Below are 288,358 nucleotides of genomic sequence, written 5' to 3'. Positions count from 1 at the left end.
TTTAAAAACTAAAGAAACAGTAACGTTTTTTTCTATGTTAACTTTTTCTTTGATAATCATCTATATGTGAGTCAGATTGGTCCCGGAGACCTTTTTTCTCTATTCTTTATGTTGTGAGAGATTTTTCTGTATATACATGCAGTGCCCTGCGCTTCCTCATGAACCCCACAGGGAGTTACTTTGCAAGACATCGCCTCCTAATATCATTGAAGCGATATCTGTTGCATTGTTTGCGTTTCTCATGCTGTAGGGAAAACAATTGAGAAAGTGTGTTTAATCAGTTAATTTTACTGATACTGTAGTAGCTATTCCGAATTTTCTTCCATGAGGCCTGTAGAGGAAGATCCTTTGGTGGTATTTAAGGAGGAAATCTCAGACTCTGTATGGGTAACCCTTTGATTAGTACTGAGGTTGTTTTCTTTCAGTTTAAGTTTGTACACCTCCATTTGCTACTTAAGGAGGTTGGTGCTACCCTGGACGTTGGTCAATCCTAGTAAGTCCAGTAAGCTATATAAACAATTTGACATGCTCTACATGGTAGAGGCTTTGTTTGTTCCAAATAGGGCTACAATGATTGAATGGGGGGTTCCCCCTTTTCTCCAAATAGAGCAGATCCTATCAAAGAATGTGTCCCCGTCAGGGGTTAAACTTATTTACGGTTTGTATTGCTCTCTTACCAGTGCGGCGGCATACTGGTTGATGTGTTGCCTGACTGTATTCGGACAGACACTCCTCTCGAGGAATTCCAGGATAGGGTAAAGGTGATTCAGCTAACCATCTCCTTTAGTTCAGATGCTCTCCTTCAGGTTTTTAATCTGGGAGCTGAGATTTCAGGCTTTGCCATATGGCCGCAGAGCGTTACGGATACGTCTTGGTCTGTGGATGCCTCATCTTAGTATTATTTTTTTGTCAATCCCTTACAAGGGGGAGATCTTGTTTGGACCTGGCCTGTCGGAGATTATCTCTGATATCTTGGTAAGGTTTAGCTTCACATTTGAGATGAGAGAGACAAACTAAATGGAAAATTCTCTCTCTGTTGCCTCCAATCAGAAACAGTTTTTTTCTCCTGTATGGAGACCCAATCAATATTGGAATAATGGGGGAAAACAATTCAATCAGCCTGCTGTTGAATCAAAGACAGTATGAAGGGTTCGCCTCATCTCCGGGATCGGATTTTGTAGGGGGCAGAATTCCTTCTTTGCTCAGGCTTGGTTTAGAGATGGTCAGGATCCCTGAACAATAGAAATAGTGTCCCAGGGATAGAAACTAGAGTTCAATGGTTTTTCCTCCCAGAGGCAGGTTATGCTTTCAAGATTATCTACAGACCAATCAAAAAGAGAGGCGTCCTTACGCTGCGTAAGAGACCTTCCTATCCTGGGAGTGATTTCTCCAGTTCCAATATAGGAACAGGGTCAGGGTCTTTACTCCATTGTTTTGGGGACCACAAACAAATTAAAGGAACCTTCAGACCAATTTTAGATCTCAAGAATCTAAACAATTTTTTTTCTCTGATACAAGTGGATAATTTATGACAACAGTGGATTTAAAGGACGGGTATCTGCACGTCACCATTCACAAGAATCATCACGAGTTTCTAAGGTTTGCCATTCTGGACAAACATTACCAGTTTGTGGCTCTTTCCTTCGGTCTTGCCACAGCTCCCAGAATTTTCACAAAGGTTCTGGGATCCCTGTTGGCGGTGCTTCGGTTAAGGGTCATTGCTGTGGCATCCTATCTGGACGATATCCTAGTCCAGGCGCCATCATTAGAACAAGCAAGATTCCACTCGGACTTGATGTTATCCTTCTTATGATTTCTCGGGTGAAAGGTATATTTGGAGGAGAGTTCCTTAGTCCCAAATGCAAGAGTAACTGTCTTGGTAACTATAATAGATTTTTCTGATGGAGGTCAGGTTATTGAAGTTTATCGATACTTGTCGATTCCTTGAGTCCCCTCCTCGGCCATTAGTGGTTCAGTGCATGGAGGTAATCGGGTTGATAGTGGTGGCAATGGACATCTTCCTGTTTGTTTGATTCCACCTCAGATCTCTGCAGTTAAGCATGTTCAGGCAAATGGAACAGAGATTATACGGATTTGTATCCTCAAATTCTTCTGGAACAGGAGACAAGGGTTTCTCTTCTATGGTGGTTTTCGCTGGATCATCTCTCCCAGGGAACCTGTTTTCAGAGACCATCTTGGTTGATGGTGTCAACAGACCCCAGTCTTCTAGGGTAGGGACCAGTCTGAGGCTCCCTAAAGGCTCAGGGGGTTTGGACTCAGCCACAGTACGTTCTTCCTATAAACATTTTGGAGCTGGAAGTGATCTTCAATGTTCTTCTGGCCTGGCCTCAGTTTGCCTCTGCCCAAGTAACGTCAGTGGCTTACATCAATCATCAGGGAGGACCGAGGAATTCCTTAGCGATGACAGAGGTATCCAAAATAATCAGTTAGCAGAGGCCCATTCTTGCTATCTGTCGGCGATCCACATCCCAGGGGTGGAAGTCCGGGGGCGGATTTCTTGTGTAGGCAGACCTTTCATCCGGGGGAGTGGGAACTCCCTTCAGAAGTGTTCTCCAGCTATTTCCTCCATTTGCTTTTCTTCCTCGGGTCATCGCTCGAATCAAGCAGCAGAGGGCATCGTTGATCCTCATATCACCGGCTTAGCCTCGCAGGATTTGTTATGCAGATCAGGTGGACATGTCATCTGTTACCTTGGAGACTTCCGTTGAGGAAGGTCCTCTAATTCAAAGGCCCTTCCTTCATCCAAATCTGGTTTATCTGAAACTGACTGCTTGGAGATTGAACGCTTAATATTATCCAAGTGAGGCTTTTTCTAGGATCGTGAGTCTGTCACTAGAAATATTTCTCATAAACTATGGTGTTAATATCTTTTGGTGTGAATCCATGGCTACTCATGGAGTAGATTAGGATTCCTAAAATTTTGTCTTTTCTTCAAGAAGTTTTGGAGAAAGGGTTTATCGTCAAGTCCCATAAAGGGTCAAATCTTTTTTGTTACAAAAACATTTGGCAAATGTCCCAGATGTACAATCTTTTTGTCAGGTCTTGGTTAGGATCAGGCCTGTGTTCTTTTTGGTTACTCCTATTTGGAGTCTGATTTTAGGTCTCAGAGTTTTTTGAGGGGCCCATGGTTTTCCTTAGATGTTAAATTGTTATCTTACAAAGTTTTATTTCTTGTTGCTACTTCTTCTGCTCAGAGAGTATCAGAGCTCTCGGCATTACAGTATGAGTCCCCTTATCTTATTTTCCATTCGGGTAGGGTAGTTGTCAAACTAACTTAGGATTTCTTCCTAAGGTAGTTTCTGATCAGATAATTAATTAGGAGATTGTTGTTCTTTTATTGTGTCCTAATCTTTCTTCTCAGAAGGATGGACTTCTGTACAATTTAAATGTGGTACGTGCCTTAAAGTTTTACCTGCAGACGACTGAGGTCTGTTGTCAGTCTCTTTCTTTGTTTGTGGTTTTCTTAGGTAAACGCACGGGACAGAAAGCTACGGCTACTTCTCTTTCTTTTTGAAAAACGAGTATCTAAGTTTTGCATATGAGACTGCTGGATGTCAGCCTCCAGAGAGTGTTGCGGCTCGTTCCATGAGGGATGTTGCTTTCTTATGGGCATTCCATAATGATGCTTCTGTGGAACAGATTTGCAAGGCTGCAACCTTGTCCTCTTTTTTTTCTCTTGTTCAAAATTTTTTTCAGGTTTCGCTACTTTGCCTCGGCTGAGGCAGCTTTTGGGTGAAGGGTTCTTCAAGCAGTGGTGCCTTCCATTTAGGTTCCCTACCATGTCCCTCTCATATCATCTGTGTACTCTAGCTTTGGTATTGGATCCCATTAGTAATTGAGATGATCCATGGACTCATCGTGTCTTAAAAAAGAAAAAAACAATTATGCTGACCTGATAAATGTATTTCTTTTTTAAACATGATGATTTCACGGCCCGCCCTGTTCTTTTAGACAGGTTGTGGGTTATGTAAACTTCAGACACCTCTGCACTTTGACTTTCCTGTCTCTTCCTAACTTCAGTCGAATGACTGGAGTGGGAGGGAAGGGAGGAGCTATTTAACAGCTCTGCTGTGGTGCTCTTTTCCTCCTCCTGCTGACCAGGAGGTGAATATCCCATTAGTAATTGAGATGATCAGTGGACTCATCGTGTCAAAAAATAAATAAATTTATCAGGTAAGCATACATTTTCTTTTTGCTAATACATGTATTAGTAATAAGGAGCAATCTCAAATATCCAGCACAGGGAATGTATCAAGGTGTGCCAGCAACAAGGTTCCCGCCAGAACCCAACAATAGAGCACAAACAAAGATGAAGCAGCACCACCAAATTCTTCTTCAAGTAGCTTTATTCAACTTGAGGAGTAGCCAGACCATAAAATCAAACAACAACGTTTCGGACACAGTCCTTAGTCATGTATGGCTAAACTGTACATAGAATCAACCTTAAATACTACATAAGCCCCACCCACACACCTGTACAACTGCACAATACAAATTAACCCCTTACAACCTCATATTAGTACACAGGTAAGGATTAATCTCAGCAAAGTTATATACTGCAATACCATTAAAGCTAAACATAGCTACTAAGTATATATTGGAGTACAATCATGCATATCTTTACATCAAGCAAAAAGACAGAACATAATCCAAAGTCATCTGAAACAGAAGAAAAAGAAAAAATAATTAAACAACTTAAACATGGTATGTAATAAATTAAAGGCACACAGACAGGTCAAAATCCCTATTCATCCCATTTGGGTATAGTGTCCCCAACTTGTTAATCCAGAACATTTCTCTACTTTTAAGGATTTTAACCCTGTTCCCACTCCTTCTAGGGATAGGGATATGCTCTAGGACCTGGAATCTTAACTGATTAAGGTTATGTCCAGCAGATAAAAAAAAATGACATGCTACCGGAGCATCCAATTTCTTAGTCCTAATACTGCTCTTGTGTTGAACAATACGTTCACGGATACTACGGGTGGTCTCCCCGACGTATCCCAATCCGCAAGGACATTTAATCATATAGACCACATATTCTGATAGAAAATATATGCCCAGTCCTAGGGTGGCTAAAGGTGGGGCCTTTAATCATACTGTTGCAGTTAGAGCAACTCAGGCAGGGGAAATTACCCCAATTTTTCTTGCCTATATAACTCTGTACCACCCTCTTCTTAAGAGGGCCAATATCAGCTCTAACCAGTGAATCTTTAAAATTTCTGCCCCTTTTATAGACAGGCATGAATGGTTTACAAAATTCTAAAACATCTGATTCAAATGTTTGCAAAACATGCCAATGTTTAAGCAAAATTTGTTGTACTTTTAAACTTAAAGGGGAGTATTGGCTAATAAAAACCAATCAGATTTTTCTTTTCCACACTGTTTTTTTTAGTTAAAAGGGACTGTCTAGATGTGGCAAGGGCATTCCTTAACTCTGTCTCAATCAGATCTTTAGGGTAGGGTCAGCCAGATTTTCATTTGACACAATTCAAAGGAACTGGCTCTTGGGTAAAGATCAGAGAAGAGATGGGGGATGGGCACTGGTGTAATGGAGGAGAGTATTGCAATCTGTTTCTTTCTTATATAAATCCACAGATAAACCTTGTAAGGTTTTTGATACACAAGTGTCCAGAAAGACCACACTCTCCTCGCTCCACATCAGTTTAAACTTAATCCTGCTAGTAGCAGAGTTTAAATCATTAATAAAACTCTCCAGGGTTCCAATGTCGCCCAACCACACGCCAAAAATATCATCTATATAGCGCCACCAGGTGGCGCCATATTGTAAAAATAATGGATGATTATAAACAAAATATTCCTCAAAAATATTCATATAGATGTTGGCGTATGTAGGGGCGACATTGGAACCCATGGCGGTCCCCTGAAGTTGTAGATAATAATTATCACCAAATAAAAAATAATTACAACCTAACACAATCCTTAATAACTGGATCAAAAATTATTGTTGTAATGGTGAAAAATTTGAATTTTGACTCAAAACTTTAGCAACCGCCTCAATACCTGCCTCGTTAGAAATGGAGGTATATAATGATGCTACATCCAGACTAAAAAGTATGCCCTTGTTGCCATCAATAGACAGGTTCTGTAGTTTTACAATAAAATCACTTGTATCCTGAATATAAGAATTAGAAGCTACTAGGGGTCTCAAAGCTCTATCTAAAAAAATTGAAACTTTTGATAAAATGGAACCCATTCCAGCAACTATGGGGCGTCCAGGGGGAGAAGTTAAGCATTTATGTACTTTGGGGAGTGTATACAAAACTGGAGTTATATCCTCTGATTCTAAGAGAAATCTTGCAATATCCTTATCTATCACTCCATTTTTTATTGCATTATTAACACATCCCTCAACCTCTTTTTTGATGTTAAATACTGGGTTTGTAGACAATTTCTTATAAACATCAGTATCTGATAACTGTGCATTAATTTCATTTACATAAAATTCTCTGTCCATTAGTACAATTGCACCTCCCTTATCCGCCCCCTTAATGATGAGCTGTTTATTATTTTTTAACCCATTCAATGACATCAAATCTGTTTTGGATAAACCTTGCCCCACAGGGCTCTTTTTATGTTTACCATAATGTTTTCTACACATTTCAGCAACATCATTATCAACCAATTTAATAAAGCTCTGGACCCCAGCACCTACCTGTGTAGGGGTAAATGTGCTTTTATTGAATAGACCAAACTTTTTCAATTTAAACTCTTGCATAGCATTAACATCAACATTACCAACTGGTGTTTCCGGAGAAGAATGTGATACACTTGTAAAGAAACTCTTTAACTTAATGGTCCTAAAGAACCGATATAAATCTTTCTGCAGTTCTATATAGTCATAGTCCTGTTGTGGGCAATAGGAGAGTCCTTTGTTCAGGACTGACAATTCATCATTTGTAACTCATACCTAATAAATATTGATTATTGCCTGTTGCTGCTGCGAGTTGTCACACGACGTCCCCCTCTCCCTGCGTTCTTCCTCTGCTGAAGCGCTGCTGTTGTATTTGTGTCGCCTGTGCTTGCGGCCCCCACAGCGTTTCCTGAGGCCTCCAAGTCGGATTCCCCCGACATCGATTCTGATGATGAACCCTGAGGGTTAGAGCGCCCACTTCCTCCACTCATGCGTCTTCGTCTGTAGCCGGAACCGGAAGTGCCACTTGTTCTGCCGGACGGATCCCGTCCCCACCGGTATACCGTTCCGGTTATGTAATCTTCCTCATCCTGTGAAAATTTATTTTTCTTGCATTCCTGGATAGTCTGTTTGAGGTCTTTAATCTGTTCATCAAGGTTTTTAAGCAGCTGCTCCATTTCTTCAAGGGGTAAGTTATATTTAAGCTCTTGTTTCATGATATCAATTTGTGTGCCTTGGTTCTCAATCTCTCTCTGCAGACATTCAACCATCAAGACCATTATATCAAATGAACATTTGTTCAGTATCATCTCAAATTTATTGCAGTATTCCACATTATCTTGCATCAGAGTGAGGCGTAGGTGTAATCTCAGCCCTCTTGGTATACGCTTCACTCTGTGGTACTCAGCTAATGTTACCACATGTAATTCGAATGCCACATGTTTCTTTTCCAGATACTCCAATTTCTTACTCACAGTTTGTGTGGGTGAGGATTTTAAAAAGTTCCTGGAGCCCCGGGTCAGCGTGGTGATCCTGGCGGCTTCCATATCAGAATAACCAAAGGTCTTAGGCTCATTATTCTCCTGTATAGTTTCCATATTCCCGTGCAAGGAAAGGCAGTAGTAGTAATAAGGAGCAATCTCAAATATTCAGCACAGGGAATGTATCAAGGTGTGCCAGCAACAAGGTTCCTGCCAGAACCCAACAATAGAGCACAAACAAAGATGAAGCAGCACCACCAAATTCTTTCTTCAAGTAGCTTTATTCAGCTTGAGGAGTAGCCAGACCAAAAAATCAAACAACAACGTTTCGGACACAGTCCTTAGTCATGTATGGCTAAACTGCACAATACAAATTAACCCCTTACAACCTCATATTAGTACACAGGTAAGGATTAATCTCAGCAAAGTTATATACTGGGATTTTGACATGTCTGTGTGCCTTTAATTTATTACATACCATGTTTAAGTTGTTTAATTATTTTTTCTTTTTCTTCTGTTTCAGATGACTTTGGATTATGTTCTGTCTTTTTGCTTGATGTAAAGATATGCATGATTGTACTCCAATATATACTTAGTAGCTATGTTTAGCTTTAATGGTATTGCAGTATATAACTTTGCTGAGATTAATCCTTACCTGTGTACTAATATGAGGTTGTAAGGGGTTAATTTGTATTGTGCAGTTGTACAGGTGTGTGGGTGGGGCTTATGTAGTATTTAAGGTTGATTCTATGTGCAGTTTAGCCATACATGACTAAGGACTGTGTCCGAAACGTTGTTGTTTGATTTTTTGGTCTGGCTACTCCTCAAGCTGAATAAAGCTACTTGAAGAAAGAATTTGGTGGTGCTGCTTCATCTTTGTTTGTGCTAATACATGTATGTTACAAAAATGCATCAATGTGGATTCCAGTTGTGGCTGGAATGTCCCTTTAATGATACCTTAAACAAAAGTAATTTTAGATTCAACATTTAAAATCGAATTTATTTTTTAAATATATTGCATTTTTTAATGAAATACATTACTATTAAATAGACTATTATTAAAGGGACATAAAACCCAAACTTTTTAGTTTACTTATATTATCAATTTTGCTTAATTTTCTTCATATCCTTTATTCAAGGAGCAGCAATGTTACTGGGAGCTAGCTGAATACATATTTAAGCAAATGACAAGAGGCATACTGTATATGTGCAGCCACCACTCCGAAGCTAGATTCAAACTCCTGAGCCTATCTAGGTATTCTTTTCAATAAAGGATACCAAGAGAATGAAACAAACAAGATAATAGAAGTAAACTGGAAAGTTGATTAAAATATTATTCTTTACCTGAATCAAAAAAGAAAAATGTTGGGTTTCATGTCAATTTACTATTTATTTAATTGTATTTATTTGGAGTTTTACTGTGTGCTACTTGCTATGCAGTGAGTTGTCAAAATCTTAGAAAATGCTTTTTGAGCCATTAAGAATAAAGTTAATTAAAGTCTTCCAATAGGTCACTTAAATTTAGATAATTTTAAAGTCTGACAAAGTCAGTTCTTTTTTCACAGCCTACGTGGATAGCTTAACTTTTGGCAGATTTTATGTAGCCAAGTTTAACCATTCTTACCTGAGTTTTTAAAGTCAAGTTGAAGGTTGTAAAATGTTCATATTTAATAAAGTGTGTTATACTGTGTATTTAATGTGCATATTTCAAATTTCAATGTTATGCACATAGCAGAATATGTTCTATGTATTTATATATATATATATATATATATATATATATATATATACAAAACACGGAAGGAAACTGCACTCTCATACCGGACCGGGTACACATCCTATGACCCTGCAACATGCTCAGCCCTGGGTGCCACTGGCACTCACAGGAAGCTGTGCTGTCCCCAGAGCCACAAGCAGTTAGCCCCAGACAGGTCTGGGTGCAAGAACCATAGGGAAAATTACAAAACAAATTAATACAACACACAGAGAAAACCCAGCACTCACTTGCAAGCTCCCAGCTAAGATTTAAAAGCAAAACTGGAAAGGTTAGTCACCGCATCTGGCCAAATGGGACAAGCTCAGGTACCACGTCAAGGTCCTCTCCAATACCTGAGACCCTAAAACAGCCACACAATGCAAGCTTTCAAATCCAAACAAACTGAAAACAAAAAAAGGGTGCACAGGAATATGTAATCACCCTAGACATATACAAAACACGGAAGGAAACTGCACTCTCATACCGGACCGGGTACACATCCTATGACCCTGCAACATGCTCAGCCCTGGGTGCCACTGGCACTCACAGGAAGCTGTGCTGTCCCCAGAGCCACAAGCAGTTAACCCCAGACAGGTCTGGGTGCAAGAACCATAGGGAAAATTACAAAACAAATTAATACAACACACAGAGAAAACCCAGCACTCACTTGCAAGCTCCCAGCTAAGATTTAAAAGCAAAACTGGAAAGGTTAGTCACCGCATCTGGCCAAATGGGACAAGCTCAGGTACCACGTCAAGGTCCTCTCCAATACCCGAGACCCTAAAACAGCCACACAATGCAAGCTTTCAAATCCAAACAAACTGAAAACAAAAAAAGGGTGCACAGGAATATGTAATCACCCTAGACATATACAAAACACGGAAGGAAACTGCACTCTCATACCGGACCGGGTACACATCCTATGACCCTGCAACATGCTCAGCCCTGGGTGCCACTGGCACTCACAGGAAGCTGTGCTGTCCCCAGAGCCACAAGCAGTTAACCCCAGACAGGTCTGGGTGCAAGAACCATAGGGAAAATTACAAAACAAATTAATACAACACACAGAGAAAACCCAGCACTCACTTGCAAGCTCCCAGCTAAGATTTAAAAGCAAAACTGGAAAGGTTAGTCACCGCATCTGGCCAAATGGGACAAGCTCAGGTACCACGTCAAGGTCCTCTCCAATACCTGAGACCCTAAAACAGCCACACAATGCAAGCTTTCAAATCCAAACAAACTGAAAACAAAAAAAGGGTGCACAGGAATATGTAATCACCCTAGACATATACAAAACACGGAAGGAAACTGCACTCTCATACCGGACCGGGTACACATCCTATGACCCTGCAACATGCTCAGCCCTGGGTGCCACTGGCACTCACAGGAAGCTGTGCTGTCCCCAGAGCCACAAGCAGTTAACCCCAGACAGGTCTGGGTGCAAGAACCATAGGGAAAATTACAAAACAAATTAATACAACACACAGAGAAAACCCAGCACTCACTTGCAAGCTCCCAGCTAAGATTTAAAAGCAAAACTGGAAAGGTTAGTCACCGCATCTGGCCAAATGGGACAAGCTCAGGTACCACGTCAAGGTCCTCTCCAATACCTGAGACCCTAAAACAGCCACACAATGCAAGCTTTCAAATCCAAACAAACTGAAAACAAAAAAAGGGTGCACAGGAATATGTAATCACCCTAGACATATACAAAACACGGAAGGAAACTGCACTCTCATACCGGACCGGGTACACATCCTATGACCCTGCAACATGCTCAGCCCTGGGTGCCACTGGCACTCACAGGAAGCTGTGCTGTCCCCAGAGCCACAAGCAGTTAACCCCAGACAGGTCTGGGTGCAAGAACCATAGGGAAAATTACAAAACAAATTAATACAACACACAGAGAAAACCCAGCACTCACTTGCAAGCTCCCAGCTAAGATTTAAAAGCAAAACTGGAAAGGTTAGTCACCGCATCTGGCCAAATGGGACAAGCTCAGGTACCACGTCAAGGTCCTCTCCAATACCTGAGACCCTAAAACAGCCACACAATGCAAGCTTTCAAATCCAAACAAACTGAAAACAAAAAAAGGGTGCACAGGAATATGTAATCACCCTAGACATATACAAAACACGGAAGGAAACTGCACTCTCATACCGGACCGGGTACACATCCTATGACCCTGCAACATGCTCAGCCCTGGGTGCCACTGGCACTCACAGGAAGCTGTGCTGTCCCCAGAGCCACAAGCAGTTAACCCCAGACAGGTCTGGGTGCAAGAACCATAGGGAAAATTACAAAACAAATTAATACAACACACAGAGAAAACCCAGCACTCACTTGCAAGCTCCCAGCTAAGATTTAAAAGCAAAACTGGAAAGGTTAGTCACCGCATCTGGCCAAATGGGACAAGCTCAGGTACCACGTCAAGGTCCTCTCCAATACCTGAGACCCTAAAACAGCCACACAATGCAAGCTTTCAAATCCAAACAAACTGAAAACAAAAAAAGGGTGCACAGGAATATGTAATCACCCTAGACATATACAAAACACGGAAGGAAACTGCACTCTCATACCGGACCGGGTACACATCCTATGACCCTGCAACATGCTCAGCCCTGGGTGCCACTGGCACTCACAGGAAGCTGTGCTGTCCCCAGAGCCACAAACAGTTAACCCCAGACAGGTCTGGGTGCAAGAACCATAGTGAAAATTACAAAACAAATTAATACAACACACAGAGAAAACCCAGCACTCACTTGCAAGCTCCCAGCTAAGATTTAAAAGCAAAACTGGAAAGGTTAGTCACCGCATCTGGCCAAATGGGACAAGCTCAGGTACCACGTCAAGGTCCTCTCCAATACCTGAGACCCTAAAACAGCCACACAATGCAAGCTTTCAAATCCAAACAAACTGAAAACAAAAAAAGGGTGCACAGGAATATGTAATCACCCTAGACATATACAAAACACGGAAGGAAACTGCACTCTCATACCGGACCGGGTACACATCCTATGACCCTGCAACATGCTCAGCCCTGGGTGCCACTGGCACTCACAGGAAGCTGTGCTGTCCCCAGAGCCACAAGCAGTTAACCCCAGACAGGTCTGGGTGCAAGAACCATAGGGAAAATTACAAAACAAATTAATACAACACACAGAGAAAACCCAGCACTCACTTGCAAGCTCCCAGCTAAGATTTAAAAGCAAAACTGGAAAGGTTAGTCACCGCATCTGGCCAAATGGGACAAGCTCAGGTACCACGTCAAGGTCCTCTCCAATACCTGAGACCCTAAAACAGCCACACAATGCAAGCTTTCAAATCCAAACAAACTGAAAACAAAAAAAGGGTGCACAGGAATATGTAATCACCCTAGACATATACAAAACACGGAAGGAAACTGCACTCTCATACCGGACCGGGTACACATCCTATGACCCTGCAACATGCTCAGCCCTGGGTGCCACTGGCACTCACAGGAAGCTGTGCTGTCCCCAGAGCCACAAGCAGTTAACCCCAGACAGGTCTGGGTGCAAGAACCATAGGGAAAATTACAAAACAAATTAATACAACACACAGAGAAAACCCAGCACTCACTTGCAAGCTCCCAGCTAAGATTTAAAAGCAAAACTGGAAAGGTTAGTCACCGCATCTGGCCAAATGGGACAAGCTCAGGTACCACGTCAAGGTCCTCTCCAATACCTGAGACCCTAAAACAGCCACACAATGCAAGCTTTCAAATCCAAACAAACTGAAAACAAAAAAAGGGTGCACAGGAATATGTAATCACCCTAGACATATACAAAACACGGAAGGAAACTGCACTCTCATACCGGACCGGGTACACATCCTATGACCCTGCAACATGCTCAGCCCTGGGTGCCACTGGCACTCACAGGAAGCTGTGCTGTCCCCAGAGCCACAAGCAGTTAACCCCAGACAAGTCTGGGTGCAAGAACCATAGGGAAAATTACAAAACAAATTAATACAACACACAGAGAAAACCCAGCACTCACTTGCAAGCTCCCAGCTAAGATTTAAAAGCAAAACTGGAAAGGTTAGTCACCGCATCTGGCCAAATGGGACAAGCTCAGGTACCACGTCAAGGTCCTCTCCAATACCTGAGACCCTAAAACAGCCACACAATGCAAGCTTTCAAATCCAAACAAACTGAAAACAAAAAAAGGGTGCACAGGAATATGTAATCACCCTAGACATATACAAAACACGGAAGGAAACTGCACTCTCATACCGGCCCGGGTACACATCCTATGACCCTGCAACATGCTCAGCCCTGGGTGCCACTGGCACTCACAGGAAGCTGTGCTGTCCCCAGAGCCACAAGCAGTTAACCCCAGACAGGTCTGGGTGCAAGAACCATAGGGAAAATTACAAAACAAATTAATACAACACACAGAGAAAACCCAGCACTCACTTGCAAGCTCCCAGCTAAGATTTAAAAGCAAAACTGGAAAGGTTAGTCACCGCATCTGGCCAAATGGGACAAGCTCAGGTACCACGTCAAGGTCCTCTCCAATACCTGAGACCCTAAAACAGCCACACAATGCAAGCTTTCAAATCCAAACAAACTGAAAACAAAAAAAGGGTGCACAGGAATATGTAATCACCCTAGACATATACAAAACACGGAAGGAAACTGCACTCTCATACCGGACCGGGTACACATCCTATGACCCTGCAACATGCTCAGCCCTGGGTGCCACTGGCACTCACAGGAAGCTGTGCTGTCCCCAGAGCCACAAGCAGTTAACCCCAGACAGGTCTGGGTGCAAGAACCATAGGGAAAATTACAAAACAAATTAATACAACACACAGAGAAAACCCAGCACTCACTTGCAAGCTCCCAGCTAAGATTTAAAAGCAAAACTGGAAAGGTTAGTCACCGCATCTGGCCAAATGGGACAAGCTCAGGTACCACGTCAAGGTCCTCTCCAATACCTGAGACCCTAAAACAGCCACACAATGCAAGCTTTCAAATCCAAACAAACTGAAAACAAAAAAAGGGTGCACAGGAATATGTAATCACCCTAGACATATACAAAACACGGAAGGAAACTGCACTCTCATACCGGACCGGGTACACATCCTATGACCCTGCAACATGCTCAGCCCTGAGTGCTGGGTTTTCTCTGTGTGTTGTATTAATTTGTTTTGTAATTTTCCCTATGGTTCTTGCACCCAGACCTGTCTGGGGTTAACTGCTTGTGGCTCTGGGGACAGCACAGCTTCCTGTGAGTGCCAGTGGCACCCAGGGCTGAGCATGTTGCAGGGTCATAGGATGTGTACCCGGTCCGGTATGAGAGTGCAGTTTCCTTCCGTGTTTTGTATATGTCTAGGGTGATTACATATTCCTGTGCACCCTTTTTTTGTTTTCAGTTTGTTTGGATTTGAAAGCTTGCATTGTGTGGCTGTTTTAGGGTCTCAGGTATTGGAGAGGACCTTGACGTGGTACCTGAGCTTGTCCCATTTGGCCAGATGCGGTGACTAACCTTTCCAGTTTTGCTTTTAAATCTTAGCTGGGAGCTTGCAAGTGAGTGCTGGGTTTTCTCTGTGTGTTGTATTAATTTGTTTTGTAATTTTCCCTATGGTTCTTGCACCCAGACCTGTCTGGGGTTAACTGCTTGTGGCTCTGGGGACAGCACAGCTTCCTGTGAGTGCCAGTGGCACCCAGGGCTGAGCATGTTGCAGGGTCATAGGATGTGTACCCGGTCCGGTATGAGAGTGCAGTTTCCTTCCGTGTTTTGTATATGTCTAGGGTGATTACATATTCCTGTGCACCCTTTTTTTGTTTTCAGTTTGTTTGGATTTGAAAGCTTGCATTGTGTGGCTGTTTTAGGGTCTCAGGTATTGGAGAGGACCTTGACGTGGTACCTGAGCTTGTCCCATTTGGCCAGATGCGGTGACTAACCTTTCCAGTTTTGCTTTTAAATCTTAGCTGGGAGCTTGCAAGTGAGTGCTGGGTTTTCTCTGTGTGTTGTATTAATTTGTTTTGTAATTTTCCCTATGGTTCTTGCACCCAGACCTGTCTGGGGTTAACTGCTTGTGGCTCTGGGGACAGCACAGCTTCCTGTGAGTGCCAGTGGCACCCAGGGCTGAGCATGTTGCAGGGTCATAGGATGTGTACCCGGTCCGGTATGAGAGTGCAGTTTCCTTCCGTGTTTTGTATATGTCTAGGGTGATTACATATTCCTGTGCACCCTTTTTTTGTTTTCAGTTTGTTTGGATTTGAAAGCTTGCATTGTGTGGCTGTTTTAGGGTCTCAGGTATTGGAGAGGACCTTGACGTGGTACCTGAGCTTGTCCCATTTGGCCAGATGCGGTGACTAATCTTTCCAGTTTTGCTTTTAAATCTTAGCTGGGAGCTTGCAAGTGAGTGCTGGGTTTTCTCTGTGTGTTGTATTAATTTGTTTTGTAATTTTCCCTATGGTTCTTGCACCCAGACCTGTCTGGGGTTAACTGCTTGTGGCTCTGGGGACAGCACAGCTTCCTGTGAGTGCCAGTGGCACCCAGGGCTGAGCATGTTGCAGGGTCATAGGATGTGTACCCGGTCCGGTATGAGAGTGCAGTTTCCTTCCGTGTTTTGTATATGTCTAGGGTGATTACATATTCCTGTGCACCCTTTTTTTGTTTTCAGTTTGTTTGGATTTGAAAGCTTGCATTGTGTGGCTGTTTTAGGGTCTCAGGTATTGGAGAGGACCTTGACGTGGTACCTGAGCTTGTCCCATTTGGCCAGATGCGGTGACTAACCTTTCCAGTTTTGCTTTTAAATCTTAGCTGGGAGCTTGCAAGTGAGTGCTGGGTTTTCTCTGTGTGTTGTATTAATTTGTTTTGTAATTTTCCCTATGGTTCTTGCACCCAGACCTGTCTGGGGTTAACTGCTTGTGGCTCTGGGGACAGCACAGCTTCCTGTGAGTGCCAGTGGCACCCAGGGCTGAGCATGTTGCAGGGTCATAGGATGTGTACCCGGTCCGGTATGAGAGTGCAGTTTCCTTCCGTGTTTTGTATATGTCTAGGGTGATTACATATTCCTGTGCACCCTTTTTTTGTTTTCAGTTTGTTTGGATTTGAAAGCTTGCATTGTGTGGCTGTTTTAGGGTCTCAGGTATTGGAGAGGACCTTGACGTGGTACCTGAGCTTGTCCCATTTGGCCAGATGCGGTGACTAACCTTTCCAGTTTTGCTTTTAAATCTTAGCTGGGAGCTTGCAAGTGAGTGCTGGGTTTTCTCTGTGTGTTGTATTAATTTGTTTTGTAATTTTCCCTATGGTTCTTGCACCCAGACCTGTCTGGGGTTAACTGCTTGTGGCTCTGGGGACAGCACAGCTTCCTGTGAGTGCCAGTGGCACCCAGGGCTGAGCATGTTGCAGGGTCATAGGATGTGTACCCGGTCCGGTATGAGAGTGCAGTTTCCTTCCGTGTTTTGTATATGTCTAGGGTGATTACATATTCCTGTGCACCCTTTTTTTGTTTTCAGTTTGTTTGGATTTGAAAGCTTGCATTGTGTGGCTGTTTTAGGGTCTCAGGTATTGGAGAGGACCTTGACGTGGTACCTGAGCTTGTCCCATTTGGCCAGATGCGGTGACTAACCTTTCCAGTTTTGCTTTTAAATCTTAGCTGGGAGCTTGCAAGTGAGTGCTGGGTTTTCTCTGTGTGTTGTATTAATTTGTTTTGTAATTTTCCCTATGGTTCTTGCACCCAGACCTGTCTGGGGTTAACTGCTTGTGGCTCTGGGGACAGCACAGCTTCCTGTGAGTGCCAGTGGCACCCAGGGCTGAGCATGTTGCAGGGTCATAGGATGTGTACCCGGTCCGGTATGAGAGTGCAGTTTCCTTCCGTGTTTTGTATATGTCTAGGGTGATTACATATTCCTGTGCACCCTTTTTTTGTTTTCAGTTTGTTTGGATTTGAAAGCTTGCATTGTGTGGCTGTTTTAGGGTCTCAGGTATTGGAGAGGACCTTGACGTGGTACCTGAGCTTGTCCCATTTGGCCAGATGCGGTGACTAACCTTTCCAGTTTTGCTTTTAAATCTTAGCTGGGAGCTTGCAAGTGAGTGCTGGGTTTTCTCTGTGTGTTGTATTAATTTGTTTTGTAATTTTCCCTATGGTTCTTGCACCCAGACCTGTCTGGGGTTAACTGCTTGTGGCTCTGGGGACAGCACAGCTTCCTGTGAGTGCCAGTGGCACCCAGGGCTGAGCATGTTGCAGGGTCATAGGATGTGTACCCGGTCCGGTATGAGAGTGCAGTTTCCTTCCGTGTTTTGTATATGTCTAGGGTGATTACATATTCCTGTGCACCCTTTTTTTGTTTTCAGTTTGTTTGGATTTGAAAGCTTGCATTGTGTGGCTGTTTTAGGGTCTCAGGTATTGGAGAGGACCTTGACGTGGTACCTGAGCTTGTCCCATTTGGCCAGATGCGGTGACTAACCTTTCCAGTTTTGCTTTTAAATCTTAGCTGGGAGCTTGCAAGTGAGTGCTGGGTTTTCTCTGTGTGTTGTATTAATTTGTTTTGTAATTTTCCCTATGGTTCTTGCACCCAGACCTGTCTGGGGTTAACTGCTTGTGGCTCTGGGGACAGCACAGCTTCCTGTGAGTGCCAGTGGCACCCAGGGCTGAGCATGTTGCAGGGTCATAGGATGTGTACCCGGGCCGGTATGAGAGTGCAGTTTCCTTCCGTGTTTTGTATATGTCTAGGGTGATTACATATTCCTGTGCACCCTTTTTTTGTTTTCAGTTTGTTTGGATTTGAAAGCTTGCATTGTGTGGCTGTTTTAGGGTCTCAGGTATTGGAGAGGACCTTGACGTGGTACCTGAGCTTGTCCCATTTGGCCAGATGCGGTGACTAACCTTTCCAGTTTTGCTTTTAAATCTTAGCTGGGAGCTTGCAAGTGAGTGCTGGGTTTTCTCTGTGTGTTGTATTAATTTGTTTTGTAATTTTCCCTATGGTTCTTGCACCCAGACCTGTCTGGGGTTAACTGCTTGTGGCTCTGGGGACAGCACAGCTTCCTGTGAGTGCCAGTGGCACCCAGGGCTGAGCATGTTGCAGGGTCATAGGATGTGTACCCGGTCCGGTATGAGAGTGCAGTTTCCTTCCGTGTTTTGTATATGTCTAGGGTGATTACATATTCCTGTGCACCCTTTTTTTGTTTTCAGTTTGTTTGGATTTGAAAGCTTGCATTGTGTGGCTGTTTTAGGGTCTCAGGTATTGGAGAGGACCTTGACGTGGTACCTGAGCTTGTCCCATTTGGCCAGATGCGGTGACTAACCTTTCCAGTTTTGCTTTTAAATCTTAGCTGGGAGCTTGCAAGTGAGTGCTGGGTTTTCTCTGTGTGTTGTATTAATTTGTTTTGTAATTTTCCCTATGGTTCTTGCACCCAGACCTGTCTGGGGTTAACTGCTTGTGGCTCTGGGGACAGCACAGCTTCCTGTGAGTGCCAGTGGCACCCAGGGCTGAGCATGTTGCAGGGTCATAGGATGTGTACCCGGTCCGGTATGAGAGTGCAGTTTCCTTCCGTGTTTTGTATATGTCTAGGGTGATTACATATTCCTGTGCACCCTTTTTTTGTTTTCAGTTTGTTTGGATTTGAAAGCTTGCATTGTGTGGCTGTTTTAGGGTCTCAGGTATTGGAGAGGACCTTGACGTGGTACCTGAGCTTGTCCCATTTGGCCAGATGCGGTGACTAACCTTTCCAGTTTTGCTTTTAAATCTTAGCTGGGAGCTTGCAAGTGAGTGCTGGGTTTTCTCTGTGTGTTGTATTAATTTGTTTTGTAATTTTCCCTATGGTTCTTGCACCCAGACCTGTCTGGGGTTAACTGCTTGTGGCTCTGGGGACAGCACAGCTTCCTGTGAGTGCCAGTGGCACCCAGGGCTGAGCATGTTGCAGGGTCATAGGATGTGTACCCGGTCCGGTATGAGAGTGCAGTTTCCTTCCGTGTTTTGTATATGTCTAGGGTGATTACATATTCCTGTGCACCCTTTTTTTGTTTTCAGTTTGTTTGGATTTGAAAGCTTGCATTGTGTGGCTGTTTTAGGGTCTCAGGTATTGGAGAGGACCTTGACGTGGTACCTGAGCTTGTCCCATTTGGCCAGATGCGGTGACTAACCTTTCCAGTTTTGCTTTTAAATCTTAGCTGGGAGCTTGCAAGTGAGTGCTGGGTTTTCTCTGTGTGTTGTATTAATTTGTTTTGTAATTTTCCCTATGGTTCTTGCACCCAGACCTGTCTGGGGTTAACTGCTTGTGGCTCTGGGGACAGCACAGCTTCCTGTGAGTGCCAGTGGCACCCAGGGCTGAGCATGTTGCAGGGTCATAGGATGTGTACCCGGTCCGGTATGAGAGTGCAGTTTCCTTCCGTGTTTTGTATATGTCTAGGGTGATTACATATTCCTGTGCACCCTTTTTTTGTTTTCAGTTTGTTTGGATTTGAAAGCTTGCATTGTGTGGCTGTTTTAGGGTCTCAGGTATTGGAGAGGACCTTGACGTGGTACCTGAGCTTGTCCCATTTGGCCAGATGCGGTGACTAACCTTTCCAGTTTTGCTTTTAAATCTTAGCTGGGAGCTTGCAAGTGAGTGCTGGGTTTTCTCTGTGTGTTGTATTAATTTGTTTTGTAATTTTCCCTATGGTTCTTGCACCCAGACCTGTCTGGGGTTAACTGCTTGTGGCTCTGGGGACAGCACAGCTTCCTGTGAGTGCCAGTGGCACCCAGGGCTGAGCATGTTGCAGGGTCATAGGATGTGTACCCGGTCCGGTATGAGAGTGCAGTTTCCTTCCGTGTTTTGTATATGTCTAGGGTGATTACATATTCCTGTGCACCCTTTTTTTGTTTTCAGTTTGTTTGGATTTGAAAGCTTGCATTGTGTGGCTGTTTTAGGGTCTCAGGTATTGGAGAGGACCTTGACGTGGTACCTGAGCTTGTCCCATTTGGCCAGATGCGGTGACTAACCGTTCCAGTTTTGCTTTTAAATCTTAGCTGGGAGCTTGCAAGTGAGTGCTGGGTTTTCTCTGTGTGTTTATATATATATATATATATATATATATATATATATATATATTTTTTATTTTTTTTTTGCAAAAAAAACAACTAATCAAATATATGTAGAAATATGTATTTATGAATAAATAGAACATATTCTGCTATATGAAGAAAATTGGAATGTGAAATTTTAATATTTTCATGTTGGGTTAATGCACATGAGAATATGCAATCAGGTTTGTAGGCTAATAGGGTGTTTTTTTCATTTTTTCATCTACTTAGCTGCAAAGGGCTCCAATGTAAATATATATATATATATATATATATATATATATATATATATATATATATATATATATATATATATATATATATATATATATATATATATATATATATATATATATATATATATATATATATAATGTCTATATAGGCATACATTTGTATTTATGTGTAATTCCCCCTTCTACACTATTTTTTTTTGCTTCTGCCTGGGTGTTGAAGAGGGGCGTTCCGCCGATCCTCTGGCATCCCCCCCAGGTGAACCTTTGCCCCCCTTGAACCCTCCAGATAAAAGCAAAAAAGATAGTGAAGATGGGGGAATTACAGTGCATCGTATATATGCTTGATGAGCTGACCAGATGAAGGCATGCACTCTTAGGGGATTTATGATCTTACATCGGGCTTTACCCACAGCCGCTTGGGTAATGTCTGTTTTACCCGGGTAATCTTAGGCTTACCCAATATCTGACTTTACCCTATCTATATATATATATATATATACACACACATACATATTTAGACATGTACAGTATATGTATGTATCTCAGTGTTAAAACCCTTTGCCCACCTTTTTTTTTTCTAACACCTGAGACCTCATATCTTTGAGCCCTTAAACCTTTTTTGTGCAATTTTTTTTTAAAATATTTTTTATTCAATAGTGTTATTAAATGTAACTTTACTTTTAAATGTATTTTTAATGTGTTTTTTGACACTTTTTTGTTCAGCAAAACAGTTAACCAGAGCTCTGAGGACGTGCTATTCCAACGCGCTTTAACTTCAATTGTGTTTAAACTATTGCGTTTACTTTTAACTTATAATATGAGTGCTAGATCTGATGCACACAAACAGCCACGATAAACCCGATATCAATTGCACTTAAATGTTAGCATGCCACTCAATATCTGTCCATAATGCCTTATTCTGGCCTACATTACAAGTGGAGTTATTTTTTATTGCTCATGAGCGCTAACTGCGCTCAATGTAAAAATGTGCACTTTCAGGCTAACGCTGGTATTACAAGTTTAGAGTAAAAAAGTAGTGCATGGGTGAAAGACGCAGTTGCGCCAACTTCAGGACTTCTCTCTCCCCATAGACTTCTATGGGACATGCTAAAGAATGCCTTTTCCTGTTATTGCTAGTGCACTAATCTGAAACTGTACTAGATCAACGTCTCTAAAGCTCTAAAGGTTTTAAAAGGGTTAAAAAGGGATATGGCAAGGTGTTGGACTGGGAAGGGCTCTTCCCAGTCCAACACCTTGTTATATGCCATATCCCTTTTTAACCCTTTTTAATAAATACAAATATTAAATTATAAGTGTAATACTTTATTTTAAAGTGCTTTAAATGTTTTTTGTAAAACTTTTTTTTAACACTTTAACTTTACTCTTGGTCTCAGGTCGCACTAATTCTTCTAGCGTTTTTAGGGTTTTTGTTCAAATGTAGCCCATAACTTTTAACTTGTAATATTAGTGGTATTTAGTGCAGTCAAGATATTCACTGAATGTAATGGGTGTGCTAGAGCGATGTAGATAACGCTAAAGTTTCTCTGATAAATCTGATTTACAATGGACTTGTAATATCAAGTTGCGTTCTTATTTAGCATGGTCTAGCAATACTGCTTATTGCGTATCGTGCTAGCATAAGTGTGCCCCTTGTAATCTGGGCCTCTATTGGTAGCAACAAATATATTCAAATTCATAATACATGTATTACTATGCTTGAAGTTTGATGTGAATTTTAAAAATATATAGTTCAAATTCATATCACATTTGAATGATAACTGAAAGAAAGGAATAAATAAAATGCATACATCTTTGTAATAATTGGTATATGGTTGAGTGCATTAATAGAATATGTCATAAAGGACCATTTAGTTTAATAATTAATTAGGTTAATAATTTCTGATGTCACCATTTTATCTATATGAACAAAATAGTCTTAAAGGCAATACAGAACATACATATAAAAAAAACACAGCAACTTAAGTGATAACAAGGTTTTATTAAAGGGACATTAAACACTTCTTGGTTTTATCTAAAAATATATGTTTTGTGCCTCACTCCTTAGAGATGACAAAAAGCAAAATTTACAATCTAGGTTTTCAATACTGCAAACTGCCTAAACCAGCTTTTTGATTTGCAGCATTTGCAGGTACCAGAATGTACTTTTTGGCTATTCTAATGAGGGTGGGACAGGAAAATATTTACTAAAAAAACAAGAGGTATTTAATGTCCTTTTAAATTAGAGCATTTGTACCATATGTATGAAATTAGATTACATTAAAAGCTCATTAATATTGACACTTATAAAAAAAATGCATGCTTATGGCTGACCCAACCCCATAGTCAGATTGTCTAATGGCTTATGTGGGCAACTCAAGGAGGTCTATGGTGGACACATCCATATGCACAGTAACAATTATTAAAAAAAAGAAGTATAATGCCTTTCAAATTACACAAAACAATGATTTTATTACTCCTTTAAATAGAGTTGAAAACTTTAAAAGCAAGCAAATCTTAGGCCTAATTAAATTTTAAAACTGCATTACAGTTAATTTCCTATTTTTTTTTATTGATCTCTATAAAGTAAATTACATCATTTCTATTTTTTACATTTAATATTAAAATGTGTACATTTATATAATATGCATTCTATTATCTATTTTATTGTTAAGTGAGACTGAGGCTTTGCATGTTCTGTCATAGGTAAGTCTGTTTATGACAGGTGTTTAGAGTCTGGGAAATGAAAATAAGTTTGGATTTAGATTTTGTTTTAATGTGATGATTACACATCATAGAATAATGATAGAATAACAATAACATAACTGTTATCTTGATCCTTGTAGGGCCATATATGTACTTGTTATTGAAGTCTCTTAAAGACACTTGATGAAAACAAGGCACCTAGATGAAATCATATGAAGCAATTTTTCTTGCACCAGTATGAGATGTATCTCTTTCTGAGCTGTAAGTTTTTCTTTCATATGTTGCTTTGTTTTTTGACAATTTTTTTTTACTAATATTATTATTAAAAAAATAAAAGTAATCACCATCCATTCCACCTACCCTACTCATTGAGAATAAATTATAATAAAATAAAACTATTCCATGAAAATCAGTTTGTTCCAACTCAACACATTATTGTTATTTATTATTCTTAGATTTACTATTATGTTTACATTAAAACTTCAGTTTTACTAAATGAAAAGTGATAATCCTATAAATAATAGCGTGATGGTTATGCAAAGGTTGATTTAAAACGTAGCATGGCTTCAAGATAACACTTCAAATTCACAACCGCATGCCCTAGTCTGCAAACATAAGGTTGTATTTTAAATGTTTATATGTTAAATTGTTTAATTAAATCTTTTTGTATAGTACACGCACACATACTGTGTATAAATATATATATATATATATATATATATATATATATATATATATATATATATATATATATATATATATTTTTTTTGTGTGTAGGTTGAAGGAGGCAAAAATGTATTTGTAGACATGATACTTAATATGAATATATTCCACAGAACTCCATAGGAACATATTTACAAAAATCCAGTGTGTTTTTCTCAAAATTCCAGAAATTCAATACTATGGTCAAAAAACATATTTAAGATGATGTTACAATCATGTAGAGAACTAAAGATTCATGCAACTACAGAACAAAGCTTACATTTCAAAATAGACAAAATATGGGCTATAGCTAAATTAAGATATTGACTGGGAATGCATTGCAGCCCTATCCAATCTCTTTGGTGTAAATGGCTGGCTCAACCACTAAACCCATAGTTACATTTTCAATCAATAATTATTTTAAACCATATTGCCTATGGTGAGATTCCTATTGTTTATGTTTAATATAGTAGTCTACAATATTCAGCTCTGGGGTACTTGCTTTTACTAAACATGACATTCAAGGGCTAAATTTTTATTTTAATGAAAAACAAATCTATAGCATGTAAATAATGATCATGGATCAATAGACAATAGACAAAATCCAATAAAAGCTTCCAGTTTTTGTTGATGAAATCATTTAATAAGTTTTTCTTATCAAATGGTCTGTGATCCATGAGCAGTGTTTTGCACAGTTTAACACTATTTTGAGGATACTTAACATTTGCTTAAAAATGCTTAAAAAATAAAAAAGCCCTATTCTGTTAGATTATTTTATTTTTAAAAACATTCAATTATTTTACTATTTGTTTAAACCCAACAACAGGTTAGATACACAGTGAGCAACACCAGATGAAGATTCAGCAGGTGAACCAATTAGAATCATGCATACATTGTATATATGAAATATTTTACACAACACACGACTGTACCTATAATCATTTGTGGAATTACTTTAAGTGAGATTAAAAACATTAATAATAAATTAAACATAAAATATTGTACAAAAAAAAATTCAATAAAGTTTGGTATAGTCTTGTAAAAAACAAAATCATCAAAAATAGAAAAATGAATTAAATTAGTGGGAAAATGTTGCATACTGTGTGGGAAATAACAGTAAGTACTGAATGACAGGCTTGATCTTTGGAATAGTTATTAAAACAGCTATTTGCAATACAACCTATTATTTTCCTTGACAACAAAAATCCTTTTGCTCATGCTTAGGCACATAACTAAGTTTTGAGACTTCATAAGCTTGTTTTTGCTGAATAGACCAATAAAAGCTTAATTCACAAAAAAAAAGGATTTTTTCTTCCAGTCTAGGCCTGTGGCATTCTACCTTAGGGTTCCTTTCAGTTGCTTTTAGCATCATGTGCCTTTGGCAAAAAAAAAAGTCTTTGTGAATTAGGCCACATCTGAATGTGCTTTTACAAGTTGCCTTGTCTAAATATCTTGTGCTCTTCCCTACCTGGAGCTTCCAGTCAAATTGCATTAAAGTCCACACCTCCAGAGCTTTTAGAGATTATGCTTAAGTAATAAGACATTCCATTCAGAGTACTGTGCTGATTAGCTAACGACCTGGGTGTGCTGTGAGTAATCAGCAAAGCAAAACTCCCTTGAAAGTGTTATTTTATATGCTGCATCCCTTTGTATTGTCTCCTTGTAATGGATGTTGTCTTTACATTTCTTGTCTCACTTATCAACTTATATAACAACCCAGGAGCGGAGAATCTGACACATCTGATGTTTTATGTGTAACAATAATTTGTGTTTATATTGTATATTTGCCCAGTATCACTTTTTTTCAGCACAAACAGTGGATACCAACATTTATCCATAGTAGAGTTGTCAACCATATGGTATTTTTAACTGGCATGGCTGGTCGTTTTAAAGTTTAAGTCAATGTAGATAATAAACACTAAATATAAAAATATAGACACTATAAAGTCATATCAGTTTCTTGTTTCTGGGTTATGCTATATAATTATTTATACAAATGTATTCTAATTAGCATGATCAGTATTTTTCCCAAGAAGGGTGGCACCTCTAATTATAAGTGTTGATGTTATTTTTAATATCATTAGTGCAAATCATACACCTGTATCTATGCTTGTATCCATCTGTATATATAGCTAGATTTAAAGCATTTCACTTCACAAATGAAATATGCTATGATTTATAGCAGCTAAACCAGACATATTACATGACAATTAGAAATGCTGTATAATAAATGTAAAACATATCTCTATTTATATATGTAACAATTCACCTACTTCTCATGAATATACCCCCTTTCAACATCAGCTGGGCAATTACCACCTTATTGTGAAAGGTATATACATTTTTGAATTTTTTTAAAAAAAGGGAAAGAACTGCTGCAAATATTAATATAGCACGTTATTTGATTACAATTTCCTCACATGGACTGATGATAATAGATAAAGTTGATATACAGTAAGGAACCAATTTAAGAAAATTCATCATATAAAAAAGAAACACCATATTTGGTCTGGGTCTTTTTTAATTATTATTATCATTATTTATAATTCTGCAGGAGATAGTTCAGATTAATATTTTTTATGAACAATACTGTTAGAATTTAAAACTGTTTTGATAGTAGTTAAAATTCTGCTTTGACAATTGAAATAGTGTAATTTAAAGTGATATAGATGCATTGCATATAGAGTATATCCAGACAAGACCTGTAAACCATTCTTTTTCACCTGTATTGTCTGTGCAAGTAGAATCAACTCACTAGTAAACAGCACTGTGCAAGGTGGGGGGTATACTAGAGACAGAAACAGAATAACAAAGAAACTAATGATTGCTGTTCTGACTTGTTTTGATAACTCTGTTGTATTCGCACCTAAAACTCATCTAATTAAATGTGTGTTTTTCTTTGTCTTTTGTTTCTTTTTTTTGTAAGCTGTATTCTTAGAAAATAAAGCAATAGATCAGTGATCAGTGTTGTATAAATAACTAATTCCTGTCTCTGTCTATATCCTGCTATGGGCACACAATGCTGTTATTGTTGCTGTTTCCTAACGAAAAGTATATAAATTGATTGTGCGTAATTGACTCCTCCCCATCTATAATATTTGACTTAAAACAGACACTTCTATAGATTCACTGCAACTGGAAAAGTACCTCCAGTTTCTCAATTTCCTGTGTTGCAAAGGACCTGCTTTTGTTTAAAAATTGTGCTTGTCCCACAGTCCCTTGTTAGGCCAAAAAGCAAAGTCTGTAAACTGCAAATGCTGCAAATCAATAGCTGGTTTAAGCAATTTGTAGCATTTTGAATACATAAGTTACAGATTTTGCTCTTTGGCCTCTCTAAAGAGCGTGGGATAAAGTACAAGTTTTGCACAAAAGCAAGAGGTATTTAACATCCCTTTCTCCCCTCTGTATTCTTAGTGGATACATTCTAATGAGCATCCCAGTCATAGAAAATATGAGCACTTGTTTCAATCATTGAAACTTTGCATCTGAATGATAAAATGAAGATTGTTCAGATTTTTGCCACATATTTTTAAGGTGTATTATTTTTTTATTTTTTTTAAGACATTAAACTTCAATCTCTAACCCTAAGAAGTAGTATATCCATGGCAATTACCATTATTATGACGGCCCATCTAATACCAGGTCATCTTATGAAATGTCAGTTTCATGAATGCTCAGATAAGTAAAATAATTATATATCAGTCATATAAAACTTAGATTTCTTCTTATGAATCAGTCATGTTATTAACATTGGTATATTACATTTATTTTATGTGCTTACAGAGTTATGTTCTGCTTTTTATTTTGTGTTTTATATGTATTGCTTATACTTAATGATTGAAAGCTATACCAGCTTATATTATATTTTTGTTATGCTGATATAATGCACAATTACAAAACAAATTTCTTAGCTCATTTACAATTCTTTTTTTTCAAGCATGAATCATTTCAGAATAACTGCTATAATTCTATGAAATCAAATTATAATTGTACGTTGTTTTAGATGTCATCAATTTATCTTTAAAAATAAACAAAATTTCAAATTAAATACTTTTAAATTATCAATATGCAACCTGCTCCACCAACAAATACATAAAAACACTAATGCAAATGAATCAGAACACATCAACAAAAACATAATGTACATTAGATCCTTTACCTTCAATATAAAATATGTGCTGAACTCTTCCATTAAGGAGGTGATTATTATCTTTTATTTCTAAAGCCCTAACAGATTACTCAGCAATTGACAGAAGAAATGCATATATGTCTTACATTATTTTTCATTTTGCAGAGCTGGAGTTTGAGTAGCAAAAGAGCAATAAATGCAAGATCTTGTTGTAACAGAACTAGGGGTTGCAATAAATAAACACATTTGGTCAGGAAGTGTTTTTAAGAGGGAGGAGTTTATAACTCTAAGGGTTTGGAATATGCTGAATTATTATTATTATTATTATTATTATTATCATCATTATTGTTATTATTATTATTTGTAACACACCAACAGATTCTGCAATGCTTTTCAATGTGTGTGTAAATATATATATATATATATATATATATATATATATATATATATATATATATATATATATAGATTCAGCAAATGATTAACAATAAAATCAATATTTTTTAAAATTAAAGCAAATTGAACAAATTAAGATTACTGTAATTTTTAGAATGCTATGTGTGTTTATTGGAAATTTTGCTAAATTTGTAATTGCATTATAACATAAAGTTATATATATTATTACAAAATTTATATGATATACATTACATTTTTGAAAATGTTCAATATTTGTTAATTGCATTAAACTGACTTAATTACACAGATATATATGTTTTTAAAAATGTATATGACATATATTACATTTTGAAAATGTTCAATAATCATTTTTTTTTTCTTATCAATGAACATATTTCAGGTCTTACAATGATAAAATAAAATATCTATAAATAAATTGAATTATTTCTTGTTCTTTTTTTTTTCTTTCTTTTTTTGCAGCATTAATGGTAATGTGAGTTCTTAATATTTGCTTTATAAAAAGTAACTGTTAAAATAGTTATCAAGCGAGGTATAGAGGTGAATCCAAAAACGCCAAACAAACCCATTGTAAAGGGAACAAAAACTTAATTTACAACGTATATATTATTTTTAAAAGATAGTAGCTTGGTCTAGTCTTAACCATTTAACAGAGAGGAAATGAGAATGAATAAAGATTGTAAGATACAAAACTAGGTTCATATTACCATTTGTTACTAAAAACAAACAAACAAAAATAAATAAACATATCAATACTTATACATTTAAAACTCATCATTGCAGATTATAATGCGTTTGGTAATTTAGGTGGCTCTTACATTTTCACTGTGTATTATTTGCTTCCTCCAAGAAATAATGTGTTCATGTATATTAAATATTACTTCCCTAAATCTGCATACCAAATTTATTGCTGGATATCAAAAACAAATTCATCCAGTTAGGGTTCTTTAAGACATTGAACTTAAAAGACATTGCATTTTTTGACAGTATGGATACATTTTTATATATTTAAAAAAAAAAAAAAACATTTTGTAGACACTGATTGAATTCTGTTTTGCTCTTCTAACAAGAAAGTCATAATTGCAAACATGTACTCTGGAAATCATCAGCCAGCATTGTACAATGTATAAAATCTGACATCACTTATATTTTTTGCAGATGCTGTGTATGATTTGCCAATATTTTCATTTTAGTAACTACATATTGCTATATCATTGGTACATGGTCTTTAGTTTCTCCGCAAAGTAATGATGTATCAACCTTAAAGTGAGCACAATTAACCTTTTCTTTATCATGGTATGTTTGTAAAATAACATTTTGCTTTTTGATAAATAAATTCTATAAGAAATGGCAGATATTTAAATAATTGTTGTGTATGGCAAGATAAATCCTAGTTACAATTCTTAGTAAATAAAGAGAAAATAAATTATTGGGAATATTGCAAAATCATGCAATGTTTCATCCAGGGGCACCTATGTGTATAAAATATGCAATAATATTTATAACATTTATCATTCTACTGATAGCTAAAAAGAGTGAAAATAGTATTGCTCCAGGTATATAAATGTATATAAACAAACAGATATATAGATTTATAGATGATCAATAGAACAATAGATAGATAGATAAATAGATAGATAGATAGATAGATAGACAGACAGATATATGTATGTGTGTGATCTGTTTTTTTAATTAGCTTTAAAATTAAAATGTTATTCTGTTCTAAGGATTTGAACAGTTAAGTAAATCTATAGCATTAAAAATATTTTTACATAAAGGTGTTTGTGAATGTATTGGTGCTGAAAATTGTATATTTTATGAAACATTTATATTTTATATGTACACACAAAAATCTAAAAGATTGTATTTTTTGTTCTAGCAATAAGTAATATCAAGTGTATTATAACTCACTACACTGCACACAGGTGATTCATGTATTAATTGGAAAATATAGCTTTCTTCTGCCACCTGTTGGTAGGCTTAGGTTTGGTAAGTAAAGTAAAAATATTTTAAAGCAACGATAACATCAAGCTTTGCCTCAGTAAACTATTGACATAGAAAGAAAAATGAACAGTGAGACGGACAGACAGAAAGATATACAAACATTGCAATTTCTTATTTGTCCAAGGCTAGTGGAAATTTCCAGATCTTTGTATAGGGTTTATTATTTATGAACCTAGTTACAAGGCTGTCAAGGCACCAGCACAAATAAAACTTAGTTATTACAAATATATAGCTATCTTATAATAGTTATACTATCCATACCCAAGGCACTGCTATGTAATATATTTAACTTTTAGTAATACTTCTACTACTACTACTACTACTACTAATAATAATAATAATAATAATACAATGGTAGTAAAGGAAAAAGAATACAGAGAGATGGGCACCTTGCCTCACTTGCAGATAATCTTTGTCAACATTTCCATAATATAAAGATTACCCAGCTGAGTGTTAAAGTGTTACATCATTAAAAAGGTGTGGATCATTTTGGTTTTCTTTGTATTATTTTTTTAAATGCACCTAAACCTACACTTAATAGATAATATTGAGGCTTTTCATATATGGACAAGGCAGCAGAAGCAAGCGTAGGTAGAAAATTATAATTTAGATGTAGTTGTCATTAGTGATGTCGCGAACATAAAAATTTGGGTTCGCGAATGGCGAACGCAAATTTACGCAAAAGTTCACGAACGGGCAAACCGCCATAGACTTCAATAGGCAGGCGAATTTTAAAACCCAAAGGGACTCTTTCTGGCCACAATAGTGATGGAAAAGTTGTTTCAAGGGGACTAACACCTGGACTGTGGCATGCCGGAGGGGGATCCATGCCAAAACTCCCATGGAAAATTACATAGTTGATGCAGAGTCTGGTTTTAATCCATAAAGGGCATAAATCACCTAGCATTCCTAAATTGTTTGGAATAACGTGCTTTAAAACATCAGGTATGATGTTGTATTGATCAGATAGTGTAAGGGTTACACCCGCTTCACAGTGACAGACCAAACTCCCCTTTTAAGGGACAGTCTACACCAGAATTTGTATTGTTTTAAAAGATAGATAAGCCCTTTATTACCCATTTCCCATTTTTGCATAACTAACACAGTTATATAAATACACTTTTTACCTCTGTGATTATCTTGTATCTAAGCCTCTGCAAACTGCCCCTTTTTCAGTTCTTTTGACAGACTTGCAGTCTAGCCAATCAGATAACTTGCTCCCAGATAACTTCTCGTGCACGAGCACAGTGTTATCTATATGAAATACGTGAACTAACACCCTCTAGTGGTGAAAAACTGTTAAAATGCAATCTGAAAGAGGTGGGCTTCAAGGTCTAAGAAATTAGCATATGAACCTCCTAGGTTAAGCTTTCAACTAAGAATACCAAGAGAACAAAGCAAAATTGGTGATAAAAGTAAATTGGAAAATTGTTTAAAATGACATGCTCTATCTGAATCATGAAAGTTTATTTTGGCCTAGACTGTCCCTTTAACGCACCGCAAACAACCGCAAACAGTCCATTTGCACAACCGCAAACTCCCCATTTGCACAAAGTTGGATACCAAGCTAGCCATGTCCCGTTCCTTGTCCTCACTGATGTCATTGAAGGTCTCTTCTTCCACCCAGCCACGTACAACACCAAGGGTCCCCGAAAGGTGACAACAAGCCCCCTGGGACGCCTGCTGTGTTTGGTCTTCCACCTCCTCAAAGCCACCTTCCTCCTCTGACTCCTCTTCTTCAGACTCCTCTCTCTGCATTGCCTCTCTCTGCATTATTATAAGGTGTGTTAAGTAGTACTATTCCTATCAGTTTAATCCCTGTTACGTCCCCTCTCAGGGGACATGTATATGGCATCGATTTTAGGAACCGGGAGATGGAAAAAGATGCTTGGTCGGTCCTCCTACTTCAAATTTGGGGCACTGCGCGTGCAATCTAATGTGCCACCAGATAGGAGTGGTGTGTTAAGTAGTACTATTCTTATCAGTTTAATCCCTGTTACGTCCCCTATCAGGGAACGTGTATATGGCATCGATTTTAGGAACCGGGAGATGGAAAAAGATGCTTGGTCGGTCCTCCTACTTCAAATTTGGGGCACTGCGCGTGTAATCTAATGTGCCACCAGATAGGAGTGGTGTTTTAAGTAGTACTATTCATATCAGTTTAATCCCAGTTACGTCCCCTATCAGGGGACGTGTATATGGCATCGATTTCTAGCGGGCACCCACGTGACATCCACGGACGCATCGTCATTATCAACCGCTTCACTTGTATCTGACAACTCAACGAAGGAAGCAGCAACGGGGACAACATCATCATCATCACACCGTACGTCCATGTGTGTAATGCTGCCTGACTGAGACATATCCCTGTTATCTATATCCTCTGGCAATAATGGTTGCACATCACTATCACTCATTTCTTCCAACTGATGTGTAAATAACTCCTCTGACAGATCAAGTGAAGTGGCTGTGGTGCAAGTGTTGGTGATGGCAGGCAGGCCAGTAGTAACTTGAGAGGTGCCCGAAGCTAAGCTGGAGGAGGATGGTGCGTCAACATTCCGAACGGAAGCTGTAGAAGATTGGGTGTCCTGTGTTAGCCAGTCAACTATGTTCTCAGAACTGTTCGAGTTCGCGGTACGTGGCCTCTGAACACTGGGCATTATTCTAGGGCCAAAGGGAATCACAGCACCACGAACACGACGGCCCCTGCGGGGTGGCCTGCCTCTGCCTGTCATTTTTTTTCCGATTAGTGGTACTATGCGTGCAAGCTACTGGGAGAACAGATATGAGTGGCACTGTGCACTGGCAGAAGTTGGCAGAGTAGACGCTGTAGGCCTGACACAGACGCTTGCAGACAACTAACTGCTATTCAATCTATTACAGTCAAAATTGGATTTTTTTTTAAATGTACACTACTGTTAAACAAGATATGAGTTGCACTGGGGTGACACTGTGCCCTGGCAGGCAGGCACTGAAACGCAAACGTGTGAAGGAAACTTGCTGCTATTATTTAACACAGTCAAAAAAGTGTTGTTTTTTTTAAATGTACACTACTGTTACACCAGATATGAGTTGCACTGGGGTGACACTGAGCCCTGGCAGGCAGGCACTGAAACGCACACGTGTGAAGGAAACTGACTGCTATTATTTAACACAGTCAAAAAAGTGTTTTTTTTTTTTAAATCTACACTACTGTTACACCAGATATGAGTTACACTGGGGTGACACTGTGCCCTGGCAGGCACTGAAATGCACATGTGTGAAGGAAACTGACTGCTATTATTTAACACAGTAAAAAAGTTTTTTTTTTTTAAATCTACACTACTGTTACACCAGATATGAGTTGCACTGGGTTGGCACTGTGCCCAGGAAGGCAGGCACTAAAACGCACACGTGTGAAGGAAACTGACTGCTATTATTTAACACAGTCAAAAAAGTGTTGTTATTTTTAAATCTACACTACTGTTACACCAGATATGAGTTGCACTGGGGTGGCACTGTGCCCTAGAAGGCAGGCACTGAAACGCACACGTGTGAAGGAAACTGACTGCTATTATTTAACACAGTCAAAAAAGTGTTGTTTTTTTTAAAGCTACACTACTGTTACACCAGATATGAGTTGCACTGGGGTGACACTGTGCCCTGGCAGGCAGGCACTGAAACGCACATGTGTGAAGGAAACTGACTGCTATTATTTAACACAGTCAAAAAAGTGTTGTTTTTTTTTTAAAATCTACACTACTGTTACACCAGATATGAGTGGTGGCACTGGGCAAATGGGCACAGTCTATGCTGTGAGTCTGACACACACGCTGGCAGGCAGGCAACTGCAATTAGATTACACAGGAAAAAAAAAAAAGCAGACTGATGTTCTAGCCCTAAAGAGGGCTTTTTGGGGTGCTGTCCTTACAGCAGAGATCAGATGAGTCCTTCAGGACTGTAGTGGACACTGAATACACTAGCCTAGCTATCGATTTCCCTATTAAATCAGCAGCAGCTACACTGTCCCTCCTCTCACTAAGAAAGCAGCTTCCAAATGAATCTAAAATGGATGCTGTCCAGGAGGTAGGAGGGTCTTGGAGGGAGGGTCTGCTGCTGATTGGCTGGAATGTGTCTGCTGACTGTGAGGTACAGGGTCAAAGTATTACTCAATGATGACGAATAGGGGGCGGATCGAACATCGCATATGTAAGCCCGCCGCAGCGAACGCAAACATGCTATGTTCACCGGGAACTATTCGCCGGCGAACTATTCGCAACATCACTAGTTGTCATGCTTTCAAGAATGAGGTATGTTGTATGTATACACATCTTTTAAAATATTTGTGTCTTAAAATAAATCATTGAGTTATATGAGATGATATGAATATTCTAAACGATGCATAATATCATTAATTAATAATAAGTTACACATTACATTATTCTATTTATAACATAGTCACATTAATAAATTAATAAAACCAGATACTTTATTGTTCATAGGTAAAACACATTTAACACACATTAAGGACTAGATTACGATTGGCGCGTCAGGTTTATCGCTTGTATTACAAGTTGAAAGTAAAGTTAGCGCAATTGAAGTTAACGCGACCTCAGAGTTGTGGTTAACTGTTTCCCAAAACAAAAAAAGTGTCACAAAACACATACAAAATACATTACAAAGTACAGTTAATCTCATAATCACACTATCTTTTAAAAAAATATCACAAAATATGTAAGATATTGCTCAAAAAAGTTATAAGGGCTCAACGATATGAGGTCTCAGGTGCTAGAAAAAGCATATATATATATAGATATAAATACAGGGAGTGCATAATTATTAGGCAAATGAGTATTTTGACCACATCATCCTCTTTATGCATGTTGTCTTACTCCAAGCTGTATAGGCTCGAAAGCCTACTACCAATTAAGCATATTAGGTGATGTGCATCTCTGTAATGAGAAGGGGTGTGGTCTAATGACATCAACACCCTATATCAGGTGTGCATAATTATTAGGCAACTTCCTTTCCTTTGGCAAAATGGGTCAAAAGAAGGACTTGACAGGCTCAGAAAAGTAAAAAATAGTGAGATATCTTGCAGAGGGATGCAGCACTCTTAAAATTGCAAAGCTTCTGAAGCGTGATCATCGAACAATCAAGCGTTTTTATTCAAAATAGTCAACAGGGTCGCAAGAAGCGTGTGGAAAAACCAAGGGGCAAAATAACTGCCCATGAACTGAGAAAAGTCAAGCATGCAGCTGCCAAGATGCCACTTGCCACCAGTTTGGCCATATTTCAGAGCTGCAACATCACTGGAGTGCCCAAAAGCACAAGGTGTGCAATACTCAGAGACATGGCCAAGGTAAGAAAGGCTGAAAGACGACCACCACTGAACAAGACACACAAGCTGAAACGTCAAGACTGGGCCAAGAAATATCTCAAGACTGATTTTTCTAAGGTTTTATGGACTGATGAAATGAGAGTGAGTCTTGATGGGCCAGATGGATGGGCCCGTGGCTGGATTGGTAAAGGGCAGAGAGCTCCAGTCCGACTCAGACGCCAGCAAGGTGGAGGTGGAGTACTGGTTTGGGCTGGTATCATCAAAGATGAGCTTGTGGGGTCTTTTCGGGTTGAGGATGGAGTCAAGCTCAACTCCCAGTCCTACTGCCAGTTTCTGGAAGACACCTTCTTCAAGCAGTGGTACAGGAAGAAGTATGCATCCTTCAAGAAAAACATGATTTTCATGCAGGACAATGCTCCATCACACGCGTCCAAGTACTCCACAGCGTGGCTGGCAAGAAAGGGTATAAAAGAAGAAAATCTAATGACATGGCCTCCTTGTTCACCTGATCTGAACCCCATTGAGAACCTGTGGTCCATCATCAAATGTGAGATTTACAAGGAGGGAAAACAGTACACCTCTCTGAACAGTGTCTGGGAGGCTGTGGTTGCTGCTGCACGCAATGTTGATGGTGAACAGATCAACAGATCCAGAATCCATGGATGGCAGGCTTTTGAGTGTCCTTGCAAAGAAAGGTGGCTATATTGGTCACTGATTTGTTTTTGTTTTGTTTTTGAATGTCAGAAATGTATATTTGTGAATGTTGAGATGTTATATTGGTTTCACTGGTAAAAATAAATAATTGAAATGGGTATATATTTGTTTTTTGTTAAGTTGCCTAATAATTATGCACAGTAATAGTCACCTGCACACACAGATATCCCCCTAAAATAGCTATAACTAAAAACAAACTAAAAACTACTTCCAAAACTATTCAGCTTTGATATTAATGAGTTTTTTGGGTTCATTGAGAACATGGTTGTTGTTCAATAATAAAACTAATCCTCAAAAATACAACCTGCCTAATAATTCTGCACTCCCTGTATATATATATATGAGTGTGTGTTTGTTTTTATGTGTATACATATCTATTTGTGTATTTATATGTGTATATATGTATTTGCAGACAAATATATACATATAAACACATAAATACATATTTAGACATATAGAAGTAGATGGTCATATTTATGCAATATTCACATTTAATAAAGTGTTATACTGTGTATTTACTGTAAATATTTCACATTCCAATGTTTTGAATATAGCAAAATATGTTCTATATACTTATAAATAGATATTCCTATATATATCTATACTTATATATAATCATGTATATATATAGGTATTGTGCAAAATACCATCAGCTATATATTCTTCTATGTGAAGAACATTGGAATGTGAAATATTAATATTTTCATGTCGGGTTAGAGCACTTGAGAATATGCGATTAGATTTGCACGCAAGTAGGTTAAAACATTTTTTTTTCCACTTTATTTGCTCCATTGACTTCTATGGGAAAATACGTTATTGTAAGTTCATCTTTTTATGCGCGTCGTGTTAGCTCGTGAGCGATAACTTTTTACTTTCAACTTGTAATACAAGCGCTACCTGACGATCGCAAAAAGCTTACTTCTAGAGCAGTTAACGCTCAAGCGGGAATATTTAATAGGGATCCACCTGTAATCTGGTCCACATTAGGACTAGATTCAAGTGGAGGGCTAATTTACTACATGCACGTAAAAGGGTAAATTCGCCCATTTACGGGCACGCAATAAATAATCCGTTATTACTACTGTGAGCTCCCGGTAGCAATTCACTCTCCGAAAATTAACCAGAGATCAGATCTCTGGTTAATTTTCCAAAAGTGCCTCAATTGTCCCTAAAAATTCAGTTTAGTGTAGGCTTACGAAATAAAAAAAGAGTTTCCTTTTCTTCTTTTCAACTATTATTTTAAGGAATATTATTCTTATATTATTCTATTTATGTCTTGCTGATAACTGTTTGCTTTATCTTGTTCAATGGAAATAGTTTGTGTCTCAAGTTTTATTTTTGGGGGTATTTTGACTATTGTCCCTCAGACTACATAAGGACAAATTACTTTTCACTGATGCACTGACTGAGCTCAACGTAAAAATTACAAATTGAAAGTAAAATGTTAGAGCACGAGCAAAAGATCGATGCACGCTAACTTCAGGACTTTGAATACATCAATCCGACTGATTGAATACCACAATCAGACATTAAATACCACAATCAGAGTCTGATGAAGTGGTGAGATCCCCGAAACATAACTGATTTGTGCACTATAAAGCACATTTGAAAATCCAGAGAGTGCATGCCTGCTGTGGATTATATATATATATCCAAGTTATAGAATATATGCACTCTCACCAGCCAACTTCAGCTTGCCAGGGTGCTCTAATCAGGTATATAGAATATGCAAAAAAATAAGCACTCTCTGAACTTCGAACATCAGTGACAAACCAAATGTTTATTGTGATGTTTCGGGACAGCAAACGTTCCCTCCTCAGACGAAGGGACGTTTGCTGTCCTGAAATTTCACAATAAACATTTGGTTTGTCACTGATGTCCGAAGTCCATAGAGTGCTTATTTTTTTGCATATTATATATATATAAAGTACTGTGCAAAAGTCTCAGGCCACCAATAGATTTGTTGTTTTAGCAAGGTTTTAACCACCATCCATATTTATTTTTCAGTCTCTTTATTAAAATACACACAGAAAATACAGGAAATATGTACACAAAATATAAAAAACAAAATTTTTATAAGAAAATGGCTTCTTCATGCAAAAGTCAGTAGTTCATGTGACCCCCCTTGGCACTAAGCACATATTGAACTCTTGGGGAGGCTGTATGAAATTTTCTGAAGTAATCTTCTGGTATATATGATACCAGGTTTCTTTCTGCAATTCCCAGAGTTCTTCTTTAGATTTAGGTTGTCTTTTATTTATTTCTATTTCCAGTTGATTCCATACTGCCTCTATAATATTTAGGTCTGGACTTTGTAGAGGCCAGTACATGACTGTCAGTTTTTTAACAGCTGTTTTTTCTCTTCAAATATGATTTCACTGCATTAGCAGTGTGCTTGAGATTGTTATCATGCTGACAATTAAAACCAATCAAGTGCTTTCCAAAAGGAATGGCATGATGAAATAATACATGTTTGTATTTTTTAGCATACATAAATCTCATCAATTTGGACAATATCGCCAATGCCACTGGAAGAAATGCAGCCCCAAACCAGGACAGACCCTCCACCATGTTTCACTGAAGATCGCAAGCACTCCTTCTCCCATCTCTCTCCAACTCTTCTTCTCACATATTGTCGATGATTGGATCCCAAAATGTCAAACTTGGATTTGTCACTCCATAATACTCTTTTCCATTGGTCTTCATTCCAATCTTTGTGAGATTTAGCATTTCTTAGCCTTTTCATCCTGTTTCTTGGCTGCTACCCTTCCACAAAGATCATTCTGATCAGACTGTAGAAGCTGCCATATGCTGAGCCAGGTCGTTGCTGAACTTCTTCCGGTCTCTCAAAGAAGAAACTCTGAGAAACTTCTCATCAGATTTTTAATGTTTTCTTGGCCTTCCAGTCCTTTTTTTGTCCTTGACCTGAGTCTTCAAATGTCTTTAAAACAACTTAAATACCTTATCTTGAGACTCCAGTTTTCATGCTGATTACCCTTTGAGAGTGACCTTGCTGATGCAAAAGTATGATTTTTATATTGTGATCTTTGGATCTTCAGCATTTTGAATGAAATGATGTCTTGTTGGTCTTATTGCAAGCTTCCAATTAATTAAACTTATACCACATGTGTATGTAATGCTCAAGCATGTCTTGCACCTGGTGTAATAGACCATATTCACAGCTGTCATTTTGACATGAAATATTTATGTATATATATATATATATAAACAATTGTATGCAAGAGTTTTGACACCCCTGACAATTTCCATGATTTTCATTTATAAATAATTGGGTATCATTTTGATCTATCAAATAACTGAAGGGCACAGTAATATTTCAGTAGTGAAATTAGGTTTATCGGATTAACAGAAAATGTGCAATATGCATCCAAAAGAAATTAGACAGGTGCATAAATTTAGGCACCCCAACAGAAACATTGCATCAATATTTAGTAGAGCCTCCTTTAGCAGAAATAACAGCCTCTATATGCTTCCTATAGCCTGTATTGAGTGTCTGGATTCTATATGAAGGTATTTTGGACCATTCCTCCTTGCAAAACATCTCCAGTTCTGTTAGGTTTGATGGTTGCCGAGCATGGACAGCCCGCTTCAAATCCCCCTACAGATTTTTAATGATATTCAGGTCTGGGGACTGGTATGGCCATTCTAGAACATTGTACTTGTTCCTCTACATAAATGCCAGAGTAGATTTTGAGCAGTGTTTTGGGTTCTTGTCTTGTTGAAATATCCAACCCTGGCGTAACTTCAACTTTGTGACTGATTCCTCAACATTATTCTCAAGTATCTGCTGATATTGAGTGAAATCCATGCGACCCTCAACTTTAAAAAGATTCTCAGTACCGACACTGGTCACACAGCCCCACAGCATGATGGAACATCCACCAAATTTTACTGTGGGTAGCAAGTGTTTGTCTTGAAACGCTGTGTTCTTTTACATTAATGCATAACGCCCCTTGTTATGACCAAATAACTCAATCTTTGTTTCATCAGTCCACAGCACCTTCTTCCAAAATGAAGCTGGCTTGTCCAAATGTGCGTTTGATTACCTCAAGCGACTCTGTTTGTGGCTTGTGTGCAGAAAAGGCTTATTCCACATCACTCTCCCATACAACTTCTCCTTGTGCAAAGTGCTCTGAATTGTTGAATGATGCAAAGTGACACCATCTGCAGCAAGATGATGTTGTAGGTCTTTGTATGTGGTCTGTGGGCTGTTTTTGACCATTCTCACCATCCTTTGCCTTTGCCTCTCTGATATTTTACTTGGCCTGCCACTTTTGGCCTTAACAAGAGCTGTGCCTGTGGTCTTCCATTTCCTCACTATGTTCCTCACAGTGGACACTGACAGCTTAAATCTCTGCGATAGCTTTTTGTAGCCTTCCCCTAAACCATAATATTGAACAATCTTTGTTTTCAGGTCATTTGAGAGTAGTTTTGAGGCCCCCATGTTTCCACTCTTCAGAGGAGAGTCACAGAGAACAACAACTTGCAATTGGCCACCTTGAATACCTTTTCTCATGATTGGATGCACCTGTCTATGAAGTTCAAGGCTTAATGGGCTCACCAAACCAACTGTGTGTTCCAATAAATCAGTGCTAGGTAGTTACAGGTATTCAAATCAACAAAATGACAAGGGTGCCCAAATATATGCACCTGACTAATTTCGTTTGGATGCATATTGCACATTTTCTGTTAATCCAATAAACCTCATTTCACTACTGAAATATTACTGTGCCCTTCAGTTATTTGATAGATCAAAATGAAATTGCTGATCCAAACACCCAATTATTTATAAATGAAAATCATGGAAATTGTCAGGGGTGCCAAAACTCTTGCATACTATTGTATATATATATATATTTATATATATATATATATATATATATATATATATATATATATATATATATATACACACACATAAATATTTCATGTCAAAATGACAGCTGTGAATATGGTCTATTACAAAGAGAGAGAGATACACCCATACACATATTTAGACATATATGTATACCATGTAGCCTTTTCAAGTCAAATACCTTGTCATATACCAAATACAATTTAACCCTTGTAAAAAAATTATGAATTTTTATATGAATATTTTTTATCAAAACATTATAAATAGTTGTAAATAAATAAATTAAATGTTTATGCAAGTTAAAATTTGTAAAAGTATTGATTGTTTACATGCATTATATAAATTTCATGAGTTTAAAACACTGACAACTGTTGATGCTCAAGCAGTGGCCCAACTAACAGTCCATATGTGACCAGGCCCTGGAGGTCTGCCATTATGAGGGGTGGCAGCAGGTGTGACCGGGCTCTAAAGTTATGCCACTGCTGGGTAGATAGGTAGAGGGAGGGTCCGCATGGAGGACTGGAGGTCATAAGCACAGCAACACAGGGGGGTAGTTATCAAGGCGTCTACTTTACCTGCCTTCGCCGGTTCAATACGCCCGCCTAAGCTCGCCTACCATCGCCGCCGCAGACCTGAAAAATTTTGCCTAAGTTATCAATAAAGCTGTCAAAAAGCTGCGCACAAAGTACGGGGCGATGAGCAGCGGACTGTGATAGTTATCACTCATCCGATCTCGCTGCTCTTCGGCTTTTTGACAGCTTTATTGCTAGCCTGTCACTAAGCACCCACACTAACTATACTGTTCTACCCCCTACACCGGTGCCCCTGGAGCCCCCCACAACTAAATAAAGTTAATAACCCCTAAACCGCCACTCCCGGACACCGCCACAACTATAATAAATGTATTAACCCCTAAAACGCCGCTCCCAGACACCGCAGCCACCTACATTATACCTATTAACCCCTATCCTGCCCCCCCCTATACCGCCGCCACCTATAATAAAGTTATTAACCCCTATCCTGCGGATCCCGGACCTCGCCGCAACTAAATAGTTTAACCCCTAAACCGCCGCTCCCAGACCCCGCCGCAACCTATATTAAACTTATTAACCCCTAATCTGCCCCCCCTACACCGTCGCCACTGTAATAAAATTATTAGCCCCTAAACCTAAGTCTAACACTAACCCTAACACCCCCTAACTTAAATATTAATTAAATAAATCTAAATAATATTTCTCTTATTAACTAAATTAATCCTATTTAAAACTAAATACTTACCTGTAAAATAAACCCTAATGTAGCTACAATATTAATAATAATTATATTGTAGCTATCTTAGGATTTATTTTTATTTTACAGGCAACTTTCAATTTATTTTAACTAGGTACAATAGCTATTAAATAGTTATTAACTATTTATAAGCTACCTAGCTAAAATAAAGAGAAATTTACCTGTCAAATAAAAACTAACCTAAGTTACAATTACACCTAACACTACACTATCATTAAATAAATGAATCCTATTTAAAACTAAATACTTACCTGTAAAATAAACCCTAAGATAGCTACAATGTAATTAATAATTATATTGTAGCTATTTTAGGGTATATATTTATTTTACAGGTAACTTTGTATTTATTTTAACTAGGTACAATAGCTATTAAATAGTTATTAACTATTTAATAACTACCTAGCTAAAAGAAATACAAAATTACCAGTAAAATAAATCCTAACCTAAGTTACAATTAAACCTAACACTACACTATCATTGAATAAATTAAATAAATTAAATACAAATACCTACAAATAAATACAAATAAATACACTAACTAAAGTACAAAAAATAAAAAAATAATTTACAAACATTATAAAAATATTACAACAATTTTAAGCTAATTACACCTACTCTAAGCCCCCTAATAAAATAACAAAGCCCACCAAAATAAAAAAATTCCCTACCCTATTCTACATTAAAAAGATACCAGCTCTATTACCTTACCAGTCCTTAAAAGGGCCTTTTGCGGGGCATGCCCCAAAGAAAACAGCTCTTTTGCCTGTAAAATAAAAATACACCCCCCCAACATTAAAACCCACCACCCACATAACCCTACTCTAACCCAAACCCCCCCTTAAATAAACCTAAGACTACCCCTCCTGAAGATCTTCCTACTTTGAGTCGTCTTCACTCAGCCAAGCCGAATTCTTCATCCAGTCCGGGCGATGTCTTCATCCAAGCGTGGCGCTGAAGACGTCCATCATCCGGCTGAAGTCTTCATCCAAGCGGGGGCTGAAGAGGTCCATCATCCAAATGAAGTTTTCATCCAAGCGGGGGCTGAAGAGATCCATCATCCAGCTGAAGTCTTCATCCAAGCTGGGGCTGAAGAGGTCCATCATCCGGCTGAAGTCTTCTATCAAGCGGCATCTTCAATCTTCTTTCTTCCGGCTTCATCCCGCCGATGCGGAACATCCTTCCTCCATGACGAACTCCCGACGAATGACGGTTCCTTTAAAGGACGTCATCCAAGATGGCGTCCCTCGAATTCCGATTGGCTGATAGGATTCTATCAGCCAATCGGAATTAAGGTAGGAATAATCTGATTGGCTGATGGAATCAGCCAATCAGATTCAAGTACAATCCGATTGGCTTGAATCTGATTGGCTGATTCTATAATAAATGTATTAAATGTATTAACCCCTAAAACGCCGCTCCCAGACACCGCAGCCACCTACATTATACCTATTAACCCCTATCCTGCCCCCCCCCTATACCGCCGCCACCTATAATAAAGTTATTAACCCCTATCCTGCGGATCCCGGACCTCGCCGCAACTAAATAGTTTAACCCCTAAACCGCCGCTCCCAGACCCCGCCGCAACCTATATTAAACTTATTAACCCCTAATCTGCCCCCCCTACACCGTCGCCACTGTAATAAAATTATTAGCCCCTAAACCTAAGTCTAACACTAACCCTAACACCCCCTAACTTAAATATTAATTAAATAAATCTAAATAATATTTCTCTTATTAACTAAATTAATCCTATTTAAAACTAAATACTTACCTGTAAAATAAACCCTAATGTAGCTACAATATTAATAATAATTATATTGTAGCTATCTTAGGATTTATTTTTATTTTACAGGCAACTTTCAATTTATTTTAACTAGGTACAATAGCTATTAAATAGTTATTAACTATTTATAAGCTACCTAGCTAAAATAAAGAGAAATTTACCTGTCAAATAAAAACTAACCTAAGTTACAATTACACCTAACACTACACTATCATTAAATAAATGAATCCTATTTAAAACTAAATACTTACCTGTAAAATAAACCCTAAGATAGCTACAATGTAATTAATAATTATATTGTAGCTATTTTAGGGTATATATTTATTTTACAGGTAACTTTGTATTTATTTTAACTAGGTACAATAGCTATTAAATAGTTATTAACTATTTAATAACTACCTAGCTAAAAGAAATACAAAATTACCAGTAAAATAAATCCTAACCTAAGTTACAATTAAACCTAACACTACACTATCATTGAATAAATTAAATAAATTAAATACAAATACCTACAAATAAATACAAATAAATACACTAACTAAAGTACAAAAAATAAAAAAATAATTTACAAACATTATAAAAATATTACAACAATTTTAAGCTAATTACACCTACTCTAAGCCCCCTAATAAAATAACAAAGCCCACCAAAATAAAAAAATTCCCTACCCTATTCTACATTAAAAAGATACCAGCTCTATTACCTTACCAGTCCTTAAAAGGGCCTTTTGCGGGGCATGCCCCAAAGAAAACAGCTCTTTTGCCTGTAAAATAAAAATACACCCCCCCAACATTAAAACCCACCACCCACATAACCCTACTCTAACCCAAACCCCCCCTTAAATAAACCTAAGACTACCCCTCCTGAAGATCTTCCTACTTTGAGTCGTCTTCACTCAGCCAAGCCGAATTCTTCATCCAGTCCGGGCGATGTCTTCATCCAAGCGTGGCGCTGAAGACGTCCATCATCCGGCTGAAGTCTTCATCCAAGCGGGGGCTGAAGAGGTCCATCATCCAAATGAAGTTTTCATCCAAGCGGGGGCTGAAGAGATCCATCATCCAGCTGAAGTCTTCATCCAAGCTGGGGCTGAAGAGGTCCATCATCCGGCTGAAGTCTTCTATCAAGCGGCATCTTCAATCTTCTTTCTTCCGGCTTCATCCCGCCGATGCGGAACATCCTTCCTCCATGACGAACTCCCGACGAATGACGGTTCCTTTAAAGGACGTCATCCAAGATGGCGTCCCTCGAATTCCGATTGGCTGATAGGATTCTATCAGCCAATCGGAATTAAGGTAGGAATAATCTGATTGGCTGATGGAATCAGCCAATCAGATTCAAGTACAATCCGATTGGCTGATCCAATCAGCCAATCAGATTGAGCTCGCATTTTATTGGCTGATCGGATGTTGGACCTCTTCAGCGCCACGCTTGGATGAAGACATCGCCCGGATTGGATGAAGAATTTGGCTCGAATGAGTGAAGACGACTCAAGGTAGGAATATCTTCAGGGGGGTAGTGTTAGGTTTATTTAAGGGGGGTTTGGGTTAGAGTAGCGGTATGTGGGTGGTGGGTTTTAATGTTGGGGGGGTGTATTTTTATTTTACAGGCAAAAGAGCTGTTTTCTTTGGGGCATGCCCCGCAATTAGAGTAGGTGTAATTAGCTTAAAATTGTTGTAATATTTTTATAATGTTTGTAAATTATTTTTTTATTTTTTGTAACTTAGTACTTTTTTATTTTTTGTACTTTAGTTAGTGTATTTATTTGTATTTATTTGTAGGCATTTGTATTTAATTTATTTAATGATTGTGTAGTGTTAGGTTTAATTGTAACTTAGGTTAGGATTTATTTTACTGGTAATTTTGTATTTCTTTTAGCTAGGTAGTTATTAAATAGTTAATAAGTTACCTGTAAAATAAATATAAATCCTAAAATAGCTACAATGTAATTATTAATTACATTGTAGCTATCTTAGGGTTTATTTTACAGGTAAGTATTTAGTTTTAAATAGGATTCATGTATTTAATGATAGTGTAGTGTTAGGTGTAATTGTAACTTAGGTTAGTTTTTATTTTACAGGTAAATTTCTCTTTATTTTAGCTAGGTAGCTATTAAATAGTTAATAACTATTTAATAGCTATTGTACCTAGTTAAAATAAATTGAAAGTTGCCTGTAAAATAAAAATAAATCCTAAAATAGCTACAATATAATTATTATTTATATTGTAGCTATATTAGGGTTTATTTTACAGGTAAGTATTTAGCTTTAAATAGGAATAATTTAGTTAATAAGAGTTAATTTATTTCGTTAGATTTAAATTAGATTTAATTTAGGGGGTGTTAGGGTTAGACTTAGCTTTAGGGGTTAATAATTTTATTTTAGGTTGCAGCGGTATAGGGGGGGCAGAATAGGGGTTAATAAAAATATTATAGGTGGCGACGGTGTAGGGGGGCAGATTAGGGGTTAATAAGTTTAATATAGGTGGCGGCGGGGTCCGGGAGCGGTGGTTTAGGGGTTAAACTATTTATTTTGTTGCGGCAGGGTCCGGGAGTGGCAGGATAGGGTTTAATACATTTATTAGGGATGGCAGCGGTATAGGGGGGCAGGATAGGGGTTAATAGGTATTATGTAGGTGGCGGCGGGGCCGGGAGCAGCGGTGTAGGGGTTAACAGATTTCTTAGAGTTGCGGCGGGGTCCGGGAGCGGCGGTTTAGGGGTTAAAATGTTTAATATAGGTGACGGCGGTGTAGGGGGGGGGACAGATTAGGGGTGCTTAAACTCGGGGTACATGTTAGGGTGTTAGGTGTAGACACTTCCCATAGGAATGAATGGGATGTCAGGCAGCAGCGAACTTGAACTTTCGCTATGGTCTGACTCCCATTGAAAGGGTGGCGGATTGAAAACCAGGTACGCTGGGTAGTTTTTTGATAACTAGCAAAAGTAGTCAGATTGTGCCGCACTTGTGTGCGGAACATCTGTAGTGACGTAAGAATCGATCTGTGTCGGACTGAGCCCGGTGGATCGAAGCTTACGTCACAAAATTCTACTTTTGCCGGTGTCTAGGGCTTGATAACTAAGGCGAATCAGCCTCGCCACAAATACGCTGCGGAATTCCAGCGTATTTGAGGTTGACGGCTTGATAACTAGGGGCCATAGTCTTTCAGCTGTATGTCTTCAACACCGCAGATAATTTCCCTTTTCATCTGGGGACTGCCACTGTTACTTTAGTCCTTGTATTGCATGTCTACCCTCCTCTCTAAAGCCTGCATGCAGATGCAGTACAGTAAGTGGGATTTTACAATGAGGACAGGGAGAGTGTGTAGGGAGCAGCTTGCGCACTCTGCCCAGTTACTGACTCTACTTCAGCACATACACAAACGTACACAAACCTTAATTATGCAAGCAACAAAGAAGTTAAGCAATAAGGTGACCTGTGTGGAGATTGGGGATAGTGTCCATGTTAAAAGCAGCTGTTGTGAACTTCTCATCACACCTGAAAAGTAGCTGCTCCTCAAATGCTAAAATAAAAGTGATGGGAAAAGAGAGCAATGAGGTTAGAACAGGATTGTTTCATCCTTAAGCCGCCATGGGAAAAAGGCTGGTGGAGGAGGTTAACTGTGCTGATTGTGTGTAAATGATATCTATTTTGTTGTTGTTGTTTTACTTAAACTTCAGTGACAATCTATTGTGACCTTAGGGGCTCTGCGCTTGTGTGATATTACCATAAATATTATCTTAGAAGATGCCTTATATACCTGATACTGCTGTATATAGCACAATAAATAGAAGCATAATTTCTCTCTCCCCTTTTCTATAATTGCAATAACTTTCTTCCTATGTTTTTATCTATTGTGTGGGTGACAGAAAATATTTCTGCACTCAAGCAGCTATTATTATTATAAGCATTTTAAAAAAGAACTTGATAATGGGATAGTAAAATGCTTTAGATTGTTAGACTAATGTCCACTGATAAAAATGGGCCAGATTACTAGTGGAATGGTAATTATCCTGTAAGTGAAGTACATTGGAATGTTAAATATGTACAGTAAATATACAGTTAAACACATAAACACATCTGTACACCCATATAAGCATGTATATATATATATATATATATATATATATATATATATATATATATATATGTATCTCTATGTTAAAAAAACTTTGAAGACTTTTTTTTTCCTTACACCTGAGACCTTATATCTCTGAGCCCTTATAGGGCCAGATTACAAGTGGAGCACTATTAAGCGCTTTCTCTAGAGCACTTTCTCTAGAGCGCTAATTGCACTGGAAGTAAACTTTTTGCGTGCGTCGGGTTGCACTCATATTACAAGTTGAAAGTAAAAGGTTATTGCTCTCACTCTACCATGATGAGCACAAACAGCTTACTTCTAGCACAATTAAAAAATGACGCGCGCAATAACGTATTCCCCATAGAAGTCGATGGAGCAAAAAAAGTTGAAAAAAACCCTAACCTCGCGCTAATTTGAACTCATGTTCTCATGTGAGCTAACTCGACATAAGGAGATCTCTATGTTAAAGCCCTTTGCTGCATTTTTTTTGTAACACCTGTGACCTCGTATCTTTGAGCACTTAGAACTTTTGTGTGCATTTTTTTTCCAATACTTTTTATTAGATGGTGTTATGAGTATAACTTTACTTTGTAATGTATTTTTGATGTGTTTTGTGAGAATTTTTTGTTTTGTGAAACAGTTGTCCACAGCTCTGGGTACGCGCTAAACCGGCGAACCTTAACTTGAATTGTAATACAAGCTCAATTTAACCTGTGTGCAAACGATCGTGATATCGCTGCAAGTTCCAGTTGTTATCTGGCCCATAATGTTTTATTGAAATATTTTGTTTGAATAATTTTTTATCATACAGTGTTATTATGAGTGTAATTGTGTTGTAAAATGTATTTTTGATGTTTTTTGTGCATTGCTTTATTCAAACATAACAGTTAACCAGAGCTCTGAGGTCATGATAACCCAACGTACATTAAATTCAGTTGTGCTTGAGCTAACGAGTTTACTTCGGAAGCGCAAACATCCATGATAAGCATCTTATTACTTACGCTTAACAGTTAGCACTCCACTCGTAATCTGGCCCTAAGTGTTTAAAGGGCCATTTTCATGAAAACATTACATGCACTAATTTGGTAGAGCATGTCATTTTAACACTAGCCACCCTGCAATGCTTTGTGTTTAACCCCTGCAAAGGGGTTAAACACATAGGTAAAGTACCACTCAGGAGTCAAATATAACTTTTTGTCCAGAGAAAGCACAACCCTTAACCAATGAGCAGTGGTGATTACCTGCACTGCTGATTGGGTGATCATCAGTTTTCTGTCAGGACCAGCAGTACTCTGTGTTGAACCTTTTTGCAATAGCATTGTAGGGTTGCTAGTATAAAAATGACATGCATGTAACAGCATGTAATTTGTTCACTAAAATTGACCTTTCACCTCCAACACACAGCTTAAAGAGACATGAAACACTTTCAGATTTTAAAAAAAGTGTTTGCAAAAAGAAAATAATTAAATGTATCAAAATCATGCTTTTTTGGGGGAGGGGGAGGACTTTATGGATTTTTGCACCGGGACCCAGACATTTCTAGTTATGCCTCTGTTTCCTGATGCAACTTTTAACCCAGATCTTTTCAGCAGCCCAGGTGAATCCCTAGACTCTTACCATCTTGTAATTTTACCCAGTTTAAATTATTCAGCTGAGTTTGTAGACCCCTGATTGCATTTAAGCTGTACATGTAGCAGTCAGATTCTATCTGAGTGCATAATTTAATTTCCATAATGCAGGTGAAGCCAAATCAAGGTTAGACTATCTGAGACCCTAATGCACAAAGTTGGTAGATTCAAGGTCCTAGATATATTTGAAGGCCCAGCCAAGCAAGTAGATCAAATTTAACTCAAGATCTTGAAGTGAGCTCACAGGAAGAATTTTAAATTCATCTTTCAATATACTCCTGATTTATGCACCTATTTCCTAATCAGAACCTATGCAACTGAAATTCAACCAAAAAGCACTTTCCCTGAAGGAACGCAACAACAGATTCAAACATGGTATATGCCTTTACTGTGTTGGTGATGGTGACAGACTTTTCTTCCGTGCTGCCTCATTTATCCTAAATATATAACAAGAAAACATTGATTTTGCTTCTGCTCATCATAGAAACACAATTCATATATACACAATTCCCAAGAGAATCTCTCTTTCCATTTAAAGGGACACTGAACCCAAATTGTTTCTTTCGTGATTCAGATAGAGCATGCAATTTTAAGCAACTTTCTAATTTACTTTTTATATCACATTTTCTTCATTCTCTTGGTATCTTTATTTGAAATGCAAGAATGTAAGTTTAGATGCCGGCCCATTTTTGGTGAATAACCTGGGTTATTCTTGCTGATTGGTGGATAAATTAATCCACCAATAAAAAAGTGCTGTCCAGAGTACTGAACCAAAAAAGAAGCTTAGATGCCTTCTTTTTCAAATAAAAATAGCAAGAGAAGGAAGAAAACTTGATAATAGGAGTAAATTAGAAAGTTGCTTAAAATTGCATGCTCTATCTGAATCACAAAAGAAAATATTTGGGTTCAGTGTCCAAGGCTTTGACAAAAAAAATGTAAACTAAAGATACCAAGAACGAAGCAAATAAGATAATAGAAGTACATTGGGAAGTTGTTTAAAATTGTGTGGTCTATCTGAGTTATGAAGGAAAAATGTTCAGTTCCCTATCCCTTTAAAATTGTAACTGTTAATAGAATAGAAGTAATTTGCTAGTGATGTATTAGCATTTTAACAAAGCAAATATCACTTATGGGTATTAATAATACTTATTTGATTGCATTACAGGTTGTTCTTCACCTATATTTATCACTCCAGAAATACATCTGAGAGGTTCCTCCCATTGCAGAATATAACTGGCCCTGAATGGACTCCACCAGTCTCAGGTGCACTCTTTTAAACATAACCACTTTGCAAATCTTTTATTAACTCTGTCCTCTAACCACAAAGGTCTATTGTTTACATTTTAATGTACTCTTTTGCCCACCCCACCTTCCATTACCATCTACTTTATGGCACAAAAATGTGTCAACCATGTTAAAGACACTCACCCACTTATCATAAACTACTAGGTATTGCCTACCAACAAACTATCACCTAGATTATGAGTTTTGCGTAATGGCTGTGCGCAAATAGCGCATGCGTAAAGTTCTTTGCACACTCTTCGTAACGTAGGTATTACAAGTCTGCAAAGAATGTGGCTTTGTATCGCGTTAACACGAATACCGTGTTTATTTCACTTGCGTAATCATGGACGTTTAATGGATTCCCCCATAGAGATCAATGCAAACTGAAAAATAAACTGATTTTTCATTTAATACTCGATATCATGAAAACTTAATGGACACCAATAATAATCATGTCATATGTACAAATAACAATCGCTCACACAACATAGCACATTCGGATTCAACATTCACAATCATTTACAACAAATACTACATAACATTTACACTAAACGAGGATTAAAAAAAAAGTTTGGATCTGCATCACGGAACAAAAGAACAAGAAAAAATTATTACACACTTATATACAAAGCAAACATTCACATTGGTGATTAGGAAAGACTTTCCAAAATAAACATTTAGAACAGTTAACAAATACGATACGATCAAAAATCATCATTTGGATTTTGCTATACTAAATTATGATAATGTTATGCAAAACGATTACTATGACATCATCGCATTATACACATTCCCTAAAAACATATGTCGATTTAGAAACTCAATATGAGCATGCGCAAATGCAAACAACTACTCCACATTGCACACATACAAATATTTACTAAAGCACACCTGGACCTCATTTACTTTGCAAACCGGTACATAATTAAGCATTTACATAAGGTATATAAGCATGCTCTAAACATGACTTGACTGTATTGCTTTTTCGAGACAGGTACAAGTCTAGGCGTTGGAGGTTAGAAATAGTCGGATATAGTCAGAGATAGTCAGAGATAGTGAGAGAGAGAGATAGTGAAATAGAGAGATAGAGAAATATAGAGATAGAGAGAGATAGTGAGAGAGAGAGAGATAGTGAGTGAGAGAGATAGTGAGAGAGAGATAGTGAGAGAGAGATAGTGAGAGAGAGTTTGTGTATGAATCTGTTTGGGTGAGTGTGTGAGTGCTGCTTTGTTTGACATTGCTTACACATAGTTAAACACATTTACTTTCATTTACACGCAAACACATTCAATACATACATACACATAACAGTAACACTACATACATACACATACACTCCATACCCCATTCCCTTTAAACCTATACCCATCCCATAGTTATATTTTGTTCTTTTTAGACCAACTTATTGTTTACACAACCTCATTTAGTCCTTTTATATATGTTTGTCTGTATATAACTACCCCCTTACCCTATTTTCTAAAACCCATTCACACTTTCAGCACTTTTTACTTTTATTTCATTATTTTGACCCCCTTTCATTTGTGCACTTTTGTAATGATTAATTCTTCCCCTAAATTAGAGAGAAAGAAATGAATGTAAGGACCTCAACTGCAGGTTAAGTTTATGTGTATGATGGGAGATGGAGAGCACATCCCACATAGGTGGAATAGGAATGTGTTAATTGTAGTGCCTCTACAATCCCCTTTCAGATAATATGCGGTAATGCTGTTTTCACTTCTGAGATGGAAGAATATTACTTCTTTGCACAGAGTTAAAACAGCTTAACCGGTAATTGAGTAATTGGTTAAGGTAAAAAATATAGAGCATTGAACCCCTATAATACTTGATTGTAAACTAACTTAGTCTATCTGCATCCTAAGTCTTTCTTACAAATATAGGAGAGAACTCTCTGAGGATAATGCAGGTTAACAATTATGTTACAGAATCTTTGTTATTTTTATCACATCTAGTTTCCTCTTACAACCGTTAAAATGATATCCAGAATGATTCCCCAAGTAAAGTTTATTATTTTATTTGAGCTCCGGAATGATTGCTGAGTATGACATTGTTAGGTCGCTTACCGGTAAGGACGAAGTTGGTGTAAGGGATGAAGTCCGCTTATTAGTTGTGAGTTTGCCTGGAGCGAGTTGCGGCTGGTAGCTTTGCGATGAGTCGTTGTCGAATGCACTTCCGGTGGCGTGTGACGTCACACGATAGGTGCTGGGAGCGGTAGTTTCAGAGAGATTCTGAATCGAAAATGGCTTGAAGCTTGAGTGCAGCTGCTGAGAGTAGGCGGCACAAATACCAAGCAATTAGAAAAGGGTAAGTTCATCCTTTATAGGAAGTTGAAAAGAGGAGTGTCGATATAGGTGCAAGAGCAGAGGGAACAAACGATACTTAAAGAACAAAGCCAGTCATAAAAATATGACAACTTTCAACTTCGGAAAAGGTATGGCGGGAAGGAGGAGTAGGTACGAGATTATGGAAAAGATTATGCAGCAGATTAGGGACGAGATAAGGCAGGAGATTAGGGAGGAGATTAGGGAGGAGAGTGGGAGAGGAAGGGGAGAGGAACTAGAAAGGAAGGGGGAGAAGTCAGGGTGGGTGGGCACAGCCACATTGTTGAAGACAAACAAGTGGCTGGGCCCAGTGGGACATAGCAGGAGCACAGAGAGGGCGCAATACAGTCCGGAGAACAGAGGCTCACATCACAGGGGAACCCCAGGCAGAGGGAGGAGAGGTATACCACAGAGGAGAAGGAGTTCCTTATAATGGCCTATATGGAGAGGGCTACGAGGCTGCAGGCACTGAAGGCCTCCCCTTTAGAGAAGAAAAAGTTGTGGCTGGAGATCAGGGATGCTGTCAACGCATTGGGGGAAGTTCAGGAGGGACGTAAAATCTAGGGAGACTCCAATGGTGCAGATGGTCACTAATGCTTTCAAAGCCCCCAATATGTGCCCCTTCTATGCTGAAATACTCACATATGCTGCACACTATAATGCAATGCAAGTAGTGCAAGCTGGTATATCAGAGTCTACCAGCTGACTCACTCCAAAGGACAGGATCCACAGTCCAGCAAAGGATATGAGACCCCAAAATAAAGCTCACAAACCAATAAAATAAATTAAAATATCCCAAGGCAAGGGATATATTTTATTAAAAAGTAGTATAAAAACAATCCAAGAAATTCTGCTACGCGTTTCAAGATGCTGCTGGCACCTTTTCATCAGGCAGTGGTAAGTGAGCTATACAAAACACACACTATATATACAGCACAAACATTATACATTGATTAAAAACACATTGTGTGCACATGTTGAAATTGAGTCACATGATCTAATCACAGACAGGCTACAGCTGCTACCGAAAATCCATAAGGGTCTTATTGATCCCCCTGGGAGACCCATCATCTCAGGAATTGGCTGCCTAATGTATATATATATCTTTCTTGTTATATTGACATTTTCATGAAAATAATCATGGTGAATTTGGATTCTTATATTAGGGATACCACTGACCTACTTAACAAACTAGGTGCCATTCAATTGGAGAAATTACAGAATAGCATTTGGATTAGCTGTGATGTAGCCGCTTTATATACAAATATTCAACATAGTATTGGTCTTAAGGCTGTTAGATATTTCTTAGAATTGGATATTTATATGCCAGAAAGACAAAGGGAATTTCTACTTAATGCTATTTACTTTGTATACCAGGACTCTTTCTTTTAGCAAATTTGTGGAACGGCCATGGGGACAACGTTCGCCCCGAGTTTTGCAAATCTTTTTATGGGATACTTTGAGATACACCATATGTACCCCTCTGAACTCTGGGCGAGCGCCGTCCACTATGGCCGTTACATAGATGATCTAATTTTTATCTGGAATGGTGCTACCAAAGAGGCTGGGAGTTTTGTAGGTTATCTGAATAATAATGATTATGGAATTTCATTTTCTCATAATATCAGAAGTGACAGTGTGGATTTTTTGGATGTCCCTCTGGGGTGGGATAATGATGGAAATATTTATTCCAAAACCTTCTTTAAGGAGGTTGATTGCAACAGCTATATAGATAAAAGAAGCAATCACCACCAGAGATGGCTAAACAATGTACCATACAATGCAAGCAATGTTCAGTCCAGCACAGCAACGGTCAGGAGTATGTAATTCACTCAGGGAGCTCACTCCAAGCTCCAGCAGTATACAAAAAATCCAAAAGCGAGTGACAGCAAACGGTAAGTTTATTAAAAAACTTTACACAGAAACAGGTAGCAGCGACGTTTCGGAATAAACTTCCTTATGCTCACAAACATAATGACTTATTTCTATATATAGTTATATACCACTAGGTGGCGATAAAGAGCCAATTCTTATATTTAACCCTATAGGTTTCTATATATTTAAGTAGGTATATTACAGACATTAAAAACAATTAAATAAACTCCTAACTATTCAGATAGCCAATTCTATATAATTCATAATTCAATATATAGATATTTAAACAATCAATTTTCATAGAATATTTACATATGCAATTAGAGAACACATTATTGAATGTTGGAAAAATTGAAAAAAATGTTTTCATAGAAACACAGAAAGGTCCCAATCTCTGTTGAGACCATTGGATTCCAGAGTTCCTAATTTAAAAATCCAAAAGGCCTCACGCTGTTTCAACAACTGTTCTCTATCTCTCCCTCTGCAAGGTCTAGATACACTTTCAATCATTTGAAATCTCAATTAATTTATTAGATGACCCATCTTGATGAAATGGTGTGCTGTGCTACTGGAGCTTTTTTATTCCCTATTCTAATACTACTCTTATTTTCTATTATTCTATCTTTGATGTTTCTTGTCGTCTCTCTCCAACATAGCCACGCCCACATGGGCATTTAATCATATATACAACAAATTGTGTGTAACATGAATGGTAGCCCTTAATATTAAATTTTTTTCCTGTTATTGGATGATAAAAAACTGAACCTTTAGACATGTTGTTGCAGCAGGAACAATTAAGACATGGATAACATCCTTTTTTTTTTAAATCAAAATTTTTTATTGAGGTATGTTAGAAAACATCAAACATTTACGTCAACATAGTTGTGGAATGCAGATTTGTAAAAATCACACTAACCGACATAGAGAAAAAATAAAAATAAAAGAAAAAACATGCTAGGGCTTTACACATTTTCTACTGAGACATAGAGGAAAAATTTACCCAGCTGATATACTTGTGGGTGACATGTAAAATCTTATGGAATACAGGAATACCCATTATCGCTAATAGTATATCAGGCTTTGTGATACAATAAAACATATATCTTGTATTAACACATTTGTAGAATTCAAATCTGGAGGGGTCCCAGCTACCAACCTATGCATGTTAGTGTTATACATATTTTCCACTGAGAGACAAAAAGAAAATTTACTCAGCAGACATATCTGAAGATAATACATAAAATCTTATACAGTATAGTAACTCACATGGTCTCTAACAGTAGTGTAGACTTTACAACGTAATAACAATATATTGATACCTCTTTTTAATTTATAATGTAACTAAATACCTATACCTCTTTAGTATGCATTGCTGCCCACTAGAGTGATAGTGTATATCTGTCCTTTATAAGCCACATTAAACTTATATACGAGAGGTATCATAATTTGACAACCTCGTGTGTGTGGGTATATGAGAGCGGATTAATACCGCCTAGATATTTACCATTTTAGGTGATTATTGTGTAAAATCTTATGTTTTTGGGAACTACACAAGTAGATTGCTAGAAATAATAGAGTATAACTATTGGATATGTATAGCCCTAAAAATAGGGTGAGTAGAGGCGTATAAGAAGGAGAGAAGAGAGCGGAGAAAAAGAGAAATAAAAAAAGAGAAAAACAGTGAGCAGCTGACATTATATCATCCATATCCAACTCATGTTTTATGCTATTTATACCAAAAGCAGCTCCAATATTCTGAAGTAGAAAAAATACATAATATGCTCCAGGAGCTGGCACATGTATTAAATTTAAAGTAAGGAGCTCAGCTGAATTGGTGCCGTGCTCTTAATAGGAGCGCTGAGGAATTAGTAACTATCTTCCCCTGCCAGACGTTATATGTGACCGCAATATGTCTGAGTGCAGAGATTTAACCTAAGTTTGTGGTGCAAATTATTAAAATGCTATAATATATTTCAGTAATACGCACCAATTAAAAACAAAACATTCATATAGGTACATGATAATTTACGCATTAATGCAGTTATCTAATAAAAAAAAAAACAAAGAAAAAAACAAACATGCACCCTGAGCTATAATAAATGTTGGAGAACATTACTAGAACAATTCAAACAATTTAAATTGAGTATGGATAGTCTCTGTTAATGCCAATGTCAGATACTTTGCCTGTGAGGAGGAATATTAAATAGGAGTTAAAGTCATATCTTGCTGACCCAATGCTCCCCTAAATCACTTAAGGAGCATACCGAGAGTCCAGCTCTATCCTACCCCCAAGCATGGCCATCGATTCCCTCTGCCACAGGTATCCCAGCCATAGACAAAAATGAAGAGAAGCAATGTTTTCTTTGCTACTAGAAGCCACCATCTCCTCCATTCTGATCCGATATTTCTGCAAGGCAGGAGAAGCCCGCCGACATGTCTCACCACCCAGCCGCAGGAGCCGGCCGCACTCCCGCTACAAAGGGCCACGTGTATGAGATGGATCGAATGTGGTTGCTCCCTGTAAGATACCATACTATGGAGATTTAGCGAGTTGAGCGGGGTAATCTTTTCTGAAGAGGAGACTAGTGGATTCTGCCCTGTTAGTGCCGCGGTCAAGCTTGAGGTCTCTGGAAGCGATGTTGCAGTCTGTTTAGCTGCTGTATGCTCTGCCAACTTTGTTGCCGAAATGGTCTCCTGGGCCCTCTGTTGTTCCGCGTCTTCCTCCATGCCGCTATTTTTTATAATTTCCATGAGATCGTTGAATCCCTTCTCAACTTTTATTTCTAGCTCTGCCAGCATATTAAAGAGATTTGTGTAGTATCCCTTCATGGTTGTAGAAGTGTGTTCCTTTTTTAACCTGGGGAACCGGGGGGGGGGAGGGGAGATCGTGATATATGTCCAGTAGGCCCCTCTCCGCAGCTATCACAAACAATCCGGCTTGCAGGCTTCTAGTTTTAGCAAGCTGCAGGTGATGATCTCAAGATTTTACACCGATAGCTTGCAATGAGGATAGAGGGATCAAACAATATAGTGGATTGCCTGAAGATTATATTATTAGCTTATTGCAAATAGTATGTTAGGAGCCCATGAAAATGCGACCGATCATGTCATCCTCTAGGACCCGCCCCCCACATCCTTCTTTTTTAATACCTATTATACTTTGCATGATAGATTTACTAGAACCAATATCAGCCTTAATAAGTTGTTTCCTTAAACTTAAGCCCTACTTATAAGCTGGCATGGGTAGAGATTGAAATTCTTTAACCCCAGGATTACATTCAGATAAGGCAGGCCAGTGTTTTTTGACAATTTTTTGTATCATAGCTGACTGTGCATTATATTCTGATATAAAAATAATGCAAGGATCATTATTTTTCTTGTGTAAAATGCACAGTCAGCTATGATACAAAAAATTGTGAAAAAACACTGGCCTGTCTTATCTGAATGTAATCCTGGGGTTAAAGAATTTCAATCTCTACCCATGCGGGCTTATAAGCAGGGCTTAAGTTTAAGGAAACAACTTATTAAGGCTGATATTGGTTCTAGTAAATCTATCATGCAAAGTATAATAGGTATTAAAAAAGAAGGATGCTATCCATGTCTTAATTGTTCCTGCTGCAACAACATGTCTAAAGGTTCAGTTTTTTATCATCCAATAACAGGAAAAAAATTTAATATTAAAGGCTACCATTCATGTTACACACAATTTGTTGTATATATGATTAAAATGTCCATGTGGGAGTGACTATGTCGGAGAGACGACAAGAAACATCAAAGACAGAATAATAGAACATAAGAGTAGTATTAGAATAGGGAATAAAAAAGCTCCAGTAGCACACCATTTCATCAAGATGGGTCATCTAATAAATTAATTGAGATTTCAAATTATTGAAAGTGTATCTAGACCTCGCAGAGGGGGAGATAGATAACAGCTGTTGAAACAGCGTGAGGCCTTTTGGATTTTTAAATTAGGAACTCTGGAACCCAATGGTCTCAATAGAGATTGGGACCTTTCTGTGTTTCTATGAAAAATTTTTTTTCAATTTTTCCAACATTCAATAATGTGTTGTCTAATTGCATATGTAAATATTCTATGAAAATTGATTGTTTAAATATCTATATATTGAATTATGAATTATATAGAATTGGCTATCTGAATAGTTAGGAGTTTATTTAATTGTTTTTAATGTCTGTAATATACCTACTTAAATATATAGAAACCTATAGGGTTAAATATATGAAATGGCCCTTTATCGCCACCTAGTGGTATATACCTATATATAGAAATAAGTCATTATGTTTGTGAGCATGATTAAGGAAGTTTATTCCAAAATGTCGCTGCTATCTGTTTCTGTGTAAAGTTTTTTAATAAACTTACCGTTTGCTGTTACTCGCTTTTAGATTTTTTTTAATGTACCATACAGCCAGTTCTGTAGAATTCGTAGAAACTGTAAGAGAGAAATTGATTTTGTTAAAGAAGCTGAAGTTCTATCCAACAGATTCAAAGATAAAGGGTATACTCATAAAATTATCTCACAGGGCATGAGTAAGGCCTCTCTAAAAAAATAGGGATGAATTGCTCAAAGCTAAATCATCTAGAGTAAATAAATATGAGGATGTACCAAAATTTATAACTCAATTTAATAGCAATTATAGAGATATCACCCTGACTATAGAAAAACACTGGCCCATTTTAAAGAATGATCCAATTCTTAAATAAATTGTAGGGAATAAACCGTTATGTATCTTTAGGAGGGCCCCTACTTTGAAAAGTTGTTTAGCCCCCAGTAAGGTTGTGACATCAAAAGGAAGGCCTGAGACTAAGGGACAACATCAACAGTCTTTTGTTTTTTTTTAAACTTAAGAAGGGGGTTTACAAATGTGCTAAGAGTAGATGTCAGACATGTGACCATATCGGACACAAGGAGACGAGTTTTAGAGCCAATAAAACTAGAGAAATATTTCAGATTAAGACCCGGATGACATGTGAAAGTATATATGTTGTTTATTTAATAACATGCATTTGTGGAATGAAGTATTGTGGATGCACCAGTAGGTCTTTGAGAACACGATGGGGAGGACACCATAGAAACATTAAACATAACTTTAATAAACAAAGTGTGTCACAACATAGTGCACTCATAGAATTCATCCCAAAATGTGTGCGTTATAATAGATTTACTAGGTTGCGACATAGGGAGACCTATTGGATCTGGAAGCTCAAGACACTCTTCCCTGAGGGATTAAATGAGAATTTAGATCTGGCAGCTTTCCAATAGTTTCTCCCTTTTTGTAATGATTTGGTAAACATGCCAATAGAGGTGGTTTTGTCCTTTCTAACATTGTTATTTGTATAGTATTAGACTGAATTTAGTATTCAGTCTAATATGCACCTTTCCTTTATAGATTGGTGATTAATCTTTTGAGAATACATATGTTGCATTTAAGATTACTCTACCATTGTCGTATGTTCTGTATGATATGATTTAACTTAATTTGTTTACATACAGCGCTGACAATGTGGCTATATGTATAAGGGTATCTAGAGAGTGTGTATATTGTTTATTTTCCCCATATCTATGTATCTTTTCAAGCAATGTTATTTTTGAGTAGCCATAGATATGCTCTTATGTATAACGTTGCTATGACAATGGACACATTTTTCTGTAACCAAGACTGCCAGCTTAGGTCTCCCTTTTTGTTGACTGGACTTATTTGCAATTAGTTAACACACAGGGGCCCAATATTTTGTGCTTTAAATATGAGCGCATTGGGTGTTTGTGAGTGATGGCTATTATTGTCAAGTTTGGTCCATAATGTTGTGTATGACTTCGCCTTGCGATAACTGATTGGTTTAGGTGAAGTGACGTCACGACTTGAGGGGTGTGTTGCTATGACACCGTTACACTTACAGGATTGAGCGTGCGTCTGTTTACCTTTTTCCAGCTGCCAGCTCGCAGGGTGGACTTATAAGAGGAATATGGATTGTCATCTTCTATATTTATTAAGGAGGCAGCTCTATCTGTATACAATTATTACTATACGGTGGTATTCGCCTTATAGGGGGCGCTTTAAGGGCTGATCTTATACTGATGATGCATGTATACATATATATGTTCGTATACTACATCCTGACAACAGGGGATCTTTGTTTCTGATTGTGGAAAATGTTTTTTATGTTTAGAATGTGTTGTTTGATATATGTATTTATATATGGACTTTTAATATTTCTCACTATGTATTCTGGTCTGCAAACTAAAATGGGTTTTTTTTGCTTAAGTCATCGTATTATAAGCAGCTGTAGCCTGTCTTTGATTAGATCATGTGACTCAACTTCAACATGTGCACACAATGTGTTTTTAATCGATGTATAATGTTTGTGCTGTATATATAGTGTGTGTTTTGTATAGCTCACTTACCACTGCCTGATGAAAAGGTGCCAGCAGAATCTTGAAATGCGTAGCAGAATTTCTTGTATTGTTTTTATACTACTTTTTAATAAAATATATCCCTTGCCTTGGGATATTTTAATTTATTTTATTGGTTTGTGTGCTTCATTTTGGGGTCTCAAATCCTTTGCTGGACTGTGGATCCTGTCCTTTGGAGTGAGTCAGCTGGTAGACTCTGATATACCAGCTTGCACTACTTGCACTGCATTATAGTGTGCAGCATATGTGAGTATTCCATCACAGAAGGGGCACATATTGGGGGCTTTGAAAGTATTAGTAACCATCTGCACCATTGGAGTCTCCCTGTTTCCCTCCTCATTTATGTTCTTTCATCCCAGACTCAAGATCACATCGAATCTGGTGGGAGCTAGCTGGTGGGCTGAATACTCCAGCTTGCAAGAATAGCACTGCATTATAGTGCGCTCTGTTTGTTTGTAAGGGGATCATTTCAGGGGAAGATCTAGCTGTGTTTTAACATTCTGCACCATTGGAGCACCTTCTTTTCCTTCAGCTATATACATACTTGTATAATTACAACAACCGCCCGGCCCTTTTCAGCACTCTTAATAGTAATAGCAGTATTTATTTGTACATTTTTTAACACACATTTCTCTTCTGCAGTTAAATTAAAGGTATTATAACCAAATGTATTGCTATTATTTTTATTTTTATTGATAAGAGCCTTGTATTGACTTTCAACAACCTTAATAAACGCTTCAACCCCATAATTAGTTCAAGGGGGAGAGAAGTTGCTTTTATTGCGTAAACCAAATGCAGCAATGTCCAATGTGTCCTTGGTAACAGTCTCAACATTTTGTGACACAGCAGGGTCTGCCTAAATCTCAATTCCTTCAGGTTGACAGGATTGTATCTGATCCTATCAAAAAAGAATGTAGATTAGATGAAACTCAGTCCAAATTGGAAAAACGTGGCTATCCAAATGCAGAATTGGTTCATGTAAGATCAAATTTCCACAAAAAACACCCTAGACAGCAGAATGATAGACTCACTTTTGTCAGTACATACAATACTCTAAGTAATAGGGTACAAGGTATCCTCAAACTTAATTGGCGTATCCTAAGAGATTCTTGTCCTGACATTAAGGAGTTTAGTCAAATGCCCAGAGCGGCGTATCGTAAGGTTTATACATGTGGGAGAAGGATAACTAAAGCAGTTGTTAATTCTAATACTCATGCATCCCCATATTTTGGTAAACCTAAAAATGGAACATTCCCCTGCCTAAGGTGTTCACATTGCAATAGTGTCATAAAGGGTGGAGAGATCTGCCACCCTTACTCAGGCTGTAAATTTTAAATACCTGGTTACTATACTTGTAATTCCTCTTATGTGGTGTATGCCCTTAAGTGTCCATGTGGGCTTTTATACATAGGTGAGAGCACTCAAAGAGTTAGGGACCGTTTTAGTCAACATAAATCTAATATCAGAAATTCAGGGACAAAAGATCTACCAGTACCTGCACATTTCTTACAAATGGGTCATCAAGTGAGCCAACTACGTTTTATGGTGTTAGACCAAGCTAAGAGAAAACCTAGGGGGGAGATAGATAGAGGAACCTCCTTTATAAGGAGGCCAAATTGATATGGAAATTGGACACACTATACCTCAAAGGTATGAATAGGGAGTTGGACCTTAATCTTGTAGACTTATTGTTTATAAACAATGGGTTTAAATACATACTTTGTAAATTATAATTGTTAATGATATGTGTATTTATTTTTCTGATATTGTTGTGATATATATAGTGGCCATAATATGTGCTTCCTTTTAGGATTGTTTTTAATCTTGGCCCTCTGGGACACTCTAAAAAAGGCATCAAAAGGGTTAATATGTTGTTTTTATTGGTTCACATGTTATTTTTGTAACCCCGTCTATGATATGTGTTCTCATTGGTTCTTCTTTTAATAGTATTGCTATTTATTGTCTGTATGTGCACTATGTTTTTAGCTTGACAAAGGGGCAGGTGCCCCGAAACATTGCTGTTTACCTAATAAAGGTTATTTCACTTTTCCATACCTGAGAGTGCAACATTTCTTTTGATACTTGGTTACTGTGAAGCAAGGGGTTTTGCTCTGATTTTGTCTGCACCCACCTTGAAACCTTGTGGACATTTGACAAAAGTGTGCTGGTCCTACTCTTTTGCTTACTATATTAAACCTATTAATCCCTAATCTGCCGCCCACCCACATTGCGACTATTAAATAAATGTATTAACCCCTAATCTGCTGCTCCCGACATTGCCGACACTAATAAAAATTATTAACCCCTATTCCAACGCTTCCTGACATCGTGGACACTATAATAAAGCTTTTAACCCCTATTCCTCCGCTCCCCAACATCGCCGACACTATAATAAAGTTATTAACCCCTAAACCTCTGGTCTCTTACATCTCCGCAACTAAATAAACCCATTAACCCCTAAACCTCTGGCCTCCCACATCTCTACCACTAAACAAACTTATTAACACTTAAACCGCCAGCCCCCCACATTGCAAAACACTAAATTAAACTATTAACTCCTAAACGTAACACCCCCTAACTTTAATTAAAATTACAATATAACTATATTTAAATAAATAAAAACTTAGCTGTGAAATAAAAATAAACCTAACATTAAACTTTAAATTAACCTAACCTTACTATACTAATAAAATAAAAAATTACTACCAATTTAAAAATCTAAATTATAAATTTAAAAAAACCTAAAACTACGAAAAAAAAATTAAAATCTAAAATTACAAAAAATAATAAACACTAAATTATGAAAAAATAAAAAATACTAAGCTTACAATAAAGAATGAACGAAATGATAAAAAAAAAAAATACACCAAATCTAATAGCCCTATAAAAATAAAAAAGCCCCCCAAAATAAAAACACCCCCTAGCCTACAATAAACGACCAATAGCCATTATAAGGGCATTTTGTAAGGCATTGCCCTAAGTTGAAAAGCTCTGTTACCTGTAAAAAAATCCAAAGTTTCCCAACAGTAAAACCCACCACCCAACCAACCCCCCCAAGTAAAAAACATAACTCTTAAAAAAAACTAAGCTACCCATTGCCCCTAAAGGGGCATTTGTATGGGCATTGCCCTTAAAAGGGCATTCAGCTCTTTTTTATTGCCCTTAAAAGGGCATTTAGCTCTTTTTTAAAAACCCAAATCCTAATCTGAAAAAAAACACCCCAAAAATAAGAAAAATACCTAACACTAACCCCAGAATATCTACTCATGGTTGCTGAAGTCCGGACATCCAGGCAGCAAGAAGTCTTCATCCAGGCGGTGACATCTTTATCCATCGCCGGGGCGTCCTTTGCTGAAAGGTTTATCTAGGAAAGTTCAGGAGCAGTAAGGAACCTAGCTTCTATCTGCTGATTGGTGGCTGCATATATATAACGATTGTCATTGCCTCACCCATGTGTTCACTTAGAAACTAGTAGTGTTATGTATTGATGCTCCTTCAACACATTATACCAAGAGAATGAAGCACATTTGATAATAGAAGTAAATTTGAAACTTGTTTAAAATTTTATGTTCTACATAACTAATAAAAGATACATTTAGGGTTTCATGTCCCTTTAAGAGTTACATTTGAAATTCATGCTCTCAGTGCTAGATTATTTGGATAACAACAATGTTGAATCGATATATGACACAATTTTAAAATTTAAATTAAGAATAAATATCAGGACATAACAACTAAAAAGTATACATGATTTATTATATGTTAAATAATTAAAATATAATTTATATATCATATGATTTAGGTTAATGCATATTGACAAATGACTTCAAATACAAATGTGCAAGATTCAGAAATTACAATGTATACAATTAAACACAACACATAAATTATTGTTGACAAACATATTAAACAATATGGAGTATATTCATCGCAGAACATTCATGGATTATCACTTGCCTCAAAATATATTCAGGATCAACAAAACATTGAACATTTGTTTCTTCCATGAGACAGTCATCAGTCGAATTTTTTTTAGATATTATATCATCTATGTTTCAACAATGTAAAAGATTGAAAAAGAGAGAGTTCATCCTTGAGCCAAAAAAACGTATAAACTTTATTAAAGTCATTAAAAATATGGAGCATAAAAATGGACAGGGAAAGGTATTCCTAAACCCAAGTACTGGTCTAATGTAAAAGATTGACACAATCTATAAACTCATGGTTTTAAACTTGTGTTCTCATTCGCCAACATGGAGCATACAATATAACGGAACAACGTGATCCAATCAAATTACGGAATTTACACCTTTGCATGTGACATTTTACGCAACATGGCGCATCCTATATCCCCGAACAATGTGATCCAATCAACTTACGGAATTTACACCTTTGCATGTGATGTTTTACGCAACATGGCGCATCCAATATCGCCGAACAACATGATCCAATCAAATTACAGAATTTACACCTTTGCATGTGACGTTTTATGCAACATGGCGCATCTAATATCGCCGAACAACGTGATCCAATCAAATTATGGAATTTACACCTTTGCATATGACGTTTTACGCAATGTGACGCATACAATATCACTGAACAACGTGAACCAATCAAATTATGAAATTTACACCTTTGCATGTCAATGAGAATTGTATTTCTATTTAAAAAACTAGCATGTGCTATATTGTTAAATAGCAAGCGTGTTTGTTCTATGTAATGCATATCTTTACATAATGTAATGCTAGATAACATAATAATGTGATATGTGAAATATAATCAATAGTTGTTAATAAATATATATTTCTTTAGAATAGTAAGATTAGGAAATATTTAGTAAGCATCAAGGTTTAACATAGAATTAATGCTACTATATACATCACGAAAATGTGTATTGTTTATACATTATAGGTTACCTATAGCATTATATCGATTGATAATTAAATGTAATAAAACATCATAGAAAGAGATTAATCATCTAAAATATGTGTGCATTACACACAGTGATTTCTTATGTTTTACTACTACAGTAAGATTTCATGAGAATTGGAATATATGTGCTGTCAACATTCAGATTATAGTCTGTTTAAAATATATTATGTGTATGTTGATTAAAACAAAATTAGATATTAAAAATTACCTTATAAATGCATATCCATAAATTAATAACTGTTGTCAGCATCACTTAAAAATTATCAACATAAAATCACTTTTATTAGAAATGACATTAATAAATAAAGAAGAAATATAACATTTTAATTAAATGATTCTTTTTATTATGATAAATATAATTTATGAAGGTCATAAAACATAATTAAATAACATAATAGGACCAATAAGTCAGAATGATAACACAGCCCCTTTGGAGCCATCTGACAAGGTGACATAGTGCATCACAGTCCTTGGAGGGAGTTGACAAGAGCAAACAAAGGCCAACATAGTCCCTTTGGAGCCATCTAACAAGGTGACATAGTGCATCACAGTCCTTTCAGGGAGTTGACAAGGGCAAACAAAGGCCAGCATAGCCCTTTGGAGCCATCTGAAAATGTGACAAAATGCATCACAGTCCTTTCAGGGAGTTGACAAGGGCAAACAAAGGCCAACATAGTCCCTTTGGAGCCATCTGTAAAGGTGACATAGTGCATCACAGTCCTTTCAGGGAGTTAACAAGGGCAAACAAAGGCCAGCATAGCCCCTTTCGAGCCATCTGAAAATGTGACAAAGTGCATCACAGTCCTTTCAGGGAGTTGACAAGGGCAAACAAAGGCCAACATAGTCCCTTTGGAGCCATCTGTCAAGGTGACATAGTGCATCACAGTCCTTTCAGGGAGTTGACAAGGGCAAACAAGGCCAGCATAGCCCCTTTGGAGCCATCTGACAAGGGCAAACAAAGTGCAACAGGCACAACAATAAAAAAAAAATCTAAAATAAGCCAATGGGCAACAAAAATAACAGATTATATGGATGGAGGAGATATTCCTGCTCCCATGGGTCATCTCCGGGCTCTCCACTTACTGGGGCATCCTCCTCACCTTCCTTGGCCTGAGCTTTTGCAGCTACAGCTTGCTGCCTTTCCTCAAAATGGCTCATGCGGATTAGCATGAGGCAATCAAGCTGCAGCTGCAGAACCATGGAGTCCTGCATCATTCCCAGCAACTGATGGCAACTCAGCATGGTTCTCTCTAATTTTTCTATGAGGAGTCACAACCTAAACAAAAAGAAATAATTAAAAATGAATATTAATTACAGAACAGAATCAAAATATAGCAAAGGGACATTGTACTAATTTGAATACAAATCAGGATAAGAATATGCTATATTGAAGAAGAATTACACATGAAATATGTTCTTCATAGATAAACCATTAAGATATTACAAAAAAAAATACAAACCCTATCAACAATAAATTATTTCTTTGGTTTATGACACACAGGGAAAGGGGCCTTTCTGAGTCACCAATGAAACTTTGCCTTGTGGCAAAAAAGCCGGAGTATTCGATACAAAGACATACAGGTCAGTTGAAGAGTGGACAGAGAGATCCTGCACAGCTGGCTGAAGGCTGCATTCCCCCCCTTCGACAAGCCGGCGAGTTGCTCTGACGTCACGTTCCAGCGCCAGGTGGCAGTCTGAAGGCGTTGCAGCGAGGCAGAGAGCTGCAGGAACGACAGAGGCCACTGTGAGAGAGGAGGTCACTGGAGGCCTGCAACTACTATGCCGTGAAGACGAAGGGGGGGTAAGTAGAACAGATCCTTCACTTTTGGGGGCTGGGAGCACAAGCCAGATAGACAAAAGGAGAGATGCAAAGCCTAAGTCTGAGGGGTAAAAGGAGTGTCGGATGGTTGATACTGTATATGGCCCGACTTGTGCTAGTGCCTAGCAAACTAGCATGGAAACTGCAAAAGTAGTAAACCTCAAGGTGAAGGCATAAGGTCACAGACTGAGGGAATGAGGCACAGAACTTTGAACTTTGGGTTGAACTTGTGGCTGGATATTCTTTCCCTTATCCTCGAAAATCAATATCAAGGGGTGCCTGGGAAAAAAAAAAAAAAGCTGAAAGCACGGCTAAAAATAGCAGATCCTGGTATTAGGAGATCCCAGGATACACTAGAACTGTGTCGATTAAAGTGTACACTATACTTTGCAGTTTTTGGAGCAAAACTCTATGTGCTAGCAAGTGTGAATCCATATATCTAAGTGAATCCATATATCTAAAGGTGTTAAAAAGCCACCTCTGGGGGCCTACATAATCATTCTGTATTAGGCATTAAGCTGTAAAGCATTAAGCGGTTAAGGCAAGTTAAGGGTAAGGGCAAGGTCAGAATTCTTAGATAAGCCATTGCACAATAGGTTAAACTGAAAGATTATGTCTGCATAGTTAGGTCTTTATAGTTGGTGTTAATTCTGTAGAATCTATCTGAGCTGTTAAGTCTTCACATTTTGTGTTAATTCTGTAGAAGGTATATGAACTGCTAAGTCTTCACATATTGTGTTAAGCTGAAAAAGGGTGTATGATCTGCCAAGTCTTCACATTTTGTGCCAAGTTGAAAAATTGTTTTGGGGGGGGCGGAGCTAGCCCACAGCATGAACAGTCGCACATATCTGCAGCTCCCCATGTAAATATGCTAATAGCCTAAAAAATTTATAATTATGTTCTAGAAATTGAACAAAAATTTATGGCTTGGGTAAACATAAGATCGGAGCACATTATTAGATATAGTAAGCAGCGATGTGAGAGCTGATTGCTGCTGGATCGACTCATTTAACCAATGAACCCTACGGCCTGAAATCTGGGTGAGAAACTACCAGCCAATCTTTTAAGCTACGTTCACTCTGTCTTTTGATCATGGAGACTGTATGAGGCAATGACACGACACCCGCAGGACACGGGACCATTACACAGTGTCACTGATCTCCCCCACTGATGACTTTTACTCTTGGCTGCGACTTGTTATAAGAAGGCACCGGCAGGAGTGGCGCGAAACTCCATCTTGGAGTTAGAGTGTTCAGGCACTCGCTTAGGCTCGAACTGCGGATTCTCCCTAACCCAAGCTGCCGACTTACATCACAGTGCCACTCCATTTGCCTTAACACAAATTAAGCTCTGGACCACGCATTGCCTGCTCTGCGCGAGGGTTATATTCCTGCACTTGGATAGAATGGGAGACCATACTGCTTCAATACTCACCCTTTTGGCTGATCTGGATAAAAAGGTGTGCCGCAACTTTGATAGCCTTTTTTCATTGATACAAGGAGGATCCGCAGAGAATCCCATTGCGGGAAATAAAGTGACGGATCTGCATATTTCCCCTGGTCCGCGGACTGAGGTGGAGGTCCCTCAGGAGGCTCCCTCTATACCGGAGACTTCAAAAGCCGCTTACCGATGTGCCGATCTTGAGGAGTTTGACCGAGTGCTAGAGACAGCCCTTTCTCAGATAGTAACTAGGAGTAGATCATTTGTCCCTCTGGAGAGGCCATTACAATCACCGGAACAGACAAGGGGAATGAATATGTCTCTACCTACTATGCTCAGAAACCCTACCCTGCGGGGCAAGCCTAGCTGGCAATTTGGAACACCTAAACTCCCTCAGAACTATCAAGTGTTTGCTAACTCCTACAATATTAAGGAGGGGATTGGGTAGTTAGTTAGCTTCTGCTTTGGCACTCCAGCTTCCATATATGACACCTTGAACTAGTTTGTATGCATCTAATATTAAAGAATGCTCGTATGGACTCTTCTGTTTTCCATGTTCATATTCACCCTATCTTTCCTTGGCATGCATTTAAGATAATCCTTAATACTTCTACATACTATGGCTGAGATATAGGACTTCCTCAAAGGCACATATTACTTGAGCTAGCCATAATTGGGAGAACTGTACTGTATTAACCTGTTATGTTTTTTTTATTGTTCCCCTTATATTACTTCTTCTCTAGGATGTTCTTATGAACCTATATTGATGTTTATGCGCTCCCAAGTTCGATTCTTATATCTGTTGGTGATTGGGTTAGATGTTCACTTTTTTATGTATCAGAGTAAGCAGATTAAGGGGTGGTGGTCACCCTGCGCATATGCGTAACATAGAATTTAGTCCTACTAGCAGACAAGTCTATTATTATCTCACTCCTGGGGTTTCGTATGTTTACCTATGAGTTTCATGACAAATTATATATATTTGTAGTGTAGACATGATATATGAAGTCTTATATTGTCATCTGTGAAGAAATGTCTACTCCTCTAAAGTCAGTCTGGATTTTATGTCAGTTAAAGACGCTCTTATATGTTGCAATACTTATTTATACCTCTTAGCCTATTAGTTAGCTATATATTTGTCACTATGGATGCACCTTTGGGGCTGCCCTGCAATACCTTGCTTTATCACACGGGCGAATTGTCGGCAGCCGAGACAGTTTGCCACAGCTTTGGCTGGGATTAAAGCCAAACAACTAAATGCAAGGGTAGTCCCAAACGCTATCCTAACAGAAGCCATATAATTTAAGTATTTTTTACATGGTGACTTCACTTCCTAACTCGAACTAAATATAGGTTACCCTAGTTCGCCTCTACTTTAAAAAGGCAGCGAATATACCTAAACATTAGACCCTCTGGCATCGCAAGAATTCCCATATTGACTGGCGACTTATTATATTATTACTTCGCTGTTACTTTGTTTCTATCTACACTGCGGATATGCTCTAATCAGCTCCCCTCTCCTCCCCCCCCCCGTATTGTAATCTTAAGTGGCATTTGTCCGCTGTTAAATGTATTTCTACGTAGTCGTAAATATTTCCTTTATGCACCTAATTAACTATTGCATACTAATATATTTGCACTATACTGGGGGTGATTCTATACAAGTAGGCTATATATTTTTTATGCCTACACTATTCACCCAATTTGGTGAAATTCTTTAATGGTGTTAATCCATTTCTATGTACTTACATATACTAGGGCATAAAAATGTATTACCTCTCAGAGATAAGAGTTTGTTGAAGCATGTAGGTGCAATCCTGAAAAATCATTCTAATAGATAGCATTTCATGTCTCAGAGGTATTTAGCTTGATTTATCTTATATATGAAAAAGAGTTATCGAATTATTATAGTTGCATTTTATGTGTGACACAGCTAATAGTGGTAATATGTTTTACTGTACTACTTAAGAATTCTAAATGTTATTTGCAGCTTTCTTGTATAGGTAACAATGTTTGGCACTAACATATGTGTTACTTGACAAAGCCATATGAGACACTTTCTGTTCTGTATTCTTTTAAATGTGACAATGTAAACTGTAAGTTACCTTTTTGAATTACCTCAATAAAAAAACCTATGATTTAATAAAAAATTGTTTTTGAATAGTTAAGAGAATATTATATTCTGCAGTATTTGGTAAGGATGTCCCCCTGTTAGGTCCTCTGGATCCTCAAGTTTTAGTATACACTTGCTGATCAGTCTTTGAAAGTCACCATAGGTGGTATCCTTTTATTAATATATATTAAGCACAAAAATCTAAAGTAGTAAGTAGTAGAGGTAAGAAGAGGCGAATTTAAAACACATAGCTAAACCCCAACATACTAGGTTAACCTGTAAGGAGGTGTCTGAAACTGTTACTCTTTACATATTGTGTTAAATAGGTATATTGTATCTGAATTGCTATATTCTCAAACATTGTGTTAAAGTGAAAGGTTGCCCCTGAATTGGTATATCTTTACTGATTATGTTAATTGAAAGAGGGAGTTAGAAAACAGCCCTGGACAGCAGAATCAATGGAGAAATATATCACAAATTATAAAAATAAATCTCCAGCTATGCCTCTAAAGAGGGATAGAAAACAAAAGTCTTCACAAGAGAACATACAAGAGGTAACTATTAGAAGCCCCGATTTAAACCTGGAAAAACAATTAACTACGAATCAGTTGGCAGATTTGATCTTGCCGCAGTTTGAAATGATAAAAAGCGAGATCTCAGAGCTATCAAACGATATACAACAATTCAACAATAGACTTATGGAAGTAGAATCTAGAATTTCAAATGTAGAAGATAGGCACTTTAAACAGGAGGCTGTTTTGGATGCACATTCAGATGAGATTAAGGTATTAAGAGCTAAAATTGAGGCTCTGGAGGACAGGTCCAGGTGCAGCAATGTCTGGGTAGTTGGACTCCCAGAGTCTAGAGAATTTGAGGATCTTTTATCATTTAGTGCTCAAACACTACCAAAATTATTAGGTTTACAAGCAGTAGATGGAACCTTCCAGGTAGAGAGGGCACATAGGGTTGGTATAGTGAGACAGCTAAAAGATGGTAGTGTGCGACCCAGAATGGTCCTGATAAAGAACCTAAACGTTCAGGACAAAGTGAAAATTATGCAGAATTACAGAAAAGTCCAGACACTCACTATAAACACTAAGCAGATTCTATTATTTCAAGACTTTTCAATAGAAACGTCGACAAAGAGGCGTGCAATGGCACCATTCTGCTCAGGTTTAATAAGGGCAGGGCTGAAAGCGACCATGAAATACCCAGCGAAAATTACAGTGCTGGGCATGGATGGTGCCATTGCACTCAATACAATTGATGATGCAAAAGAGTTCTGTAGAGAAAATAACCTTGAAGTGTAAAGTAATTCTTAGAAGTAATTAGCTGCTTGAGAAAAGAGAGACTGCAATGGAGGTATTGTTAAGGATCATCGGGAGGGGAGGGGGGGTAGGGGGGAGAGGGATTTTTGCTTTTTTTTTTTGCAGATATTATATGAATAAATATAGAATAAATGAATAGCTCATTAAAATTAATTTCCTGGAATGTGGGTGGAATAACATCCCCTATCAAGCATAAAAATGTTCTTAAGGAAACTAGGAAGCATAAGCCAGATATCATATTCTTTCAAGAATTACATCTTAAAAAATAGAGATAGGAAAATTGAAAACAAATTGGATAGCTGAAATAATTGCAACACCATGTGAGAAACGAAAGAGAGGTGTAGCGATTATGCTTGGAAGGGAACTTTCATATACTATAAATAAACAGGAATTAGATCCAGGAGGGAGATATATATTGTTGCAACTGAAAATAGATGATAAGATATGGACGCTATGTAATATATATGCGCCAAATAATTGGGATTCTAAGTTTTGGGAGAAATTGAAAAAGGTTCTAACCCCATATATTGGGCAGAATCTGATCATAGCAGGGGACTTTAACAACACATTGTGTCCGGACCTAGACAGATACAAAATCCGCCGGAGAGCAGCCAATTACAGGGAAGCCAAGCATTTGCAGAGCTTCACTGGTATATTAAAACTACGAGATGTGTGGCGAATTTAACATCCAGACGCTCGTGAATTTACCTGCGAATCGGGTGCTCACAAAAAAATTTCCCGAATAGATTTGTTTTTATTAGATGAGCAGATCATGAAATATAAAATCAACAGATTTCGGATATAGTCCTATCTGATCACGCGATTATTTGTATAAGGATTGTGTTGAGTGTTCCCTCCAGAAAAACAGCAAATACCTTTCGCTTCCCTCACTATATGATTAACAATGTACAATTTGAAAATTGGTTAAAGCAAAATGGAGAGAATACTACACACAAAATCTGGAGTATGCAAATAAAATTGAGGTGTTCTGGGAAGCGGGTAAAGCGGTCATCCCTGGGGAGGTGAAAGCATATATGATTAAAAGAAGTAGGAAAAATAAAGCGAGAGAAACTCAGCTGTCAAACCAACTTAGAAATAACTACGCAAAATACCTTAGATCACCCAATAAGGACACCTGGGACAAATATAAAGGAGCAAGAGTGGAAAGGGAATGTTTTCTAAAAAAGATCGGAGCGCAGGAAGAGTTAAAAAACAGGGCTACTTTTCAGGGTTTTCAGGGTACTTCTGCTAAACATCTGACCAGGCTAGTCAAATTCAGGAAAAAATCAAACCATATCCTTGCTATTAGATCAGGAGAGAAACTATCCACCAATACAGATGAAAATAGAAGAATATTTTATGATTATTATAGCAGATTATATGCTAGGGAGGAGGTGAATGAGACGCAGAAAGAATAATTCTGGCTGGGGTTGGACATCCCTCAAATTACACAGGAAGCGTTACAGATTATTAATGCTCCTATTACTTAGTTGGAAATATTAGGAGTTATAAAAAGGTCCAAATCTGGTAAAGCCCCAGGGCCAGACGGCTTATCGGCAGAATTTTACAAAATTATGGCGGCAGAGATATCTACCACTCTAACTAAATTATTTAATCAATATTCTGTTCAGAAGGATATGAAGTCAGTCTATTTTTCTGATTCAGTAGTTACTTTAATCCATAAAAAAGCGAAGGATTCAACAAATGTAGCGTCATACCGCCCGATTTCACTCCTAAACCATGATTATAAAATCTTAATGTCCCTTATTGCAGATAGAATGAAAAAATCAATTACGGAAATCATACACCCCGACCAGGCAGGTTTTATTCCAGGGAGGAATTCAGTTTGAAACATGCGCAGAGTTCTCACCACTGTGGACTACCTCTATCGGGTCGGCCAGGACGCCGGGAATAAATATCAGGGGGAAGATTTAGCATTAGTCACTTGATGCTGAAAAGGCTTTTGATTCAATTATTTGGGACCACTTAATAAATGCAATGAGAAAGTTTGGGTTTTCCGGCGCCCTGGTTGACCTGATTGGGTTAGTATATAACAAACCTAGATCCCAACTGCTTATTAACGGTGAGCTATCACAGAACATTATTCTGGGTAAAGGAACACGCCAGGGCTGCCCCCTATCACCATTACTCTTCGATATTGCACTGGAACCATTAGCTATATATCTAAGAAAGACCCTTCCACCGGTCTTACTGGGGAAACAGAAAGTATCTATATTAGGGTTGCACCGATACCATTTTTTTAAGACCGAGTACAAGTACTGATACTTGTTTTCAAATACTCACCAATACCAATTACCGATACTTTTTTTTTATGTCATGTGACAGTTTACCAAGCACAATACAGACTAATTTTTTAAGATTCCTTCTTTATAATTATGAAGGACTGTAGCTCAAAAGACATTATGAAATAATTAAACAGGTTTTATTTGTCACAAAGTTCACAGAACATGTTTAGAAATAAAAATATTACAATAAAATATATTAACAACAACAATAAATAACAAATATAAAATTGCAACCAACCAAAAGTGCCATACAGGAAAAAATAGAACAGAATACTGTTTAATCATGGTGAACAACACTATGGGCTAGATTACATTTGACTGGTAAGCTTTACCAATGCTCTCATTACATGTCCTACTCCATTAAAGCCTATGGAGTTGGAAATGTGAACAGAGCATTGGTAAAGCTTACCAATCAAATGTAATCTAAATATAGTCCTATAATTGCAGGATGAGTGTTCATTGGGATTAACTTAATTTTTCCTATGAGTACTCTTCCTGCAATGATATAAGCTAAGATGTTCCTCAGAGTACAGTATGTTTTGAACATTATTGTGCAAGATGAGAACTTGCAGTATAAAAGGCAATCTAGCAATTTATCTAGAATCATTTTTCAAAAGTTAGTGGCAAGTTATTTTTAAGGAACAGAACAGAAACATCTCTGCATGTTCAGCTATAAGTCTGTTTTTGCTATCAGTAAGGAGGTTAAACTTTCCACACCACTGCATGGGGCAGAAAGATATTTTTGGGCCATTTTAGCCAGAGCTGGAAATCTCAGTTTATTAACTGCCCAGTACTTCAGGGGTTTGTCTGAACGCAGTACAGTGATCTCTCATACAATAATACAAATAAGAGCAATTTGTATTGGCAGAACAGTAGTAAACAATTTTTAGTTTAGTCTCCACTCCAGCTTTAAATGAAATGGGAACATGCAGTTTGAAAAAAACACCACAAGATAGCATATGGGTAGTAAGTGGAGGTATCGGTTTAAGTATCGGTGCATTTGCACGAGTACAAGTACTCATGCAAGTACTTGGTATCGGTACTGATACCGATACTAGTATCGGTATCGGTGCAACCCTAATCTATATCATTATATGCTGATGATCTACTAATATTTTTACAACATACCAGACAGAGTATACCCCGTTTTATGGAGATTATAAGTATATTCAGTTCATTTTCTGGGTACAAAATTAATATTAGTAAATCAGAAATTTTATGGATTATAAAAAATAGAAACAGTTATTCAGATATGTTCAAGGAAGTGCAAAGTATTAACTACCTAGGAATTAAGATCAGCAAGAACCCTGCACAATGGTATCAGCTTAATTTTAAAGAGTTATTTCAAAATCTACATCACGATCTAGGAAAATGGAACTTATATTATTTATCTATCTTAGCTCGCATAAACGTGATAAAAACTATCATATTCCCAAAATTTCTATTCTTATTACAGAATTTACCCTTGTTATTGCAGAAAAAGGATAAATTTGACAGATATAATAAGGCATGTGCTTTTTTTATCTGGGGGAAAAGGACGTCACGGATAGCATTTAGTAAGCTGGCTCAGGAGAAGCAGTTTGCGGGTTTCGCGTGTCCCAATATAAAGTATTATAATATAGTGTCTTTGGTCAAATTTGGGATAGATTGGCTTTGTAGAACAGATTACGTCACTTATTACGAGCAGGAAACAGAATTGATCAAACCATTTAATCTGCAGGCTATTCTTCATCATCCATATAAACAACTACCAAGCAATGTAAGCAGACTAACTACAATCGCAAACATAGTGTTTGCGTGGCAGAAATATTGCAAATTATTGGGGATAGAATTCCAGGTCTCTAGCCTGCTCCCGATCTGTGGTAGCCCAGCTTTTTTTACCAGGGTATAGCAATGAGTTATTCTATGTATGGAAAAGCAAAGGGCTGATATATGTATCACAATTGAAAGAATCACAGAAACGGGGCCAATTAGATCATTTGCAAACTTGGCAAGTGAATATAATTTGCCATCTAAACATTTTTATGCATATTTGCAGGTTCGCCATCTTATAAATGATTATGAAAATAGGTTTGGTGAGAATTGGGCACAAACAAACATTGAGTCAGGCATTACAGTATACAAAGCGGCATCCGATCAGTATCAATCTGGTATCATTACATCATGACTCAGGAAGGAGAATCACATATTAATCAGACTAAACAGAAATATGTAAATTACTTTCCACAACTGCAAGATAAAGATATAACAGATAGCTTAAGAAGAACAATAGAAGCAACAGATAGAATTAATCTAAGAGAGTCTCAATACAAGGTAATTAACAATTTCTATCTAACCCAGCCAGAATGGCTAAATGGTCTCAACTTTATATGGTTTGTCCTAAATGTCATAAGGCAAATGCGGATCTGTTGCACTATTTTTGGAGCTGTCCAAAGATCGCGCAATTCTGGAGTAAAATCCAATATTGAATAAATAGAAATGTAAGGGACACGATAGAATTGGATGCAAAGCATATATTTTTTTTGTACTCAACACATAATATAGGAGACAGATTATTTATAAATATAGCGATTTTGATCGCAAGAAATGATATATGTAAAATGTGGAAGCACAGAAATTCCCCTTCTCTAACTGAATTTGTAAATCACATGAGAAGTCAAATTATGATAGAGACAACAGGACTAGATAAAGGGGCAGAGAAACAAGTTATAACATTTTTTAAGAAGTGGAAAAAGTATATTTATGGATTACCCTCAACAGTCCAATATTACATCTTATCCCCATTTCAAGATTCTATACCCTTCCTAGAATTAATTTTAGATGGTTCATTACCTTCAAACTGGATACGTTGCTAATAAGGCATGAGTAAAAATAGGCGTGATATTAGGAGGAATTTATTGGTAGCTTTATAACGAAAGGAAGGAAAGGAATGTTTTTTTTTTCCTTCTTCCCCTCTCCTCCCCTTTCCCCCCTCCGGATATTATTTTTAATATTTTTCGATTTCTCTTGGGCAATTCCTGTGTATGATGATGGGAAGGCTACGTGTAGCATCCCTGTAGGAAAATGAGTTAAACAAGACAAATAGAGAGCAGGAGAACTCAAGAAATTGGTTAAGGAATAGCTTAAATTATTTGAGGTGTATTTGTGTGTAAATAAGTGTTCCTATAAAGAATGTAAGAGAAGAGAAAAATGGAAATGGTGGGAGAAGCTATGATATTCTAGCAATCTGTTTTGTAAATATTTTGAAAGATATGTAAAATACAAGCAAACCGGGAATGTGTTTCTGTATAGTATCTAAGATGTAATCTCATACCGATTGTACAAGAGTCAGATGTATTATGTCTTTCTTTTTGGAATGTAATGTATTTTTTTTTAGCTTCACCCCCAATAAAAAGAATTAAAAAAAAAAAAAGACACACAGGGAAAGGGGCTGTGATTAAATGGATAGTAAACCACAACATTTTCTTTTATGATTCAGATAAAACAAACAATTTTAAACAAATTTGCAATTTACTTCTATTATCAATTTTGCTTCATTCTCTTGTTATCCATTGCTGATGGGACAGCATTGCACTACTGGCAGCTAGCTGAACACATCTAGTTATCCAATCACAAGAGATAAATGTGTGCAGGCACCAATTAGCAGCAGCTCCCACTAGTGTATGATATGTGCATATTCATTTTTTAACAAGAGATAATAAGAGAACGAAGCACATTTGGAAATAGAAGTGAATTTAAAAGTATCTTAAAATTACATGCTCCATGTGAATCATGCAAGTTTAAAGGGACATTAAACCCCAAATTTTTCTTTCATGATTCAGATAGAGAATACAATTATAAACAACATTCCAATTTACTTCTATTATCTAATTTGCTTAATTATTTAGATATTCCTTGTTGAAGAAATAGCAATGCACATGGGGAGCCAATCACACGAGGCATCTATGTGCAGCCACCAATCAGCAGACATGAGCATATCTAGATATGCTTTCCAGCAAAGGATATCAAGAAAATTAAGCAAATTAGATAATAGAAGTAAATTAGAAAGTTGTTTAAAATGGCATGTTATTTCTAAAGCATGAAAGAAAAAAAATGGGTTTCATTTCCCTTAAATTTTGACTTTCCTATCCCTTTAAATAAAAAATAAATATGCATATTTACATAATTGATATCCAACATCTTAGGCAATGTCATTTAGATAATAAAAAATGAGGATGATAATTGAGAAGAATGTAAATATGAAACATTTACATTCATAAAATAAAGAAAAGCTTTAGAAATAAACATTTCTATTTAAAATAAATTTATGTATAATTAGATCAGCATAATGTCCATTTAAGAATGTATGTTATAATGTTGATTTGTAATGATACTTACATCTGTGGCTGGGAAGGAGAACAGGAAACCCAGGCAAAGGAAGGTGGGGATCAGGGAAAAGGGGTTGGTGGGGAGGAGGGATGTGGCAAGGTGGGGCATGTGGATCCTGTGCAGATGGGGAATGTGGGGCCTTCTCAGGTGGGGTCTGCTTAGGTGGGGAAGGTGAATCCTGCTCAAGTGGGGCATGTGGGTCATGCTCAGATGGGTAAGGTAGGGCCTGCTCAGGTGGGAAGGGTGGGGCCTGCTCAGGTGGGGAGGGTGGGGCCTGGGCAGTTGGTGCCTGTGCAGGTGGGGCAGGAGCAGAAAGGGCAGGATGGGAATGACAGGAAGAGCAGCAAGGGGGGTCAGGGGGAGGTGGGGAAGGTGTGGCAGGGTGATGCCCAGCAGTGGAAGGTCAATCTGAAATATATAATACAATTGTTTAAATACATACTGTATATTATATGAAAATATATCTTAAACAAAGTCACAATAATGACTATGTTTAAAGGTATTAATTGATTTGAAGCAAGTCTAATTTTGAATCTTTCTTAATTGATCCTTTAAACTCTGTTTGCTCACTGGTATTTTTTATGGAATGTTTGATCATACATTAAAAAGCATATGTTTCAAATTCAACATTATGTGCTAATCTTTATGATTTTACAATATGACATTTTTCTTTTTGATAATATATATCAGTACACATGTATGTATTTGATATTGAAAAGACATAGAGGTCCGTCTCTTATGTGATGTACTTGTCATTGGATCACATCTCTAGTGCATTATTAAATGTGAACAACATAGAGTTCTTTTAGACACATGCCTGTGGATTGAGTTCAGAGAGTCCATAAATTGGATAATATGGGAGTGTGTAATATGAGCAAATATAAATGGCCACTCCACATAGGCTTTGAAACAAGGTAATCACTGATGACTAAATAAATTAAGATGATTGCCTTGGTAATCTTAAATATAATGATTTTAAGCTTGATGGTTCAATTAATTACTATTCCAAAAATATACACGGTAGATACTACCTTTCATATTAACTATTAAGAATAGAATGTTATCTGACATTACTTTTTCAGAGTATGTTTTTTGAATATATCTTTTACATTAGGATTAAATGTATGTCATCCCAATATTAATAGACACATTCAGACGTGAACGTTTTAGGTTAGAGGAATATTAATGTTTATCTGAGTGAAATGGACAGTCTACACATAAATCATGTTAAATCCCTTTACATATAATACATCATGAAATTAAATCAAGGAATTTCCACATGATTATGTTTTATGTATACTTAAAAATGGCTGATAAGCTCAGAACAATGATGACATAACAAGATGGTCTGCATCTAGGCACTCAGATGAATAGCAGTGACTGTCTGTACAATTATAAGATGATTATTGGGTGATTGGATGTAATATGCATGTGACATCATGATGTCATTCATAACAAAATGTATACATAAATAAGCAAAAAAATTCTTAATTTCTATGTTCATGCTGCATGATATAGTAAGGGGGGCAGTAGTGTATTTGAGACTTAATGGGATAATATTTTTGAACAGAACCAAGCTGTAGACTTTATTTTTATTCAAAAATATGATTTTGAAACAATACACATTATATATGTTATTATATATATTTGACGTACCATCAGACTCCAAGGGAACCACATTCTCCTCCATCACACATATAACATCCATATCTGTAAAACATAATATGTTGTGTACACATTAAAATCTAATTTTAAAACATGTGTTACTGGTGCTCAAGGACACACATCAATGTTGCATTAAAGAGATAATGAACAAAAGTAATCAATTTCATAATTTAGATGGAGCATGCAATTTAAATAAAATATATAATTCTAGATGATTAATATTTAAATGTGATTGTCTGTATTTTGTAAATCTGGAAAAAAGCATAGAACACAGAATATTTAATGCTTATCATGTGTGTATTACTTGATGATTGTTGTCTACATTTATACAAAATATCACCATGTGCTATCCATGTTCTGAAGAACAAAGGTGTAGACTAAGAATATTTGAGATTTTACTGTTAAACTAATAAAATAAATATATATAATTAGAGTAGTACATTATAAGGTTTATTCAAATTGAATGCTCCATCATAATGATGATAATAAAATATTTTGATAATATAACTTTAATGACGTATGAATGAGTAAATGGACCTACCATCATCCTGCGAAGGCAGGTCTGTATTGGTGCTGGATCCCTTAGGACTTGTCAAATTAACTTCAACTATTAATGAAATAAATAAAAATTATGTAACACAATTTGTACATCTGCTTTAAAAATACATTTCTTTCCTAAGATATGGTGAGTCCACAGCATCATCAATTACTGTTGGGAATATTACTCCTGGGCAGAAGTAGGAGGCAAAGAGCACCACAGCCAAGCTGTTAAGTATTACTTCCCTTCCCACAAACCCCAGTCATTCTCTTTGCCTCTGTCAATTGAGGAGGTGAAGTTTTTGGTGTCTGAAGAAAATTAATTTCTTTTGCTACAAGCAAGATTTTATTATTTAAAAAAATCCAGAGTAGGTTTACTCTGATCTTTCCTTTGTTTTGGGTATAGCTGTAGTCCACGTCAATCTCTTCAGTAGAGTAGTGGTGGCTTTAAAGCAGATAGGAACTTGTAAGGTGGGCCTTGCTGCATTTTCCTAATATATTTGCTTATTTGCTGCCATGGTATAGAAAGCCTGAGTAGGTTTACTCTATTCTTTCTTTTCTACAGGTCTCTGTGAGGAGTGGCATCCTCTAACGCTGTGTAGGCTGTCCTCCTGCAGGACAGCTAGATACAGGTAAGTGCCTTTTTGTTCTCTAAGTTTGGGAGATTGGGCACTTTAAAGGATCTGCAGACATTTATTGGGACTTAATAATATCCTAGTTGGATGTTTATTTTGGCAGGTGCAGGCACTTATGTGATTATATGAGAGGCTATTTTTTATTTAATTTTATTCTTTTAAATTTAAGGCAGCAGACCAGATTAGCCCTGAAAGCCTTTTATTTATCGCTCATGCCCTTAGGGACTTGTGAGTGCAGAGCTATATAGCTTGTGTTTCACAGTGCATGGATGGTAACGCGCGCTTTGTTGCACAGTTTAATTCAATGGTCAGCTGATATTCTATTGCCTTCCGCTCCTTGTCGGAGTTGTTTTGACAGCGACTGTTATTATTTGTTTTTAGTGAGAAACTTTCTGCTTCTGTTTGCGTGCCGGATTATGTGGCTAATCATTTTAAAAAAAATATGAAATAAATTGCAATATGTGAAACTGGACCTAAGCAGTACTAATAAGTAAATAAATATATAAATTCCTCCACTGTGGATTAATTTAAAATATTTACTAATTAATTAATTAATTGTTGTTTTTTAATTTATTTATATATTTTTTTAAGTACATAAATATTTAATGCAATGCATGGCATCGCATAGTAAAAATCAGTAGCGGACCTAATATCTACAGGGCCCCGGTGCAAGAATTTATTTTGAGCCCCCCTAAAAGCATCTTACCAGGTTTGGGATATTCACTACATATTTATTGTTTAGACAGCCACTGTACAGCAAAATTACCACTTTCAAAAATACCAAGGGAATGCCTAACATAACAAACTACCCTAACCCATATACACACACACTCTCCAGAGCATACACATATACATGTACACACAAACACACACTCTTCAGAACATACACATATACATGTACACCCAAACACACACTCTCCAGAGCATACACATGTACGCACAAACACACACTCTTCAGAGCATACACATGTACACACAAACACAAACTCTCCAAAGCATACTTATGTACACACAAACATACACTACAGAGCACACACAAATTTGTGTACACACTCTATATAATCCAATATTAAAAATACAAAGTATGTGTGCACTGTGCAGTATACTGAGGTGTGACTGAGCTGTAAGGGGGAATCCTGACATTTGGGGAGAACAAGATCAGCTATGGATCATCTATTCAATTAAGCTGATATTTTTCAATGTGATTCTTGTGTGAGGTTTGCTGGTTATATAGATTTAGGGCTAGTTAAAGAGATTTAGGGCAGCCAACAGGAGAAAAAAAAGTTAAAAACTGAGGAGGAAGCATGGAGGTGCAGACAAATATCAGTTTACTGACTGGAACAGCAGAACTACTATGGAAAGCTGTAAAAGCTGAGACAGAGAGAAAAAAATCTATAAAATAAACCTTACCTTAATGTGTGAAGTATGAGCATGACACTATACATCAGCCACAGAAGCACATGTCACTTCTCTCCACCCTGCACTAGATGATGCTGCATGGGGGAGGGGCGTGTGTGCACTCACTTATTCTTCCCACTGCCACCTTTCTACAAAGCACTGTTCCCCTAACAATCTTCATTTAGCTGATCTGAGGGCCACATCAGAAAGAGCAGGGCTAAGGGGACAAGCAGACTGGATGCTGTCTGACCAAGGCTGCAGGGATACAGTGTGAGACGAGTCACACAGCCTCAAGACTGAATATATCAGTGTCTATAGCTGCACCAATGCCCAAATCTTCATGTGCCTGCCGCTCCAGCTTTCTGCTGCATGCGCCTACAGTCAGTCCTACCCTGAACAATCCCCACCACCATAGCAGTTTCCTGGTAACAGTGGTAACCCTAGCAGGACCTTTTCTTATGCAGTGGGATTGGCTGGATGCTGAGTTAGGGCTTAGCATTCAGTGCTGCACAGTGCACACCTAAAACAGTACATGGCACTAGCTCGGCATGTCACATGACACCGGCACGGTCTGGCACAGTTTCTCACAAATAAATATAAGCAGAGAACTTTTGACTGTGACAGCATTAGGACTGACTGTGTGTGTTAGGACTGACATCAGCAGTCTGGCATGAACCAAGGAATTTTGGGCCCCACAAAAAAGACTGGGCCTTGGGCAGCTGCCCCTTTTGCCCTGTGTTAAAGATGGCCCTGACCTCGTGTACTGTTAAAGGAGGTTTTAGCTACTTGGATGACATTGAAACCTCTGTCGTTGTCAACCCTTGGAAGTTTTGTAGATGTTCCTCCTTTGAGGAAATGTTTCTAGATGTGCTATGGAAAATTTCACAGTAGTGAAGAAGCTAGAGATACTTTCTCCCTGTCTCCTGCCCTTTAATGGGTTTTATTGTTGCTGACTCCATTTAAATGCACGGTGCCCTTAGTAGAAGGGAGCTTTTCTATTATGGCACAGAGAACTTTGATCCCTATGAAGGGTAGCTGTTCCCTTATGGATCCATGGATTAGAAGCTGGAGGTTTAATTGTTCATTTAGAGCAATGCCTTGTCTTATTAGAATTACTGTAATAGTCCGCTGGGAATTGTAGCTGAAAGGATAAGCTGAGAAGCCTACCTGTGGCTTAGTGGTACAGCCTAGACTTTATAGTTCTGCAGTTGCAGTTTCTATATTTTATGTTTTCTCCAAATCTACGCTTCTGGTGTCTCCTTTTACGGATGAGACCTTGTTTGGACTTGGTCTAGCAGAATTATCCTCTAACTTTACAGGTTTTCTGCCACACGTCAAGAGAGTAAGACTAAAGGAAAGTTTTCCTTTTACTCTTTCTGCAGGGTCAGTCTTGTCCTTTGGAGTCCAATCTTACATTTCCTCCCAGGGGCAGATTTTTCCTTCTAGGGTATCTGCATTCCAAGTATAATGAGAAGTATTCCTTGAACTGGGTTCAGGATCTTCCTCTCTGGGAGTGATAGTTCCAGTCCCAGTTTGGGATCGGGATCTAGGTATTTACCTTAAGTGACTCAAGTTTGGACCTTCAAAGTAGTATCCCTGCTCCTTTGGTTAGCCAGCTGTAGTAGCCTGATGGTTAGCTTAGCTGCCTAGCAAGTGGAAGGTATGCAGTTTGAAACCAGCTGCAGCTATTTACAAGGGGCCTGTTCATAATGAACATAAACCTGAAGGATTTTTTGTTCCCTTAATTTGGGATCTTCTCTAGGTTCTGATCCCAGAACCTAGAGAAGACATCCCAGTCATCCCAGAAAGACTTTTAGGTTTTGGGGTATTTCAAGAGTGTTCTTCTGAACAATATATGGTTCAGGTGTCATCATTCCTTCGAACAATCTCTCTTTCAAGAGATCTTGTCCAAGCTACTTTTCCATAGTTGGGAAATGATTCTGGAAAAGAGTTCTATTGTCCCTTCTACAAGGGTGAATTATTGGAGTCTACCGACACAATGCTCGGAATACACCCGATTCTGTCTGATCTTAGAAGTTAAGCAGGGATAGACCTAGATCAGTTGTCAAGAGACTCAGGAGCATCTGTCTCAGGGCACATGCTTCCAGAGGCCTTCCTGGGTGATTGTAATCACGGACACCTGTTAGGCTGGTGTATCTGTCTGGGACTCGTTAAAGGTGGGACTATGGATATGGGTGGAGTCTGCTCTTCCAATAAATATCTGGGGGTTGACAGCAATTTACAATGCTCTGATGGTTTGGCCTCAGCTGTCCTTAGCCTGGTTTATAAGGTTCCAGTTAGACAATTTCACCTCAGTTGCTTTCATCAACCACCAGGGAGGAACTTGGCATTCCTTAGCCATGAAGGAGGTGGCTCGGATTGTTCTGTGGGCAGAAGCTCACAATTGTCTATCTGCCATCCACATTCCAGGGGTGGACATCTGGGAAGCAGACGTCCTGTGCAGTCAGACATTTCATCCTGGGGAGTGGGATCTTCATCTGGAGATGTTCCCCAGGTTAACACTCAAATGGGGGTACTAGAGTTGGATCTGAGGGCGTCTCGGCAGAATGCCAAGCTTCCAAGGTACGGTTCAAGGTCAAGAGATCCGCAGGCCATCCTGATTGATGCTTGTGGGTTTTTCTTGGAATTTCAGTCTGGCATGTCTGTTTCCTCTGTTTGCTCTTCTCACACTAGTCATTCAAACAGAAGAGAGCATCGGTCTTTCTAATAGCTCCTGCATGGCCTTGCAGGATCTGGTATGCAGACCTAGTGAAGATGTCATCTCTTCCACCTTGGAGGTTTCCTCTGATGAAGGACCTTCTAACTCAGGGTCCATTCTTTCACCCAAATCTCACTACTCTGAAGCTGACTGCTTGGAAATTGAACACTTATGCCTAGATTACGAGTCTTGTGTTAGCCTTAAAAAGCAGCGTTGAGAGGTCCCAACGCTGCTTTTTAACGCCCGCTGGTATTACGAGTCTGGCAGGTACAGGTGTACCGGTCACTTTTTTTCCACGATTTTAACATACCGCAAATCCCCTTACGTCAATTGTGTATCCTATCTTTTTAATGGGATTTTCCTAACGCCGATATTACGAGTCTTGGAAAAAGTGAGCGGTAGACCCTCTCCTGTCAAGACTCCTAACGCATTTAAAAGTCAGTATTTAAGAGTTTTTTTGGGCTAACACCGTAACATAAAACTCTCAACTAAAGTGCTAAAAAGTCAGTAGTTAAGAGTTTTTTTGGCTAACGCCGTAACATAAATTTTATTTCGTTTTATTTAAATTATATTTAAGTTAGGGGGTGTTAGGGTGAGGGTTAGACTTCGGTTTAGGGGTTAATAACTTTAGTATAGTGGAGGCGACATTGGCGGCAGCAGATTAGGGGTTAATAAATTTAATATAGTCGCAGTGACATTGGGGGGGCAGATTAGGGGTTAATAAATCAAATGTAGGTGACGGTGATGTTGGGGCAGCAGATTAGGGGTTAATACATTGAGACGTGTTCACCCAGCTGGGCCGAATTCTTCATTCAATCCGGGCGATGGGGTCCTCCATCCGGCAGAAGTCTTCATCCATCCACGGGGCAGAAGAGGTCCTCCATCCGGCAGAAGTCTTCATCAAAGCGGGGCAGAAGAGGTCCTCCATCCGGCAGAAGTCTTCATCCATCCGCGGCTCCATCTTCAAGACCTCCGATGCGGAACATCCTCCTTGGTCGACGGACTAACAATGAATGAAGGTTCCTTTATATGACGTCATCCAAGATGGCGTCCCTCGAATTCCGATTGGCTGATAGGATTCTATCAGCCAATCGGAATTAAGGTAGGAAAAATCCGATTGGTTGATTTAATCAGCCAATCGGATTGAAGTTCAATCCGATTGGCTGATTGGATCAGCCAATAGAATGCGAGGTCAATCGCATCCGTGATTATGAATTTATTTTGATCTAGTAGTGTGATGAGTATATTTTCTAAATCTTTAAAATATACTAACAATTGTGTGTATTACGATATTTGAATATAATCATTGTAAATATTTAATTATACAAATTAATATTTCTAAGTTATGTAGGATTCGATATTCAATGGATTAAATGGTGGAGGATAGGGAGTTCACGGATGCACACTTCCATTTTAGCTCTGTGACGCATATTCTTGATTGCGCAAAAAAAAGCATTATTCCTTTTTGATGTCTGCCGAATCTAAATTCAGATGTATACCATCCTAGATAATGTCTGTTGTGAAATCTATGTATGTTGAATATATGACTGTATACACATTGCTTAAATATATTCTCAAATATTTAAATATTATATGAAGTCTGATCTTTACCTGGTTCAGCCTCTGTCCCGCTTTCTCCCAGGTCACTGATTGGAGGTTCACTGGCTGCAAATGCACGGGGGAATCAGAGATTGAGGAGCGCGCATAAAGTCTCCTCATGAGGTTTGAGAACAAGTTTCCATGGGGGTGGGCCCGGATCCTCACCTCTCCAATGGGCAAGAGTCCACTTCCTTATGAGGTGGACTTTATTCCGCAGCCGCAACCTCATATCCCAGAATCTCTGAGTCATTTGCAGGGCTGTCCTCTGGATGTCTGCCACCCCATTAACAGAGAGGGCGACAGGCGCCCAGAAGGCTTTTTTAACCGGCCCAGTCGTCAACCTCCTCCGAATCCCATAAAGCTGAGGATAAAACTCCTCAACCATGTACACTAGTGCACCACTTTCCTCTCTGGTGAACCTGGGAGTAGAAATCCTGACAAAATACAGGCATAAGAGAACTGACAAAAATGGCAAGTCATGTTTGTGTGATGAACTATGATTGGCCATTACTTAATGGTTGATGTATTCATATCTTTGTAACTTACATACACATAACTCCTAGGGGTGCTATCACTACATTTGGCTTGTAGACTTTTATTTAGAATTTATGGGAATGTAATGCATATTTGACGCATATATAATATACGGAGTCCGTTTAATATTAGGCTATTTTGTTGACATTTGACAGTTGAAATATATTTGATTTAATATCACGATAGTAAATATAATCCAGTCACATTATTAAATGTTTTCAAAGTTTAATATTGATCAATAGATGTGTAACATTGTTCAATTTTGAAATAAATATGTTGATAATATTGTCGAATCCAGAATGTTAATATTGTATGTATTCCTTGTTTCTTAAATAAATATCGTGACTCATTGTCAAGTATTGACAGTGCTTATTTATGTAATTAATTTACAATACCAACAATGCATATCTATTGTATGTTAAAGGCACAGTAAACCTTAAAAATAATGTTATATAATTCTGCACATAGTGCAGAATTATATAACATTATATTAGCGCAACCTTTATAAAACAAAATTTCCCCTTTGAATTTTAAAAGAAACCTGCTGTTTTACAGACCCGCTCTCTGTGATCTGCTGAGCGGGTCTGTTTTTTTCAAACAGCGCATCGAGCCAGCTGTATAGGCACAGCCCGGCCCGACCGCACCATAGCACTAAGTGCAGCTCGCTCATGCTGTCTGACAGAGCAGGAGCAAGCTGCACTTAGTGCTATGGCGCGGTCGGGCCGGGCTGTGAATATACAGCTGGCCCGATGCGCTGTTTGAAAAAAACAGACCCGCTCAGCAGATTACAGAGAGCGGGTCTGTAAAACAGCAGGGTTTTTTTTAAATTCAAAGGGGAAATTTTGTTTTATAAAGGTTGCGCTAATATAACGTTATATAATTCTGCACTATGTGCAGAATTATATAACATTATTTTTAATGTTTACTGACACTTTAAGTGATAGTGTATGAAATTCTATTTCACTATTCAGAAATGCGAATCTCGTGTTGAAAGATACATTTACCACGCTATATTTCACTAATGGTGAAATGCGTTATTTGTATTTAAAATAGATGTTACTTTGATAAATTAAAGTGACATTTTTTAACATAAATGTTGTGATTTTTGACCAAATCTCAAATAGAGCATGTATTTCTATTACATATTAATATATACTTAAATTTTCAATTTTATTTGAATGGTGTATTTTATTTTAAGGAGCAGCTATACAATACTGTGAAGTATTTGAAGACATCTGGCTAACCATTGCAACTATGCATTGTTGGCCACCCACAAATAAGCAGATAGCTCCCAGTAATGCTTTGCTGCTCATGAGCTTATGTAGATTGGTTTTTGAACTTAGGATAACAAGAGAATAAACCAAATGTGATTATCAAAGGAAAATATTTTTTTTTAATAAAATTTGCTCGGTCGGAATTTTGGAAGATTAACTTTGGGTTGCATGTCCCTTTCACTACAAATGAAATAGCCATCACAAGCGATTAACAACAACAACTAAATAGTTGACATATTTACTTTTAGAGTATTGCTCTTATCATTGATGAATGCATGTAATACACACTATTCTAATAGTAAATATGCAATGGTAATGTTTTGCAAAAATAACAATTAGATGCAGTCATGTCTAAATATAATAATACATTTAAATTGATGAGTCTAGACACCATCAAAAGATATATACATTTAACAGGACAGTCTACAAACAAATAGATATTTACTTTAATACCCATTCCACATTTTGGCATACTCGACCCTGTTACATGAATATACATTTGACCTGTGTGAGGACCTTGTATGTAAGCTGATGTAAACTGGCCACTTATCTCCCTCCTTTGACGTAGCTTTTTAATGAATCAGTACGGACTCTTAAAGGGACAGTATACTATAATATTTTGGTCCCTTAAAGTGTTTCCAATTCCTTTCTCTTTATTAGCAGCAGAGTATAAAATGTATGAAATTTGATTTGTATGGTTTATGAATTCTTATTTTGTGGTTTGAAGCCACAACCAAATAAAATAATAATAATGATGGATACATGTATAGCGCACAACCTCGGACTTAACTGACTTGCAGCGCTGATAACAGGTGTTATAATTACCAAACAATACTCATTTTACCGACCTCTGAAGGATGAAAGGACCTCAACAGGATCGAACCTGCAACTCTCGGGTTGCTACAGATATCTGCAACAGTGCATTAGCACGATGAGCTATCTGTCTGGTTGGACAGATAGCTCATGGTTGGAGCTTGTAGATATAATCTGATCTCATAACTTTATAACATTGTGTACATATACATGCATCTTTATCTTATATCTGTCTGTAAACCAATCACCAATACTTTAAATTTAACATTGTATTACCTTATCTCTTGTATACCCCACTGGGAGTGCAATTTCTTATGATGGCTGTGTTTACACAGCTTGGCCTTAAGGCCAAAACCCTTATGAATAGGTGGAAATACCTAAGGATAAATAAACTATTTTAAAATAAAAAATTAGGGTAATGGAAATACTTGTAAACAATTTTATACACTCCTTCAGGTAAAATGGATAATTGTTAACAAATTAAAGTTGACTTTAAATTTAACATTGTATTACCTTATCTCTTGTATACCCCACTGGGAGTGCAATTTCTTATGATGGCTGTGTTTACACAGCTTGGCCTTAAGGCCAAAACCCTTATGAATAGGTGGAGATACCTAAGGATAAATAAACTATTTTAAAATAAAAAATTAGGGTAATGGAAATACTTGTAAACAATTTTATACACTCCTTCAGGTAAAATGGATAATTGTTAACAAATTGAAGTTGACAAAATGTGAGTTAACTGTCCCTTCAAATGACTACACTAGAGTGAACACTCATCAATATGGCATACAAAAACTAGCTCTGTCTAAATGTGAAAATAAACTTAGCTATCATGTTTTATTTAAATATCATTTAATCTACCTATGTTATCTTGCAACTAACGATAACATAATAACTAAGCTATATTTAGTTTAAGAATATATTTAAAAAAAAACTTGAATGATAGCTATTAGAATGGGAATAGAAAATTAAGCTAGACTGTCACTTTAATCTAGCAAGTTCACCCTACAAACCATACACATTTCTTAAAAGTGACATAACAAAAGTTTTTATGTAGAAAACATATAATAATATGCATAGCCTCGCCATTAACCCTTAATTAACATTTTCTTATTTGTACATCCAAATCACACAACCAAATCTGGCTGTATCTAACTCCCACTAATATTACATCAACTGTTGGTACAGGTTAACGTATGGAATCTGATAAAACTAGTATTGAACAGGTTTTTCCCCAGGTCACCAACACTAGTACAGTCACAACTAGTACATGACATATATCAGATGAGGGAAAACAGGGGTCAGACTAAGTACAAACCCACTCAGTAATAATTTTCTCTGATATGACAACTGACACCTGTACAAAATAAAGTGCTAGGATTAGAGCTAACATTTGCACCTACTCTCAACTTTAATTTATTTCAGACTGTCATAGATGTGAACAGATTAATTAGAAGTATTACATTACATAAACTTTTTTCAAGTCTACGGACTCAGTTGATAATGTTGGAAATTTGAGTGTTCTGGCAATGAATTTGAGGGTCATGAATTTAACTTTTCTGAACAATGTAACCATATGTCCTTGGAACTTTTGGCTCAAGAAAGTCAGTCTCAATCCCAGATCTTCTCTAAATATCCTAAGTTTAAGAAGAAAAATCCGAGTATTATCCTATACATAGTAGGGGCTCTATAGTTGAAACTTTTTCAAAAAGAGTAGAGAAGGATCTAAAAAGCCTAAAATACACCCAAAATAACATACAGTTCAATTTAAGTTCTAAGGAAAGGGATGCTCTTCTTGAATTACAATTATATTCACAGATCATGATTAAATCTGAGGACAAGGGGGATCAGTAGTAGTGATGAATAGGGATGATTATGTTAAGGAAACACATTGTCAGTTAAACAACTATATCAGCTACAATATCCTCCCTTGTGATCCAACAAATAGATTCCAAAAAGAATTGAAGAGCTTGGTAGATGATGGACTAGATGGTGGATTTATGGATTTGGATACTGCTCAATTTTTAATAATTGATTCTCCATGTACACCACTGTTCCATCATCTACCCAAGGTCCATAAATCAATTCATGATGTGGTTGGGCACCCTATTGTAAGCGGTATCAACTCCCTGATGGAAAATCTGTCACTATGGCTTGATAGCATTTTGCAGCCTTTGGTCACCTCTTTAGCTAGACACATAAGGGACACAAAACAGTTGAATATCTTGAACACCAAACATTACATGTACTCCAGAGTCAAATTGGCTAACAGTTGATGAGTTTGCCTTGTACACCTTCATACCTCACGAGGCAGGCTTAAAATCTGTCAAATTTTTATTGACCCACCACACCAACTACAGTGTTCCCTTTCAAATGTTTGTGGTTAGGGTGACACACATTTTGCTAACACACAATTTCTTTACCTTTGAGGGTCAGTTGTATCTCTAGATATGTGGGACGGTTATGGGGACCAAGTTTGCCCCCTCCTACGTCAGCCTATTTTTAAGTTGGTGGGAGAAGTCCCACATCTTTGGAGATACAAATCCCTTCAGCCGAACATCCAAGTTTATAAACGTTTTATAGATGACCTCCTGATTTTCTGGATTGGTGCATCTGATCAGGCTTTAATGTTTGTACATTATCTTAATGATAACAAAATGGGCTTGAGATTCACCTATTCATCTATTCACCAACATCCTATTTGAATGTCTATTTTGTGTATATGAAAGGGACTTTAAGAGAGTGAGGAGGGTACTCTGTATTAGCCAATAATATTTTCTTTTATCCTTTAAAATGAGTCACAGATGTTCAGTAACTAGCAGGCTATGATTATGGCCAGTTACGGCCGAAACACATAAACCAGTTGCTTACTCTTCTCCTTTCTGTGATGGTCCCTCTGAGGTTGTTCCCTTACCTTGTTTTTAATATAGATGATTCCTGAATAAAAGCAAAGTTTTATTTATTTGTATCCTTGGCAAACTCACTGTCTTTTTTGTATCTAACTCCACCATCATTTTGTTAAAATACAAGACTTTAACACTCATCTGCTGGAACTGTGTTGATATTTTAAAGTAAATTTAAAAAAAAATTATCTGTATTATATATAATAGTATATATATATATATATATATATATATATATATATATATATATATATTATATGATTTTAAAAGATGTATTTACATAAATAAAAAAATATATATTATGTAAAGATATTTATTAAAAAAAAATCTAACAATAACTTCAAATTCTTTTGTGAATTCAGCAAACCTGAAAATCTGTAAGAAAAAGGAATACAAATAATTAGAATATGAAAGCAAGTATGATATTTCATAAAACATTAATACATTTTTTTTTATCTGTAAGTATAATAATTCTAAAGTCATTGTCTGTCTATTGTATAAACTTTAGTGTTTGTTCTGATATTAAAGCCAGGTTCAGACTGTATACTGTAAATATATATACATAATTTGAAATTAATCACATTAAATTGGCTAATCAAAAGTTGACTTACATATTAATATTTAAAATTAGACAAATGAATGTCTAATATCCTATTTTGTGCAAATATTCCTAATTATTCAATTTATAAGGGACATAATTGAATGTAATATTTCCTGTCCCTTCAAAAACTAAAATACGTAAATGTCACCTATGAAATTATTTCAGATGAAGTGTATACCTTTATCTGTATGATCGGTCACAATCTGAGTCCTCTCTAGCACAAAGTAGGGTGAATGTATATGAAATAAATTGTAATAAAATAGGACATTGTGAAAACTAATTGTTAGACACATTCAATATATTAATCAATAATTGCCCCATTATTCCTCCTATGATTCTTATCAAAAGCATGCATTGTGCAAACTAATGATGTATGATCTTTAAAAGTCGAATCGATTCCAAATTAAAGTTTATCTGCATTATGTGTCACATTCATCACTTTCAAAATAGAGGATTGTGAAATACCATCTAAAAGAAATTAGAGGAAACATAAATGTTTCCCATAGGATGTATCCTGCATCCCCCAGTCTTGTTCCAGACATTGTGTACACTTGCCATGTGAAGGTGTCTTTATATGTTGTAGAAGTCAGCACAGTTCAAAGACAATGCCACAGACATGATCAGATAGGTATTCTTCCCTTTCAGTCTGTGGCCTCTAGTTATCAAGCCGTCAACCTCAAATACGCTGGAATTCCGCAGTGTATTTGTGGCGAGGCTGATTCGCCTTAGTTATCAAGCCCTACACACCGGCAAAAGTAGAATTTTGTGACGTAAGCTATGATCCGCCAGACTCAGTCCGACACAGATTGATTCATATGTCACTCCAGATGTTTCGAACGCAAGTTCGGCACAATCTGACTACTTTTGGAAGTTATCAAATGACTACGAGGTACGCTCGGCACTTTTCGGCCCAGCGTACCTGGTTTTCAATCCACCGCCCTGGAGGTGGTGGATCCCATAGGAATCAATGGGAGTCTAACCATAGCGAAAGTTCATGTTCGCTGCTGCCCGACATCCCATTGATTCCTATGGGAAATGTCTGCACCTAACACCCTAACATGTACCCTGAGTCTAAACACCCCTAATCTGCCCCCCTACACTGCCGCCACCTATATTAAACATGTTAACCCCTAAACCACCGCTCCTGGAGCCCACCGCCACTCTAATAAATGTATTAACCCCTAAACCGCCGCTCCCGGACCCGGCCGCAACTATAATAAATATGTTAACCCCTATACCGCCGCTCCCAGACCCCGCCGCCACCTACATAATACCTATTAACTCCTATCCTGCCCCCCTATACCGCCGCCACCTATAATAAATTTATTAACCCCTATCCTGCCGATTCCCTACCCCGCCGCAACTAAATACATTTTTAACCCCTAAACCGCCACTCCCAGACTTCACCGCCACCTATATTAAACTTATTAACCCCTAATCTGCCCCCCCTACACCGTCGCCACCTATAATAAATTTATTAACCCCTATCCTGCCCCCCCTATACCGCCACCATCTATATTAAACTAATTAACCCCTAAACCTAAGTCTAGCACTAACCCTAACACCCCCCTAACTTAAATATTATTTTAATAAATATAAATAAAAATTACTCTTATTAACTAAATTAATCCTATTTAAAACTAAATACTTACCTATAAAATAAACCCTAAGATAGCTACTAATAATTATATTGTAGCTATTTTAGGATTTATTTTTATTTTACAGGCAACTTTGTATTTATTTTAACTAGGTACAATAGTTATTAAATAGTTATTAACTATTTAATAACCACCTAGCTAAAATAAATACAAAATTACCTGTAAAATAAATCCTAATCTAAGTTACAATTAAACCTAGCACTACACTATCATTAAATAAATTAAATTAATTAACTACAAGTAGCTACAATTAAATACAATTAAATAAACTAACTAAAGTACAAAAAAAAAAAACTAAATTAAAGAAAATAAAAAAAGATTACAAGAATTTTAAACTAATTACACCTATTCTAAGCCCCCTAATAAAATAATAATAAAAAAAAATAATAGTCGCTACCCTATACTACATTATGCAAATTGCTTGTGCACCTGATTATAGCACTCCTGTGCCTCATTGGTGGGGTTACGTAGAGGCGTAATGAGCCAATTCTGGCTCATGTAACCCAGATCACCTATAAATAATTAACATTACGAAATGTCAATATTACAAATATCTAATCAATAATAAGATGAAAAAATACATTTTAATTAAGAAAAAGAAAATAATACAATGATTTTGTGTATACAAAAATCGCATAAACTCCATGAAATTAAAATGTGGGTTAAATGTTTACATAACCTAGCTAAAATGTCTATGTGACTTTGAAAGACTCTGTAAAGTCAGCAAACTGCTAAACTGTCATCTACGTCAGTTATGTTTAAAGAGCTATATAATCCCTTTAAAAGTATTGTCAAGTCTATGACCTGCTACATATCTGTTTTGAGCTAAAACTAGGCATTTGCTGAAAGAGACAAATAAATGGTTAAAGCACATCCTATATCTGCACATTTTAGCTATGACCTGCTACATATCTATTTTGAGCTAAAACTAGACATTTGCTGAAAGAGACAAATAAATGGTTAAAGCACATTCTATATCTGCACATTTTTCACATTACACAAACACAACTGTTTGAGAACATTACAGTGGCAATTGTCTAATTTCTTAACCATGCTGTGCACTATTACTCACCAACAAGTCACCCGTGGGAAAACTGTTTGTCCTCAAACTGTTGCCAGAGTGAAGACTGCGAGGATATGGGCGTTGTGACTGGCGCCCCCAAAATTCGCAAACACATTCATAATTTGCATACGTTCGTCGCAAATGAACTGCACGTTCAAACTATGCAAGTGTTTGTGATTTCAGAAGGGACCCTCTGCTGTTGGAGCCTGCAGAGCAATATGGGTGTAATCTATTGCTCCCAAAACATTAGGCATTTCAACTATTCCATAGAATTCCCTCTTGAGGCGTCTCCAATCATCCTCATTTTGAGGGAATCCTTCGAAAAGCCTACAAATTCTTTTCATGGCGTTCAGAAACCTTTCAAAAACCACAGAGAAGGTACCTTGCGACAAGCCAGATATGTACCCTTCTATGGATTTAAAGCTTCCGGACACCAGGACATGTATACTGCAAAGCATCTTGGACATGCCAGGATTTGGAGAAAGCATACGTCTGTGTGGCTCCAGATAAGGTATTAGTACATCATAAAGGCTCAATAGCTGCTGTCTATTAAGCCTATATTTGTCAAAAACCTCAGCATCGCTCATGATATCCAAGGTGAGCCTCACCCTGTGAACAGAAGGAGCCCGGATCCTCAGGTGTTCCACATGCTCCTCTTCGAGGCGCTGGGCACGCCTGAGTCTGTTGTACATAACTTTTCCAACATCACCAACACAATCTAACTGGGGGTTGTCCATATTTGCAGAGCCAAGCAGCACAAGCCAAATAGCAGGGCAAACACAAAATGAGTAACAATGTATGCAAACACACAAAAGCGATTTTATACAATGTCGGTCATCAGGGACGTATTGCCCATGGTGTTTTGGTGATTTATAGTGCAAAATGTCCAATGGTAGCGTGTTCGTAATGATTGCTGATTAAATACACTTGATTGTATCTGAGCGGCACAAATGCTTTCAAAGTGGGAGTTTTTTTTTGTGTTTGTTGAAATTTTGTTTTTCCCCAATAAATCGTAATGTGAAAATATTATATTTTACACTTTAACATATACAGTGCATCTTCAAAATGTTTGTTCATATGTGTAACAAATACTTATTAAACGTGAAGTTACATTAAAAACCAAACGTCCACATTTAAATGATTCAAAGTGCATACTTGTCTATAATGTGTGCATAGACAGCATAGAATCTGATTGATCAATGTTGCTGCAATATTGTTGCAAAACTATAAAGTAACGGCTGACATATATAATATATACAGTATATAAGTAATTGTAGAGATTTCAATATTTTACGTGTACCATTGAAATCGCAATAATAATGAAGATCTTCCAAACCTCTCATCTATGTATATGTAATATTGAGTGAGAAACTGATGAAAGGGGCAGGAAACTCCTAATGCTAGAATCTGTATGGTTGAAGCTTAGAATGATGTCATCATATTAGCTACATGCCTGTCTAGTTTCCAAATCTTCGTTCTCTTGTTCTAGTTGGCAACATTATTATTGTGTGATGATTAAAAAAATAAATGTTTGTTTTGTTGTTGAGTGATGTGTGTTATGCATATATATATATATGTATGTATTGTGATTCTCTCCCACATACAGTATGTTCATTTATATAAAGCAGTATAGTATTGTTGTTCCTTCAAAAAAAGCGATAAATAGAATAGTTTCTAATGATATAATCGAATTATAGGAAAATCCTAATGGTATATTATGTTTAAATCCTGATCTTAAAGGGACACTAAAACCATAATTTATCGTTCATGATTCAGACAGAGAATACAATTTTAAATAACATTCCAATTTGCTTTTATGATCTAAATAGCTTCATTGTTTATATATCCTTTGTTGAAGAAATAGCAATGCACATGGGTGTGGCAATCACAGAAGGCATCTATGTGCAGCCACCAATCATCATCTACTGAGCCGATCTAGATATGCTGTTCATCAAAGGATATGAAGAGAATAAATCAAATGATATAATAGACGTAAATGAGAAAACTGTTTAACATTGTCTACTCTTTCTGGATCATGAAATCTAAAAAAAAAATGTTTATGTCTGTTTAAATATGTGTTCATTTTTTAAAATGATTGTCTTATTTGTGATGATACAATTGATCGTGATTTATAGTTCATGTAATGTGATTTCCTAAAATACACCTTGTACTGATGTTCACACATGTAGAGCACATTACTACAGTGCCAAATAATTTAATTAATAAATTAGCGTACCCCATAGACCGCCTGTATTACGAGTTTAAAAAGAGAAAACTATCGCGTGCGTTACGGAAAGAGACCGGTCGCGTGCACAAGCACATATTCCCCATAGAAGTCAATGGAGGAGAGAAAAAAACTCCCAACACTACTGTTGAGCGCAAAGTGAGTGACGTCATGTCATTCTGTGAAAAAGTACATGAAATCGTGATAATTTCATATTTAAAAAATGTTTTGTGTATGTACTATGCTTTATATTGTTTGTGTGTAGCAAATTCTGTATGTATGTGATGATATTTGTACGTAGATGTAGATAAATAAGTGTATGTTCATGTATGTCTATGTGAGTCAATGTAAAATGAGTTTGTGTGTATTTTTCTTCTAACACCCGAGATCTCGTATCTTTGATCTGTTATATATTATTTTTTAAATATTATTAAAAATTAATTTATTGTACAGTGTTTGTATGAGTGTAAGTGTACTTTGTATAATATTTTTGAAGTGATTAGTGAAGGTTTTTGGTTGCAATATATCAATAACTACTGGTCTTGGATAGATTTATGGATTTGTGCGTAGATGAGGATTTTTGTTGCGCTATGTAGGTTTTTTCAAACTTGTAATGGCTGCGTTAGGGAAAATGATGCATTATGGGCCATAACGTTACAATTTGAGTCATAACGCACTCTCCCCTCTTATTATATTCACATATTGTTTCTTGTGCCCTGTATCATATTCCCCTTCAAATATTAACCTACATTTCTTTTTATCTTGCACAAATCCTCACAAACATGTTCAGTTTGTGTATGCAAGTAAACATATTCTGTTAATAGCTCTATAGCATAGAGTGTCCATGGAAGAGACAGAAGCTTTGGGGAATGTTAGGAGTTTTAAGTTGAAATAAAAAAAAAAAAAAAAGAAGTAAGGGTTGAGCATTCCAAATGTAGTGTGTAGTAATGTGAAATGTCCAATTAGATTCATTGTTGGTGCAGAGGAAATGTGCACATACAAGAAACACAAATGAGTGAATGTTTAGACCAAATCTTATTTGTAGGCTTTGTAGTTAAGAAATATAGAGGGGAAGATTTAATAATAAGCAGTGGATGCTGCTATCTCTGCTTGGAAACCTTTTAAGTGGCGGATTGCGATCATCCCGAACAGATGCGATCAGGATGATTGACACCAACCCGATTGGCTGCAAATGTGCAGGGGGCAGCATTGCACAAGCATTTCACAAGAAATGCTTGTGCAATGTTAAATGCCAACAGCATATGCTGTCGGCATTTAGTGATGCCGGGCGGACATGATTCGCTACAGCGAATCATGTCCACCCGGCATTTAATAACTTGACCTCAGAGTCTGTGTATTGGTTGATTGTCAAGAAAGTGTGATGACAGAAAATATCCTATTATATAAAAGGCCAAGTTTGATTGTCCGAAGCTGTCATGCGCAGTAGAGACAGCACAAGGACAAACACACCTGGCCTTTGAGTCCTACTCCCTCCCTAGCTGATCTGTGGCAGAAGTGGGCGTGGCTTGGCATGAGCGGGGGCGTGGTCGGGCGTGAAGGGGGCATGGTCGGGTGTGAAGAGGGCGTGGCCGGGCATAGTCGCGAGATAGATAGGGGGGAGAGATAGAGAGAGAGGAGGGGAGAGATAGAGAGAGAGAGGAGGGGAAAGATAGAGAGAGAGGAGGGGAGAGATAGAGAGAGAGGAGGGGAGAGAGAGAGGAGAGGGGGGGAGAGAGAGAGAGGAAAGGAGGGGAGAGGGGAGAGAGAGAAGAGGGGGGGAGAGAGAGGAGAGGGGAGAGAGAGAGAGGAGGGGAGAGAGAGAGAGGAGGGGAGAGAGAGAGGGGGAGAGAGAGAGGGAGAGAGAGAGAGGGGAGAGAGAGAGGGGAGAGAGAGAGGGGAGAGAGAAGGGGAGAGGGGGAGAGAAAGGAGGGGAGAGAGAGAGAGAGAGGAGAGAGGGGGAGAGAAAGGAGAGGGGGGAGAGAGAGAGAGGAGAGGGGGGAGTGAGAGAGGAGAGTGGGGAGAGAGAGAGATGAGAGTGGGGAGAGAGAGAGGAGAGGGGGGGAGAGAGAGAGAGGAGAGGGGGAGAGAGAGAGAGGAGAGGGGGGAGAGAGAGAGGAGAGGGGGAGAGAGAGAGGAGAAGGGGAGAGAGAGAGGAGAGGGGAGAGAGAGGAGAGGGGGGAGAGAGAGAGTAGAGGGGAGAGATAGAGGAGAGGGGAGAGAGAGGAGGGGAGAGAGGGAAAGAGAGTGGAGAGAGGGGGAGAGAGAGAGAAGAGGGGAGAGAGAGAGGAGAGGGGAGAGAGAGAAGGGGGAGAGAAAGAGAGAGGAGGGGAGAGAGGGAAAGAGAGTGGGGAGAGGGGGAGAGAGAGAGAAGAGGGGAGAGAGAGAGGAGAGGGGAGAGAGAGAAGGGGGAGAGAGAGAAAGAGAGAGAGAGAGAGAGAGAGAGAGGGGAGGGGAGAGAGGAGAGAAGAGAGAGAGGGGGAGAGAGAGAGGAGGGGAGAGAGAGAGAGGAGGGGAGAGAGAGAGGAGAGGGGAGAGAGTCAGGGGGGAGAGAGAGCTCAAAAGAGATGGGGAGAGAGCGCAAAAGAGATGGGGGAGAGAGAGAGAGAGAGCAAAAGAGAGGGGGAGACAGCGCAAAGAGAGGGGGGAGAGAGAGGGGGAGAGAGAGAGAGTACAAAAGAGAAGGGGGGAGAGCGCAAAAGAGAGGGGGAGAGAGAGAGCACAAAAGAGAGGGGGAGAGTGCGCAAAAGAGAGAGAGAGAGAGAGAGAGAGAGAGAGCAAAAGAGAGGGGGAGACAGCGCAAAGAGAGGGGGGAGAGAGAGGGGGAGAGAGAGAGAGCAAAAGAGGGGGGAGAGAGTGCAAAGAGAAGGGGGAGAGAGCACAAAAGAGAGGGGGAAAGAGAGCGCAAAAGAGAAGGGGAGAGAGAGAGTGCAAAATATTATCAAGGCCATTGTCTGCTGCTCTTGCTCAAACACCTAGAGGAGTAGCAGCGGTGGTGGTGGCAGCAGCAGGGTCATCATCAGAATCTGCTGTAGCAGGAAATTTCATGTATGCCAAAAGTATGAAATCTGCAAGGCCCACCATTACCAGGATTAGTAGGGCCAGCATCTGTAGCTGTAAGAGTCATCTAAGTCCACCCATAAAAGTAAATCGGACAGTGAGGGAAACTAAAGATTTAGGTGCTAAATTGAAATTGTTTGACTCCAAGCATAGTAGTATTAAGAGAGGGTCTGAGGTTACCCGGCAACCTCCATGAACATGTCAGCTCATTAAACATCCTACTCCCAAAATGAACTGCGGCAGAATCTGAAATATTGTCTCTTAGCAGTAGCAGGACAGACACTGCAGGAGTAGCAGATAATCCCATTGTGCAAAGCAGTCACGGAGAAGAGGAAATTATTAAGCAGGTTTCTCCAGTCTCTGCTTTGGGCATTTAGGATTTTATTATCACTTCCAGCATATCTGCTATTGCCTTTACTCAGGACAAGGAGGAACTTGATAATGATTATGAGATAGCTGAAGACTACAGAGGTTGTGCATTGTGGGCAGCAGCACAAGTTCCTCGGTTTTAGGACAGCAGTCTCCATCTGCATTCTCTCCCTCTTCATTGCCACCATAGTCTCTAGTTGTAAAGCAGCCAGTTACTACAACAGTATCACACATTACCCATGTTTCTGCCTCCTCTAGTCATGCGAACATTGTCAGTACTAGCAGAATTAACAATTCCACTGTCACCTCCAACACAACTAGCAGTTCCACTAGTAGGAGAGGAAAAAGTGTTCCAGTGGGGGCAGAGACAGAGACTGGTGCCACATCTAAAAACCCAAGAAGACATTTGCAGTGGGAAAAGGGCAGGCCGAGGTAGCAACTGCCCCACATCACTCAAAGGTATGGGACCACTTTATCAGCATTAGAAATGGGCACTTTAAAAAAGTGCAAATTGTGTGGAAAGAATGATAGCAGTGGGTCATCTCAACAGCTCCAGAACCAATATCTCCACATTCATCTCAAGGCCGTGTTATTGAGGAGAGAAAGTGAGGCCAGCAGCAGCAGAAGCAACAGCACAACAATGTCTTAAGCACAGCTGGCACCACCACCTACTAGGATCAGCACTACCTGCAGTAGTCAGGACCGAGGACCTGGTGATGATGGCAGTTAGCAGAGGCGAGGTACCACCTTCAACATCATACTAGCATGTTTCACCCACCCTAGAGTATTTTGGGGGATTTCACTCTAGGGTTATGTCTAGGCAGCAGTTGAGGCAAATAACCCGACTGATAGGTCAGCTGATAATTGTCAGCAGTGCATTATTTTCCTTGGGGAACATTTTAACTGGTTGATGGAGGCTTTTACTACCCAGTTCCACATACCACTGTAGCACTTACAGCAGGACTGTTGTCCACTTACACTACTGTTCCTGTTTTGCAGTGTTGGCAAAGGCTGCTGAATAGTTGGTGCACATTACTACCAACTTATAAAGAGCTCCTAGTGGCAATCATGCCTTTCTCTCCATGATGACTCATTGGTGTCAGACCAGGATGTCTAATGAAGATGTGACGAGGGCTACTGTTAGTGGTGGTACAGCTGCAGATAGCTCTGGTTATGACAGGAGTGGGCTGGTAGGTCAGCAGTATCACCGATCATTCCTCTTCCATGCCTAAAGGTCACTCAGTGTACCACTAGAAATAACTGTTGTCTCCAACTTATGAATAAAGTCCTACTGTCCAAACTCTGGTTTAAAAGTCACTTTTTAAATGAGGCTCCAGGATGTAGTATAGTTAAACTTTTTCTTGGACCAGAGGCAGGTTGCACACCAACGTATACATTTCACCTTAATACTGGCTTTATCAAGGATTGTTTTCAGTAGCACCCTGAATGACGTTCCGTCAAAAATATTGTTTTTATCCATTTTAATAAGTAAAGTCTGGAAGAGTTCTAGTTCTCAATTGAGGTTTTCTGTTTTAGGCTATTGTCATAGAGCTGTAGTAGCTTTATACTACATCAGTACTAACTTGGCTGGCTTTTTTTTTTTGGTGGTCATACATGTCCTCCTATCTCTGTTAGCATTGAAAGAGAGGTTCCTTTAATTATTGGCATTCCATGATATAAGTTTTGTTAAAATAAGTTTTCTATTTACTTCTCATTAGAAATAACATTAAAATAATTTATTTACAGTATATTTTGTCGAGTCAAATGCCAGCATGACTGAAATAACAACAAAGAGGAGGAGTATTCGTTTTTTTAAAACCCGTTTTATTTTTCCAGAGTAGTATGAATTCTGCTACTCTTGAGAAAGTCTGTGCAGCATACAGACAGAAAGGGGTACTGTTTGTCTCTATACGTGTGCCACTAATAGGAGCCTACCAGTTTGTTTGAGACATCTGTCAACAGGAATCTTTGACCAGCAGAGAGCTTTGATATGAACAAGATCAGGCAAAGGAGACTTCTTATTTTAGTAGACAATTTATATGAGTGTCTCTGTGTATTTTCATAGATTTCCTTTTGTTTCTTTTAGGAAAATAGACATTCTCAGTGAGGTGTATGACACAATAGATCACAGAGAAACAGTCAGCTCCAGAAGTTATTTGAAGGGGAGAAGGTGCTTTGTGTATACTGAATCTTATTTACCACTTTGGTGCTGCTCTTTCTTACTGTACTTTCAGGTAAATGATGCATCCTCCATATCCACACTCCCCATTAATCCAAAGAATGGTCTGAGATTACATAAATCATCTTTTTCCCATAAAACATTTTTAATAGCACTGGAAACTCTCATATTTGGAGCAGCAAACAATTTTTATGTTTCAATAACATACATTTTTTGTCTTTAAAGTATCTAGGACACATACGTTTGTCAGAAAGCATGTAAAGAATACTTGAATCCTGTCTTTGTAGCTGCTGTTGTTGTGTATATCTGTGCACTTTCCCAGTCTGTTGAACCCTAGAAGAGCCCTTCTCAATAAGTGTGTTTTTGTAGAACTTTTTTTGGTGTATCTTTTCTGTGCTCTCAGTAGTGCTGTCCTCTTCCTCTATTACGTACTTTATCTTCTATCTATGTATTAATTATTATCTTTCTTTTAATTTTAATGTGTTTGATACATATATATTTATATATAATGAATGACTAAAAATGAAATTACTTCTTTTTTGTCATCTAAGAAATGTTCACTGTTTTTTATCATTTTGGTAAGGATTTTTTTCACTTAACTCAATGGGATAGATAAAGCTATATATATCCTGTTATTGAATTCCCTTGAAATGAAATGTGATTATTATTATCACATGGATTGATAATAATTTAAAACAATGAAACAAGGAAATCTGGTAAGTCATTCAACAAAGCTCATCAGAAATGAACCTTGAAGCAAGTGAAGATGATAAAATAAGTACAGTAAATATAGAAATGATCTGACTAACATTGCAGAAAGAAAAAAAGAAAAATCAATAAACCGTCTGGCACTTTGCCATTTGAATAAAAAACAAAAACAGATGACTATTCATGCTTTAATACAAAAAAGGGTTTCTCAAAGGACAAATTACATTTCATTCCATTCCCTTTGACAGTAATAAATTATGGTAGAGAACACATTTCTTTTATACTTTGCAATGTGTAAATGTTGTTGGACAGATATTTGTCTGACATTCAAACACACCTTAGACAGGTGGCTGTTTTTTTTATAACTTCCCATGGCCAATGACCAATTGGCATTATGAACACTATTCACCTGCCAGTAGAATGGAATTCCCCTACCAGTCACACTTCCTTTAATTTGCAGGAGCTATTCCAGAAATGAACCATTTACTGATGTGCCTTTCTTATAATAGTTCCTGTTCAGATTTAATATGCTAAATCTCAAATTTATAAAATTAAACTTATTTGACAAATCTATTAGCCACTTAAAACATGATTTAATCTGTCAGCTGGGCACTACACAAACAATTATTTTTCTCATCAGGTATCTATTTGAGTGTAAGTGTGAATAATGAGCCTGAATATATATAGACACACTTGAATTCATTTTATATTGAAATGTTAAATATGCACAATACAAATTAAAATGAAAAAAAAAAAAAGAAATGGGCAGCTGTTGGACACCAACACTTATGTCTAAAATGCATACAACATTTAATTATTAGATAAAAAGACATTTAAATGCTTAATTGCATTGATTTAAAGTATGTTGTCAAACTATGGGTCTAAGATTCTCTATATTGCTAATGACACAAATAATTGGTTGAGATTATTTTCAATTTGTTCATATAAAGATTAAATATATGTTGATTGGTGTCACTTTTAAAACATTGCAAAGGGTTGTTTCATAATAATTTTAGAAATTAGTTCAAAGGAAATTATTTAAATCAGTTAATATAAATTTTATTTAATCTTACTTACAGTACTGTTCTTGACTTAATGACATTAGGATTCACCTTTCAATTAAACTTTTCAATGTGGATAGAAAAAGGTTTTTTTTTCGTGTCTATTTTATACAGGGACACTTTACTCAATAATTTTCTATAATTCATGCTAAAGTGCAACATTTAAATATGTTAAAAAATATTATTTTTTGTCTGAGAAAAAAAATAAGTAAAAGCTGTCTTAATTTATGTTTAAACTAAAATAGTAGTATAGGTTGCATCATTCTTATTAAAGGGCCATAATAGCCAAATGTTTAAACACTTGAAAGTGATGCAGTATAGCTGCAAAAAGCTAACTAGAAAATATCACCTGAACATCTCTATGTAAAAAAGAAAGATATTTTACCTCAAAAGTTTCTCAGTAGCCACATCCCATTGTAAAGGACTTCTAAGCAGCAAATCAGTATGTCTGTCCAGGGACAGCGGAAGGAGCGAGCTTTCGTGCACACTCATGTTATTTCCCTATTCAGTGTAAGGAAGTTTACAATGAAATCTCAAGAGAGTTAAGTGAAATCTCATGAGATCACAGTAAAATAGTTCATGACCTCAGCACTGCTGATGCTGATTGGCTGCTGTTCATTTCTTTATTATTATTTTTTTACCGGCAGCTGGGCAGCAGCTGAGTATAACTTTTTAAACAGAACTTACTCTGGTGAGCTGAGGAAATTGTGAGGTAAAATATCTTCCTTTTTTACATAGAGATGATCAGGTGATATTTTCCTGTCAGCTTTTTGCAGTTATGCTGCATCAGTTTAAAGTGATTTAGCATATGAGTATTATGTCCCTTTAAGGTTCATTGACTGATATGTTCTTCCATCTAATGCTGATTTGCATCCTAGTCAATGGCTGATCCTTTCTGCTTTTTTCTCTAATACCTTAGTACAAATACATAGATATGAAAGAACGTTTTTGAGTAAAATATCCATTTATATGAAATATACACACTGAGCAACACCTACAAAAGCATTGGTGTCTATTACAAACCATTAGAAGAGCTGCACAAACTGATTAATGCATGTTTTAGACACTTCATGCTTGAGCATTCAGCAGACCTGATCTGTGAATTTGAGTATTTTACCACTTTGTATTTTGACTTTTGTTGCTCCTAGATGCTTCTACTTTAAAATAATACCCCTTATAGTTGACTGGGGCAGACCTAGTAGGGCAGAAATTTCAAATGACTTGTCAGAAAGGTTGCATTCTATGACAGTGCCACTTTTAAAGTCACTTTTCAATATGCCCCATAGTACTACAGATGTTTGTCTATGGGGATTTCATGGCTATTTTGTGGGTTGTATGCACCTGTTATCAATGGATGTGACTGAAACACCTAAACTCAATATTTAGTAGGAGTGTCTGCATACTTTTTATACATAAAGGTACATAAAGACATACTTTTGGCCATATATACCCCCACCTCTGCAAACTCATAAGAGGTAATATTTGTAATCATCTAGTTTTCAAAAGAGGGGGCTTCAAGATACACCAAACACTGTAAATATTCTTGTCCCCTTGCTTTTCTCAAAGTAACTAAGCAAAATATATTAATAAAAAATCAATGAGTACCGGCACCTTTTTTTGAGTACCGGTACCTATTCTTTATTACAAAAAAAACACTGTATATATATATATATATATATATATATACTTACCAGCCACTTTATTAGGTACACCTTGCTAGTACTGGGTTGAACCCCCTTTTGCCTTCAGAACTGCCTTAATTCTTCATGGCATAGATTCAACAAGGTGTTAGAAACATTCCTCAGACATTTTGGTCCATATTGACATGAAAGCATCAAGCAGTTGCTTCAGATTTGTCGTCTGCACATACATGACTTGAATCTCCCGTTCTACCACATCTCAAAGGTTCTCTATTGGATTGAGATCTGGTGACTGTGGAGGCCTTTGGAATACAGTGAACTCATTGTCATGTTCAAGAAACCAGTTTGAGATGATTTGAGTTTTGTGACATGGTGCATTATCCAGCAGGAAGTAGCCATCAGAAGATGGGAAAACTGTAGTCATAAAGGGATGGACATGGTCAACAACAATACTCAGGTAGGCTGTGGCATTGAAACAATGCTCAATTGGTACTAAGGGGCCCAAAGTGTGCCAAGAAAATATCCCCCACCCCATTATACCACCACCAGCAGCCTGAACTGTTGATACAAGGCAGAATGGATACATGCTTTCATCTTGTTTACACCAAATTCTGACCATACCATCTGAATGTTGAAGCTGAAATTGAGACTCATCAGACCAGGCAATGTTTTTATAATTGTCTATTGTCCAAATTTGGTAAGCCTGTGCGAATTGTACCCTCAATTTCCTGTTCTTAGCTGACAGAAGTGGCAACCGGTATGGTCTTCTGCTACTGTAGCCCATCTACTTCAAGGTTCAACGTCTTGTGTGTTCAGTGCATTCAGAGATGGTATTCTGCATACCTTGGTTGTAATGAGTGGTTATTTGAGTTACTGTTGCCTTTCTATCATCCTCACCTCTGACCTCTGACATCAACAAGGCATTGTCGTCCTCACAACTGCTGCTCACCGGAATTTTTTCTTTTTCGGACCATTCTCTGTAAACCCTAGAGATGGTTGTGCGTGAAAATCCCAGTAAATCAGCAGTTTATGAAATACTCAGACCAGCCCGTCAAGCACCAACAACCATGCCACGTTCAAAGTCACTTAAATCCCCTTTCTTCCCCATTCTGATGCTCGGTTTGAACTTCAGCAAGTCATCTTTACCACATCTAGATGCCTAAATGCATTGAGTTGTTGCCATGTGATTACACGATTAGCAATTTGTGTTACCAAACAATTGAACAGGTGTACCTAATAAAGTGTCCAGTGAGTGTATATATATATATATATATATATATATATATATATATATATATAGTATGTAGTATACATACAGTATATATATTTGTTGTTGTTATTAACATTCTACTGATATATTTGAATGATAAAAAAAAGGAACTCTTTGTGAGGAAATTGTATAAGCATTTAAAAAGTGATTTTTCTGGCACATCATGTGAATTTGAAAACATTATGATCACTCTTCTTCACTCTGAAGTCTAATCCAAGTTGCTTTTTTTAACATTCTGTGCTGATTTACCATATTTAGGCGTTTATTACAAGACCTCCCACACCTTTCAGTGAACATTGTACACATAATATTTATTCTGAGTAAATAACCATTGTTGACCAGCTGCTACTTTTTATTATAATTATCCATCATTTTAATGTAAGCTTTGAATGGACAATTTCAGTCAATGTTATTTTTGCTTTTGTTTCAAGAATAAACTGGCTTTATTCTTCTCACATCTGAGTTGAGCAAAGTTAAACATAAACTCTGAATAATATTAAACTTAGAGACAATATTGTAGTGTTGAAAAAAGATTAATTGATACTGTTTAATGAACGAGTAACATTTGTTTCATGATGAGTGTTTGCACTTTTCTTTGGGTTTAGTGGAACATAAAATTGAATGGAAATTTCAAAGCAATGTATTTCAAATCCACTGAAAAAACATGATTTGTGATCAAATTGTTTGTAATACATTTTCTTCATATACCCAGAATTCACAGCATTATAAGTGAACTTAAATTCATGGATGCTCACTTTTATAGCCCTTTAAAATCTGAAGGCAAATTTCAGTGCTAATCAGTATAAGTTGTTTACTTCCTATAAATACAGGTATTTCCTACAAATCTTTATTTGTTGCAAGTTAATAAAGACTTTAGACTTATCCTTGTAAAAGGTCTTTAAAATATTTTTTTTCCAGATAAGAAGTTCTTGCACAAAAGTTGTTGAAATAAATTCAAATATAATTTTAGTGTAAAAATATTGCTTCATTTGAGTATATTTTGAAAAACAAAAACAATCTTGCAAAACCATTGCATTTGGTTATACATACTTGTTGATTGTCACCTTAAGTTTAAAAAAAAAAAAAAAAAATAGGGCCACATTTATCAAATAGCGTGTTTACAAGGTTTGCTCTAGGGCAGTGATTTTTAACCTTTTTTTTGCCGTGGCACACTTTTTTACATTAAAAAAATCCTGTGGCACACCACCATCCCAAAATTTTAAAAAATGTACACATTGTAGCCTAATAGAATATATATATATATATATATATATATATATATATATATATATATATATATATATATACACATACACATACTGTATGTATTGTGCTGTGATGCCATACCTCCTACAAATTATACGTGACATATTGACTCACAAACAATCATAATGATTGTCTGTAAATGAATGTCAAATCAATATGTCATGGTTGTAAATGATGTCTGCCTGATGAGCCTGTCACATACCTCCCAATATTTCAAAATTTGAAAGAGGGACACCCCTGCACTGGGAGTAAAAAACAAGCAAAGTTTAAAAAATATGTCACACTGCGGCACACCTGATGATCTCTCACGGCACACTAGTTGAAATACACTGCTCTAGGGAACCGGTTTATTCAGCATTCTGCATGAGCACGAGTTGTCAATCACCTTGTTTGAACTAGTGAGGTGTGATTTTAATCAGTCAGCTCAGAGCTGGCGTATAAGTTAGGAAACAATGTCTGATTGCCGCTGCTAACTTAAACTGAAGGCTTGCAATTTAATCAATGGTGCCCAATTCAACACTTTTTATTTGGGCATTAAATAAGGCATCCAATGATTATTATCTAGCAAGCTTGCTTGGAAATGGACAAAACACATATTTTTAACACAATTAAGATATGTTTCACTGAATCATCAAATAATGGAAATAGCTTTTTATACTTTTCAGAATATTATGTAGCCCAGTGAACAGACAATTAAACCAAGTGGGAATGTAGCAAGTCAAGAAAAAACCCCACTGTTAAATGTAGTCCAGTAAAAGAGTGATAAAAGTCAAGGGTGGATGAAGTAACTCAAGAAAAAATACTCTTCCCTTTTAAAGTGCATTTTATATGATAAGGTATTGATATTTGTATGCACTTGTGATCCAAATGTATAAAAAGGTACATGTGTTAGGCTTTCTATTCAAGCTTCCTTTTTTCCTACAACTTGGTCATGTAGAAAAAAGTATAGAGAGAGTAGTTCTGTGTTAAACATCTTCCATTTTTGCTGAATATAAAACTAACTGGAAATAACATTTTAATAAGCCAAATTAAATTCCAAATTTCATAAAAAGAAACAGCCTTGCGTTCAACAAAAAATGCTGTTTTTATCAGAACTCTTGCAGGAATTTCTCAAAAGGGACCCAATCTAGAGTGATGCGCTAAATGTTGCACGCAAGCAAAAAGGGACATATCACAGCTCTTTGCACATGTCAGAATTAGTATGCATATTACAAGTTGAAAGTAAACGCGTTTGCTTTGGCGCAATTGAACTTAACCTGCATTGGGATAGCGTGACTTAAGAGCTTTGGTTAACTGTTATGCGAGTCAAAAAAGTAGAGAAAAAAGAAAATCTAAATTATATTTAAAAGTAGAGTTACATTCATAATTACACTGTCTGATAAAATTATTTTAGGAAAATATTGCATAAAAATGTTATAAGGGCTCAAAAATATGAAGTCTCATATGTTAGAAAAAAGGCATGCAAAGGGCCTTAACATAGAGCTATACACACATATATATATGTACCTGAAAAATTGCAATATTCATAATTAATAGTGTTTAATTATATATTTAATGTAAATATTTCACATTCCAATGTTCTTCAAATAAGGTAATATGTTCTAAGTATTTTCAAATACATATTCATATATACTGTATATAGTTATATATCTATACCTATATAAAATCATATAGATGAATAGATATAGATATATATCTTACCTAAAAACTATATATATATATATATATATATATACAGGGAGTGCAGAATTATTAGGCAAATGAGTATTTTGACCACATCATCCTCTTTATGCATGTTGTCTTACTCCAAGCTGTATAGGCTCGAAAGCCTACTACCAATTAAGCATATTAGGTGAGGTGCATCTCTGTAATGAGAAGGGGTGTGGTCTAATGACATCAACACCCTATATCAGGTGTGCATAATTATTAGGCAACTTCCTTTCCTTTGGCAAAATGGGTCAAAAGAAGGACTTGACAGGCTCAGAAAAGTCAAAAATAGTGAGATATCTTGCAGAGGGATGCAGCACTCTTAAAATTGCAAAGCTTCTGAAGCGTGATCATCGAACAATCAAACGTTTCATTCAAAATAGTCAACAGGGTCGCAAGAAGCGTGTGGAAAAACCAAGGCGCAAAATAACTGCCCATGAACTGAGAAAAGTCAAGCGTGCAGCTGCCAAGATGCCACTTGCCACCAGTTTGGCCATATTTCAGAGCTGCAACATCACTGGAGTGCCCAAAAGCACAAGGTGTGCAATACTCAGAGACATGGCCAAGGTAAGAAAGGCTGAAAGACGACCACCACTGAACAAGACACACAAGCTGAAACATCAAGACTGGGCCAAGAAATATCTCAAGACTGATTTTTCTAAGGTTTTATGGACTTATGAAATGAGAGTGAGTCTTGATGGGCCAGATGGATGGGCCCGTGGCTGGATTGGTAAAGGGCAGAGAGCTCCAGTCCGAATCAGACGCCAGCAAGGTGGAGGTGGAGTACTGGTTTGGGCTGGTATCATCAAAGATGAGCTTGTGGGGCCTTTTCGGGTTTAGGATGGAGTCAAGCTCAACTCCCAGTCCTACTGCCAGTTTCTGGAAGACACCTTCTTCAAGCAGTGGTACAGGAAGAAGTCTGCATCCTTCAAGAAAAACATGATTTTCATGCAGGACAATGCTCCATTACACGCGTCAAAGTACTCCACAGCGTGGCTGGCAAGAAAAGGTATAAAAGAAGAAAATCTAATGACATGGCCTCCTTGTTCACCTGATCTGAACCCCATTGAGAACCTGTGGTCCATCATCAAATGTGAGATTTACAAGGAGGGAAAACAGTACACCTCTCTGAACAGTGTCTGGGAGGCTGTGGTTGCTGCTGCACGCAATGTTGATGGTGAACAGATCAAAACACTGACAGAATCCATGGATGGCAGGCTTTTGAATGTCCTTGCAAAGAAAGGTGGCTATATTGGTCACTGATTTGTTTTTGTTTTGTTTTTGAATGTCAGAAATGTATATTTGTGAATGTTGAGATGTTATATTGGTTTCACTGGTAAAAAGAAATAATTGAAATGGGTATATATTTGTTTTTTGTTAAGTTGCCTAATAATTATGCACAGTAATAGTCACCTGCACACACAGATATCCCCCTAAAATAGCTATAACTAAAAACAAACTAAAAACTACTTCCAAAACTATTCAGCTATGATATTAATGAGTTTTTTTGGTTCATTGAGAACATGGTTGTTGTTCAATAATAAAATTAATCCTCAAAAATACAACTTGCCTAATAATTCTGCACTCCCTGTATATATATTTTAAAGAATAAATATAACATATTGTTCTATGTGAAGAACATTGGAATGTGAAACATTAATATTTCAAGTCGGGTTAGCACACTTGAGTAAACGTGATCGGGTTTGCGTAAGAGTAAAGGTGTTAGGTTGCTTTTTTTCTACTTTTCACACTCCATTGAAGTCTACAGGGGAATATGTTAACCATTTTATGTTGTGATATTCAAACCTTTTGCGCATGCCAGGTTAGCACTCATGCAAACATTTTTTACTTTCACCTTGTAATACACACACTACCCGATGCACGCAAAAAGCTTCTGTCTTTCGAAGATAATACGCAAGCATGGACGCTAAGTATCATTCCACTGGTAATCTAGCCATTAATGCCAAAACTCCCTGGAATATCAATGTTGAATTGTCCCAGTTCAAGCTATAAGGACATTATCATTCAACAAATGCATTTGAAAATCCTGTGATAAATGGATTGCAGTTCAATTTTCTAAAGAATATAAATGGCTTTGAATTTTAAATCCATGTGAATAGGGTACACTTATGCTCTGTTGCACATTTCAAACACTAACACATCTCTTTAGTTAATTTATGCATGACCACAAAACTACGGGCCTGAGCTGATGAATTTCGCAAAGTAAAATATCACCTTGATCCTCACATCAGCAAAGCTCAGTCAATTCTCTACAAAAGACGACTGAACCTGGAAGTCCCAGTGAATGGTAATTAGCATAGAAAGTTATGAAGATCTCTTCAATGCAAAAATTCATGGAGTAAAATGACAGGGAGAACCCAGCACCAATAACAAGATTTTTCTTAAGCACATACAAATAAAAATGCCCTGTCTTTAGTGTAGTTTAACTTGCAATTGCTTCTAATTTAACATAGATGTCTTTTTCTTTCTAACATTGTATATTTTGAGATAAAGTCACCAGCACAATGCTAGATTATCTCACCTGAGCAGAGATCTTGAAAGGGACAGTCTACTTCAATATTTTTATTTTTTAAAATAATAAATTATCCTTTTATCACACAGTCCACAGTCTGGCACAACCAACATGGTTATATCAATATACATTTTACCTCTGTGGTTACCTTGTATCTAATCCTCTGCAGAATGATTCCTTATCTCAGTGCTATTTACAGACTTGGATTTTAGCTAATTAGTGCTGACTCATGAATAGCTCCACTGGAGTAAGTTCAATCTTATCAATATGGCACATATGAACTAGCACTGTCTTTCTGTGAAAACCTATACAAAATTCTCTGAGATAAAGGCGGCCTGCAGAGGCTTAGAAACTGGCAGAAATTTAGAGGTTTAAAGATTATAAAGTAGTGTATTAATATAGCAATATTGGTTGTGCAAAGCTGGGGAATGGGTAGTAAAGAAGGTATCTATCTTTTTAAGCAATACACATTTTGAAGCAGACTATCTCTTTAAAGAATTGAGCCCAATAAATCCAAGGTATTATTAGTATGAAAAGGGTGTTATTTACTGAATGGTTGAATCTGGTGTGCTTACTATCTCTACCATATTTCATAATCATTTATTGATTTATTCCTGATTTGTCAAAATACTATTCCCTCTAGTTATTTTTAGTTATATATTGTTTCTATGGTATAGTTGCCATTTAAGGTTTTTATTTCATATGTTTGATTGCAATCTCAAATTCAAAATATAATACAAAGAAATAATAAAAAAATAACAATGGGTATTTATCTAGATTATGATAACTGAAACGAGGTGAAAGCAATACATGGAACAGCAAGAACATCTTTCATTACTTACTGTGCTAATTTTTACATTTTTAAGGTTTTAAATGTAATAGATTTAAAAGCCAAATTTCCTTTGACCTTTTTCTTTAACCTATCTGATATCCTTTAATTTCCTGAAACCCTGCAAAGCAAAGATTATTTGTTTGTAATTAAGCATTTTGTATTACTGTGTAAAATAATATCATATAAGCCCAATCCTTGTTATGCTCTTGATCTCAACTAGCAAAAGAAAAATGGAATGTTGTACAAGCCAGTAAAAGTAATATTATTAGCACTGTTGTTTGTTGAATAGAATTAATATATTTTAGCCAGACGTTCAAAAATATTCCAACAGTGAATTACTAAACCTAATTGTGCTTATAGCTGTTTTTATTTCTTTTCGATAGGCACCAATAGCTTGTCTACTACATGGACATTTTTTTACCATGTTTAAAACTATACATAAATTCATCCCACAAGAGTGGCTCAATTACATTATTTTGTATCAATGAGAGTGAAAAAGAAGAACGTAGGCACCAGATGGTTTTCAAAAATGCAAATGTCCTTTATTCAGGTGTTAAAATGCAATGCAACAACGGATGCTAGGAAAAGCATAAACCTCAGGGCTTAGGTGGAGAAGTGGTCACCCACGTACCCTATTGCTGACATGTTTCGGCAAAAGCCGTAATCATAGCTAAAGGGTAAGAGTTATGCCTGCCTTTTAAGAGAACAGTTCACCTGTGATAGGTTAAAAACAAAATTGTCACGTGGTTGATACACACCTCCACCTATGGGTCAATATGTATATTTACATTGCCCTGTTTGGAAATTAACTCCTTATAATCCACTAAAACACATGAGGACAGCTTATTTGTTTTAGCCATAACCATAGAGACTACATTAAATTAGTTCAATACATATCTTATTATGCACTTCTTCATGTGAAAACATAACGAATTTAACATAAATCATATACATCTGCTTGCTTTATCAGCATTTTGTGCAATTGTACCATTACAAAAATAGACAGCTCTATATATAGACAATCATTGCCTGTCAGTCATGTATTGAAAATTCTAATACTAAATTGAAGATAAGGAACAATAATACATATAAGGGAAAGACTGAAAAAATAGTAATAATAATAACATTTACATAAATAATAAGATCCTTTATAAAATGAACTTGATAACTGACTTAGTGTAAGTGAAATTATGTAACATTTACGATGATTATATGTTATATTGTTTATAGTCCACCCTCTGTAACTATATAAACATCATCCAATATAACATATTGTATTAATCCTGTACATATATAGAGACACAGGCTAACACCAGAAATTAATAAGGTCATATTCTGAATTAAGCCCATTTGGCATTCTAGTGTGCAGCCTGTGTATCCAAAACACCTCCCTTTAAAGAAGCAAGGTGTCCCTATCACCTCCCCTGTTGTTTGTACCAACAACTTCAACAATCGTCCATGATAATGTCCTCGGATCTTTATTGTGTTTAACCTTAAAATGGTTCACCAGGGGGGTGGTTAGTGTACCCCTTTTAATGTCATTTATATGTTCCCTTATCCTAGTCCTTACTTGTCTAGACGTTTGTCCTGTATACTGAATGTCACAGGAGTCACAGTTAAGAAGATATACTGCATAAGTTGACCTACAGTTAAAAAGCGCTCTATGTACAAATGTCTCACCAGAGTAAGAACTTCTGAATATATTGCCCAATTTGGCATGACTACATGCTATGCAGCTTATAAAGCTGCATCTATAGACTCCTTTGCAGCTAAGCCAAGAGGATGTATTTGTCTCACTCATTTTTAGTTGTGTAGGTGCCACATAGTTTCCTATAGTTTTGCCTCTCTTGAAGGCGAATCTCAACTTCTGTGTTGCAATATGTGTTAGATCATCATCTGACCTTAAAAGGGACATATGTCTATGTATAATATTACATATTTGGTAATACTGTTTGCTAAACTGAGTCACGAATGTAAGTTGTTCAGATTTTGTATTACTTTCTATGGATTTATCTTTGAGTAGGTTGGCCCTCTCTATGGCCCTTACTTCATCCCGGGCCCTAATAATGTCCTGTTTGGGGTACCCCCTCTCAAGGAATAGAAACACAAACAAGGATAAACACACATCTCATGGTCAGGGAAATAAGAAAGGCCAGCAAACACCTAAAAAGGTAACTTTTTCAGATAGTGAGGTGGAGTCCCAGGATGATTATAACACCGGAGTATCCTCAGGTGATGAAAATATACAGGTCCCCTCAACACACACAAACAAAACTGGGGACATGAGTTTGACCCCGGCACATACTAATGTGGGTGGCAGAGGAAGAGGGAGGGGAAGACAATCCAGATATCAGGATCTGGATAGGACATCTGAGACCCCTTTACCCATAACTGACACTATTGTGGAAAGGGAGAGGGGAGAGATAGAACAGGTTTTTTCCAGGCCCCCAATAGGACAAGAAGGGGGGGGGGAGAGGTGGAGGCAACTTAAAAACAAGGTCAGCAACAAGGAGGAGACAACAGGGCAGGAAGTACAACTGACACCGGTTATCAACCTGTCCAGTCATACATTAAGTAAGGCTGAAGAGAGGGTCTTAGGGTTAGGACTTAATTTTGTCCCCACTGATGATTTTGATCTTTTTTCCATGTTATTGGATGTAAACAAATTAATTAGGTCACTTACATTAAAAAAGCATTTCAAAAACTGTTTGTCTGATAATCCCTGTGTAGAACAACTCCCCAAGGTGATGAGAACTAATTTAACATTTGAGGAATGCTGTGATGTAGCAGGTTTAGAGACACTACAAAGGGAGAGTCACATTGTAGACAGTGTAATCTCACACACTGGTGACACTGGCCCTAAACTTAGAAATACATCTAAATTTTACCCCATCCAGTCTAGGGGTCCGGTACTGGAAAAGTTCCAGAAGAGAATAGAGGAAGATTTGACTAGTCTGGCATATACTACTAAACTTGGGATTAAGGGTCATCTTAACAATGAGGAGAAAAAAGCACTCAAAAACTTAAGTGAAAACACAAATTTGGTAGTCAGGGCCGCAGACAAGGGTGGGTCTGTTGTCTTAATGGATAGGACATTCTTTGAAAAGGAGGCCCTTAGGCAATTAAATGACCCCAAACAATACATTATACTAGACTTTAACCCTACAAGCAGATTTCAGAAAGAGCTTTCACACTTGATTGATGATGGGAGGGAAGAGGGCTTTTTGGATGATGGCACTTGTGAATTTTTGTATGCAGTGAATCCCAAGGTCCCTGCCTTCAACATTCTGCCAAAGGTACACAAGACCTTGGAGAATGTTGAGGGTAGACCCATCATTAGTGGGATTGACTCCATGTTGGAGCCATTATCCAAGTGGCTTGATTCGATCCTACAACCCCTGGTGGGGGAACTTCTTAGTCACCTTAGAGACACCAAACAACTATTGAAAGAGATAGAAGTAATTCCTTGGAAAGAGGGCTATGGATGGTTATCTGTCGATGTAAAATCGTTATATTCGTCAATCCCACATAGCTCTGGGTTAGAATCCATATCCTTCTTTCTAAGGAGATCCACTGGATACAGTGAGAAATTTATCAAATTTATTCTCAGAGTAACTGAGTTCCTGCTAACTCACAACTTCTTTGTATTTGAACGCGTGTTCTATCTCCAGAGATGTGGCACAGCCATGGGGGATAAATTTGCTCCCTCTTACGCCAACCTATACACGGGTTGGTGGGAGCTGTGCCACATCTTTGGAGATACAAATACTTATAGGGGTAATATCGTCTATTATCGTCGATATATAGACGACCTGCTGTTTATATGGGATGGTAGTCAGAATGAAGCACAAGAGTTTGTAGGGCACCTCAATGTTAATAATGCAAGCCTACAATTCACCCATGAATTTGGGCATTATAAAATTAATTTTTTGGATGTCACCCTCCTTGGTGAGGGGACTAACTATATAAGGGTAGAGCTCTACAGAAAACCCATAACCAGGAACACCCTATTACACGCACAGAGCAGTCACCCCAAGCAGGTTTTCAAGTCGGCACTGAAAGGCCAGTTCAATAGGGTAAAAAGGAATTGTACCAAAACCAGTAAACATTCCAAACATGAGATGGAACTATGTGAAAAATTCCTTGAGAGGGGGTACCCCAAACAGGACATTATTAGGGCCCGGGATGAAGTAAGGGCCATAGAGAGGGCCAACCTACTCAAAGATAAATCCATAGAAAGTAATACAAAATCTGAACAACTTACATTCGTGACTCAGTTTAACAAACAGTATTACCAAATATGTAATATTATACGTAGACATATGTCCCTTTTAAGGTCAGATGATGATCTAACACATATTGCAACACAGAAGTTGAGATTCGCCTTCAAGAGAGGCAAAACTATAGGAAACTATGTGGCACCTACACAACTAAAAATGAGTGAGACAAATACATCCTCTTGGCTTAGCTGCAAAGGAGTCTATAGATGCAGCTTTATAAGCTGCCTAGCATGTAGTCATGCCAAACTGGGCAATATATTCAGAAGTTCTTACTCTGGTGAGACATTTGCACATAGAGCGCTTTTTAACTGTAGGTCAACTTATGCAGTATATCTTCTTAACTGTGACTCCTGTGACATTCAGTATACAGGACAAACGTCTAGACAAGTAAGGACTAGGATAAGGGAACATATAAATGACATTAAAAGGGGTACACTAACCACCCCCCTGGTGAACCATTTTAAGGTTAAACACAATAAAGATCCTAGGACATTATCATGGACGATTGTTGAAGTTGTTGGTACAAACAACAGGGGAGGTGATAGGGACACCTTGCTTCTTAAAAGGGAGGTGTTTTGGATACACAGGCTGCACACTAGAATGCCAAATGGGCTTAATTCAGAATATGACCTTATTAATTTCTGGTGTTAGCCTGTGTCTCTATATATGTACAGGATTAATACAATATGTTATATTGGATGATGTTTATATAGTTACAGAGGGTGAACTATAAACAATATAACATATAATCATCGTAAATGTTACATAATTTCACTTACACTAAGTCAGTTATCAAGTTCATTTTATAAAGGATCTTATTATTTATGTAAATGTTATTATTATTACTATTTTTTCAGTCTTTCCCTTATATGTATTATTGTTCCTTATCTTCAATTTAGTATTAGAATTTTCAATACATGACTGACAGGCAATGATTGTCTATATATAGAGCTGTCTATTTTTGTAATGGTACAATTGCACAAAATGCTGATAAAGCAAGCAGATGTATATGATTTATGTTAAATTCGTTATGTTTTCACATGAAGAAGTGCATAATAAGATATGTATTGAACTAATTTAATGTAGGCTCTATGGTTATGGCTAAAACAAATAAGCTGTCCTCATGTGTTTTAGTGGATTATAAGGAGTTAATTTCCAAACAGGGCAATGTAAATATACATATTGACCCATAGGTGGAGGTGTGTATCAACCACGTGACAATTTTGTTTTTAACCTATCACAGGTAAACTGTTCTCTTAAAAGGCAGGCATAACTCTTACCCTTTAGCTATGATTACGGCTTTTGCCGAAACATGTCAGCAATAGGGTACGTGGGTGACCACTTCTCCACCTAAGCCCTGAGGTTTATGCTTTTCCTAGCATCCGTTGTTGCATTGCATTTTAACACCTGAATAAAGGACATTTGCATTTTTTAAAACCATCTGGTGCCTACGTTCTTCTTTTTCACTCTCATTGATACCGTTTGGATATGGTTAAGGCACGGATGGCAATTTGGCAGTAGAACATTCTCCCCACAAGGTGCTATAACATTTTGGAATCTTTTCGTGAAGCTGTGGACTCTCCCCGGTTCTGTCTGGTTCACCTGTTCCACATCGTGACGTCACGTTTCCCCGGATCAACCACTCAGACGCTGACACGCTGTAGGGATCCACACGGCTGCTCGACCTCCAGGACACTGTTAATCGCACAGATACCTTCGTGAGAGGATCCGGAGCAGGATATCAGAGGTGGGTCCCCAGAATCAGCTGTTGTCAGTAGCGTGCATACCGGAGGTTTATATCACAGACCACACGGAGCTCATTTATGGTGGGAGAAATATTTCAAGGCACCTATATATATATATGTGGGACTGACGTGAGTTTACAATAACAATACCTTAGCATTGTGACAATAGGTGCTGCATTAACTTTATTGTGATACATTATTTTGTAGTCTTTTATTTCTAGGGAATTTTTAAAAAACTGAGATTCATCTTTGTAGTTAAAATTACTTAAAACAATTGAATGCACATATGGAAAAGACTAAATTATAATATCCCGTGCGCATTCACGTATTCCCCTATAGAAGTCAATGGAGAAAAAAAGTGGGAAACACCTCACTCTCGAACAAATCCAGTCGCATATTCGCATATGCGCGCTAACTCGAAATAAAAATGTGAAAAGTTCACATTCTAATGTTCTTCACATACAATATCTTCTATTTAATCGTAAATAATATCTGATTTTTTTTATACATATATATATATATATATATATATATATATATACACACGTGATTATATATAGGTATAAATATATACATATATATTTAGGAATATCTATTTAAAAATACTTGGAACATATTCTGCTATGTGCAGAACATTTGAATGTGATATACTTACAGTAAATACATAGTTAAAACCTTTATTAAATACAAATATTGCATAAACAAGATTTTTCATGCTTTCATCTACTTAACTGCAAAGGGCTCCTATGCTTTATATATATATATATATATATATATATATATATATACAGTATATATGTATATATATACACATATGTATGTATGTGGTTTTATGTGTATATACTGTATGTCTGTAAATACATATATACACATATTAATACATGAATACACAGACATTCTGTATATATATATATAAACTGTATATATATAGTTTCAGAGTTTAGGAGGATTTGCACTCTAACCTTCATTTACATCAGCCAGGGTGTCAGGAAACAATAATACATTCTAATTTGTATTCAATTCCACACTCACTGGACTTATAAACAAAGAGTTTTTTTATTTAAGTGACGTTGCTGAGCTTACTAGTCCCTTTCTGGAATGGAACTCCTGTCAATCATTTCTAAAAGGGGGGCATCATTAGGGCAGGAGTAGTCAGTCATCTAATTAAATATTAGATGGAGCGTCTTGCGTCGTGACCGATGGCTGCCACAAAGAATCATACTTGTCTTTCCAGTCAGCCCAGGCCATTTGAAACAGGTCAGATTTATTAAGCGAGTGATATGCCATAGTGTTTAGAATCTCGGCCCATGTTGGAGGGAGCTCTTTTTTCCAGGACCTAGCAATATTAGTTTTGATAGAGGACAACAGGTATATGCATATCAGACTAAGGTGCTTAGGGAGGGTGTGTAAATCCAGGTGGAGGAGAGCTGTGGTTTCTGGGTATCCTAATCTCAAGTGTGGATAGGGTATGGAAGCACAGGTTCCATAATGGTTTACTTTTTGGACATTCCCACCATGTGTGGAGCATGTCACCCGCGAGACCACATCCCCTCCAACATAAGGGTGAAGTCCCCGGGAACATTTTAGATAGTTGCGTGGGGAACAAATACCAATGGGATATGACTTTGTAATGCAGTGTAATGTTTTCTTAGTCAGCGTGCGAGATCTTTGCCAAGTGTTTACTGGGATGCGAATGTGTAAGGAGGGTGTCCCACCTAAGTAAGTGTGGTGCTGGTTCAGGTGGTATAGTTCCTTCTAGCAGATTATAGTGTGTTGACAATAGCTTGAATAGTCTATGACCCCTGCACCAGATGGACTCCCATGGGGTAAGAGGACGGGAAGAATTGGGGAAAAATCCCCAACTTGTGAGGAAACTTTTAATTCTGATAAGCTTGAAGTAGAGGAAGGGTGGAATGTTTGTGTGTGTTTCTATTTGATCCAGTGTAATAAATCCATCTTGGTGGATCGTGGACCAAAAATCTGAAACTTGTTTAACACCTAATTGGGCCCAAGTGTTAGGATGAGTTTCCGTTAGTCCCGTGAGGAGGCCAGCAACGGAGGTAACCGGGAGGGGTGAGGTGCAATCAGTCGGCGGTGGTGGATCTTGTCCCAGACAGAGAGGCTTTCTATGATTATAGGGTTTAGATAGTGTTATTATGAGTGTAATTTTACTTTCTATTGTATTTATAATGTGTTTTGTGCAATTTTTTTTTTTTTTTTATATAATTTTTATTGAGGTTGTGCGAAAACAATACAACTTATAATAAACGACATATCATGAAAGCAAACATACATATTACATTTCAAAAATGCCGACTTCCATATAGACAGGAGGATAAAATTCCCAACAAAAATAAATCTAATGAAAAAAACTGGAACCTCTTTTTCTCTATTTTACATAGATTAGAACTAGCAGTTTGAATGGTCACATTTGGGTTGATAAGCTTATGTAAATAGTATGATAAAATATATAAGTAGAATTATACTAGTAACTCGAGCAATCCTGCGGCACTAAATATGATAGCCAAGGTCAACATCACACAGAACCACAGGGGTTATTAATAGAAAACAGTAATTAGGTTGCGGCATAGGTTAGATGAGCCGCGTAGTTAGACCTCCCAAATTAGGAGGTATATTGTTATGGGGGGGGGGGGAGGTGGTAAGTTGAATTTTTAAATGTTGGGTACCAGCTATAGACAGGTATGATGAACCGGCACAACATAAATATATTAGATTAGGTGAATAACTATTTGTGTAGAGCTGAAATATGTGGAGTAAGGGATATCAAGCATATACCATGCGTTGGCAGCCAAAAACAGGCTATAGTAGAGCAAAGCATTACATTTGTGTGGGTAAGACCTAATTAGGTATGGGATTTACAGAAAACTAGGGTCATGCAGCTCCAGTATAAAATATATGGGGGAAAGATTGTGCATCTATATACTAGTGCAGGTCCAGTCTGCGTCAGAAGGCAAGCCCTCCCGGAGCAGCTAGGATCCACACATACGATACAAGTTGGTAATTAGTATGGTTATAGCACTCCTGTATGTATGTCCAAACATAATCCATGTTTTAGGTCACCCGTGATTACCATGCCTGTACAACAAGTGTGAATATAAGACTGGAAACATTACAAAAGTTTTAACAAAAAGCAAGAAATAAAAGCCTTACTGATAAACATTGATCTGCATTATAATATAGAACCATGCCTGTTATTATGCTTCTGAGCTATAAGTGTGTAAAGTACAGGCACCACGCCGCCACGGCCGCTGGCAGCAAGGTGTCAAGTCTAGAAACTACATTCAAACTCTAGGTATATGCATAAAGAATAACACCTACAGACATGAAATTATTATATGATGAAATGTTTAGATTCTACTAAGTAAATAGTGAAGAGTTATATTACTAAAATCTCAAACACTTTCATCTTATACATGTAAATCAGCGTATATAGTTAGAACAATGCAAGGGATAACCAATCCTGTTAACAAAAATTGTGGGATATAAGATAATTAAATATTATAGGTGCTCCGGCAAATCTGTAGGGAGCCCACACATATCATATGGTTTGCCATCCCATGTATTTCTAAAGCATTCAACTAAATAGTATAACGAGGTGTAGCATATCCATAACATACAGTAAGGACAAGGATATATAAATAAACTGCTAGGTAGTATGTGTATGCTTAAATGCGATAGAGATTAAAAACAAGCAGGCAAAGTAAAACAGCACACATTATACTAAATAAATCTTAGTGTGATAAGAAGAATGCACGTTATCAGTCCCAATACTACCAAACGAGGGAGCGGGGTCATCTTTTGCAGGATTAGCCAATTCCACTTCTAAGGCTGTAGGTAGCATGCTGCATTTGAGGTATGCAAATGGTGGCGTCTTTCATAAGCGGAATCCATGGTGGCAAAAAGAGATAAGGCATCGGCAGGGATACTGGTAACGGGGTGCTTGACCACTGCTGCCTGCAGATGCGAAGGGCCGACTGAGCTTTGCTGAGACAATGGCATTGAAAAGCTGCAGTTGTCTGGGCCACTATATTGAGAGCTGCTGCTCTCGAGCTGATTTGGGCAGAACAGTCTGACGATGGGAAGGTTGCTAATGATGTGAGAGAAAAACCTTCTTGGGCTGCTTCAACCAAAGGCAACAATACCTGCATGCGGCTACAAGATTCGGTGAGCGGTGCTCGCTGCTGTAAAAGGCTGTAGCTCTGTAGTGCGGCCTGCGACAAGCCGGTAAGGGCAATTCCACTCCCCACTGCCAAAGCAGTATGCTCAGGAGGCGGGGGACGCCGGGGCCCCAAAGCGCCGCCGCCCCCTGGCGTGACCATGCTAATGGGCTTATGGTTAGGGTGATCCAAGGTCCTGATATCATCCTGCTGGAGTGCCAGAGTGGGTATGCGTTCAAACATGCTGCGGCACCCGTCTAGAAAAAGATGGATCTCTCCCATAATTTGCTCCGCTGTAGCCATGTCGAGAGGAGGTTATCGGCGCCAGGAAAGTAGTAGTGATAGGCCCAAGATGGCTGACTTCAGAATCTCTTGTCAGCAAACTTCTCCCAGGTCCTAAGATTCTGTCACTCTGATGAGGCTCACAATAGCAGTGTTAGATGCACCAGTCATTTATATTGAACAATTGTCCTAAAGGGATAGGTATTGAAGCTGCAACAATCCTTAAAATTAATTTTTGTATGCGGTGTGGCAGGAGCTACTGATATGTGCGTCTGTATTGCTTCGCTGCTGGCTCCACCCCCCTTTTGTGCAATTTTTAAGTTTCGCGATACAGTTAACCAGAGCTCTGAAGTTGCGGCAATCATTCTAGCGTAAATTGTGATTGCACTCAAGCGATTGTGTTTACTTTCAACTCATATTACCAGTGATAAGCCAGAAGAGCGCAAAAACCCTGCGATAAACCCCAAACATTTGCGCTCTACTTGTAATCTGACCTTAGATATTTTATTTAAAATGGTTTGTATCAAAAGGACTTTCTGGGCTTTTAAATCTTCAATGCATTTATGTTTAAAAACAAAACCTAGATTTTATGCGTCTAGGTAACATGTAGTAGTTTGTTTTCTAGTCCAATCAATAAATATTTAAACTCAGTCTTATATACACGTATGCTGTTGAAACCATTCTTCTTATGCTCATTTGAAAAAAAATAAAAAATCCACCACAACAAAATTTATAAATCATTATTTTTAAAGACAATATTGAGTAGCACCAATACATTTTTGCTTTATTGGTTTGGAAGCAATGCTTCTGATTAGTGCATAGACAGATGTCTAAGGGAGTTGAGTTTGTGGGGCATATTTATCAAGCTCCGTATGGAGCTTGATGCCCTGTGTTTCCGACGCGTCTTCAGGCTCGCCGGAAGCAGAAGTTATGAAGCAGCGGTCTAAAGACCGCTGCTTCATAACCTGTCCGCCTGCTCTGAGGCTGCGGACAGAAATCAACCCAATCGAATACGATTGGGTCAATTGACACCCCCTGCTAGCGACCGATTGACCGTGAATCTGCAGGGGGCAGCATTGCACCAGTAGTTCACCAGAACTGCTGATGCAATGATAAATGCCGACAGTGTATGCTGTCAGCATTTATCGATGTGCAGCGGACATGATCCGCAATATCAGATCATGTCCACTCGCACCATAATAAATAGGCCCCAATATATGATATAACCATTAGTTCTTGAAACAAGAAACACAGACCAGGTAAACAATAGAATGGCCCAAATGGGTAACAAAGTAAAAAAAAAAAAAATACTTTCAGGGGCTTCAAATATGCTCCATAGCTCTCAGTTGTAATAAAAATAAGTGTATAAAACAATTCAGTTCCTATTAAATAGACTATTAAAACATTAGCTTTTTACCTAAGATATGGCCCTAGATTAAAAGTGGAGTGCTGTTGATAACACAGGGTGCACAATCAATATCGCTAGACCACGCTAGGATTAGCACACAGTCTGGTATTATAAGTTAATGGTAAAACTGAATAACCAGAGAATGTTTAGAGCATCCAATATTCCTTTAGTGTGCCCTATACTTTCAATGGATATCGTGGCCACTCTAAACATCACTCATATTAAAAGTTGAAAGTTATGTGTTGGGATCGAGCTAAAGATTGCTAAAAAAAATTAGAGAGACTTGAGACCTGAAGTAAAGTGTTAGGGTTACAAAAAAGTATCACGAAACAAATGTAAAACAAAATAAACTGAGTTACCTCATATATAAATATATTAAATGTAAAATATAAGTTTATCATTAAAATAAATGTCTAAAAATTGTTTAAAAAGGATATGATATATGTCAAAGAGTTTTATTTTATATCACTCAATTTAACCTTAATAATGATCAAGATTGCCAAAACTTCCACTTTTAGTGAAGCCTTCAAGTCTTAATCCTAAATAAAATTATAGTGCACATGCAGAACATTTCAGGTTTGAGACTCTTATTTTTTTTTTATGGGGTAAGAAAGTGCACTTTGTTAACATTTCCCCTCAATTTTGTGTTAATTATCTCTGACTGGCGACCAGATAGGAACCTTAAATTTTCACAAATATAGGACCTCTATGATAGCATTCTGCTGTTGGTTACCATTACCATTATTAATATTCTCATTAAACTGACACCTGCCAAATTGACTACTAACACCGGATGCTTCCACATCATTTCCAAATGACTGAGTGAGGAAATCTCACAGCTTCTATTTAAACATGTAGAAGACTTATATCTGTGAAACTTTTGTGTTCCTATCTGGTCCCCCACCAAAGATAATCAACATAAAATTAAGGGGAAATGTTAAAAGATTGCACTTTATCGCCCCCCCCCCCCCCAAGAAAAGTCTCAAATGAAATGTTTTGCATGCACACTATATTTACCTAGGTACTCCCTAAACAAATTTAGGACTGATACTCGAACCCTTCCCATTTTAAATTGACCCTAAATGTGGAGGGATCTTGATAATTTCATTAGGACAAGAATGTGCCAAATATATACATGTATGCTTACCTTGTAATTTGCTCTAGAGTTCAGTTTTTGTTTCAAGGAGCTAGGATCATCCTAAGCAGAGATATTGTATTTTCTGTAAACATCTTTATAAGCAAAATTTGTTATGCACCATAACACAAAGATGCCAACCATGGTTAACCCAGGTAAAAAAAAAACAAAATTGGTGGTTTTCTAATACCAATACATAGAGTTATCATGTAAACAAATTAGGAAATTTAAAAATGGTTTAGCACTTAAGATGGATTACCCTATAAATACATACACACATAAACATATATACACAAATACATATATATATATATATATATATATATATATATTTATATATTTATATATAAATATATATATATATAAAATTGAGCCATTAATAGAAACATAAAAATACTTCAAATATCTCTGTGCTTCACTTACAATTTTATTTAGTTTAAATCCATCTCTCTCTCTCTCCTTTATCGCTCTCCTCTTCTCTGTCTCTATCTTTCTCTATGTGTGTATGTGTATATAAATATATACTGTATATATATATAAATATATATATATATATACACACACATATATGTCAAATTTCAAATCTTAAGCTACTAGCCAGGCCAAAATGTCACTCACTACATCTAATCTCACTCATCACCTGCACCACACCCACTACACCACCTCCTCTTTGCATATGTTTAGTCATTGTGAAACAACTCATTGTTCAACTAATTTTAATATTTTTTATTTTAAGCGATAAATTAATGGCTAGATTATGAGTGGAACGATAATTACCTCTCCCGCTTGCATTCTAACTCCACTTGACATCTACTCTTTGCACGCATTGGGTAGCGCCCGCATTACAAGTTGAAAGTAAATGTTTTTTGCCACAAAGAGCAGGTTAAAATATCGCAACTTCATTAACAAACTCCCCCATAGACTTCAATGAAGAGAGAAAAGTGGAAAAAATACCCATACTCGTGTACTAAGTTGAATCACCAGAAGTCCCCTACTCCATTAACCCCTAAACCTCTACATAACCCACCACAAAGTTCCCACTACACCATTAACCCCTAACCCGCCCCATAGTCCAGTTTGGCTGTTCATTGAAGGGCATTTAGCTCTTTTGCTGCTTAAAAAATAAAATAAAAAACCCTATTCTATAAAAAAAAAAAAAAAAAATTCACCCAAAAAATCCTATCGCTAAACCCCAAAGATTGTACTTACAAAAGTTAAATCTGTCTCCTACATGGTGGCGGCGCTCAATCATCTATCCATCACTATCTTTCACTACTCTCCACAGTTCACTTTCTACTTGCCAATGGCTAGTGGGCGAGTGGAAATTTTAATCCCTGTATACATATATGCTGTATATATATATATATATATATATATATATATATATATATATATATATATATATATATATATATTAGAGATGTGCATTAGTTTTGAGAAAAAGACACATTTATCACGAAAATCGGAATCTGAATGAATGCACCAATGAAAATTAAAGAAAAGGAAAAAATACTGATAAAAATATCAGTATTAATTTGTTTACTTTATTTCTTTTTTAAGGGGCTAATACTTACTTTAGCATGTCTTCCATACTATCCAGAGCACATTAAGTATTGTAGATACAGGCAAACTTTTCACCTGTAGCTTTGAAACATTTGGATTCGTTTTAATGCAAACTAATAAAAATGTTTAATGAAAATTTGTTTTGTTTTGAATGAAACAAATACTGAATAGAGCAGCCACTAAATATTCATCCGAAACAAAAATTTCTTAGCTGTACATGTCTAATATATATATTACAGATGTATATAATATATATAAATGCTGATACTAAGGTACTGAAAATTTCATTTTACGTTACAAAAAAAACCATGATATAATTTATTTAATGATATGCAGCTGGTATAGCAACTCATTAAGAAAACATTAAGGGCCAGATTACAAGTGGCGCAGTATTTTTTTTTTTTTTCGTTCGAGCTTTAACTGCATTCAAAGTAAAAAATTAGTGCTGCTGCATTAGCTCACATATAACAAGTTGAAAGTAAAATTTAGTGCACAATTGACTTAGACTTAGGCGTGGTAACTTCAGGACTTCGGATATCCTGACCAGGCTAACTACTTCTCCCCATAGAGTTCTATGGAGCGCACTGAAGAAATCCTTATTAGTTATCGCCAAAGGTGCGTTAGGAATACTTTACATTACTTTTAAAAAAATATGTATATATATATATATATATATAATTATTATTTTTTAAATATATATCTATAAATTCATACAGCTATAAATATATATTTATAGATATATTATTTATACAGATATATAGAGAAATATCTATTTACAAATAAAAATAAAATTTTCTTTTAATTGCAGAACATAGTAATTTCAAGTGTTCATGTTAAAGAAGAATAAAAATGATATTGCATGTTTCAAGGTGTTTGACTAGGATATGTATATATGTGTTTATATGTGTATATATGTGTGCACATACATATATACACATGTATATATATATATATATATACATATATATATATATATATATATACACATACATAAATTCATATATATATATATATATACACATACATAAATTTATATATATATATATATATATACACATACATAAATTCATATATATATATATATATATATATATATATATATATATATATATATATACTTGTATCAAGCACCAAACAGAGTGGGAAGCAATTGCTTGACTGGAGCTTTACAGGACAAACAGGGGTAAGTAAATTTAATGATGCATATTTAAAACCCCTAGCTATAGCCAATAAGAGGCTTGTGGTGCAGACCATTTAAAATAATATATCAAGAACGTGTGTAAGAGAGAGAGAAGCAAAGAGAATGCTTTGCTTCAAAAGACAGGGAATTCAGCACTTTTTTATGAAAGGATATACAGCTCTATAGTAGGCAAAATAACAAGTTTATTGATACAGAAAATTTGCTACTTAGACACATTTCATCCCCTGTAAGATAGACAGGGCAATTGTAGACTGGTGCGTAGGCCAACATAGTCTAAGCTGAAAAAAGTGTCTAATGAAAATATAATAAAATATTCACATGTATAACACTTAAAAAACCTGACCGGTCAGGTAAGCAAGGTACCTTTAAATAAATATCCATTTTTGATAAGGCTTATAGAGGTGTATGTAGGAAAACCACACCCAGCTGCTCACAGGACCCCCACGAGTACAAGTGGAGGATAGAGCCTGGGCAGGTGATCTAGGTTTCCAAATTTACACCCTATATGCTATGCAGTAAAGAATACAGTGTTAACACATATTGAACAATTAACATGCTATATATACAATCAAAGCATGAACATTTGTTAATATATAGAGTAACGTGATAGTCCACACAACTACACCCTGCTGCTCACAGACCCCTATATAAGTGTAAATAGGGTATAGTCTGGGCAGGTAAATTATTGGGATCCAAGTTGTGGGAATAAAATACTCTATATTAGTAATCACACAGCCTAGTGTTTTCACACATACTATGAGCCAGCTGTTATGTCAAAGGACACCATATGTATAGATAGAGTCCCTTAGTCAACTGTTTAGAGTTCCTTATAACGAGAATGCAAGTTAGAGCCTTGAAAAAGTCATAGGGAGTTCTCCTATGTTGTTTTAAAACAGATGCAGAGAGCAGTGTCTCAATAGGAATTGCTGTGGCTGTAGAGTGTCAACTGATTTCATAAACTGCTTGCTTGTCAGCTATGATGTCACACCATACTACACCTTGATATTTCTGGGTAGTTACTGCTGAGGCAAATGGCCGTGATCTGCTTTATTCCTCCTTGTTCATCTGTGTGTAATCCGGACTTGAGGCTTTGCCAGGTGCCGCTGCAAACAAAAAAATCACGGCCGTTTGCCTCAGCAGTAAATATATATATATATATACAAACACACTGTACTATGCTGTCATGCCATGACTCCTACAAACTATACATGGCATATTGACATTCATTTACAAACAATCATACACCCCCGCACTCCAGTCCTCCGGTCATGTTCCTTGTGCTGAGAAGGAACGTGAGTGACGTGACATGGCTGGAACTGTTCTGGAGGAGGAGCAAAGCATGGAGGATTAAAGTGTCACGTTGTGCTGCGTGTAGAGCCGGCACTAGACACATGTTGTGGTAGGTGGGGGTTCCTTCCAAGTGTGAACACGGGTCGGGGAGGCGAGCTGCCGCTGTGCAGTTACCCTCAGGCATCATCTCACTCAAAATAAAAAAAACGTCCCAGATTAAAAAACAAGCAAAATTTAAAAAATATGTCACACTGTTGTCAGTCTGCCGTGGCACACCTGAGGATCTCTCACTGATTGAAAAACACTGCTCTAACCCTTCTCTGGTAAATGCGATTTACTGTGAGCTTACAATATCAAGTTGCGCGCTAAGGTTAGCAAGGTCCAGCAATATTGCGTATGTCATCCTGCGTTATCATTAGTTCAGCACTTGTAATCTAGCCCTAAAAGGATAATATACTCAGGCAAGTTATAATATACTGTATATTACGGTTTCTCTATTTTACTACTTTTCTTTGGTCAAAAACTTGAACTCATTCTTTTTTTTTTACTGGTGATGAAACAAGCATTTTCTTCTTTATTTTTTCTTATTTTTTTGGAGAATAAGTGCTCAATTATCTAAATCTCTCTACATGATGAGATGATCTAATGTGATTTGTCAGTGTATGAAGTCCACAATGGGATGATTTAAGGGGATAATTTACACTGTGAGCTCTGTAACTTGCCTTGGGGATTAATCTACATTTCCATATGTGATAGTGAGATATACACATACATACAGGATAGTGCTAAATAAAATAAATATTTCAAAAGTGTCATGAATTTATTCTGTAAAAGCAGTATCTTAATACATATAAAATAAAACATATAAATAATACCCTTACAAATGTGTGTTAAAAACTTGCTTCAAGATGCTTATTTACAAATACAAATGATCCTTAAATTACTCTGAAAAAAAAAAATTGTATTCAGTGTAAACGGTAAGACAAGATACACAGATATTTATGGAAAAAACAGCTAAAATTGTAATGAAGAAGTAAAAAAAAAAAATATTTTTCTATTTTTCTATTTCTTCTATTGTAAAATCAGTCTTGCAGTACTGGTGGTTCAGCTTAACTGGAGTGTTCCTTGAATTTATATGACATTTTATTGCAACGTGCATCAGAATTAACTAAGCATATTATGCAGGTCTATCAGTTTCATTTGGCCAAATGTAGGCTGCCCAGTTTGTTTCAAAATATGCATTGTGCTTATTAAAATGAAGGAAAACATTTGTTAAACTATAAAGAAATGCAATATAAAGTGCACTGAGAACAGGATAATGTTTTAACATATGTTGCTATCAGTGACAAAAACTTCCTGTCAAATTTGCTCTCCCCTGCAGCTCCTAAAAAAGTCTGGATCCTAACATTTTGGGCTGGCTCCTAAAGTTTCATGATATTTGTCAACATAAGCCCTCATATGAGTCACTCTTTTGATTTCAATGAGCTACCATATTTAATAATGTGTTCATGTGTACAACACATATTTTAATCCTAGTGCACAGTATTAAAGATATTATGCATTAGATTATAACCCCCCACACTTCCAGGAAACATTTCTGTGTATGCTACAATTACAGCATTTATTACTGCTGTTTAAGTCCCTTTAAAATGGGATTTAACGTTTTCTAACATATATAGGGTGATGGTGTTTCCTACCTGAATATAAGTCTTGTGCCAATGGAAAAATAACGACTTCATAACTTACAAACCATGCTCTGCCTTTGCAATGTACAAAAAATAGTAATTTATTCAGGGTGAACCTAAACACAAATAGAGATTTACCAAGGCAAACATTATTTTAAGCCAAACATATAACAGGAATTTATCACCTCATACGATTCAGACACTTTTTTAACCAAGATTTTCTTACTTTTTTGCACAGATAAACTTTTTATTTGGCCTTCCTGTAATACACTTCTTAAAGCGATTAAAATAAAAATGTTATACCAATATTTTGTTACATAACTGGAGTTTTGTGTTAAGATCTGTGTAGTTAACCTAAATATTAAAGACAAAGGTAAAGTTATATAATTTATGATTCATAATGTTAATAATTTTGAGATAAAATACTTGCATTCCCATGAATCTGTTTTTTAAAGAGATTTCTGCTGTACTAATTTTTAATTATTTCTGCAAAATATTTTTCTTAATATTTTCTGAAAATGCTTGATCTCCTGAATACAACGTTACATGATTTGTGTGAGTGATTTAAGGAACTCGTTCAACATAGGTAAATGTGTTACTATTTGTTTATTAAATACAAGATTTACTGTAATAGTTTTGCAATGTTATAATTCTGGGATTGACATTGACGAATATAGTGTTTGGATAATATTTACATTCTTATCACGATCAGATATGGTTTGGTTTAGTGCCTTTGTTATCCAGGTGAATGGTGGCTGGCTGTTATGTGAGTTACTGTACAAATAAACATCAGTTTGTTATACAGGCATCAATGAGTTCTGCTAATGTTATCATTTCTAAATAGGTTTCATCTGCTTAGTAGTCGGTTACTCCAGCATGCTAGTCAAAATATCTTTTTGGGGACAGTTTGCTTTGTGGAATACAGAGTATATGAGCTACAATGCAAAAAATATGTAGCATGTGTTATATGTGTGTAGTGATAAGTAACAGTTGTAAAGCATTAGGAAAATTCCCCACTACAAGTCAAAATGTGCCTCAATGAAGATTACTTTATGTCTGCATATCATTTGTTTTAAAATGTAGCAATAAATTATGAGTTTAATTTTATTTTTTGACACCGTAACATTTTTGGATGACCAGATCAAATACATATATTATAGATAAATGTTTTTTTAATAAAAGTTGCTTACCAAGCTATTTGATGATAGATTTGTCTGACATATCAACATCCCCCGGACTATCAAGAACTGCCGGTTTTGAGATATAGTTTAAATGTTATTTCAATTTTGATATTTTGACTTCTAACATCATTTTGTACTTGGCAACTGCTTTACAGTCTTAAAACCTGTGTTTAATACATTCAATAGATTGTTACTGTTGTTTCACTTTGGGGCTGCATATAGTAGTTTAGAGTGTTTTATCACTCTGTAAATCTAAGGAATATGTGTTTCTCAGGGAGCTTCTAGGGATTTTTCTGAATTCTAATTCGGAATCAGTATACTTTTAAAATATTCATTGTTATTCCTTATTCAAACATTTACAATTATTAATGAATATATTTATATTTAATTTGTGTGCATTCATTGGGATGTGTCACAAATTTTGTTTTTGAATTGTCTTTACTTGTTTACTGTCTATGGGGCTGATTTATGTAGCTGTGAATGCAGCTCTTTCCGCGCGAGCCTTCAGGCTCGCCGGAAACATAAGTTAAGAAGCAGCGGTTTTAAGACCGCTGCTCCTAAACTCGTCCACCACCTCTGAGGCCGTGGACAGCAATCATCCCGATCAGATACGATCGGGATGATTGACACCTCCTGCTAGCGGCTGATTGTCCGCGAATCTGCAGGGGGCGGCATTGTACAAGCATTTCACACAAAATGCTTGTGCAATGATAAATGCTGACAGCGTATGCTCATGATCATGTCCGCCTGCACATTGATAAATCGACCCTTATATCTTTATCTACACTGATATACTTGTCCCGCTCTTCCCTTGACTAATGTGCACCAGCTGCACCAGCTTAGGTGTTTTTTCCCCCTAAACATTTGTTCTGTTTTATGGACGGTGATGTGAAAATAAATACTAGTAACACTTTTAAAATATTTATTATCCTTATATGTAACATCTTTCTTATAGAGCATCAAATAGAATTTATTAAAAAATATTTTTTCCATAGAACAATTATACTGTATTTTCTCTATGCCCTTAGCACTGTCCATAGCATTAATAGCCTATTTCATTATATTTCTTTCAGCTTGAATTCGCTTGTCTACATATTATTTCACATCTTGAATTGTCACTGATTAAGTTCAATAAAATGCTCATAACCCTGTAGAAGAGAAAAAGAATGGTTCCCCCTTCAAGTGCTTCTTTAATCTTTTTTAACAACTGCCATCTGTTCACAATAATTTCAGTGTTATTAAATATGAATGATATTAGTGCTCTTTCAACAAATGGCTGGTATTGTTTTCCTAGATAAGAGAAACATGACTGATTAGACTAGTTGGAGCCCATGTGGAAAATGTAATTACATAAGAATATACGCTAAGGAATTATAATTCTGGCCACCTACGATTTGTAGTATAAAATGCTAAATATTATCATCAGGTGAAGCATTAAACATATTGCAATTATTTACTTGTAATGATCAGTTTTTCAGATAAAGCTGTCAAACAAACCAAAGAAAATATTATTTTCAGTATTATATGTATTAAACTGAATCTATATAACTAATCAAAACACCCTCCCAGTTTTACAGTATCACTTTCAAACACAATTTAAACCCTATAACTAATATTATGATAGTATCAATGATAAATAACAGTCAAAATGTAGCTCTTATTGCACTTAAGGGAAAACATTAGGCTGAAAAAATATTTTTTATGCAATAAAGTTAAAGGGATAGTGTACTGTAAAATTAGTTTTCCTTTAATGTGTCTCAACTGACTTGTTATACCAGCTGCATAGTATAAAATGTATGGAAATTATTTGCTTCTTTAGGTTTATTTTTATTTATGAAATAGCTGATTTGGGGTTTGTTTGTTTTTTAAACCACACCCCATGAGTTGAGCTTGCAGGGAAATCAGATCTCCTTATTTTATCACATTCAGTTCAAACATAATTATTTGTATCTCTGTCTGTAAGCCAAAGGCCAATATTTAGAAAGAATAATTGAAAATTAACATTGTATTGCTTATCTATTCTAAACAACAATGGGTGAGTAATTTCTTCTGCTAGCTATGTTTACATAGCCCTTTTTATAGCCCCTTTTTATAACCAATTCTTAAATATAGAAACTTTCTTTATAGCTAGGGATATCATGGGCAAAATTAGTTATTTTAAATGCTAAAATAAAGGTAAATAACTATTTGTAAAAATTGTTATACACTCTATAAGGTAAAATTTAATTACTGGGAACAAATTGAAAGGGAGAAAATTAGGATACACTGTCCATTTATGCTAAAGCTGTTAATTAACACGATTGTGTATGGTTTATTCAAATGTAAGTTACTAAATGGACAACTACACCTGTGTAAATTGTCAAACACACACTTCAGCTAGGATAAGAAAACACATTTTTTTTTTCATTGTAGGAAGTACACTGGTATAATATACCACACAGTCGCCTAGATTTAGAGTTTTGTCGGTAACGACCTGCGTAGCTAACGCTGGCTTTTTTTCCCCCCTCACATTTTAAATAACGCTGGTATTTAGAGTTCACAGAAGGGCTGCGTTAGGCTCCAAAAAGGGAGCGTAGAGCATAATTTACCGCCACTGCAACTCTCAATACCAGCGGTGCTTACGGACACGGCCAGCTTCAAAAACGTGCTCGTGCATGATTCCCCCATAGAAAACAATGGGGCATTTTGAGCTGAAAAAACACCTGCAAAAAAGCAGCGTTCAGCTCCTAACGCAGCCCCATTGTTTCCTATGGGGAAACACTTCCTATGTCTGCACCTAACACCCTAACATGTACCCTGAGTCTAAACACCCCTAACCTTACACTTATTAACCCCTAATCTGCCGCCCCCGCTATCGCTGACCCCTGCATATTATTATTAACCCCTAATCTGCCGCTCCGTACACCGCCGCAACCTACCTTATACCTATGTACCCCTAATCTGCTTCCCATAACATCGCCGACCCCTATATTATATTTATTAACCCCTAATCTGCCCCCCACAACGTCGCCTCCACCTACCTACAATTATTAACCCCTAATCTGCCGACCGGACCTCACCGCTACTATAATAAATGTATTAACCCCTAATCCGCATCACTCCCGCCTCAATAACCCTATAATAAATAGTATTAACTCAAAATCTGCCCTCCCTAACATCGCCGACACCTAACTTCAAGTATTAACCCCTAATCTGCCAACCGGACCTCACCGCTACTCTAATAAATGTATTAACCCCTAAAGCTAAGTCTAACCCTAACACTAACACCTCCCTAAGTTAAATATAATTTAAATCTAACGAAATAAATTAACTCTTATTAAATAAATTATTCCTATTTAAAGCTAAATACTTACCTGTAAAATAAACCCTAATATAGCTACAATATAAATTATAATTATATTGTAGCTATTTTAGGATTAATATTTATTTTACAGGCAACTTTGTAATTATTTTAACCAGGTACAATAGCTATTAAATAGTTAATTACTATTTAATGGCTACCTAGTTAAAATAATTACAAAATTACCTGTAAAATAAATCTTAACCTAAGTTACAATTAAACCTAACACTACACTATCAATAAATTAAATAAACTACCTACAATTATCTACAATTAAACCTAACACTACACTATCAATAAATTAATTACATACAAATACCTACAAATAAATACAATTAAATAAACTAACTAAAGTACAAAAAATAAAAAAGAACTAAGTTACAAAAAATAAAAAAATATTTACAAACATTAGAAAAATATTACAACAATTTTAAAATAATTACACCTACTCTAAGCCCCCTAATAAAATAACAAAGCCCCCCAAAATAAAAAAATGCCCTACCCTATTCTAAAATGAAAATAGAAAAGCTATTTTACCTTACCAGCCCTTAAAAGGGCACTTTGCGGGGCATGCCCCAAAGAATTCAGCTCTTTTGCCTGTAAAAAAAAAACATACAATACCCCCCCAACATTACAACCCACCACCCACATACCCCTAATCTAAGCCAAACCCCCCTTAAATAAACCTAACACTAAGCCCCTGAAGATCTCCCTACCTTGTCTTCACCACACCTGGTCCCGATCGGTCCAGAAGAGCCTCCGAAGTCTTCATCCAAGCCCAAGCGGGGGCTGAAGAGTGATGTCCATCCTCCGGCTGAAGTCTTGATCCAAGCGGCGGCTAAAGAATTCCATCTTCGGGCAGAATCTTCATCCTATCCGGGCAGAAGAGTAGATCCGGACCGGCAAACATCTTCATCCAAGCCGCATCTTCTATGTTCTTCCATCCGATGACGAGCGGCTCCATCTTGAAGACCTCCGGCACGGATCCATCCTCTTCTTCCGATGACTAGACGACGAATGAAGGTTCCTTTAAGGGACGTCATCCAAGATGGCATCCCTCGAATTCCGATTGGCTGATAGGATTCTATCAGCCAATCGGAATTAAGGTAGGAAAATTCTGATTGGCTGATGGAATCAGCCAATCAGATTCAAGTTCAATCCGATTGGCTGATCCGATCAGCCAATCAGATTGAGCTCACATTCTATTGGCTGTTCCGATCAGCCAATAGAATGCGAGCTCAATCTGATTGGCTGATCGGATCAGCCAATCGGATTGAACTTAAATGTGATTGGCTGATTCCATCAGCCAATCAGAATTTTCCTACCTTAATTCCGATTGGCTGATAGAATCCTATCAGCCAATCGGAATTTGAGGGACGCCATCTTGGATGACGTCCCTTAAAGGAACCTTCATTCGTCGTCTAGTCGTCGGAAGAAGAGGATGGATCCGCGCCGGAGGTCTTTAAGATGAAGCCGCTCATCATCGGATGGAAGAACATAGAAGATGCGGCTTGGATGAAGATGTTTGCCGGTCCAGATCTACTCTTCTGCCCGGATAGGATGAAGACTTCTGCCCGAAGATGGAATTCTTTAGCCGCCGCTTGGATCAAGACTTCAGCCGGAGGATGGACGTCACTCTTCAGCTCCCGCTTGGGCTTGGATGAAGACTTCGGAGGCTCTTCTGGACTGATCGGGACCCGGTGTGGTGAAGACAAGGTAGGGAGATCTTCAGGGGCTTAGTGTTAGGTTTATTTAAGGGGGGTTTGGGTTAGATTAGCGGTATGTGGGTGGTGGGTTGTAATGTTGGGGGGGGTATTGTATGGGTTTTTTTTACAGCAAAAGAGCTGAATTCTTTGGGGCATGCCCCGCAAAGAGCCCTTTTAAGGGCTGGTAAGGTAAAATAGCTTTTCTATTTTAATTTTAGAATAGGGTAGGGCATTTTTTTATTTTGGGGGGCTTTGTTATTTTATTAGGGGGCTTAGAGTAGGTGTAATTAGTTTAAAATTGTTGTAATATTTTTCTAATGTTTGTAAATATTTTTTTATTTTTTGTAACTTAGTTAGTTTATTTAATTGTATTTATTTGTAGGTATTGTATTTAATTAATTTATTGATAGTGTAGTGTTAGGTTTAATTGTAGATAATTGTAGGTATTTTATTTAATTAATTTATTGATAGTGTAGTGTTAGGTTTAATTGTAACTTAGGTTAGGATTTATTTTACAGGTAATTTTGTAATTATTTTAACTAGGTAGCTATTAAATAGTTATTAACTATTTAATAGCTATTGTACCTGGTTAAAATAATTACAAAGTTACAAAGAAATTTATTTCGTTAGATAAAAATTATATTTAACTTAGGGGGGTGTTAGTGTTAGGGCTTGACTTAGCTTTAGGGGTTAATAAATTTATTAGAGTAGCAGTGAGGTCCGGTCAGCAGATTAGGGGTTAATACTTGAAGTTAGGTGTCAGCGATGTTAGGGAGGGCAGATTAGGGGTTAATACTATTTATTATAGGGTTATTGAGGCGGGAGTGAGGCGGATTAGGGGTTAATACATTTATTATAGTGGCAGTGAGGTCCGGTCGGCAGATTAGGGGTTAATAATTGTAGGTAGGTGGAGGCGACGTTGGGGGCGGCAGATTAGGGGTTAATAAATATAATATAGGGGTCGGCGGTGTTAGGGGCAGCAGATTAGGGGTACATAGGGATAACGTAGCTGGCGGCGGTGTGCGGTCGGCAGATTAGGGGTTAAAAAATTTTAATAGAGTGGCGGCGATGTGGGGGGGCCTCGGTTTAGGAGTACATAGGTAGTTTATGGGTGTTAGTGTACTTTAGAGCACAGTAGTTAAGAGCTTTATGAAGTGGCGTTAGCCCAGAAAGCTCTTAACTACTGACTTTTTTCTGCGGCTGGAGTTTTGTCGTTAGATTTCTAACGCTCACTTCAGCCAAGACTCTAAATACCGGCGTTAGAAAGATCCCATTGAAAAGATAGGATACGCAAATGGCGTAGGGGGATCTGCGGTATTGAAAAGTCGCGGCTGCAAAGTGAGCGTTAGACCCTTTCCTGACTGACTCTAAATTCCAGCGGTAGCCCAAAACCAGCGTTAGGAGCCTCTAACGCTGGTTTTGACGGCTGACGCCAAACTCTAAATCTAGCCGAGTGTATCTTAAAGCCTTTAAACTTGCCAGGATATATTGTAGCCAGTATCTAACATGTTACAATGTTTTAAGATATCAATAGGTCAGAAATATTTAGATTAGTATGATATGACACAGACAGCAGGTGGAATAAACCGGATCATAATATAGCTAACTAGTTTGTAACAGCATACAGCTTTATTTATTTCTACAATTCCACAGTAGTCTCAAGCACATATCATGCCTTGGTGAGTAAAACAATCCAAGTTTATTTGAGTTAAAATCACAAAGTTCACAGTGTAACACCGAAATGACCAATAAAGCATAGAGAGGATAGCTTGGCTCCTATTTGACATGTTTTGTGCCCGTCAGCACTTGTTCACTGCTCATAGGAGAACAGCTTTCCCCAGCTAATTATACACGTTCATTTAAAGGAACATTACATTTTTTCATAGTTCAAATAAATCCTCTCCATTTATTTCTATATGATTATTCTCCCTGTAATATAACATTTGTATGCTGTTACAAACCAGTTAGTTATTTTATGATTTGTCTCCACCAGTTGTAGAATATATATTTTTTTTGTTTAAAAAGGTGTATATGTATTAAAAATGAGGTCTGTTATTCTATTACAAGTATACTTATACTTACTGAGGTCCACCATTTACATTTTGGTGGGCTCCAGTGCTAGCTTATAAAAAACTATTTCTTCATTTTCACATGCCCCAGACTTTCTAAATATTTTGACTTGTAATCTTTCTTTAATTTTTTTTTTAATCTATTTAATGATTTACAGAGTGCACACCTATACAAGTGAAACACGTATTATATTAAATATATTTATATATTATAAATATATTACTTAATTTCCTTTTAAGTCAATTTGTTTTGGCTTGAAGCTACTTCAACATAACTCAGTAAACTTTTGAAGAGTTAGAATATGTATACAGTCATGGGCAAAAATATTGGCACCCCTGCAATTCTGTCAGATAATGCACCACTTCGCCCTGAAAATTGTTAAGGCATTCTCATGTTTATTTCTTTTGTTTTTATTGGATCTCTCCCCAGGTGCTCTATAGGATTGAGATCTGGACTCATTGATGGCTAATTCAGTGCTCTCCAGTGCCTTGTCTTAAACAATTTCTGGGTGATTTTTGACATGTGCTTTGTGTCATTATCCAGCTGTAAGACCCATGACCTCAGATGAAAACCCAACTTTCTGACACTGGGCCCTACATTGCACCACAGAAATCTTCGGTAGTCTTCAGATTTCATAATGCCATGCACACAGTCAAGACATCCAGTGCCTGAAGCAGCAAAGCAACCCCAAAACATCAGTGAACCTCCACAATAATTAGCTGTAGGGACTGTATTCTTTTCTTTAAAAGCCTCATTTCTTTTTCTGAAAACAGTAAAATTATGGGCTTTACCAAAAAGCTGTAATTTTGTTTAATCTGTCCACAGCACATTCTCCCAAAATGATTTTAGCTCCCTCAGGTAAGTTTTGGCAAACTCCAATCTGGCTTTTTTATGTTTCTGTGTCAGCAGTGGGGTCCTTCTGGGTCTCCTACCATAGCGTCCCTTTTCATTCAGATGGTGACACATAGTGCAAGCTGATACATTTGTACCCTGTGACGGAAGGTCAGCTTGAATTTGTCTGAAAGTTGATCAAGGTTCTTTATCCACCATTCGAACAATCCTTCATTGCAATTTTTGATCAATTTTTCTGTTTCAACCACGTCCAGGGAGATTAGCTACAGTGCCTGTAAACTTCTTGACAATGTTGCGCACAGTGGACACAGGAACATTAAGATCTCTGGAGATGGACTTGTAACATTGAGATTGTCCATGCTCTTTTTAACAATGTTTGCTCTCAAATCTTCAGACAATTATTTGCTGCTCTTTCTCTTTTCCATGCTCAGTGTGGCACACAGAGACACACAACAGAAAGGTTGAGTCAATTTTTCACAATGGTAACTGGTTGCCGGTGTGATTTTTATATTGTCAGCACCTGTTAATTAATACAGGTGAGTTTAATTACAAATTACAGGAGCATCACAAACTTGGAATGCAATTATTTCTTACAATTTTGAGAAGGTGTCAACAATTTTGTCCAGTTCATTTTTGGAGTTTTGTGGGGAATGTGTCAGATTTGCCTTTTTTTTCTCCACTTTTTTTGTGTCATACCAATACAAACAAAATAAATAAACATGAGAATGCCTAAACATTTGTAATTGCAACAATTTTCTGGGCAAAGTGGTGTTATATCTGACAGAATTACAGGGGTGCCAATATTTTTGGCCATGACTGTATTATGAAAAAATTTTTGTCAAAAGAATAACATTTTCCTGCATATGCACTAAATGAAATAAAATAAATTGGGGCCGTATGCTTGATGCCCCTTGTTTCCGGCGAGCCTTCAGGCATGCCAGAATCAGAAGTTATGAAGTAGCAGACTAAAGACCACTGCTCCATAACTTGTCCGGCTGCTCTGAGGCCACGGACAGAAATTAACCAGTTCGAATACGAACGGGTTGATTGGCACCCGCTCCTTGCAGCCGATTGGCTGCGAATCTGCAGGGGGCGGCATTGCACCAGCAGTTCACAAGAACTGCTGGTGCAATGATAAATAAATATATAACATGCAGCCATTGAAAGTAAAAAATAACAACTAATTATTTAATTCATCTGCCTTTCGAGTTTAAATGCAAAATATTTTTTTCTTAACCAATATTATTAACTAATAATTTAATATTAGTTTCAAGAATGTTATAATTAATAGATTATAATCATTCAAACAATAAATTGCAATCCTCAATAAGCATTCTGATGACAATATTTTAGCTTTGTACCATATTGGAAGCTGATTAAAATGTGATATGAGCTATATTTAACTTTCTAAAAATCAGGAAAGAACAGTATTAAAGAAAATGTGAAACAAGCATGGTTAAAATGTAAACATTTAAAAAAAATGCCAAGCAAACAGTCAAGATATGTTACTGAAGACTGGCCAAGACGAGTTTTAAGGTGGTTCAGGCTGTTGATTAAAATAAAAAAATAATGTAAACGCTTGTGTGAAAGTGGATTGGAATTTCACTTTAAAGGTCGCTCTGTACAAACTATTCATAATGCTAAAGTACTGTGATAACAACCACAGCGTCAGCTCTACAATTGTTGAGAGAGGATGCGGAAGGCAGCAGTCGAGAAGAGTAATATTTGCCTTTTTTATTGTTGCCTTTCATATAAAACTCTTTTTTTTATAATGTACTGTGATACTACTCAAAAAGCATGAATTGGAAAGGCCTCAGATCTGAAACTCATGAAAGCCTACATGAAGTGTTTGAAATGGCTCTTGTAAAGCATTGGAATAAACTTATATTGCAAAAGATTTAAAGGGACAGTCTACACCAGAATTATTATTGTTTAAAAAGATAGATAATCCCTTTATTACCCATTCCCCAGTTTTGCATAATCAACACATTTATATTTATATACTTTTTACCTCTGTGATTACCTTGTATCTAAGCCTCTGCAAACTGCCCCCCTTATCTCAGTGCTTTTGACAGACATGCAGTTTAGCCAACCAGTGCAGACTCCTAAATAACTCCAAGGTAGTGAGCACAATGTTATCTATATAACACACATGAACTAGTACTGTCTAACTGTGAAAAACTTTCAAAATGCTCTGAGCTAGGAGGCGGTTTTCAATGGTTTAGAAATCAATTTGAGCCTACCTAGGTTTAGCTTTTCAAAAATACCACAAAGGGAACAAAGCAAATTTAATGATAAAAGTAAATGTTGTGCATCCTGGTCATAGATCCCTGTAGGAGAGCATCGACGTAGGGGATGGTGACCCCTATCTGAGGCAGTGGAGCAGTCTGGTTAGGTAGCTGGGGGTACATAAGGATGGTGCGGAAGTGGCTCATCCTCTTTGCAGTCCCTGCAACAACAAGGCGAAGTTGCTGAGGCTTGCGGTTGCAGAGGCTGAGAGGATGAGCGACGTAGCAGAGGAAGTGCAGCGGCTGGCGGAGGCGAGGGGACTGACCTGGTTAAGGACTCCGGACCTGGATCCATGGCGGCTGGAGGCGGGACGGACCACGGCAGGCCGCAACGGCGGTCGAGGCCTCCAGAGAGGTTATCCCCAGATGGCGGCAGGAACAGGAGGAGCGGAAGCGTCACTGGGCCTGAGCGTGAAGATCCTGAGCCCAGGTGCCGGTCGACGAGCAGAAGAGGCGGGTCGTAGAAGGTGGCGCATGTGACGAGTGATGAGGCCACGAGGAAGGCGCCAGTCCGGAGCTGTGTTGAGGCAGGTAAGGCCAGGCGGGAGATGGGCTGGGCCTTGATCACATGAGGAGTGGGCGGGACCCGGCGGCCCAGGAGATGAGGCCAACAGCCCAAGGGACCGGAGTCATGGCGGAGGAGGGATCTCCCCAGGCCACAGCATCCTTGCTGGAGCAGGGAGAGGAGACAAGGGGACAAAAGGGGAGCGGGAAAGTGACAGGAAAAGGGCGGCCTCCAATAGGCCAAAAGGGGCCTGTAAGGATGCAGGGAAAGGGGGCAGGGTTTCCCAGGAGTACGGGGAATGAGACTCCTGGGGGGGACAAAGGGGGGAACAAGGATGGCCATATAGCAGGAGCACTAGTGGGGGTGAGCCCTGGAGCGGGGGCCATTAGAAGAAGGGCAGCTGAGGCTCAGGGGGGGGGAGGGGGGGCATAAGTCTGTTGGCCTGAGGGAGGAGAGGGTTAGGGTAGAGGGTACAGGAACTGGGTTAGCGGTAGAAAGCAGGGAGACCTCTGGGCAGGGTGCCCCTGTGGGGAGGGGGGGAGTTTCCCCCAGGTATCGCAAGGAGGTGGGGGCAGGGGCTGGGAGGGGCGGGGATAAGGTAATAGTGTGGGGGGGCAGCAAGAGGCCAGTACAGGTGGCTCCTGGGGGGGTAGGGGGCGTGGGGTTAAAAGGGATGCCAGAGGAAAGGGAAAAGGAAAAAGGGGGGTGGGGGGGCCTGGGGGTCAAGGGGGGCGGGAAAGGCGGGCTGATCAGGGCAGAGTTAACATGTCATGTTTGTTTCCTACAGGTGATGAGGTGGAGATGGAGGGGCAGAGGGGTGGTGGGGCAGAGGACTCTGCTGAGCCTGCAAGACCGGACCTGGAAGGGGACGCACTGTGGATAGACTACTCCTACAGTGACCTGGAATCTGACGATCCTGGTGAGGGACCTTCATCCGGACCGGTGGGAGCACGGCAGGTAGGGGACCTGGCCGCTTTAGACCAGCTCATTAGATCCTTGGGGTCAGGGGGCAATGGTCGGGAAGGCAGGGGGGGAGTGTGGAAGGTAGGCCAGGGGTAGGGTCTAGGGAAGGGAGTATTAGGGGTGTAGGGGGCGGGGGACAGGTTAGGGATTTCACTGTCTCCTCTTTGCAGAGACGGCCACAGGGGGAGGACCCCCTGGTGCGCCACAGCCCAAGACGGTCGGGAGCGGAACGGCGGCGGGAGAAATCCCGCTCGCCCAGGGAAAGGAGGCAACAGCGGAGGGAGAGGCGATCCCCCACATGGGGGAGGCTCGACAGGTCAAGCGAGAGGAGCAGCTGGAGGAGGAGATCTCGGTCGCCATCCCCGAGGAGGCGGACACACAGACCCAGAGAGAGGGAGCCTAGGAAGCAGCCAGAGGCTGGGGCAGGTATAGTTACAGTGGCAACGGAAGTGACGGGAGCTATGACGGCGCCCAGGAATAGAGGTGAGGGTGCTATCACTGACACGGGCGTGGATGGAGGAGAGCATGTCTTAGGTGTGCAGAGTGTGATGAGTGGTCTGAGGGATCTGCTGACGCAGTTTGAAAGACGGCTGGCGGGGCAGCAGGGGAACGTTGCAGCAGCCTGGGGTGTGGGGTCGGGGGCACCAGTGGTGGGGGCGAGCCAGGGGTCTGGGACCGCAGGCCAAGGGCAAGGGGGGCTGCACCGGTGACAGGGGGGGTAGCTAGTGCTGGTGAGGTGCTGAAGGTGCCAGAGAACGCTATGAGGAGGCCCTGCCTGTTCTTGATTGGGCCGCTGGGGATTCATCTGACTCAGGAGCTTAAGGAGAAAATATGGAAGAGAGAGTTCTTGGAAATATTTTCTCTGCTGCCATTGGAACAGGTGCTGGAGATTAAAGAAGATACAAAAGGCGACAAGGAGAAGAAAGAAGAAGATGAAAGGAAGAAAAGGTATCGTAAATTGCCGAAAACTCTATCTAATTGGTCGAAGGCGTTCTGTATTCTGGCGGCGGTGGGGGGCGAAAAATTCCCAGAGCAATGTTCGGAGTTGTTCTGCTATCATGATGAGATCTCGGGGGCTTATCGGACTTATGGGGGTCTAGCATGGTGGCGGTACAATGAGCAGTTCCGGCAGCGGATGGCGGTGAGACCGGAGATGAGGTGGGACGACAGGGACATGGGGATATGGCTGGAGTTAATGACTCCATTGTATGGGTCCTTTTGTGGCCTCAGCGGAACTGTGGGAGGTGGAGCGGCCTCTGGTAGCGCTGGGGGGGAGCAGCAGTGGCCATCAGAAAAGGCCTCTGCTTCCAGTATAACGAGGGGCAATTTAAGTTCGGATCTGGGTGCAAGTACAAGCACGCTTGTTCGGGATGCGAAGGCGCCCACTTGTGGGCGAAGTGCTTCAAGAGAAGCGGGGGAGGGGGTAAATCAGGCAAGTCTGCTGCTAAGGGCCAAGACACCGGTGAAGGTAGGAAAGATGGTTCCTTGGTTAGAGCAGTTCGCTAATGTCCAGGGGAAGGCATTGGGGAGGATGGCGGGCCCCTTTTCGCACCCGCCTTTCCGGAATTTGAGGGTATCTCCATTGGGGGTTGTGCCCAAAAAAGCGGTAGGTCAGTTCCGCATGATCCACCATTTATCCTATCTGAAGGGGACATCGGTCAATGATGGCATTGACACTGCAGTAGCGGCCGTGAGGTATGCGTCATTTGATAAGGCGGTGGGGTTGGTAAGGGAGGCAGGCGTTGGTGCGTTAATGGGTAAGGTGGATGTGGAGGCTGCCTTTCGGCTGCTACCGGTGCACCCGGTGTGTCATCATTTACTTGGTTGTTTTTTCCAAGGTTCCTTTTACGTGGATCTTTGTCTCCCGATGGGTTGCTCCATATCGTGTGCATACTTTGAGAAGTTTAGCACCTTTGTGGAGTGGGTGGTAAGGCAGCGTTCGGGGCTGGCATCGGTCGTCCACTATTTGGACGACTTCCTATTTGTGGGGGCCGCCGGAAAATCGGATTGTGTACAGCTAATGGACCAATTTTTCAAGGTGGCAGAGGAATTTGGAATTCCGGTTGCCCACGAGAAAACCGAGGGTCCAACCACCACACTGAGTTTCTTGGGGATTGAAATTGATTCAATTCGAATGGAGTGCCGACTGCCGATGGACAAACTAGTTGACCTAAAAGGGGTCATAAAGGGGGCACTTGGGAAGTGCAGGCTTCGCCTGTGCGAGGTTCAGTCATTGGTGGGCAAGCTAAATTTTGCTTGTAGAATTATCCCGGTGGGGCGGGTTTTTTGTAGGAGGCTCTCCCTGGCCACTGCGGGAGTGACAGGCCCCAAGAAGTGGATTACTTTGGAGGCAGACCTTAAGGAGGATTTGAGAATATGGTTGTTGTTTTTGGCAGAGTTTAACGGTCGGGCTTTGGTTCAAGGGAAGTCGGTGTCCAATGAGGAGCTGCACCTGTTTACGGATGCAGCGGGGTCCCTAGGTTTTGGAGCTTATTGCCAGGGGAGCTGGGTGGCTGGGAAATGGCCAGCACAATGGGTCGACCGAGGTCTGACAAAGAATTTGGTCTTTTTGGAACTTTTTCCTTTACTGGTGGCGGTGAGGGTGTGGAGAGACAAGCTTCAGGATAGGAAGGTGGTATTCCATTCGGACAACCTTGGGGTGGTGTTTGCGGTTAATAAGTTGACGTCTTGCTCCCTGCCGGTGGTCCGCCTGTTGAGGCTGTTTGTGCTGGACTGCATGCGGATGAATGTGCTGTTTCGCGCTGTGCATGTGCCTGGTTATCAGAATACTATAGCTGATGCTCTTTCTCGCTTTCAGTGGTCAAGGTTCCGGGAAGTGGCACCGGAAGCGGAGACGGAAGGAGTCAGTTGCCCGCCAGAACTGCTGGAGCTGGATGTTTGGAGTTAATCAGGGTTGCAAGGGGAGCAGTAGCTCCAGGTACGTGGAAAGCTTATGTTAGAACATGGAGGCAATGGTTGAAGGTTCTGATGGCTAAGGGCATGGTAGCTTCCAGGGAAGGGTGGATACAAGGTCTGATGACATGGATTGGGGAATGGGGAGAAAGAGGACTCTCTAAGTCATTGGTGAGGAGGAATATGGCGGCTTTAGGGTTTTTGTTCAAACTGTTGGGGTGGGAAGACTTGACGAAGTTGTTTATTATCCAGTTGGCGGTGAGGGGTATGTGTAAGAAAAAAGTGGTGAGGGAAAGTCGGCGACCAATTGGTTTTCAACTCCTTCTGCGGATTATGGCCGTCTTGGAAACAGTGTGTACCTCATGGTTTGAGGTTTTATTGTTTAGGGCGGCCTTTACGACGGCGTTTTTTGGGGCTTTCCGGGTATCAGAATTGGTGGGGGCGAACAGGAGAGATGTGGGGGGCCTGCAGGCCAAGGATGTGTCAATTAAGGATAAGGTAGTGTGGATTTGGCTCCAGGGGTCCAAGACGGATCAGGAAGGGCGAGGCAGGTTGATAAAGCTTGGGGAGGTGCAAGGGGCAGGGTGCCCGGTAGCCAACATGGCGGCGTTCTTGGAGATCCGGCCGTGTGCTCACTTGCCGTTGTTTATACACAGGGATGGCTCGAGTTTATCTCGCTTCCAATTCCTGGCGGTGCTTCGGCGGGCGTTAGGTGACTTGGGTTACACGGCGGAGGAATTCGGAACGCATTCGTTCCGAATTGGGGCTGCTACTGAAGATGCTAGTTTAGGGTTGGGGGAGAGTGTGATAAAGAGGATTGGTGGTTGGAAGTCTGGATGTTTCCGTTTGTATTTCAGACCAGACCTGGTGGCTTAGGATGTTTTTCTTGTTTTGTAGGTCCAGTTCAGTGTTGGATTGTGGGCCACTCCTATATCTATTGGGCCCGTAAGGCAGCAGCGGTGATGGACGAAGGTGCACAGTTGAAATTTCAGGAGGAGGCAGTGTTGTTGCGGTGGCTGGGAGTCACAGGATTGAGGTGGGACCAGGTTCTTAGGAAGGTGGTAGACCATGCTAGGTTATTCCAGCCTCCAGACATTCTGGTTATCCATCCGGGGGGCAATGTTTTGGGCTTCTTGTCCCAGAAAGACTTGGTGGATAAGATCAGGAGGGATTTGGGTAGATTGAAGGAATTATTCCCATGGTTAATAATAGTTTGGTCAGACATTGAACCCCGCTCGGTGTGGTGAGCGGCATGGGATTTCAGGAAGTTGGAGACCTCTAGGAAAAAGATTAACAGGACGGTCACCAGTTTTGTGGGCAGAATTGGAGGGTTTGGCATTCGCCACGTAGAGTTTGAGGGGGAAACAGGTCATTGCTTAAAGGATGGGGTACACCTCAATGAGGTGGGCTTGCACCTCTTTAATTTTAACATCAAAGAAGGGGTGCAAAAGGCTTTAGCCCATGTGGGGGCGGCTCGTCAGTGACGTGCTGTGGCGGGGGTGCTTGACTTTTATAGGCTGTAGGTTAGGTAAATGGTTACCTCCCTAAAGAGGCGGGAGAGAGTTGGGGGGGATGTACCTGGTGGTATGCCAGTGGAAGGTACATCTCTGTTGGCAAGCATCCCAGGTTATGAGGTTATTGTGTTAACGAGTTAAAAGTATTTTGTTGAATGTATAGTTATATATTTATAAAAGATTTAATAAATGCGGGCTACGGCCTTTACACCCACTCGTGTGTCTTGTATTATTTATAAGCGAAACGTATGCCTAGTATGGGGTCATAGCTCCCTGTAGGAGAGCATCGACGTAGGGGATGGTGACCCCTATCTGAGGCAGTGGAGCAGTCCGGTTAGGTAGCTGGGGGTACTTGAGGATGGTGCGGAAGTGGCTCATCCTCTTTGCAGTCCCTGCAACCACAAGGCGAAGTTCCCTCCCTCCCCTTTTGAGGTGTTAAGAATTGGCAGCTTTGCGGGGGTGCTTGTCTTTTATAGGCTGTAGGTTAGGTAAATGGGTACCTCCCTAAAGAGGCGGGAGAGAGTTGGGGGGATGTACCTGGTGGTATGCCAGTGGAAGGTACATCTCTGTTGGCAAGCATCCCAGGTTATGAGGTTATTGTGTTAACGAGTTAAAGTATGTTGTTGAATGTATAGTTATATATTTATAAAAGATTTAATAAATGCGGGCTACGGCCTTTACACCCACTTGTGTATCTTGTATTATTTATAAGCAGAATGTATGCCTAGTATGGGGTCACTAGGAGGGGCAAGAGAGGTAGAACTCCTAGTGCTATTACTTTCCTTAGGCATAGTAAAGGAGTAAGAAACATTTATTGATAATTAAACTTGTGATCAGTGAAATTGTCAAGTATCACCTAAATATGTGCTGCTGGAGCTGGCACAGGCAAGTATCTCAGAACACAGGTGACTTTAGAGCTTGAGAAACTAATATCTCTAGAACATTGTTGGCATTTATCCCTCTGCAACAGAGCACAGTAAATAACAGCAAACTGGTATCTCTCTGGAAGGCAGGATTTCTAGAGCTAGTTGAAGCAAGTCAATCAGGCAAGTTTCAAAACCATCAAGGACAGCTGGAACAAAATTGGGATCCACAGTAGCTTGGCCAGGGTCAGGCAATAGTTTGGCAATAGCAGCAGTACAAGGCATGGTCCAAAATTAACACGTTTAAGCTATATAGAAATCAGATCAACAGAAAGGATAGGAAGATGTAGCAAGAAGTAAAAAAAAAGCAATACCAATTTACTGAGGCAGCCTTTTAAAGGGGACTGGTTGCTTAACAAAGTGAACTTGTGGGATTTCTACTATTATGGCCCTTTAAATATTGAGAATATGGATTGTGATCAACCAAATAGGACAAGCACATATTAAGTAGTGAGCTATTTTCACACAATAGATAATGAAAAAAGTGCTGCTAATAAACTATGAAAATAGCTCACTGTGATTTTGTTGTCATTGAAAAAGGGCTTGTTTCAGTTGTTAACTTGCTGGTAACTATAGATAGATTGTGAACAACCCAATTGTTAGATTGATTGTGTTGTTGTATTCTTATTTATTTAGCCTAAAATAAAAAAACAATAACTGACGTAACATGGAAAAGTAAAGTAGACTCATTTTGAATACATGAGAAGAAGAAAAGAGAGAGGGGGTGCCTCTTAGTGTGTTAGGTTGAATCTCAAACGATGTTGAAAGGAGTAAAATACACTCACCCAATGAGATGGCACCCCATGTCAGAATAGGGTGCAAATAAGTGGGCCAACACTCTTAGTGGTTAGCACACTGATCATGGATGCTTTGTCAACTGATCTCCACAGGATCTTTGCAACTGGAGGTGTTCGCCGGGTCGGTTGCAGGAAGCGAGTAGTTCCCGGGTCCGTTCAGAAAACCGCTCGATACAAAGTGCTGCAAGGCTGATGTTAGTTTTGAAAAGAGTAAATCCAACTGATGGTCAAGTCTCCGTTAGATAAAAAACCATTTTATTGGGGGGGCGGAGCCGGCCAGCGTCTGTGATGGCCGCATGATTTTTAGCTCCGGTTGAAGAAGCTCTTTCCTCGGCATATTAAGGGGACACTCGGGCCTCTACAAAGCTGGAAAAGGCGACTTGACCTCAAGCGAAACACCGGAGCACCGAATGCAATGCCCATATCGCTAAAATAAGAAGATTGGCGACGAAACCAGATCCCAGAGCACAGCGGGCCTAAGTGCGCATCACGCCATAGTGAAAAGACAGTACACGCGCCATTCCTGCAAGGGGTAAGAGTGAAAAACTTAATGCCCCAATGATCGCACACCAATCTAGCAAATACCCCCTCTGAGTAAAAGGACCTGTGGCCCAGTCGATAGCGCGATAGCGCAATTTGCACTTCTAGAAACAACCATGCAAAATACTCCATAACAATATCAATATAGGCCTTACCGGACAAGCCATCATTAACTACTGGGGGAGAAAGCATCACATCCCCTGTACTTGCACCTCTACAGACAACATTAAAGGCACAGTGCTGAGACAAACAACTGATTATGGAGTGCTATTTTTAATCATGTGAGCAGACTCTTACATAAATCACACTATCCAGCTTAAAACGACATCGATCCACAGGGGCACACAAGCCTAAAAATACACAAGCCACTTCACTAATAATTGTGCTCAAGCAGATCGACACAGATTGACATTATACAACTGGTAAAGATACCATATTACATTGCATTTAGATGTGACATTTGTTTACTTCTTTTAACATCTACTGCCTGAGATGGAATAATCAGTACTACTTTTAAACTGCAAAGTGACTAATCTAAATTATAGCTTGAGGATTGAAGCTCGCCAGACCCATTAATATTGCAAAACTAGCAATGGCGTCCAGACGCACATCCAAACCAGATAAAAATATTAAAAGCCTAGCAACTTCCAATGCGAAAATGGACAATTTTTTTAAAGTGCTAGAATCCTCCATGTCAGCTACAGCCGACCCAGCAGACACTGAGCAAACCGCATCTGATGTGGACTCTCCTGCTCTCCTCACTAAAGCAGACATACAAAATCTGCCAACTAAAGCAGACTTTGCATCCTTTTTCACCCAGGTGGGGAAACTTATTAAAGAAGGTCTATCTGAAGTCAGAAAAGATCTCTCAGACTTGGGGGATAGAGTTCTACAGACAGAAGAAGATTTAGAGCAGTTTTCAAATACTACAGAACTCCAGAATCGTACCCTTCAAGTACACGATGACATGATACAGCAGCTTCAAAACCAAGTCGAAGATTTAGATAACAGAGGGAGAAGGCAGAATCTAAGAATAAGAGGCATCTCGGAGAAAGTTACTACCTCCCAAATCCAGCAACACCTGCAGCAGCTGTTTCAACACATTCTACAAGAAGATGTTTCAACCATCCCTCTAGACAGAGCCCACCGGGCATTACGCCCGAAACCTGCAGACGATAAACCGCCTAGAGATATAATCCTGCGATTTCAAAATTTCAAAGATAAGGAGAAAATAATGACAGCCTCACGGAAAGCACGCCAAATCCTGTTCGAAGGAGATACAGTACAAATATATGCAGATCTGAGTAACATCACACTCTCCAAGCGAAGTGAGGCGAAATACCTCACTACACACCTTCAGGGCTTAAAAATACCCTATAGATGGGGTTTCCCATTCTGCATTAAAGTTTTGCATAATTCCCAGATTGTCACATATAGCCACCCAGATGACCTCGAGCAATTTTGTGACAGCCTAAAAATTCCACATCCATCTATACGCTTGACGCTCACTCCACTGTCAGGAGATAATTCAACATCATTGACACAGAAACAACAGAGACCTACTTGGACAAGAGTCTCCAGGAAAACAAACCAAGGGCACCAGAAAGCAGCCCAACCAGAAGAAGGACTGACATGAAAATAAAAATGCTAAGAGACTGGCTACCCTCACAAAAGATTATTACCCAGTATGATAATATGTCAGAAACCTAGACATACCGGGTAACATACTTAGAAAATGTTTAATGCTTAAAGTTAGATATTAGTATTATTACATCAAACTAGATTGATGCTAACTGACCAAATCCTGCCCACCCCCTAGTTAGGCCTTTCCCCTATAATTCATTTAAGCTCCAAATGGAAATGCTCCGTCATAGTAACTTCCCCTTTTTTTACTATGATCCCCCCATCCTATTTGAAATACTGTTTTAAGTATTTTTGTGTTACTGTTAGTTATGACGTATTATTGTTAATGTTTTATTTGTTTTGTTTACATTCTTTATTTCTTCTAGCAGATCCTCATCCTAATGGGGAATACTATTCCCTAAACCACTTCTCCTTTCCCTCCTACCCTTTCTCCGACAGAGATGGAACTGAAAGGTACCAACAACAGACAACCAAACTCAGGTACTGTAACTTACAGCATGTACACGCTTACACAGAATCAGTAGCAACCCTCTTCACATTAAACATAACACCCTACAGGAAATACAAGCTGCATCGCGCGAACATTACTACACATAGAACATATGGCAGTCCCTGATCTTTTATTAATCTCCCAAAATGTTAAAGGCCTAAATTCACCCACCAAAAAGTCCATTGCCCTCAACTGGTTTCACAAACATAAGGGGGAGGTGATTTTCCTACAAGAAACCCATTTTTGCAAACATATAACAACAAAGTGCTCCTCTAAACAATTCCCAGTAGGATACTTTAATTCAGCCCCCACTAAACGGAACGGAGTGGGTATATTATTTAGACATAATGTCCCCTTTCACCTCACCCAGCAACATACAGACAATGAGGGACGATTCTTGATTCTAGTGGGCACACTCTACAACCGCCAAATCACTTTTGCAACATACTATGCACCTAATACGGGTCAGGCCCGTTTCTTCAAAAAGCTAATTAGAACATTACTAGAGGTGGTACAGGGAACACTGATTCTAGCAGGAGACAGCAATGTGGCAATGGAGCCACCGTTAGACTGCTCTAATAAAAAAAGCTCAGTGCCCAGGAGTTCTTTAAATGTCATATCAAGGGCTCTACGCAATGCAACACTATTAGATACTTGGAGAATACAACACCCCACGCAAAAGACATATACTTTCTATTCCAACCCCCAAAAATCATATTCCAGAATAGACCACATATTCATAGACCAGAGCAGCCTACCCCTAATGAAACACACAGAAATTTTACCGACCCCATGGTCTGACCATTCGATGGTAACGCTATCTTTGGCCCTACCAGACAAACCTCTTACTAACCCACACTGGCGACTAGATGAGACACTGCTATTGCAACCACTAATTAAAGATAAAATCACACGCTCACTTAAAGACTACTTCCTGCATAATGCAACCCCAGACACATCCCCTGCTATAGTATGGGAAGCTCACAAAGCAGTAATTAGAGGGGAGTTCCTGAAACAGAAATCTATAATGAAGAAAAACTATAACAAACAATACAACATGCTGATTCATCAACTCCGAGATATAGAGAGATTACATATGCAAACCCCTACTAATGAACGACACATAATTCAACTAGCGAAGATTAGATGCGAATTAAATGAACTACTCAACAAAGAAGCGCAAAGAAAGGCAATATATCTAAATAAACTATATTTCATAGAAGGCAATAAGGCAGGTCCACTATTGGCTAGAACCCTTAAAATCCGCACAAACACCCAATTTATTCACAAATTATCACAGCCAAACACACCAGGAGAATACACGCATGACAGTAAAGCAATTGCAGAGGTCTTTAGAAATTATTACAAAAACCTTTACAATATCCCTGAGACCCCATACTCCTCAGACCATGGAGCAATAGATTCTTACATACAGAAAGCCAACATTCCGACTCTACCCGAGAACATCTCGAAACAAATGGAAGACCCCATATCCCTCCAAGAAGTCATTGCAGCCATACAGAATACACCACTACGTAAAAGCCCCGGCCCAGATGGCCTATCGGCCTTATACTATAAGCAGTACCAATCCATCTTGGCCCCCCATCTTACTAATTTATTCAACTCTCTTGATATGGATGGACTGCTCTCCCCTAACCTCCTGGAAGCCCATATATCTGTCATACCTAAACCAGGTAAACCTCCCACAGAACCTAGTAACTATCGCCCAATATCCCTATTAAATGGGGATATAAAAATATATGCTAAGATACTGGCAAACCGGATCAGCAAAATACTTCCAACTTTAATACATGTAGACCAGGCCGGCTTCGTGCCACTTAGGGAGGCCAGAGACAACACGATTCGAGTTCTCCATTTAATGGAATACGTTAAAACAAAACAGATCCCAGCAGTCCTGGCCTCCAGTGATGCAGAAAAGGCTTTTGATTGGCTGAACTGGCCTTTTCTGCACAGTACATTAAGACACTTTGGGTTTGGGGAACTAATGCAAAAGTCCGCGCTAATGGGGTCCTATCACACAGTTTTAATATAAATAACGGGACTAGACAAGGCTGCCCACTATCACCCATCCTCTTTGTCCTTACAATGGAGATTTTAGCTTGTCATATCAGGAAAAACCCAGACATTCATGGCATCCCAATCGGTCCAGACTCCCACAAGCTAGCTATGTTTGCAGATGACGTGTTGATCACAATGACTCTTCCCGACATCTCGCTACCTAACCTGACCCTGGAATTCGACAATTTCAGTAAATTCTCACATTTCCATATCAATTATTCAAAATCTGAACTACTAAATATCTCAATGACCCCCAATACCTTCGCAACATTCACGCCATCTTGTCCGTTTAAAATCCAAAACTCGGGGCGGAGCCTAGCAGCGCACAGCAATGGTTGTGTGAGACCGGAGCTCCGGAGTATGATACACTAAAAAGGTGGTTAATGCCCTAAGGTGGAATGACAAAAGGCAAGCAAAGTACAGAGTAAGCGACAGAGAAATGTCCTGGATGTTTTTTTGAAAGCTCCGGTTATCGCAACTTCGTGCAGCAACTTTAGAACCTGAAAGGAGTTGGAAGCAAATGCAGCGGGCGCCATCTTGGTTGCGCCACGCAGTTTCGAGAGGAGTACAAATGGACTTGTAGCTGGTGTACGCTGAAGGGTGAGCATTTATTGAAGCAAAGGTGGCAGAATTTACATTGTATGGCACTGGTGAGGGTTACTCAGTTGTGGGGTTAATGGAGGAATAACAGAGAGCTATAATGGCTATGATGCCAAACAAGCAAGACGCGCTAGATTTCTAAACGCACATGCTGCTACGGAGGTGCTACGGAGGTGAATATACAATATAGGTCTTGCCCTAATATGTTGAATGTATGAACGACTGATACCCCATGCGGGTAACTATACTGAATGTGGCCTAATTTGAGCGAACCCCTAAAGGACTATGTACTTACCATAAAAGATACCCTCTTGCAAAGCTGATAACACTGTGAACCCACAGAACTCTAGAAGCACACATTAAGCTTTAGCCTCACATGCCCTCTGAGCACTCGCCCCATCTCCTGCCCAGCAAAGGCGGTGCTCACACTGAAGATTGTTGAGATACACCACGAAGCACTTTCCACACACTACTGCTGCTCACAGGATTGTACAGAGACCAGGATAGACAATAGCCACTATTAAACTTAAAATGTCTTCCAGAAGAGCTCAGAAACCTGAGAAAAGTAGTAAAATAACCTCCATGGATACATTCCTGAGATCCAATATACCTAGCAAACAAATAGAAACTACAAGTATGGAGACAGAGGGGGACTCTGATTTGGAATCTGAGCACTGTAAATCTCTGGATGCTCAGACGCCCGCAACTAAGGCTGATTTAACCCTATTAGTCTCTAAACAAGACATTGCAACAAATTTTGAGAAACTGTGGGACAAAATTGATGGTCTCCACGCCACAGTAACCAGCAGCTTATCAGAAATTAAAAACGATATACTAGAAATTGGAAATAGGGTAGACGCCTTGGAGAATGACAGAGGAGATTTAGAGGAGAATGTCTGTGTTATGTCACAAACGGTCGCCTTCCAGCAACAACAAATAGCTGATCTTCAGGACAAGATGGAAGATGTAGAAAATCGCAACAGAAGATCGAATCTGCGCATAAAGGGCGTACCAGAATCCATCAATACACCAGACCTTCTCCCCTATCTACAGGGTCTTTTCAAGGCTATCACAATGGCTACAGATGACACGGACTATCAAATTGAGAGAGCCCACAGAGCGCTCCGGGCCAGGCCACAAAAAGATATGCCACCAAGAGATGTGATCATCAAATTTCTCAAATTTACTGATAAGGAAAAAATCTTAAACGCATCTCGCAAAAATCCTACGTTCAAATACCAAGGGAATGTTGTACAGTTTTTCCAGGACCTGTGTGTGAGAACACTTCAACGACAGGGGAGATTAAGGCCATTAACATCACTGCTTAGAAAACATCAAATTCCCTACCGCTGGGGCTTTCCTTTCGCCCTTAATATACTTAAAGACGGCAAGGTGACCACGATTAGGACTACCCAAGAGATACCGGAGGTTTGCAGAAGCTTTGGTATAGAAACACCGGACATACCATTTGATCCTGACCCTGAGGAGAACACAGGGACACAAGCACTAAAGCAAACAAAACAAGAAATCCACTTGGACAAAAGTAAATAACAAGAGATTTAAAACCCTGATCTTACCCTTGAACTATGCTTACCTCAAGATATAACGACTGGTAAGAATCCTTCCTAGACATTGTCTCGGCAGTGTCGTGGAGGCTACATGTGACATTGATATATTATGATGGCCAAGGGTTTGAGACTGTTAACATAAAGGTTATAAGTATGGGCTAAATCTTTTCTGATATATCATACCACCTATAGAGAATTGAGATAATGTTATGAGAAACCTAGTATCATCTCCTATAAATTATGTTAATGCTTAATATATACTTCATGTTATGTATTTTATGTTGTTTTTTCTGTTCCGTTCTACAGGGAAAACCAAAGTTATTTATGCTCTTTAAATGTTTTGAACTATGCCAGTTTCGCTTCATACAAGGTAATAGCCACACCCAGAGTTTCACTAGAGTTGGAAATCAGGAGCTTGTTGTTGGGGTCTTACAGGATGGTAAGAATTATGATACACTAAAGCAATCAGGTAGAGAGGGAGAGCTTATGAATCAGGACTGGTTGTATGATTGAGGTGATACATTATCATGACTACATCACGAGACTTCCCTGGAGTTAATCTGATAACTCATAATGTGAGAGGCCTCAACTCAGATATAAAGAGGAAGACTGCACTGACACAATACAAGAGGCTTAAAGCCGATATTTTGTTTTTACAGGAGACACACTTTTTGAATACACAGATTCCTAGGTACTGGTCCAAAGAATATACACAACACTTCCATGCTACTTCTGATACTAAGACTAAAGGGGTATCTATTTTGATTCACTCATCTTTAAATTTTGAGCACAGGGAAACAATGAAAGACAAAGAAGGTCGATATATTTTAGTAAGGGGCAACATACAGGGTACAGAAATAATCCTATGTAATATTTATGCCCCAAATGAGCAGCAGGAACCATTTTTTAGACACATCTCCGATTTATTGACCAACTGGTCTAGATCGAGAATAGTATTAGCAGGGGATTTCAATATAGATCTGGCAGCGTTGAGGAAGTCCACGATAGAAAATATATCAAAGAAAAAATCAAGACAAAAAGTAATAGCTGCAAAAATTGACGACTTACTTTCACCGCATGGGCTACAAGATAGCTGGGTCACACTATACGGGGACACAACAGACACTACATACTACTCCTCAGCACACAAATGCTACACAAAAATTGACTATATCTTTACTAGCCAAATAATGCAGCCTACACTACGCAAGGCTAATATACATACATGTGTCTGGTCGGACCATTCCATCACACAACTATTTTTCGGTTCCATTATTGACCCAGGTAGGACTAGGACATGGACGTTTGACCCGACCTGTCTAAAATATCCCAACACTAAAGACAAACTTCTAAAAGCAATGAGTGACTACTGGAGAATCAATACTGATTCTACGGTGAACCCGATCTCGGTTTGGGCAGCGCACAAATCGGTGTTTCGAGGTCTGTTAATCAAAGAGAAAGCCATTCACAAGAAAGAGACCGACAATAGATACTTGGGTTACAACGGGATATTGACTCTTTAGAAAAGGAACACAAACGGACCAACTCACGACTCATTTTACAGACCCTACAACGGAAAAAAACAGATTTGCATGCTCTATTGAATAATAACTCTATTAGGGCAGCCCAAAGGCTTAAAGCCAACTATTTCATATACGCAAATAAGCCTGACAGGTATTTAGCCAAAAAAATTAGAGATGAATATCAATCAGTATCTATTCCGAGAATTCAGACAGGAACAGGAAGTACCACATCTCACCCACAAGAAATTGTGGACACGTTTGCAGAATACTATAGAAACCTGTATGATGGGGAAAAGGTCCAACATAACGCACAAACACAAAATATGCTTAAGGAGTTCTTGGACTTGGCTAACCTTCCACACTTGACCACAGAAGACCAAGACAAATTAAATACAAAAATCACACAAGCTGAAGTGGTGGTAGCTATAAAAGAGCTCAAACCAGGCAAGGCCCCGGGTCCTGATGGATTCCCAGGGGAATATTATAGACTCTTCAGACAGACCCTGGTTCCACATATAGTTAAATTTGCCAACCATATTCTAGAAGGCCAACCCATATCTGCTGACCTCTTACAAGCCAAAATTATTGTAATACCAAAAAAGGGTAGAAACGCCGCACTTTGTTCAAGCTACAGACCCATATCTCTAATAAACCAAGATATGAAAATTGTCACTAAAATCCTGGCTAACCGCTTAAAACATATCCTACCCTCTATTGTGCATCCGGACCAGGTAGGGTTCATAAAAAACAGAGAGGCTCCAGACAATATTAGACGAATGATTACGGTTATGGATTATTTGTACCATGAGCGAACGCCTTCTCTGGTCCTGTCCTTGGATGCGGAGAAGGCGTTCGATAGGGTGGACTGGGCGTACATGGATACAGTTTGACAGGGATGGGGTTCAATGGGTCATTTATGACAGCACTGAGAGGTTTATACTCCACACCCACAGCATATATCAGAGCTATAGGACACCAGTCCAATACTTTTAACATTCTTAATGGCACCAGGCAGGGCTGCCCCTTGTCGCCCCTTCTTTTTGCGATATGTATCGAGCCACTAGCTGCAAACATAAGAAATTCCCCAGACATCTCAGGCATGCAAATACAACAATTTCAACATAAGATCACTCTGTTCGCAGATGATGTGTTATTAACAGTTACCAAGCCACTCATTTCGCTTCCCAACATTTATAAAACTTTACAACAGTTCTCCTCCATTTCAGGATATAAAATAAACTTAGACAAATGTGAGGCGCTCTCAATAGGTCTACCAAAACACACTATCAAACTCATAGAAACAAACTTTGACTTCAAATGGGTGAAAGATGACATAAAGTATTTGGGGATCAGATTGACAGCACAATCTAACCAATTATATAGAGCTAATTATATTCCTATGTTTAAATCAATTAGATCTGATCTGCAGAAGTGGAAGAAGCATAACTTTTCATGGTATGGGAGACTTTCGTCAATTAAGATGAACATTCTCCCAAGAATCCTATACTTATTTCGCTCCCTGCCTATAAAGATAGATAAATCTGACTTGAAGACCCTCCAGACAGACTTACATAAATTCCTTAGGGGATCTAGACACGCGAGGATATCTCGGGATACTCTCACCAGACACCGCCAATTGGGAGGGGTGGGACTTCCTAACTTGATGGATTATTACACAGCAGCTAGACTAGCCCAAAATTCTCTCTTGGGGAGGAAACAGGAGGATGTAGTATGGCCCCAGTTAGAGGCCCTCATTGGGGGTTATGACGGCCCAGATGATATATTATGGGGTAAAGAACCTAGAGGGAGACCCGGAAGCTTCCAAAACCCGATTACTAAAATAGCTATCAGGCAGCTAGCAGCAACCAATAGGAATGGAACACTATTGCCAACTAACTCTTTCATAAGACCATTAAAGTGTATAATCTCAGGAGAATTGCATAAACTGATAGACAAGTGGGCACACAAGGACCTTTACCGTATAGCAGACTTTTTAATCAATGGGAAGATTTTGACTTACAACCAATTACAGGACAAACTTAGACCTCTGCCTCTGCAGTGGTTTGTATATCTACAGATAGCCTCAGCTATCACGCTATACAACAGGATGGACAGGGAGGCCAAGGCCAAAAATATTTTTGAGAAACTGTGCAGTGCAGTAAACAGACAGAAAAGTGCGGTTTCCCACTTATATTTATTCATACAGGAAACACACATAAGATGTAACATATGACCTAAAGACTTGGAACCAGATTTTTCTAAACTCCAGTAAGGGCTTGTTAGGAGCTGATTTGAGGGAGAACAATATCAAGACAACATTTCGTTGGTATTTAACCCCTTTAAAGACAGCACACATGGTGAGGGGAGGTTCCAGGCAATGCTATAGAGGGGTGCACACAGCTAGGTACATATTTTCATATGTGGTGGGAGTGCCCGGGGGTACGAAAAGTATGGCACGACCTTTCTAAGATTATAACCACTATATTGGAGGAACAGGTTACATTGACGCCCATGCAGGCCTTGCTGAATGGTGAGGATCCAAGATTCAATGCACCTATAAATAAATTCATTAGAATTGTGTGTACAGTGACTCGTATATCGATAGCAAAATACTGGAAGGTGGGAATCCCGGAGAGAATGGAAGTGCTAGGGAGAATTAGAAGTATGTTTAGCTTATGCGAGACTGCAGCATACATACAAGACGAGGTGGAATCTTTCAATAGAGTCTGGTTTTATTGGATCCTTAATGAAAAACACATATAGGATAAGCTACCAAGCAAGGGAGAAAGAAACAGTAGATTAAGAGCAGCGGTAGATACTGCAAATGAGAGTACTCAGTGGGCTCTGTGGATGTTTAAGATGTGGAGATTTCGTAAGATCTGTTTATTGATAATACAACAAATTAAAGGATGAAGCGAGCTGGCATTATGGTTATATAGGGTATTTAGGTTTATTGTTAAACATTGTTAGACCTTTAAAAATTGTAACAATTGGACTCATGTTTCTACTGGAGCTTCAACTCGTAATACACAGTGAAGACTGGCTAAAGAAAATGTTGATTTGTAAAATGCAGTACAATGATGAGAAATGTGTAATAGAGGCTTCACAGTTGTGATTTATTTATGGTATCTGCTATTGATATAGAATGTGTATTGTACCAATTGTTCAATAAAAAATATTTCAATCTAAAATCCAAAACTCACATCTCAAATACTTAGGCATAATGCTATCCTCCAATTCCTCAAAATGGTTTGCCCTAAACTACCAACCCCTCCTACACTCTATACAACACTCCCTATCCTCCTGGAAGGAAAAGCCCCTGTCATGGTGGGGCAGGATACAATCAATCAAAATGACAATCCTCCCCAAAATCTTATATATATTACAAGCGATGCCAATTACACTCCCTAAGACATTCATACAAAAACTTCAAAAAATCATAAATACTTTTGTGTGGGGGAGGTTACGCCCAAGGATAGCTCGAGAAACAATGTATAGACCCCTCCAAAATGGAGGATTGGGCCTACCAGAGTTAAAACTATATTACCACGCATCAGTACTGCAGAGAATCCTAGATTGGCACTGCAGGAGAGACTCCAAAGCCTGGGTTGCGATTGACTCCCATCTACTTAAATCCCCCAACCCGGGTCCCCTATGCTGGCTCCCAAAAACCAAGCGCACCCCTGCTTGCCAATCATCCGCACTTTACCGACACGTATTTAACACATGGGATCACTTAATTAAAAATACACCGGCTCTGTCCACACTTGTGTCCCCGCTTACCCCAATTTTTCCCAACATAGAACTAATGGGGGGATACGAGAACAGGAGAAAAGACACACCAATCATGGAACTACTAGACTCTGTCCCCATGGCACAAATGCTTACACAAGGCAAACTAAAACCCAGAGAGGAACTCTCACCAATTTTATTTGGCTCCTTTGCCCCATGGCTAAAATACGCGCAGTTGCGACACTTTATACAGACTTCTCCCAATAAAGAAGACCTTATTAGATTACCAACACTTTTTGAGCAAACATGCCTTAGGGGGAGCACTACCAGAGGTACACTATCACTAGCTAAAGGCATACTTCAAAACGCACAATCCCCTCCACTCCCTCCATATACAGCTAAATGGCATAAAGAATTAGACATAGACATGGATGCTGAACAATGGTTACAAATATATAGAAACACACGTACCTCCTCCACCTCCCCTAAAGTAATTGAACTCAATTACAAAGTACTTATGCGCTGGTACTTGACTCCAGTTAAGCTAAATAACATTTACCCTACCTCCTCACCCTCGTGCTGGAGAGGTTGCACCGAGCGAGGCACCACATTACATATGTGGTGGTCATGCCCCAAACTACACTTATTTTGGAAGGGAATAGAATCCACACTGAGGAAACTAGCAGAGACAAACCTCCTATTAACCCCAAAATTCATCCTTCTAAACGAGACCCCTCCACTTCGCTGTAAAATTAGAAAGACATTGATCCGAATAGGACTCAATAGCGCCAAAACATTGATCGCCCTACACTGGAAATCCTCGCTAGTACCCTCACAAAATTGCTGGTTGCAAAATACTGACAAAATGCTTTCATATGAAGAATATGGATACTTTAAAAGAGGTAAATCTGCATTTTATGCAGATGTTCGTTTCTACTGGGACTCTATCACTGCCACACAATCTCATAGGACCCCTCATGTGACAAACACTCCATTGGAATAGGGAGGACATGAACATAGTACTAAATATATCTTGCCCCATACAACGTTGTTTGAGAGTGCCCAAATACATTACTGCAAGCTGCAGTTCAGGGATGTCTCTGTTGGATACCATCCTTCTTCCTTTCCCCCCCCCTCTCCCCCTTTAATTTCTTTTCTTTCTATACTTTTTTTTGGTTTAATCCAGAAATGAATGTAGGTTCAGGACAATGTAATTGCAACCCTTTATGATAGTTCCACTCTCTCCGATATATCTGCCCGAGGAGAAGACCAACACTTACAGAGAGCAACTATGGACAATAACAAACTCTATAAAGGTCTATAATGGCCAGGCAGCTCAAGGGCCAGATGCTCATGCTACAGATATTAGATGCCTGGAACTTAAGATCAATATTATGGAGAATAGATCAAACGGTGTGAACCCAAAGTTTTCTTTTTTTCTCTCTTTTTGTGTGCGCAGATCGCACTTTTGTGACCTTTCTATTTGTGTTAAACTGGTTATTTGTTGACAAAATCAATAAAAAATTTAATTTATAAAAAAAAACAAAAAAAACATTTTATTAATAAATATGGCATAAAATTGCAACGCGTTTCTCGACCGTTCTAGGGTCCTTTCATGAGGCAAAAAGATATAGAGTTGCCCCCTCCCTCTTCTCTTCATTTCCCACAGACAAGCCTGCGACATTGGCTTTCATCCAGGGGAGCAGCCTCCTTTTTCCATCTGGTGTTACAGCCCCAGTTTGGCACTACACCAAAACAGTATTGTTGCTCTTATTTTGAGACTTTGGGGCCGATTTAAGAACGTTCGAGCGGACATGATCCGATATTGCGGATCATGTCTGCTGCACATCGATAAATGCCGACAGCATACGCTCTCTGCTTTTATCATTGTACCAGTAGTTCTTGTGAACTGCTGGTGAAATACTGCCCCCTGCAGATTCGCGGGACAATCGGCCGCTAGCAGGGGGTGTCAATCAACCCAATCATATTGGATCTGGTTAATTTTTGGCGATGTCTGCCCACCGCCTCAGAGCAGGCGGACAGGTTATGGAACAGCGGTCTTTAGACCGCTGCTTCATAACTTGTGTTTCTGGCAAGTCTGAAGGCTCGCCAGAAACACGGGGCATCAAGCTCCATACGGAGCTTGATAAATAGGCCCCCTTTGTTTTTTGGGACTTTTTTTTTTTTTTCTTTGGGACAGTGAAAGTTTTTCCACACATTGTCGCATTCCACAATTTTTGTTATACATGTATAGTATCTATTTCATTGTTTCACTTTGTTTTACTTTTTCAAAGTTGGAGAAATTATATTATTATTTATATTTTTTTATTTTTTAGGTGCATAGATCCCTTTGTGAAAGTTATATTAATTAATTTTCTAAAACAAGTGACGACACACAGGTGTTTTTTTTCACTTATTTATGTTTCCTTGCAAACTAGTTGCATAGATCACTTTAATTATTTTCCTAGTATATGTGATGACACGCAGGTGTTTTTTGACCATCATTTATTTATGGTTTATCGCAAACCAGTGAACTATATACACGCACACATTTTTTCACTCTAGGTTATTTTAGGCGCCCCCTTCAGGATATCTTTTTGATTCCTGGTTTTTTGTATGTTTTCATTTTGAATACATCAATATGACAATTTTTAAGTAGAAAAATTGAGATAATCAAATGAAATACATCCGATGGAACTGAAACTTACAGCACATCCAATAGTCTATATGAACTATGCAGTTCTCAATTTTCCAGAAACACCATAAAAAGACTTACAGATGCAGGATGCTAGAGTTTTAGGTATTTGTAGGAGCCCAGATATATTTTTGTATATACTCTTAAAAAATAAAGGCCTAGATTACAAGTGAAGTGATACATTTTTATCGCTCATGAGTGCTAATTGTGCTCAAGGTAAGTCAATAGCACTCTCAGGTTAGTGCTGGTATTACGAATTAAAAGAAAAAGTTACTGCACAAGCAACTTTAGGACTTCGTATATCGCAACTGTCCTAGCTTCCTCTCCCCATAGACTTTTGTGGGGTGCACTTAAGAAAGCCTTTTGTATATCACACGTGCAGTGACCTGAAACTGTGCTAGAACAACTAAAGCCAAAGATGCATTAGGAATAGTTTAAATTCCTATCAGCTAGATTATGAGTTGTGCATTCGGGTTTTAACGCAGAAAAAATGGTAATTTCAGCGTTAAAACAGCACCGCAGCCATCACAAGTCTTGTTGGTATAGCTGTAATGCAATCCTTTTAGCCTGTACCGCAACGTCAGTCCCGCACATGTAAAAATTACATTTTTTCATGGACTTCTTACGAGTTTTGCGGTCAGGCTAAAAAGCTTGCATTGCACCCTATACCGACACGATCCATTCCGCAATCTAAAAGCAGTAGTTATGAGTTTTACGCTACAAAACTGTAACATAAAACTCATAACTAAAGTGTTACAAAATGCACTAAACACCCATAAACTACCTATTGATCCCTAAACCGAGGCCCTCCTACATCGCAAATACTATATAAACTTATTAACCCCTAATCTGCCACTCCTGACATCACCGCCACTAAAAATAATTATTAACCCCTATTCCGCTGCTCCCCGACTTCGTCACCACTATAATAAAGTTATTAACCCCTAAACCGCCGCCCTCCCGCATCGCAAACAGTATTTAAATATTATTAACCCCTTATCTGCCATCCGCCCACATCCCCCCACTGTACTAAAGTTATTAAGCCCTACACCGTCGCCACTATAATAAACCTATTAACCCCTAAACCGCAAGCCCCCACAATGAAATATACTAAGGTAAACTATTAACTCCTAAACCGAAAGCCCCCCACATCACAATAAACTAAATTAAACTAGTAACCCCTAAACCTAACGCCCCCCCTAACTTTATATTAAAATTTCAATTTCCCTAACTTAAATTAAATTAAAATGTACCTGTCAAATTAAAAGAACTAAGTTTAAACTAACAATTAAATTAATATAATATTAAACTAAAATTAAGCTAACAACCAATTAAATAAAACTAAACTACACATCAAAAAAATCTTAACACTACACTACTTGTACTAAAATTACAAAGTATCTAATTACAAAAAAATAAAAAAAGAATAAATTACAAAAAATATCAAACACTAAATTACAAAAAATAACAAACAAAATTATCCAAAAGACATCTGGCGTGGAGTATCCTCTTCATACGGTCGCTGCTGTACTCTGAATCTTCAATTCAAGGGAGCTGTTTCAAAATGGTGTTCCTTGCATTCCTATTAGCAGAAAACTTTGAATCAGCCAATAGGAATTAGAGCTGCTAAAAATGTATTGGCTGTTCAAATCAGCCAATAGGATTTAAGTAGCTCTCATTCTATTGGATGATTCTGTTTTTTTTAAGATAGTTTTTTTTAATTTTGTGGATTTGGGGGGTGGGGGGTTTGTAATGCTAGTGGGTCTTTGTAAAACATTTTCAGGTAAAAGAGTTCTTTAATTTAGGGCAATGCCTACAAAAGGCCCTTTTAAGGGCCCTTGGTAGTTTATTATAGATTAGGTTTTTTTTTATATTGGGGTGTTTTTTTTTTTAAAGGGTATTAGAATAGGAATAATTTTTATTGTTTTGTATCATTTTGTTTGTTATTTTTTGTAATGGTAGTTTTTTATTTTTTGTAACTTTAGTGTTTTTTATTTTTGTAATGTTAGGTTTCAGTGTAAGGCAGCTTAGGTTTTATTTGACAAGTAAGTTTGTATTTATTTTTACTAGGTAGTTAGTAAATAATTAATAACTATTTACTAACTAGTCTACATAGTTAAAATAAATACAAACTTACCTGTGAAATAAAAATAAAACCTAAGCTATCTTAGGTTTTATTTCACAGGTAAGTATGTATTCAGTTTTAAATAGGTATTATTTAGTTAATAATTGTAACTTTAGTTTAGCTCTATTTTAATTATGTTAAAGTTAGGGGGGTGTTAGGGTTAGATTTATGGTTATGGTTAGGGTTACGTTAGGGTTAGGGATAGGTTTAGGGGTTAATATAGTTTAATTTAGGTTTTTGCAATGTGGGGGGCTGGCGGTTTAGGGGTTAATAGGTTTATTTAGTGGTAGTGATGTGGGAGGCCAGAGGTTTAGGGATTAATACATTTATTTAGTGGCGGCGATGTCGGGGAGCGGTGGAATAGGGGTTACTAACTTTAATATAGCTGGCTTGCGATGTTGTTGTGCGGTGGAATAGGGGTTAATAACTTTAATATAGTGGCAGCGATGTTGGGGGTGTGGCGAGAATAGGGGTTTATAACTTTAATATAGTGGGTGCGATATCGGGAGTGGCAGATTAAGGGTTAATATTTGTAGGTAGGTGGCGGTGATGTCGGGGGCAGCAGAATAGGGGTGTTTAGACTTAGGGTTTATGTTAGGGTGGTTAGGTTATAAACGTAACTTTATTTTCCCATAGACATCAATAGGGTTGCATTACAGAGCTTTTCATCCGCAATCCCAGGTGATAGGCTTTTTTTCCTGAACCCCACTCTCCATTGATTGTCTATGGGGCAAGTGTGCATGAGCACGGTCAAAACACGAGCTTGTAATTTTGAGCGGTATGGAGCTCAATGGCAACCATATCGCACGCACAAGGCCGGCTGTTTGAAAACTTGTAATGACTGTGCTATAGGGGGTTAAATAACTCAACTTTTGTTGCGTTCATAATTTCCCTATAGCGCGCATAACTCGTAATCTAGTGGGTATGTTCTTTTACATGGAAGAAATTGTTCTTTTTTTAATTTTATATAAATATATATATATATAATATATATATAACAGGTATATATGTAGCTCTAGAAAAATTAAGAGACCACTACAAAATTATTAGTTTTCTCTGGTTTTACTATCTATGAGTATGTGTTTGAGTAAAATGAACATTTTTGTTTTATTCTATAAACTACTGACAACATTTCTCCCAAATTCAAAATAAAAATATTGTCATTTAGAGCATTTATTTGCAGAAAATAACAAATGCTCCAAATAACAAAAAATCGCAGTCTCAAATATTGCAAAGAAAACAAGTTCATATTCATTTTTAAACAACACATTGCTAATGTTTTTAACTTAGCAAGAGTTCAGAAATACAATATTTGATGGAATAACCCTAGATTTTCAATCACAAGCTTTCATGCGTCTTGCGATGCTCTCCACCAGTCTTTCACAGTACTTTATGGGTTAACTTTTATCGACACTCTGGTGTAGAATTCAGGCAGCTCAGCTTTGTTTTAATGGCTTGTGACCATCTATCTTCCTCTTGATCACATTCCAGAGGTTTTCATTGGTGTTCGTGATCTGGTGGTCAGCCATCAACACCTTGCATGATTTGGCTGTGTGGCATGGAGCATTGTCCCCCTGGAAAAAAACATTCCTCAGAGTTGCAGAACATTGTCAGAACATGAAGGAAGCATGGCTTGATTCATGTGTCCTTCACAAAGATAAATTTGCCCAATTCGAGGTCATCTTCTCTGATGAAATCCAATTTTCTGCTGTTGGACCAGCACCTGGTCATCATAATGCTAGATAGACAACCTCGAAGGGCCTACAAGCCACAGTGTCTTGCAGCCACTGTGAAATTCGGTGGGGGTGGGGCTTTACCATGGACTGGAATTGGCAGATTTATCCTTGTGACAGATGCATTTTAAATGTTTTAACATGTGTTTTGTAAAACGTTATTTAACCCTTGCTCTTTACTTCCTGTCTCATGTTGCGGTAAAATATTCTAGCACTATTTGGGCTTTTGCCTGTGCTCAATGCATAACTTTCAACTTGTTATATCAGGGATATTTAGGCACAGGTTTGCGATATCCATTGAAAGTAATAGGTGTGCTAATCAATGTCGGTATAGGCTAAACCTTCTCTGGTTAATCTGTTTTTACCATTGACTTGTAATATAAATTTGCATGCTAATTTTAGTTTAATAAACTCTCTATAACAAGTCATGAAAAATAATTTGGACTATTTCAACTTTGTAGGCTCTTGGTTTTTTGACACACCAGTATTAGGGCACATGACTAAAATTCTAAGCCCATTTTGAATTCATGTGAAATGTATTTGCAAAGTTTATGCATATGAAAATTATAATGTCCAATTAAGTCTTATTTCTAAACTAAGCTGCTAAAGGTCATTTAGACATTTAAAATTTACCTATATAGAGCTAGATTACGAGTGGCGAGATAAATGTTGGCGCACAAGCAAAAAGTGGTTTTATTGAGACTCTTTGCATGAATCAGAAGTAGCACATGTATTAACAGGTTAAAAGTAAACTCGTTCGCTAGAGTGCAATTGGATAAGAAATGTGCAATACCTTTCAGCAAAATTTAGTTTTCAGACGAATTTTGGCCGATTCGGAGATTCTAATGAATCCGAATTTCCGAATCGGCACCATAACTAAAATCCTGAAAAATTCCGAAAATGAATAAATCAGTTTCCGAATTTTTGGATCCATTCTTTATTCATACACGGAATTTTTCATTGTTCTAATTTAAACTGCAGTTCCCCGACACTAACTAAATCACTAAATAAACCTATTAACCCCTAAACCGCTAGTTCCCCAATATAGCCGACAATAACTAAACCTATTAACCCCTAAACCCGCCATTCCCAAACATTGCCAACACTTACTAAACCTATTAACTCCTAAACTGCTGTTCCCAAACATTGCCAACACTATTGACAACCTAAATTAAACTATTGACCCCTAAACCTAACACCCCCTAACTTTAACAATAATTAAAATAGACCTAAATAAAGTTACAATTATAAACTATCTACCTATTAAAAAATAAATACAAATTACCTGTGAAATAAAAAATAAAACCTACGCTAGCTACAATATAACTGTTTACTAACTACCTAGTTAAAAATAAATACAAACTTACCTGTGAAATAAAAATAAAACCTAAGCTTAAACTAATAAAACCTAACATTACTAAAAAATAAAAAAACCTAACATTACTAAAAAACCTAAGATTACTAAAAAATTAAAAACTACAATTACAAATAATAAAAAAAAATAAAATACTTACCATTACAAAAAATAACAAACGAAATTATCCAAAATATAAAAATTATTCCTATTCTAATACTGTGTTTTAAAAAAATAATACAACCCCAAAACTAAAAAAAAACCCTAATCAATAATAAACTACCAAGGGCCCTTAAAAGGGCCTTTTGTAGGGCAATGCCCTAAAGTTAAAAGCTCTTTTGCAAAAAAATAAAAACAAACACCCTGCTAACATTACAAATCCCTACCCCCTCAAACCCACAAAATAAAAAAAAAAAAAAACGAACTAAAAATAACCATAATCTACCCATTCCCCTGAAAAAGGGCATTTTATGGGCTTTACTGCCCTTAAAAGGGCACATTTAGCTCTTTTTCGGCACATAAAAAAAAAAAGTCCTTATCTAAAACCCCCCCCCAAAAAAAAAACTGTATTCACAGTTGCTGAAATCCCGGCGAAAGATCTTCATCCCCAGCGGCGATGCACCTTCATCCAGACGGCCTCCATCTGTATTCATCGCGGGACGAACATCTTCTGTCTTCATCCCAGTGAAGGTGGAGCAGTCGGTGGATGCACGGAGGCGCAGGTCCAGACGGAAGTCCATCGGTTCCGACGTAGAGGTTCTCTTTATTGCTATCATCCACCACACACTGAGAATTCAATGCAAGGTACCCCTTTTATATTGGGTGGTGCCGTTACATTCCTATTGGCTAAAAATTTAATCAGCCAATAGAATGAGAGCCTACTTAAATTAAGCAGCTCTCTTTCTATTGGCAAACTATGCTATGTTTTAAGTGCTTTTGAAGTTTCTAGCACTTTATTGTGACAGCTTATGCAACATTCAGCCCTGTGCTAGTGGCATTCTGATATATCTGGGGGTGCACATAGATCCTAATCATACAGTTTGTTTCATGATACCCAATACTATTGAATCATAGTGGTGTCCTCTGAAATAGGTGTTGTGCATATCCCCGTATCACCTACGCTATCTTTGCATTCTTACTGTGTACTTTGTAACTTATGTATGCCTTGTCTAAAGTCCCAGGGAGAAGTGAATATATAGTCAAAGTGGGAGTAGGAGTGGTGTGCAGTGAGTAGAAATAGGTGTTGTGCATATCCCGTATCACCTACGCTATCTTTGCATTCTTACTGTGTACTTTGTAACTTATGTATTAAAATCTCTGCATAGATCCTCAATGATCACTACGGTAGCCGCATTTTTCACTTATATAGCAAAGCTACCCTCTGGTGGAGGTGTTGCAAGGTTTTTCCTTTGTATATGCTGCTTTATCTGCTACTTTATGTTCATACAAAGTACTTTTGCCTCTAAGGTATTGATATATTTAAACTGTGTAGAATTTAGAGGCATAGATCCCTCAAGGGTCACTATGGGTGGTCATTTTTCACTCAGGGATTGCGAAGCCACCCTCTAGTGGAGGTGTTGCCTATTTTCTTTATTTTATTTACCTACTGCAAGTAGATGGACTTGCTCCTCTCTGAATGTATTTCGTATTAACCATAGTTCTTTTTGTTGGTTTTTGATTTATTGATGTGTGTTTTTTTTTTTCACTAGGTGTGGCACCAAAAGGATATTGCACTGAATCTATCACAATTTGTTGTGAATTATTAAATTAAAAAATGTATGCTGAAGAAAATAAATTAAATTTCCCTATCAATTTAAATTCTTTTTTTATTTTGGGGTGGGGTTTTGTTTTCAAAACAGGGTATTAGAATAGGAATAGCTTTTATTATTTTGGATAATTTTTTTGTTATTTTTTGTGAGCGGTATTTTTTTTATTTTTGGGGTGTTTTTTTTTTTTTTAGATTAGGCATTTTTAATGTGCCGAAAAAGAGCTATATGCCCTCTTAAGGGCAATGCCCATACACATGCCCTTTTCTGGGCAATGCCATTTTGAAAAGGCTCCCTTGCATTGAAGATTCAGTGTATGGCAGGTGACCGTATGAAGAGGACGCTCCGCACCCGGAAGTCTTGAAGGATGGACCCGCTCCGCGCCAACCGGGATGAAGTAAGAAGATTCCACCGGGGATGAAGATAGAAGACATCGCCTGGATCAAGACTTCTCGCCGCCTGGATGTCCGGACTTCAAAAACTGTAAGTGGATCGTCGGGGGGTTAGTGTTAGGTTTTTTTTTTATTTTTTTTGGGTGGATTTTTTTTTAGATTAGGGTTTAGGGTTTCTTAAAAGAGCTAAATGCCCTTTTAAGGGGAATGCCCATACAAATGCCCTTTTCAGGGCAATGGGTAGCTTAGATTTTGTTAGTGTTAAGTTTTTTATTCTGGGGGGTTGGTTAGGTGGTGGGTTTTACTGTTGGGGGGATCTTTTTATTTTTTTTTACAGGGAAAAGAGCTGATTTCTTTAGGGCAATGCCCTACAAAAGGCCCTTTTAAGGGGCTATTGTTAGTTTATTGTAGGCTAGGTTTTTTTTATTATTTTGGGGGGCTTTTTTATTTTTATAGGCTATAAGATTAGGTGTAATTGTTTTTATTTTGGATAGTTTTGTTTGTTATTTTTCATAATTTAGTGTTTGCTATTTTTTTTTTTTTAATATTTTTTTATTGAGGGTTACAATAAACAACAATACAATCGTAAAACATATTTAGGTATTTATATTCCATGTTACAAATTATACAGAAGGACAATAAAAAGAAAAACGCCTTACTAGGGTCACTTCACCGACCTCACATCGAGGTTCGGGGGGGGTCTTATGAAACCTCCTTTTTACAAGGATACTGGGTTTTTCTTACGCAGCCATTAATACAGTAAATAAACCTATAGCTCACGTAATATGGAGGTGGTATGACCGCTATGAACCCTTAGGAGCTCTAAGGGTATGGCTCCATGAATCATACAACATTAACAATATGTAAAATGTAATAAGTACACCTCAAATACATTAACTCGTTTCTTACCATCTAAAAAGAAAGAAAGATATAAAGAAGAGAGAGATAGAAGGGGAGGAGGGGTTGGGAGAGGGGGGGAGCAGGGAAGCTTTGTTAATCAAGGGTTTGGAAGTTGTGTTTTGTAGGGAGTGTATCCCAGTGACACCAAGCTTCTCACTCTAGGCAGTCAGGTTTGGAGTACAGTGCTCTAAAAAGCTTCAGGTAAGCCCAATGTCTCAAGCACTGCAGTCAGGTAGTCCCAGCGCACCCTATCAAACGGCTTCTTGGCATAGAACGACAGGTGAGGAGGGGTCTCCTAGAGCTGTTCGCTTCAGAAGAATATATTTAAAAGTCGGCGCGTGCTGTCCGTAACCTTGGCAGTTGGTAACAAAGCCCCACCGATCTCTATGTAAAATCTCTATGTATCACACTATGCAAGAGGGAGCAGAGTCTAGGTGGCTAGAATTTTAGCATAAATCCTTACATCAAGGTTAATTAATGAAATGGGGGTGATAACTCTGGCAGAGAGAGGGATCCTTACCTTCTTTCGGAATAGTCAATATCGAAGCCTCAAAAGTCATGGGCAAACAGTCTCTGCAGATAAGGGATTAGGATAGCAGCATAGGTTTTAAAGAAAAGGGGGGTGTAACCATCTGGGCCAGGTGCTTTATGCAGTTTAAGTGGACTTGATAGCCTCTTTGATTTCAGAGGGGTTATGGGGATCAGTGTTTAAAAAATATAATACACCCCAAAATAAAAAAAACCTAATCAATAATAAACTACCAAGGGCCCTTAAAAGGGCCTTTTGTAGGGCATTGCCCTAAAGTTAAAAGCTCTTTTTGCAAAAAAATAACAACAAACACCTCTAAAATTACAAACCCCTACCCCTCAAACCCACAAAAAAAAAAAAGAAAACGAACTAAAAATTAACCTTATCTACCCATTGCCCTGAAAAGGGCATTTTATGGGCATTGTCCTTAAAAGGGTATTCAGCTCTTTTACTGCCCTTAAAAGGGCATTCAGCTCTTTTTCGGCACATGAAAAAAAAAAGTCCTTATCTAAACCCCCCCCAAAAAAAAAACTGTATTCACAGTTGCTGAATCCGGCGAAAGATCTTCATACCAGCGGCGATGTACCTTCATCCAGACGGCTCCATCTGTATTCATCGCGGGACCGACACTCTTCTGTCTTCATCCCAGTGAAGGTGGAGCAGTCGGTGGATGCACGGAGGCGCAGGTCCAGACGGAAGTCCATCGGTCCGACGTAGAGGTTCTCTTTATGCTATAATCCACCACACACTAAGTATTGAATGCAAGGTACCCCTTTTTTATTGGGGGTGCCGTTGCATTTCCTATTGGCTAAAAAATTAAATCAGCCAATAGGAATGAGAGCTGCTTAATTTAAGCAGCTCTCTTTCCTATTGGCAAACTATGCTATGTTTTTAAGTGCTTTTGAAGTTTCTAGGCACTTTATTGTGACAGCTTATGCAACATTCGAGCCCCTGTGCTAGTGGCATTCTGATATATCTTGCAGTGCACATAGATCCTAATCATACAGTTTGTTTCATGATACCCAATACTATTGAATCATAGTGGTGTCCTCTGAAATAGGTGTTGTGCATATCTCCGTATCACCTACGCTATCTTTGCATTCTTACTGTGTACTTTGTAACTTATGTATTAATAAATCTCTGCATAGATCCTCAAGGATCACTACGGAAGCCGCATTTTTCACTTATATAGCAAAGCTACCCTCTGGGTGGAGATGGTTGCAAGGTTTTTTCCTTTGTATATGCTGCTTTATCTGCTACTTATGTACATACAAAGTACTTTTGCCTCTTAAGGTATTGATATATTTAAACTGTGTAGAATTTAGGCTAGATCCTCAAGGGTCACTATAGGTGGTCATTTTTCACTCAGGTTGCGAAGCCACCCTCTAGTGGAGGTTGTTGCCTATTTTCATTATTTTATTTACCTACTCGCAAGTAGATGGACTTGCTCCTCTCTGAATGTATTTCGTATTAACCATAGTTCTTTTTGTTGGTTTTGATTTATTGATGTGTGTTTTTTTTCTCACTAGGTGTTGGCACCAAAAGGATATGCACTGAATCTATCACAATTTGTTGTGAATTATTAAATTAAAAAATGTATGCTGAAGAAAATAAATTAAATTTCCCTATCAATTTAAATTCTTTTTTTACTTTGGGGTGGGGTTTTGTTTTCAAAACAGGGGGATTAGAATAGGAATAGCTTTTATTATTTTGGATAATTTCGTTTGTTATTTTTTGTAGCGGGATTTTTTTATTTTTGGGGGTGTTTTTTTTTTTTTTGATTAGGCATTTTTAATGTGCCGAAAAAGAGCTATATGCCCTCTTAAGGGCAATGCCCATACACATGCCCTTTTCTGGGCAATGCCATTTTGAAAAGGGCTCCCTTGCATTGAAGATTCAGTGTATGGCAGTGACTGTATGAAGAGGACTCTCCGCACCGGAAGTCTTGAAGGATGGACCCGCTCCGCGCCAACCGGGATGAAGAAAGAAGATTCCACCGGGATGAAGATAGAAGACATCGCCTGGATCAAGACTTCTCGCCGCCTGGATGTCCGGGACTTCAAAAACTGTAAGTGGATCGTCGGGGGTTAGTGTTAGGGTTTTTTTTTTTTTTTTTTTTGGGTGGATTTTTTTTTAGATTAGGGTTAGGGTTTCTTAAAAGAGGCTAAATGCCCTTTTAAGGGGATATGCCCATACAAATGCCCTTTTTCAGGGCAATGGGTAGCTTAGATTTTTGTTAGAGTTAAGTTTTTTATTCTGGGGGGTTGGTTAGGTGGTGGGTTTTACTGTTGGGGGGATCTTTTTATTTTTTTACAGGGAAAAGAGCTGATTTCTTTAGGGCAATGCCCTACAAAAGGCCCTTTTAAGGGCTATTGTTAGTTTATTGTAGGCTAGGTTTTTTTATTATTTTGGGGGGCTTTTTTATTTTTATAGGCTATAAGATTAGGTGTAATTGTTTTTATTTTGGATAGTTTGTTTGTTATTTTTCATAATTTAGTGTTTGCTATTTTTTTTTTTTTTTTATATTTTTTTATTGAGGTTACAATAAACAACAATACAATCGTAAGACATATTTAGGTATTTATTTCCATGTTACAAATTATACAGAAGACAATAAAAAGAAAATGCCTTACTAGGGTCACTCACCGACCTCACATCGAGGTTCGGGGGGGGTCTTATGAAACCTCACTTTTTACAAGGATACTGGGTTTTCTTACGCAGCCATTAATACAGTAAATAAACCTATAGCTCACGTAATATGGAGGTGGTATGACCGCTATGAACCCTTAGGAGCTCTAAGGTATGGCTCCATGAATCATACAACATTAACAATATTTAAAATGTAATAAGTACACATCAAATACATTAACTCGTTTCTTACCATCTAAGAAGAAAGAAAGATATATAGAAGAGAGAGATAGAAGGGGAGGAGGGTTGGGAGAGGGGGGAGCAGGCAGATTTGTGAATCAAGGTTTGGAAGTTGTGTTTTGTGGGAGTGTATCCCAGTGACACCAAAGCTTCTCACTCTGGCAGTCAGGTTGGAGTACAGTGCTCCTAAAAAGCTTCAGGTAAGCCCAATGTCTCAAGCACTGCAGTCAGGTAGTCCCAGCGCACCCTATCAAATGGCTTCTTGGCATAGAACGACAGGGTGAGGAGGGGTCTCCTAGAGCTGTTCGCTTCAGAAAATATATTTAAAAGTCTGTGCGTGCTGTCTGTACCTTGGCAGTTGGTAACAAAGCCCACCTGATATCTATGTAAAATCTCTATGTATCACACTATGCAAGAGGGGGCTGAGTCTGGTGGCTAGAATTTTAGCATAAATCTTTACATCAAGGTTAATTAATGAAATGGGGTGATAACTCTGGCACAGAGAGGGATCCTTACCTTCTTTCGGTATAGTCAATATCGAAGCCTCAAAAGTCATGGCAAACAGTCTCTGCAGATAAGGGATTAGGATAGCAGCATAAGTTTTAAAGAAAAGGGGGGTGTAACCATCTGGGCCAGGTGCCTTATGCAGTTTAAGTGACTTGATAGCCTCTTTGATTTCAGAGGGGGTTATGGGATCAGTGAGATGTTCAGTTAGTTTGGTATCTAACTGCAGGAGCTTAAGGGAGGTCAGGAAACCTGAAATATTGTGTGTGTCTGCTTTGAGAGTATCTGAACAGGAATTCAGATTATATAGCTTGCTATAGTAGGCCATGAAAGCTTCCCCAATATCTTTAGGGGAGTGCACTGTTCTATCGAGGTATTGTATCCTCTGAATTCACGTGGATTTAGCTCTGGCTCTAAGTTTGATGTCTAGCAATCTATCTGCCCTGTTTCCCTGGTAGTAGAATAGTTTTGTGAGTTTAAGTAGAGTCTTGTACTCTCAACATCTCCTTAGCCGTGATTTCTGTATGGATCTGTCCTATGTGGGATACTAGTGTCGAGTCAGGGTGAAGCTTATTTTCCTGTTTTAGGGTTCTAAGGTTTCCAAAGAGTTGCGCAAGGGTGGCTCAACTTTCCCGTTGTAATTGTGCTGCTCTTTTAAGAAAAGTCCCTCTAATGAATGCTTTCAAAGTAGCACAGAGGGTTGCATATGTAGTCTGTCCGGTGTCATTCATTTGGAAAAAGTCTTGGATGTCGTTAGCTGTCTGTTGGGTCTAGGGGTTCTTGATCAGGTGGTCCGCCAAGCGCCACGGGCGCTTGTAGCCCTCCAGAGGGGATGGGTTGAGTGTGGCAGTCACCATGTCGTGATCTGACCAGGGGCAAATTACAATTCTAGCAATGTGTGCCTTGTCTAAAGTCCAGGGATTAGTGAATATATAGTCAAAGTGGGAGTAGGAGTGGTGTGCAGTGGAGTAGAAAGTGTAGTCTCTTTCCGACGTGTGTAGGCAACGTCATATGTCAAAAAGGTTGTATCTCATCAGTAAATTTCAGAATCTCTTTGATCGGAGACAAGCTTTTGGGTCACTTTACAGATTTTCCTATCCATTGTGGGGTCCCAGGTAGAGTTAAAATCTCCCCCTATAAGTACAGATCCTCTCCTAATCTGTTCTACACTCACTAGAAGTTGTCTTGGGAATGTATCCTGATGGACATTAGGGGCGTACACATTGACTAAGTTATAGAGGCTGTCATCTAGGTAACAGACAATAATCAGATATCTGCCTTCTGTGTCTCAATCAATGGTAATAGGGGTATATTTAACATTATTTCTTATAAGTATAGCTAGTCCTCTCTTCTTTTTAGTGTATGAAGCTGTTTCACATATCGGGTACAAGACTGATTTAATTACATGGGTGGAAGGTTCTGTCCAGTGGGTATCTTGTATGTATGCTACCGCTGTCTTGTGTTTTTTTAGATATCCTAACAATAGGCTCCGTTTCGTGGGTGTGTTGAGTCCCTTAATGTTAAGGGTAGACAAGGTTAATTTTGTCATTAGCTTACCAATTTAGAATCTGGCTCTGGATCTAAACTTCCGTTCTGCTGAGGGGGAGAGGCAAAGATTGGGGAGGGAGGGAGATGGGAAGAGAGAGAGAGAGAGAGAGAGAGAGAGAGAGAGAAGTAAAAGTAAAAATAAACAATACATAAACACGTTTCACAGATATTTTAGGTGGTTGAGAGGTGGATAGTGCATAGAAGCACTGCCCAAGGTCACTCTGGGAATTCCATTTCTGGAATCCCAGGGTAGCACAGTTATAAATACACATATACTTAAGATGGGGGGGAGAATAGGGATGGCCTACAGTTATCATTTTGGGTTGTAGCTATTATTGACATCTTAATTTTATGTAGGGCACTGTATGTAGACCAGAGTCTATTGCCACTATGGGGAGAAGCGGGTAAAGAGGGGCTTTGGATACAAACTAGTATGCAATCACAATCTTGTGGGTAGTAGGAATTAGTGAAAAACATGATAGCGGGCAGATAACATTTATGTACATAACCTGTTATGTAAGCAAATGCCCGCAACATTAGATGGCTTGCAATAGGTGAACATTAGCATACAAGTGCAAAAAACATAAACCTGTGGGTAAATAAAGATTAGGGAAAAACGCAATAACTAACAGAAATCAAGTACGATCATAGCTTATTATGTAGACAATTGTCCACGGCAATAACTGTTTTATATCCTATAAACATTAGAGTTATTGTAACTAAAACTTATGTAAGCTTATTGAGGAGTACGGGGTCCAGGGGCCCAGTAATCCCCATTTGTCTGAGGTAAGTGCACTAAAAAGGATACTGTGTTAGTGAGTCATTCAACTGCTTCTTATCCTGGTGGGAAAAGATCAAGGCAGAAAAGGTCTTTACTCATGGTGGTTTTCGATGGGTGATTGCCTGTCTCCTGGAGGGTTGAGATGTTCTATGTGGAAGGGGTTTCCATTCAGGTGCACTGGTCATCAGTGGGAGAAGCTTAGAGGATGGTGTTTCTTGCTCGTCCTGGATTTCTGGAAGGAGTTTCCATTTTTGTAGCAAAAGTCGAGCCTCTTCTGGGGCGGAGACCATATGCAGGTGGCCATCTTTGTTGATGAGGAGCTTTACAGGGAATCCCCATCTATACCTGATTCCCTGCTCTCTGAGGATTTTGGTGTAGTCTGCGAAAGTTCTCCTCAAGAATAGTGTGTGAGCCGACAGGTCTGGGAAGATTTGGATCTGTTCAAATTGTTCGGGTAATGTTTTGGACTTCATATCCACATTTATAAGTTGGTTTTTGAAGAAAAGTAGTGACGCCTGGTCACCACATCCCTCAGTTTGTCTGCAGAGATAGAACATGGCCTCACCACTCTGTGGGCTCTATCCATCATAAGGTCAGAGTCCTTAGCTTCTGGGACCAGTTCTTTAAAAAGTTCCTTTAGATAGCCTTCTAGGTCTTGAGGAGAGATCGATTCTGGGACTCCCCTATTCCTCAGGTTATTTCTCCTCGACCTGTCTTCCAGGTCTGCGAGTTTGGCTTCCAGCGAGGAGATCTGGGATGCTAGGTTCTCTGAGTAAGACAGTAGATTAGTGTGGTCTATGATAAGATCTTCTTGTTTCCTCTCTAGAGTATCGGTCCTCTCACCAATTGAAGCAATATCCCTCTTAAGGTCAGGGCAGGATTTATCAAACTTTTTTAACATAGATTCATGGTGTCTCGCTAAGAGGGATGTGATGGTATCAATTAAAGATGTGGAGTCCTCGGAGGGTGTCCCATTGTTATTATGGGCAGTGTCAAGGGTCGATCTCAGAGAAGATTCATATAAGATGTTAGAGTCTGACAGGTCATCATCTGAGGCCTCCTGGTGGGATGATGAGGCGAGATGGAAATGGTCCAGAACCGTTTTCTTTTAGGAGTTGTGTGGTTTGGATTTCCTTCTTTAATTTTGGGACATGGTGATGCCTAGTCCCCTTAGGGTGGCCTTAGATATATCAGGCTGGGGTCAGTCTTCATATGGTGGTGCACTTGGATGAGAAGTCTCACAGGAACATCAGAACCCCCTTCTGCATAAAGGATATGTTGTGTCAGTTAGAGGTAGAGTAAAATCAGGTGTGCATCTTGAATTTGCTTTAGGAGCCCTTAGATGTCATAGCACTCTGTGTAGGCACTTCCATTAGTGACCCTTTCTACTCATCAAGCATAGTGTTCCAAGGGTCTGCTGTGTGGCAAGCAAACAGACCAGTCCCACTCTCGAGGGATCGTGTTTCTTCTCGTCGAAGCGGGGAAAAGGGTCCTGGGATATGACCCACTAGCTAGTACAGGCGGGAAATAAAGGAGAGTGGGCTGATGAGAAGTTCAGCAGGGATTGGGTGAGGACTGGATGCGGCAATCTTCTGTATGAGTAGGGCCTGGCGCATAAAATGTATGTAGGCTGGATAAGGAGAGATGGAGCAAGCCGTAAGTCTGTAAGGTGGTGTAAACAGCAATTCCCAGGGAGCAAGCGTGGCATTCACTAGTAAGACACAGTCTTTGTTTCCCTCTGCTGCTGAGTAGGGGTAGTGTATAATATATGAACTGAGCCTTAGAGCTTTTTGAGCTTAAGGTGAGCACCTCCAGGCAAATATTGGTCAGGAACAGCTGTTCTAATAAGCTATACCCAGTTTATTAGGGGATTTACTCCCAGGTAAGCTCGCCTAAGGGTGTTCCCAGGGAAGTGGCAAGGATCGTGAGGGCCCAAAGTCTGGAGGCTGAAATATAAATTGAGCTGTTCGGGGCCCCCTTAGTTATGCACAGATAGTATCTGTAGTCCTGTTTAATCGGCAGTCAGAGGGTTAGCGTCGCCTTTCTATTGAAGCAGGGTTTCCCCTGTGTCCTCCGACTTACCAAAGGAGGGATTAATCTCAAATGTGAGGCTGGTGAGGAGGTCAGGCCTTTATTCAGCCTTAGATATATGTCGGGTTCTTCCTCACCACCGGAGACTGTAGTGCAGGGGATGAAGACAAGATGGCAGCCGTTCGAGCCACTTCATTTGGCGCCGATGTTTCCAGGCCTCCCCAACAGGTTGCAGCCAATCGCTCTGATGAGCACAAGGGGAGCCTCTTGCCTTGAGAATCTGTGTGTCGGAGGTCCGGTGTAAGTCTCGATTTCGTTGTGGTAGAGACGGTCAATCCTCTTGGTCCTCTGTGGTCGTAAGGGTTTGTGGTCCGTCGGTTGTGTCTGCAGGGGAGTTCCCCTGTCGCTCTGGTCTCAGTGCTTGTCTCTGCCTATAACGGCTAAAAACTCCGAGCAGAGCCCCGACCATCCAGAGTTGTTGATAGGACATTCACGTCATTAGGTCCACTGCACAGTTCCAGGTGGCGTCTTAGGAGCCGGCTCTGGGTTAGGATTCTAGTAGGAAGATGCCTAAATATAGCTGCTGGGATGTAGGCTAATAGTTAATAGTCTCAGAAGGCAAAAAAAACTACCCACTTTCTAATAGTTTTTAATTCAATAGAAGTAATTCTAACAGAGCTCCCTCTCAATGCTGCCACTCAGCTCGGCTGTTAACTCTGCCCCCCAGTGTTTGTTTATTTTTTGTAAGTTTAGTGTTTGTTATTTTTTGTAAATTTAGTATTTGTGTATTTTTTGTAATATTAGATTAAATTTTTTTTAGTAGTGTTAGGTTTTTTTAATGTGTAATTTAGTTGATGTAATTGGTAGTTATTTTAATTTGAAGTATAATAGTTGTTAGGTTAATTGTTAGTTTAAACTTAGGTTTTTTTTTTATTTACAGGTAAGTTTTTATTTATTTCAAGATAGGGATCTTGTAATTTTTAATGGGGTTGTTAGGTTTAGGGGTTAATAGTTTTAATTTAGTTTTTTGCGATGTTGGGGTCCTGGCAGTTTAGGGGTTAATAGGTTTATTTAGTGGCGGTGATGTGGCAGGCCAGAGGTTTAGGGGGTTAATAACTTATTTAGTTAAAACCGTAAACTAGGTGTATGTGAGTAACATAGGAACGTAAAAAAGTGCTTTTTGTGCATCTCAATTCTCAATTTAGATCTTAACACGGTCTGGTGAATGCACATGAAAAGTTAAGGGTGTGTTATTGTGATATTACATATAAAATATTTTTAAAAAATTAAAAATTATTAAAAATATTTATACATACGAAAAAATATTCTACATAATCCATAGAATATATTCTATATATGTTACAGCATATTTAATAACTTGTTTAAATAATTTAAAAAAATACTTGCACACAGAGTCCCTACTTGGGCATTGAAAAGAACAAATTGAACTAGCAGGTGAGTGTTTACAGAAAATAGGGCATTTGTCTCTTTAGCCTGACTGGACCTCACCAGTCTCTTTAGCATTACTAATTCCTATTTCAGTCTATACAAAGATTTTGAAAATGGAAGAGGGAATTTGGGATTCGTTCTGAAAGAATTTAACTGATTCTAAATTTCTGTACTTTTTTTTTCAGAACAACAGTAACAGAGCAACACACAATGTTGATTATTTTAAATTTGAAACTGTGACAGCAGATGTTTGAAATAAACCAGATACTTTAATATGTAATTAGTATGACATTTGCTATGTGTGTTTCACACTACAGTTAAAGATTTTATATGGATCTGTTTTTCTTCTATGAATGTATTTTACAAATTGAAATTGCATTCAAGTATCATTTCATTTGTTTTACATCATTTCTGCTTCAAAGGATAGAGTTTAAAATGTTCTTTAGTATGTATAACATGAACAATTATAAGGTAAGCATATTAAGGGAATGGCTCCCGAAACGTTGCTTTTTTCTTGTACTGTTTTGTTTGATGTGTGAAAAACATCTGCTGAAATCTATGGTGCTGTGGATCTGCATATTTTGAAGGTTTGAGAGGCGTGCAGTCACCCCTCTGTACCATGGGCATCAAATCTTCAGCAAGGTGCTGTATAACAGGTGTATATTTGCTATGAACAATGATAGATAGATAGGATAATAGATAGACATTTCGTTATGTTACTTTATCAAGCATTTAAAGTGAAAATGAATCATGTAGATAAACCTTATTAGCATTCTTCTAAAAAACGTTACAAAATATCTATTTAATTAATTTGTTTGATTGACACATTTTATAGTTATTTTTGTAACATATTTAGAACTAGGTTAAAACAGTTCATTCTATATGATTTAATTTTCACATTTGCATTTTATATTAATGATCACTTGTTAGTCTATACTAAAAGGGAAACCAAATTATTTAAAGTCATTCACAACATTCTTCACTTTGGGTGTCATTAAGCCTTATGATTATCCCAGGCACTCTTAAATCATCAGAATGTTTGTCTTATCCATTTCTAATCGAAGTTTATTCCATGAATCAACCACACCTTTTGTGTATGCAAAAATTACTCCTGAATCTACTACCCTTCATATAAATAATTTTAAGGCTCTATTATGTCACCTTTCTTCCTTCTCTCCCCTAAACTATAAATATTCAGGTTATCCAGTCTTTCTTTGTACGTTTAATTTTTTAGACCTCCTTTGAACAGATTCTAGTTTTTATTTATATATTTCTAGAGATATGGCCCCCAGAATTGTAAACAACATACAGTATGTGATATTTTATAAAACGTTGATATTGTTTTCTGCATCTTAAATGCTAATGTTGTGCCTTTATGTTTTAACTGCTGTGTAAAGTAAAAGCAAAATGTAAATACATTATCTTCACAGCTTCTGGATCTACTTTTTTTTAAAACTTTGATATCCTAATAACTTAAACTAATAGCTACCATATTACTAATTTAGACACTGAATTAGCCATGAATTGGCACTATATAAAAACATCATGGAATAATTTATAGAAAACAAAAAATATAATTTGTCTAACTATTCCAAATGCCAAATACATTAACTTTATCCTTTTTGTCTATAATCTAGTTGGTTGATGTTGTGGGTAAATTGAGAATAATTTCCATGGAAAACAATTAGAATTCCATTAGGAAGTGTTTTGCATGGTGTTTGGTTTTCAAATTCAAATCTATTCCAAAACACTTGGAATCTAATGGCTTGTAAATGCATCTTACCATGAAAACACCTTTATACCTTGCATGGTGATCATTAGACACCAGAATTCCAGTCAATTAAAGAATATTTTTTCTGGAAAATTTTCAAAAAAAATCTTGTGCTTTTTAAAACATATTTAATTCTGTTCTAAGTGGAATTTCTTGATGTTTGAATGGATTTTGAGTTATCTAAATGACTAGTTCTTAAGAGCTTAAAACTTAAAAACAAGTTTAAAATATGAAATCTGTACACAAATGTAATTTAAAAATCCTAATATTAATTTATTATTGCATTGATGTATATAGAAATATAAACATCATTAAATAAAAGCACTACATAATATCACCCCTTCATTGAAGGAGTTTTTGACCTTATCTGCTGAAAAAGTACATCTACTGTTATATCTCATTAGCCTAAGCAAAACATCTCCCCATTGTAATTAACTATTGCTACTACCCCCAAACTGCAAGTTTTTGGTTCTTATCATAGGTTCTATCCTTTATGGTTAATCAGGTTAACCAATCAAAATCCTTGAGATGTAAGCTGAAACATTAGGCCAGTATTTTTTATTGTTCATTGGTCACGTACTTTAAAGATCTGGGGAATTAAATGAAGGTGTGCTTTGGATTACAAAAGGTTGTTATCAATTTTCCTTTCAGACTATGTTGAATTTTGTAACTCATTGATGTAGATTATATTCCAATTGAAATGTTCATTAACAATATATCCTGTAAAATGTGTTAATTACGTTAATTAGGGTTGTTCTATATAAATTGTATGACAGGATTTTTAGCTGAAAGAGATTTTTCAGTTTCTAATAAAACTTTGATTATTTCCTTTTTAGGCATTAATTAAATGATTCACAGCTATATAGCTTGAAATATTCCTAATAACAGCTTCAGCTACAGAAATGTTTAGTAGAAAAGTTATATAAATATTTGTGTTCTCAACGCATTTATAAAGCTACAAAGGATTTGTGATAAAATGTCTGCTATAATTTGAGAAATGTGGAAAACTAGGATAAATATAAAATATTTCCGGTTACAGAAGCTTTGCCATTATAAAGTATTCAAAAACATAATGTTGGTGTTAACCTTTAACAAACAAATTATGTTGCTACAAAAATTTCCATTATCTCATAACATATAGATTCCTACAGATTAACTAGGTATGTAATTCAGATAGTAAGTGTTGGAATTCAGATTTGTTCATTAAGTAAGAGGCGTTTAATAAAACTATACTATATCTGGGTAGGAAAACAAGCACACATATGTAATGAGGGTGTTACTTTAAAGTCAGGGACTCAAGTGAGTAAATTAAAAATGTACTTGCATTTTGTGTAAAAAATGAATGAATTTTGGGAAATGTTTTGTGGGTAAACAATTTACTGAGTAGGTGTGGGAAAGTTAAAGGAGAGAGCAATGTTTAATAAGAGCAGACATGTTGGCTGACATGAATGTGGTGGCTATTTAAAGAACTTGAAACCCCAAATTGTTCTTTTGTGACTTAGACAGATCATGCAATTTAAACATCTTTCCAATTTACTTATATTATTTAATTAGATTTGTTCTCTTGGTATCCTTTGTTGAAATACCATACCTAGAAGATGTATTGCTAGCAATGCAAAGAAGATCCTCCACAGCACCATTTAATCCTTAATTTGCTTTATTGAAGCACACAAACAGACTGGTATACAATGGTTTTCTGGAATCATGCATGATTAAGGGACTGTGATTCCCGAAACATTGCATACCCTGTCTGTTTGTGTGCTTCAATAAAGGCAATTTAAGATTACATGGTGCTGTGGAGGATCTTCTACTACTGGGAGATAGTTGCTGATTGGTGGCTGGCACATTCTTTGATTACGGTAATTGATGCACCTTCAAAAAAGGATAGAAAGAGAAATAATGCAAATTGATTAATAGGAAGGAAAATGGAAAGCTGTTTAAATCTGTATTCTCTATCAGAATCATGAAAGAACATTTTGGGGTTATATGTACCTTTAAGGTATAGTCCATTTCCAATCAATCAGACAAAAGGATGAGGATATAGAGCTGCACTGGCGCACAATGTAAATAAGAACACAGTTTTTAAAAAGGTTAATCAAAAATCATACCAAACACACAAAGGACATCTTATTATGCCCATCAAGCCTGCAACTTTTTCATCTGTTTATTATTATTATTATTATTATTATATTATTATAATTATTTTTATTTGTAAAAAGTACAGTGTTACTCAATATTTATAAAAATATTTATAATTTTTTTTGTCTTATGAATTTTATTTTCTGTATTAGAGGGATATGGGAAGTCAGATTTATGTTTTCAATGATTCTGAGCATTGCAATTTTAAAATGTTATAATTTGGCCCATGACCGATTGACAGGGGCATCGATATATCACTTGATCACTATATATACACTGTGAACATCCAGTGTATCGAGCTACTAAGTGAATTTCGCAACGTCTACTCAGTCTAGGATGCTAAACCAGACTGTTAGTGCAACTTGGGCATCGGGGGCTAGTGATAACCCTCCGTAGCAATCTCCCCCCGGTTATCCGGGTAGAACAGGAGCATATTACTGTTGACTAACTTAAGGAATGGCTATTCCTATCTTGGAGGGAATTCTCCACTATTCTCTGCACTCTTCTTGCCGACTTTGAGCAGAACATGTGCTCCAAACTTGACAGTCTCATACATTTGGTGTGGAGGGAAAACATGGAGGATCCCTAATTGAGTGATGACTAATCGGAAACTTATACATCTACCAGCACTCAGACCAGCCGTAGCTACAATCATGCAGGAATTCCCGATTGAAATAGACCTTACACGCGTCCATCCATCATACTATTAAGTGGCAGAGAGATCAAGATGTAGCCGTGCTCGAGAGCTTACCTGCCTGACTCCAAACACCTTTGAGACTCCACAGAGGAACTGAATGTATCGCTAGCTGCTTTGTAAGCTGACAAATATCCCCATACCAAATGGGGACATGTGGACTGTTGAGAAAGATCTACTCTCAGCGGTTTGCCTGGGAGGTGCGGCCAGCCCCCCAGGTGGAGCCGCCGAGACTTCCTCTACTGCTGGACCTCGGAGCCAGCCTCTCTGCTACTAGTCTGCACCCCACAGAGGATGCAAGCCTGCTTAAAGTAGACACTGCTTCAATCTCTCCCTATAGATCTATGCTAGTGCCGACCATTACTGGGAGCAGACTTCACAGAGTCTTTGCGGTCGGGCAATGTTCTCAGAATACGTCTGTACTGATACTGCCACAACCAGCCTCACTGGACCTATAATATTGCTGGATCAGTCTAAGTGTCGAGGTTCTTTCTCTCAATGTGGTGTGGGGTGAGGTAGCTGTTTGTTCCTTACTTGCTTTTTTCCCTTATAGTAGTTATAAAGCAGGTTGTACATCTTATATTCAATGTCTACCTGTCTCCTAATGTTCTACTCACATTATGGTTCATAGTTTAGATAATGGAGATCATGAGTTCTTTTAATAGATCTTCCATAAAATACCTTAATGTTCACTCAAATCATACTTGCCACATAAATGGTTTTGGTCCACTTTAATGATTGTGCTAGTGAAGCGTTTGATATGAGGGTTGATCATACTCCAGATCTTCCCCTATAAAATCCTTTATTAACAATGCATGTTCGCTACTATATAACAAAACTGTAATGTGTTGCGATAGTATAGCTGTATCTCAATATCTAAGTTATCCACAACTATTGTTTCCAGACACATTCAAGCTAGCCCTGACAATCCTACCCAAGAGATACCCTATATATTCCATGATCAGTCACTTCAAACTTCATATAAATATATTTTTAATGGACACATCTCCTGAAGTCCATTCACCTAGGCTTTGATGTCTTCCCCTGTGACCACAGTATGTATACCTTCTCCCAATGATGGATATTAATGGGATGAAGGACTCTAATACCTGTCCAATTATTTAATCAGTGTACAAATAAGCTCAAGCTATATAGTATAAGCCCCTAGATTAGGCGTCCTAGGTAAGCAAAGGCACCCTTCTTTACTAATTAAATTTGGCATATAACATCACTTTGCTTCCCAACTATGAGGTACCTTATGCCAATACCATATGGGCTCACTCAACTTATTAGAAGACCAGAAATGTATTCCCCTCCAGTTTAAATATGTTCTCTCTAGAATTGCACCAAGGCTTGACAATTCTCTAACATATGGTTATTCTATACAGCAACACCAAAGAAGGTCATAGTGTTCCAGATGGTGGAGGATGGGTCCTTATCAGTTATTCTGTTCTGCTTGATGTTCTTAACTGTTTTATATGCTAGATGCAATGTAGATGCACTCTACAGTGTGGTTCAATATCTGTATTAAAATGTTGCCTCCAAAATGTACCATAGATTTATTACTCAATAGCTAGTTCATTTTTATTTAGCTATTTCATAGAGACGCAATTAGAATAGCGGCAAGAGTTAATAAAATATAAGAAGTTTACCTCCTCAACATCTGCATTAACATATATATCCCCATAATAGCCTCTAATTCTTATGTCGAACTTACAAGCATATCTCCAAGTTTATGACATACACTATATAATTTTATTGAATGTTTGTTATACTCTAGCTTCTGAGCTCTATTTACCACCTACTCTATACTTGAATTCGTATTAACAGTTGCTAGTTTACCAGCATTCCTATCTTGGTCCAAAAGTGACCACTCCAAAGGCTAACCCTCCTCTCTTTGTTTTTGTTATATAATTTCCATTGGGTCCAAGAGTGACTTTTTGTGTTTTAGCAGGAATCAAACTGAGAATAATGTAAAATAGAGGTTTGACATGCCATATTGTTGTCACTTTCTGTAATCTAAAGCTTATGCCAATATCTGTTGTTAAACTTGAAATTATTGTAATTTTCTTTTTCTCATTGTCATATCAATGTATGATGTTAGTTTTCCACAACCTCAATAAAAAACTATTTAAATAAAAAAAAAAATTATAAGTTTATTTCTTTTTAGTCTGTTTATTTTTTTTTTCTTGGTATCCTTTGTTAAAACAGGTTTAAGATTGTTACAAACATTGTGACAAACAATGATGATTATAACTTCCATGCCCTAGATATGATATTATTGTTCTATTTGCTATTATTCTTCCATCCATAGTGCTTCCCAGTAATTTAGTATATACCATTTGTGACTTTACATTATTTCTAAAATGTCTTAATGATATTTGCCACCTCTATTATATTCTTTTGAAATCAATGTTATACTTAATGAGACTCATGATACAGCAGTCACTTATGTGATTATAACCCTCCGTAGTATATTTGAACAGTACCAAGTAACAGCTGTACTAGGGGAAATTCATTAACTGAAATTCTACCTCTGTGTTATGTTTAATACATGTCATTTTCCTCAGTAAAGATGGCAAAGTAACAACCCATCAACTGATCGAGGGTGTGATTGTCAATATCAAGAAAATAAAAACGAACACCTCTCCCTAAAGTTTAAATGGTAAACAATTAACACTCAATTGGCATGTTAGATAAACAAATTTAGAAGTTTAAAGGGACAATTCATTCATGTATTATCTCCAGTACTTGTATTACTCCTCTATAACATTAACCTGATTTATGTATTGCTTTATTAATTTTTAAATGTAAAGTTATTCAGTTTTAATACTAAATTTAAGATGAGTACTGACTAGTGATCTATAAAGTGGTGTAAGTGTCATTTTTCCAATGCTAATTCAGAGGAAGGAGTGAATGCTCCGAAAACGTTCACAATACAGTTTGCTGTGATTTAAATCCAGAGAGTGCAACTGCTGGACTTTGTTTATTGAGAATTTTATGCACCCTGGTACCTGTCTTATGAGTGAGTAGGAGTGCGCTTCTTCAACTATATTGATATATAGATATATATATACAGTATATGTGGGGGGGGGAGGGTTCATGTATCACATCAAAATATGGAAAAAGTAAAAATATATATATTAAAAAATAACCATATGTATAGAACCAAAATAAATAAATTCCTAAATAGAAATAACAAATCAGGATGAGAAAAAGAGTTCTCATATTGCTCAAAATCACTTAAAGAAAAGTATTCATGTTCGAAAATGTGTGTATATGAACTATTCAGGGAGTCACATGTTTTAGTAATCTATCTTTTTCTGTCTGGGTGTGGTGGGAAGCTAAAATTATGCATTAAAACATGGTTTTGCATGCAGATGTCTCACTTGGAAAAGTTACATCTGGAATCATATGTCAACATAATAGGAAACAAAAATATATTCACTTAGTTCCAATATCAACACGTTATACATATTTTCTCCTAGGATGGGAAAGGTTATTGACCCACAAGTACTATATAATTTGTAGCCCCGCCATCAAAGCAAGATGTCTATAGTACTCACTTCCACTAATCTAATTTAAGCTTTATTTAAGAGAGAACTAACACAAAACCTAATGAGGAAACATATATTTAAAATTATAATTCTTGTTTGACGTTTAGTCTGTCTATAATGTCACAGATGGTACTTTTAGCAATAAATTACCTACATTATTTAAATATGTGACATGGCATGCTAATTAAATCATGTATATATTTCTGTATTTCTCACACTTTTTAGATTACATTTATCTTATCAAATAATAATAATAAAAAGTTGGAAGATGCACACTGAGCGAAAAAGAAATAGGATAGAAACACACGTTTTCAGAAAAAAAAAACATAAAACAGAAATATATTTATTTACATCTATTAGACTAGAAAAAGAACAAGTTTGATACAATGTCCCTTTAATTTTACCCATTCAGACACATCATGCAAGTGTCAGTTTACTTTTATTTTAATATAGAAAGATAAAAAACTAGATAGATAGATAGATAGATAGATAGATAGATAGATAGACATTGTTTTGCTTTGGTCTCTTGTTATACTTAGATAGGCTTAGGTGCAGAAATGCACTACTAGGAGCTAGCTGGTGATTAATGGCTACACATTTAGGCATCTTGTCAGTGGCTCACAGATGTGTTCATCTAGGTCCCAGTAGTAATTTGCTGCTCTAAAGCTGACTTTATCGATGTGCTCAATCCCTTTGCAGTTATAACCATAGTGCAATAATACATTTCACTAACCCCTTACAGCATATTCAATTTACACTTTTATGTCCTTTTTCATAACAATAACATTTATTTTTTTATTTTTAGATACATTGCTATATTTTGTTAATTCTTAAGTACCCAGTGATAAAGATATGACCTACTTGGTTCAAGCATAATATCCTATTAATTTACAAGTAAGAGATGAGTGTATAGTCACATACATGTATCTCATAAAGCAGGTTGTGTTCCTTCAAAACATAATTGATTTATTTGTTCCATAAACTGATTACCTTGCAGTTATGGGGCATATGTAAAGCAGAGTTTGTTATCGCTTCATTTTCAAGTTACCATTAGTGCTTGCATGTGGTATTGAGACTGGTACTGAGCATTATTTGGATCTATAACATACAGTGAAATATGGGTTCAATTTCTAGACACTCTGGTATATAATATTGATGCTGAATTGAAAACTGATATTTACACAAAACCAACTGACATAATGCTCTGGTTTTTAGAGCTTTTATCAATCATCCATTTTTAAAGTCATACCAGAAAGTCAATTGCTAAGAGTGACACATATTGTAACAGATCAGGAATATTATACTAGGGGCTCCATGTACTAAGCCGTCAATTCATCCGTCATTTTAGACGCGGATAAATTCGCCGTTACTCGCCGCGGGCGAAATGGTGTCCGCTGTCACTATGTACTAATAATCCCCCAATAAATAGACAAGTCTAGCCCGCCGCGAGCAGTGGCGGATTATTGATAAATTTGACGTCTCGCTCGCCGCGACTAAGCTGATATACTTTTAACTTTCAGTTGAATTGTCTGGCCAATTATTAACACGTGACATGCAAGGTGTCACAAACATCATAGTAGTCGCGGGAATAGAATTTTGCTCCTATAAAAGTTCAACTTATCTAAACAACTTTATTATTGTTCTAAATTTTTTGAAGAGTGATAACAGAGCGTTATTTTTGTAATATTTATTTACAATTTGGATATGGCTTCATCTGGATCTGATAATATATAAATATTAATATAAAAATAATTATAAAGATTGACAACTATACAATACAAATTTAAAATATAGATTACTCTTTAATTACAGTCGACAAATTTGGCGCAATTTATGTACATGGAAATGAGAGACAAATTAGACGCCAGTTATGCTGTACAATGCTGATATTACTGCCTTTTATATATGTCTAGACTGGCGTCTAGATTGACTTTCCTATTGTTTTGTACCTTGCCCGCCACCTAAAAGGTGGCGAGGCAAAAATAACGAGGTGGGAGCGGAAATTGTAGCGAGCGGACAAATAGATTTTTTAGTACATTCGTTTTTGGCGAGTTGGTGGTCAAATGTGTCTAATTACAGTGAAAAATGGAGAGGTAGCGAGGTTTGGCGGATAAGTACGCTCGCAATTTTAAAGATGCGAGTTTGAACATAGTTGACGACTATGTACATATCAGTTTGCGAGTTTTGACGCGAGATTTGTTGCGGGTAGCTCGCTGACTGCTTAGTACATGGAGCCCTAGGAGTCATCAAGTAAATAAAATCTAAAGAAACATTGGCATGTTTTACAAGTATGTTTTCCAGAGATTAAAACATACAATGATGTCCCTATGCCAGCATACAAAAGGGCCAGTGCTCCCTATTCTGTATAGGTCAAACAACTAGGGATGTCCGTGATAGAATCACAGGCACGATGTAAGTAAATTATATCAGATTATAGAGCAGGTTAAGACTCCCAGGTGGGGTGGTGATAGAGAAACATTATTGAAAAGAAAGGAAATGTATTAGATAAATAAACTGGATACCATGATCCCTAAAGGTCTAAATCAGGAATAGGATTGGACAGTTTCTTGGTAATATTGTTCTGAATATTCTTCTTTTGTATATAATACGTTTGTTTCCGCTTGAGAGAAAAAATTCTTTGTTCCATTTTTTTTAAGTGGTTTTTATCATTTTATTTTTAAATTGTTATATATTTACACAGTTTGACCTCTAGGTGGAGTAATAATGATAAGAGGATTTGTTTACTTGTATATACTAATTTGTGACCACTAGGTGACGTGATTTTTTAAAATTTGTCGAAATGTGAAAATATTAATAGTGATTATTAAGCATGAATAAGGGCTAGTATTGAGCCCAAAATGTCATTTGTAACCTGTGGGACCCTGCACTGATATGGAATAACGGTCCATTTTCTTATTTTGTTATTTCATTATATGGATTTGTTATTTTTATTTCCACACAGGATACATTGATAAAGACTTTTTTTCTTGATTTATTTTATTAAAGCTATATTTTAATATTTAAAACTTTAAACTTTAATTGATTAGGTCTGCAATTAGATTAGTATTTTTCAAGCAACCAGTTAAAGTTATCATATTCTGCAGGCTTCAATACACTATCTATAAATTATGAGTATACAGATCAATAAAGTAGGATTTTGGTTCTTTTTATCCTTCTAATTAATGTAAAAAAAATCTGACTTTTTGTCAAATTTATTTAAAATTAATGAAGAATGGCAAGTGAATATTGCTATATGCTCAGTTATCAAAATGTTTAATAATTGTATTTTTGTGTTCAACCTCAGGTTTTTAAGTCATTAATAGAGGTAACGCATGTAAATATAGACATGTATGCAGATATTGCTGAGGAATGCATGCAGGCGCTAACTCTAAATGCTTTAAAATACAAATGAGAAAGTGCAAAGCTTAAATCTAAAAATACTGAAAGGACCCAATCTGACGTAATATAAAATACAAAGCACAAAGTGTAAGCGTAACAAAACATATATTGCACATGGCTTTTGTCTCCTTCACATACATAAATGCAGAGAACACCTCTTAAAGAACTATAGCTAAATTTGCCTGTCTAGAATTTTGTGGAGGATCATTTTAGATCATCTCATCTGAGCAGAGAGATTTATGGGAGGCATCTCTCATCTCTCTGGAACTTCCAGGTTCTTCCCTTTTTTAGCATTCAGTGAGTTCAGCCCCTGTGAAGTCTGCATTATAATTTCTCTCCAAGCAGGAGGACTTTTTTATCATCAGGCTCTAATTAAACTGTAAACATGGCTGACAAGTGATGCAACAGTTTCAAATAGGAATTTAATAACCTAGGGTTAAAATTAATACATTTGTAACACATATCTTTAAAAACATTTAATACACTCTTCTTGGTGTGTGGTAGGAGAAAAAAAAATCAGAGGTTTATTTATACAATTTATTAAAAAGAGAGCTTAGAAGTAATTCAGGAATGTATAGAAGTATAGCACAATCACAGGAACAGAGATGATAGGTCAAGAAGGTGGAGTGAAATGCTTAGGAGCAATATTAGTAATAATTCTTTACATCATGCATTGTAACTATATAGCCTGCACAGAGTAATAGATTTTATTAAGTAGCAACACTAAATTACTATTATTGCTATTCTAAGCACAACATTGGTTGCATGACTTTAATATTATTAGTTTAAATTTGATATTCAGGTAGACTGAACTCTGCCATCAAATTATTATTTGTTCCTTTTGAAGATTTCTGACAAGATACTTCACTGATCTATTCAGTTTTAATGACTAGAAAAGTAATTTGCTCATAGTTAAAGGGATATGAAACCCCAAAAATGTATTTTGTGATTCAGACAGAGCATAGCATTTTTTTTTTTTAAAGTTTCCTGTTTACTTGTATTATATAATTTTGCTTTGTTCGTTCCTATGATATTCTGTGTTGAAGAGATACCTAGGTAGGAATCTGGAGCACTATCTGTAGGAAATAGTGCTCGTCATCTACATGCTCTTGCAAATGAACAACATTCTTGCAAAACTGGCGCAATATAGTGCTCCAGAAATTGGCTCCTAAGCATTATGTCCTTGCTTTTTTACAAAAGATACCAAGATAATGGAAGAAAAATTGATAATTCAGAAGTAAATTAGAAAGTTGTTTAAAATCACCTGCTCCTATTTGAATTATGAAAGAAAAAAAATAGACCATATTTCTATGACTAGAATATTTACCAAATACACTAGAACTGTAAAAATGTTCCTGCAGAAATAACTGTCTAGTAATTCATTCAGTATCAGCCAGAAATAATTTATAATATAATATGCTTATAGCTTGCCCAGAAGACAGATAGTATTGGAACAAACTTTATAATACAAAATAATAATTGCTTCTAACAGGAATAGTAGTGTCATGATCTGGAATCTAGTGCTGGTCGTCATTTAAGAAAAACTTTCCCTTATGTTAAACCTTGCAACTTTATGCATCTCATTTACAGATAAACTTTTGACCTGAGAGAATTACAGAGATGTAATACTAAATTTACATTTGGTTAATTGTGCCAACTGTATGTAAAATATTGTCTAGCAAATGGGGCATGGGGACATGCCCTTAAATCCTATAGGGGGGTCATGCACTAATATACCCAAAAATATAATTTTTTTTTCTAAGGGGTAAATTTAGACATTAATGTATTGGGGTGGTAAAAAAAAGTTGTCACATTACTAGATATAAAAAATGGAGAGTGGTTTGTGCATGTATTACTGTGTGTGTTTGGTGTTGTTGGTGTATGTATGTTTTGTTTGTGTGTCTTGTGTGTGTGCATTGCTGTGTGTGTGTTTTGTGTTTGTGTGTCTTGTGTGTGTGCATTGCTGTGTGTGTGTTTTGTGTTTGTGTGTCATGTGTGTGTGCATTGCTGTGTTTGTGTTTTGTTTGTGTGTCGTGTGTGTGTGCATTGCTGTGTGTGTGTTTTGTGTTTGTGTGTCTTGTGTGTCTTGTGTGTGTGCATTGTTGTGTGTGTGTTTTGTGTTTGTGTGTCTTGTGTGTGTGCATTGCTGTGTGTGTGTTTTGTGTTTGTGTGTCATGTGTGTGTGCATTGCTGTGTTTGTGTTTTGTTTGTGTGTCGTGTGTGTGTGCATTGCTGTGTGTGTTTTGTGTTTGTGTGTCTTGTGTGTGTGCATTGTTGTGTGTGTTTTGTGTTTGTGTGTCTTGTGTGTGTGCATTGTTGTGTGTGTTTTGTGTTTGTGTGTCTTGTGTGTGTGCATTGTTGTGTGTGTGTGTTTTGTGTTTGTGTCTGTATATCTGTAGGTGAAAGTGATGGTTTAATAGTTCTCTGTTTACTTATCTATTTTTTCTCTTTTTTAATACCCATTACCCTCTCATCTTGTCTGGGACAGAACAAATGTCATGTGAAAAAGGAAGTTCCTTATATATTTATGGCTGTTGAAACCTTTGAATGTTTCCGGCATCCCTAGAACCCATTGTTTTTTAGGCTAATGAATACATTCCTAAAAGACAGCAAATTATTCTGACTTTGACTTTATAATTATAATACAGTTGGATTTGCTGAAAAGCATACCTCAGTAGGCTTAGGGAGCAGCAATGCATTACTGGAGCCTAGCAGCTGATTAGTGGATGCACATAAATGCTTCATTTAATTTGTTTACCAGATGTGTTCAGCTAGCTCCCAGTAGTGCATTGCTGCTACTTTAACAAAGGATACAAAGAGAATGAAGCAAATTTGATAATAGAGAGTAAAATGGAAAGTTGTTTAAAATCAAATGCTCTATCTGAATCATGAAATAAACACGTTGGATTTCATATCCATTTAAGCAAAGATAGTCACTTTGTTATCTAGAACTCTTACATAGTCAGCTATCCATAAATAAAACCAACTTGTCTAATCCAGCAAACTTTAAGGTTTAAATTCAGGGATTTCATGTCCCAATACCACTTTATCTGCCAACCATGATACAGTTAGCCCTTAAATCCTTAAACAAAACTCATAACTAATATGTTACCAATAATACATTTACATAATCTACCTATTAACCACTAAACTGCCAACCCTCCCGCCATCGCAAATACTATATTAAACTATTAACCTTATAATCTGCCACCCATCCATATCGCGACTATTAAATAAACATATTAACACCTAATCCACCACACTGGACATCGCTTGGCACTAAAAAAACCTATTATTCCCCCAAACCGCCGACCCCCCCAACATGCCAACCACTATAATAAAGTATTAACCCCCTAAACCTCCAGCCCACCACTACATACTAATAAACTAAGCCTATTAACCCCTAAAACCTCCAGCCACCACATTGTAACAACTAAACCTATTAACCCCTAAACCGTCGGCCCCCCACTCACAAAACACTAAATTAATTATTAACCTCTAAACCTAACACCACCCTAACTTTAAATTAAAATTACAATACCGGGTATATAAACTATCTTTAAATAAATAAATAATAAAAAAAAAACTAAGTTTAAACTATAAATGAACCTAACATAACCATTCTAATAAAATAAAAAAAACTACCAATTAAAAATCCTAAATTACATGATTAAAAAAAACCTCTAACACTACGAAAAAATTAAAAACCTAAGTTACAAATTAAAAAAAAAAAACTAAATACTACGAAAAAATAAAAAAAATCTAAGATTACAAAAATAAGAAATGAAATTATCAAAAGTAAAAACAATTACACCTAATCTAATAGCCCTAATAGCCCTGTTCAAATCAGTCAATTGGATTTCTGTAGATCTCATCCTATTGGCTGTTTTTGAACAGCCAATAGGATTTTCAGAAGCTCTCATCCTCTTGGCTGATTTGAATTTTAAGCCAATAGGAATGTAAGGTATGCATTTTTAAATGGGTACCTTGCATTCAATTTCAGTGTATGGGCGGTGATCGTATGAAGAGGACTCTCCTTGCAGGATGTCCACCGCCGTCCCGGATAGCTCCGCTCTGCGGATGAAGATGTTGACACCTGGATGAAGATTTCTCGCCGCCTTTGAGGATGGATGGACTGACCGTACTTCAGGAACCCGTGAGTAGATTTTATGGGCTTATGTAGTTGGTTTTTTTTTGTGGGGGTGGTTTTTTTTTTAGATTAGGGTTATCTGAATGCCCTTTTAAGGGCAGTGTAAAAGAGCTGAATGCCCATACACAAATGCCTCTTTAGGGGCAATGGGTAGCTTAAGGTTTTATTTAGACTTAGTTTTTTTATTTCTGGGGGGTTGGTTAATTTATTTAGAGCAATGCCCTACAAAAGGCCCTTTTAAAGGGCTATTGGCAGTTTATTTTTTTTTGGGGGGGGGGTTATTTTTATAGGGGCTATTAGATTAGGTGTAATTGTTTTTATTTTTGATAATTTCATTTATTTTTTTTGCAATCTTAGAGTTTCTTCGTAATTTTAGTGTTTATTAATTTTTGTAATCTTAGATTTTTATTAATTTTATCGTAGTATTCGTTTTTTTAAATTTGTAATTTAGATTTTTTTAATTTGTAGTTTATTTTATTTTATTAGAATAGTTATGTATAGGGTTAATTAATAAGGTTTTGCAATGTTATACATTAGCAAGAAACACTAGATAGCAGCATCATTTCCTGTCATGTAGTGCTCCAGACATGTGAACGCTACCTATCTGGGTATATCTTCGACAAAGAATAACAAGAGGAATCTAAGTAAATTTGATAATAGAAGTAAGTTAGAAACTTTTTCAAAATCGGATTCTCTATCTGAATCAATAAAAAAAATCTGGGGTTTTATTTCCTTTATACTGAGTTAAGTTTGGCCAAATTCAGACTACAGTTTCCAGCTTATCATTCAGCCTTTGAAAGACCGCACCTCATGTCACCAAATTATACGATACGACATCCTTCAAGTAACATCCAATTGATTCATTAACAAGAAAATGTCTCAAGAGCATATAAAGTTCTGAGGTCCACTGATTAACAGTGCAGAATGGGTGCAGGGAAGTTTGTGCACTTCTCGCATTGTGCATTTCCCTTTTGTTTGTAGGTGTAATATTATATACTAGCTGTGATAAAGCTTGTGTATACGGGCCCTTCCCGCGCAGGGTATTGTGGGGAATGTAGTGCTCGCCCTACTACATTCCCCTTAATAATGCGGTTTCTCCTTAAGGCCAGGGTATGTTTGTCTCATGCCAGATATGTTTGTCTCACTGCGGGTTTCTCCTCAAGGCCCAGCTATGTTTTTCTCACAGCAGGGTATGTTTGTCTTGCGCAGGTCTCTACTGCGCATGACTGCGGCGGACAAAACATAACTGGCCTTTTATTATATAGGATATTTTGATATTACAATCCCTTTAAGGACATTTTTAAAATAATTTGCCAAAGATTGAAATATGATTATGTTTATCATGTTTTTTTAAGAAGAATTATAAATTAACATAAGAATTTTAGGGTTATAATCCTCAGTATCTTATTTTTGAGCTTTAGTGTGTTTTTAATCAGATAAATATATATTTTTTATAAATTCATGTTCTACTTTGGTGGGTATGCGTTGTTTCCTGACCTGTTTGTAAGGATTTTATTAAGTGCATTACATCACATCGATTAGCAAATTTTCTTTTTCAGTGGTTGGGTTACTTTTTAAAGCAGCTGTAGCAACTTTTATAATGATGTGAGACATCTTCTGCTTATGTAGCTAACATACATCTGGTAAATTCAAAGTGTGAGACTGAGTTTTTTTTATTTTTTTAAATGTTATCTAGGCCTATGTACTCTTGCAAATTTAAACAAGAAATTTGGTTACTTTTTTTGAAGTTTCATACTTACATGCAAAAATACATAAGTAAGAGGGTTTTTTTTTTTTGTAAAAAGCTGAAAGAAACTTAGCTTTATGCTTGAAAATAAAATAAATCTACTGGGGCATGTAACTTTACAAATCCTTTAGTTTATGGTACACAATTAATCCATCAATGAATAACAGTTCAAGCCATTTATAGCTAGATGCAATACAATTTTTAGTATGCTCCTATTATGGAAGGACCATGGGGAGAAAAAGTAATGAAATTAAAAAAGCATCTGCATAATATAATGCAGAGCTTGAAAATGAGTTGAGACTAACCAAAATCTATGACATGAGGTATAATTCTGTTTCCAATGGGTACCAAACATAAGCGCTTAAGTAATGGTAATAGGCCAATAAGTAAAGGTCAAATACAGCTTTCAGATTTATGTTTGTAATATGATGGGGAAATATAATGTGCTGATGTTCAGACTTGTATAAGAAATAAGGGCCAACTTGGGAGAATGATATCTGGGTGTTCAGTGTTGACACAAAGAAAATATCAACACTAGCAACTAAAAAATGAAATCAATTAGGCTATATTCCTATCCAAATGGTGACAAAGCCTTAAACTAATATATTCACAATGTAAGGCTTGACTTGGATCAAATTCTTATTGCTACAGTGGCTAGACTTTATCGGTCAGGGGGATATTTACATTTAAGTCATAAGCTATTAAAATATGACTGTCCTTCCAATACTCACAGAATGTGAAAAAATTGGATTATTATTGTCCAACATGTTGCCAAGGTATATATAGTTATAGATTATTTAATTTTTACATTATATTGGTGATAAAATGCATAGCCACATAATGCTAAAAACATGAAAATGTATTTTAATTTACTAGGAATTTTAAGGCAAAAACAGATATAAAGTCCAGTTAGATTTTTAGGTCCAAAATAAATATACAACTTATGTAAAGATGATATTTTAAAGGTCCATTCAAATACTATAACATTGCATAATCAGTAAATGCAGAATAAAAAGACAATGCAACTACACTTTACCCTGAATTTTAATGAGCACATATTATTTTCTTACATTTAAAATGTCTTCCATTTCCCTTACATGTTTTGTCCTTTTAATTGCACTTGAAGGTACTAATTACCACCACCACCATGCTGCAGTTAATATATTCTGTTGTAAAAAATCCTACTAGCAGTTGTTTCCAAGGGTAGCTAATGATCAAAAGAGGTGGCATTTGAATTATATGTACACTCCTTATTTAGAGACGGATAGTGATGCCAGCAAAAGCTGACCTAGAAAATATCACCTGAAATTTCCTCCATAGCCACATCCCATAATTCTGATAGAGCATGCAAGTTTAAGCAACCTTTCCCAATGTATCTATATTATCCAAATTTGATTTGTTCTCCTTGGTATCTATTGTTAAAGAGGTAAAGTGGCCTTTTTTAAAATTGCATACTCCTGGGGGCCGATTTATAAGCAGTCGGAGATGGCTACTTATTCTGCGCGAGCCTTCTGGTCTTAAGACCGCTGCTCCTTAACTCGTCTGCCACCTCTGAGGTAGCTGACATGCTATTATCCCGAATCCACATACAATCGGTATGATTGACCAACCCCCTACTAGCAGCTGATTGGCCAGAAATGTGTTGGGGTGGGATTGAACAAGAATTTCTGGTGAAATGCTTGTGCAATGATAAATGCCAACAGCTGTTTGCATTTAGCGGATGTCGGGCAGACATGATTCGCCTACAGCGAATCCATGTCCGCCCAACATTTTATAATCACGCCCCTCTATCTCAATCATGAAGGTTTAATTTTTTACTGTCCCCTTTAACATCACTTTATTATTTTTTTTATATTTTAATATTTTGTGATTTCGATCTACTATACTGACTTATATGGTGCAATATTTCCTTCTAGCATATTTACCAGTCTAGTAGCAGAAAATGCACCCTAGTTTGAAGTTATTTTGCAAGTTGAGTGATATGTTAAAGGGACATTAAAGACTTTGAGATGTAAATATAAAATGATAAATCCTATATATATATATATATATATATATATAATATATATATATATATATATATATATATATATATAAAAAGCTTACACTATCACTATTATTATTTATTATGCCCCTTTCCCTGTAACTCCATTCTGAAATTGAAAGCATTTTCAGTTCTTAATAAATATGGAAGTGCAGAACATTGTTATATTCCACACAACATTGGCCTGCACACTCAAGTGATCTTTTTATAACTGACCTTTATTTGGCCGCTAGCAGAGAAAGTAACAACATGGGCAAGCTCCCATTGTTTTATAGACTTAAAACTTATTTTCTCAATATTTAAACAACTAATAAAACTTTAAAAATTACATCTACAATTTTATTCTCAGACTAATCTTATCTTTGATTGCATCATTCCTATCTAGCATTTATTTAGTGTTAATGTCCCTTTAATATAGATAAAATAGAAATACTTTGTGATTATCAAACATCAAATGTAAGTTATGCTGATAAAACTTTATTTGGAAAATTAAGACAGACAGATCCAGCTATTAAATACTAGAAGAATGCACGATTGTTGTAGTAGGTTAATCTAAGAATACTCTTAACTTTCATTTGTTATTTTCAGGTAACAAAATTATTTATTTCATAGAAGTTATAAACAAAGATTCCAGATCCATATCATATCCTCAGTCTATTTACTTCCTAGAAATAAACTATTATTCGTCAACGTTGTTTTGTAATTGCTATAAACCACTGTTTTTTCTCTGTCCTTATGTCCCTATTGATTTTAGTGACTAGCTTACGTCTATAAAAATAAATTTATTATATATATACTTAAAAAAGTAATCAGGATTTGTTATTCTGCTCTGTGGGAGGCAGCGACCACAAGTCAGCTGCCAAGCTTTAACGTTTTCCTTAAACACAATCTATGTTTCCTTAAAGATAATATAAAAAGTCTCATATTACACAGTGAATAATAATTAAAAGCTGCAGCAGGTGCTACCGGGTAAGGTATGATATTACTATTTATTAATGGTTCGGCTGTGTTAAATGTTTATTCTACAACCAACACTTCACTCCTATTTGCAACTCTATGTCTTACAGTCACACATTCTATCCATGTTTAGGAGAATTAAGTGAAACAGAAACGTCCTGCTTTAAAAACATATGTGATTAATGTAATTTTTAATCACAGTACAGGTAAGCCCTCAGTTTACGCCGGGGTTAGGTTCCAGAAGGGAATGGTTGTAAATTGAAACCGTTGTAAAATGAAACCCAGTTTATAATGTAAGTCAAATGGGGAAGTGAGGGGAGATAGGTTCCAGGCCCCTCTCAAAATTGTCATTAGTAAACACCTAATAACATTTTTTTAAAGCTTTGAAATGAAGACTTTAAATGTTTAACAGCATTATAAACATAATAAAATAATCACACAACACAGAATATATAATTAAACTAAGTTAAATGAACCAAAAACATTTGCTAAACAGCATTATAAACCTAATAAAATAATCACACAACACAGACTTCACTTGCATTTTTCTGCAAACAGTTCTTTCTATGCATTCCAATCTGGACTGATTTATAGACAGGAAGATCTTGTTCCTTTGAAATCTGCTCGATAGCTCAGGTCTGGGTTAAACAGATTAATTTCAGCTTGCTTGGCTTTGCTGCCAACACAAGCAGACAGCTCCACCTTCTGGCTATTTTAATAAATGCACTGCTTCTCAATGCTTTTCATAGCAGTCACATGACTAGAAAAAAAGGTTGTTATTCTGAAACGGTTGTAAATTGAACCGTTGTAAACCGAGGGCCACCTGTATAAGCTTGTAATGTGTCTGCCTTAAATTTTATTTGTGGTGTGCAAAAATAGAGAATCACTCGACCAGGGGAGCAAATAAAAGCACAACAGCTTGTCCTTTAGCAAGTCCCCCACCTCAGATGCAGTCTCTAGTTTGCCAGCATGTGCCTTTCAAAGGAATTTTAAGAGGGAAATTTCCTGCAGAAATTCCCCTCTGATCAAAAGACATGGCAACACCTAGATGTATGTTTTGGCCTAGTGCACGTCAGTGAGGTGCATTCATGTCCATCTAGTCACATTAGACATTTATCCATGTCTGTTTTCTGCCATAGTCTTAGGGAGACTATTCTGAATTAATTTGTGAGATCTTTTTAAATGAGTGATGAAATTATTTGGATCACTTATATTCTCAATAATTTATACACCTGTGTGCTGAAATTGTTTTGTTTTTTTTTTAAATATTTTTTATTGAGGTTTCGAAGAGCAATCACAATAAAAGAAAGAAAAAACAGTATACATAATTAGTCATTACAAGAAAGTCAAGTACATTACAATGTTGAGTGTATACAAACCATCTAGAAAGAAGAACACACAACACTAGATTACAGTTGTGATTTGCCATGTGGGTGTAAACCTTCAAATGCACTCTAGAGGACTCACCAAAACCTCAAACATAAGCAAAATAGAGCTTCCACCGAAGATTAAGATATAATAAGAGAGACCACTTTTGGGTCTCAAACCAACCTCTTTTCTTTTTTATATCGGTTATGGATAGAGTTAAGAATATTATAGATAGTCGTTGTAATATAATATATGGGAATGTTGCATTTAGTAGGATGTAGTGTTAGTAATAAACAGTAAGTTAGGGTTCAAAAAGCTTTAACTCTATTTGTAGGGCAGGATTAGGATTTATGAAATAAAGCTAAAGTACAAAATAAAATATGAAATGTGGGATGTGATACATCTGTGGTATAGTAAAATGTAATATACACTCCCCTATTAACAAGTAGAATCCATACTAGGGACATCAAGCTAGATATAGAGGCATACAGGCTTTGCTCTAATCTCGATGATCTTGAAAGAGGCCTCTGAAAAATGCTTTAGAAATGGTGGTTTGGTTAACCGGTACTGTAGATCAGACCTGCTGATCTAAATAAGGGGATGGATTCTATACTGTGGTTTTATAAAAGAGTAAATAAGTGCTAAGGGAGTAATAAAAATTACGGCGATAGCAAGAGAAGCCGTGTATTTAGTTCTCCTATTGCTAGGGGACTTATTTCTTAGGGGGGGGGAGGAGGCCTTATATCAGTCATGGTGGTTTGTAGGGACAGGAAGCATGGACCAAATTACAGTTGGATCAAGGGGAAGCTTACTTGAGGAAATAGCGTTAATCAGTGTGACAAACGCTTGGAGGGGGAATACATATAAGGCTAGTTTTACAAGACTAAAAATCATCTCCTATAGGTCCCACTAAAATAAGAGAGACTATTAGATTTGTTGTGCTATATCTGGTTTCATGGTGATAAAATCAAGATATATAAAATCTCGAGATGCAATATAGAGCTACATTTTAATATTACATTAAGGATTCAGGCATATAGTAAGGGGCCCAAATAGCCCAGATATAAGGGTAGTGAAAAAATGTTTAGCCTCTCGTTAAAAAGGCTATGTTTAAAGCTATAAGTCTGAATAAAATCATCTCCTATAGGTCCCCACTAAAACAAGAGAGACTATTAGATTTGTTGTGCTATATCTGGTTTCATGTTGATATAATCAAGATGTATAAAGTCTCGAGATGCGATATATGAGCTACATTTTAATATTAACATGAAGGATTCAGGCATATAGTATGGGGCCAAATAGCCCAGATACAAGGGTAGTGAGAAAGTGTTCAGCCACTCAGTAAAAAGGCTATGTTTTAAAACATAACAAACTAAGTCATGAGTATCATGTTTACCCGTTGAGCCAAAAGCAACTAGATAGTATAAACTGCCTAACTTTTCTATGAAAATACGGTACTTTTAAACTCTTAAGGAACTTGTTAGTCTCTAGTAATGGGGTAACGCCCCTCTTGTGGTGAGTTGGAAGCTGCATGTTTAATTGCAAAAACCTTCCTCGCTTGCAACCATAGTTAGATATATATGTCTACAGAGACTAAATCTTCCGTTGTCAGGTTAAGATGTCTACACAGTTTCAGAGAAATAAAAACACCTCCAAAATTTTAAAGCAAATCAATTGGGTAGGCTTTATAATGTAATTAGGGAATGTTAGGTTTCCACCTGTCTGGGATTATTTAAACTCTAGTTGTCTGGGCATGGGCCCTATGCCCAAACAGCAAGTAAAGCAGTGATATGCATAAGGTTGCAGTCAAATGGATGTTAACTGGATGTTAACTGAACTATCCCTAGATTAGTGGGAAAAACATTTTTAGTGCCTATTATGCTAGATAGGGGAACTGAAACAAAAGATTTAAGACAGAAGACAATCAAAGAAGGCAATCCAAAGGACTTATACAGTTATAAACAGCAAAATATATGGAGTACATAACGAATCATTAACAGCAGGAGATAGGCCAAACATAATACCAAGAGGCAAGTTCAAACTTCAAAATGTGCCCCAACATATGACCAGCTGATGGAAAGTCACTCCGTTGTGAGTAGTTTAGCCAATACCTAACTTGTCTCTAGCTTGCCCTAGAACCAATATAAACCTATAGTGCTTGTTACCATTAGGGCAGTTGTTTTGTGAAATAGGGCTAATTAGATGACCCCTGCCCTGAAGCTGCTGCGGTCCAGTAGTTGCAGAATGTCCGGTGCCCCACACAGTCTCTTTATGCAATTTGTACGACGGGCAAACAGGCCTTAAGTGGTTTTTGCGGGCCTGATTCTCCCCACTGGGCACTGACCTGTCCACAAGCGGTGTTGCGGCAAAGAAGATCTCGATCATTGTACAGTCCGGGTCGGCTTGGTGCTGCTCCATAGGATTCATGCACTCCTCCGGCCCTAAGTTGCTATCTGCATGTTTAGAAGCAACAAGCTCCAGACCAGCTTCAACCCCACTCGGCAAAACTGCAGCTGTTAGAGTAAGACACCATCCGGGAGCCGGCAGGATCTCTGAGACTGAGGGTACGGGGAAGAAAGAAGATGGCGGCCACCGGGATCCAAGGACCGTCACTAGCGTGGGGCTCACTGATATCACCGCTACTGACAATCACGGGAGGAGGGGCGGCATCGGGTACACAGTCCACATTTGGTGAGCGATGGCGCAAAGGCCTCTCGATACTGCTGCTGCAGGGAGCCTATCTCCCGCAGCATTGCAATAGTTCCATACTGTATAATAGGGACCAGTCCAAGATAGGAGTAAATCAGAATCTGAAGGGTCCAACTGCCGGGCTTCACTGCAGTGTGCTAGTCTTCCCCAGTGTTATATAGGAAACTAATATTTAGGCTCCATAACCGTCTCGGGCAAGGCTTTGCTGACAAGAAGGTTTCAATGTTCCGTCGCCTCGTGGCTTCAGGGAATCTCAAAAGTGATGGCTATAATCCGCGATAGAGTTACACATCTCGCAGAGCATGTCATAGATCAGTGTCATCTGTTATATTAGGCTGTGCTCTCAGGACGGTACCCTCTGTATGTGAAATAAGCCTTAAAATCTGAAAAAATTTAGCAGGAGCTCATACTCCATGCCACCTATCCCTTCAGCGGGTTAGGCTCCGCCCCCCCCCCCTGAAATTGTTTTTAAACTTTATTTTTTGCTATTTGCTTTGAAACAAATATTTCAATGTCACATTTTTTTTAGATATACAAACCAAATAAGAGTACATTTACATATTTCTACCAGAGCCCCTATCTCTCGCCGCCTTCTCGTTTGTCCTAGAGGGACTGTCTACCCCTTTATTTTAAAAGGGGTCACTTGTTTCCCTAAAATGCAGCTGATCATCACTGTTAAAAATGGTGATTGCCTGCACCAATAGAAAACAAGTAATTTATAGTGGTCAGGGATAGGGACCCTATATATGATTTCAATAAAGGAATTTGAACCCGCTTATGTATAATACGAGAATTTGTCTTGTTTAAATAGAAAGAACACACCCCTCTAATTTTCTGGTACCACTTGAGCATCCCCCTCAGTGTCTGAAAATGGGGCACTTTAAGAACCCCTATTCCCTCCACATAAAACACTGAGGAGTATTAGACCCCTGTATGGAAAGAGTGGTGTCACCTCTTTCCAACCTAGGATAACGTAGACCTTTAAATTAATAGGCGATTGACATAATAATGGCATTTTGATCTTTCAAAGACATGATCTTGTGTCCATCCAGCTGTCCAATTGAAAGTCATTACAATAACAAATACCTCACATCATTTCTATTACTTAGGGGTTCTGCCAAATTTTAGGAGCTCTTTATCACCCTCTCACAATAAAAAAATATCATAAGACTCCTAATTTAAAAGCATTAGGTCCCATCCTTCATATAATAGTCAAACAATTTTAATAGTAATAACACTTTGGGGGACTTTAAGAATGCCTGGGATAAGCATAAGGCTGTCCTACAAACTAGATTAGTTTATACTTTTAGGAAATATCCAGCAGACTTGCTGGCCTATGGCTCTTATCTGCTGTCAATATCTATGTTTCTATGTTTCTATAATGATCTACTGGCAGCAGCCACTAGCCTTGTGTTGTTGATGTTAAAGGGATACTAAACCCATGTTTTCTTTAATGTTTCAGATAGAGCATGCAATTTTAAGCAACTTAAAATTTACAATTTTTCTTCATTATCTTGCTATCTTAGGAAGGGAGCGGGTGGGGCCATTTGGGTTCAGCACCTCAGTTACTGCTTGCTTATTTGGTGGCTAATATGTAGCCACCAATAAGCAAGCACTATCCAGGGTGCTGATACCCTAAAAATGGTCCGCTCCTTAAACTTTAACATTCCTGCTTTTAAGAAAAAAATTGGGTTTAGTATCCTTTTAAGGCGCTCATAGATCCAAGCTTTTTCTGAACTAATAAAAAAATTAAACAAAGAGCACAATAAATGGGGAACAAAACAAGTGAAAATGTTTTAAATGTATGATCGGTTGGAAAAAAAAAAAGATATGATTTCTATGAGTTTCGCACGGAAAAATATTTTTATATCTAAATATGAGTGTGAAACAATTAAAAACAGCGGTAGTGCAGGGATGTGAAGGGGTTTATCTATGAAAATATTGATCCAGCTATAAATGTTACTTTCTGTAGAACTAGTAGCTATAGTAAAACCTAATGGGGGGTAGTTATCAAGCCGTCAACCTCAAATACGCTGGAATTCCGCAGCGTATTTGTGGCGAGGCTGATTCGCCTTAGTTATCAAAGGCTCGAGACCGGCAAAAGTAGAATTTTGTGACGTAAGCTTCGATCCGCCGGACTCAGTCCGACACAGATCGATTCTTACGTCACTCCAGATGTTCCGCACACAAGTGCGGCACATTCTCACTACTTTTGCTAGTTATCAAATGACTAGCAGGTACACTCGGCACTTTTACGGCCCAGCGTACCTGGTTTTCAATCCGCCGAACCTGGAGGCGGCGGATCCCATAGGAATTAATGGGATGTCTGACCATAGCGAAAGTACAAGTTCGCTGCTGCCAGACATCCCATTATTAAACTATTTAATAACTACCTAGCTAAAAGAAATACAAAAATTCACTGTAAAAATAAATCCTGAACCTAAGTTACAATTAAACCTAATACTGACACTATCATTAAATTAATTAAATAAACTACCTACAAATAACTACAATTAAATACAATTACCATAAACTAACTAAAGTATACAAAAAATAAAAAAAGCTAAGTTACAAAAAATAAAAAATAAGTTACAAACATTTTACAAATATTACAACAATTTTAAGCTACTTACACCTAATCTAAGCCCCCCTAAACTAAATAACCAACCCCCCCCAAAATAAAAAAATGCCCTACCCTATTCTAAATTAAAATAAAGTTCAAAGCTCTTTTTACCTTACAGCCCTTAAAAGGGCCTTTTGTGGTGGCATGCCCCAAAGTTCAGCTCTTTTGCCTGTAAAAGAAAAATACAACCCCCCAACATTAAAACCCACCACCCCACATACCCCTAATCTAACCCAAACCCCCCTTAAAATAACCTAACACTAATCCCCTGAAGATCATCCTACCTTTAGTTGTCTTCACTCAGCCGAGCCACCGATGGAACTGAAGAGGACATCCGGACCGGCAGAAGTTATCCTCCAAGGGGCGCTGAAGAAATCTTCCATCCGATGAAGTGATTCTCCAAGCGGCGCTGAAGAAATCTTCCATCCGGGCGAGGTCATCTTCCAAGAGGCGCTGAAGAAGTCTTCTATCCGGGCGAGGTCATCGTCGAAGCCGGGTCTTGAATGTTCATCCCGCCGACGCGGAACATCCTCCTTTCCCGACGAACTACCGACGAATGAAGGCTCCTTTAAGGGACGTCATCCAAGATGGCGTCCCTTCAATTCCGATTGGCTGATAGGATTCTATCAGCCAATCGGAATTAAGGTAGGAAAAATCTGATTGGCTGATGGAATCAGCCAATCAGATTCAAGTTCAATCCGATTGGCTGATCCAATCAGCAATCAGATTGAGCTTGCATTCTATTGGCTGTTCCGATCAGCCAATAGAATGCGAGCTCAATCTGATTGGCTGATTGGATCAGCCAATCGGATTGAACTTGAATCTGATTGGCTGATTCATCAGCCAATCAGATTTTTCCTACCTTAATTCCGATTGGCTGATAGAATCCTATCAGCCAATCGGAATTGAAGGGACGCCATCTTGGATGACGTCCCTTAAAGGAGCCTTCATTCGTCTGTAGTTTCGTCGGGAAAGGGAGATGTTCCGCGTCGGCGGATGAAACATTTCAAGACCCGGCTTCGACGATGAACCTCGGCCCGGATAGAAGACCTTCTTCAGCGCCTCTTGGAAGATGACCCTCGCCGCGATGGAAGATTTCTTCAGCGCCACTTGGAGAATCACTTCATCGGGATGGAAAATTTCTTCAGCGCCCCTTGGAGGATAACTTTTGCGGTCGCGATGTCCTCTTCAGTCCATCGGTGGGCTCGGCTGAGTGAAGACAACTAAAGGTAGGATGATCTTCAGGGGATTAGTGTTAGGCTTATTTTAAGGGGGGTTTGGGTTAGATTAGGGGTATGTGGGTGGTGGGTTTTAATGTTGGGAGGGGGTATGTATTTTTCTTTTAACAGGCAAAAGAGCTGAACTTTGGGGCATGCCCCCACAAAAGGCCCTTTTAGGGCTGGTAAGGTAAATGAGCTTTGGACCTTTATTTAATGTAGAATGGGAGGTAGGGCATTTTTTTTATTTGGGGGGGTTTGTTATTTGTATTAGGGGGCTTAGATTAGGTGTAAGTAGCTTAAAATTGTTGTAATAGTTTGTAAAAATGTTTGTAAACTTATTTTTTTATTTTTTGTAACTTAGGCTTTTTTTATTTTTTGTACTTTATTAGTTTATGTAATTGTATTTAATTGTAGTTATTTGTAGGTTATTTATTTAATTAATTTTAATGATAGTGTAGTGTTTAATTGTAACTTAGGTTAGGATTTATTGTTACAGGTAAATTTCAGTTTTATTTTAGCTAGGTAAGCTATTAAATAGTTAATAACATTTAATAGCTATTGTACCTAGTTAAAATAAATTGAAAGTTGCCGTGTAAAATAAAAATAAATCCTAAAATAGCTAGAATATAATTATTATTTATATTGTAGCTATATTAGGGTTTATTTTTAAAGTAAGTATTTAGTTTTAAATAGGAATAATTTAGTTAATAATAAAAATATTATTTAGATTTATTTAATTAATATTTAAGTTAGGGGGGGTGTTTAGGGTTAGTGTTAGACTTAGGTTTAGGGGTTAATAATTTTATTACAGTGGCGGCGCGTGTAGGGGGGCAGGATAGGGGTTAATAAATTTATTATAGGTGGCGACGGTGTAGGGGGAGGGGCAGGATAGGGGGTTAATAAATTTATTATAGGTGGCGACGGTGTAGGGGGGGCAGGATAGGGTGTTCAATAAATTTAATATAGGTTGCGGCGGGTTCAGGGAGCGGCGTTTAGGGGGTTAAACTATTTATTTATTTGCGGCGAGGGGGTGCGGGATCAGCAGGATAGTGGTTAATCATTTTATTATAGAGGGCGACGTATAGGGGTGCAGGGATAGGGTTACTAGTATAATGTAGGTGGCAGCGGTGTCCGGGAGCGGCGGTTTAGGGGTTTAATACATTTATAAGAGTTGCGGCAGGGTCTAGGAGCGGCGGTTTAGGGGTTAATACATTTATAATACTTGCGGCGGGGGGTCTAGGAGCGGCGGTTTAGGGGTATAGTAACTTTATTTAGTTGCTGGGGCTCCGGGGCGCGCCGGTATAGGGGGGTAGAACAGTGTAGTTTAGGGTGAGTGCTTAGTGACAGGCTAGCAAGAAAGCTGTCAAACAGCCGAAGAGCAGCGAGATCGGATGTGTGATAACTGTCACAGTCCAATGCTCATCGCGCCCCGCGCCTTTTTGAACAGCTTTTTTTGATAACTTAGGCGTATTTTTTCAGGTCAGCCGGCGGCGAAGGTAGGCGAGCTTAGGCGGGGGCGTATTGGGCCCGGCGAAGGCAGGAAAGTAGACACGTTGATAACTACCCCCCAGTGTATACATCAAAAATAATAAAAAGAATGACGAATTAATCTTCTTTTAATCTTTAGCCCTGCATTTTTCCTTATCATCAACTGATTTCACCTGAGTATATTTAAGACGAGCAATCATAAATTGAAAATGTATTTACGAAGTAATATTTTTAATTATGCTACAATGTTATTCTTTTTTTAATGGAATATGTCTTGTAGTCGTATTAAAGTTAAAGAAACAAACATACTTTGTGAGAAAACGTACCTACTTTGAAGTTGTTTACAATCTGTAAGTCAGAGAACTTTGCCACTGCATTTACCAGGAACAGGAAGGCTTCCCAAGTGCAGATTCTTTGCATAGACTAACCAAGGGGTAACGATGACTCATAGGGGTAGATTTATTATGCTGCGGATTTAGCTGTTTCTGGTGCGAGCCTTCAGGCTCGCTAGAAACAAAAAGTTAAGAAGCAGGTGGTCATAAGATTGGCTGTGAATGTGCAGGGGTGCGGGGCATTGCACAAACATTCACCAGAAATGCTTGTGCAATGTTAAATGCTGACAGCGTATGCTGTGGCATTTTAGCAATGTCGGGTGGACATGTTTGCCACAGTGAATCATGTCCGTCCAACATTTCATAAATCTACCCATAGTAACGTGATGGGTGAAATCTGCTGAAAGTGTAATTCATTTGTGGAATAAATTGTTCTGTGGACATTTGTTTGGGCAATCAAATGTTGATTAGGAATGAAAAACCATTAAAATTCGGTAATCAAATGTTACTTTCGTTTTTGAATGTTCATTATTAAATTAAATACCCCCCATTCCGAAATTTCAAATGTAACAATCGATTTAAACAAAAACTATTTAGAAGTTCAAATAGTTCATGTTGTAGGGAGATAGTAAAGTTGATACCATAATAGATACAAATATATCATTATATTTATATTCAAATGTTTCTATTTCAAATATTGCATAATTTGAATATGTACATATAATATTAGAAAAATTTGCGATGAGAAATATCATTACATTAAACGAATGTTAGAATTGTTGTGCAAAACATTCGAAATTTGAATGAAAAAAATGATGAATATGTTTTTCATTTTTCGAATGTTTCAAAACATTCGCCCATCCCTACTAACAGTCATAAAGAAGCAGCTCTTTTTGCTCCTGTGTACGCCAACAGCTCAGCTTTTGCTGATTAAAAAAGCAGAAAGGCCACTGTTGGAAAGGGGGGGACCTTTTAGTTGTTAGATGTTTAGTGGTGTGTAATGCTTTGTATTACTATAAATATAGTAATTTCATTATTTGCCTTCAAAAAATCTGCTCACTCCTGGGTTCAGTAATGAAATGGACCCCATGCATATTTTCTTAGATTTATACCAATTCTATTACCCAAAAGGGTACGCAGACAAATTATGTATATACCCATTAAAGAAAAGACTGCAAGACGTATCATTCAAGGGACATTAAACTATAGTTTATAAGCCCCTTAGATTCCACATCAATTCAGCAAGCATGTGAACAAAATTTCAAGGAGCAAAAAAGAGTAGACATGTGGCAATTTGTTTCAACCAAATTTTGTTTTTTGTCCGAATTTCGGCTGATTCGGAGATTCAGATCAACCCGAATTTCTGAATCGACAACATAAACGAATAATAACAAAAACTAATAAATTAGCTAACAAAGTTTTCGGATCCATTCCATTATTTCTTATCCATTCCTTATTCAGATTCATTCATTACTAGTTACAGAAACTGTTATTTACTTTGCGATTGCCAAAATTACTGGACCCATAGGAATGCAGCTGTTTGATGTGTGCGGCACTCATACAGATACACAGGCAGCCCGACATCACATATCAGCTGTACCAGTTGTATCAGGAGGGTGGAGGGGTTTCTATAGGCAAGTACTGTCAATGCGCATGCTCACACCAAAACCCACCGCGCACTACGATGCGGCCCGACTTTGCATGATCAGCTGGATCAGTTGAACAGAAGGGTCGAGGGTTTCTACAGGTGAGTTGCCTTCAGAGGCGCATGGGCCGTCTCTGTCCGTACATGAAAAAAAACACTGAGAACCTATGTGAAGCCAAAATTAGCAACATTTACAGCATAGAGGGCCACAAAATGTAACGGTTGTCTAGACTCAGGGGGTACACAGGGCTGGGACTCGTACACTACACAGTATACTACACAGTAAACACCAGCCTAATGCACATTGCGCCGAAGCGTCACTGGAAAAATGCAGTTTTCTGATTGGCTGACAATATGATTTAATATTATACTTAAAATATTGCTGATCATGTTTACTTTGTAATATATTTGTGTAGTGCATGACCCAGCCTGTGTCACCCCTGAGTCTAGGACAAACCTTTACATTTCGTGGCCCCTCTATGCTGTAAATGATGCTAATTTTGGCTTCACATAGGTTCTTGTTTTTATTTTAATGTACGCCAGCATGCGCATAGTGCACTGAAGGCAACCTCACCTGTAGAAATCCTCAAACCTCTGGATCAGCTGATCAAGTTGATCATGCAAAGTTGGTCCGCGCACATGCGCAGTTTGTGTGGCACTTGCCTATAGAAAATCCTCCAGCCCCTCTGATGCAACTGGTACAGCTTAGTATGCGATTTTGGGGCCACGTGTGCATGTGCAGTAAGTGCCGCACACATAGAACTGCTGCATTCTGATGGTCTAACTCGTGGCCGATGAATAAGATAATATCGGCGATCACTAGGATATAAAGCCCAAAGTGAATAACAGTCAGTTTCTGTAACAATAATGAATGAATCTGAATAACAAATGGATCCGAAAAATTAAGGGATCCAAAAATGAATTAACATAACGTAATATGACGAAAGAAAACATAATTTATGTAAGAACTTACCTGATAAATTCACTTTCTTTCATATTGGCAAGAAATATGAGCTAGTGATGTATGGGATTATACAATCCTACCAGGAGGGGGGAAAATTTTCCAAACCCTAAAATGGCCTATAAATACACTCCTCACCACACCCACAATTCAGTTTAATGAATAGCCCAAGAAGTGGGGTGATAAAGAAAGGAGTTAAAAAGTATCAACAAAGGAATTTGGAAATAATTGTGCTTTTATACAAAAAATCATAACCACCACAAAAAGGGTGGGCCTCATGGACTCTTGCCAATATGAAAGAAATTAATTCATCAGGTAAGTTCTTACATAAATTATGGTTGTTTTTTTTCATGTAATGGCAAGAGTCCATTAGCTGAGTGACATATGGGATAGCAATACCAAGATGTGGAACTCCAGCCAAGAATCACTAGAGAGGGAGGGATAAAAATAAAAACCGCCAAAAATAATCCACAACCCAAATTATAAATTATTTCTCATTAAATGAAAAGAAAAAACTTAAAACATAAGCAGAACAATCAAACCTGAAACAGCTGCTGAAAGAACTTTTCTACCAAAAACTGCTTCCAAAGAAGCAGACAGATAAAAAAACGGTAGAATTTAGTAAATGTATGCAAAGAAGACCAAGTCGCTGCTTTGCAAATCTGATCAACTAAAGCTTTATTCTTAAAAGCCAACAAAGTGGAGACTGATCTAGTAGAATGAGCTGTAATTCTCTAAGACAGGCTTGACCCGACCCCAAATAAGCTGAATGAAACCAAAGCTTTAACCACAAAGCCAAGGAAATGGCCAAAAGCCCTCTGACCTTTCCTAGAACCGGAAAAGATAACAATTAGACTAGAAGTCTTCCTGAAATCTTTAGTAGCTTCAACATAATATGTCAAAGCTCTTACCACATCTAAAGAATGGAAGGATTTCTCCAAAGAATTCTTAGGATTAGGACACAAAGAAGGACAACAATTTCTCTATTAATGTTTGTTAGAAATCACAACCTTAGGAAAGAATTTAAATGAAGTCCGCAAAACTGCCTTATCCTGATGAAAATCAGAAAAAGAGATTCACAATAAAGAGTAGATAATTCAGAAACTCTTCTAGCAGAAGAGATGGCCAAAGGAACAACACTTTCTAAGAAAGTAGTTTAATAACCAAAGAATGCATAGGCTCAAATGGAGGAGCCTTTAAAGCCTTAAAAACCAAATTAAGACTCCAAGGAGGAGAGATTAATTTAATGACAGGCTTGATACAAACCAAAACCTGTTAAAAAACAGTGAATATCAGGAAGCTAAGCAATCTTTCTGTGAAATAAGACAGAATGAGCAAAGATTTGTCCCTTCAAGGAACTTACAGACAAAACCTTATCCAAACCATCCTGAAGAAACTGTAAAATCTAGGATTCTGAAAGAATGCAAAGTGAATTTATGAGAAGAACACCATGAAAATAAGTCTTCCAAACTCGATAAATAAATCTTTCTAGAAACAGATTTACGAGCCTATAACATAAGTATTAATCACTGAGTCAGAGAAACTTCTATGACTAAGCACTATGCGTTCAATTTCCATAACTTCAAATTTAGTGATGTTGAAATCCTGATGGAAAAAACGGACCTTGAGACAGAAGATCTGACCTACAATAGAAAAGGCCAAGGTTGGCAACTGGACACAGCCGAACAAGATCCGCCATACCAAAACCTGTGAGGCCATGCTGGAGCTACCAGCAATACAAATGACTGTTCCATGATGATTTTGGATATCACTCTTGGAAGAAGAACTAGAGGCGGGAAAATAAAAGCAGGTTGGTAGCACTAAGGAAGTGTCAACGCATCCACTGCTTCCGCCTGAAGATCCCTGGACCTGGACAGGTACCTGGGAAGTTTCTTGTTTAGATGAGAAGCCATCAGATCTATTTCTGGAAGACCCCACATCTGAACAATCTGAGAAAACACATCTGGATGGAGAACCACTCCCCCAGATGTAAAGTCTGATGGCTGAGATAATCTGTTTCCCAATTGTCTACACCTGGGATATGTACCACAGAAATTAGACAAGAGCTGGATTCCGCCCAAGAAAGTATTTGAGATACTTCTATCATAGCTAGGGGACTGTGAGTCCCACCCTGATAATTGACATATGCCACAGCTGTGATATTGTCCTGTCTGAAAACAAATGAACGGTTCTCTCTTCAACAGAGGCCAAGCCTAAAGAGCCCTGAAAATTGCACAGAGTTCCAAAATATTTATTGGTAATCTCGCCTCTTGAGATTCCCAAACCCCTTGTGCTATCAGAGATCCCCAAACAGCTCCCAACCTGAAAAAGACTCGCATCTGTTGTGATCACAGTCCCGGTTGGACGAACCAAAGAGGCCCCTAGAACTATACGATGGTGATCTAACCACCAAGTCAGAGATAGTCGAACATTGGGATTTTAAGGATATTAAATGTGATATCCTTGTTAATCCCTGCACCACTGATTTAGCATACAAAGCTGGAGAGGTCTTATATGAAAACGAGCAAAGGGAATCACGTCCGATGCTGCAGTCATGAGACCTAAAACTTCCATACACATAGCTACTGAAGGGAATAATAGAGACTGAAGGTTCCGACAAGCTGAAACCAATTTAAATTGTCTCTTGTCTGTTAGAGACAGAGTCATGGACACCGAATCTATCTGGAAACCTAAAAAAGGTGACCCTTGTCTGAGGAATCAAGGAACTTTTTGGTAAATTGATCCTCCAACCATGTCTTTGAAGAAACACCGATAGTTGATTTGTGAGAGATTCTGCTGAACGTAAAGACTGAGTAAGTACCAAGATATCGTCCAAATAAGGATACACTGCAACACCCCGCTCTCTGATAACAGAGAGTAGGACACCAAGAACCTTTGAAAGATTCCTAGAGCTGTCACTCAGGCCAAAAAGGAAGAGCAACAAATTCTAATGCTTGTCTAAAAAAAGAGAATCTCAGAAATTGAAAGCAATATGGATGAATCAGAATATGAAGATATGCATCCTGTAAGTCTATTGTGGCATATAATGCCCATGCTGAACAAAAAGCAGAATAGACCTTATAGTCACCATTTTGAAAGTTGGTACTCTTACATATTGATTCAAAATCTTTAGATACAAAACTGGTCTGAATGAAATTACTTTCTTTGGGACAATGAATAGATTTGAAAAAAAAACTCCAGACCCTGTTCCTGAAACGGAATTGGCATGATTACCCCCAGATAACTCCAGGTCTAAAACACACTTCAGGAAAGCCTGAGCCTTTACTGGGTTTGCTGGAATGCGTGAGAAAAAATCTTCTCACAGGCGGTCTTACACTGAATTCTATTCTGTACCTCTGAGAGACAATATTCTGAATCCAATGATTTTGGACCGAATTGATCCAAACATCTTAGAATCTTAATCTCGCCCCCTACCAGCTGAGCTGGAATAAGAGCTGCACCTTCATGTGGATTTAGGGGCTGGCTTTGATCTCTTAAATGGCTTGGATTTATTCAAATTTGATGAAAGCTTCCAATTTATTAACTGATTCCTTTGGGGAAGAATTAGGTTTCTGTTCCTTATTAAAGAACGAAAATGATTAGCCTTTAAATTTACCCTTAGATCTTATCTTGAGGTAAAAAAAACTCCCTTCCCCCAGTGACAGTTGAAATGATTGAATCCAACTGTGAACCAAATAATATATTACCTTGGAAGGAAAGAAATAGCAATCTGGACTTAGAAGTCATATCAGCATTCCAAGATTTAAGCCACAAAGCTCTTCTAGCTAAAATAGCTAAAGACAGAGATTTAACATCAATTTTGATGATATCAAAAAATGGCATTACAAATGAAATTATTAGCATGTTAAATCAAGTAAACAATGCTAGACAAATCATGATTCGATACTTGTTGCGCTAAAGTTTCCAACCAAAAAGTTGAAGCAGCTGCAACATCAGCCAAAGAAATTGCAGGCCTAAGAAGAAGACCTGAAAATAAATAAGCTATTCTTTAGATAAGATTCAAGTTTCCTATCTAAAGGATTTTTAAAAGAAATACTATCTTCTGTAGGAATAGTAGTACGTTTAGCAAGAGTAGAGATAGCCCCATCAATTTTGGGGATCTTTTCCCAAAACGCCAATCTAACTGCTGGCAAAGGATACAATTTTTTAAACCTTAAAGAAGGAATAAAAGAAGTAACAGGCCTATTCCATTCCTTAGAAAATCATATCAGAAATAGCACTAGGAACTGAAAAAACCTCTGAAATAACCACAGGAGGTTTATAAACAGAATTTAAACGTTTACTAGCTTTAATATCAAGAGGACTAGTCTCCTTAATATCCAATATAATCAACACTTCTTCAACAAAGTATGAATGTACTCCATTTTAAACAAATAAGTAGATTTGTCAGTGTCAATATCTGAGGTAGGATCTTCTGAATCATATAGATCCTCCATCGGAGGAGGATAATTCAGTATGTTGTCGGTCATTTGAAATTTCATCAACTTTATGAGAAGTTTAAAAAGACCTTTACATTATTAGAAGGCGGGATGGCAGACAAAGCCTTCTGAATAGAATCAGCAATAAATTCTTATAAATTCACAGGTATATCTTGTACATTAGATGTTTAAAAGAACAGCAACAGGCAATGTACTATTACTGATGGCAACATTCTCTGCATGTAAAAGTTTATCATGACAACCTTATTACCTTACAAACCACAGCTGGAGACATCATCTCCCTAAGATTACAACAAATGTACTTAGCTTTGGTAGAACTGATATCAGTCAGCAGGATTCCAGTGTTTTCTGAGACAGGATCAAATTGAGACATCTTGCAAATGTAAGAGAAAAAACAACATATAAAGCAAAATTATCAATTTCCTTATATGGCAGTTTCAGGAATGGGAAAAAACAGCATAGCCCTCTGATAGAGAAAAGAGGCAAGAGGCTAACAACATCCGGAAATGACACAGTCGTGTCATTAAAGACACAACCTTGTGAATGGACTCAGCATCGACAAAAACACCGGAAATTACAAATTTGCGTCATCGAACATAACTTCGCACCAAAAAAATCTTGCGCCAAAAATGACACAATATAGTTTGGCATTTTGCGCCCTCGCAGCCTAATTCCTGCCCGCAAATTAAAAATGACAGTCAATTGCAAAAAGACTATACCCCCAGGTAAGAAATAAATTTTCCTAAAAAAATGCATTTCACAGATATGAAACTGACAGTCTGCAAAAGGAAATATACTGAAACCTGAATCATGGAAAATATAAGTACAATAAATATATTTAGAACTTTATATAAATACATAAAGTGCCAAACCATAGCTGAGAGTGTCTTAAGTAAATGAAAACATACTTACCAAAAGACACCCATCCACATATAGCAGATAGCCAAACCAGTACTGAAACGGTTATCAGTAGAGGTAATGGAATATGAGAGTATATCGTCAATCTGAAAAGTGAGGTAGGAGATAAATCTCTTTGACCGATAACAGAGAACATATAAAATAGATCCCCATGAAGAAAACCATTGCATTCAATAGGTGATACTCCCCTTCACATCCCTCTGACATTCACTGTACTCTGAGAGGAATCGGGCTTGAAATGCTGAGAAACAAATCTCAACGTAAAAATCTTAGAACAAACTTACTTCACCACCTCCATAGGAGGCAAAGTTTGTAAAACTGAATTGTGGGTGTGGTGAGGGGTGTATTTATAGGCATTTTGAGGTTTGGGAAACTTTGCCCCTCCTGGTAGGATTGTATATCCCATACGTCACTAGCTCATGGACTCTTATTACAATGTTGCTTGCATATAACTTGCAAATGGGTTTAATCTATAGTTAAAGTCAGCTCTGGAGCAGCAATGCCCTACTAAAACACAGCGAGTGAGCTAAAGATCAGTGATATATGTCAACAGCAGTATTCAGTGCAGTGCTGCTCTGGAACTGACTTTAACTATGTATTTAACCTCCTTACAGGAGTTAAACAAATAGTTATATGCAAGAAATAATTAAAAGCTCTAACTTATTATAGCATTTTTATTTGCATGATTATGTCCCTTTAACCATGCTTTCTGCAGTTATTAGTTTATGCTTTAAGTGAACTTACTAAGAAAATCTTGGATCTAGGAACCTAAACAAACTAAAACAGAATGAAGATTCCAGGCCAAAGTATCATCTTGGAGTTTTGCAGTCCTTTTATGAATATATATAAGCAAACATTCTGCAGCCATATTATAAATATGATTATTTATATAGATTTATTCAGAGGCAATGCAAGCTATGGTTACACTTGCCACCAGGGAGAAAATAAAAGTATGCAATATATAATAATAATAATAATAATAATAATATAATAATTTGCTATTTATATAGTGCTTTTCTCCCTGTGAGACTCAAAGCACTTTACAAATATACCAACATAAGACATAAAAGTTAGGAGTTTCTGAAGGTCAGATAAGCGGACTGAATGCCTGATGGAAGAGGTGGGTCAGTAGCTTTTTTAAAAAAGTCTGTAAGGACGGTGCCTCTCTGATTGCGCACGGTAAAGAGTTCCAGAAAGTAGGGGCAGCGTGGCAGAATGCTCTGGAGCCTGAGTTTGTCCTTATTCTTGCACTGAGAGGAGGGATGTGTTGGCTGACCTAAGTGAACGGGATGGGATGTATGGTGTCAGGAGCTCTTTCAGGTACTGTGGGCCTTGGTTGTTTAAGGCTTTGAAAGTCAGCAGGCCAATTTTAAAACATGTTCGCCATTTAATTGGAAGCCAATGCAGGGAGTGGAGAACAGGTGTTATGTGGCAGGAGCGAGTTTGATTGGTCAATAGTCTGGCTGCTGCATTTTGTACTGTCTGAAGGCGATGGAGTTCTTTTTTTTGGGAGGCCCAAGTAAAGTGCATTGCAGTAATCTAGCCTAGAGGATACAAATGCATGGATTAATATTGGCATATCATTCGGGGGAATTAAGTGTTGTATCCTGGCTATGTTTTTCAGATGAAAGTAGGCAGATTTTATTATGGAGGAAATCTGCTGTTTAAAAGATAGTCCAGCGTCAATCAGCACTCCGAGGTTTCATACCTTTGCTGAACTAACAAGTTCAGAGCCTCCAAGCTCCAGGCCAGTTGGGTGATCATGGGATATTTTTGATGCTCGGGGTCCCCTGACCAAGAGTAACTCTGTTTTGTCCGGGTTCACTTTGAGACAGCTAGCATTCATCCATTCAATGAGGTCTGTTAAGCAACTGTTTATGCGGCATGCTGGGTCTGTAGTATCTGGAGCAAAGTAGAGTTGTGTGTCATCAGCGTAACAATGATACCTTAGGCCATGTCGGTTAATGATGTCCCTCAGTGGTAGTAAGTAAATTGCGAATAGCATGGGAGACAGAATAGATCCTTGTGGAACTCCGCAGGCCAGTTCTGTTGGTGCTGATGAGCTTGATCCTGATATTACTCTGTGATCTACCAGCGAGGAAAGATTTAAACCAGTTAAGGACTGTGCCTCCTAGACCACAAATGTACTGCAAGCGCTCTATTAGAATCCTATAGTCAATGGTGCCAAATGCAGCTGAGAGATCCAGGAGGATTAGAATGGAGTAATCACCTTTGTCTCTTGCCATGAGGAGATCATTTAGCACTCGGACTAGCGCTGTTTCAGTGCTGTGAAGAAAACAAATATAAGTATCACTGCTACATCCCTGTGATAGGTCAGAGTCCAGTCAGAAATAATCAACAAGGATACACTATGAAGACAGCAGCCAGCAGGACATAATATGTTAGTAATGGTCCTCAGGATATTGTAGAAGGTAATGGTCACTATGCGGACAATGGCCAACAGGACTCACTATGCAGAATGACCAGAACAATACATTATGCAGGATTAAAATAGCCAGTTAAAGGCCATCAGGGTAGAATAGCAAGTAATGGTCAGCAGGACACTGTATGTAGGTGATGGCCAAAGGAGAATGTAGAACAAAATGTCCATCAGGACACAATAGACATTAATGAATAGCAGAGCAATTAGAAAGAAATTGGCAAGAAGGACACAGTAGGGCATATTGGCCACCAGGACACTGTAAGCAGATTAATGCCAGCAGGACAGAGTACCAAGTAATAGTGAGTAGGATACAGTATGGAGGTATTTGTCAGAATGACCCTGTATACAAGTAATAGCCATGTGTATGAAAAGGACCAACTGAGATGTTTTTTCCTTTGTTAAATAAGGTGATCAGAATTCCAGAAAAATGGGCAATGCTCAAACTGTTATACTAGACATCTGCCTACCCTAAACAAATGTGACGCTCAACCATTTCCCATCATGCACATAAAAAATTGCTTTTAGAAATGATTTATATACATGCAGAAATACATTTGAAATAAGAACTTTTCCATTATATCTTCTGCACAATATATTGGTTTTAATGATTATTTTCTGTAAATGTTATTCTGCTTGTATTTCTGATTAATATCCTCATTGTGGGTATTTTTCTCATCACTAATACAAGTTTTTCTGGGATTTCTCTTTTGCAAATCTTTTTTTTATTTTAGCATAATAATGTCTATAACCTTATCCTAGAAGGAGGGATTAGAAGTGCATTGAAATGCATAACATTAAGTTAGAAATGATGGTTAGCAGAGATGGGTTATGTGAGGCTAGACTAAAGATAATCTATGGAAAGAAAACAATTAAGGCTTAGTTTGAGTAAGGTAACAGTTTTATACTTTTTGATTAATTTATAAACCTATTTTAAGAGTCTAAAAGGGAAATAAATGTTGCAGACATCTGTCAAATCTGGTGGTGTGTATGTAACTATTTATTAACTGAGGATAATGTAATTTCTCATGGGTGTCTAAAAGGCTAATAACATTATTCTTTAACATTTAATGCAATCTCATAGACATAATAAAATAATTTCAACATTATAATATAGAAATAACCATTTTTGCTGGAGTGTATGTTCAAACAGTGTTTCCACACAAAAAAGTCTGAACAAGCATATATATATATTATTATTATTATTATTTTTAAATGGACCTAAACATAGAATAATAATTACAACCACAATGCTTTGGAAACAGACTTACAATATGTTTCATTGGATCATTGTTTTATTTAAATGATTTGTATCCATGGACATCGCTGCGGAAAATGTTGGCACTTCATAAATAAAGTATAATAATAATAATAATAATAATAATAAAAATTGGATTGAACAAAAGATGTTTTAAGGTGCTTTGTGACCAGGTTTTTATAGGGGACACACCTCCAAGTAAGCTATGTCTAAACACATTAATTAAAGTGCATTTCAAAGTGCTTGCTTTTATCCAGTTTACAAGTTCCATAATAGGTGCAACCACTTTGAAACGCATTCTCTAGCATGCATGGAGGCGGGTCCTTTATAAAAACCTGGTCATGAAGGCACAATCTGGTTTAAAGGCCTCATAGGCAAATACAATGTTGCAAGACAGTGGGTTCATAATTTACAGTTTAAATAATGTTAAAATCCAGTAAAAGAAGATATTGTAAGTTTTTTCCATATAAAATCATATTTTTTATCTTGTTTTCAGATCACGCCCAATTAAAAACGATGCTGTAACAAAAACTAGATTTAAATATTGTAAAAAAAATACTTCTAAAAGTTTAACAGCGAACATATAGCGATAGAAAAATAGTGCACAATCTGCCCATCTTGATAACATAAAAGATGCAATTAGATGGTTTAGCAGTGGTGTGGATGGAAATGAACAGTGGTTTTCTATGAAAGTCACAATCATTCGATCCCCTTTTATTAACTGATTTAAAAGACACCTGTACTGCTAATGACAATCACCACAGTGTGACTTACAATTAATTTTCGAAATGAAAATAAAAAACATGCTATTTGTAGATGTTAGGGTCCTGAAGTGACTTTTCCTGCATATCCCATAAGCTGTACAGGGTATCAAGTACTCAACACATATGCATAAGTATATGTATACATTTGTAAATTTGTGCCCTGTCCACTGTATATAGCCTCTACATTTGAGATAAATAGAGCTACAATGTGTGTTAATAAACCTTTACAATGTCTCCTGTTGTCAGATATTTACCTAACACTATTCCAGTGATGGACTCCTGCTTTGGCATTACTCCATGTGGAAAGCCGATGTCTGTCTCCTGCAGCGGCTTCTGTCTTCCTTAGGTGCGCACCTTTAACCTATTATGGTTTCCTTTGAGTCTATGGGGCCAAATTATCAAGCTCCAATTGGAGCTTGATGCCTCTGTTTCCGCTGCTCCATAACTGGTCTGCTGCCTCTGAGGCTGCGGTCTGCAATCAGCCTGATCCTATACAATCGGGCTGATTGACACCCCCTGCTAGCGGCCGTTTGGTCCCGAATCTGCAGGGGGCAGCATTGCACAAGCAGTTCTGGTGAACTGCTTGTGCAATGTTAAATGCCGACAGTGTATGCTGTCGGCATTCAGCGATATCTGTCGGAGATGATACGCTACAGCATATCATGTCGGACAGACATTGATAAATCGGCCCCTATTTCTGAACTTTAGTTCCACTCGCCTAACACATAACCTTCACACCTGTGGCCATTTCATAACTTTCAACTTGTATGAGTGATGTCTTGTGTGGCCATGCTATCCATTGACAATATAGCGTGAACTAAAGGGATGTTGGCTGTGCTAAACATTCTCTGGTAATTCTGTTTTAACATTGACTTGTAATACCAGATTGTGCACTAATCTTAGCACGATTCTGCAATATTTATAGCCCACCGTTCACTATTAGTAGCGCTCTACTTGTAATCTAGGCCGTAATTGGCATGTTATCACCCCCCATATTAAACGACTAATATGACTATGAGAACATAACTGGCACTCATGTCCTCTTGTAGACTACATCTCTGATTTGCACTTTACTACATGTTCTCTGAAAAATTAGGTAACAACTATAATTGTAACTCTATTCCTATCCACACTATCCTCCTTTAAGTTTTTATATATTTTAAAATACAATTTTTGTGTGTTGTTTACATCCGTTTATTCTTAAAGCTAAATTTAGAAAATCTGCATCCAGAATTGTATTCTTTGCTAAATATAATAGAATATATAAGATGTAAAATTCCTTGAATATTCTACTGGCTTATCGACTGCTTCTTAGAGAGAAATGCAGTGAATGCCCAGAGTTACCAATGGAACATTCCTTATATCTTACAAGGAACCTTACACATATAGGGCCAGAATATGAGTGGCGAGCTAACTATTATCGGTGAGCGAAAAGGGGTTTATTGTGTGTGTTTGTGCGCTCAGATTACAAGTTGAAAGTAAAAGTGAACGCGGGAGCGCAATCACAATTTATGCATCCTCAGAGCTCTGGTTAACTGTTTTATGAAACAAAAAAGTTGCACAAAACACATCAAAAATACATTAAAACGTACAGTTGCACACAAAATAACACTATCTAATAAAAATGATTTAAAGAAAATGCCCAAAAAAGTTAGATGGGCTCAAAGATATAGAGTCTGTAGTGTAGTGAGAAAAAAAAAGGCAGGCAAGGGGCTTTAACATTGAGATACATACATATACAGTACATGTCTAAATATTTATATCTATGTATATATATATATATATATATATATATATATATATATATATGTTTATATGTTTTGTACAGATGTATTTATGTAATTATATGTGTATACATGTATTTACAGATATATATATATATATATATATATATATATATATATATATAAACATACAGGAGAGGATCCAAAGCACAAGTATCCAGGCAAATGTATAAAAGTAGAAAAATCCTTTATTCCAACGTGAAGTTAAAAGCATAGAACATAGTTAAGGGTATACAGTGTATAGCCGTGCTCCACAGCAGACATGTTTCTTGCACACTGCACTTGTCCACTGCATAAGGGGCTATTTCCGGACATTTATACACTTACGGCTAGATTTAGAGTTTTGCGGCCAAAGGGGTGCGTTAGCTATGCATGTTTTTTCCCCCGCACCTTTTAAATAACGCTGGTATTTAGAGTTCTCTGAAGGGCTGCGTTAGGCTCCAAAAAGGGAGCGTAGAGCATAATTTACCACCACTTCAACTCTCAATACCAGCGTTGCTTACGGTAGCGGCCAGCTTGAAAAACGTGCTCGAGCACGATTCCCCCATAGGAAACAATGGGGCAGTTTGAGCTGCAAAAAAACCTAACACCTGCAAAAAAGCAGCGTTCAGCTCCTAACGCAGCCCCATTGTTTCCTATGGGGAAACACTTCCTAAGTCTGCACCTAACACCCTAACATGAACCCAGAGTCTAAACACCCCTAACCTTACACTTATTAATCCCTAATCTGCTGCCCCCGCTATCGCTGACCCCTGCATATTATTATTAACCCCTAATCTGCCACACCGTACACCGCAACAACTTACATTATACCTATGTACCCTAACCCCTATATTATATTTATTAACCCCTAATCTGCCCCCCCCAACGTCGCCGCTACCTTACCTGCACTTATTAACCCCTAATCTGCTGACCGGACCTCACCGCCACTATAATATATGTATTAACCCCTAAACCACCTCACTCCCGCCTCGCAAACCCTATAATAAATATTATTAACCCCTAATCTGCCCTCCGTAACATCTGCGACACCTAACTTCAAGTATTAACCCCTAATCTGCCGACCGGACCTCGCCGCTACTCTAATAAATGTATTAACCCCTAAAGCTAAGTCTAACCCTAACCCTAACACCCCCCTAATTTAAATATAATTTTAATCTAACAAAATAAATTATTTCTTATTAAATAAATTAATCCTATTTAAAACTAAATACTTACCTGTAAAATAAACCCTAATATAGCTACAATATAACAAATAATTATATTGTAGCTATTTTAGGATTTATATTTATTTTACAGGCAACTTTTGTATTTATTTTAACTAGGTTCAATAGCTATTAAATAGTTATTAACTATTTAATAGCTACCTAGTTAAAATAATTACAAAATTACCTGTAAAATAAATCATAACCTAAGTTACAATTAAACCTAACACTACACTATCAATGAATAAATTAAATAAATTAACTACAATTACCTACAATTAAATCAACTAAACAAAATTACAAAAAAACCCCCACTAAATTACAAAAAAAAAGATTACAAGAATTTTAAACTAATTACACCTACTCTAAGCCCCCTAAAAAAATAACAAAGCCCCCCAAAATAAAAAATGCCCTACCCTATTCTAAAATAAAAAGTTAACAGCTCCATTACCTTACCAGCCCTTTAAAGGGCTTTTTGCGGTGCATGCCCCAAAGAAATCAGCTCTTTTGCCTGTAAGAAAACATACAATACCCCCCAACATTACAACCCACCACCCACATACCCCTACTCTAACCCACCCAAACCCCCCTTAAAAAACCTAACACTAAGCCCCTGAAGATCTCCCTACCTTGTATTCACCCAGCCGGTTATCACCGATCCGTCCAGAAGAGGGTCCGAAGTCTTCATCCTATCCGGCCAGAAGAGGTACTCCAGAGGGTCCGAAGTCTTCATCCTATCCGGCCAGAAGAGGTCCTCCAGAGGGTCGGAAGTCTTCATCCAGACAGCATCTTCTATCTTCTTCCATCCGGAGTGGAGCGGGTCCATCTTGAAGCAGCCATCCTTCCTCACCGACGGACTAACGACGAATGAAGGTTCCTTTAAATGACGTCATCCAAGATGGCGTCCCTTGAATTCCGATTGGCTGATAGGATTCTATCAGCCAATCGGAATTAAGGTAGGAAAAATCTGATTTGCTGATTGAATCAGCCAATCAGATTCAAGTTCAATCCGATTGGCTGATTGGATCAGCCAATCAGATTGAGCTTGCAATCTATTGGCTGTTCGATCAGCCAATAGAATGCAAGCTCAATCTGATTGGCTGATTGCATCAGCCAATCCGATTGAACTTGAATCTGATTGGCTGATTCAATCAGCCAATCAGATTTTTCCTACCTTAATTCCGATTGGCTGATAGAGGAAGGATGGCTCCGCGTCGGCTGCTTCAAGATGGACCCACTCCGCTCCGGATGGAAGATGATAGAAGATTTTGCCTGGATGAAGACTTCCGACCCTCTGGAGGACCTCTTCTGGCCGGATAGGATGAAGACTTCGGACCCTCTTCTGGACGGATTGGTGATGCCTGGCTGGGTGAATACAAGGTAGGGAGATCTTCAGGGGCTTAGGGTTTTTTAAGGGGGGTTTGGGTGGGTTAGAGTAGGGGTATGTGGGTGGTGGGTTGTAATGTTGGGGGGGGTATTGTATGTTTTTTTTACAGGCAAAAGAGCTGATTTCTTTGGGGCATGCCCCGCAAAAAGCCCTTTTAAGGGCTGGTAAGGTAATGGAGCTGTTAACTTTTTATTTTAGAATAGGGTAGGGCATTTTTTTATTTTGGGGGGCTTTGTTATTTTTTTAGGGGGCTTAGAGTAGGTGTAATTAGTTTAAAATTCTTGAAATCTTTTTTTTGTAATTTAGTGTTTTTTTTTTTGTAATTTAGTTTAGTTGATTTAATTGTAGGTAATTGTAGTTAATTTATTTAATTTATTTATTGATAGTGTAGTGTTAGGTTTAATTGTAACTTATGTTATGATTTATTTTACAGGTCATTTTGTAATTATTTTAACTAGGTAGCTATTAAATAGTTAATAACTATTTAATAGCTATTGTACCTAGTTAAAATAAATACAAAGTTGCCTGTAAAATAAATATAAATCCTAAAATAGCTACAATATAATTATTCGTTATATTGTAGCTATATTAGGGTTTATTTTACAGGTAAGTATTTAGCTTTAAATTGGATTCATTTATTTAATAAGAAATAATTTATTTTGTTAGATTAAAATTATATTTAACTTAGTGGGGTGTTAGGGTTTATTAGAGTAGCGGCGAGGTCCGGTCGGCAGATTAGGGGTTAATACTTGAAGTTAGGTGTCGCAGATGTTAGGGAGGGAAGATTAGGAGTTAATAAAATTTATTATAGAGTTTGTGAGGAGGGAGTGAGGCGGTTTAGGGGTTAATACATTTATTATAGTGGCGGCGAGGTCCGGTCGGCAGATTAGGGGTTAATAAGTGTAGGTAGGTAGCGGCGACGTTGGGGGGTGCAGATTAGGGGTTAATAAATATTATGTAGGTGTCGGCGATGTTAGGGGCAGCAGATTAGGGGTTTATAGGGATAATGTAGGTGGCAGCGGTGTCCGGTCGTCAGATTAGGGGTTAAAAAATTTTATTAGAGTGGCGGCGATGTGGGGGGACCTCTGTTTAGGGGTACATAGGTAGTTTATGGCTGTTAGTGTACTTTAGAGCACAGTAGTTAAGAGCTTTATAAATCGGCGTTAGCCCAAAAAGCTCTTAACTCCTGACTTTTTTCTGCGGCTGGAGTCTTGTCGGTAGAGGGTGTACCGCTCACTTCAGCCAAGACTCTAAATACCAGCATTAGGAAGATCCCATTGAAAAGATAGGATACGCAATTGGCGTAAGGGGATCTGCGGTATGGAAAAGTCGCGGCTGGAAAGTGAGCGTTAGACCCTTTCCTGCCTGACTCTAAATACCAGCGGGCAGTAAAAAGCAGTGTTAGGACCCCTTAACTCTGGTTTTGACGGCTAAGGCAGAACTCTAAATCTAGGCAATAGGTTCTTAAAGATACAGTTCATATTAAATTTATATACCATCCAGAATGCCATACAAATATATATAGACTGCAAACATAATATCCAAGTATTCTAATAGACACTGGGCATTGAAATAATTTTTGAGCAATACTTTTAAATTCACTTTAGCTAAAATTACTATTACAATTTTTTATCACCCCTGAATATATACATAAACTGTTAAGGTCAGCCCTTTGTCTTAAGTTAATTAATCTTACTTTTCTGTGAGATTTTAAATAGCTACCATAGAAACAATCTCGTAGTTATGTAAATAAACATTCCTCTATACATATAGGTTGATATCCCTTCTAAATTTAAGACCATCTGGGATAGTAGTATTGAGAGTAAATATCCAGAAGACCTCTCTAAGGTTTAATTTGTTCTCCCTATTACCCCTCTTCCCCAACTCGGGACATGATCAATTCCCTGAACTCTCAAAAGATTAGAATTGGAAATATGAAATTCCCTAAAATATTTGGCTATCGGTGTAGTTGAGTCAATATCCTCAATGGATCTAAGTTGTAATACCCTGTGCTTTAGTGACCTCTTAGTTTTACCTACATACTGTTTTGAACACCCCCCACATGTAAGGAGGTATATTACATGAGTTGTGTTACAATTTATATGAAATTTAATCTCATGTGTGTGTTTTGTTGAAGTAGAACTACAGTTCTTACCCTCCATTACATGATCACATGTTTTGCAGATGTTTTATCTGTACTTGAAAAAAAACATTTTGTTAATTTAACCAGCAAGTCTTGTTTTCTCTTGGGAGATCTGAGGGGGAAACTAAATTTCCTATTGTTTTTCCCTTCCTTGAAATAAATTCACACCCATCCTGCATTATTTTCTTCATTATGTGATCAGTACCTAAAATGGGGATACTTTCTCTAATAATATCACATATCTCTCCATATTGTGTGCTGTATGTTGTGATAAATTTTGGTTTCTGTTTAGTACCCCTATGGTTTGTAGTTTTATAGCATAAAAGTTGTTCTCTGGGAATTTGATCAACTTCCATTTGTGCCTTATTGAGAATATTATCATTGTATCCAATTTCTTTTAGATGTTCAGTGATACAATTCACCTGTTTAATATAATTAGCTTGGTTGGAACAATTTCGTTTTGCACGTATATATATTGTCCCTTGGGGATACCCCTAAGTGTGTGTCGAGGGTGACTAGAACTAAATTCTAAGATAGTATTCCCTGCTGTCGATTTTCTGAAAAGATCAGTTTCAATAGTATGTTCTTCTAAAGTACAATATCTAGAGAAAATTGATCTGATTCTGATTTTGTTCTCCTAAAAAGGTGATACACTAGTATTCTTATTAAGATATGTACAAAATTCATCTGTTTTTGTATCACTACAATCCAAAATGAAAAAAAGATCATCTATATACGTGCATAATGAATGATACTGTCATGATAGGGGTTCCCATCTCCATAGACGTGAGACTGCTTCCACTAACCCATGAAAAGGTTGGCATAACAGGGGGCAAATTTTACCCCCATAGCAGTCCCACGCCTCTGGAGATAGAAGCCCCCATCGAACAAAAAAAATTGTGTGTCAAAAGATAATCAATAGATCTTAAAATAAATTGTTTTGTGTTATGTTCATAATTACTACATCTCTCAAGAAAGTATTCAATAGCCTCAAGTCCTTTGGCATGTTGAATGGAAGTGTAGAGTGATGAAACATCAGCTACAAAAAACCTGTAAGTTGGTTTACATTTGATATGTTTAAGTTCTAATAACAGGGATGTTGTATCCTGTATGTAACTTGGAAGTTTGTTTACTAGGGGTTGAAGGAAATTATCCATAAGTCCTGATAATGGTTCATTCAATGATTCAATTCCTGCAATTATTGGACGGCCTGGAAGTTCTTTGGATCTTTATGGATTTTCGGAAAGTAGTGGTATTTAGGTGTTACTGGGTATTCAGGGATAAGGTTCTCTTCTACCGCCTGTGTAATGATATTATTATATCTTGCAGTTCTGACAATATCTTTAAGTATGTTTCTGTAATGATCAGTAGGATTCTCCCTCAACCTTGAGTATACTTCCTTATCATTAAGCTGTCTTTGTGCTTCTCTAATGTATGCTACTCTATCCAGTACCACTACATTACCACCTTTGTCCGATGGTCTAGTCACAATTCTTCTATCTTGTGTAAGCCTTGTCAATGCTTCTTTTTCCTTTCTTGTCATATTTGTTTTCTTAATGCTAGATGTATCATTAGTTGTGCAATTAAGTTGTCTCAGTTTTTGTTACACTACCTTTTGGAAGATTTCTATGGCATTGGATCTGTAGTATGTTTGTATGTATCAGTAGGATTCTCCCTCAACCTTGAGTATACTTCCTTATCATTAAGCTGTCTTTGTGCCCAGAGGTTTGAGAATTCGGAAGTTTCCATTATTTAGAGTTACAGAAATGGACTTTATTAATAAATGGAATGGCATATTAGATACTTGTTCATTTGCACTCATTGACCTATTAATTGAATATAAACAAAAACAAAAACATGATCTTCTACAAGAAATCAAGGAGATCCAAGAGAGTTTACAAACTGTTCAGAAAGATCCTGAATTCAAGAAATATGACAAACAATTTGAACAGAACATGATCACGTTTAAGCAAAAACTATGGGAATTCAAGTCCAGGAAAATCACACTAGATAAATATGACTATGATCACAACTCTGTGTATAGATGGGACAACCAAGAAAACTCTAACCGCGGATGAAATAAGAAAAGATGGCAGAGGAACAAAGTGAAACAATCAAAGAATGTCACTTTCTCTGATACAGAATACAAGATAAAATCCTCTGACTATGAAGCAGAAATAGAAGAACCAGTACCAGCTGTCTTACAATCTTCAACCACACAGTCAAAAAACAGACATGTAGAGACTCTACCAGGTACAATAAAAAAACACGTAGAGTACGGAGGGGAAGAAGACTACATACATCACCAGAACAAGGGCCATGGTTATCAACAACCGAAGGAGAAGAAAATTATTCAGGAACGAATATATGTAACATGATTAAGGGGACATCAGAAGAAATATGCATAAATGATAACAAAAATGTCTTGAATCTGTCATGTGTAGAATTGTCTAGTGTTAAAATTTCTGTTCTCTCCAGGGGACTTGTTTTTGTTCCATCTCAGCACTTTAACGGATTTAACACTATTTTAGACGTTAATAGATTTGTTAAAGAAATTGATTTGTTTGAAAATTGGTGTTGCGTAAACACTTTATTGATGCTGAGATTGAACAAGACCAATTAAGACTGGATGTATGTGATAGTGGTATAAAGGAACCACTGTCATTTGCTGATTTGTGTTAAATTATTATTTTATAGGAACTAAAAATGGAGAGTAATGACACAAGGGATGATTTAACTAATGAGTCTCATATAGACTTTAGTAATTGTAGGAAAAAAAGTAATTTCTATCCTGTACACTCGAGATCCAATGCCATAGAAATCTTCCAAAAGGTAGTGTAACAAAAACTGAGACAACTTAATTGCACAACTAATGATACATCTAGCATTAAGAAAACAAATATGACAAGAAAAGAAAAATAAGCATTGACAAGGCATACACAAGATAGAAGAATAGTGACTAGACCATCGGAAAAAGGTGGTAATGTAGTGGTACTGGATAGAGTAGCATACATTAGAGAAGCACAAAGACAGCTTAATGATAAGGAAGTATACTCATATGTACAAGACACAATGCAAGTACTGCAAAGACTAGAAAATCTAACTCTAAATGACTCCACTTGGCTAGTTACAACGGATGTAAAGTCCCTTTATACCTCTATTAACCACCAACAGGGTATACAAGCCACAAAATATTTTCTAGAAAGGTACTCTGAAGAAAATAAAGAACATGACAGCTTTATACTTAAATTACTAGATTTTGTACTGACCTACAATTTCTTTACATTTGATGGCCAATTCTATCTGCAGACAAGGGGCACTGCCATGGGCACTACCTGTGCACCCACTTATGCCAACTTGTTTTTAGGCTGGTGGGAGAAAGAATTTGTATTTACAGAAAGTAATCAAAAAATACACTGACTGTATCCCGTTGTGGATACGGTTCATAGATGATATCCTCTTTATCTGGGAAGGCACACACAGTGATTTATTAAACTTTCTAAAACAACTAAACCAAAATGATTTAAACATCAAATTAACTCATGAAGAAAGTCTGACAAAAATAAACTTTCTGGATATAACAATTAACAAAAAAAGTGATGGCAATGTAACTACCGACCTGTACAGGAAACCGACAGCGGCAAACAGTTTGCTACACAGTACTAGTGCTCATGCTCCAAGCACTATGAAAAGCTTACCAACAGGAGAGTTTTTAAGGCTACGCAGAAACTGCTCAGAGGACCAGGTATTTAATGACAGAGCAAAAGAATTGGAGGAGAGACTATGGAGAAGAGGATATAGTAAAAGGAGCACAAAGAAAGCCAAATATAGAGCTTTACACACTCCAAGACAAAACCTCCTTTTCAAAAAATATAAGAACAGCTCTAATATACCCAGGCTGATAATGACATACAACAGCCAAACACCACAAATCCTCAATATTGTACAGAAACACTGGAATATCCTTATGATGGACCCAACATTAAAAACCATCCTAGGAGATAGGCCTTCAGTTGGATATAGAAGAACGAAAAACATATAAGATCTTGTAACTAGTAGCCACTTCCAAAAGAAGAAAACCACAACTGCATTCAAACCAGGAGCTCACAAATGTGGCAACTGTAGCACATGTAAATACATGCGCAATACAGATACCATCACAGACAGGTTTGGTAAGAAACACAGCATCAAAAGATACATCAGCTGCAACACAGAAAGTGTAATTTATGCACTGTACTGTACATGCAATTTTTACTATGTAGGAATGACCTCAAGGAAATTACATCTGAGATTAATGGAGCATTTAAGGAATATTAAAAATGCAGCGAAAGACAAGGAAGAGATGAAATCCATAACTAGTGTAGCTGCACATTTCTTAAAATTCCATAATTCAAATCAAAATGACCTGCAATGCTGGGGTATAGAAAAAGTCAGTTTAGGAATGAGAGGAGGAAACTTAGAATCAGCTCTATTGAAAGCTGAAAGTCGGTGGATCTATTTATTGAACTCAGTTCAACCCCATGGGTTAAATGAGCAGAACAACTACTATATTTTTTTGTAAAGAGCACAGTTGTAACATTATAAGGAAGTATTGAAACTTGTCACAAATATTGGGGGCACAACTCATCTGATTTAATAACTTGTATATAGTGATATCAATGTGAAATTAAAACACTTAACATTACAAAGTAAAAAATACAAAAAAACAAATGAATAAATATAACAAGAGTGAATGACAATAGGAACAAATCATTATATAAGTTATTCTAACTTAACATTAAACCCTCACCCCCACGCACACAAATATAAGGAGCTGCACATTTTCCTCACAGGCATCACTAGCTCACACAATGAATTAAGAACACAGGTCACTTAATCTGTATAGTATTCAACTATACAACCTAGACACTTAAAGAAAGAATTCACTCTCACACAGTAACAGCACAAACTTAATCACTACAATCAGTAGTGTATGAACTTAGACACAGAATGAAGGAGTTCATTCTCACACAGTAATAGCACAAACAAAAATTTGTTTAATAATGTAAACAAATATAAAAAATAAAAAAGAGCAAGCACATACAACACAAGAACTCAAATGAACAAATAACACAACTCACAAACCTGAGACAGTAGTGGTTTTTTAACACATCACTGACACACATAGGGTGAACTTAGGATCATCCACATTTGTTGTGGAAAGAATGCTTACATATGTACAGTAGAAAGCAGAAATATAGTGTTATGTCATATACAGGACTATTTAATAAATAAGATTCAATATAGAAGTCAAATTAATTAGAAAAAGAGTTGCAAGTAACTAGAATAAAGTACCCCCATAATTTATGTATACAACAACAATATGTTAGTAACAACCGAAGCTGTAATTACATCAACAGTCGAAGTTACAACCTACATATAATATAGATCGCTAAACCCTAGCAAAATATTGCAACCACCAACAGTAAAAATAGATCTGTACAAGAAGCTGTCATTCATTGTACAGGCAATGTAATGACAGCTTGTCAAACTCCAGCAGAATAACGCATCTATCTATAATAAAAACTGATTTATACACGAAGCTGTCAATCTACAAACAGTGTCCAATCAGTACACAAGTTAAAAATAGAAGAAGGCGGGACTTCCGTTTTACCGGTATATACCCCCAAACAATCGGCGGCTCGCCGCCTTTGACAAAGCCCGGAGGGGCGAAACTAGTTAGGAGTGTATGTGAGCGTTTGGGCGCTCCAATTTTAACTGCCTACACTACATGCCAAATTGGACTTATAACGATCATAGCTATACTTAGTTAATTTGTTGACAGTCTGGGTTGTGCCAGACTTAGCCAAGGTATAATATATTTAGCAATCAGGCATTCAGCCTATCAGTTACCCTTATACTTTACCAGAGAGGATCAGATATATAGAAAGCTTAGTAAACGCATTTGCAGCACAAATACATCAACAGAGATATCTGTTATAGAAACTGACAGAATTTAAGGCTGTGTGGTTACCGTAACTTTCGTTCTCCAAAAGGCACGGTGTAAAGCGTACACAGAGCCAAACACAACAGTGTCCCAAGAGGCAACAGAGAGAAAATATTCCATTACCATATAAACACTGCCTAAAAAACTAAGGAAGCATATACTACCTAAGATATACAATACTGATATTGGTAATAGTGGTATTTGCTCTCTAGAAATAAAGATACGGGCAAGTGAATGTTTTTTAACATATACAGAGGAATATAAACTGTGCTCTTTTGGGGAAGTGCATAGTAAGTTACGGCTTCAAAAACGCATAAGTAAAAAAGTGCAATAATAATCACAACAGATAGCGTTTCAAGATTTAGCATAACATCTTAGTTGTGCAGCAGTGCAACAATTTTCTAACAACTTAAGAATAAACAATCCACACAGCTCTATAACGAACATTATCGTATCAAGCAGAAAAACTGCAATTGCTGTTCTATAAACAATAACTCTCAGGTATAACAACCAGAGAGGGTACTTAAAAAATCATTACTGGCTAACAAGACTCATAAGGGGATCACCAGGGTACCCAAACAACAGATACTGGGATTACTAGGGTACCCAAATAATTATTTGGAATATGTATGTTATTAGATTGAGTTAACATACACATTATTGTGGGACCCACTTATCTAAGTATAGCACAACCAAAATAGTATTACTCTGGGGGAACAAAGATTAATGTTACAGGCCTTTGATATTATAGTCTCCCACCCAAGAGAAAATATACAGTCTAATTACATGATAGTGTTAGTGTCGATTTTAAGTTGTGTGTAACCCTTATTTTAAGTGCATTTCATAATAAAAGTTATATTTTAATTTCACCCGGTTTGGATCAACTGCCTTAAAGTCTAGGCTAAGAGTGCTTATATGTGCATACTTTCAGGAGACATCCACATCTCTGTGAGAGTCTTCTTTGTCTTTTTGGAAAATTTACTTTTATGCATTTAGCACCATTCCCTACATAACATAAACTTTACAAATTAACAAAGATTAAGTTTAAAATTACATAATAACAGGGAAACAGCCCGAGTGGTGCCTTTGTTCGTGTGTTGTAACGGAAGTATACTCAAGGTTGAGGGAGAATCCTACTGATCATTACATAAACTTACTTAAAGATATTGTCAGAACTGCAAGCTATAATAATATCATTACACAAGCGGTAGAAGAGAACCTTATCCCTGAATACCCAGTAACACCTATATACCACTACTTTCCAAAAATCCATAAAGACCCTAAGAACCCTCCGGGCCATCCAATAATTGCAGGAATTGAATCATTGAATGAACCGTTATTGGAACTTATGGATAATTTCCTTCAACCCCTAGTAAACAAACTTCCAAGTTACATACAGGATACAACATCCCTGTTATTAGAACTTAAACATATCAAATGGAAACCAACTTACAGGTTTTTTGTAGCTGATGTTTCATCACTCTACGCTTCCATTCAACATGCCAAAAGACTTGAGGCTATTGAATACTTTCTTGAGAGATGTAGTAATTATGAACATAACACAAAACAATTTATTTTAAGATCTATTGATTATCTTTTTACACACAATTTTTTTTGTTTGATGGGGGATTCTATCTCCAGAGGTGTGGGACTGCTATGGGGGCAAAATTTGCTCCCTGTTATGCCAAACTTTTCATGGGTTGGTGGGAGCAGTCTCACGTCTATGGAGATGGGAACCCCTATCGTAACAGTATCATTCATTATGCACAGTATATAGATGATCTTTTTTTCATTTTGGATTGTAGTGATACAAAAACAGATGCATTTTGTACATATATTAATAAGAATACTAGTGTATCACCTTTTTAGGAGAACAAAATCAGAATCAGATCAATTTTCTAGATATTGTACTATCAGCCAATTTAGAAGAACATACTATTGAAACTGATCTTTTCAGAAAACCGACAGCAGGGAATACTATCTTAGAATTTAGTTCTAGTCACCCTCGACCCACACTTAGGGGTATCCCCAAGGGACAATATATACATGCAAAACGAAATTGTTCCAACCAAGCTAATTATATTAAACAGGTGAATTGTATCACTGAACGTCTAAAAGAAAGAGGATACAATGATAATATTCTCAATAAGGCACGAATGGAGGTTGATCACATTCCCAGAGAACAACTTTTATGCTATAAAACTACAAACCATAGGGGTACTAAACAGAAACCAAAATGTATCACAACATACAGCACACAATATGGAGAAATATGTGATATTATTAGAGAAAGTATCCCCATTTTAGATGCTAATCCCATAATGAAGAAAATAATGCAGGATGGGTGTGAATTTAATTCAAGGAAGGGAAAAACAATAGGAAATTTAGTTTCCCCCTCAGATCTGCCAAGAGAAAACAAGACTTGCTGGTTAAATCAACAAAATGTTTTTTTCAAGTGCAGAAAAAAAACATGTGATCATGTAATGGAGGGTAAGAACTGTAGTTCTACTTCTACAAAACACATGCATGAGGTTAAATTTCATATAAATTGTAACACAACTCATGTAATATACCTCCTTACATGTGGGGGGTGTTCAAAACAGTGTGTAGGTAAAACTAAGAGGTCACTAAAGGACAGGGTATTACAACATCTTAGATCCATTGAGGATATTGACTCAACTACACTGATAGTCAAACATTTTAGGGAATTTCATAATTCCAATTCTAATCTTTTGAGAGTTCAGGGAATTGATCATGTCCTGAGTTGGAGAAGTGGGGGTAATAGGGAGAACAAATTAAACCTTAGAGAGGTCTTCTGGATATTTACTCTCAATACTACTATCCCAGATGGTCTTAACTTTAGAAGGGATATCGACCTATATGTATAGAGGAATGTTTATCTACATAACTACGAGATTGTTTCTATGGTAGCTATTTAAAATCTCACAGAAAAGTAAGATTAATTAACTTAAGACAAAGGGCTGACCTTAACAGTTTATGTATATATCCAGGGGTGATAATAGATTGTAATAGTAATTTTAGCTAAAGTGAATTTAAAAGTATTGCTCAAAAATTATTTCAATGCCCAGTGTCTATTAGAATACTTGGATATTACTTTTGCAGTCTATATATATTTGTATGGCATTCTGGAGGGTATGTAAATTTAATATGAACTGTATCTTTAAGAACCTATTTGTATAAATGGCTAGAAATAGCCGTTGCTCCCTTATGCAGTGAACAAGTGCAGTGTGCATGAAACATGTCTGCTGCGGAGCACAGCTATACACTGTATACCCTTAACTATGTTCTATGCTTTTAACGTCACATTGGAATAAAGAATTTTTCTACTTTTATACATCTACCTGGATAATTGTGCTTTGGATCCTCTCCTGTATGTTTATACAAACCTTTTTGCGCTTAGGACGAAATAGCTTCCATTAAGCACAGCTGACAGACAAGTCGGCGTCTGACATCACACCCATCTCCTATTGTGCCCTATGCCTGGCCCGGAGGAAGAGGGAGCGCACCGCTCATAACACTGTTTGCATATTACATATATATATTTATAATATATATGTCTATATATGCGTACATAAGAGCATAGGAGCCCTTTGCTGTCAAGTAGGGGAAAACAATCATATTTATGCAATATTCATATTTAATAAAAGTTTTAACTATGTATTTACTGTAAACATTTCACATTCCAATGTTATGCACATAGCAGTATATGTTCTATGTATTTATTTTGGTACAATATATAGCAATACCTATATATATATATATATATATATATATATATATACATACACAATGTGACAGCACAGCTTATAAAGTATGTTTCAAGTGCACGGGATGGGGTACTGTCACTACCCTACACATATATAATATAAATAATCCCAGCAAAATCAAGAATGCAGTAAATATAATATTGGGGCCCCAAAACAACCACACGCACTCCTTATTCATACAGCAGCATGAAAAAATATGAAAAAATATGCAGAAGATTCTACCCCCGAGGCATCCCTAGGAGGACATTTTTTTTTTATTATCAGCAGTCCATGATAGGCAGATAACTAGAAAGATAAGCAATGTGTTAATGCCATATGTTGTAATCCCAAAGAGTCAATTTATAACATGCAAATTCATTGGCTTAATTATCCTTGATACAAAGAAACTATAATGTCTGCAGCCACGGGTCTCACACTGACCCAGAAATTAGTATAGCAAAAAGCGTATTATTAGTAAGCAGTCCATGGGTTCAGAAGCGGTAAGCGGTCACACATATCACATATGCAGCAACTTGTTACTCTAATGGTTCGCACTGCGATTCAGCAAAGTATATCATCCGGTACAGCCTTATTAGAAATTAAGCAGTCTCTGAATCATCATTACAGGGAACAAGCAATGTTAGTGACATATAGTCCCTGATATACTTGCGATCTCCACTTAGGTGGTGATATGACATTGAATCTGACTCAATCTGACTCAGGTCATCCACCGCCACTATTGTAGTAAGTATCGTCAGGCAGCCCAACCTGTTAGGGATCGTCCACCGGCACTATATACAGTATATGTATATATTATCATTTATATATATAGGTATGGCTATATACTGTACCAAAATACCATAAGATATATGTAGAAATATGTGTTTTTGAATAAACTAGCACCCTACTCACCCTGCGTGAGTAGGGTGCTAGTTTTTTTTTCACTTTTTTTTCTCCATTGAGTACTTTGGGTGAATACATTAATGTGCGTGATATTCTAACTACAGCTTTTTACGTGTGTCATGTTAGCACTCAAGCGAAAACGTTTTACTTTTAACTTAACGTAATACGAGTGCTACCTGATGCATGCAGAAAGCTTATTTCTAGCGGAGCGTTAAATTCCGCTTCACTTGTAATCTGGCCCATAGTGATTAGAAAACTCTTTAATAAATCTAGGCCAGTGTTTCTGTTTAAAAAAAAAATGTTTTTCCCTGGAAGTGGTTTTCACTTGAAGGACATCTGCAAACACTTCTGCAATCTTTATAAATTGCTGTTTAAGTACTTCACACTTTCAGATAAAGGAGCTGAAAATTGAAGCTAAGAAAGTTGAAAATGTCTGTTTCTCTAGCATCATTATCCATTTTAATACTATTTCACAGTGAAACATTTAAACTTTATGTAAGTGACTTTTGGCAAGCAAGAATCAGATTGAATTCTCTGAAACCCCCCCACTAAGAATAAGGTATTTTAAGTTCATTTAGGAATGCAAGGAGATTAATTAATCAGAATATTCTTCACTTCTGCATACAAAACACCATGCTTTTGACAAACATAAGAACTTTAAGGGCTAGATTACAAGTGGAGCGTAAAATATTGCTTCCGCAAAATCGATATTTGCTCTCCACTTAGTAATATCAGCATACGCAAGTATTCGCTGGTATTAAAAGTTAGATGCAATGTAAACACAACCTTGCGTTCGAGTTGCACGGAAGCCTCTCACTTATGACAGCGTTTTTTCATAGGCTCCAATCGGAGCCTCGTTCTCATGCCGTGAGGCACGGCAGGAGAACTAGCACAGCAAAGGGGGTAAGTCGAGCATAAATATATAAGTATATGAATATTTACATATATATTTATGTGTTTATGTGTATATACACATATAAACACATAAATATATATGTATATGAGCATATACATATACATTTACAGGGAACACACAGTTCCCATAGACCGCTTTTTTCTAACACCCACACCCACCAACTTTAACCCCTCATAGCTGCTTTGTGCAGTTACTTTTTTATATATATAAAAAAAATTATATTCTTTATTTTGGGGTCAATTGGGGTAATCTAATCTCTAGTTAATTTTTCTTGAGCGTTTGTAATGACTGGTTATTTATTGAGCACAAGTAAACACCACATCCTGAAGATTTAGGAGGGGCTGCTTCTTTGTGACTAAGGTTCCGATGATTTAAAGGTCTCTGGGCTGGTGACATTATTAAAGAATGCTCGACAGTACTTCTATTTCCCTGGTAGTAAGATCTAAAGCAACTTTTTAGCCTGGAAACAGGGGGTCTCGCTAAAAGGCATATTTTGCATACATTACAAAAGTGTACTATAAAATTTGTATTTTAAAAATCATACAAAATAAATCATTGAACCATTCACACAAACATGCAGGAAAAAATTGTTTTGTTAAGGTGCATCAAAAATCGTAACAAAATTCTTTATCAAAAACCGTATTTTATCAAAAATATAAAATTGTATGTAAATTACTCAGTAATCAATTGTATTAAATATGCACAGCGTAAATCGTCATTTAAGTACACTAGAGTGCAATAATCACTTCGAAATTTGTACTTATAAGCACAAAATACAAAGCATAATTGTTTTTGTTTTTGTAAAATGGGCTGAACATGGGTATTCTATGGGCGTAAATGAAATTCTCTCTAATCCCAGCATAATTCTTTAAAGATTTTGGCACTACAGATCTTACAGTTTTTCCCACAAACTGAAAGGTCGCAAGCTTTTCTCAAAACACTCAAAATACTTATAACTGTAATAGACAAACACATGCGTATGAAAATATAGGCAATTGTAAGATGCTATATGCAGTAAGCAGGGTAATGTGATTTATATTGTTTGCAGTATTTACTTTTTAACGTGCACCCCCTGCTCACTGCTAACTTTGCTCTACAGAGCGAAGTTTCCTTTCCAGAAAGCTCCATTACTTTCAATGGGAGATATTTCACCACTTGCAGGGACTGCCCCTTTTTTACGATAATTCCATCAGGGCAGCCCCCGCGAGCATCAACAAAAAAAATACACTTCTGAACTTGCAAGGTTTAGATCATCAGGCCCTATGAGTCAGTTTTCTCTCTTGGTTATTCTGCTCCAGAGTATAAGCAATTGAATAGCTTTCCTGTAAAAATATGGTGACAGATTTTACTGCAAAATAACATTGTATTGGCTCTCTTGAAAACTCTGCCCTCATATTGTAAAGGCAAATCATACACTTTCCTTAAACTGTGAGCTTTTTTTCATAGGAGGGGCACACAGTTGGGCAAGACATGATGCAGATGAAACCTGTGCCCCACCATGCCCCCCTGGAGCTATGCCACTACTGACTGTGGGCCCATTTTCAATTGAGACCTCTTAGATCACGTTAGTTACCCACCTGGCTGTAAAAGCATAATAGCAATTTGTGCCATATATACATAATCAGAGATTAATCTGAACCATTACCTTGTTTTCTTACCGCTAGATTTAGAGTTTTGCATTAGAAGGGGTGCGTTAGCTACGCATGCTTTTTCTCCCCGCACCTTTTAAATACCGCTGGTATTTAGAGTTCACAGAATGGCTGCGTTAGGCTCCAAAAAGGGAGCGTAGAGGCATATTTACTGCCACTGCAACTCTCAATATCAGCGGTGCTTACGGACGCGGCCAGCTCCAAAAACGTGCTCGTGCACGATTTCCCCATAGGAAACAATGGCAGTTTGAGGTGAAAAAAAATCTAACACCTGCAAAAAAGCAGCGTTCAGCTCCTAACGCAGCCCCATTGTTTCCTATGGGGAAACACTTCCTAAATCTGCACCTAACACCCTAACATGTACCCCGAGTCTAAACACCCCTAACCTTAAACTTATTAACCCCTAATCTGCTGACCCCGCTATCGCTGACCCCTGCATATTATTATTAACCCCTAATCTGCCGCTCCGTACACCGCCGCAACCTACATTATACCTATGTACCCCTAATCTGCTGCCCCTAACACAGCCGACCCCTATATTATAATTATTAACCCCTAATCTGCCGCCCCCAACGTCGCCGCCACCTACCTACACTTATTAACCCCTAATCTGCCGACCGGACCTCACCGCTACTATAATAAAGTTATCAACCCCTAATCCGCCTCACTCCCGCCTCAATAACCCTATAATAAATAGTATTAACCCCTAATCTGCCCTCCCTAACATCGCTGACACCTAACTTCAAGTATTAACCCCTAATATGCCGACCGGACCTCACGGCTACTCTAATAAATTTATTAACCCCTAAAGCTAAGTCTAACCCTAACACTAACACCCCCCTAAGTTAAATATAATTTTTCTCTAACGAAATAAATTATTTCTTATTAAATAAATTATTCCTATTTAAAGCTAAATACTTACCTGTAAAATAAACCCTAATATAGCTACAATATAAATAATAATTATATTGTAGCTATTTTAGGATTTATATTTATTTTACAGGCAACTTTGAATTTATTTTAACCAGGTACAATAGCTATTAAATAGTTAATAACTCTTTAATAGGTACCTAGTTAAAATAAGTACAAAATTACCTGTAAAATAAAGCCTAACCTAAGTTACAATTAAACCTAACACTACACTATCAATAAATTCATTGAACTACCTACAATTATCTACAATTAAACCTAACACTACACTATCAATAAATTAATTACATAAAATACCTACAAATAAATACAATTAAATAAACTAACTAAAGTACAAAAAAGAAAAAAAGAACTAAGTTACAAAAAATAAAAAAATAATTTACAAACATTAGAAAAATATTACAATAATTTTAAGCTAATTACACCTACTCTAAGCCCCCTAATAAAATAACAAAGCCCCCCAAAATAAAAAAATGCCCTACCCTATTCTAAAATAAAAATAGAAAAGCTCTTTTACCTTACCAGCCGCGGGATGAAGATGGTTCCGGAAGAAAGAAGATTGAAGATGCCGCTTGATAGAAGACTTCAGCCAGATGATGGACCTCTTCAGCGCCCGCTTGGATCAAGACTTCAGCCCGATGATGGACCTCTTCAGCCGGATGATGGATGTCTTCAGCCCCCACTTGGGCTTGGATGAAGATTTCGGAGCCTCCACTGGACTGATCGGTGATACCCGGCGTGGTGAAGATAAGGTAGGATGATCTTCAGGGGCTTAGTGTTAGGTTTATTTAAGGGGGGTTTGGGTTAGATTAGGGGTATGTGGGTGGTGGGTTGTAATGTTGGGGGGGGGGTATTGTATGTTTTTTTTTACAGGCAAAAGAGCAGAATTCTTTGGGGCATGCCCCGCAAAAGGCCCTTTTAAGGGCTGGTAAGGTAAAAGAGCTTTTCAATTTTTATTTTAGAATAGGGTAGGGCATTTTTTTTATTTTGGGGGGCTTTGTTATTTTATTAGGGGGCTTAGAGTAGGTGTAATTAGCTTAAAATTGTTGTAATACTTTTCTAATGTTTGTAAATTATTTTTTTATTTTTTGTAACTTAGTTCTTTTTTTATTTTTTTGTACTTTAGTTAGTTTATTTAATTGTATTTATTTGTAGGTATTTTATGTAATTAATTTATTGATAGTGTAGTGTTAGGTTTAATTGTAACTTAGGTTAGGATTTATTTTACAGGTAATTTTGTAATTATTTTAACTAGGTAACTATTAAATAGTTATTAACTATTTAATAGCTATTGTACCTAGTTAAAATAAATACAAAGTTGCCTGTAAAATAAATATTAATCCTAAAATAGCTACAATATAATTATTCGTTATATTGTAGCTATATTAGGGTTTATTTTACAGGTAAGTATTTAGCTTTAAATAGGAATAATTTATTTAATAAGAGTTAATTTATTTTGTTAGATAAAAATTATATTTAACTTAGGAGGGTGTTAGTGTTAGGGTTAGACTTAGCTTTAGGGGTTAATACATTTATTAGAGTAGCGGCGAGGTCCAGTCGGCAGATTAGGGGTTAATTCTTGAAGTTAGGTGTCGGTGATGTTAGGGAGGGCAGATTAGGGGTTAATACTATTTATTATAGGGTTATTGAGGCGGGAGTGAGGCAGATTAGGGGTTAATAACTTTATTATAGTAGCGGTGAGGTCCGGTCGGCAGATTAGGGGTTAATAATTGTAGGTAGGTGGTGGCGACGTTGGAGGCGGCAGATTAGAGGTTGATAAATATAATATAGGGGTCGGTGGTGTTAGGGGCAGCAGATTAGGGGTACATAGGGATAATGTAGGTGGCGGCGGTGTGCGGTCGGCAGATTAGGGGTTAAAAAAATTTAATAGAGTGGCAGCGATGGGGGGGGGGGGCTCGGTTTAGGGGTACATAGGTAGTTTATGGGTGTTAGTGTACTTTAGAGCACAGTAGTTAAGAGCTTTATGAACCGGCGTTAGCCCAAAAAGCTCTTAACTCCTGACTTTTTTCTGTGGCTGGAGTTTTGTCGTTAGAGTTCTAACTCTCACTCCAGCCAAGACTCTAAATACCGGCGTTAGAAAGATCCCATTGAAAAGATAGGATACGCAAATGGCGTAGGGGGATCTGCGGTATGGAAAAGTCGCGGCTGGAAAGTGAGCGTTAGACCATTACCTACACGACTCTAAATACCAGCGGTAGCCCAAAACCAGCGTTAGTAGCCCCTAACGCTGGTTTTGACGGCTAACGCAAAACTCTAAATCTAGGCGTTAATTTTTAAAAAAATATTTTTTTATTGAGGTCATTTAAGTAAAATGAGCATACATGTATTAACCCAAATCTCCAAAATCTACAGATTTAAAAACATACATTAGCATTAGACTGCTAATCAAATAATACTACTGTTTACCAAACATTATCAAGTAACAAAATACAAAGCAAACCTCAGTTTTTTATGAAAAATAATATTTAGGAATCCCCATATGAGAGAACAGTATATGTAACAAAATAATTTCCCCTAATAGTGAGTAGAAGCCTCTCATGGTCTCCAAAATAAAATCTTGCCTTAAAGGGTAATAAAGGCACATATGTCATCTCTTAGACACAAACTATTAGATATAGAACATATTGGAAATTTGAACTCTAACACCTGCCTTATATCTATGACTGTAACATAGCACCATCTTTTCAGTCAAATTGCATTAAGACTAACAGTACCCAGCATTCAAACAGAATATAACATGATAAATAACAATAGGTAGTGAACAATACACCTGAAGAAATTGGGGCTAAGTTATTAAACACTGTAACAAAAACATATAATATAATAAATGTCCTATAAAAAGAGCAACCTATCACCAAGATTCCAAGTTTTGCGGTATGGTGCGGTAAGGATATACCGCTGAAAAATTGGCCATAGCGCGTGGAATGGCAGGTCTCTCGTATTACAAGTCGCTGTGGTATAGCTATAATGCAAGCGTTTAACCCTTAACGCAACGATCCATTCCGCACTCAAAAAATTACTTTTGAGTGTGGGATGTTCATACCACTGTATTACAGGTTGTGCGTCCCAGCTAAAATGCTTGTGCTAAGGTCTATACCACCGCTATCCATTCCACGATCTGAGACCAGTAGTTATGGATTTTGCGGGAAAAAAAATGTTTTACAAAACTCATAACAAAAATGTTACAAAGTACACTAACACCCATAAACTACCTATTAACCCCTAAACCGCCACTCTCCCGCATTGCAAATACTATATTAAATGCATAAACCCTAATCGGCCACCCACCCACATAGCCAACACTATATAAAGCTATAAACCCCTAAACCACCGGTCCCCCACATCGCAACTAGTAAACTAAACCTATTAACCCCTAAACCACCGCCCCCCCACATCGCTTCTAATAAGCTAAACCTATTAACCCTAAACCGCCGGCCCCCCATATCGCAAATCACTAAATTAAACTATTAACACCTAAACCCAACACCCCCTAACTTTAAATTTAATTTACAATATAACTATCTTAAAATAAATAAAACTTACTTGTTAAATAAAAAAACTAAAATTAAACTATAAATAAACCTAACATAACTATTTTAATAAAATAAAATAAACTCCAAATAAAAAAAACAAAATTACAAGAATAAAATAACCTAACACTATGAAAAAATTAAAAAAATACAAATTTAAAAAACCTAACTCTACAAAAAATAAATAAAATTTAACATTACCAAAAAATAAAAATGCTAAAATTACAGAAAATAAAAAAACCAAGATTACAAAAATAATAAAATTATCCAAAATAATAAAAATTACACCTAATCTAATAGCCCTATTAAAACAAAAAAGCCACCCCAAAATAAAAACACCCCCTAACCTAACAATAAACTACCAATAGCCCTTACAAGGGACTTTTGTAGGGCAATGTCCTAAGTTAAAAAGCTCTTTTAACTTTAAAAATGACTAAGTCCCCCCTAAAAGTAAAACCCCCCACCCAACCATCCCCCCAAAATAAAAAAACTAACTCTAAAAAATCCTGTTACCCATTGCCCCTAAAGGGGCATTTGTATGGGCATTCAGCTCTTTTACTGCCAATTAAAATAAAAAAGCCCTATTCTAAAAAAAAAAAAACCCAAAAGAACTTAACACTAACCCCAGGAAATCTACTCACAGTTCCTGAAGTCCTGACATCCCCCTTGATCCAGGCAGCAGCATTTTCCTCCATCGAGGGGGCATCTTCTATCTTCATCCCGGTGGCGCTGAGCTGTGGTGGCGCGGAGCAGAGCTGTCCAGGACCAGCAGCGACATCAAGCCCGGAAAGTCCTCTTCATGCGATCGACCGCCGCACACTGAAGCTTGAATGCAAGTTACCCCTTTTATATTGGGGTACTGTTGCATTCCTATTGGCTGAAAAATTCAAATCAGCCAATAGGATAAAAGCTGCCTAAACCCTATTTGCTGATTGATGACCCCATATATTAATAGATGCATGGACAATGTTCCCATCTAGGTAACCTATGATGCAACTGAACTGTAACTCATAGGCCTCTATTTATCAAGCTGTCAACCACAAACACGCTGGAATTCCGCAGCATATTTGTGGCGAGCCTGATTCGCCATAGTTATCAAACCCTACAGACCGGCAAAAGTAGAATTTTGTGACATAACATACGATCCACCGGACTCAGTCCGACACAGATCTATGGTTACGTCACTACAGATGTTCCGAACGCAAGTTTGGCACAATCTGACTACTTTTGCTAGTTATCAAAAAACTACCAGGTACGCTCGCTACTATTCTGGCCCAGCGTAACTGGTTTTCAATCCGCCGCCCTGGAGGCGGCGGATGTCATAGGAATCAATTGGAGTCTGACAGTAGCGAAAGCTTATGTTCGCTGCTGCCCGATATCCCATTGATTCCTATGGTAATGTATACACCTAACACCCTAACATGTACCCCGAGTCTAAACACCCCTAATCTGCCCCCCCTACACCGTGGCCACCTACATTATACTTATTAACCCCTAATCTGCCGTCCCTATACCGCCGCCACCTAAATAAAATGTTTAACCCCTAAACCGTAGCTCCCGGACCCCGCCGCAACTAAATACAATGTTTAACCCCTAAACCGCCGCTCCCGGACCCCGCCGCCACCTACATTAAATTTATTAACCCCTAATCTCCCGCCCCCAACGTCGCCGCCACCTATATTAAATTTATTAACCCCTAAACCTAAGTCTAACCCTAACCCTAACACCCCCTAATTTAAATATAATTTAAATTAATCTAAATAAATATTCCTAGCATTAAATAAATTATACCTATTTAAGAATAAATACTTACCTATAAAATAAACCCTAAGCTAGCTACAATATAACTAATAGTTACATTGTAGCTAGCTTAGGATTCATTTTTATTTTACAGGCAACTTTGTATTTATTTTAACTAGGTACAATAGTTATTAAATAGTTATTAACTATTTAATAACTACCTAGTTAAAATAAATACAAAAGTACCTGTAAAAGAAAACCTAACCTAAGTTACAATAAAACCTAACTCTACACTATAATTAAATTAATTCCCTAAATTAAAATAAATTAATTACAATTAAATACAATTAAATACAATTAACACTAAATTACAGAAAATAATAAAATAATTACAAGAATTTTAAACTAATTACACCTACTCTAATCCCCCTAATAAAATAAAAAAGCCCCCCCCCCCAAAAAAATCCCTACCCTATACTAAATTACAAATAGCCCTTAAAAAGGGCTTTTTGCGGGGCATTGCCCCAAAGTAATCAGCTCTTTTACCTGTAAAAAAAAATACAATACCCCCCAACAGTAAAACCCACCACCCACACACCCAACCCTACTCTAAAACCCACCCAATCCCCCCTTAATAAAACCTAACACTAACCCGTTGAAGATCACCCTACCTTGAGCCATCTTCACCCAGCCGGGCACAAGTGGTCCTCCAGATGACCAGAAGTCTTCATCCTATCCGGGCAGAAGAGGTCCTCCAGACGGGCAGAAGTCTTCATCCAGGCGGCATCTTCTATCTTCATCCATCCGGTGCGGAGCGGGTCCATCTTCAAGCCAACTGACGCGGAGCATCCTTCCAGGCCGACGGCGTGGTCTGTGTGCGGCGGTTTAGGGGTTAAACATTTTATTTAGTTGCGGCGGGGTCCGGGAGCGGCGGTTTAGGGGTTAATAAGTATAATGTAGGTGGCGGAGGTGTAGGGGGGGCAGATTAGGGGTTAATATGTATAATGTAGGTCAGGGAGCGGCGGTTTATGGGGTTAAACACTTTATTAGAGTTGCGGTGGTCTCCGGGAGCGGCAGTTTAGGGGTTAATAACTTTATTTAGTTGCGGTGGGCTCCGGGAGTGGCGGTTTAGGGGGTAAACTGTAGAGTATAGTGTGGGTGCTTAGTGACAGGGTACCAAGAAAGCTGCGAATAAGCCGAAGAGCAGCGAGATCGATGACTGTTAGTTAACAACAGTCCTCTGCTCATCGCTCCGTACTTGGTGCACGGCTTTTTGACAGCTTTCTTGATAATTTTGGAGAACGTATTAAGGTCCGCGGCAGCGATGTTAGGCGATCTTAGGCGAGCGTATTGGTGCCTGCGAATGCAGGAAAGTAGACGGCTTGATAAGTAGAGGCCACTGTATATGAACAAGTTGCATCCTAACTTGAACTCAACATATACCAATGCTTAATAAATTGAGCCCTTAATACTGTGTAAACATACCGGATGAAGTTTCTCATATCTAGTTCTTATACACAATAACAAGATAGCTTTTGTAAAATATTTTAGGTGGTGGCAATTTACTTTTAAAGTATTGTACGCCACAATTTACCATTAAAGTCATGTCATGTAATATTTCACTATAATGCCCTTCACAGTGACTCACTTTACCTAGCACTCTTGAGTTTTCTGGCACTTTTGCTGGTAAGATATGCACTTTGCAAAACAAAAAAGTGTCACAAAACACATCAAAAACACATTTAAAAGTACAGTTACACTCATAACATTATCTAAAAAAATATTGCACAAAAAAGTTAGAAGGGCTCAGGTGTACATACATATACATATCTAAAATGTATATGTACAGTATGTATGTATATATATATATATATATATATATATATATATACTGTATATATGTGTGTGTGTGTGTGTGTGTGTGTTTACATATATATGTATACAGACATATATACACATATAAACACATACATTCATATGTGTGAATATATATATATATATATATATATATATATATATATATATATATATATATATATATAGTTTGTACCAAAATAACATCATATATATGTAGAAATGTGTATTTCTGAATAAATAGAACATATTCTTCTCTGTGAAGAATATTGGAAAGTGAAATATTAATATATTTATTTCTGGTTAGCGCACTTGAGAATATGTGATTGGTTTGCGTGCAAGTTGTGTTTTTTTCCATTTTTTCTCTCCATTGACTTCTATGGGGAATACATTTGGCTTTTTGTGCTCATCAGGTTGAGGATTTGTGATTGTGACCCTTACCAGCTTCCGTAGCTACATTTTTGGGCGGGTCGCTTTACTGAACTGTTGAACTGTGTGACTACCCTCTGGCTACCCCCATTCACGGACTCCAGTGCCGGTCTCTGTTTACGCTCTGGAAACTGTTCACAGTCCCAGCGGATAACATCTGTGAGATTTTGCCTGTCTCTGCTTCTCTGAGGTGGTACACCCGAGACGGTAGTTTTTGGAAACTATTTCACTGTGTTGCTGTGCTTGTATTATGTTCACATCTTGTGAGTATCTGTCCTTTAAGGGTTTTTAATTGAATACATTTGTACTCTGCATTTGAGTTGGAGGTGTGCTCTTTGTTCTTTTTCCAATGCTCATCAGGTTAACGCGCAAGTGAAAATGTTTTACTTTAAACTTGTAATACGAGTGTTACCCGACGAGCAAAAAAAGCTTCCTTCTAGCGGAGTTAGCATGTTAAATACCGCTCCACTCGTAATCTGGCCCTTAATAGGTAACCTTTCATTAAAAAAAAGTTTGGGTAAACCTTATAAATAAAAGGCATATAGTTGTAAATTAAGTCAATGTTGTTGGCATAATAGTTTGTTTAAATATGAAAATATGCATGTGAGCATATTATGCCTCCAATTTCTTTTTCTCTTTTTTTCGGTCATCAAATATAATTTATGTTGTTGTTGTGTCTTAAAGCAGGAAGCATAATGGCAATTGTACTAATCTCAATTTATATTACATGCACATATTTTTAAACAAGTGCTGTAAATGTAGAACTTGGAAACAATAATATTTACAAATTGCACTTTTAGTTAGCAAAGGAAAATGTGTGACCCCTTACATTTTGTTTGACATTTGCATGTAGTATTTTGTATTCTTGACATGTATGATGGATGCTTATGAGCAAAATGTTTAAACAGGAAATGCTTCGAAGCTGAACATCTATGAGAGAAGCGTATATAACTATTTAAATTTCATTTTTTTTTTCGAATTTAGTATTCTAATAAAATGTAAACGTGGCTCACGGTATAATTAAGTGACGCAGAAATTGTTCACAATGCTTTTATTTGTTTAGCTAAAAAATTAAAAAAAATCAGGTAGAATTGCTTATTCAAAAACAGTACTCAAAGGGTTAAAAGAAAATGCTGCTGTCTTTCAAGAAATGATAATGACATTTTTGTTCTTCACTCAACAGCCAAAGGTCATAAATCAAATCCATCATAAGTACCTGCAAAACGGCATGTGTGTTACAAAGATACAAATATATTTGTGCTATTTAAACCTGGACATTAATTGGAACACTGATAAATAAGAATACGGAGTAAAAATCATGCCCAAAACTGTAAAAAAGTCAAATAAAAGGTGTTTCAGAAACAATATATGTTTGCAAAGAGACATAAAACTCAGAATTTGTCTTTCATGATTAAGATAGAGCACACCATTTTAAAGAACTTTACAATCTACTTCTATTATCAAATTTTCTTTATTTTCTTGTTAACCTTTGTTGAAAATCAGGAATCTAAGTTCAGGAGTGTGCACGTGTCTACAGTACTATATGGCAGCAGCTTTGCAACAATGTTATACATTAGCAAGAGCACTAGATGGCAGCACTGTTTCCTGTCATGTAGTGCTCCAGAAATATGCACACTACCTATCCAGATATCTCTTCAACAAAAAATAACATGAGAACGAAGAAAATTTGATAATAGAAGTAAATTGGAAACTTTTTTTAAATTGTATGCTCCCTCTTAATAAGGAAATAGAAAATTTGGGTTAAAAGGGACATGTATTTGGGCATTTTATTTTTGTGCTATTGCTTGCAAATAACTAATTGTTTACCCCCATGGTTAAAGGGACACTGAACCCAAACTTTTTCTTTCATGATTCAGATAGAGCATGTAATTTTAAGCAACTTTTTAATTTACTCCTATTATGAATTTTTCTTCGTTCTCTTGCTATCTTTATTTGAAAAAGAAGGCATCTAAGCTTTTTTCTTGGTTCAGAACTCTGGATAGCACTTTTTTAATGGTGGATGAATTTATCCACCAATCAGCAAGGACAACCCAGGTTGTGCACCAAAAATGGACCTGCATCTAAACTTACATTCTTGCATTTCAAATAAAGATACCAAGGCCTAGATTTAGAGTTTTGTCGGTAACGACTCGCGTAGCTAACGCTGGCTTTTTTCTGGCCACACCTTTTAAATACCTCTGGTATAGAGAGTTCACAGAATGGCTGCGTTAGGCTCCAAAAAGGGAGCGTAGAGCATAATTTAACGCCACTGCAACTCTCGATACCAGAGTTGCTTACGGACGCGGCCAGCTTCAAAAACGTGCTTGTGCACTATTCCCCCATAGAAAACAATGGGGCTGTTTGAGCTGAAAAAAAACCTAACACCTGCAAAAAAGCCGCGTTCAGCTCCTAACGCAGCCCCATTGTTGTCTATGGGGAAACACTTCCTACGTCTGCACCTAACACCCTAACATGTACCCCGAGTCTAAACACCCCTAACCTTACACTTATTAACCCCTATTCTGCCGCCCCCGCTATCGCTGACCCCTGCATATTATTTTTAACCCCTAATCTGCCGCTCCGTAAACCGCCGCTACTTACATTATCCCTATGTACCCCTAATCTGCTGCCCCTAACACCGCCGACCCCTATATTATATTTATTAACCCCTAATCTGCCCCCCACAACGTTGCCTCCACCTGCCTACACTTATTAACCCCTAATCTGCCGAGCGGACCGCACCGCTATTATAATAAAGTTATTAACCCCTAATCCGCCTCACTAACCCTATAATAAATAGTATTAACCCCTAATCTGCCCTCCCTAACATCGCCGACACCTAACTTCAAACATTAAACCCTAATCTGCCGACTGGAGCTCACCGCTATTCTAATAAATGTATTAACCCCTAAAGCTAAGTCTAACCCTAACAACCCCCTAAATTAAATATAATTTACATCTAACGAAATTAATTAACTCTTATTAAATAAATTATTCCTATTTAAAGCTAAATACTTACCTGTAAAATAAATCCTAATATAGCTACAATATAAATTATATTTATATTATAGCTATTTTAGGATTTATATTTATTTTACAGGTAACTTTGTATTTATTTTAACCAGGTACAATAGCTATTAAATAGTTAAGAACTATTTAATAGCTAAAATAGTTAAAATCCTATCAGCCAATCGGAATTCGAGGGACGCCATCTTGGATGACGTCCCTTAAAGGAGCCTTCATTCGTCGGTAGTCCGTCGGGCCAGCAGGATGTTCCGCGTCGGAGGTCTGCAAGATGGATCCGGAAGAAAGAAGATTGAAGATGCCATTGATAGAAGACTTCAGCCGGATCATGGACCTCTTCAGCTCCCGCTTGGATGAAGACTTCAGCCGGATCATGGACATCTTCAGCCCCCCGCTTGGGCTTGAATCAAGACATCGGAGGAGCTCTTCTGGATCGATCGGTGAACCTGGTATGGTGAAGATAAGGTAGGAAGATCTTCAGGGGCTTAGTGTTAGGTTTATTTAAGGGGGGGTTTGGGTTAGATTAGGGGTATGTGGGTGGTGGGTTGTAATGTTGGGGAGGGGTATTGTATGTGTTTTTTTTACAGGCAAAAGAGCTGAATTCTTTGGGGCATGCCCCGCAAAGGGCCCTGTTCAGGGCTGGTAAGGTAAAAGAGCTTTGAACTTTAGTAATTTAGAATAGGGTAGGGCATTTTTTTATTTTGGGGGTCTTTGTTATTTTATTAGGGGGCTTAGAGTAGGTGTAATTAGTTTAAAATTGTTGTAATATTTTTCTGATGTTTGTAAATATTTTTTTATTTTTTGTAACTTAGTTCTTTTTTATTTTTTGTACTTTAGTTTATTTCATTGTAGTTATTTGTAGATATTGTATTTAATTAATTTATTGATAGTGTAGTGTTAGGTTTAATTGTAGATAATTGTAGGTAGTTTATTTAATTTATTTATTGATAGTGTAGTGTTAGGTTTAATTGTAACTTAGGTTAGGATTTCTTTTACAGGTAATTTTGTAATTATTTTAACTATTTTAGCTATTAAATAGTTCTTAACTATTTAATAGCTATTGTACCTGGTTAAAATAAATACAAAGTTACCTGTAAAATAAATATAAATCCTAAAATAGCTATAATATAAATATAATTTATATTGTAGCTATATTAGGATTTATTTTACAGGTAAGTATTTAGCTTTAAATAGGAATAATTTATTTAATAAGAGTTAATTAATTTCGTTAGATGAAAATTATATTTAATTTAGGGGGGTGTTAGTGTTAGGGTTAGACTTAGCTTTAGGGGTTAATACATTTATTAGAATAGCGGTGAGCTCCAGTCGGCAGATTAGGGGTTAATGTTTGAAGTTAGGTGTCAGCGATGTTAGGGAGGGCAGATTAGGGGTTAATACTATTTATTAAAGGGTTAGTGAGGCGGATTAGGGGTTAATAACTTTATTATAATAGCGGTGTGGTCCGCTCGGCAGATAAGGGGTTAATAAGTGTAGGCAGGTGGAGGCGACGTTGTGGGGGGCAGATTTGGGGTTAATAAATATAATATAGGGGTCGGCGGTGTTAGGGGCAGCAGATTAGGGGTACATAAGGATAACTTAAGTAGCGGCGCTTTGCGGTCGGCAGATTAGGGGTTAATTATTGTAGGTATCTTGCGGCGACGTTGTGGGGGCAGGTTAGGGGTTAATAAATATAATACAGGGGTCGGCAGTGTTAGGGGCAGCAGATTAGGGGTACATAAGGATAACGTAGGTGGCGGTCTGCAGATTAGGGGTTAAAAAAATTTAATCGAGTGTCGGCGATGTGGGGGGGCCTCGGTTTAGGGGTACATAGGTAGTTTATGGCTGTTAGTGTACTTTAGAGCACAGTAGTTAAGAGCTTTATAAACCGGCGTTAGCCCAGAAAGCTCTTAACTACTGACTTTTTTCTGCGGCTGGAGTTTTGTCGTTAGATTTCTTTTTTTTTTTATAGCTTTATTTATAATCCCAAAATATATATACAGAGCCTCTCAGGTGGGCTTACCTTTCACCTCGCAGGGTGTTTTACCATGTATAAACACAAGAAAGAAGAAACAATAGACAGCCTCACATTTGGGCCAATTTTCACCTCACAGGGTGTTTTACAAATTCTCACCTAGATTAACCTAGGCCCTTATGTAATTACCATACATACTGCTCTTTATCTATCTATACTAAGTACAATATTAGTCATCTTACATCATATATTCTGTACTTATATTCAGGTTTTTTATTCCCTTGAACCCTCGACCCCTTAACCAAAAAAAAAAAAAAAAAAAAAAAAGGGAAATTATTTCTCTCCCTCCCCATGCTCCAGCGCAATCCGCACTATGGCTTCCCCTTAGTTTTCAGCTGATCTCCGAAAAGGATGCCAAAATTGTTCCTGTATAGTATCTGGAAGTGAATGTATCAATTGTTCCCATTTCTTCCTATACTTTCTACTGGTAAGCTCATTCAGTTCTTGTATATCAAACTGTTTAATAATTGCTTGTTTTATCAAGAAATTTTTCCACTCTGAGAAGTTGGGTTTTTTGCTATTCTTCCATTGTCTAAAGATTATACTTCTGGCCGCAAGTATTGAAATATTTATCAATTTCCAGTCTTCCCCCCATTCCTTGTTCCCAGATAGGAGTACTATGTGTTCTAATTTAAAGTTACTGGGTCTCCTTAAAATTTTCTGTAGCCAGAACTCAATTTTAAACCAGAATTGTTTAACTGGGGGGCATTCCCATACCATGTGTATTAGATCAACTGCAGGTTGACTGCATTTAGGACATCTATTAAAATGGGTATTACCCCACTTTGCCCCCTTCTCTGGTGTATAATAAGTATGGTATAATAACTTTAAGTGGGCCTCTCTCCAAGTTTCAGATATTGTTATTTTAGCTACTTGGGCGATTGACTCCCTTATCTTATCATTACACTCATCTATCTCCGTGATGTAGGGTCTCCATTTATTCGTTAAGTTGTCTAAATTTTTTTGACCTTCCTTCATGGAGAAAAGTTTATACCAAGGTGAGATTGAGTAAATTCCATGCGTAACCATTTTTATCCATGATTCAATTTTCTCCCATCCCCAGTTCCAACCATTATCCTTAATAAGCTGTTGGGCATAATGCCTGACCTGCAGGTAGGCAAAAAAATCTCTGTTTTCTATTGCAAAATTAGTTTTCAAAGAGTCAAATGATTTAACTGTCTTTCTTTCTATGTCCAATACTTGCCATATGTGTTCCAACCCCTTGGCCCCCCAGCTTTGAAATAAAGGAGAGTTAAAACCCATGGGAAAGGATGGATTATTCTGTATTAGAAGATATTTGGACATCTTATATTCTATTCCCAGATTAACACACAACTTTTGCCATGCTATTATGGGATTAACAATAGTTTTTATTTTTTTGATATTTGTCGGCAGACTTTGCCATGGGCAATGTATAAGGTTTGTTAAAATATGTGGCATACATAAATTCTTTTCGATTTCTGAGACCGTGAAGTACGAAACCCCGGTTATCCATTCTACTACTATTCTACTTAGCATTACCCAGTTATAATGTTCCAAGTTTGGGAGGGCTAATCCCCCTGTATCTCTTTGTAGGTGTAATTTATTCACAGATATTCTAGGTTTCTTGTTGTTCCATATAAATTGCCTTACCGCCCCCATAAGCTCTCTAATATCTTTCTTTGGGATCAGAATAGTCAACTTTTGAATGAGATATAACATTTTTGGAAACATTATCATTTTGAATATATTAACCCTACCGGTAATTGATAGTGGTAACTTGGACCAAGCTTTTAGATCTTCTTTTATTTTCCTGAACAGGGGTATATAATTTAAACTATATAGTAGTTCTTCTTGAGTTGAGATTAGTATGCCTAAATATCTTATACCCTCTTGAACTACCTTGAAATGCTTCCCTGGACTCCAACCTTTATCCTCCCTCAGTATCATCAGTTCAGATTTACCTATGTTGATCTTATAGCCTGAGAACGCACTAAAATCTTCTATTATTTCCAATACTAGCGGGATATTATCCTTAAGATTACGAACATATAGCAATAGGTCATCTGCATATAAAGAGACTTTGCTCTCATATTCGCCCACCATTATGCCTTGTATCTTTTCTCTTAGCATTATGGCTAAGGGCTCTATCATTATGTTGAATAAAAGCGGTGAGAGAGGACATCCCTGTCTGGTACCTCTCTCTAGCACAAGATTTTCAGATAGCTGACCATTTACCAGAATTGCAGTACCTGGTTTTTTATAGATATTTTTAACTAGCTGAATTATAATTTCTGCAAACCCAAATTCTGACATTGAAGTAAATAGATGGTCCCATTCCATGGAATCGAAAGCTTTCTGTGCATCTAGAGACAGTATAGCTAAGCTAGGTCTATCCCTTTTTCTGTGTTTATTTTTCTCTTTTTGTAAATGTTTTTCATTTTTTATGGAATCTAACACCGAAAACAGTTTACGTAAATTAGAAGCGGAATTCCTTCCTACCATAAAGCCTGTCTGGTCAGTGTGGATTATAGATTTTAATACTGCCTGAAATCTATTAGCAATGATACCTGTTAAAATTTTATAATCCGAGTTTAATAGGGATATGGGCCTATATGACTCCATCAATGTAGGATCTTTATTTGGTTTTAAAATTAGCGTTGTCCAAGATGCCGTAAAATGAGATGACATTTCTTTCCCTTCTTTAAGGTATTGATTAAATAGTAAGGTTAAATTTGGAACTACCTCCTCTATAAGTATTTTATAATATTCGTTGGGTAATAAATCTGGGCCCGGGGCCTTAATATTTTTTAAGTTTTTAATAGAATTACTAACCTCTTCTTCTGAGATTGGTTCAGTAAGTTTGTTTCTTTCTATTTCCTCAAGCTTGGGTTTTAAGATCTTTGCCCTGAAATCCCGCTTTTTTTCAGGGTTCAATTCTCTTGCACTATAAACCTTTTGATAATAGTCTTTAAATAGGTTTAAAATATCTTCTGTTTTGTGTTCCACCTTCCCATTTATATTTATACACCCAATATGGCTATGTCCTTTTACTTTCTTAACCAAGTTGGCTAGGAATTTCCCTGATTTATTTCCATGTCTATAGAACTTTGCAGACAACCTAAGTTCTTCCTGAGTAGTTTTATTAATAAGCCAGATGTCCCTAGCCTCCTTTGCCTCCACATACTGCTGCCAATTCCTGCTATTTGGTTCATCTAGGTATTTATTATATGCTGAAGACAATCTCTTTAACATTTCTTTTTCTCTGTTTTTTTTTTTTTTTTCACAGAAAAGCAATAACTTCACCTCGAATTACCGTTTTTGATGCTTCCCAGAATATCTCTGGCTTCTCCAAGTATTCTACATTATTTGTGTAGAAATCTTGCCATTTTGTCTTCAACATATTTTTAAATCCGCTATCTTTGATCAGATAGTTAGGAAACCTAAATCGTCTAATGGGAGAGTTATTATTATTCAGAATAATTTTAAGAGTTATTGGGGCGTGATCTGATATTACTATATCTCTTATTTCTGCTTCTAGCTCCAGGCCCATTAATCTCTCTGAGGTCATGAACATGTCTATCCTAGAGAACGTCATATGAGCCTTAGAGGCGCATGTGTATTTCCTATCCGTCGGGTTTCTCTCTCTCCATACATCTTTTATATTAAGGTTAGTTATAAATTTACGCAGTAACTTAGCCTCCAGCTTATCTTTTCTTGTTTTCCTCCCGGCCTCCCCTTTTCTAATTTTGTCTAAGGGAATTTGAAACACCATATTGAAGTCCCCGCCTAATATAAGAACTCCATCTGTCTTTTCTAATAACTGAGATTGAAGTTCCATCCAAAATGATGGGTTATAATCATTAGGGCCATAGACATTACATATAGTAAATATTTTTCTCCCAATTTCCAATTTTAAGATCATATATCTTTCTTCTGAGTCTAACTCAGAGGACAAAATAGTATAATGGAGTTTTTTATTCAAAAGAATTGCAACTCCTCTTTTTCTTTTAGAGCAAGGGGTTCCAATTATTTCCCCCACCCAACCAGCTTTCAGTTTAATCAGTTCTTCTCCTTTCAGGTGTGTCTCCTGGATGAGGGCTACATCAGCCTTCAATTTCTTAAGTTGTGTCAGAATTGCCTTTCTCTTTATCGGGGAGGTGATGCCGCCCACGTTCCAGGAGACACATCTAAACTGATTATTCATTTGATCTCTTCAATCTTAGACCTTCCAGCCAAGCGCGAACTGCGCCAAGGGCAGGAGAGAGAGAGAGAAGAGAGAGAAGAAAAGAAAAAAAATAAGAAAAAAAAAATATATAAACCCCCCCTTTCCCTCCCCAACCCCCCCTTTCCCCAAAGAACTCTACATTCCTTATCTGACCTGCTCATTAGATACAACAATTCCTTTTTTATTATATTCAACCTTTATTATATTACCTCATCTCTTATAAAAACTTCAGCCTCTCTTGGATTTTCTAAAAATCTTGTCCCTTCAGTTCCTTGGATTCGTATCCTAGCTGGGTATATTAGTGTGGCACTGTATCCTTTATTAATCAGTTGTGTACAAAAAGGCGACATTAGTCTCCTTTTGTTGGATAACTCTGCTGAGAAATCTTGAAAAATAAGGATTTTTTTACCTTCTATGGTTATATCTCTTCTTCCTAAAATACTGCAACAATTTTACCTTATCCTGAAAATTCAAGTATCTAGTGATTAACGGTCTGGGTCTATCAGTGTTACTATCTTCCCTTCTATTCCCTATTCTATGCGTTCTTTCCACAGTAAGAGGTATGTCCGTAAGGGGTATATCCAGGAGTTTTGGTAAAATTTCAGACATAAATAGATTCAGATCCTTATATTGTGTATTTTCTGATAGCCCTATTACCTTAATATTGTTTCTGCGTGCACGATTTTCTAGATCATCTACTTTTTGTTGTAACCTATCGTAGTTCCTCTTCATATCAACAATATTCAACTCCTGACTCTCAACTCTGTCCTCCACATCTGATATGCGTTGTTCGGCTTCAGTTAATCTTTTAGAGAACTGTCTAACTTCATTTGTCAAACCTGAAATCTCGGATTTAATTAAATCAAACTGAGGCACAAAGACATCTGACATCACCTTAATCAAGGCCTGTGTGTCTAACTGACTGATGCTCTCATTCATAGCTTCTGACACAGTTTCGGTGCTTCCTTTATTTTTTTTCTCCCTACTTCTAGCAGCCATAGCTGGAGATTTATTCTTGTGTTGTGATATATATCTATCCATGTGTGAACCTGACTTGCAACATGTGAATTCTCCTACTCTCTATCTCCCCTACTGTGTTCAAATATTTTAATCTATGTGTGATGACTCTAATTAAACAGGCACTCCCCCTGTTGTGAAAAAATAATAAATAAATAAATAAATAAATACATAAAAAACAAAAGAAAACAACTTTGTGTTCAAAAATAATACAATGCTTATGGAAGACAGCTACCTTCTATTCTGTATACAGTATCACTTTAGCAGCAGTGTATATCTTAAAAAGAGCATCACCCCCTGCTAGGCCTTAGATTATCTTTTTTTGTTATACCTTCAGGTTTTTATTGGCTGTAAGATTTTTGTATGATTGAACCTTATAGCCTAGGAGTGGCCCACTACTTCACCAATTTCCATGTACCTCTTGTACCATATTAGACAAAATTTTAACCTGATTTGATATAACCAGCCGCTTTGTTAGTGTCAGGCTTAGGTATAACTTTACAATATAAGTATAAGGTTAAATTATATTTAGGCTTACAGAAGTAGTATTTCCCTCTAGATACTTTGTGTACCCCCTCTGCCCTCTCAACACAATCTTAGGTTCAATGAAGCACCTCAGGTTATGCTATTATCATACAAAAAGAAAAAAAAAGCAAAACAGTATTGCTAGTTTTCATCAAGTAATCAAATAGTCTGCAGCATCATTTGTCATTCCATCCTTAAATGAACATGAGGGCCTATAGCAAAAAAAGAAAAAAGGGAAAGAAGAGACAACAAGAAATAGAAATAACAAATAAAAGCGAAGTTCACTTTTTCAGCTTTTTACCAGTCTATATGCATAATATAATGTCCACAATGGGGAATTGCAAATGTCTACTTATGCTGGTCTGTCTGCTGTTTTGCTTCTCTATAGGGGACCACAGGAGTCTCAGGAAAGTCTCAGGGAAAACATATATTTTACATTGGCGCAGTTTCTCAAGCCAACATATCCTCCCCCATTTTTTCTTTCCTTCTTCCTTTCTCTTCCCAACAAGTTTATAGTGCTTTACCCCTGTATATCCAAGAATAAGTCACCCTTTTTGCATCCAATCAACTCCATGACCTGGAACTGGTATGTACTTCCTAATCCAGATTATTCCTTCTTGTGGGACGCTTAAAACATCCACTCTCTAACTGCCTTGATTTAGCTTTCCCTCAATCAAAGCGGTATTCTGGAGAGCGGTTTTTCCTTTAAAGAAACCCCCAATTGTATGTAGCGTGACCGAGGAGGGTGATTGCCCTCTCAGCATGCAGGGGACCTCTCGCTGTTGCTTTTATGCTCCTCCCTGCCGTTCTCCTTTTGCGGTATTGAGCCGTTCAGCTTGCTCCTCTTTGAACCTGCGGGGACATTCCCCTCTTCACCTCCGGATCTGTAGAGGACTTTGGGTGTCTTTCCGGAACGCTGATCACCGGATCCTGACCCGGTTCCCTTGAATGGATCCTAGGGTCTCGTTAGGAGGGCTGTAGTTAGCGTCTCTCGCACACGAGGCAGACACGCTCTGGAGCTGCAGCAGCTCGCTCGCTCCTCCTCCAACCGGAAATCCACTCCTCCCTTTGTCGTTAGATTTCTAACGCTCACTTCAGCCACGACTCTAAATACTGGAGTTAGAAAGATCCCATTGAAAAGATAGGATACGCAATTGACGTAAGGGGATCTGCGGTATGGAAAAGTCGCGGCTGAAAAGTGAGCGTTAGACCCTTTCCTGACTGACTCCAAATACCGGCGGTAGCCTAAAACCAGCGTTAGGAGCCTCTAACGCTGGTTTTCATGGCTACCGCCAAACTCTAAATCTAGGCCCAAGAGAATAAAGAAAAATTGATAATAGGAATAATCTAGAAAGTTGCTTAAAATGTCATGCTCTAGCTAAATCACGAAAAAAAAAAATTGGGTTGAGTTTCCCTTTAACCCCTTAACGACCAAGGACGTACGCCACACGTCCTCAAAAAAAATACAGTTAAAGACCGAGGACGTGTGGCGTACGTCCTTGGTCTGGAAAGCAGCTGGAAGTGATCCTGCTCGCTTCCAGCTGCTTTCCGGTTATTGCAGTGATGCCTCGATATCGAGGCATCCTGCAATAACCCCCCTTGGCCATCCAATGCAGAGAGAGACACTCTGTGGCCCTCTCTGCACCGGACATCGGTGGCCGGTATCGTTGGTGGGTGGGAGCAAGTCTGGGAGGCGGGTGGGCGGCCATCGATGTGCCGAGTGGAGTGGAGGGGGGCGGGATCGAGGGCGGGACAGACGGGGGAGGAGGAGGGAACTGCTACACTGCAGAAAAAAAAGTTAAACGTTTAAAAAAAAAACCAAATATTAAAAAAAATAAATGATCATCTAAGGGTTTCTGAAGGGGTGGGGGGTTGGTCTTGGGGGGGGGGAAAGCTACACTACAGAAAAGGGCAATAAAAAAAACAAAAAACATACTTTTTGTTACTAAACTGGGTACTGGCAGACAGCTGCCAGTACCCAAGATGGCGCCCATTAAGGCAGAGGGGGAGGGTTAGAAAGCTGTTTGGTGGGGGATCAGTGAGGTTGGGGGCTGAGGGGGGATCCTACACAGCAGCATATGTAAATATGCCACACACAAAACCAACCCAAATATAGCTTTTATTTTAGTACTGGCAGAGTTTCTGCCAGTACTTAAGATGGCGGGGATAATTGTGGGGTGGGGGAGGGAAGAGAGCTGTTTGGGAGGGATCAGGGGGTCTGATGTTTTAGGTGGGAGGCTGAGCTCTACACTAAAGCTAAAATTAACCCTGCAAGCTCCCTACAAGCTACATAATTAACCCCATCACTGCTAGCCATAATACACGTGTGATGCGCAGCGGCATTTGGCGGCCTTCTTATTACCACAAAGCAATGCCAAAGCCATATATGTATGCTATTTCTGAATAAAGGGGATCCCAGAGAAGCATTTACAACCATTTGTGCCATAATTGCACAAGCTGTTTGTAAATGATTTCAGTGAGAAACCTAAAATTGTGAAAAATTTAACGTTTTTTTTTAATTTGATCGCATTTGGCGGTGAAATTGTGGCATGAAATATACCAAAATTGGCCTAGATCAATACTTTGGGTTGTCTACTACACTACACTAAAGCTAAAATTACCCCTAAAAGCTCCCTAATTAACCCCTTCACTGCTGGGCATAATACACGTGTGGTGCGCAGTGGCATTTAGCAGCCTTCTAATTACCAAAAAGCAATGCCAAAGCCATATATGTCTGCTATTTCTGAACAAAGGGGATCCCAGTGAATAATTTACAATAATTTAAGCCATAATTGCACAAGCTGTTTGTAAATAATTTCAGTGAGAAACCAAAAGTTTGTGAAAAAATTAGTGAAAAAGTGAACAATTTTTTGTATTTAATCGCATTTGGCGGTGAAATAGTGGCATAAAATATACCAAAATGGGCCTAGATCAATACTTTGGGATGTCTACTAAAAAAAATATATACATGTCAATGGATATTCAGAGATTCCTGAAAGATATTAGTGTTCTAATGTAACTAGCGCTAATTTTGAAAAATAATGGTTTGGAAATAGCAAAGTGCTATTTGTATTTATGGCCCTATAACTTACAAAAAAAGCAAAGAAGATGTAAACATTGGGTATTTCTAAACTCAGGACAAAATTTAGAAACTATTTAGCATGGGTGTTTTTTGGTGGTTGTAGTTGTGTAACAGATTTTGGGGGTCAAAGTTAGAAAAAGTGTGTTTTTTTCCATTTTTTCCTCATATTTTATAATTTTTTTTATAGTAAATTATAAGATATGATGAAAATAATGGTATTTTTAGAAATTCAATTTAATGGCAAGAAAAACGGTATATAATATGTGTGGGTACAGTAAATGAGTAAGAGGAAAATCACAGCTAAACACAAACACTGCAGAAATGTAAAAATAGCCTTGGTCACAAACGGACAAAAAATGGAAAAGTGCTGTGGTCATTAAAGGGTTAAAGTAAACTCCAGAGCAGCTATGCACAGTTGGGACCTAGATAAACACATCTGGAGAACTAATGACAAGATGTATTTGTGAATTGTTGCTGCCCAGTCTATCAAAGTATACCAAGCAAACAAAGTAAATTTGATAACAGAAATTTTTTTTAAAGTCTCTTAAAATGACATGCGCTATCTGAATCATGAAAGCTTGTTTTTAAATTTCATGTCTCTTTGGGTTAAAACCTTAATATATATTTTTGTCTATGACTAAAGAGCACTGCACATACACAATAGCACTTTCTTCTCTACACTTAGGAGACAAACAATATCCTTGTGTTCCCACCAAGAATGATAGGGAAATAAAATTAGTACAAGACATGAATATTAATCAATGTTAAGGAATTTAGAAACTATGGGGCCCATTTATCAATTTCTGGATGGAGCTTGAGGGCCCATGTTTCTGGCAAGCCTGCAGGCTCGCCAGAAACACCAGTTATGAAGACCGCTGCTCCATAACCTGTCCGTCTGCTCTAAACAGGTGGATAGACATCGCCACAATTCAACCTGATCGAGTAAGATCCGGTTTATTGACACCCCACTGCTGGTGGCCGATTGGCCGCGCATCTGCAGGGGGCAGAGTTGCACCAGCAGCTAACAAGAGCTGCTGGTGCAATGCTGAATACGGAGAGCGTATTGCTCTCCGGATTCAGCGAGGTCTGTCGGACCTGATCCGCACTGTCGGATCAGGTCCGACAGACCGTTGTTAAATAGGCTCCTATATCTTAAAACACTGAGGCCTAGATTACAAGTGGAGCGCTATTGATAGCACAGGATGCACTATCATTAATGCTGGGTCATGCTAGGATTAGTGTGCAAATTGATATTACAAGTCCATGGTAAAGTAGAATGTTTAGCGCAGTCAGCATCCTTTAGTGCACCCTATACTTTCAATGGATATCGCGACTAAGCTAAAAATCGCTTATTACTACAAGTTGATAGTTGAGAGCTGAAGAAAGTGTTAGGGCTACAATAAAAGTATAATAATACACATGTAAACATATTAAAATAAAGTATTACACCCATATTTATACATATTAAATATAAAATGCATGTTTATAATTGATAGTATATGTTATTAAAAAAATGGTTTAAATAGGAAAAAACGTTGTTCCTCCCTTAGAAGAATTAAAAAAAAAAAATATATATATATATATATATATATATATATACACAGTATATATACAATATATATTAGACATGTGCATGGCGAAAAAATTTGGTTCGGTTCGGATCGATTCAGAATTTTTCGAAGTTCGGTTTGGATCGATTCGAATTCAGAAAATTCTGAATCGATTCGTTTTGGATTCGTTTCGGATTCATTCGGATTCGAAGAAATTTGGCTGGATTCGGTTCGGTTCGATTCGGTTCGTAAATTCGGCATTTCGGTAAGTGTTAGGTGGGATTAGACTAGTATTATACTATATATTAGGTGTTAACCTAACATACTGTACAATACTAGTGTAATCCCAATGGCCATCCAAATTTACGAATCGATTCAATTCGATTCGGTTCGATTCAGAATATTCAGCAGAATTTTAATTCGGAAATTCGGTTCGATACGAATCGCCGAATTTGCAGAATTTTCCGAATTTCCGAATCGAACCGAACCGAATCGCACATGTCTAATATATATATATATATATATATATATATATATATATATATATATACACCCTGTTCCAAATTATTATGCCAATGATATCTTTCTCATTTACCTAAATAATTGATGTAAACAACAGTCAGCATAATTCTCATGTTATCAACTATTAAGAGTACAATTCAAATTTTATTGAACAAACCACCTCCTAATGATAACAGTATTTTTTTTTTTAAAATAAAAAACTTAGAATGCACTGTTCCAAATTATTACGCACAGTAAGTTTCAAAACACTTTATAGGTTGTAAAGAACTGAAAATTGTCATTTGTTGTGTTTTCAGCATATTTACTGAAATCAAAAGCTATTTCAATCAAACTCTGAACAACATTTTAACTTTTTAAACATTTTATCAGGTCACGTTACATTTTAACATAGGACCCCTTATTTGATAGCAGCTTCACAAGTCTTGGATCCATTGAACTTGTGAGTGTTTGGACAGTTTCTGCTTGAATTTGTTTGCAAGATGTCAGAATAGCCTCCCAGAACTGCTGTTTGGATGTAAACTGCCTCCCACCCTCATAGATCTTTTGCTTGAGGATGCTCCAAAGGTTCTCAATAGGATTGAGGTCAGGGGAGGATGGAGGCCACACCATGACTTTCTCTCCTTTTATCCCCATAGCAGCCAATTAGTGCAGAGGTATTCTTTGCAGCATGAGATGGTGAATTGTCATTCATGAAGATGATTTTATTACGGAAAGCATAGTTCTTCCTTCTGTACAAGGGAAGGAAGTGGTCAGTCAGGAACTCCACATACTTTACAGAGGTCATCTTTACACCTTTGAGGACCCTAAAGGGGCCGACCAGCTCTCTTCCCATGATTCCAGACCAAAACAAGACTCCACCACTGCCTTGCTGACGTCGCAGCCATGTTGGAACAGGGTGGCCGTCCACCAACCATCCACTACTCCATCCATCTGGACCATCCAGGGTTGCACGGCACTCATCAGTGAACAGGACTGTTTGAAAATTAGTCTTCATGTATGTTTCTGCCCAATGCAGCCATTTCTGCTTGTGAGCATTGGTTAGTAGTGGCCGAATGGAAGGTTTATGCACAGTTGTAAGACTCTGGAGGACTCTACACCTTGATGTCCGTGGGACTCCAGAAGCAACAGCAGCTTCAAATATCTGTTTGCAGCTATGTAATGGTATTTTAGCAGCTGCTCTCTTGATCCGATGCATGGATCTGGCAGAAATCTTCCTCAATGTGCCTTTATCTGCACGAACCCGTCTGTGCTCTGAATCAGCCACAAATCTCTTAATAGTGCGATGATCACGCTTAAGTTTTCGTGTTGTATGTATTTATTTAAAGTATTGTTAATGTACCTAGGGCTCTTTCAGGTTAGCATGTGAATGAAAGTCAGAAGACGCTTTTGTAGCATGCCCCATAGAAGAGAGTTAGAGGGACCTAGCTGTCTGACTACCAGATGTTATTGTGCTTTAACATTTTACTTAAAACTTGTAATACAATTGCAAGAATAGTAGTACTATTGATTTAACTTTAACTTTTTATTTAAGTTCTCCTTTTAATAATTCTCCCAAGTGTATAACTTACTTTGGCAAGGTTGTGAGTTCAAGTCATAGGGGCCTATTTATCAAGCCGCCCATACCACCAGTCGCTAACTCCAAGCCATGAACAAATGGTAAGCACTGCCTCTCACTAAACACGCTCATTGACCTCTCTTCACTATACGGCAAAACATCCTCTATCGCAGCTGACAACTAAGGAAATTTCCTTACTGATCTTGGATTGAGACATTTTCTAAAAGTGCAAGTACTGACTGCTTTATTTTAAAAGGTCTTTTAAAGCTGTATGTTTGAAGGAGACGTCCCTCTTCTTTTAGTGTTACTATATTTTAGAATTGCGTTTGTCTGATTTGCACATAACTCTAATTAAAACTGTTTTTTAAATAAATTGATATATTGATATATTCTATGGATATTTGATACATTATTTGCCACTTTAGTTTTCCTCTTTATATTGGACATATATTTCTACAGTGTTATTCCTTTTGATTAATACAATCCTAGTATGCTACACATTCTGATTACCACATATACATATTTCTTCTCATGGACTAATTATATTCACGTCTTCTTTTTTGGGTCTTACAACATTGATTGTGACTATATATTTGGTCACTATACATTTACACCCTTGCTTTTAGCGCTTAACTTTCTTTTCATATTGCTTGTTGCTTTATTTGTTTTCTGGGAGGGGATTTCACTAGTTAAGCTGGGTTCACACATCCTCTAGCGCTTATAGTTCCTTTTTTCCTTGAACCCTATTTATCAAGCCGTCAACCGCAAATACGCTGGAATTCCGCAGCGTAATTGTGGCGAGCTTGATTCGCCTTATTTATCAAACCCTACAGACCGGCAAAAGTAGAATTTTGTGACGTAACATACGATCCGCTGGTCTCAGTCCCACACAGATCGATGCTTACGTCACTACAGATGTTATGAATGCAAATAACTTTTGCTAGTTATCAAATATCTACCAGGTACGCTCGCCACTATTCCGGCCCAGCGTACCTGGTTTTCAATCCGCCGCCCTGGAGGCCGCGGATGCCATAGGAATCAATGGGAGTCTGAAAGCAGCGAAATCTTATATTCGCTGCTGCCCGATATCCCATTGATTCCTATGGGAGAATAAAAGTTATGTTTACACCTAACACCCTAACATGTACCCCGAGTCTAAACACCTCTAATCTGCCCCCCCCCACACTGCCGCCACCTACATTATACTTATTAACCTCTAATCTGTTGTCCCCTACACCGCCACCACCTACATAAATGTTATTAACCCCTAATCTGCCGCCCCGACACTGCTGCCACCTACATAAAGTTATTAACCCCTATCCCGCCACTCCCGGACCCCACCGCAACTAAATAAAGTTATTAACCCCTACACCTAACAACCCGCTAACTTTATATTAAATATTAACTCATCCCTATCTTATAATAAATTTAAACTTACCTTTAAAATTAAATTCAACTATATTAAACTATTAATTAACCTACCCTAACTTTTATAATAAAATTACATTAAACTATATTAAATTACTAATTAATCTAACCTAACTATTATAATAAAATTAAATTCAACTATATTAAACTAATAATTAATCTACCCTAACTTTTAAACTAAAATTACATTAAACTGCAAATTAAATTATTTAAACACCTAACCCTACTCAATTAATTTAAATCTACACTAAAAAATTACTAAGTTACCAAAAAAAACAACTAAGTTACAAAAAATAACAAACTCTAAGTTACACAAAAAAATAAACACTAAGTTACAAAAAATAAAAAAGAAATTATCAAAGATTTAAACTAATTACACCTAATCTAAGGGCCCTATGAAAATAAAAAAGCCCCTCCAAAATAAATAAAAACCCCTAACCTACGATAAACTACAAATAGCCCTTAAAAGGGCCTTTTGTGGGGCATTGCCCCAAAGAAATCAGCTCTTTTACCTGTATATAAAAAATACAAACAACCCCCCCAACAGTAAAACCCACCACCCACACAACCAACCCCCAAATAAAAAACTAACTAAAAAAGGGCATTTGGATGGGCATTGCCCTTAAAAGGGCATTTAGCTCTATTGCAGCCCAAACCTTAATCTAAAACTAAAACCCAACCAATACACCCTTAAAAAAAACTAACACTAACCCCTGAAGATCGACTTACACTTTTGAAGATCCGACATCCATCCTCCAAGAAGCCGGCAGAAGTCTTCATCCAAATGGCCGAAGTCCTCATCAAAGCCCGCAGAAGTCTTCACCCAAACGTCATCTTCTATCTTCATCCATCTGGTGCGGAGCGGCTCTATCTTCCAGACATCCGACGCGCAGCATCCTCTTCTTACGACGTCCTCTTTGGAATGAAGGTTCCTTTAAATGAGGTCATCCAAGATGGCGTCCCTTAGATTCCGATTGGCTGATAGAATTCTATCAGCCAATCGGAATTAAGGTTGAAAAAATCATATTGGCTGTTGCAATCAGCAAATAGGTTTGAGCTTTCATTCTATTGGCTGATTGGATCAGCCAATAGGATGAAAGCTCAATCATATTGGCTGATTGCAACAGCAACAGCCAATAGGATTTTTGCAACCTTAATTCCGATTGGCTGATAGAATTCTATCAGCCAATCGGAATCTAAGAGACGTCATCTTGGATGACGTCATTTAAAGGAACCTTCATTCCGAAGAAGACGTCGTAAGAAGAGGATGCTCCGCATCGGATGTCTGGAAGATGGAGCCGCTCCGCGCCGGATGGATGAAGAAAAAAAGAAGCCGTCTGGGTGAAGACTTCTGCGGGCTTCGATGAGGACTTCGGCCACTTGGATGAAGACTTCTGCCGGCTTCTTGGAGGATGGATGTCGGATCTTCAAAACTGTAAGTCGATCTTCAGGGGTTAGTGTTAGTTTTAGTTTTATATTAGGGTTTGGGTTGCAATAGAGCTAAATGCCCTTTTAAGGTCAATGCCCATCCAAATGCCCTTTTCAGGGCAATGGGGATCTTAAGATTTTATTTGGGTGGTTGGTTGTGTGGGTGGTGGGTTTTACTGTTGGGGGGTATTTGTATTTTTATTTGCAGGTAAAATAGCTGATTTCTTTGGGGCAATGCCCTGCAAAAGGCTTTTTTAACCCCTTAAGGACCAAGGCCATTTTTCAATTTCTTTCCCTTAAGGACCAGGGCTATTTTTACATTTCTGCGGTGTTTGTGTTTAGCTGTAATTTTCCTCTTACTCATTTACTGTAACCACACATATTATATACCGTTTTCTTACCACTAAATGGACTTTCTAAAGATACCATTATTTTCATCATATCTTATAATTTACTATTACAAATATTATAAAATATGAGGAAGAAATGGAAAAAAACAGACTTTTTCTAACTTTGACCCCCAAAATCTGTTACACATCTACAACCACCAAAAATCAACCATGCTAAATAGTTTCAAAACTTTGTCCTGAGTTTAGAAATACCCAATTTTTACATGTTCTTTTCTTTTTTTGCAAGTTATAGGGCAATAAATACAAGTAGCACTTTGCTATTTCAAAACCACTTTTTTTCAAAATGAGCGCTAGTTACATTGGAACCCTGATATCTGTCAGGAATCCCTGAATATTCCTTGACATGTGTATATTTTTTTTTAGAAGACATCCCAAAGTATTGATCTAGGCCCATTTTGATATATTTCATGCCACCATTTCACAACCAAATGCGATCAAATAAAAAAAAATGGTTCACTTTTTAACAAATGTTTTCACAAACTTTAGGTTTCTCACAGAAATTATTTACAAACAACTTATGCAATTATGGCATAAATGGTTGTAAATGCTTCTCTGGGATCCCCTTTGTTCAGAAATAGCAGACTTATATGGCTTTGGCGTTGCTTTTTGGTAATTAGAAGGCTGCTAAATGCCACTGCGCACCACACGTGTTTTATGCCCAGCAGTAAAGGGGTTAATTAGGGAGCATGTAGGGAGCTTGTAGAGTTAATTTTAGCTTTAGTGTAGTGTAGTAGACAACCCAAAGTATTGATCTAGGCCCATTTTGGTATATTTAATGCCATCATTTTACCGCCAAATGCGATCAAATTTAAAAAAAAACCTAAATTTTTTCGCAATTTTAGGTTTCACACTGAAATTATTTACAAACAGCTTGTGCAATTATGGCACAAATGGTTGTAAATGCTTCTCTGGGATCCCCTTTGTTTATAAATAGCAGACATATATGGCTTTGGCGATGCTTTTTGGTAATTAGAAGGCTGCTAAATGCCGCTGCACATCACACGTGTATTATGTCTAGCAGTGAAGGGGTTAATTAGGGATCTTGTAGGGAGCTTGCAGGGTTAATTTTAGCTTTAGTGTAGAGATCAGCTTCCCACCTGACACATCAGACCCCTTGATCCCTTCCAAACAGCTCTTTTCCCTCCCCCACCCCAGAATTGTCCCCTCCATCTTAAGTACTGGCCGAAAGTCTGCCAGTACTAAAATAAAAGGTATCTTTTATTTTTTTTTATTATTATTTTTAGCATATTTACATATGCTGCTGTGTAGGATCCCCCTTAGCCCCAACCCTCCCTGATCCCCCCCAAAAACGACTCTCTAACCCTCTCCCTCTACATTATTGGGCGCCATCTTTTTAATTTTTCCCCCACTTTTCTGTAGTGTAGCTCCCCCACTAAAGACTAAACCCCCACCCCCTCCCAGATCACTTTGATTATTTATAATTTATAATACATTTTTATTCCCCCTCTCTCCCTCTAACTAACTGTTCCATAGTGTAATGGTTCCCACCCGCCTCCCCCGTGCACGCGCGCGCATCCGTGCGCGCCCCCTAGCTACCTCGCCCACGATCCCGCCCACCACTGCACTTAGAAATCCATCGATGGCCACCCACCCGCCTCCCACGTCGGTTCCCACCCACCAACAATTGCGGCCACCAATGTCCGGTGCAGAGAGGGCCACAGAGTGGCTCTCTCTGCATCGGATGGGGAAAAATGTTATTGCAGTGATGCCTTGATATCGAGGCATCACTGCAATAACCAGAATGCGGCTGGAAGCGATCAGGATTGCTTCCAGCCGCTTTTAACCCCAACGTTGTACAGGGTACGTCGCTGGTCTTTAAAGACCACATTGTGCAAGACGTACCCTGTACGACGAATGTCGTTAAGGGGTTAAGGGTTATTTGTAGTTTATTGTAGGTTAGGGTTTTTTTATTTTGGGGGGGCTTTTTATTTTCATAGGGCCCTTAGATTAAGTGTAATTAGTTTAAATCTTTGATAATTTCTTTTTTATTTTTTGTAACTTAGTCATTTTTAATAACAATTAGGGTAGATTAATTATTAGTTTAATATAGTTTAATGTAATTTTAGTATAATAGTTAGGTTAGATTAATTAGTAATTTAATATAGTTTAATGTAATTTTATTATAATAGTTAGGGTAGGTTAATTAATACTTTAATATATTTGAATTTAATTTTAAAGGTAAGTTTAAATTTATTATAAGATAGGGATGAGTTAATATTGAATATAAAGTTAGCGGGTTGTTAGGTTTAGGGGTTAATCATTTAATTTAGTTTATGGCAATGTGGGGGGCTGGCGGTTTAGGGGTTAATAACCTTATTTAGTTGCGGTGGGCTCCGGGAACGGCGGGATAGGGGTTAATAACTTTATGTAGGTGGCAGCGGTGTAGGGGGTGGCAGATTAGGGGTTAATAACATAATGTAGGTGGCGGTGGGCTCCGGGAGCAGCGGGATAATGGTTAATAACTTTATTAGAGTGGCGGTGGGCTCCGGGAGCGACGGTTTAGAGGTTAATACGTTATTTAGTTGCGGCGGGGTCCGGGAGCGGCGGGATAGGGGTTAAACAGTTTAGTATAGTGTGGGTGTTTAGTGACAGTATACAAATAAAGCTGTGAAAAAGCCGAATAGCAGCAAGATCGATAACTGTTAGTTAACAACAGTCCGCTGCTCATCGCCCCGTACTTGGTTCGTGGCTTTTTGACAGCTTTTTTGTTAAATATGGAGAACGTATTCAGGTCCGCAGCAGCGATGTTAAGCAATGTCAGGCGAGCGTATTGGTGCCAGCGAATGCAGCACAGTTGACGGGTTGATAAATAGGCCCCCATGTGTAAATTATTTGCTAGTTATTAAAGGGACATTAAACACTAACATACATTTTATAAGCATAGTATTGATGTTATTCCCTGCTTTCATTGCACCACAGTGGTGATGCACTTGTCCAGCAACTCTCTTTCAGAAATTTGTACCTAGGTTCCAAAATGGCAGCACCCATAATTAAAGAGAAGTGCATTAAATGTAGCACACCTGTTATGGAATAACTATATAATTTCTGTCATAAAGTTTGTGCGTTGCTGTATTATTAACCCCTTAACGACCTCGGACCAATGCTGTACCCTGTACGATGCTGGTCGTTAATCCCTTAAGGACCAACATCTTACCCTGTATGACGCTGCTGTCCTGGGCCTCTCTCTGCCGAGTGGGGCAGGGCAGAAATATATGGGCAGAGGTACCAATGCAGAGATGGTCACTCTGTGGCCCTCTCTAAGGCCTAGATTTAGAGTTCGGCGGTAGCCGTCAAAACCAGCGTTAGAGGCCCCTAACGCTGGTTTTGGCCGCACGCTGGTATTTGGAGTCAGTGATTAAAGGGTCTAACGCTCACTTTTCAGCCGCGACTTTTCCATACCGCAGATCCCCCTACGCCATTTGCGTAGCCTATCTTTTCAATGGGATCTTTCTAACGCTGGTATTTAGAGTCGTTTCTGCAGTGAGCGTTAGAGCTCTAACGACAAGATTCCAGCCGCCTGAAAATAGCAGGAGTTAAGAGCTTTCTGGCTAACGCCGGTTCATAAAGCTCTTAACTACTGTACCCTAAAGTACACTAACACCCATAAACTACCTATGTACCCCTAAACCGAGCTCCCCCCACATCGCCGCCACTCGATTAAAATTTTTAACCCCTAATCTGCCGACCGCCACCTACGTTATACTTATGTACCCCTAATCTGCTGCCCCTAACCCCGCCGACCCCTGTATTATATTTATTAACCCCTAACCTGCCCCCCACAACGTCGCCGCAAGCTACTTAAAATAATTAACCCCTAATCCACCGACCGCAAATCGCCGCCACCTACGTTATCCCTATGTACCCCTAATCTGCTGCCCCTAACACCGCCGACCCCTATATTATATTTATTAACCCCTAATCTGCCCCCCTCAACGTCGCCGACACCTGCCTACACTTATTAACCCCTAATCTGCCGAGCGGACCTGAGCGCTACTATAATAAAGTTATTAACCCCTAACCCGCCTCACTAACCCTATCATAAATAGTATTAACCCCTAATCTGCCCTCCCTAACATCGCCGACACCTAACTTCAATTATTAACCCCTAATCTGACGACCGGAGCTCACCGCTATTCTAATAAATGTATTAACCCCTAAAGCTAAGTCTAACCCTAACACTAACACCCCCCTAAGTTAAATATAATTTTTATCTAACGAAATAAATTAACTCTTATTAAATAAATTATTCCTATTTAAAGCTAAATACTTACCTGTAAAATAAATCCTAATATAGCTACAATATAAATTATAATTATATTATAGCTATTTTAGGATTAATATTTATTTTACAGGTAACTTTGTAATTATTTTAACCAGGTACAATAGCTATTAAATAGTTATTTACTATTTAATAGCTACCTAGTTAAAATAATTACAAATTTACCTGTAAAATAAATCCTAACCTAAGATATAATTAAACCTAACACTACCCTATCAATAAAATAATTAAATAAACTACCTACAATTACCTACAATTAATTAAACACAATTGCTACAAATAAATACAATTAAATAAACTAGCTAAAGTACAAAAAATAAAAAAGATCTAAGTTACAGAAAATAAAAAAATATTTACAAACATAATAAAAATATTACAACAATTTTAAACTAATTACACCTACTCTAAGCCCCCTAATAAAATAACAAAGCCCCCCAAAATAAAAAATTCCCTACCCTATTCTAAATTAAAAAAGTTACAAGCTCTTTTACCTTACCAGCCCTGAACAGGGCCCTTTGCGGGGCATGCCCCAAGAATTTCAGCTCTTTTGCCTGTAAAAAAAAACATACAATACCCCCCCCCAACATTACAACCCACCACCCACATACCCCTAATCTAACCCAAACCCCCCTTAAATAAACCTAACACTAATCCCCTGAAGATCTTCCTACCTTGTCTTCACCATCCAGGTATCACCGATCCGTCCTGGCTCCAAGATCTTCATCCAACCCAAGCGGGGGTTGGCGATCCATAATCCGGTGCTCCAAAGTCTTCCTCCTATCCGGCAAGAAGAGGACATCCGGACCGGCAAACATCTTCTCCAAGCGGCATCTTCGATCTTCTTCCATCCGGTGCGGAGCGGGTCCATCTTGAAGCAGGCGACGCGGATCCATCCTCTTCTTCCGATGTCTCCCGACTAATGACTGTTCCTTTAAGGGACGTCATCCAAGATGGCGTCCCTCGAATTCCGATTGGCTGATAGGATTCTATCAGCCAATCGGAATTAAGGTAGGAATTTTCTGATTGGCTGATGGAATCAGCCAATCAGAATCAAGTTCAATCCGATTGGCTGATCCAATCAGCCAATCAGATTGAGCTCGCATTCTATTGGCTGTTCCGATCAGCCAATAGAATGCGAGCTCAATCTGATTGGCTGATTGGATCGGCCAATCGGATTGAACTAGATTCTGATTGGCTGATTCCATCAGCCAATCAGAAAATTCCTACCTTAATTCCGATTGGCTGATAGAATCCTATCAGCCAATCGGAATTCGAGGGACGCCATCTTGGATGACGTCCCTTAAAGGAACAGTCATTAGTCGGGAGACATCGGAAGAAGAGGATGGATCCGCGTCGCCTGCTTCAAGATGGACCCGCTCCGCACCGGATGGAAGAAGATCGAAGATGCCGCTTGGAGAAGATGTTTGCCGGTCCGGATGTCCTCTTCTTGCCGGATAGGAGGAAGACTTTGGAGCACCGGATTATGGATCGCCAACCCCCGCTTGGGTTGGATGAAGATCTTGGAGCCAGGACGGATCGGTGATACCTGGATGGTGAAGACAAGGTAGGAAGATCTTCAGGGGATTAGTGTTAGGTTTATTTAAGGGGGGTTTGGGTTAGATTAGGGGTATGTGGGTGGTGGGTTGTAATGTTGGGGGGGGTATTGTATGTTTTTTTTTACAGGCAAAAGAGCTGAAATTCTTGGGGCATGCCCCGCAAAGGGCCCTGTTCAGGGCTGGTAAGGTAAAAGAGCTTGTAACTTTTTTAATTTAGAATAGGGTAGGGAATTTTTTATTTTGGGGGGCTTTGTTATTTTATTAGGGGGCTTAGAGTAGGTGTAATTAGTTTAAAATTGTTGTAATATTTTTATTATGTTTGTAAATATTTTTTTATTTTCTGTAACTTAGTTCTTTTTTATTTTTTGTACTTTAGCTAGTTTATTTAATTGTATTTATTTGTAGCAATTGTGTTTAATTAATTTATTGATAGTGTAGTGTTAGGTTAATTGTAGGTAATTGTAGGTAGTTTATTTAATTATTTTATTGATAGGGTAGTGTTAGGTTTAATTATATCTTAGGGTAGGATTTATTTTACAGGTAAATTTGTTATTATTTTAACTAGGTAACTATTAAATAGTTCTTAACTATTTAATAGCTATTGTACCTGGTTAAAATAATTACAAAGTTGCCTGTAAAATAAATATTAATCCTAAAATAGCTATAATATAATTATAATTTATATTGTAGCTATATTAGGATTTATTTTACAGGTAAGTATTTAGCTTTAAATAGGAATAAGTTATTTAATAAGAGTTAATTTATTTCGTTAGATAAAAATTATATTTAACTTAGGGGGGTGTTAGTGTTAGGGTTAGACTTAGCTTTAGGGGTTAATCCATTTATTAGAATAGCGGTGAGCTCCGATCGGAAGTTTAGGGGTTAATAATTGAAGTTAGGTGTCGGCGATGTTAGGGAGGGCAGATTAGGGGTTAATACTATTTATGATAGGGTTAGTGAGGCGGATTAGGGGTTAATAACTTTATTATAGTAGCGCTCAGGTCCGCTCGGCAGATTAGGGGTTAATAAGTGTAGGTAGGTGTCGGCGACGTTGTGGGGGGCAGATTAGGGGTTAATAAATATAACATAGGGGTCGGCGATGTTAGGGCAGCAGATTAGGGGTACATAGGGATAACGTAGGTTGCGGCGGTTTACGGAGCGGCAGATTAGGGGTTAAAAAAAATATGCAGGGGTCAGCGATAGCGGGGGCGGCAGATTAGGGGTTAATAAGTGTAAGGTTAGGGGTGTTTAGACTCGGGGTACATGTTAGGGTGTTAGGTGCAGACGTAGAAGTGTTTCCCCATAGGAATCAATGGGGCTGCGTTAGGAGCTGAACGCTGCTTTTTTGCAGGTGTTAGGTTTTTTTTCAGCTCAAACAGTCCCATTGTTTCCTATGGGAGAATCGTGCACGAGCACGTTTTTGAGGCCGGCCGCGTCCGTAAGCAACTCTGGTATCGAGAGTTGCATTTGCGGTAAAAATGCTCTACGCTCCTTTTTTGGAGCCTAACGCAGCATTTGTTTTAACTCTCGATACCAGAGTTAAATTTATGGTGCGGCCAGAAAAAAGCCTGCGGAGCGTTAACAGCCCTTTTACCGCCGAACTCCAAATCTAGGCCTAAGTCAGGCAGTGGTGGTGCCGATTGTTGGTAGCGTGGGAGGGTAAGGAGGGAGGCGGGTGGGGGGCCCATCCTTGCGTGGGGGAGGAGCAGTAGGGAGTGGTTGGGACCGCTCAGCTACAGAAAATAAAAAACCTCTGAGAGTGGCAGGGAGAGGGATGGAGGGAGGGGGGAGGAAGGAGAGGTAGGTATAGTTGAGGTGAGGAAAATCGATCTGGGAGGGGAATGGGTGGGTTTGTAAATTAGGTGGGGGGGCAGCTACACTAAAGAAAAAAATGTGTGTGTTTTTTTAATCAAATAAACATTAGAAATCATTGAAAACTGGGTACTGGCAGACAGTTGCCAGTACCTAAGATGGTGGAAATGAGTTTGAGGGGGGGAGGGTTAGAGAGCTTTTAGGGAGGGATCAGGGAGGTGGGAAGGTAAGGGGATAATCCTACACTGAAGAAAATAATTACAATAAAAAAATAACAAAAAATAATAAAAAAAAAGGTCTAATACTGCATACTGGCAGACTATCTGCCAGTACTTAAGATGGGGGTGGGGGAGGGAAGAGAGCTGTTTGAGAGGGATCAAGGAGGAATCAGGGGGTGGGAAGTGTCAGGTGGGAGGCTAATCTCTTCACTAAATCTAAAATTTACCTTACAAGCTACCCAATTAACCCCTTCACTGCTGGAAATCATACAAGTGTGGTACCCAGCTGCAATTAGCGACCTTTTAATTACCAAAAAGCAATGGCAAAGACATATATGCCTGCTATTTCAGAACAACGGGGATCCCAAAGAAGCTTTTACAATAATTTGTGCCATAATTGCACAAGCTGTTTGTAAATAATGTCAGTGAGAAACCTAGTTTGTGAAAAAGTTAACGATTTTTTATATTTAATCACATTTGGCGGTGAGATGTTGGAATTAAATATATACCAAAATGGACCTAGATCAATACCTTTGGTTGTCTACTAAAAAAAAAAAAAAAAAAAAAAAAAAAAAAAAAAAAAAAAAAAAAAAGGCTCTATTTCTCTTTAAATGGAGTGATGGCAAAAATGCTAAAAATGCTCTGGTCTTTTGGGGAAGTTTTAGCCTGAAAGGCTTGGTCCTTAAGGGGTTAAGTAATTTGTGATACATAATTTGTGTCATTATTTCATTAAATATTTTTTCTGCATCAATTCAAAGCATTTTGATTTACATTTAAATATACAAGTGGAGCAGTATTTTGCGCTTCCGCTAGAGCACTAACCCGGCTAGAATTAAGATTTCTGCTCTAGTCAGGTCGTGCTCATATTACAAATTGAAAGTAAACTGTTTTCGCTCTAGTGGTAACCGGACTAGTGCAAAAAGTTGAAGGTAGAATATTGTGTGCACGTTTACGTTTTACCCCTTAGAAGTATATAGAGAAAAAATTTGGAAACAAACTAACACCCCACTCTCGTGCAAACTCAATCGCATATTATCATTTGCGCTAACCTAACATGAAAATATGAATATTTCATATTCCAATGTTCTTTATATAACAGAATATGTTCTATTTATTTATTTATTTATAAATAAATATTTATCCATACATCTGATGTATATATATATGATTATATATAGGTATAGATATATACAGATGTATATAGGAATATCTAATTAGAGATACATATAACATATTCTATACATATACATATCCTATAATATAAAAGGCCAAGTGTGTTTGTCTGAAGCTGTCATGCGCAGTAGAGACAGCGCAAGGACAAACACACC

This window comes from Bombina bombina, chromosome 6, assembly GCF_027579735.1.
Source record: "Bombina bombina isolate aBomBom1 chromosome 6, aBomBom1.pri, whole genome shotgun sequence".
Classification (NCBI taxonomy): domain Eukaryota; kingdom Metazoa; phylum Chordata; class Amphibia; order Anura; family Bombinatoridae; genus Bombina; species Bombina bombina.
Note: the sequence above shows the minus strand (reverse complement) of the source record.